This window comes from Heptranchias perlo, chromosome 13 (assembly GCF_035084215.1).
Source record: "Heptranchias perlo isolate sHepPer1 chromosome 13, sHepPer1.hap1, whole genome shotgun sequence".
In the NCBI taxonomy this organism is placed as follows: domain Eukaryota; kingdom Metazoa; phylum Chordata; class Chondrichthyes; order Hexanchiformes; family Hexanchidae; genus Heptranchias; species Heptranchias perlo.
Genome location: NC_090337.1, coordinates 2,033,254 through 2,321,611, shown reverse-complemented (window position 1 = coordinate 2,321,611; position 288,358 = coordinate 2,033,254). Strand labels below are relative to the sequence as shown.

The 288,358-nt window shown below is 49.1% G+C and overlaps 2 protein-coding genes, 1 long non-coding RNA gene and 1 pseudogene across 20 annotated transcripts in view; 2 read left to right on the top strand and 2 right to left on the bottom strand.

The window, feature by feature from the left end:
* The first annotated feature begins 3,628 nt into the window (after positions 1–3,628).
* Positions 3,629–19,820, top strand: LOC137331715 (RNA-binding protein 20-like; annotated as a pseudogene).
* A 40,216-nt stretch (positions 19,821–60,036) lies between these two features.
* Positions 60,037–175,951, bottom strand: LOC137331211 (tumor protein p63-regulated gene 1-like protein). 2 transcript variants are annotated; one of them, XM_067994839.1, is made up of 6 exons: positions 175,876–175,951; positions 175,342–175,635; positions 172,492–172,583; positions 138,631–138,807; positions 77,404–77,557; positions 60,037–60,347 (listed from the first exon to the last, which is right to left on the bottom strand). In XM_067994839.1, exons 2-6 carry the CDS (start codon positions 175,621–175,623, stop codon positions 60,153–60,155), a joined length of 900 nt encoding a protein of 299 aa, XP_067850940.1. In that variant the 5' UTR covers positions 175,624–175,635; positions 175,876–175,951; the 3' UTR covers positions 60,037–60,152. The 2 variants fall into 2 exon arrangements, with proteins under 2 accessions (XP_067850940.1, XP_067850939.1); XM_067994838.1 differs by lacking the exon at positions 175,876–175,951 and having other exon boundaries at positions 175,342–175,853.
* On the top strand, positions 175,348–201,643 carry LOC137331212 (uncharacterized). Its single transcript, XR_010965400.1, has 2 exons — positions 175,348–175,994; positions 201,385–201,643. It is a non-coding gene; the product is annotated as an uncharacterized lncRNA (long non-coding RNA).
* A 68,260-nt stretch (positions 201,644–269,903) lies between these two features.
* Positions 269,904–288,358, bottom strand: part of lpp (LIM domain containing preferred translocation partner in lipoma) — a 507,683-nt gene continuing 489,228 nt past the window's right edge. For 12 of the 17 annotated variants that reach the window (XM_067994826.1, XM_067994824.1, XM_067994828.1 and 9 more), the window contains 3 exons: positions 287,304–287,482; positions 284,753–284,873; positions 269,904–283,449 (listed from right to left, as the gene is read on the bottom strand). In XM_067994826.1, coding sequence (XP_067850927.1) covers positions 283,321–283,449; positions 284,753–284,873; positions 287,304–287,482 — 429 coding nt within the window. In that variant the 3' untranslated portion in view covers positions 269,904–283,320. The remainder of the gene's footprint in view (positions 283,450–284,752; positions 284,874–287,303; positions 287,483–288,358) is intronic. The other 5 variants (XR_010965395.1, XR_010965397.1, XR_010965396.1 and 2 more) reach the window with 5 other exon arrangements.

Sequence of the window (288,358 nt, the reverse complement as noted above, 5' to 3'; positions counted from 1 at the left end):
TTCACACTCTGGGACAGAGGGTCAGACACTGTCCTTTCACACTCTGCGACAGAGGGTCAGACACTGTCCTTTCACACTCTGGGACAGAGGGTCAGACGCTGTCCTTTCACACTCTGGGACAGAGGGTCACACGCTGTCCTTTCACACTCTGGGACAGAGGGTCAGACACTGTCCTTTCACACTCTGGGACAGAGGGTCAGGCACTGTCCTTTCACACTCTGGGACAGAGGGTCACACGCTGTCCTTTCACACTCTGGGACAGAGGGTCAGACACTGTCCTTTCACACTCTGGGACAGAGGGTCAGACACTGTCCTTTCACACTCTGAGACAGAGGGTCAGACACTGTCCTTTCACACTCTGGGACAGAGGGTCACACGCTGTCCTTTCACACTCTGGGACAGAGGGTCAGACACTGTCCTTTCACACTCTGGGACAGAGGGTCAGACACTGTCCTTTCACACTCTGAGACAGAGGGTCAGACACTGTCCTTTCACACTCTGGGACAGAGGGTCAGACACTGTCCTTTCACACTCTGGGACAGTGGGTCAGACACTGTCCTTTCACACTCTGGGACAGAGGGTCAGACACTGTCCTTTCACACTCTGGGACAGAGGGTCAGACACTGTCCTTTCACACTCTGGGACAGAGGGTCACACGCTGTCCTTTCACACTCTGGGACAGAGGGTCAGACACTGTCCTTTTACACTCTGGGACAGAGGGTCAGGCACAGTCCTTTCACACTCTGAGACAGAGGGTCAGACACTGTCCTTTCAGAATTGCAGAATTCGATTGCCAAAACGCCAGTAAAATCCCAGAAAAGCCTGTAATTCCATCTAATAAACATGGCATTTAATGTAATGAGACACTAACACAGGCCGTGTACTGAGATCACTGTGAGGTACTGTAGCTGATAGTCCAGGTGAATGTGAATATACTAAAAAATGCCCTCAGCTTTCACTGGGACTTGCTGATCACTGAATATATTTTATCATCAGCTGGGAGCAATCAGCTGGTGGGTGACAGCCATTCCTTTCCATTCATTAAATGCCTTTCTATCCATTGTTAATAATTTTTTAAAAACAGCTTTAGGAGGGGGGGAAACTTGTATTACATTTCTCCTGTCTCTTTATCCCTTTTCTTCATCAGCCCTGTGCCACGGGGAGGATCCTAGACCACCATCAATGCTCCCCCTGGCCAGATAGTGCTCAGGGAGAGATCACCCAGGGCAGCCCAACCCCCAGCCTCCGCCTCCGCCTCCGCTCAGTGTGGCTCACAACAGTGGCTGAGGGAAGGAAGATTCAGCCTCCTCCCGCTCCCGCTCCCATTCCTCCCACTCCCATTCCTCCCGGTCTCGTTTCTCCCGCTCCCACTCCTCCCGCTCCCATTCCTCCCGGTCCCATTCCTCCCGCTCCCATTCCTCCCACTCCCACTCCTCCCGCTCCCATTCCTCCCGCTCCCACTCCTCCCGCTCCCATTCCTCCCGCTCCCATTCCTCCCGCTCCCGCTCCCACTCCTCCCACTCCCATTCCTCCTGTTCCCATTCCTCCCGCTCCCACTCCTCCCGCTCCCATTCCTCCCGCTCCCATTCCTCCCGCTCCCGCTCCCACTCCTCCCGCTCCCATTCCTCCCGCTCCCATTCCTCCCGCTCCCGCTCCCACTCCTCCCGCTCCCATTCCTCCCGGTCTCGTTTCTCCCACTCCCACTCCTCCCGCTCCCATTCCTCCCGGTCCCATTCCTCCCGCTCCCATTCCTCCCGCTCCCGCTCCCACTTCTCCCGCTCCCATTCCTCCCGGTCTCGTTTCTCCCGCTCCCACTCCTCCCGCTCCCATTCCTCCAGCTCCCATTCCTCCTGTTCCCATTCCTCCCGCTCCCATTCCTCCAGCTCCCATTCCTCCTGTTCCCATTCCTCCCGCTCCCACTCCTCCCGCTCCCATTCCTCCTGTTCCCATTCCTCCCGCTCCCATTCCTCCTGCTCCCATTCCTCCTGTTCCCATTCCTCCCGCTCCCACTCCTCCCGCTCCCATTCCTCCGGGTCTCGTTTCTCCCGCTCCTGTTCCTCCTGCTCCTGTTTCTCCCGCACACGCTCCCACTCCTCCCGCTCACGCCCCCGTTCCCACTCCTCCCGCTTCCGCTCCCATTCCTCCCGCTCCCACTCCTTCCACTCCTCCCGCTCCACCCACTCCTCCCAATCCTGCCCTCGCTCCCCCTGCTCCCACTCCTCCCGCTCCCACTCCTCCCACTCCTGCCCCCGCTCCTCCTCCCGCTCCCATTCCTCCCGTTCCCACTCCTCCCACTCCCGCTTCCGCTCCCGCTCCCATCCGCACTCCCACTCCCGCATCCGCTCCCACCCCCATTCCCGCTCCCACCCCCATTCCCGGTCCCACTCCTCCCGCTCCCAGACCCCCCATTCCCAATCCTCCCGCACACACTCCCACTCCTACCGCTCCCGCCCCCGCTCCCACACCTCCCGCTCCCGCTCCCGCTCCCAATCCTCCCGCTCCCATTCCTCCCGCTCCCACTCCTCCCGCTCCCGCCCCCGCCACCGCTCCCATTGCTTCCGCTCCCGGTCCCGGTCCTCCCGCTCCCACTCCTCCCATTACCGTTCCTCCCGCTCCCGCCGGCGCTCTCACCCCCGCTCCCGCTCCCACTCCTCCCGTTCCCGCCCCCGCTCCCACTCCTCTCGCTCCCACTCTTCCTGCTCCCGTTCCTCCCGCCCCCGGTCCTCTCGTTCCCACTCCTCCCACTCCTGCCCCCCGCTCCTCCTCCCACTCCCATTCCTCCCGTTCCTGGTCCTCTCACTCCTCCCATTCCTCCCACTCCCACTCCCGTTCCCGCCCCGCTCCTGCTCCCACCCCTCCCACTCCCGCCCCCACTCCTCCCACTCCCGCCCCCGCTCCCACTCCTCCTGCTCCCGGTCCTCCTGCTCCCATTCCTCCCGCACACGCTCCCACTCGTCCCGCTTCAGCCTCTGCTCCCGTCCCCGCTCCCACTCCTCCCGCTCCTGGTCCCGGTCCACCCACTCCCATTCCTCCCACTCTTCCCATTCCTGCTCCTCCCACTCCTCCCGCTCCCACCCCGCTTCCGTTCCTTCCAATCCAGCTCCTGAATGCACTCGTCCCGCTCTCACTCATGCTCTCCCTCCCGCTCCCGGTCCTGTTCCTTCCACTCCCCCCGCTCCCTCTCCCCCCGCTCCCTTCGCATTCCACCCGCTCCCTCTCCCGCATGCACTCCCACTCCCTCCCACGCCCCCTCTCCCTCTCCCGCTCCCCCAGCTCCCCTCCTGCTTCTCCTGCTGCCCCTCCCGCACTCCCTCCCACTCCCCCCACCCCTGCACCCGCTCCCGGTCCTCCCGCTCCCATTCCTCCCCCTGATCCCGCTCCTCACGTTCCTCCCATACCTCACTCCTCCCGCTTCCGCTCCTGCACCTGCTCCCTCCCCTGCCGCCCCACCCGTTCCCCCGCTCCCCCCACTCCCACTCCCGCACCCAGTCCCACTCCCTCTCCTGCTCTGGCTCCCCCCAATCCCCTCCCGCTTCTCCCGCTCCCCCTCCCCCTCGTCCGGCTTCCACTCCCACTCCTCCTCCTCCTGCTTCTGCTCCTGCTTCTCCTCCTCCTCCTCCTCCTGCTCCTGCAACCTCCTCCTCCTCCTCCTCCTGCTCCTCCTCCTGCTCCTGCTGCTCCTCCTCCTCCTCCTGCTCCTGCTCCTCCTCCTGCTCCTGCTCCTGCTGCTCCTCCTCCTGCTCCTGCTCCTGCTCCTCCTCCTTCTACTGCTCCTGCTTCTCCTCCTGCTCCTCCTGCTCCTCCTCCTGCTCCTGCTCCTGCTGCTCCTCCTCCTCCTCCTGCTCCTGCTCCTCCTCCTTCTACTGCTCCTGCTTCTCCTCCTGCTCCTCCTCCTCCTCCTGCTTCTGCTCCTGCTTCTCCTCCTCCTCCTCCTCCTCCTCCTCTAGATTACTGGTAAGCCCGAAGATTGGGAAAACTTTAAAAACCAGCAAAGGATGACTAAAAGAACAATAAAGAGGGAGAAAATAAATTATGAGAGTAAACTAGCAAGAAATATAAAAACTGACAGTAAAAGCTTCTACAAGTATATAAAAAGGAAGAGGGTAGCTAAAGTAAACATTGGTCCCTTAGAGGATGAGACTGGAGAAATAATAATGGAAAACAAGGAGATGGCAGAGGAATTGAACAGATATTTTGTATCTGTCTTCACAGTAGAAGACACTAATAATATACCAATAATAGGAGAAAATCAAGGGGCAAAGGGGAGGGAGGAACTAAAAACAATCACTATCACTAGAAAAAAAGTAATAGGTAAACTAATGGGTCTAAAGGCTGACAAGTCCCCTGGACCTGATGGCTTGCATCCGAGGGTCTTAAAGGAAGTGGCTACAAAGATAGTGGATGCATTGGTTGTAATCTTCCAGAATTCACTAGATTCTGGAAAGGTCCCAGCGGATTGGAAAACCGCAAACGTAACACCCCTATTCAAGAAGGGAGTGAGACAGAAAGCAGGTAACGAAAGACCAGTTAGCCTAACATCTGTCATTGGGAAAATGCTGGAATCCATTATTAAGGAAGTAGTAGCAGGACATTTGGAGACTCATAATACAATCAAGGAGAGTCAACATGGTTTTATGAAGGGGAAATCATGTCTGACAAATTTAGAATCATAGAATCATAGAAGTTTACAACATGGAAACAGGCCCTTCGGCCCAACATGTCCATGTCGCCCAGTTTATATCACTAAGCTAGTCCCAGTTGCCTGCACTTGGCCCATATCCCTCTATGTAACTGTCCAAATGCTTTTTAAAAGACAAAATTGTACCTGCCTCTACTACTGCCTCTGGCAGCTCGTTCCAGACACTCACCACCCTTTGAGTGAAAAAATTGCCCCTCTGGACCCTTTTGTATATCTCCCCTCTCATCTTAAATCTATGCCCCCTCGTTATAGACTCCCCTACCTTTGGGAAAAGATTTTGACTATCTACCTTATCTATGCCCCTCATTATTTTATAGACTTCTATAAGGGTATAGAGGGATATGGGCCAAGTGCAGGCAATTGGGACTAGCTTAGTGGTATAAACTGGGCGACATGGACATGTTGGGCCGAAGGGCCTGTTTCCATGTTGTAACTTCTATGATTCTATGATTCTAAGAGTTAGAGTTCTTTGAGGAAGTAACGGGCAGGGTGGATAAAGGGGAACCAATGGATGCTGTATATTCAGATTTCCAAAAGGCATTCGATAAGTTGTCACATAAAAGATTACTGCACAAGATAAGAGCTCATGGTGTTGGGGGTAATATACTGGCATGGATAGAGGATTGGCTAACTAACAGAAAACAAAGAGTCGGGATAAAAGGGTCATTTTCAAAATGGCAATCTGTAACTAGTGGGGTGCCGCAGGGCTCAGTGCTGGGGCCTCAACTATTTACAATATATATCAATGACTTGGACGAAGGAACAGAGTGTCTTGTGGCCAAGTTTGCTGTTGTTACAAAGATAGGTGGAAAAGCAAGTTGTGATGAGGACACAAAGTGTCTGCAAAGGGATATTGACAGGTTAAGTGAATGGGCAAAAATTTGGCAGATGGAATTTAATGTGGGAAAATGTGAAATCATCCACATAGGGACCAAAAAAAAGCAAAATATTATTTGAATGCAGAAATTCTACAAAATGCTGCGGTACAGAGGGATCTGGGTGTCCACGTACATGAAACACAAAAAGTCAACATACAGGTGCAGCAGGTAATCCGGAAGGCAAATGGAATATTGGCCTTTATTTCGAGGGGGATGGAGTATAAAAGCAGGGAAGTCATGCTACAACTGTACAGGGTGCTGGTGAGACCACACCTGGATTACTGCGTACAGTTCTGGTGCCCTTATTTAAGGAAAGACATACTTGCATTGGAGGCAGTTCAGAGAAGGTTCACTAGTTTGATTCCAGATATGGAAGGGTTGTCTTATGAGGAAAGATTGAACAGGTTGGGTCTATTTTTTTTTTATTCGCTCATGGGATGTGGGCGTCGCTGGCGTGGCCGGCATTTATTGCCCATCCCTAATTGCCCTTGAGAAGGTGGTGGTGAGCCGCCTTCTTGAACTGCTGCAGTCCATGTGGTGAAGGTTCTCCCACAGTGCTGTTAGGAAGGGAGTTCCAGGATTTTGACCCAGCGACGATGAAGGAACGGCGATATATTTCCAAGTCGGGATGGTGTGTGACTTGGAGGGGAACGTGCAGGTGGTGTTGTTCCCATGTGCCTGCTGCCCTTGTCCTTCTAGGTGGTAGAGGTCGCGGGTTTGGGAGGTGCTGTCGAAGAAGCCTTGGCGAGTTGCTGCAGTGCATCCTGTGGATGGTACACACTGCAGCCACAGTGCGCCGGTGGTGAAGGGAGTGAATGTTTAGGGTGGTGGATGGGGTGCCAATCAAGCGGGCTGCTTTGTCCTGGATGGTGTCGAGCTTCTTGAGTGTTGTTGGAGCTGCACTCATCCAGGCAAGTGGAGAGTATTCCATCACTCTCCTGACTTGTGCCTTGTAGACAGTGGAAAGGCTTTGGGGAGTCAGGAGGTGAGTCACTCACCGCAGAATACCCAGCCTCTGACCTGCTCTCGTAGCCACAGTATTTATATGGCTGGTCCAGTTAAGTTTCTGGTCAGTGGTGACCCCCAGGGTGTTGATGGGGGGGATTCGGTGATGGTAATGCCGTTGAATGTCAAGGGGAGGTGGTTAGACTCTCTCTTGTTGGATATGGTCATTGGCTGGCACTTTTCTGGCACGAATGTTACTTGCCACTTATCAGCCCAAGCCTGGATGTTGTCCAGGTCTTGCTGCATGCGGGCTCGGACTGCTTCATTATCTGAGGGGTTGCGAATGGAACTGAACACTGTGCAATCATCAGCGAACATCCCCATTTCTGACCTTATGAGGGAGGGAAGGTCATTGATGAAGCAGCTGATGATGGTTGGGCCTAGGACACTGCCTTGAGGAACTCCAGCAGCAATGTCCTGGGGCTGAGATGATTGGCCACCAACAACCACTACCATCTTCCTTTGTGCTAGGTATGACTCCAGCCACTGGAGAATTTTCCCCCTGATTCCCATCGACTTCAATTTTACTGGGGCTCCTTGGTGCCACACTCGGTCAAATGCTGCCTTGATGTCAAGGGCAGTCACTCTCACCTCACCTCTGGAATTCAGCTCTTTTGTCCATGTTTGGACCAAGGCTGTAATGAGGTCTGGAGCCGAGTGGTCCTGGCAGAACCCAAACTGAGCATCGGTGAGCAGGTTATTGGTGAGTAAGTGCCGCTTGATAGCACTGTCGACGACACCTTCCATCACTTTGCTGATGATTGAGAGTAGACTGATGGGGCGGTAATTGGCCGGATTGGATTTGTCCTGCTTTTTGTGGACAGGACATACCTGGGCAATTTTCCACATTGTCGGGTAGATGCCAGTGTTGTAGCTGTACTGGAACAGCTTGGCTCGAGGTGCAGCTCGTTCTGGAGCACAAGTCTTCAGCACTACAGCTGGGATGTTGTCGGGGCCCATAGCCTTTGCTGTATCCAGTGCACTCAGCCGTTTCTTGATATCACGTGGAGTGAATCGAATTGGCTGAAGACTGGCTTCTGTGATGGTGGGGATATCGGGAGGAGGCCGAGATGGATCATCCACTCGGCACTTCTGGCTGAAGGTGGTTGCAAACGCTTCAGCCTTGTCTTTTGCACTCACGTGCTGGACTCCGCCATCGTTGAGGATGGGGATGTTTACAGAGCCTCCTCCTCCCGTTAGTTGTTTAATTGTCCACCACCATTCATGACTGCAGAGCTTTGATCTGATCCGTTGTTTGTGGAATCGTTTAGCTCTGTCTATAGCATGCTGCTTCCGTTGTTTAGCATGCATATAGTCCTGAGTTGTAGCTTCACCAGGTTGGCACCTCATTTTTAGGTACGCCTGGTGCTGCTCCTGGCATGCTCTTCTACACTCCTCATTGAACCAGGGTTGATCCCCTTGCTTGTTGGTAATGGTAGAGTGAGGAATATGCCGGGCCATGAGGTTACAGATTGTGCTGGAATACAATTCTGCTGATGGCCCACAGCGCCTCATGGATGCCCAGTTTTGAGCTGCTAGATCTGTTCTGAATCTATCCCATTTAACACGGTGATAGTGCCACACAACATGTTGGATGGTGTCCTCAATGCGAAGATGGGACTTCATCTCCACGAGGACTGTGTGGTGGTCACTCCTACCAATACTGTCATGGACAGATGCATTTGCGACAGGTAGATTGGTGAGGACAAGGTCAAGTAAGTTTTTCCCTCGAGTTGGTTCGCTCACCACCTGCCGCAGGCCCAGTCCTTCAGGACTCGGCCAGCTCGGTCAGTAGTGGTGCTACCAAGCCACTCTTGGTGATGGACATTGAAGTCCCCCACCCAGAGTTCATTCTGTGCCCTTGCTACCCTCAGTGCTTCCTCCAAGTGGTGTTCAACATGGAGGACGACTGATTTATCAGCTGAGGGAGGGCGGTAGGTGGTAATCAGCAGGAGATTTCCTTGCCTATGTTTGACCTGATGCCATGAGATTTCATGGGGTCCATATTCAATGTTGAGGACTCCCAGGGCCACTCCCTCCTGACTGTATATCACTGTACCGCCACCTCTGGTGGGTCTGTCCTGCCGGTGGGACAGGACATACCCAGGGATGATGATGGAAGATTCTGGGACGTTGGCTGAAAGGTATGATTCTGAGAGTATGGCTATGACAGGCTGTTGCTTGACTAGTCTGTGGGACAGCTCTCCCAATTTTAGCACAAGTCCCCAGATGTTCGTGAGGAGGACTTTGCAGGGTCGACTGGGCTTGGTTTGCCGTTGTCGTGTCCGGTGCCTCGTGGTCCGTCCGGTTTTATTCTTATTGTGACTTTTTTTCACGAGATTTTGCAACTGAGTGGCTTGCTAGGCCATTTCAGAGGGCAATTAAGAATCAACCACATTGCTGTGGGTTTGGAGTCACATTTCGGCCAGACCGGGTAAGGACGGCAGGTTTCCTCCCCTAAACAACAATAGTGAACCAGATGGGTTTTATAACAATCCGGTAGTTTCACGACCACCATTACTGATACTAGTATTTTAATTCCAGATTTTATTTAATTAATTGTACTTAAATTCCCCAGCTGCCGTGGCAGGATTTGAACTCATGACTCGGGATTACTAGTCCAGTAACATAACCACTATGCTACCATACCCTTGCCAGTGTTGCCTGGCCGAGAGATGCAGTGTTTACCTGTTTGTGAGATACAGTGTTCAGTGGTTATGAGATGCAATGTTACCTGGCCATGAGATACAGTGTTACGGCCTTGAGATAAAGTGTTAACTGGCGGAGAGATTCACTGTTACCTGGCCGTGAGATGCAGTGTTACCTGGTTGTGAGATGCAGTGTTTACCTGGTTGTGAATTACAGATTTACCTGGCCAAGCGATGCCGTATTACCTGCTTGAGAGATACAGTTTACGTGATCGAGAAATACGGTGTTACGCGGCCCTGAGGTACAGTCATACCTGTTTGTGAGATACAGTGTTACCTGGCCGTGAGATACATTGTTACCTGGCCATGTGATACTGTGTGAAGTGGTTGTAGGATACAGTGTTACCTGGTTGTGAGATGCAGTGTTACCTGTTTGTGAGATACAGTGTTACCTGGCCGTGACTTACAGTGTTACATGTTTGTGAGATACAGTGTTACCTGGCCGTGAGATACAGTGTTACCTGGCCGTGAGATACAGTGTTACCTGGTGGAGAGATACAGTGTTACCTGGCCGTGAGATACAGTGTTACCTGACCGTGAGATACAGTGTTACTTGGCCGTGAGATACAGTGTTACCTGGTGGAGAGATACAGTGTGACCTGACCGTGAGATACAGTGTTACCTGGCCGTGAGATACAGTGTTACTTGGCCGTGAGATACAGTGTTACCTGGTGGAGAGATACAGTGTGACCTGACCGTGAGATACAGTGTTACCTGGCCGTGAGGTACAGTGTTACCTGGTGGAGAGATACAGTGTTACCTGGTGGAGAGATACAGTGTTACCTGACCGTTAGATGCAGTGTTACTTGGCCGTGAGATACAGTGTTACCTGGTGGAGAGATACAGTGTTACCTGGCTGTGAGGTACAGTGTTACCTGGCCATGAGATACAGTGTTACCTGGTGGAGAGATACAGTGTTACCTGGTGGAGAGATACAGTGTTACCTGGCCGTGAGGTACAGTGTTACCTGGCCCTGAGATGCAGTGTTACCTGGTGGAGAGATACAGTGTTACCTGGCCCTGAGATGCAGTGTTACTTGGCCGTGAGATACAGTGTTACCTGGCCCTGAGATACAGTGTTACTTGGCCATGAGATACAGTGTTACTTGGCCATGAGATACAGTGTTACCTGGCCCTGAGATGCAGTGTTACTTGGCCATGAGATACAGTGTTACTTGGCCGTGAGATACAGTGTTACCTGGTGGAGAGATACAGTGTTACCTGGCTGTGAGGTACAGTGTTACCTGGCCCTGAGATGCAGTGTTACCTGGCCCTGAGATGCAGTGTTACCTGGCCATGAGATACAGTGTTACTTGGCCGTGAGATACAGTGTTACCTGGTGGAGAGATACAGTGTTACCTGGCCCTGAGATGCAGTGTTACCTGGTGGAGAGATACAGTGTTACCTGGCCCTGAGATGCAGTGTTACCTGGCCATGAGATACAGTGTTACCTGGTGGAGAGATACAGTGTTACCTGGTGGAGAGATACAGTGTTACCTGGTGGAGAGATACAGTGTTACCTGGTGGAGAGATACAGTGTTACCTGGCCGTGAGATACAGTGTTACCTGGCCATGAGATACAGTGTTACTTGGCCGTGAGATACAGTGTTACCTGGTGGAGAGATACAGTGTTACCTGGCTGTGAGGTACAGTGTTACCTGGCCCTGAGATGCAGTGTTACCTGGCCATGAGATACAGTGTTACCTGGCCATGAGATACAGTGTTACCTGGTGGAGAGATACAGTGTTACCTGGCCGTGAGGTACAGTGTTACCTGGCCCTGAGATGCAGTGTTACCTGGTGGAGAGATACAGTGTTACCTGGCCCTGAGATGCAGTGTTACTTGGCCCTGAGATGCAGTGTTACCTGGCCCTGAGATGCAGTGTTACTTGGCCCTGAGATGCAGTGTTACCTGGCCCTGAGATGCAGTGTTACCTGGCCATGAGATACAGTGTTACCTGGTGGAGAGATACAGTGTTACCTGGCCCTGAGATGCAGTGTTACCTGGCCCTGAGATGCAGTGTTACCTGGCCCTGAGATGCAGTGTTACTTGGCCCTGAGATGCAGTGTTACCTGGCCCTGAGATGCAGTGTTACCTGGCCATGAGATACAGTGTTACCTGGTGGAGAGATACAGTGTTACCTGGCCGTGAGGTACAGTGTTACCTGGCCCTGAGATGCAGTGTTACCTGGTGGAGAGATACAGTGTTACCTGGCCCTGAGATGCAGTGTTACTTGCCCATGAGATACAGTGTTACTTGGCCGTGAGATACAGTGTTACCTGGTGGAGAGATACAGTGTTACCTGGCTGTGAGGTACAGTGTTACCTGGCCCTGAGATGCAGTGTTACCTGGCCCTGAGATGCAGTGTTACCTGGCCATGAGATACAGTGTTACTTGGCCGTGAGATACAGTGTTACCTGGTGGAGAGATACAGTGTTACCTGGCTGTGAGGTACAGTGTTACCTGGCCCTGAGATGCAGTGTTACCTGGCCATGAGATACAGTGTTACCTGGTGGAGAGATACAGTGTTACCTGGTGGAGAGATACAGTGTTACCTGGCCGTGAGGTACAGTGTTACCTGGCCATGAGATACAGTGTTACCTGGTGGAGAGATACAGTGTTACCTGGCCGTGAGGTACAGTGTTACCTGGCCCTGAGATGCAGTGTTACCTGGTGGAGAGATACAGTGTTACCTGGCCCTGAGATGCAGTGTTACTTGGCCCTGAGATACAGTGTTACCTGGCCATGAGATACAGTGTTACCTGGTGGAGAGATACAGTGTTACCTGGCCCTGAGATGCAGTGTTACTTGGCCCTGAGATGCAGTGTTACCTGGCCCTGAGATGCAGTGTTACTTGGCCCTGAGATGCAGTGTTACCTGGCCATGAGATACAGTGTTACCTGGTGGAGAGATACAGTGTTACCTGGCCCTGAGATGCAGTGTTACCTGGCCCTGAGATGCAGTGTTACCTGGCCCTGAGATGCAGTGTTACTTGGCCCTGAGATGCAGTGTTACCTGGCCCTGAGATGCAGTGTTACCTGGCCATGAGATACAGTGTTACCTGGTGGAGAGATACAGTGTTACCTGGCCCTGAGATGCAGTGTTACCTGGCCCTGAGATGCAGTGTTACTTGGCCCTGAGATGCAGTGTTACCTGGCCCTGAGATGCAGTGTTACCTGGCCCTGAGATGAAGTGTTACCTGGCCATGAGATACAGTGTTACCTGGTGGAGAGATACAGTGTTACCTGGCCCTGAGATGCAGTGTTACCTGGCCCTGAGATACAGTGTTACCTGGCTGTGAGATGCAGTGTTACCTGGCCCTGAGATACAGTGTTACCTGGTTGTGATATGCAGTGTTACCTGGCCCTGAGATACAGTGTTATCTGGTTATGAGATGCAGTGTTACCTGGCCATGAGATGCAGTGTTACCTGGCCATGAGATGCAGTGTTACCTGGCCATGAGATGCAGTGTTACCTGGCCATGAGATGCAGTGTTACCTGGCCATGAAATGCAGTGTTAACCTGGCCGTTAGATGCAGTGTTACTTGGCTGTGAGATGCAGTGTTACCTGGTGGAGAGATACAGTGTTAACTGGCCGTGAGATACAATGTTACCTGGCCGTGAGGTACAGTGTTACCTGGCCATGAGATTCAGTGTTACCTGGCCATGAGATGCAGTGTTACCTGGCCATGAGATGCAGTGTTACCTGACTGTGAGATGCAGTGTTACCTGACTGTGAGATGCAGTGTTACCTGACTGTGAGATGCGGTGTTACCTGGCCATGAGATGCAGTGTTACCTGGCCATGAGATGCAGTGTTACCTGGCCATGAGATGCAGTGTTACTTGGCTGTGAGATGCAGTATTAGCTGGTTGTGAGATACAGTGTTATATGGTCGTGAGATATTGTACCTTGTAGTGAGATACGGTGTTACCTGGTTGTGAGATACGGTGTTACCTGGTTGTGAGATGCAGTGTTACCTGGTTGTGAGATGCAGTGTTACCTGGTTGTGAGAAAGGTGTTACCTGGTTGTGAGATACGGTGTTACCTGGTTGTGAGATGCAGTGTTACCTGGTTGTGAGATGCAGTGTTACCTGGCCCTGAGATGCAGTGTTACCTGGCCATGAGATACAGTGTTACCTGGTGGAGAGATACAGTGTTACCTGGCCCTGAGATGCAGTGTTACCTGGCCCTGAGATACAGTGTTACCTGGCTGTGAGATGCAGTGTTACCTGGCCCTGAGATACAGTGTTACCTGGTTGTGATATGCAGTGTTACCTGGTGGAGAGATACAGTGTTACCTGGCCGTGAGGTACAGTGTTACCTGGCCCTGAGATGCAGTGTTACCTGGCCCTGAGATGCAGTGTTACCTGGCCATGAGATACAGTGTTACCTGGTGGAGAGATACAGTGTTACCTGGCCCTGAGATGCAGTGTTACCTGGCCCTGAGATACAGTGTTACCTGGCTGTGAGATGCAGTGTTACCTGGCCCTGAGATACAGTGTTACCTGGTTGTGATATGCAGTGTTACCTGGCCCTGAGATACAGTGTTATCTGGTTATGAGATGCAGTGTTACCTGGCCATGAGATGCAGTGTTACCTGGCCATGAGATGCAGTGTTACCTGGCCATGATATGCAGTGTTACCTGGCCATGAAATGCAGTGTTAACCTGGCCGTTAGATGCAGTGTTACTTGGCTGTGAAATGCAGTGTTACCTGGTGGAGAGATACAGTGTTAACTGGCCGTGAGATACAATGTTACCTGGCCGTGAGGTACAGTGTTACCTGGCCATGAGATTCAGTGTTACCTGGCCATGAGATGCAGTGTTACCTGGCCATGAGATGCAGTGTTACCTGACTGTGAGATGCAGTGTTACCTGACTGTGAGATGCGGTGTTACCTGGCCGTGAGATGCAGTGTTACCTGGCCATGAGATGCAGTGTTACCTGGCCATGAGATGCAGTGTTACTTGGCTGTGAGATGCAGTATTAGCTGGTTGTGAGATACAGTGTTATATGGTCGTGAGATATAGTACCTTGTAGTGAGATACGGTGTTACCTGGTTGTGAGATGCAGTGTTACCTGGTTGTGAGAAAGGTGTTACCTGGTTGTGAGATACGGTGTTACCTGGTTGTGAGATGCAGTGTTACCTGGTTGTGAGAAAGGTGTTACCTGGTTGTGAGATACGGTGTTATATGGTTGTGAGATGCAGTGTTACCTGGTTGTGAGATACGGTGTTACCTGGTTGTGAGATACGGTGTTACCTGGTTGTGAGATACGGTGTTACCTGGTTGTGAGATACGGTGTTACCTGGTTGTGAGATGCAGTGTTACCTGGTTGTGAGAAAGGTGTTACCTGGTTGTGAGATACGGTGTTACCTGGTTGTGAGATGCAGTGTTACCTGGTTGTGAGAAAGGTGTTACCTGGTTGTGAGATACGGTGTTACCTGGTTGTGAGATACGGTGTTACCTGGTTGTGAGATGCAGTGTTACCTGGTTGTGAGATGCAGTGTTACCTGGCCATGAGACACACAGTTGCTGGCTCAATGATGCGGTGTTACCTGGTTGTGACATGCAGTTTTCCTGGCTGAGTGATACAGTGTTATACGGCCCTGAGTTGCTGTGTTACCTGGCCGTGAGATAAAGTGTTAACTGGCAGAGAGATTCACTGTTGCCTGGCCGTGAGATGCAGTGTTTACCTGGCTGTGAGATGCAGTGTTACCTGGTTGTGAGATAAAGTGTTACCTGGCCGTGAGATCCAGTGTTAAGTGGTTGTAGGATGCAGTGTTACCTGGTTGTGAGATGCAGTTTTACCTGGCCGAGTGATATAGTGTTACCCGGCCCTGAGTTACAGTGTTACATGGCTGTGAGATAAAGTATGACCTGGCTGTGAGATGCAATGTTACCTGGCCCTGAGATACAGTGTTACCTGGCCGTGAGATACAGTGTTACCTGACTGTGAGATGCAGTGTTACCTGGCCATGAGATACAGTGTTACCTGGCCGTGAGATACAGTGTTACCTGGCCCTGAGATACGGTGTTACCTGACTGTGAGATGCGGTGTTACCTGACTGTGAGATGCAGTGTTACCTGACTGTGAGATGCGGTGTTAGCTGGTTGTGGGATACTGTGTTACCTGGCCTTGAGATGCAGTTTCACCTGGCCAAGAGATACATTGTTACCTGGTTGTGAGATGCAGTGTTAGCTGACTGTGAGATGCAGTGTTAGCTGACTGTGAGATGCAGTGTTACCTGAGTGTGAGATGCGGTATTACCTGGCCATGAGATGCAGTGTTACCTGACTGTGAGATGCGGTGTTACCTGGCCGAGAGATGCAGTGTTACCTGACTGTGAGATGCAGTGTTAGCTGACTGTGAGATGCAGTGTTACCTGGCCGAGAGATGTGGTGTTACCTGAGTGTAAGATGCAGTGTTACCTGGCCATGAGATGCGGTATTACCTGGCCGTGAGATGCAGTGTTACCTGAGTGTGAGATGCAGTGTTACCTGAGTGTGAGATGCAGTGTTACCTGACTGTGAGATGCAGTGTTACCTGAGTGTGAGATGCAGTGTTACCTGACTCTGTTTTGCTCTGTATAATTGTAAACAATTTTACAACACCAAGTTATAGTCCAGCAATTTTATTTTAAATTCACAAGCTTTCGGAGATTTTCTCCTTCCTCAGGCAAATGTTGTAAAATTGTTTACAATTGTCAACCCCAGTCCATCACCGGCATCTCCACATCATTGCTCTGTATAGAATGAGGTCACAGTGTGGGTGCTGCTGTGTTATTCATTTCTCAATGTCTTGATTCATGCCCTGACTTTATTCTTCCCTCTGGAGAGATGTGAAGCTGAGCTCGATTGTGACAGATCTATTTTGTGTTTGGTCTGGCTGCAAACCCTGTTTGCACTGCCCCCTCTTGTTCATATGTTGGTTTGGCCTCTCTGTTCCTGCAGCAGCAGCTGTTTAGTTTAACAGCTGCACCATACACCCAAATCAGCTGGCCAGAAACAAGTTCTCTAAATGGGAGCAATGCTGCAACTTTATCCACCCAGGATCTGGGACAGGTGCAGACTGTTTACCAAAAAATCTGAAAATTAAGAAGGCCAACATTAGGAAGAATTTCTGTCACATGATGGGCGTAACTCCAGCAACATTGAGTTTGACCCTTTCACACCCAAAACAAACCTAAAGTCACCTAAAAACGAGGTCATCTTTTGTATTTCCTGAGCACAGTTGGCAAGAAAGTTGCATAACAAACACCAGACACTGAAAGCGTCCCAGCAATTTGCGATTGCAACAGCCTTGGTCTCAATGGTATTCCAGCCCGGTGAACTGCAGCATCATTGACAGGTTTAACAATCAGGCTTCATATCTTCACTATTCACTATCAGGGGCTACTTGTTCTGCAGCATCTGTTGTCCAGTAGGACTTTGACGGGGCAATCAAAATAGCGACTTGTTAGACAGGCATGTCTAACTAGCATGCTGTCAGCTTGTGCCTGTGAATGGGGCATCTCTGGATTTGGCAATGCATGGCCTGCTGTAGCCCAGTTCTGCAATTGGTCTGTAAAGGGTTAATGGGTTGACGGTGTGCAGAGCACTCTGGGATAAAACAACTGGTGGTTTGTTTTGAGAGTGACAGCATTACGGTTACAATACACTGGGACGCCTAGGAATTATCACAGCCAGACATCAATTAACTTTGGTTTGATCTCGTCCGTCAGTCCTACAGTGAATATGTAGCCTCCACCTCAACTGGACGAAAAGGATTTGGGATCAAGCAGTGGGTTAAAAACCACCCCCAACGTTTCCCTTATTTATTTATATACATCACTGCTTGAAGATTATTGGTTTGTTTGGGGAAGCAGGGGGCTAGTTTACTGTCAGTGGGGGGGAGGGGCCGGGGGTCCTTGTTTGGGGGAGGAACCTCCGTTGTCCCCCAAGCGCGGCTATTGATGTAGAGGGGGAGGGGGAGGGGGCCAATGTTGGGAACCTCCTAAACCAGGAGTTCAAACTTTCCTGCTTCAGTGGGACTTGGCGTAAGGTTGGAGGTCAGTGTGCCCAGTGAGATGAGACATACAGGCCTCCAGGTGGGCACCATGAGAGTACAGGCCGGCGTTGGGGCATGGACCCGCAAAGATCGCAGGGACATTTTTTAAGTACCATTTTTAAGCAGGCCCTCCCCCTCCCCCTGCAACAAGGGTCTACCCAGGCCCCCAGCTTCCTTTTCCGTTGATAACCTGATTGCCCACACCCATCAGACAAGTCATCTACTTGTGGCCTTCAGTAGGCCAAATGCTGCCCCACACCATTGTTCCCCCCTGACCCCACGACCTTCGGCCAGGTCAGCAGCAGAGTAATGCAGCAGGCCCGATCCCAGAGTAAATCCTGGGATTGTGGTCCCCATGGGTTCTCCGAGGACTTGACCTCTACACTTCTAGCACAAAGAATTCTGGCAGATCTCTGGGCTGCAAAGCACTGAGGCTTTTCTGTCACAATATTTGGGAAGCTTCATGAGTGCACACCTACCTGTCGGGCTATGTGCCAAATGGTGCCTACACACTCCTCTTTCACCCCTGGGATCTGGTTCGAATCCAGCTCAAACAGATGCAATGAAACTTTATTCTCCCCTCTCATGCTCAGCAATGGTAAGTAGTGAGTGTTTGGACCACCTCATTCTCGTTCTCAACAACAACACAGACATTTCCTTCAATGTAACAAAACAACTCTGGGCACGTCACAGAGGGGAGAATAGACACAGGATGGAAAACTACAAAGCATTTGGAGAAACATGAGTTAATCAGGGAGTGGAAAATCCCAGCCGATTAGTGCTTTTAAAATGAAATTAGATAGCTGCTTGCAAAAAAGGAATATTAAAGGGAGTGGGGTGTGGGCAGGAGAGTGGGATTAGACTGGGTGGGATATTAAAGGGTACGGGGAGTGAGGGGGAGAGTGGGATTAGACTGGGTGGGATATTAAAGGGTACGGGGAGTGAGGGGGAGAGTGGGATTAGACTGGGTGGGATATTAAAGGGTACGGGGAGTGAGGGGGAGAGTGGGATTAGACTGGGTGGGATATTAAAGGGTACGGGGAGTGAGGGGGAGAGTGGGATTAGACTGGGTGGGATATTAAAGGGTACGGGGAGTGAGGGGGAGAGTGGGATTAGACTGGGTGGGATATTAAAGGGTACGGGGAGTGAGGGGAGAGTGGGATTAGACTGGGTGGGATATTAAAGGGTACGGGGAGTGAGGGGGAGAGTGGGATTAGACTGGGTGGGATATTAAAGGGTACGGGGAGTGAGGGGGAGAGTGGGATTAGACTGGGTGGGATATTAAAGGGTACGGGGAGTGAGGGGGAGAGTGGGATTAGACTGGGTGGGATATTAAAGGGTACGGGGAGTGAGGGGGAGAGTGGGATTAGACTGGGTGGGATATTAAAGGGTACGGGGAGTGAGGGGGAGAGTGGGATTAGACTGGGTGGGATATTAAAGGGTATGGGGAGTGAGGGGGAGAGTGGGATTAGACTGGGTGGGATATTAAAGGGTACGGGGAGTGAGGGGGAGAGTGGGATTAGACTGGGTGGGATATTAAAGGGGACGGGGAGTGAGGGGGAGAGTGGGATTAGACTGGGTGGGATATTAAAGGGGACGGGGAGTGAGGGGGAGAGTGGGATTAGACTGGGTGGGCTATTAAAGGGTATGGGGAGTGAGGGGGAGAGTGGGATTAGACTGGGTGGGATATTAAAGGGTATGGGGAGTGAGGGGGAGAGTGGGATTAGACTGGGTGGGATATTAAAGGGTATGGGGAGTGAGGGGGAAGAGTGGGATTAGACTGGGTGGGATATTAAAGGGTACGGGGAGTGATGGGGAGAGTGGGATTAGACTGGGTGGGCTATTAAAGGGTATGGGGAGTGAGGGGGAGAGTGGGATTAGACTGGTTGGGATATTAAAGGGTATGAGGAGTGAGGGGGAGAGTGGGATTAGACTGGGTGGCAATTTAAGTGTGGCTCAGGTAGTAATCCAGAGATTATTATCTTAGAGGTTCTGCTTATTAATTTAGACCCGAGCTCCTCAAACTGTCTTAGCAGAACCTCATTCCTAGTTCTTCCTATGTCGTTGGTTCCTACGTGGAACACGATAACTAGATCCACCCCCTCATGCTCCAAGTTCTTTTCCAGCCGCGAGGAGATGTCCTTAACCCTGGCACCGGGCAGGCAACACAGCCTTCGGGACTCCCGATCGCGGCTGTAGTGAACTATACTATCCCCGACCATTACCACATTCCTTTTTACTCCCCCCACTTGAATGGCCCCCTGTACCACAGTGCCGTGGTCAGTTTGCCCATCCTCCCTGCAGTCTTTGTTCTCATCCACACAGGTAGCAAATACCTCGTACCTGTTGGACTGAGGCTGAGGCTCCTCCATCACTGCATCCTGGGTCCCCATACCTGCCTGACTCGCAGTCACACCCTCCTGTCCTGACCACTGACCAAATCTAAACCACTATCTAATCTAAGGGGTGTGACTGTCTCCTGGATCAAAGTGTCCAAATAACTCTCCCCCTCCCTGATGCATCGCAATGTCTGCAGCTCAGACTCCAGCTCAATAACTCTGAGCTGAAGTTCCTCGAGTTGCAGACACTTAGTGCAGGTGTGGTTGCCTGGGATCTTGCTGCTCTCCACAAACTCCTACATGCTGCAAAAAATTGATAAAAAGGGAGAAAATAGAATATGAAAGTCAACTGGCAAGAAATATAAATATATAAAGGATTGTAAGAGCTTCTAGGAGTATGTAAAAAGCAAGAGAGATTATAAAATGTAAACGTTGGTCCCTTAGAGGCTGAGGCAGGAGAAATTATAATGGGGAATAAGGAAATGTCAGATGCGTTAAACAAATATCTGTCTTCACAGTAGAAGACACAAAAAACATACCAGAAATAGTGGGGAACCAAGGAGCTAATGAGAGTGAGAAACTTGAAGTAATTAATATCAGTAGAGAAAAAGTACTGGAGAAACTAATGGGACTAAAAGCCAATAAATCCCCTGGACCTGATGGCCGACATCTGAGGGTTCTAAAAGAGGTGGCTGCAGAGATAGTGGATGCATTGGTTATAATCTTCCAAAATTCCCTAGATTCTGGAACGGTCCCAGCGGATTGGAAAGTAGCAAATGTAACCCCGCTATTCAAGAAAGGAGGGAAAGAGAAAACAGGGAACTACAGGCCAGTTAGCCTGACATCGGTCATCGGGAAAATGCTGGAATCCATTATTAAGGAAGTGGTAACTGGGCACTTAGAAAATCACAATATGATTAGGCAGAGTCAACATGGTTTTATGAAAGGGAAATCGTGTTTGACAAATTTATTAGAGTTTTTTGAGGATGTAACTAGCAGGGTAGATAAAGGGGAACCAGTGGATGTCGTATATTTGGATTTTCAAAAGGCATTCGATAAGGTGCCACATAAAGGGTTGTTACACAAGATAAGGGCTCATGGGGTTGGAGGTAACATAATAGCATGGATAGGGGATTGGTTAACAGACAGAAAACAGAGAGTAGGGATAATGGGTCATTTTCAGGTTGGCAGGCTGTAACTAGTGGGGTACCGCAAGGATCAGTGCTTGGGCCTCAGCTATTTACAATCTATATTAATGACTCTGATGAAGGGACTGAGCGTAATGTATCCAAGTTTGCTGACGATACAAAGCTAGGTGGGAAAGTAAGCTGTGAGGAGGACACAAAGAGTCTGCAAAGGGAAATAGACAGGTTAAGTGAGTGGGCAAGAAGGTGGCAGATAGAGTATAATGTGGGGAAATGTGAGGTTATTCACTTTGGTAGGAAGAATAGAAAAACAGATTTTTTTTAATTGGTGAGAAACTATTAAATGTTGGTGTTCAGAAAGACTTGGGTGTCCTGGTACAAGAAACACAAAAAGTTAGCATGCAGGTACAGCAAGCAATTAGGAAGGCAAATGGCATGTTGGCCTTTATTGCAAGGGGGTTGGAGTACAAGAGTAAGGAGGTCTTACTATAGTTGTACAGGGCTTTAGTGAGACAGTTTTGGTCTCCTTATCTAAGGAAGGATAAACTTGCCTTAGAGGCGGTGCAGCGAAGGTTCACTAGATTAATTCCTGGGATGAGAGGGTTGTCCTATGAGGAGAGATTGAGTAGAATGGGCCCAAACGTTCTGGAGTTTAGAAGATTGAGAGGTGATCTCATTGAAACATATAAGATTATGAGGGGGCTTGACAACATAGAAGCTGAGAGGTTGTTTCCCCTGGCTGGAGAGTCTAGAACTAGGGGTCATAGTCTCAGGATAAGTGATCGGCCATTTAAAACTGAGATGAGGAGCAATTTCTTCGCTCAGAGGGTTGTGAATCTTTGGAATTCTCTACTCCAGAGGGCTGTGGATGCTGAGTCTTTGAGTATATTCAAGGCTGAGATCGGTAGATTTTTGGACTCTAAGAGAATCAAGGGATATGGGGATCGGGCGGGAAAGTGGAGTGGAGGTTGAAGATCAGCCATGATCTGATTGAATGGCAGAGCAGGCTCGAGGGGCCATGTGGCCTACTCCTGCTCCTATTTCTTATCTTCTTAAAGGGTCTGGGGAGTGAGCAGGAGAATGGGATTAGACTGGGTGGGATAATAAAGGGTCTGGGGAGTGAACAGGAAAATGGGATTAGACTGGGTGGGATATTAAAGGGTATGGGGAGTGAACAGGAGAGTGGGATTAGACTGGGTGGGATATTAAAGGGTATGGGGAGTGAACAGGAGAATGGGATTAGACTGGGTGGGATATTAAAGAGTATGGGGAGTGAACAGAGGATTAGACTAGATGCGATATTAAAGGAGCTCCTTCCATCCTAGTTTTCCCTTCCTCCTGCAATCTGCCATTTTAAAACCCAGGCTTGATCACTGCCCACATCTCTCCTCTATTAACCCTGACGGCCACCTGCTGTCAGAACCTTGATCCTCCATCTTGATTTCTCAGTTGATTCAGTCAATAGTCCTGGTAAGTCTCTAAATTTATGAAACTTTTTTTTTCATAAAGAATGTTTTGGAGGAATTAATTAACAGCTTTAACAGCTTTTAACTGAAATGGCTTTTAAATTAGAAATCATTATTGTTCATTAAACTGGAACAGCCCAATTTTTGGCAAAAGAAAATGAGAGTCACACCTTTTAGAACAATCCAAGTGAGAAATGAAGATGAAAGGAGCTCTCTGCGCTGGGTCTGAGCTCCCTTCCATTCCACCTAATAACTGATCTTTCAGTCTCGCTTCCAAAGAGGTGCAGCTAGTAAAACAAAAACATTTTTCAGTTGTGGTTTTTATTCCACACTGGGTGCAGCTTCTGAAAGGTGTGTCTTTTACTGAGTAATGACAGCAGGGCCAAAGTAAAGTTCTCACCACCCGCTCTTTAATTATAAAGTAACATTCATTTGGAGTCCGTGCGGGGAGATGCTGAATGTGGAGAAGTTGCTTCTGGCCTTTTAAACCACATCAGATTTAACTGCAGTCTGCCTTTGGCATATTTCTTATTCTTAATCTTATCCATTAAAAGCTTTCCACACTGTATAAACACAGACACTGAGTATTCCTGGCTCAGGATGTGGGTTTATTTTGCCCACCCTCTCGTAAGTCTGCTGAATAGTGACCAGGTTCGGGGGTGGGAGATTTCCTCTGTGCCCTGGATGTTGTGAGATTTGAATTAAGTTCTCGATAAACACATTTACCATTTCCCTCTGCCCAGCAGACAGGGGGAATCTCCCCACAAACAAACCTGGGCTGATTTTTCACCGCCCTGTTCCAGAAACACTGACGCCGGTTGTAATGTCCTTACTGCCAGTCTGACTGAGCTCAGCACAGAGCAGGGATGGAGCTGAGGCTCAGCATTGAATTTCCCTCCACTGCCTGCAACACTGATGGTTACCCTTCTTCACTGTGCATTTAATGGGGAGGAGGATTTAGTGAAGACACTGTATAGATACTAATGAGGTAATCCAATTAACAAGTTAATTTAGTCTTTATATCATTTTAGTATGAATCAGAAAAAAACAACAGAGGGAGAGACAGAGAGAAACAGAGAGAGGGAGGGAGAGGGAGAGGGAGAAACAGAGGGAAACAGAGAGAGAGGGAGGGAGAGGGAGAGGGAGGGAGAGACAGGGAGAGGGAGAAACAGAGGGAAACAGAGAGAGAGGGAGGGAGAGGGAGAGAAACAGAGAGGGAGAGACAGAGAGAAACAGAGAGAGAGGGAGAGACAGAGAGAAACAGAGAGAGAGGGAGGGAGAGACAGAGAAACACAGAAAGACAGAGAGAAACAGAGGGAGAGACAGAGAGAGAGGGAGAGGGAGGGAGAGACAGGGAGAGGGAGAGAAACAGAGAGAGAGGGAGAGATAAGAGAGAAATAGAGAGAGAGGGAGGAGAGACAGAGGGAGAGACAGAGGGCGAGACAGAGAGAAACAGGGAGAAACAGAGAAACAGAGAGGGAGGGAGAGACAGAGAGAAGCAGAGAGAGAGAGGCAGGGAGAGACAGAGAAAAACAGAGAGAGAGGCAGGGAGAGACAGAGAGAAACAGAGAGAGGGAGAGACAGAGAGAAACAGAGAAAAATAGAGGGAGAGGGAGAGAGAGGGAAAGACAGAGAGAAACAGAGAGAGGGAGGGACAGAGGGAGAGAGAGGGAGAGACAGAGAAACAGAGGGAGAGAGTGAGAGACAGAGAAACAGAGGGAGAGACAGAAAGAAACAGAGGGAGAGATAGGGAAATGGAGAAAGAAACAGGAGGAGGGAGAGAGAAACAGAGTGAGAGACAGGGAGAGAGGGAGAGACAGAAAAAAACAGAGGGAGGGAGAGGCAGAGAGAAACAGACAGAGGGAGAAACAGAGAGAAAGAGAGGGGAGAGACAGAGAGAAACAGGGAGAGAAAGAGAGAGGGAGAGGCAGAGAGAAACAGAGAGAAGGAGAGACAGAGAGAAACAGAGAGAGGGAGAGACAGAGAGAAACAGGGAGAGACGGAAAGAGGGAGAGACAGAAAGAAACAGGGAGAGAGGGAGAGACAGAGAGAAACAGAGAGAAGGAGAGACAGAGAGAAACAGAGAGAGGGAGAGACAGAGAGAAACAGGGAGAGACGGAAAGAGGGAGAGACAGAAAGAAACAGGGAGAGAGGGAGAGACAGAGAGATACAGGGAGAGAGGGAGAGACAGACAGAGAAACAGAGGGAGAGAGAGACAGAAAGAAATAGGGAGATAGAGAGAGAGAGAAACAGAGAGGGGGGAGGGGGAGAGACAGAGAGAGGCAAAGCGAAACAGTGAGAACATGCAAAAGAGAGGCTTAAACAGAGAGAGAGAGAGAGAGAGAGAAGTGCTTACTGGAAATAACAGCATCTCTGTCTTTCCCAGAGAGAGGGGATCAAACAGGAGGGTCTCACCAAGTTACTCTCCCTTGCCTTTGGATGATTATTGAGCATTTAGGACAGGGTCTGTGCCCAGCATCTTGTGCATGAGAGTAAAAAAGCAGAGAAATTAGATAGGGGGAGAGGTTTGTATATTTTTGAACTGCCAGCTCAGTGATAGCATTCTTGCCTGAGTCAGAAGGTTGTGGGTCCAAGTCCCACTCCAGGCCTTGAGGCAATAATCTAAGCTGACACTTCAGTGCAGTACTGTCAGTGATGCTGTTTTTTGGATGAGATGTTAAACTATGATTCTGCTGTTCTGTTTGGAGCAGGGTTGGTCTCCTGATGAATGTACGTCACCAAAAGCAGATTATCTGGTTATTTAGCTAATTCACTGTTTGTGGGATCTTGCTGTGCGCAAATTGGCTGCCACATTTCCCTACATTACAACAGTGACTACACTTCAACAACACTTCATTGGCGCTAAAGTGTTGAGAATGTGAAAGGCGCTATATAAATGCAAATGCTTTCTTTCTTCAATAGAGTTGAGAGCAGATTTAATTGTGACAGGTGCAGCCTTGGATTAATGAGGAAACGGTACATTAGGAAAACACGGTGGGAAGACAGACTTTCTGATAATGTGCTCCCAACGTGCACGAGGAGCTGCACAGCAGAATATTTACACAGAACGATTGTACCAGACCGGGAAGGACTAATGCGTTCTGTCTGGTCGGTCCCAGGGTCGTGGAAATGGAGAGACAGAATTAGCACCAGGGCCTGGAATACTTTGCTTTCGGTTCCTATCATGGGCATAATGACTGGGGGGAGGGGGTTAAGGGCTTTACGACCCTTCCCCCATCTGCTTTTCGACACCAGTTATGTTCTCCCCGCGACCTTCCCCTCTCCATATCGTGGAATTGCCCCCGATGGCCCCAGTTCTTCTGATGCTTGTGTTTCTGGGCCCATGCCACCATCAAGTGCTCCCAGCTCAGGTAGAAGGGGTATGGTAGTGTAGTGATTATGTTACTGGCCTAGTAATCCAGTAGGCCTGGACTAATAATACCAGCTAGTAGAACATGAGTTCATAATCCCACCAGGGTAGTTTGAGAATTTGAATTCAGTTTTAAAAAGTTGGTATCAGTAAAATTGACCATGAAGCTGTTGGATTGTTGTAAAAACCCTATTGGTTCACTGATGCCCTTTAGGGAACGAAACCTACTGTCCTTACCTTTTTTTAAAAAAATTATTTCAAAATATACTTTATTCCATAAAATTTAAATATCCACACAGTTTATACACAGTTCAAATAAAGGACACAAAATGCAGCACAACAGTTCAAGGCAATACAGTGTGGATCGTATACTCTATTATCATTATTACAATTTTAAAACACAGTAACACATTTTCCAACACATTCTGTACCATACCAGGTGGGACGGCCTTACACGGCGGCCTTTCCCCATAGAGCCTTTGTGTAGGCCGCACCTCGCCTCAGTGCGTCCCGCAGCACGTACTCCTGGACCTTGGAGTGTGCCCGTCGGCAACACTCGGTCGTGGACAGCTCCATCAACTGGAAGACCAGCAGGTTTCGGGCGGACCAAAGGGCCTCCCTCACCGAGTTGATGGTCTTCCAGCAGCAGGTGATGTCTGTCTCTGTGTGCGTCCCGGGGAACAGCCCGTAGAGCACAGCGTCCTGTGTTACCGAACTCTTGGGGATGGACTCGGACAGATACCAACGCATCTCTCTCCACACCCTCTGCGCAAAGGGGCAGCCCAACAGGAGGTGGACAACCGTCTCCGCCCCGCTGCAGCCTCGAGGGCAGCTCGTTGTGGTGCTGAGGTTTCGTGCGTGTTGGGAGGACCGCACTGGAAGGGTCCTTCTCACCACCATCCAGGCTACATCCTGGCGCCTGTTTGCCAGTTCTGGGGGCGAGACGTTCTGCCAAATGGCATCGATCGTCTGGTCGGTGAAGAACATGATCGAGTCCGCCCTCTCCTCTCCTCGCAGGACTCAGAGCTTTTCGTGTCGACCACTGTCTGACGGCCTTGTGGTCGAAGGGGTTCCTCCTCAGGAACTTCTCCACCTGGGACAGGTTTGGGGGGGGGGGTGGGGGTTACGGTCCAGCTGAACGGGACGTCCTGTGCCTGCTCGGCCAAAGTGGCCAGACCCAGCCTTCTCAGTGTGGTGGACAGGTAGAAACTCAGCACATAGTGACACTTGGTGTTTGCGTACTGGGGCTGTACACACATCCCGAGGCAGCCGCACACAAAGATGACCATCAGGATCAGATTGGCGTTGGGGAGGCTCTTCCCCCCCCTTTTTCTGGGGGCTTGTACATGGTGACTCTGCGGACGGGTTCTAACTTGGACCTCCAGACAAAGTGGAAGTTAGCTCGGGTGACTGTGATGGCGGAATTGTGGGGAATGGGCCAGACCCTGGTCAGTTGGAGCAACACCGCGAGTACCTCACACCTTATCACCAGGTTCCTGCCGCTTATGGAGAGGGATCGCCCCACACATATACCAAGCTTCTGTTTGGCCTTGGCGACCCACTCCTCCTAGTTCTTTATGCAGACCTGGGGCCCCCCGAACTAGATCCCCAGCACCTTCAGGTAGTCGGACCTGACGGTGAAGGGGACAAAGGACCGGATCTCCCACCTGCCTCACTCTTACTGCGGTTTACCCCGGCCCCCGAGGCCGCAGATGCCCGTCAATGTGTGGACCAACTGCTGATAGGAGCAGAAGATGGGAGCCTCCACTGCCTGGGATCGTCAGCCCCTGATACCTGCGTCCTTCCTGATGGACGCGGCAAACGGCTCAATACAACATACGAACAACACCGCGGAGAGAGGACAACCCTGCCTGACTCCAGATCTGATCGGAAAGCTCTCCGACTCCCACCCGTTGATTAGGATTGCACTACGGATGTCTGCGTGAAGCAGTCTGATCCAATTGCGGAATCTCTTCCCAAAACCCATTTTGGAGAGTATGTCCATCATGTAAGTGTGGGATATTCTGTTGAAGGCCTTCTCCTGGTCCAGGCTGATGAGGTTGGTGGTCATTCCCCCCTGTCCTGCACTTAGGCGATTGTATCTCTGAGCAACGCAAGGCTATCAGGGATCTTCCTGACGGGTACAGCACAGGTCTGATCCGGGTGGATCACCCGCTCCAGAGCAGACTTGAGCCTGTTGGCGATGGCCGTAGACAGAATCGTGTAGTCGACATTTAGCAAGGAAATGGGTCACCAATTTCTGATTTCTTCCTTCTCCCCCTTCTGCCTGTAGATGAGGTTGATGATGTCTTTCCCCATGGAGTCTGACATGCTGCTGCCAAAAGCAAACCCCCGTACCCTTCCAGTAGGTCTGGGCCTATCCAGTCCCACAGAGCCGAGTACAACTCGACCGGTAAGCCATCGCTTCCGGGAGTTCTACTCTTCTCAAAGGACCGGACGGCCTTTGTCAGCACGACCAAAGTCAGTGGCCGATCCATGTTCTCCCGCTCGCTGTCCTCTACGACCTCCGTGATAGAGGACAGGAAGGACTGGGAGGCCGTGCTGTCTGTGGGCTTCGCATCGTACAGCCCGGCATAGAAGAATTTGCTAATCTGCGAGGACGTCACCGAGCTGTCTTCCTCCTTCAGACTGCCGATCAAAGAGGTCTCTCTCTGGACCAGACTCTGGAATGGAAGATGATCTTTGAGGCCTTGGAGGCAAAGAGCGAGACTTGCTGGCCCTTCACCTCTCGGAGTTCCTCCCCAACATCGACCCCCATCGACTGCAGCTGGAGTGGATCCTGCATGCTTTTCTGGAGCTGAGACACTTCTCTCTGTCTCTCTCGCCTTCTGAACACCTTGATGTTGGCCTTGATCGCTTCCCACCACTACACTGTGGAGTTGAAGAGGAGTTTCACGGTCCTCCAGCCTGTGTAATCCCTCTTTAGTTCCTCGATGTTCTCCGGGGTCAACAGTCTCACCTTCAGCTTCCAATTCCCCCTGCCCACCTCTGGTCCTCCTGCAATTGACAGTCAGCCAGTAGGAGGCAGTGGTCAGAGAAGAACACCGGCTGGATCTGACCTGATCGTTGGGGACATAAAAAGAAAGTCTATCCTGGAACGGAAGGACCCGTCTGGCCTGGACCAGGAGTATCTCTGCGGCGCTCCATCTGCAGGGTTGCTGAAGACGTTGTGAAGCTTTGTGTCTTTCACCGCCTCTATCAGGAGTTTGGACGTGGTGTCCAGTATACCGCCGCCCCTGCTGGATTGTCCAGCCATATCAATGATGCAGTTGGATTCTCTGGCAAGAACGACCGGCCTGGAGGTCGCCAGCAGCATCGGGAGATGATGGAAGACCTCCATCCGCTCGCTCCTGAGGGTTGGGGCGTGCACATCAATCAATTGTAGCTGGGCATTCTTGTACAGAACATCTGCTATGAGCAGGCGGCCCCCCCACCACCTCCTCAACCTCGGTGATGGTGAATTAGCCTCCTCACAGCAGAATCCCCAGGCCCGAGGAACGACTATCGTCGCCTCCCGACCAAATTGACTGCCTGCGGGTCCACATGCGTGACCACTGCCGATAGTATACGGGGCAAGATAAAGCAGAAAAAGAAAGCTTATGACTGTCACAGAAAACTAAATACTGCAGAAAGCCTAGAGGAGTATAGAAAGTACAGGGATGATGTAAAAAGGAAATATGGAAAGCAAAGAGAGGGCATGAAAAAATATTAGCTAGTAAGATTAAAGAAAACCCAAAGATGTTTTATCAGTACATTAAGAACAAGAGAATAGCTAAGGAAAGGGTGGGACCTATCCGGGATGATAAGGGTAACTTGTGTACACAAGCAGAGGATGTGGGTAGGGTTTTAAATGAATATTTTGTCTCCGTATTCACAAAGGAAAGGGATGATCCGGATGTAGTAAAGAGGAGAGGTGTGAAATATTGGATAAGTAAACATAACGAGAGAGGAAGTACTAGAGGGACTGGAATCCTTGAAAGTTGGTAAGTCACCAGGGCCGGATGGATTGTTTCCTAGGCTATTGAAGGAAGCCAGGGAGGAAATAGCGGATGCTCTGAGGATCATTACTAGATACAGGGGAGGTACCGGAGGACTGGAAGACTGCAAACGTAGTACCATTGTTTAAAAAGGGTACGAGGGAAAGGCTGAACAATTATAGGCCGGTCAGTCTTATCTCGGTGGTGGGCAAACTATTAGAATCAATACTGAGAGATAGGATAAACTGTCACTTGGAAAGGCATGGTTAAATCAGGGATAGTCAGCATGGATTTGTTCAGGAAAGGTCATGCCTTACAAATCTGATTGAATCTTTGAGGAAGTGACAAGGAGGATTGATGAGGGTAGTGCTGTGGATGTTGTCTACATGGATTTCAGTAAGGCATTTGACAAGGTCCCACATGGCAGACTGGTCAGAAAGGTAAAAGCCCATGGGATACAGGGAAATGTGGCGAATTGGATCCAAAATTGGCTCAGTAACAGGAAACAAAGGGTAAAAGTCGATGGATGTCTTTGCGAATGGAAATCCGTTTCCAGTGGTGTGCCACAGGGCTCAGTGTTGGGTCCCTTGCTGTTTGTGGTATATATTAATGATTTGGACTTGAATGTAGGGGGCATGATTGGCAAATTTGCAGACGACACAAAAATTGTCCGTGTAGTTGATAGTGAAGAGGATAGCTGTAAACTCCAAGAAGATATCAATGGGTTGGTGGAGTGGGCGGAAAAGTGGCAAATGGAGTTCAACCCAGAGAAGTGTGAGGTAATGCACTGAGGGAGGGCAAACAGTAAAAGGGAATACACAGTAAACGGGAATATATTGAGAGGGGTAGAGGAAGTGAGAGACCTTGGAGTGCATGTGCACAGGTCCCTGAAGGTGGCAGTACAGGTAGATAAGGTTGTGAAGAAGGCATACGGCATGCTCTCCGTTATTAGCCGAGATATAGAATACAAAAGCAGGGATGTAATGATGGAACTGTATAAAACGCTGGTAAGGCCACAGCTGGAGTATTGTGCGCAGTTCTGGTCACCACATTACAGGAAGGACGTAATTGCTCTGGAGAGAGTGCAGAGAAGATTTACAAGAATGTTGCCAGGGCTTGAAAATTGCAGCTACGAGGAGAGATTGGATAGGCTGGGGTTGTTTTCCTTGGAGCAGAGGAGGCTGAGGGGAGACTTGATTGAGGTGTATAAAATTATGAGGGGCCCAGATAGAGTAGACAGGAAGTACCTGTTTCCCCTAGTGGAGAGTTCAAGAACTAGAGGACATAGATTTAAGCTGATTGGTGGAAGGATTAGAGGGGATATGAGGAAAAACTTTTTTACCCAGGGGGTGGTGGGTGTATGGAATTCGCTGCCCGAATTGGTGGTCGAGGCAGGGACCCTCAACTCTTTTAAAAAGTACCTGGACCTGCACCTAAAGTGCTGTAAGCTGCAGGGCTACGGACCGGGTGTTGGAAGGTGGGATTAGAATGGGCACCTGGTTGTTTTTCGAGCCGGCGCGGACACGATGGGCCGAATGGACCCCTTCTGTGCTGTATCTTTTCTCTGGTTCTATGGTTCTAGTTGCTGAGGTGCTGGATCCCTCACTCCTGCAAGAACAGCACGTCCCTTTTGACCCTGGACAGTTAGTTCAGTGTCACGGCACATCGTGTAGTCGATTTAATATTACGCATGTTTATGGATGCAATTTTTAAATCCATTTTAAACAAACAAAAGGATGAACCATTAAAGTCTTACAATTGCATCAGTATGGGATCTACGTTACTGTCCATTCCGGACCCTCGGTCCAGAGTCTGCATTTGTGTGGTGCGCAGGAACTTCTGGATGGTCCTTGGGCTGAGGAAGGAGGCCTGTTCTCCGTTGGGGAAGGGTCCGCGCTGAGAGGTCGATGGCGGGGTCTCGAGGGACGGTGGTTCACTCAAAGTGACTGTCGTGCTGCTCCCGACGTTCATGACTTGGGGGACTTCACTCTCCGCTTTGCTGCTCCCGACGTTCATGACTTGGGGGACTTCACTCTCCGCTTTGCTGCTCCCGATGTTCTGGAGTAGGGGACTTCACTCTCCGCTTTGCTGCTCCCGATGTTCATGACTTGGGGGACTTCACTCTCCGCTTTGCTGCTCCCGATGTTCTGGAGTAGGGGACTTCGCTCTCCGCTTTGCTGCTCCCGGCGTCCCGGAGCTGGGTGTTGCTGCTCCCAGGTTCCTGAAGCTGGAGCACGTTGTCAGTGCCGCTGGTCACTGTCGCATTTTGCCTCTTCCTTTGATGAAGGTGGGGTTTCCCTCCTTTTCCTTGTTCATCAGCGGAGGAGCGGTCGCTGTTGTCTGTTGGGGACTCTAAGCTCCTCTTGCTGCTGGCTGCACCTTTGGCGTTCGTCCCTCCAGTCCTACGGGACTTCCTTTTTTTCTTTCCTTGTGTCATCCATCCTTCATCCGTCCCTGATTCTCCTTCCATTGACTCTGCGTTCTGAGGGATCGTCTTGGGGCTGGGTTTTGGGGTCTGGCTGATTTCCTTGACTCTCCCTTCCTGCTCTTTGTCCTCCCCCTGGCCTTTGGCCCTTTCACGTGGGACCACAGCAGGGGGGAGGGGGTCTGGCCTCCTTTGGGGCAGCCATGATTGCTGCTCTCTTCTCCGGCGTCACCTTGCCTCTCGCTGTATCTGTGCACAGCTGTATCTGTGGTTTGGGCAGGTCTTGTACAGGTGACCAGCCTCTCCGCACATGTTGCAGCACTTGGCCTCCTGCCGTCCTTACCCGGTCTGGGCCTACGTACGACTGCAGTCCCACACCAACGTGGTTGACTCTTAACTGCCCTCTGAAGTGGCCCAGCAAGTTACTCAGTTGCAAGAAAACCGCTACCAGCAGTTCAAGAAGGCCCAACATCACCTTCTCAGGGCAACTAGGGATGGGCACTAAACGCTGGCCTTGCCAGCGACGCCCACATCCCGGGAATGAATTTTTTAAAATGTGAAATAAATCTTCTCCTTCTGTTCCCTAAGTGGTAGCTTTACCCTATTTCGAGCAGAGCACCACCAACTATGCAGATGTGACTTCTCTCCCCTCAGAGACAGGAGGACAGTGCAAACCTCACTGCTCCACTCATTCCCAACATTAAACATGTTGAGATTACTCAATGTTTCAGACAATTTTACGTTAGCAGAAGTGATGTAGGGTCTATTAACCTGCTGCTGAGGTCAGCTGAACTCTGTACTAAATAATAATGACTCTATTGTTGCACATTTGGAACAGGTTCCAGAGAAAAGAAATGGGTGTGTGTGGGAAATTTGCTAAACAGCTACATCTGAGCCAGACAACAGTCCACCAAAGAGCCACATAAAGAACAGAACCAAAGCATATTTTAACCCTCCAACCACCATATTTTAACCTTCCAAACACCAAGAGTTCTGAAGTGCAAAGAGAATTACACTGCCACAGACGGCTCATTTTTGGGCCAGCTGCGGTTCTCTGACGTTTCTGACCAACTCTCATTTCTTTCCCCAGTTAGTAAGGTGCGCTGCATCTGCAAGATTTACTCTGTATAAGGGGGGTAAGAAAGGGGTAAATAGTGGGGTCTAGGCTGCAGCTCAGACCTACACCCCCAGTGTGAGCCCCCACTTCTGTTGCTAGATGGGATGGTACCTCTTGGTCTCACTCAGCCATTCAACCACTTTTCTTCCCGACCGGGAAGGTGGGAACGTCTGGCCTGGGAGGCCCCACTCCATCCATAGTCCCCTCTTCCAGCGCTGGCCTTGTTTGGGACAGGTGGAGGCTGTAACCCTTCCTAACAATACCCAGGGGACCTCCCAAGGAAGGGCTGCACCGGGCCCTTCCTCCAGACCCCTGGCGGAGTTACTGTGGGACTGGGCCTGATTTTCCACCCCATGGGCTTTCTCTACCCCAATCCCTTCAGCTCAGGATTGGATTGGGCCAATTTACAGATTACCCAAATTTTAACTTAAACAAGTTTCTTTTCATCATTTTATTTACACACTAAGAGCTAAATATTCACTTCACGATACTGAAGAAACAATAACAGTCCAACAGAGCAGCACTCCCTCAATATTGCACTGTCAAGGCTGGATTATATGTTTAAGTCTCCAGAGTGCGGCTTGAACCCACGACCTTCTGAGTTAGAGGTGAGAGTGCGACCCACTGAGCCAAAGACGACACTTACCCCACCAACAACAACAACTTACATTTATATAGAGCCTTTAACGTAGGAAAACTCAATGCTTTTCACAGGAGCGATGATTAAATAAAATTTGACACCGAGCCAATGAAGGAGATATTAGGACAGGTGACCAAAAGCTTGGTCAAAGAGGTAGGTTTGAAGAAGGGTCTTCAAGGAGGAGAAAGAGGTTTAGTGAGGGGGGGTTCCAGAGCTTAGGGCCTAGACAGCTGAAGGCACGGCCGCCAATGGTGGAGCGAAGGGAGTGGAGGATCCACAAGAGGCCAGAATTGGAGGAACGCAGAGCTCTTGGAGGGTTGTAGGGCTGGAGGAGGTTACAGAGATGGGGGGGGGGGTGGGGGGGGGGCGGCGAGGCCATGGAGGGATTCGAATGTGAGAATTTAAAAATCGAGGCATCAGTGGACCAGGAGCCAATGTAGGTCAGCGAGCACAGGGTGATCTTGCCCCTTTCAATGACTTGGTCACTGCAAACAAACTGATGCTCACTACTTGCAAGCAAGCTAGATCCAGAGAGCAGCAGAATAATGTTATATTTTAACTTGCAACAGTCAAGCAAAAATCTCCATCTCTTTTCAACCCTCCCATCCTCCGTGTTCCTGGGAAATGATTTTATCCTGGAAAAACAGGCGGGTAGGGGGTGGGGGAGCTGTAAAAATTGCATAGATCTAAAACCCACCCCCAACCCCCCCATTTCCGGTTTTCATGGGGGTGGGACGAGGGGCGGGCGACCAACCCGCTCTCAGGAGGCGGGTCGGGTATTAAAAGCTTTAAAGGAAGCTGTGGGCCTCCATTTTCAAAGCTTTTTTGATTTTAGCCCCTGGGGGCGGGGATTCCGGGGCCTTCTCCTTCACACCGCGTCAGAGGAGGCGAGAAGGCCCGAAACTGCAGCTAAGTGTCTTTATAGCACAGCTTGTGGGCCCAAAGGAGCAGGAGTGCTTCCCCCAGGCCCAACAAAGCTACCTGCAGCGACACCCCCCAACAATCTCTGCCCCCTCCACGATCTCCGACCCCCACCCCACTACAATCTCTGCCCCCCCATGATCTCCGACCTCCTCCCTACTACAATCTCTGACCCCCTCCCCACTACAATCTCTGACCCCCTCCCCACTACAATCTCCGACCCCCTCCCCACTACAATCTCCGACCCCCTCCCCACTACAATCTCCGACCCCCTCCCCACTACAATCTCCGACCCCCTCCCCACTACAATCTCCGACCCCCTCCCCACTACAATCTCCGACCCCCTCCCCACTACAATCTCCGACCCCCTCCCCACTACAATCTCCGACCCCCTCCCCGCTACAATCTCTGACCCCCTCCCTGCTAAAATCTCTGACCCCCTCCCCACTACAATCTCCGACCCCCTCCCCACTACAATCTCCGACCCCCTCCCCACTACAATCTCTGACCCCCTCCCTGCTAAAATCTCTGACCCCCTCCCTACTGCAATCTCTGACCCCCTCCCCACTACAATCTCCGACCCCCTCCCCACTACAATCTCCGACCCCCTCCCCACTACAATCTCTGACCCCCTCCCCACTACAATCTCCGACCCCCTCCCCACTACAATCTCCGACCCCCTCCCCACTACAATCTCCGACCCCCTCCCCACTACAATCGCCGACTCCTGTGATGACCCTCAATCCCCCCCCAATGGATGACCCCCCTGGGCAAACCCCCATGCCGGCTGATGCCCTGATGCCCCGATGCTCCCCTCCCCCATCTAACACTTACCTGAATACATCCCCTTCCTTCCTTTTCTCCCATCCGACTGAGACCAGCCTGTCAATCAGGCCGGTCAGTCGGGCGGGAAACCCACACTCGTAAGGATGTCCCGGGAAACCCGTACTTCCAGGTTTCCCGTCCGCGATTCGACCCCCCCCTGCCCCCTTCCCAGCTCTGGGCTAAAATTATGCCCCGGGACCCTGGCCATGTGGCATATTGACATGTTGCCAAGGTTGAGCTTTAATGCTGGCAAATGTTCAATTGGCACTGCCCATCTGCTCTATTGGGACTGGGAGCTCAACGTGGGGTGGGTTGGGAGGGTTATGAAGGGCATCGCCTTAACCATCACTCTGTAGTCCAGTGCATTCGTCACCTAGGTGTTGCAGAACTGATTCACAAGCCCCGGCCTGTGCTGAATCAGACAGGGTAGTAATGAAGGTGCTACAATTGGCCGTGGACCGGGGAGGGGAAATCAGCCAGAGCTCTAATCTCGATCCATTTAGCCATACTTGAGAGTGCACCTGTGCAGCCATCAGGTGAGGACAGAACCAGGCTCAGCTATGATGCTCCCCATATTTAAATGCCCTGCTGACCCTCACAGTCTTGGCCCACAAATAAAGGATACCACCTGTGTGCCACTTGTCTATTTGTGGTTAGAGGCCAAACAACCCTCTGGCTGCCCTGAGCTGACCATATTGCCCATCGTTTCACCACCGAGACTAGTGCACCAGGGCTGGCATGGCATATATACTAACGTCATCCAAAACAGCAAGTTAAAACCTAGAATTAAATGCACAAGATCGCCCTGCAGCTTAGCAACACAAGTAATGGGCTGTGCTTCCCCATCGAGAGGTCATGAACTGTAGACCCAAGATCTGGTTTGCCATTTGAATCGTTCTGCAGCAGCTGAAGACACTAAACCAGCTGCCAGAAGCCAGGCCACAGACAGGGAGCACCTCATAACGGAACATGTTACTTTGTGGGGGAGGGGGAGGTTTGCTATTGTCTATCTCATTTGATCTTGGAGGAGAAGTGTGCTACCTGTCAGGCAATGGTGCAGCAGTGACTGTCGTTAGGAAGCATTGTAAGTCCTGGGACGTTATGGAAGACAACATCTGGGTGGGAGGGGGGCAAGGGGAGTGAAAACAAAAACAGACACAAAGCACAATGAAATTGTCTATCCCAACCTCAATCATTCTGTCATTGCAACGCCAGAAGACTAAGTCAGAGAAAAAAAACAATGTGATCTTGATCCAGGTTCCTTAGAAATACCTCCACGTGTACAAACATGCAAAGCCTGGATTCTTTCTGGAGCACACTGTGAAATTGTTCTGCTATCATCTGACAGGCATTTACCATTTCATTTTTATTACAGGAATCTGACACACCTACAAACTGTCTACCCATTTATCACATAAGCCAATACCTTGTACTTTTCCACAAGCTTCACTGTGGGCTTTCATTTTGACCTTAGGAACATAGGAATTGCTGGACGGAAAAAGGCCACAGTCCATCCAGTTCACCTGCTACCATCCTGATAGTCACATGATACAATGATCATAGAGTTGTTGACTAATCATAGTAATTAATCTCATCAATAGGGTAGATTTTGACTCTGTGCGATAGTGTAAAATAGGTGATAGTGAGTCACAGGCCTGTTTTACATCACTCCCCATTTTTATTTCCCTTGAAGTCAAAAATCTGGAGATGTGAATCGGGCTGCCAACTCGCTATCACTCGTTTTACACTATCACACAAAGTCAAAATCTATCCCAATTAGTCTATAACAGACCCAGACATGACCCAAAAAAAACCCCAGTGGGGGAGAGCTTTGGGAACCAGAGGTCCAAAGTCACCTGTTCCTCCCGAGCCTGTTACACTCACCTCATGACATGTCTCAAATTACTCAGATACTGGATCCCAAAATATTATTTTCTGAATGAAATCAATCTCATTTTCATTTGAATGAATCGATATTAGTTGCTGCAATCATCTCCCTACGGAGCCTGTTTCATAGATGAACCACTCGCTCACTGAAATATTGTTTCCACAGATTAGTTTTGAATTTAGAGTGATTGGATTTTCATAGAATCACTGTCGGAGGGGCAGTACTGAGGGAGCGCTGCACTGTCGGAGGGGCAGTACTGAGGGAGTGCTGCACTGTCGGTGGGGCAGTACTGAGGGAGTGCTGCACTGTCGGAGGGGCAGTACTGAGGGAGTACTGCGCTGACGGAGGGTCAGTACTGAGGGAGCGCTGCACTGTCGGAGGGTCAGTACTGAGGGAGTGCTGCACTGTCGGAGGGGCAGTACTGAGGGAGTGCTGCACTGTCGGAGGGTCAGTACTGAGGGAGCGCTGCACTGTCGGAGGGTCAGTACTGAGGGAGCGCTGCACTGTCGGAGGGGCAGTACTGAGGGAGCGCTGCACTGTCGGAGGGGCAGTACTGAGGGAGCGCTGCACTGTCGGAGGGGCAGTACTGAGGGAGTGCTGCACTGTCGGAGGGTCAGTACTGAGGGAGCGCTGCACTGTCGGAGGGTCAGTACTGAGGGAGCGCTGCACTGTCGGAGGGTCAGTACTGAGGGAGCGCTGCACTGTCGGAGGGTCAGTACTGAGGGAGCGCTGCACTGTCGGAGGGGCAGTACTGAGGGAGTGCTGCACTGTCGGTGGGGCAGTACTGAGGGAGTGCTGCACTGTCGGAGGGGCAGTACTGAGGGAGTACTGCGCTGTCGGAGGGGCAGTACTGAGGGAGTGCTGCACTGTCGGAGGGTCAGTACTGAGGGAGCGCTGCACTGTCGGAGGGTCAGTACTGAGGGAGCGCTGCACTGTCGGAGGGGCAGTACTGAGGGAGCGCTGCACTGTCGGAGGGGCAGTACTGAGGGAGCGCTGCACTGTCGGAGGGTCAGTACTGAGGGAGCGCTGCACTGTCGGAGGGTCAGTACTGAGGGAGCGCTGCACTGTCGGAGGGTCAGTACTGAGGGAGCGCTGCACTGTCGGAGGGTCAGTACTGAGGGAGCGCTGCGCTGTCGGAGGGTCAGTACTGAGGGAGTACTGCGCTGTCGGAGGGGCAGTACTGAGGGAGTGCTGCACTGTTGGAGGGGCAGTACTGAGGGAGGGCTGCACTGTCGGAGGGTCAGTACTGAGGGGGGTCAGTACTGAGGGAGCGCTGCACTGTCGGAGGGGCAGTACTGAGGGAGTGCTGCACTGTCGGAGGGGCAGTACTGAGGGAGTGCTGCACTGTCGGAGGGTCAGTACTGAGGAAGTGCTGCACTGTCGGAGGGGCAGTACTGAGGGAGTGCTGCACTGTCGGAGGGGCAGTACTGAGGGAGTACTGCGCTGTCGGAGGGTCAGTACTGAGGGAGTACTGCGCTATCGGAGGGTCAGTACTGAGGGAGCGCTGCACTGTCGGAGGGTCAGTACTGAGGGAGTGCTACACTGTCGGTGGGGCAGTACTGAGGGAGCGCTGCACTGTCGGAGGGGCAGTACTGAGGGAGTGCTGCACTGTCGGAGGGTCAGTACTGAGGGAGCGCTGCACTGTCGGAGGGTCAGTACTGAGGGAGTGCTACACTGTCGGTGGGGCAGTACTGAGGGAGTGCTGCACTGTCGGTGGGGCAGTACTGAGGGAGTGCTGCACTGTCGGTGGGGCAGTACTGAGGGAGTGCTGCACTGTCGGTGAGGCCATCTTTAGACAATCCAAGATCCTGTCTTCCTGTTTTTATAATTTTAGGCATAAAATAAATATCCCATGGGACTATTCAAAGAAGAGCAGGGAGTTCTCCCAGTGTAGTGTTCAACATTTATCCCTCAGTTAACACCAGTTAAAGTATTCATCTCCTGTTTGTGGGTCCGTGAATGGGCTGCCACATTTTCCTTCATAACAACAGTTCCACTTCATTCTAATTCACTGCATGTGGAGTTGGTGAGCTGTTTCTGAGACACAATATAAATGCAAGTCTTTCTTGTTTTTGGATTTCAGAGGTCAGGGTTTTTCAATGTTCCCCTATTTTTGATTCTTGCTGACTCAACATAAGAGACGAGGACAATCTCCGCCATTCTTGGTCACTGTCAGTCTGCCCTTCTGGTTTTGTTTTGGACAGTCGGGCTTTTCAATGAGATAGCAAAAAAAAAGGACGAGTATAAGGTGCAACAGGTCAGCTTCCATCTCATGACTTGGAACAGCTGTAAATTCCACATTCCATTCAGATAACATCATGGGAGGAGGCCATTCAGCCCCTCAATCCTGTTCTGCCATTCAATCAGATCATGGCTGACCTGTACCTCAACTCAATAGGCTGAATGGCCTCCTGTGCTATAACCATTCTATGATTCTATTTATGGCCCTCAGTTCTGGTCTCCCCCACAAGTGGAAACACCTTCTCTGCGTCTACCCTATCAAACCCTTTCATAATCTTAAAGACCTCTATCAGGTCACCCCTCAGTCTTCTCTTTTCTAGAGAATAGAGTCCTAGCCTGTTCAATCTTTCTTAATATTTGTACCCTTTCAGTTCTGGTATCATCCTTGTAAATCTTTTTTGAACCTTCTCCAATGCCCCTTGACCCCTCGATCCCCTCACCCAACAAAAATCTATCGATCTCAGTCTTGAAAATTTCAATGGACCCCCAGCATCCACAGCCTTTAGGGGGAGAAAGTTCCAGATTTCATCAACTTTTGTGTGAAAAAGTGCTTGCCCTACATAAACCAATTCAAAACCTGATTCAGACACATCTATCACCAGCAGAACTCGAGTAAAACACTGAGTGAAGTGAACTTGACTCTTAACTGCCTGAGGAATCAAGGAATTTGCCAGACACAAAAGACATATCACTAGTGCTACTTTATCTGACTACATTTACTGTACTATGATAGTACCATCATGGGGTTCACTATCAGCGATTACAGTAAAGGTAAATGATACTAAACAGAATTGAAAACCCTCGGAAACATTGTGAAAAATTATTGTAAGTATCATAATCTCTCAGCATCTGTTGGATTTCACTTAATAACAGAGTAACATTTGATGCCAAAGATTACAGTATACTCATGGAAAAAGTAAGTTCATAGAATCAGACAAGTTTACAGCAGCCCAGAAGGAGGCCACTCTGCCCATCGTGTCTATGCTTGCTAGAGAAATCCAGAACTAATCCCATTGCACTGCTCTCTTCCCATAGATTTGTCTGTTCCTCGGCTTCGAATATTTATTTTCTATTAAAAGAGGTAGTGGTCACTGCCTGGACCACTCCCTGTGGCAAAGCAATCCATGATCTAACAACCCTCTGTGTAAAGAAATGTCTCCTAACAGTCCATATTGCAGCGCGGAAGTGTTAGGCTCCCACATTAAGTCTGTCCCAGTGAACAGAGACCGGAGAGTCAGCTCTGAATACTGGGTTAATGTCAAGAGAAGGTACTTGTGCCTGGTGGGTCTGGGTGGCCCTGCCCCCATCATAAGTGGTAGTTGGGACTCTATAGCCTTGGTTACAGCCCATCCAGGAGAAGGTGGGCTGTAACTCTCCCCCTCATTCTCCCCCTCAACCCCGTACCCTGTAATATATCACCCAGTCTAATCCCACTCTCCCCCTCACTCCCCGTACCTTTTAATATCCCACCCAGTCTAATCCCACTCTCCCCCTCACTCCCCGTACCTTTTAATATCCCACCCAGTCTAATCCCACTCTCCCCCTCACTCCCCGTACCCTTTAATATCCCACCCAGTCTAATCCCATTCTCCCCCTCACTCCCGGTACCCTTTAATATCCCACCCAGTCTAATCCCACTCTCCCCCTCACTCCATGTACCCTGTAATATCCCACCCAGTCTAATCCCACTCTCCCACTCACTCCCCGTACCCTTTAATATCCCACCCAGTCTAATCCCACTCTCCCACTCACTCCCCGTACCCTTTAATATCCCACCCAGTCTAATCCCACTCTCCCCCTCACTCCATGTACCCTGTAATATCCCACCCAGTCTAATCCCATTCTCCATCTCACTCCCCATACCCTTTAATATCCCACCCAGTCTAATCCCACTCTCCCCCTCACTCCCCGTACCCTGTAATATCCCACCCAGTCTAATCCCACTCTCCCCCCTCACTCCCCGTACCCTTTAATATCCCACCCAGTCTAATCCCACTCTCCCCCTCACTCCCCGTACCCTGTAATATCCCACCCAGTCTAATCCCACTCTCCCCCTCACTCCCCATACCCTTTAATATCCCACCCAGTCTAATCCCACTCTCCCCTCACTCCCCGTACCCTTTAATATCCCACCCAGTCTAATCCCACTCTACCCCTCACTCCCCGGAACCTTTTAATATCCCACCCTGTCTAATCCCACTCCCCCCTCACTCCCCATACCCTTTAATATCCCAACCTGTCTAATCCCATTCTCCATCTCACTGCATGTACCCTAGAATATCCCACCCAGTCTAATCCCACTCTCCCCCTCACTCCCCGTACCCTGTAATATCCCACCCAGTCTAATCCCACTCTCCCCCTCACTCCCCGTACCCTGTAATATCCCACCCAGTCTAATCCCACTCTCCCCCTCACTCCCCATACCCTTTAATATCCCACCCAGTCTAATCCCACTCTCCCCTCACTCCCCGTACCCTTTAATATCCCACCCAGTCTAATCCCACTCTACCCCTCACTCCCCGGAACCTTTTAATATCCCACCCTGTCTAATCCCACTCCCCCCTCACTCCCCATACCCTTTAATATCCCAACCTGTCTAATCCCATTCTCCATCTCACTGCATGTACCCTAGAATATCCCACCCAGTCTAATCCCACTCTCCCCCTCACTCCCCGTACCCTGTAATATCCCAACCTGTCTAATCCCATTCTCCATCTCACTCCATGTACCCTAGAATATCCCACCCAGTCTAATCCCACTCTCCCCCTCACTCCATGTAACCTTTAATATCCCACCCAGTCTAATCCCACTCTCCCCCTCACTCCCCGTACCCTTCAATATCCCACCCAGTCTAATCCCACTCTCCCCCTCACTCCACGGACCCTTTAATATCCACCCAGTCTAATCCCACTCTTGTGTTTCCTCCCCATACCCATTAATATCCCACCTCATCTAATCCCACTCTCCTGCTCACTCCCCCTACCCCTTGATATTCCTCTTTTTCACCAACTATCTAATTCCCTTTCAAAACTGTTGGTGAAATCTGCATCAGTCTCACAATTTATTGGTCAGACCACATTTAGAATATTGCAGCTGGTGTTGGGTACGGGAGGATTGAAGACTCAGTGTAATGTTGGTACCTTTGATTGATGGGGATCTCCAGGACTGGAGGCCTTTTCGCTGCTGTTTTTGGGCAGCAGCCAGAAAACATGGAACCTTTTAAAAATGTTGTTCTTAAGATGTGACCATCGCGGGCAACGCTGGCATTTATTGCCCATCCCTATTTGCCCTGAGAAGCTGGTAGTGAGCCTTAGTATCAGGTAGGGAAATTCATAGAATCATCGATTAATACAGCACTGAAGGAGGCCATTCAGCCCATTGTGCCTGTGCCAGCTCTTTGAAAGAGCTATCCAATTACTCCCCTGCTCTTTCCCCATAGCCCTGTAAATTGTATTTATCCAGTTCCCTTTTGAAAGTGCTTCAGAATCTGCTTCCACCGCCCTTTCAGGCAGCGCATTCCAGATCATAACAACTCACTGTGTAATTTTTTTCTCCTCATCTCCCCTCTGATTCTTTTCCCAATCACCTTAAATCTGTGTCCTCTGGTTACCGACCCTTCTGCCACTGGAAACTGTGTCTCCTTGTTTACTCTGTCAAAACCTTTCTTGATTTTGAACTCCTCGATCAAATCTCCCCTTAATCTTCTCTGTTCTAAGGAGATTCTAGGATTCTAACCCAGAGACGAGAGATATCTGCGGCTGGAATTTCTACAGTGGGGAATGGGAGGGTTCTCCCTATCTCCTGACCTGACCCGACCAGATCGAGGGAACTCTCTGGAGAAACTGGCTGTTGACAGCGTTTGTCCAGGATTTCTGTCGATTCTTCCCCGAAGTTACGATGGGAAATGGGGAGAACTGTTCAGAAATTCTCTCGTACTGACAATTTTAAACTCAGTGTTAATAGTAACGATATTTAATGGCTCGTTTACCATTGCAGCAATGCTGAACCCTGCAGGATAGGATGGGCTGGAGGAGTCGATGCTGCTCTTTGTTTAATAGAATCCTTCCTCCCTTATTCCCCACCTCCCCCACCCCGATTCTCTACTCCCCAGGACTTGCTTCGTCTCAGCCTCCACTGAGTTATCAGGAGTGCCATGAGGGGAAGTGTCCTGCCTTTCCTCTGGGGAATGGCCCGGCCTACACAGCGTTCTTCCTCACAGTGTCGCAACGGAGATTGGGAATTGAGGGAGGAAGAGAAAAGCAACTCAACAAGCAGCCCATCACTCGCGGAGCAATGTTATGCGGCATCGTCATGGTGAGCTTAGGTGATGATTCCATCAGCTCGGGGGATTGGGACAATTATAGAGTGAGTGACCAAGCTTCAGAACACAAAACATTCAGCTTCAAAATCTGATATCTTCCTGTTGCTTTGCCCAAGTAATGGCTGATCTTGTACAGAAATTGCAGCTCTGTCCAAATCCATCCTTCCAATCGAGAACCACAGACAAATGTTTTGACATGAGCATTCCTAAATACAGGCATTCATATAAAGAAGTCTTCGTAATGTAAGGGATTACACTCCCCAGTGGTGTTCATGTTAAGGCTGACTGGTTTCCTCTCCACACCTATCCTGATATCATTCCCATATTATACAATATAACATCAACACCACCACCAGCAATCTAATCTAGAACATCTCTCCCCTGGGACAGCATTTCTCAAATAATTAGCTCATTGTTATTACTCTGCCAGCAAAACTCTCTCAGTTCTGCAGCACCTTATATTTATATCCTGTGTAGTGTTTCAAATGGACTTCCGTCTGAAACCTTAGCCTTGTGAACTTCCAAACTCTGAGTTGGACCCAGGCCCACCTCTGTGGATCATCACCGCTTCTGTTGTCTGTCACTCTCTGTCACAACCATTTGCATCCTCACACCAGCCAGGACTACTTGTTGTCCAAGGTTTTCCAGTAAAGATCAGCGGATGGTGAGTGGGATCTTGGGATCATTGTTTTTCACTCTCCAGCTCAGTGGCTGAGGCCAATGGTCACAATCCTAGCTTCACCCTGGTGGAGATTAGGACCTTCTTGGTCTGTATGGCTCAGTAGCACACAACACGGTGAATATACCCACTGATCTATTGTGAACCTGTGCCCACCCTGCCCAGCTGGCACTATCCAGGCAGGAACCAAACAAACAGAGTAAACTTGCATTTACCTTATCACATCCTCAGGACACTCCAAAGCACTGCACAACCAAAGATTACTTTTTGAAGTGCAGTCACTTTTGATATGTAGCTAAACAGAGAAAATAATTTGTACATAGCATGATCCCACAAACAGCAAATGAGATGGATGACCAGTTAATCTGTTTGTTTTTTGGTTGAGGGATAAATATTGGCCAGGACACTGGGAGAACTCCCCTGCTCTTCTTCAAATAGTGGTAGTGGGACCTTTTACATCCACTTGAGGGGGCAGATGGGGCCTCAATTTTAACGTCTCATCCAAAAGGCAGTACCTCCGACAGTGCAGCACTCCCTCAGTACTGCACTAAGAGTGCCAGCCTAGATTTTGTGATCAAGTCTCTGGAGTGGGGCTTAGAACCCTCAACCTTCTGACTCAGAGGCAAAAGTATTACCCACTGAGCCACGGTCAACACAAATATGGAAGTTATTGATTTTGCCTCGGTTATCTGAGTTTGGGGAGAACCTGTCGTTTATGTACTCCCTTGTGAATACTTGGAGGAAGTCATCAGTCAGAATGTTCTATTTAGTGCTTTCCTCAGTTTTAAGACTGTTTGCATCTTTTATGGTTTTCGCCTCTTCTCTAACTGCCCTCTTCCTGCTGCAGTACTGAAAGATTATTTTCCCTGCTGTGTTTAGCCTCAGCTCCAATGCCCTGCTCCAGGTTTCTGATAGTCCCTCTGCTCACCGTTATCTTATATTCATCCTGGTGCACTCGTCTCCTCTCTCCCTGTAGGACTTGCAGAGATTGTTTTTCCTCTTTATTTCAGTTTTAAGTTGTTTGTTAATCCATTTAGGGTCACATTTCCTTAGAGTGAGTTTTATAACTTTTAGGAATGTATTTATCCAGCATGCTCAGCATTACTCCTTTAAAGGTGTCCCACTTGGCCTTTGCTGTAGTGTTGTTGAACAGCCTATCTCTATTGATGTGCTTTGGTTATTCCCTCATTTCTTTGAATTGAACACTTCAAAATTATACGTCTGATTTCTGGGCCATGATTTAACATGGCCGCAGGAAGTAAGTGGGTGGGTGGATTTGTGCGTGGGGAGCCCGGAGGCAAAGTGAGTGCGTGTAAATCTGCGATCGTATCTCGACTGCAGGCAATTATCTTTCCTTCTGGGTTTCGTGTCTCCAAGCTGTGCAGTGGGCCTGCTGCGCACCCACATTACATGATTTAAAACCCACGATTTAAAGGGCCAGTCCAAGAATGGATTTTGAAGGAGAATGGCGAAATGGAGTCCAGGAGAGTAAAGGCTGCCCCTAGATTTAATGATAATTTAATGAACTGCTGGCTGCAGTGAGAGCCAGGAGGGAGGTAATGTTTCCAATGGATGGCAGGAAGAAACCTGGCTCTGTGACCAACAATGCTTAGCTGGAGGTGGTGGAAGAGGTGAGCAGCAGGGGCACAGTGCCCAGGTCTCGGGTTCAGTGCAGGAAGCGTTTTAATGACCTAACCAGGCCATGGAAATAAGTCGGACCGTCGTACGCCTATCCGTCGGAGATGGAGAGACTGGGAACCCGCAGATGGCTGGTGACAGAACTTTAACATCTTTCACACACACGATGAACTGATTTTATCAATGATGTAACTGTGCTAGGCCTCAGTATGGTCATTGGAAAGATTGTCACTTTTGCGTTGAATCATTAATATCACTTTCTGTTGTCTTCCAGGGCCTTCACGTCTTCACGTGTAATCAGCAGAAATGGAAGAAAGTGATTCCTCAGAGGAGCTCATTCCTTCTGAGGATGCACCGTCACAGGACGTCCAGACCTGCACCAGCGCTGATACTCGCACTCCGGTGCGTCCTGTTGGGCAGATAGTCGGGTTGTCACCTGGTGATTCACCACTCACAAGTGAGCACGAGCAGACACTGGTGGCAGGGCCAGCTGTGGAGAGTCCGCGTCGGTGGGAGCTCTCTTCTCCAGACTCTGCTCAGCTGGACCCAGGTGCTAAACCCTGGGGACCATTGTTGAGATTGAGAATTGTAAGGAATCTTACAACACCAGGTTATAGTCCAACAAATTTATTTTAAAATCACAAGCTTTCGGAGATTATCCCCTTCATCTGACGAAGGGGATAATCTCCGAAAGCTTGTGATTTTAAAATAAATTTGTTGGACTATAACCTGGTGTGGTAAGATTCTTTACATTTGTCCACCCCAGTCCATCACCGGCATCTCCACATCGAGATTGAGAATGATCAAGGTACAGATGCACCTTTGCGAGATACTGGAACAGGTGCCACACGCACTCTCCATAATAGAGGATGAGGATGGAGGAGTCCAACTCAATCGCTGGTGGATTGGTGTCGCAGGTAAGTGTGAGAATGTCCACGATGGAGAGAGTGGCAGGCCTCCAATGAGCTTCAAGCACGGCTCTCAAATGAGTCCATTCAGGCCATGAGAACGGCCGTGCGGACGCTGGATGCCAACATGTCTGTCGCCTTAGGCAGGCATTCAGATACTTTGGCCGTGGCCTTACAATATGGCACACCTGCTCACCAGCCTGCTGGCCCTGGCCCAGGACTCAAAGTCCTCCCACCTCTCACCCGCTGCCCCCCTCTCAACCAGTACCCACAATGCTGCCTCCTCTCCTGATGGCCGAGTCTGCCCCTGCACAGGTGCAGGCGAAGCAGTCTTTGGCGGGGCCCTCATGGGCTCCAAAACCCAGAGGTCATAGGCCGAAAGCATCTCAGCAGACAGGGCAGGGACCTGAGCAACCTGCCAATACCTCTGCTGCAGCCACAGGGGACGTACCACGTAGAAGCAGTAAGAAGAGGAAAGCTAAGCAATTGTAATTCACCAAGGGTACGTACAAGGGTGTTTGACGAGCTGTCATGTTGTTCATTTGTATATTTTTTTGTTATGGCACGTTAAATTTAATCATTCTCACCACCACTGCCACCTCTTGCCCATTATTGAGTCCCTTTTGTGAATTTGCCCTTTCATGTGCTTCGTCATGAATGCCAAGTCATGGTGCCACCCATTGGGCGCGTGTACAATGGATGTATTTGTGGTTGAAGGACTGGTTTGTGCAAACGGAGGGGGGCGGTTGGTGGTGGCGGTTGTTCCAGGCAGCCTGAGTATTTCAAAGTCTTCACTTTGGAGATCTCATTATGAGAACCTGTTAGAGATGAGGGAATCTCCGGCATCACAGGCAGCAATGTGCGCAGCTGCCATGGCGATGGGTTCCACATCTGCATTTCCCTCCTCCTCAGATGTACTGTGAATAGATCCATTGCACCCCCCCAACCCATCCTGATCCGGTCAGTTTGAGGGGCTCCAAAATATCAGTTCATTTGTCTGAACACAAGAATTCTCAGTCTCAACAAAGAAATCTCAGTCTAAACACAAAGAGCTCCCGGCCAAAGGTTTCCCTGAGAGAACTGAGTGCCCAGCTGAATACCTCCCCTTTTATTGAGATGTGTCAATCACTGGTTTAAAGGCCAAATGAGTTTCGGCTGCAACTTGCCTCCGTTTCAATGGTGTAGAAACATATAGAAACACAGTAAATAGGAGCAGGAGTAGGCCATTCGGCCCTTCGAGCCTGCTCCATCATTCAATATTATCATGACTGATCCTCTATCTCAATACCATATTCCCGCTCTCTCCCCATACCCCTTGATGCTTTTTGTGTCTAGCAATCTATCGAGCTCCTTCTTAAATATTTTCAGTGACTTGGCCTCCACAGCCTTCTGCGGTAGAGAATTCCACAGGTTCACCACCCTCTGAGTGAAGAAATTTCTCCTCATCTCAGTCCTAAATGTCCTACCCCGTATCCTGAGACTGTGACCCCTCGTTCTGGACCTCTCAGCCAGGGGAAACATCCTCCCTGCATCCAGTCTGTCTCGCCCTGTCAGAATTTTATACGTTTCAATGAGATCCCCTCTCATTCTTCTAAACTCGAGTGAATACAGGCCGAGTCGACCCAATCTCTCCTCATACGACAGTCCTGTCATCCCAGGAATCAGTCTGGTGAACCTTCGCTGCACTCCCTCCATGGCAAGTATATTCTTTCTTAGGTACGGAGACCAAAACTGCACACAATACTCCAGGTGTGGACTCACCAAGGCCCTGTATAACTGCAGTAAGACATCCTTGCTCCTGTACTCAAATCCTCTTGCAATGAAGGCCAACATACCATTTGCCTTCCTAACTGCTTGCTGCACCTGCATGTTTGCTTTCAGTGACTGGTGTACAAGGACACCCAGGTCCCTTTGTACATCAACATTTCCCAATCTATCACCATTTAAATAATACTCTGCCTTTCTGTTTTTCCTTCCGAAGTGGATAACTTCACATTTATCCACATTATACTGCATCTGCCATGTATTTGCCCAATCACTCAACTTGTCTAAATCACCTTGAAGCCTCTTTGCATCCTCCTCACAACTCACAATCCCACCTAGTTTTGTGTCATCAGCAAACTTGGAAATATTACATTTAGTTCCCTCATCCAAATCATTGATATATATTTTGAATAGCTGGGGCCCAAGCACTGATCCCTGCGGTACCCCACTAGTCACTGCCTGCCACCCCGAAAAAGACCCGTTTATTCCTACTCTCTGTTTCCTGTCTGTTAACCAATTTTCAATCCATGCCAGTATATTCCCCCCAATCCCATGTGCTTTAATTTTGCACACTAACCTCTTATGTGGGACTTTATCAAAGGCCTTCTGAAAATCCAAATAAACCACATCCACTGGTTCTCCCTTATCTATTCTACCAGTTACAGCCTCAAAAAACTCCAGAAGGTTTGTCAAACATGATTTCCCTTTCATAAATCCATGTTGACTGTATTTCAGAAGCCACAGGAGACCCGTTCAGGAGATGTTAAAACCGTTCATGTTGCAGAATCCACAAAACATTAAGGACCTGAACTGGCCCTTTAAATATCGGCCCGGCGGCTTTAAGTGGGGGTGGGACTTCCGGGTGTCCGTTGTGTGCGCATCATAATGCGCCTGGGTCAAACCTGGGTCAAACCTGGAAGTGGGCGGGTTGGAGCCGGGATCTGATCCCGCTCCAAAAATCTCCTACTTTAACATAGAGTCTGCAGCAGACCGGAAAATCAGCACCGATATCTCCTTTTGCCTGGAGAGAGGAGACACGAGTCCTTATTGTCCGATCGAAAGGGACAGGAGATGTTCAACTTCATCAACACACGTGCAGTTCCAGAAAAATTTCGAGTGTGTTTAATTCCGGGAACTCTGTGCAGCTCACCACTAAGTGATAAATCACCCAACACTCTGATTTATGTGGGCCAGCAAAATTACCAGACACATCCGGAGATTAAACACAGAACCGAATCCCCGACCACTGAGTAATTACAAGAGCACAAGCCAGTTCCCAGCTGCCAGTCCTCTGACCCTAGACCCCAGTCCCCAGACCCAGACCCCAGTCCCCGGACCCCAGTCCCAGACCCCAGTCCCCAGACCCAGACCCCAGTCCCACACCCCAGTCCCTGGACCCCAGTCCCAGACCCCAGTCCCCGGACCCCAGGCCCAGTCCCCAGACCCAGATCCCAGTCCCCGGACCCCAGGCCCAGTCCCCAGTCCCCGGACCCCAGTCCCTGGACCCCAGACCCAGGCCCAGTCCCTTGTGCCCAGTCCCCAGACCCCAGTCCCTTGTGCCCAGTCCCCAGACCCCAATCTCCAGACCCCAGGCCCAGTCCCCATATCCCAGACCCCAGCCCCCTGCCCCCTGTCCCCACTCCCCTGTCCCCTGTTCCCAGCCCTGGCTTCACGTTAAACATGAATCAAACACTGGTTACCAGGTGCGCTGACACCAACAGGACAACCTCGTCCAGCTTGAATTCATCTTTTGCCAACTGCTCGATCTGCTTTTCACCTGAAATCCTAACCTGATGTTTGCAAAATTTACAATGGCCATAGGCAAGAAAACTGAAATTAATTAAAATCTCTCTCAGTACATGTGGTGTCGGCGGGTTGGAGCCAGCTTCCGAACCCGAACAGGATTTGCGGGATTTCCGAAGCCTCCCCATCCCTAAAACACCCACATTTGCCTCCTAAAATCACCCCCATCCATCATCACAGCGCACGGCATTCCCACACCAACTGGAAATTGAACAAACTCTTTGGCCCCGATATTAGCGGGGAGGAGGGTTAGGGTTAGGGTTAGGGGGGCCGAGGGGGGCCGATTGGGCGGGTGGGTAACCCGCCCAATAAAATCTGTCCGTTCCCCACGCTATCGCGAGTAAATTGGAGCCACTTAACGTGGCTTCCGGGTTTGGCGTCAGAAACCTGCGCAGCGGGCGGACTGCGCACCCGCATCACAGGCTGTCAGCTGGAGGAGCCCTATTTAAAGGGGCAGTCCTCCAATGGCTGCTCCTGAAACAAACACCCAAATAGCACAATGGAGCAGCCCAGGGGAAAGGCTGCTCCGAGATTCAGTGATACCTCACTCCAGGTCCTACTGGATGGGGTGAGGAGGAGGAGGGATGTCTTTTACCCGGTGTCTCTGCCACCAAGAAGGCCTGGCGGGTGGTGGCAGAGGAGGTCACCAGCAGCAGCAATATCTCCCGCACCTGGATCCAGTGCAGGAAGCGCTTCAATGACCTAACTAGGTCAGCCAAAGTGAGTACACTTACTCATTCTCCTACACTCCGTCTTCCTCATCACCACTCCCCCCCACAACTCATTCTGCACTGCCAACGCTCCTCTATCACATCACTCCCCACACCCACTCAAAGCTCATCCTCAACTTGCCTGCACTTCCTCACCTCCCCAGTACTCATCCCACCACTACCACTCAACCCAATCCTCATACAATGTCATGGCTCTGTCTCATACTCACCCTCTGATGCATCTCTTTCACGGTCAGCCTCACCCAAACAAATGCATTCATCAGTCGGCCACGTCACCATCCCTCACTCACGCGTCTGTACTTTCTCCCCTTATAGAAGAGAGCCCAGAATGCATGGGTGAGGGCGAGGACCGGAGGGGGGCCACAATAGATAGTCGTCCTCACAGACCTGGAGCAGGAGGCGCTGGAGCTGAGCCGCACCCTCGAGTGCCTGTCCATCGGGGACGCCGAGACTGGCACCCGACAAACATCTGGTGACAGAACCTTAACATTCAGCACACACAATATGAATTGATGTTAACATGCCTTGCCATCTTCAGCACCTCAACATCTGTGATTATGCTTAATATTGTCTTCTGTTCTCTTACAGGGCCTTCAGCGACTGCCGTGACGGCGGAGAGTGATTCCTCAGAGGACCTGCCGGCCTCTGAGGGGGCATTGTCACATCTGAGCGAGCCATCCACCAGCGCAGACATTCACACCTCGGTGGGCCCCAGTCCGCAGTTAGTTAGGTTGGCACCTGGTGAGTTATCACACAGATGTGAGCACAAGCAGACACTGGTGGCAGGGGCAGCTGCGGAGAGTCCGCATCGGTGGGAGCACTCCTCTCCGGGCTCTGCTCAGCTGGACACAGATGCTGAACCCTGGGGTCCATCCTTTAAAAGGGGAATGATCGAGGGGCAGCAGCACATTTGCGAGGTGCTGGAACAGGTGCCACACGCACTCTCCACAATCGCCCAGAGGATGGAGGAGTCCAACTCCTGCGTGACTGGAATGGTGGCACAGGTAAGGGAGGGAATCTCTGAGATCCTGTCACAGGGACGTGAGGGCATCTCTGAGATAGTGTCGTGGGTAAGTGTGGGAATGTCTGCGATGGAGGGAAGGCTAGCCTTCATGGAGCTTCAAGCACGGCTCAACAATGAGGCCATTGAGGCCCTGACAACGGCCCTTCAGACTCAGGGTGAGCAACATTTTGCCACCTTAAACAGGCAGGCAGATACTCTGGCACTGGCCTTACAAGGCTTCACACATGTTCTCCAAACTGTCATCCAGCAGAATGTAGGAGTGATGTGGGCCTGGCCCAGGGGAGGGATGATGGTGAAAGGGGACAGGGAAGTGGGGACGCCACTCAAAGTGCCCCACGTCTCAACCGTTTCCCCCCTCTCAACCAGTACCCGCAATGCTGCCTCCTCTCCAGGTGGCCGAGTCTGCCCCTGCACAGGTGCAGGTGGAGCAGTCTTTGGAGGGGCCCTCACGGGCATCAAAAATCAGAGGGCGTCGGCCCAAAGCATCTAATTGGTCAGGGCATGAACAAGAGCAACCTGCCACCACCTCTGCTGCAGCCACAGGGGAAGCACCACGTGGGAGTAGTCGGAAGCGAAAGGCGAAGGTTTTGTAAGCACGAAGGGGATGCACAAGGGTGTTTGACGGTTGGTCATGTTATTTACTTATATTTGTTTTTTGTTAAACGCACATTAAGTATTATTATTGTCACCATTGACCAGAAACTTAACTGGACCAGCAACATAAATACTGTGGCTACAAGAGCAGGCCAGAGGCTGGGTATTCTGTGGTGAGTGACTCACCTCCTGACTCCCCAAAGCCTTTCCACCATCTACAAGGCACAAGTCAGGAGTGTGATGGAATACTCTCCACTTGCCTGGATGAGTGCAGCTCCAACAACACTCAAGAAGCGCGACACCATCCAGGACAAAGCAGCCCGCTTGATTGTCACCCCATCCATCACCCAAAACATTCACTCCCTTCACCACCGGCGCACCGTGGCTGCAGTGTGAACCATCCACAGGATGCACTGCAGCAACTCGCCAAGGCTTCTTCGACAGCACCTCCCAAACCCACGACCTCTACCATCTAGAAGGACAAGGGCAGCAGGCGCATGGGAACAACACCACCTGCACGTTCCCCTCCAAGTCACACACCATCCCGACTTGGAAATATATCGCCGTTCCTTCATCGTCGCTGGGTCAAAATCCTGGAACTCCCTTCCTAACAGCACTGTGGGAGAACCTTCACCTCACGGACTGCAGCGGTTCAAGAAGGCGGCTCACCACCACCTTCTCAAGGGCAATTAGGGATGGGCAATAAATGCCGGCCTCGCCAGCAGTGCCCACATCCCATGAACTAATTAAAAAAATAGGTGGGTAGGAAGGATTATGTGGGCCAGGAGGCGCATTCATGTGTAGGACCCATATTTGTAGATTGTAAGCAGACTGCCCGCTGCTTTCATCTGTTGCCCACCACACTCCAAAATCACAGTGGGCCAGACACGGGAATGAGGCAGGAAGTGCTGCGCCCTGATTATCCGTTCCCGCCTGAAGACGGACGAAAGTTACCCACACTGCCCTGTTCCCGGGAGAGGAAGGACAGACTTTGCTGAATAGTCTCTTGGTGTAGATACTGAAAATGATCGATGGTTACATTTACCTACATTATGACAGTGATTACACTTCAAAATTACTTCATTGACTGTACAGTGCTTTGGGATGTCCTGAGGCACTATATAAATGCAAGTTCTTTAACTTCTTTCTGACTCTTTGGCAGCATTTGCCCTGCTGACAGATCTGCTGTGTATTTCTAGCTTTGATTTTGTATATTTTGTTTATCACTATTAAAGAGGTAGAGCACTAAATTGGGCCGTGTAACGCCCGTTGTTTCGGCGCTACACGGCCTCTCCGACATCCAAGATGGCATCTTGGATGCGCACGCACGTTTCCTGCGTGACGCGTGCCGGACGCCATCTTGGTATGGGACTTAGCACAGGCGCAGATAACGAACTCCGGAATCATGTCAAGTAGGGAGAAAATGGCTTCAATCAGTGTGCAACGCTGATTTAAAGTGATAGGTCCCAAAATGGTGTCTAACGCTCAACCCAACACACAGTTTTAACCCCGACCATCTGAACGTGTCTGAGAGGGACTGGAGGACCCCCCACCAGCGCTATTTAAAGGGACCATGCAGGATTTACAGGTTAGTGGCTGGATTATTGCTTCTGACTGCCGAGACATTTGTAACTGTTTTTGGAGGTCTCCTAGACTTCAACACTAGGAAACGGGGATATAGCCGAACATTTAGAGCCAGGATGTGCAGGAGTGAAGTGGGAAATGCTTCTACACGCAAAGGGAGGGAGAAGTTTGGAACGCTCTTCTACGGACGGCAGTTGATGTTAGCTCACTTGTGAAAGTTAAATCTGAGATTGATAGATTTCTGTGAACCAAGGGTATTAAGGGTTATGGGGCTAAGACGGGTATATGGAGTTAGGTCACAGGTCCACCATGATCTCATTGAATGGCGGAACAGGCTCGAGGGGCTAAATGCCACTGCCACTTGCTGCCTCCTGATATGTGCTACCTTCTCCTGCAAGAAAGCGGGCCGTATGCCTGGGTGATGTGGCTGTCATGGTTGAATAGCTGCCAGTGCGTGTGTGGCCTGTGAGTTGTGGGTGGGCGGCTTGAAACAGTGGTAATGCATAAGGGTGAGAGGAAGCATCTGATTAGAAGAGTTGAGTTCTGATGGAAAGAGTGTATTGGGATGGAGGAGACGCAACTTGACAGTTGACCTCACTCACCTTGACCACTCATGTCAAAGCATTGAACTTTTTCCTGCACTGCATCCATGTTCATGATGCTGTGAGCCTGGCATTGACTTCGTCCCCCGCTGCCTCCCACTGCCTTTTGGATATATGTTCCCCCCCCCACTGCGGATATAGGATGCCCCTCCTTTTGTCCACCTCTTGCACCAAGGCCTCGAGTGCATCAGCAGAGAACCTTGGTGCACGGACTCTCACAGGCCTGGTACCAACTCAGATCGGCAGATTGGTGAGGTCTGGCGTGCTGATTGGAGGATGTGGGATTTAGTAGTTCACAACCTTTATTCAATGTTTTAACATAACTCATCAGTGTGTAAACACAGGGATGGGACCTGCATCTGTGTTTTATGTGTGTGATGTCTGATCTCTGTTCAGACTCTGTGCAGACAGTAGATTGTTATTTTCAGCAAATAACAGGTACCAGACAGCTTTAAGAGATTTCTAAGAAACATCCTCCCTTTAAGAAATTGCCCCCCCCCCCTGCTAGTAGAAAGTGTGAATTGCATTGATTCCACGTGCAAGGCCTGGCATGGAACGCTGATCGCAGGTAAGTCCTCGGGTGGGTCTAAACTCGCGTCCTGCCTGTGCCGGGGTCATTGGGCGCGGGGTTATAGTTCATCACGCTACCCGCTTCCAAAAACGGTCCCGATCGAATTTTTCCCCCATAGTTTGTAAATTGATATATACATGGGAACCACAATTAGAGAGTGTTTTGGGCCCCACTATTGAAAGGACATTAAAACCAGAGAGACCGCACAGCATAGATTCACCAGGACGATGCCAGGGATGAGACGTTATGGGGAGAGACTTGGGGATTATTCCTGCCGGATCTATCAGGGCTAAGAGAAGATTTCATAGAGTTTTTTTTAAATTACTAATGGTCTTGATAGAGCGAATAGGGAAAGACTCCTCTAGTTTGGGAATCATTGACAAGATGTGATTAATTTAAAATTGACATTAAGACAGTGAGGAGAGAGGTTAGAAATGTCTTTACACAAAGGGCAGAGACCAATGCATCTTTTAAGGATGAACTGATAAATATTTCAATCAGATAAAGATACCGGGCTACTGGGAGAGAGCGGGGCAGTGGGATTAGCTTTGGATTAACAAAGAGCCAGCACAGACACAATGGGCTGAATGGCCTCAGTCTATTCTGGAAACTTAGGGTTGACAACTTTGGCTCAGTGATAGCAAACTGCCCTCGGAGTCAAAAGGTTGTGTGTGCACTTCGCACTCCAGACTTGAGCACAAAACCTAGTGTAGTACTACACTCCCAGTGTAGTACTGAGGGAGCGCTGCACTGTCGGAGGGTCAGTACTGAGGGAGTGCTGCACTGTCGGAGGGTCAGTACTGAGGGAGTGCTGCACTGTCGGAGGGTCAGTACTGGGGGAGTGCTGCACTGTCAGAGGGTCAGTACTGAGGGAGCGCTGCACTGTCAGAGGGTCAGTACTGGGGGAGTGCTGCACTGTCAGAGGGTCAGTACTGGGGGAGTGCTGCACTGTCAAGCCTGTTCCTTATGGATAGAGATTCACAAACGACAACTGCCCGTAGTTCAGTGTGAATCAGCAGTACACGGCCACTCTCACTCAGTAACTGCACAGGACGTCTGGTGTGAGAAATAGTGGCATCGTAACCAATGCAGGAAGTTGTGGCTTTTCAGAGGTTGGGTGTCATATCAGGCTGACTCAAAAACTCTGCCCCCGTATCCAAACTCGCACCAAGTCCCGTTCACCCATCACCCCCCGTGCTCACTGACCTACATTGGCTCCCGATCCGGCAAATCTCAATTTTAAAATTCTCATCCACATTTTCAAATCCCTCCATGGCCTCGCCCCCTCCCTATCTCTCTAACCTCCTCCAGCCCTACAGCCCTCCGAGATCTCTGCACTCCTCCAATTCTGGCCTCTTGCGCATCCCCGATTTTAATCGCTCCACCATTCGTGGCCGTGCCTTCAGCTGCCTGGGCCCTAAGCTCTGGAATTCCCTCCCTAAACCTCTCCGCCTCTTTCTCTCCTTCTTTAAGATGCTCCTTAAAACCTCCCTCTTTGACCAAGCTTTTGGTCACCTGTCCTAATATCTCCTTGTGTGGCGCAGTGTCAATTTTTGTTTGATAATCGCTCCTGTGAAGCACCTTGGGATGTTTCACTATGTTAAAGGCACTGTATAAATGGGAGTTGTTGTTCTTATTTCACTCTGCACCTGACTTGTGTTGTACCTACCCGGGAGTGTCGAACATTACTAGTTGCCAAAGACATATGCTCACCTGAGGGGGAGCAATGCAAAGAGGGTGAACTGAGTGCCTGGGGTTTCTCCTGGTTGGCGAGGATTCGACAGAAAGCCCATAACACTGGGATACAGCACTGGTGGGCACAGGTCTGTCACTGTATAATACTGGAGTACAGTACTGGTGGGTACAGGTCTGTCACTGTATAACACTGGGGTACAGTACTGGTGGGCACAGGTCTGTCACTGTATAACACTGGGTACAGTACTGGTGGGTACAGGTCTGTCACTGTATAACACTGGGGTACAGTACTGGTGGGTACAGGTCTGTCACTGTTTAACACTGGGGTACAGTACTGGTGGGTACAGGTCTGTCGCTGTATAACACTGGGGTACAGTACTGGTGGGTACAGGTCTGTCACTGTATGATACTGGAGTACAGTACTGGTGGGTACAGGTCTGTCACTGTATAACACTGGGGTACAGTACTGGTGGGTACAGGTCTGTCACTGTATAACACTGGGGTACAGTACTGGTGGGTACAGGTCTGTCACTGTATAACACTGGGTACAGTACTGGTGGGTACAGGTCTGTCACTGTATAACACTGGGGTACAGTACTGGTGGGTACAGGTCTGTCACTGTTTAACACTGGGGTACAGTACTGGTGGGTACAGGTCTGTCGCTGTATAACACTGGGGTACAGTACTGGTGGGTACAGGTCTGTCACTGTATGATACTGGAGTACAGTACTGGTGGGTACAGGTCTGTCACTGTATAACACTGGGGTACAGTACTGGTGGGTACAGGTCTGTCACTGTATAACACTGGGGTACAGTACTGGTGGGTACAGGTCTGTCACTGTATAACACTGGGGTACAGTGCTGGTGGGTACAGGTCTGTCACTGTATAAGAACATAAGAACATAAGAAATAGGAGCAGGAGTAGGCCAATCGGCCCCTCGAGCCTGCTCCGCCATTCAATAAGATCATGGCTGATCTGATCCTAACCTCAAATCGAAATTCATGTCCAATTTCCTGCCCACTCCCCATAACCCCTAATTCCCTTTACTTCTAGGAAACTGTCTATTTCTGTTTTAAATTTATTTAATGATGTAGCTTCCACAGCTTCCTGGGACAGCAAATTCCATAGACCTACCACCCTCTGAGTGAAGAAGTTTCTCCTCATCTCAGTTTTGAAAGAGCAGCCCCTTATTCTAAGATTATGCCCCCTAGTTCTAGTTTCACCCATCCTTGGGAACATCCTCACCGCATCCACCCGATCAAGCCCCTTCACAATCTTATATGTTTCAATAAGATCGCCTCTTATTCTTCTGAACTCCAATGAGTAGAGTCCCAATCTACTCAACCTCTCCTCATATGTCTACCCCCTCATCCCCGGGATTAACCGAGTGAACCTTCTTTGTACTGCCTCGAGAGCAAGTATGTCTTTTCTTAAGTATGGACACCAAAACTGTATGCAGTATTCCAGGTGCGGTCTCACCAATACCTTATATAACTGCAGCAATACCTCCCTGTTTTTATATTCTATCCCCCTAGCAATAAAAGCCAACATTCCGTTGGCCTTCTTGATCACCTGTATAACACTGGGGTACAGTACTGGTGGGTACAGGTCTGTCACTGTATAACACTGGGGTACAGTACTGGTGGGTACAGGTCTGTAACTGTATAACACTGGGGTACAGTACTGGTGGGTCCAGGTCTGTCACTGTATAACACTGGGGTACAGTACTGGTGGGTCCAGGTCTGTCACTGTATAACACTGGGGTACAGTACTGGTGGGTACAGGTCTGTCACTGTATAACACTGGGGTACAGTACTGGTGGGTACAGGTCTGTCACTGTATAACACTGGGGTACAGTACTGGTGGGTACAGGTCTGTCACTGTATAACACTGGGGTACAGTACTGGTGGGTACAGGTCTGTCACTGTATAACACTGGGGTACAGTACTGGTGGGTACAGGTCTGTCACTGTATAACACTGGGGTACAGTACTGGTGGGTACAGGTCTGTCACTGTATAACACTGGGGTACGGCACTGATGTCACTGGGAGTGGGAACAATTTCAGGTGGTGAGTTAAGAGCCTCGTACAAGTATATCACACATAGTGTATTACTTTAAGGGTGTTTTTTCTCTAGCGCATTGCTATGGATACACTAAATACAGCCAGGGACAACACTGCATGAAATAATAAATCACAAGTTTATGGCTAGGCTGTTTATTAACATTGCTTAACTCTTGTAATGTGTTCCTGCCTCGGACCAGTGTGTTGTCAGTGAGTATAATAGTGGCAGTCAGCTCCTGCATGTGTACTGTGTGATCTGAAAGGATTCAGTGCTCACTTTGTCTGTAGTTTTAACGGTTGTTTATTAGCCAAGGTACAGGCTGAACTAAGACTTTGACACATGATTCTTAGAATCTCAATAAGTTTAATTATAATTCAAATCTGAATGAAGAAACAATTACAAGACAAGAAAGGATAGTTTGATGATGAAATGCACAGACAGGCCAAAGGTGCAACCAGACTAGAACCCGACAGAGCCACGGGCCAGTGAATACCCCAGCTTGTTCTGATTGTTGATCAGAGACATGATCCCAACATATGTATCGATGAGGATTGGACGATCCAATATAAGCACCCCATTGGCCCTGCCAGGAACTGGATCCATTTGATAGGCTTTTTGGACGGCCCAAGCAAGCTGTGCTTTGAAGTTTTCAAGCTGTGAAAAAAAGGGGGTTTGGGGAAAGAGAACGAGTCTGTGAGATCAGTACTCCAAGAAAAGCACATAAACCAAGAACATGGCATGTACAAGGTTCTACTGAACATCGTACTTACAAGGTACGTCTATACACTCGGAACACCACACATACAAACTCCTACTACATGCTACCACACTGTGCTAACTCCTATTGTCTACCAACACCAAGTTCCACTGTACATTAAGAATGCCATATGTACAAAGCTGTACGATACATCGAGAACACATCTCCAGGGTTCTACACCGTACGTACACTGTGTGAAACTGGACTAGCAGGAGGTGCTGGCCAGAAATCGCCAGCTCACAGGGCCTGATTTTCTATCCATTTAAATCCAACAGTTTCCAGCCTCCTGCAATTTCCCATCAGAGGGATCTCACCAAACACACATTTCAAAACCATTGTCACCAATCCAGCCCAGTTTGATTCTTACACCAACTTCCTCACTGCAACCAGGGGGCGGATTTTCACTTACGTTGCTGGGTGAAAACCGTCGGCCCCTCGTTCACACCCCTGCTCATTTCAAACCCCCCCCACCCCTCCCGGTTCACATCCCCCGATTCAACCCCCCCCCAATTCACCACCCCGATTCACACCCCCCCGATTCACACCCCCCAATTCACCACCCCCGATTCACCCCCCCCCAATTCACCACCCACCCTGAACCCCCCAATTCACCCCCCGATTCGCACCCCCCCAGTTCACCCCCCCCTGATTCGCACCACCCCCTGAACCCCCCCAATTCACACCCCCCGATTCACCCCCCCAATTCACATCCCCCCCGATTCACACACCCCCCGATTCACCACCCCCCTGAACACCCCAATTCACACACCCCCGATTCACACCCCCCAATTCACCACCCCGATTCACACATCCCTGATTCACCCCCCCCAATTCACCCCCCCGATTCACCACCCCCCGATTCACCCCCCCGATTCACACACCCCTGATTCACACCCCCCGATTCACACACCCCTGATTCACCCCCCCGATTCGCACCCCCCCCGATTCACCCCCCCCAATTCTCCCCCCGATTCACCACCCCCCTGAAACCCCCCCGATTCACACCCCCCCGATTCACACCCCCCCGATTCACATCCCCCCCGATTCACCCCCCACTATTCACACCATCCTGATTCAACTCCCCCGATTCACCCCCCCCCCGATTCAACCCCCTGAATCATCCCCCCCCCGATTTACACCCCCCTGAACCCCCCCGATTCACATCCCCCCTGATTCACCCCCCCAATTCACCTCCCTGATTCACCCCCCCCTGATTCACCCCCCGATTCACACACCCCCAATTCACCCCCCCCGATTCACATCCCCCCGATTCAACCCCCCCGATTCACACCCTCCCGATTCAACCCCCCCCGATTCACCCCCCCCCCCGATTCACATCCTCCCGATTCACCCTCCCGATTCAACCCCCCCGATTCACCCCCCCCCGATTCACCCCCCCCCGATTCACCCCCCCGATTCACACCCTCCCGATTCACCCCCCCGATTCACACCCTCCCGATTCACACCCTCCCGATTCACCCCCCCGATTCACATCCTCCCGATTCAACCCCCCGATTCACACCCTCCCGATTCACCCCCCCGATTCACACCCTCCCGATTCACCCCCCCGATTCACACCCTCCCGATTCACCCCCCCGATTCACAACCTCCCGATTCACCCCCCCGATTCACATCCTCCCGATTCAACCCCCCCGATTCACACCCTCCCGATTCACCCTCCCGATTCACCCCCCCGATTCACAACCTCCCGATTCACCCCCCCGATTCACATCCTCCCGATTCAACCCCCCCGATTCACACCCTCCCGATTCACCCCCCCGATTCACCCTCCCGATTCACCCCCCCGATTCACAACCTCCCGATTCACCCCCCCGATTCACATCCTCCCGATTCAACCCCCCCGATTTAACCCCCCCGATTCACCCTCCCGATTCACCCCCCCGATTCACCCCCCCCGATTCACATCCTCCCGATTCAACCCCCCCGATTCAACCCCCCCGATTCAACCCTCCCGATTCACATCCCCCAATTCACACCCCCCAATTCACCCCCCCTCGATTCCCCCCCCTTGATTCACACCCCCCTCAATTCACACCTCTCCTTGATTCACACCCTCCCCCCAATTCACCCCCCCCCCCGATTCAAACCACCCCTCCGCCCCATTTCACACTTGCCCCTGATTCACACACCCCTCCCCCCACTGATTTACACCTGGCCTAATTAGCCTCCCTCCAATTCACCCACCCCCGATTCACCACCCCCCTGAACCCCCCAATTCACCCCCCCCCCCGATTCACCCCCCCAAATTCACCCCACCTCCCCGTGACTCACCCACCCCCTCCCCCCAATTCACCCACCACCCGATTCACCCCACGATTCACCAACCTCCCCCTCACCAATTCACCCCCCACTCCCCCCGATTCTCATTTCTATTGAGCCAAAATTGAAAATGAAAATTCACCACCAAGTGTTTGGCAAACACAACACAAACCGCAAGAGATGGACTGAAGTGTTTGTCACTTGAACGTGACACACTGATCCTCCCCACCCCAAACAAAGCTGACTTTTGAAATAATACTTTTCTTTTGAAGACAACGCCCTTTGTAAACTGAAGGCGAATGTCAGCATCGTGTTACTGACCGAACATCAACATCTCACAACAACAGGTTCATCCTCTCCCATGATGACAGTGCTGAATGTTCACTCCCTTTACATCCAGACCCTGCACCTTATCCCACCAGCACAGAGTGTCCTGCACTCCGGGGGAGACCTGCACTGTCAGAGGGTCAGTACTGAGGGAGCGCTGCACTGTCGGAGGGTCAGTACTGAGGGAGCGCTGCACTGTCGGAGGGGCAGTACTGAGGGAGTGCTGCACTGTCGGAGGGTCAGTACTGAGGGAGCGCTGCACTGTCGGAGGGTCAGTACTGAGGGAGCGCTGCACTGTCGGAGGGTCAGTACTGAGGGAGCGCTGCACTGTCGGAGGGGCAGTACTGAGGGAGTGCTGCACTGTCGGAGGGTCAGTACTGAGGGAGTGCTGCACTGTCGGAGGGGCAGTACTGAGGGGGTGCTGCACTGGTGGAGGGGCACTACTGAGGGAGTGCTGCATTGTCGGAGGGGCGGTACTGAGGGAGTCCTGCACTGACGGAGGGTCAGTACTGAGGGAGTACTTCATTGTCAGAGGTGCTGTCTTTCAGATGAGACGTTAAACCGAGGCCCCGTCTGCCCTTTCAGGTGGGCATAAAAGATCCCACAGCATTATTTGGAAGAAGAAACGGGGGAATTCTCCCCGGTGTACTGGCCAATATTTATATCTCAACCAACATCACTAAAACAAATTAATTGATCGTTCATTGATTTGCTGTTTGTGGGATCTTGCTGTGTGCAAATGGACTGTCATTTTTGCCTACAAAATTATAGTCGATGGGTGGGGAGGGGGGATGGGGAGGAGGGATGAGGAGAACATGAGAACATAAGAAATAGAAGCAGGAGTAGGCCACTCGGCCCCTCGAGCCTGCTCCACCATTCAATCAGATCATGGCTGATCTTCGTCCTCAACTCCACTTTCCTGCCTGATCCCCATATCCCCTGATTCCCCTAGAGTCCAAAAATCTATCGATCTCAGCCTTGAATATATTCAACGACTCAGCATCCACAGCCCTCTGGGGTAAAGAATTCCAAAGATTCACAACATTCTGAGTGAAGAAATTACTCCTCATCTCAGTCTTGAATGGCCGACCCCTTATCCTGAGACTATGCCCCCTAATTCTAGACTCTCCAGCCAGGGGAAACAATCTCTCAGCATCTACCCTGTCAAGCTCCCTCAGAATCTTGTATGTTTCAATGAGATCACCTCTCATTCTTCTAAACTCCAGAGAGTATAGGCCCATTCTACTCAATCTCTCCTCATAGGACAACCCTCTCATCCCAGGAATCAATCTAGTGAATCTTTGTTGCACCGCCTCCAGGCAAGTATATCCTTCCTTAGATAAGGAGACCAAAACCGTACACAGTACTCCAGGTGACGTCTCACCAAAGCTCTGTACAATTGTAGTAAGACTTCCTTATTCTTGTACTCCAACCCCTTTGCAATAAAGGCCAACATGCCATTTTTTTCCTTCAAGTACTTATCCAGTTCTCTTTTGAAGGCCACGATTGAATCTGCCTCCACCACCCCCTCGGGCAGTGCATTCCAGATCCTAACCACTCGCTGTTTTAAAAAGTTTTTCCTCATGCCAATCACCGTAAATCTGTGTCCTCTGGTTCTCGACCCTTCCACCAATGGGAACAGTTTCTCTCTGTCTACTCTGTCTAGACCTCTCATGATTTTGAATACCTCGATCAAATCTCCTCTCAACCTTCTCTTCTCTAAGGAGAACAATCCCAGCATCTCCAGTCTATCCACATAACTAAAGTCCCTCATCCCTGAAACCATTCTAGTAAATCTTTTCTGCACCCTCTCTAAGGCATTGAAACATCTTTCCTAAAGTGCAGTGCCCAGGACTAGACACAAAACTCCAGTTGTGGCCGAACCAGTGTTTTATAAAGGTTCATCATGACTTCCATACTTTTGTACTCTATGCCTCTATTTATAAAGCCCACGATCCCGTATCCTTTTTAAACCGCTTTCTCAACCTGCCCGGCCACCTTCAACGATTTGGTGCACAAATACCCCCAGATCTCTCTGTTCCTGCAACCCCTTTAGCATTGTACCATTTAGTTTATATTGCCTCACCTTGTTCTTTCTACCAAAATGTATCCCTTCGCACTTCTCTGCATTAAATTTCATCTGCCATGTGTTCGCCCATTCCACCAGCCTGTCTATGTCCTCTTGGAGTCTATCACTGTCCTCCTCACAGTTTACTACACTTCCAAGTTTTGTGTCTTCTGCAAATTTTGAAATTGTGTCCTGTACACCCAAGTCCAAGTCATTAATATATATCAAGAAAAGCAGTGGTCCTGGTAATGGCCCCTGGGGAACACCACTGTACACCCCACTCCAGTCCGAAAAACAACTGTTCACCACTACTCTCTGTTTCCTGTCACTTAGCCGATTTCGAATCCATGCTGCTACTGCCCCTTTTATTCCATGGACTTTAACTTTGCTGGCACTTCATTGAACGCCTTTTGAAAGTCCATATACACAACATCAACCGCATTGCCTTCATCAACCCTCTCTGTTACATCATCAAAAAACTCAATCAGGTTAGTTAAACACAATTTGCCTTTAACAAATCCATGCTGGCTTTCCTTAATAATCGACACTTGTCCAAATGACTGTTAATTTTATTCTGAATTATTGTTTCTAAAAGCTTCTCCACCACCGAGGTTAAACTGACTGGCCTGTAGTTGCTGGGTTTATCCTTACACCCTTTTTGAACAAGAGTGTAACATTTGCAATTCTCCAGTCCTCTGGCGTCACCCCCGTATATAAAGATGTTTGGAAGATTATGGCCAGAACCTCCGCAATTTCCACCCTTACTTCCCTCAGCAACCTAGGATGCATCCCATCCGGACTGGGTGACTTATCTACTTTAAGTACAGCCAGCCTTTCTAGTACCTCCTCTTTATCAATTTTTACCCCATCCAGTATCTCAACTACCTCCTCTTTTACTGTGACTTTGGCAGCATCTTCTTCCTTGGTAAAGACAGATGCAAAGTACTCATTTAGTACCTCGGCCATGCCCTCTGCCTCCATGAGTATGTCTCCATTTTGGTCCCTAATCAGCCCCACCCCTCCTCTTACTGCCCTTTTAATATTAATATGTCTAAAGAAGACTTTTGGATTCCCTTTTATGTTGGCTGCCAGTCTATTCTCATACTCTCTCTTTGCCCCTCTTAGTTCCTTTTTCACTTCCCCTCTAAACTTTCTATATTCTGCCTGATTCTCACTTGTGTTATCAGCCTGACATCTGTCATACGCCCCCTTTATCTGCTTCAATTTACTCTCTATCTCTTTTGTCATCCAGGGAGCTCTGGCTTTAGTTGCCCTAGTATGTCCTAGAGGCAACAAGGGGGCAAGCCATACTAGATTTAGTAATGAGTAATGAACCAGATTTAGTTAACAGCTTAACTGTGTGTGAACATCTATCCAATAGCGATCATAACATGATCGAGTTCAATGTAATGTTTGAAAGGGAAAAAAGTGAGTCAGCTGCTAAGATTCTAGACTTGGGTAAGGCCGACTTCAATGGGATGAGACAGAGACTGTCCACAGTAAACTGGGCAAATCTGTTAGTTGGTAAAACGACTGATGATCAGTGGGAAATGTTTAAAGAAACATTTAACGTGATACAGAACTGGTTTATACCCCTGAGGGGCAAGAACTCTACTTGCCAAAAAAACAGCCATGGACAACTAAAGAGGTAAAGGACAGTATAAGACATAAGGAAAGGGCATACAAAAAGGCAAAAAATGGCACAGATCCTGGCGAATGGGAAAGATACAAAGATCAACAAAGGGTCACAAAACAGATAGTAAGAGCTACAAAAAGAGAGTATGAAAAGAAACTTGCAAGGGATATCAAAACCAATACAAAGAACTTTTATAGTTATATTAGGAAAAAGAGGGTGGTCAGAAGCAGTGTTGGCCCCTTAAAAACTGAAAGTGGGGATATTGTCATTGACAATGGGGAAATGGCGGACATGTTGAACAATTACTTTGCATCAGTATTTACAGTAGAAAAAGAGGATAGCATTCCGGAAATCCCAAGAAAACTAATATTGAATTGGGGACAGGGACTCGATAAAATTAACATGAGTAAAGCAACAGTAATGAAGAAAATAATAGCACTAAAGAGTGACAAATCCCCAGGACCAGATGGTTTCCATCCCAGGGTTTTAAAGGAAGTAGGTGAGCAGATTGCAGATGCCCTAAGTATAATCTTTCAAAGTTCTCTAGATTCAGGAATTGTCCCTCTAGATTGGAAAATTGCACATGTCACTCCGCTTTTTAAGAAAGGAGAGAGAGGGAAACCGGGGAATTTTCGACCAGTTAGCCTAACATCTGTTGTGGGGAAAATGCTGGAGTCTATAATTAAGGATAGGGTGACTGAACACCTTGAGAATTTTCAGTTAATCAGGGAGAGCCAGCATGGATTTGTGAAAGGTAGGTCGTGCCTGACAAACCTGATTGAATTTTTTGAAGAGGTGACTAAAGTAGTGGACAGGGGAATGTCAATGGATGTTATTTATATTGACTTCCAGAAGGCATTTGATAAGGTCCCACATAAGAGACTGTTAGCTAAGTTAGAAGCCCATGGAATCGAGGGAAAAGTACGGACTTGGTTAGGAAATTGGCTGAGCGAAAGGCAACAGAGAGTAGGGATAATGGGTAAGTATTCACATTGGCAGGATGTGACTAGTGCAGTCCTGCAGGGATCTGTCTCGGGGCCTCAATTATTCACAATATTTATTAATGACTTAGATGAAGGCATAGTAAGTCTTATATCTAAGTTTGCCGATGACACAAAGATTGGTGACATTGTAAGCAGTGTAGATGAAAACATAAAATTACAAAGGGATATTGATAGATTAGGTGAATGGGCAAAACTGTGGCAAATGGAATTCATGTAGACAAATGTGAGGTCATCCACTTTGGATCAAAAAAGGATAGAACAGGGTACTTTCTAAATGGTAAAAAGTTAAAAACTGTGGATGTCCAAAGGGACTTAGGGGTTCAGATACATAGATCATTGAAGTGTCATGAACAGGTGCAGAAAATAATCAAGAAAGCTAATGGAATGCTGGCCTTTATATCTAGAGGACGAGAGTACAAGGGGGCAGAAGTTATGCTGCAGCTATACAAAACCCTGGTTAGACTGCACCTGGAGTACTGTGAGCAGTTCTGGGCACCGCACCTTCGGAAGGACATATTGGCCTTGGAGGGAGTGCAGCGTAGGTTTACTAGAATGATACCCGGACTTCAAGGGTTAAGTTACGAGGAGAGATTACACAAATTGGGGTTGTATTCTCTAGAGTTTAGAAGGTTAAGGGGTGATCTGATCGAAGTTTATAAGATATTAAGGGGAATGGATAGGGTGGATAGAGAGAAACTATTTCCGCTGGTTGGGGATTTTAGGAGTAGGGGGCACAGTCTAAAAATTAGAGCCAGACCTTTCAGGAGCGAGATTAGAAAACATTTCTACACACAAAGGGTGGTAGATGTTTGGAACTCTCTTCCGCAAATGGCAATTGATACTAGCTCAATTGCTAAATTTAAATGTGAGATAGATAGCTTTTTGGCAACCAAAGGTATTAAGGGATAAGAACATAAGAACATAAGAAATAGCAGCAGGAGTAGGCCAATCGGCCCCTCGAGCCTGCTCCGCCATTCAATAAGATCATGGCTGATCTGATCCTAATCTCAAATCTAAATTCATGTCCAATTTCCTGCCCGCTCCCCGTAACCCCTAATTCCCTATGGGCCAAAGGCAGGTATATGGAGCTGGATCACAGATCAGCCATGATCTTATCAAATGGTGGAGCAGGCACGAGGGGCTGAATGGCCTACTCCTGTTCCTATATTCCTATGTTCCTATGTTCCTATCTTTCTCCCAGTGGGAATGTACCTAGACTGTACCCGAACCATCTCCTCCTTAAAGGCTGCCCACTGTTCGATTAAAGTTTTGCCTGCCAATCTTTGATTCCAATTTACCCAGTCCAGATCTGTTCTCATCCCAGTGAAATTGGCCCTCCTCCAATTAAATATTTTTACTTTAGAGTGGTCCTGGTCCTTTTCCATTGCTAATCTAAACCTTATGATACTATGATCGCTGTTCCCTAAATGTTCCCTCGCTGACACTTGCTCCACTTGGCCCACCTCATTCCCCAGAACCAGATCCAGCAATGCCTCCTTCATCATTGGGCCTGAAACATACTGTCAAGAAAGTTCTTCGGAACACAATTCAGAAATTCCTCCCCCTCTCTGCCGTTTACATTATTACTACCCCAGTCTATATTATTGATGGGCGAGATGGTCTTTTCCTGCCTGCCATTTCCAGATTTTTGTGTCTCTTTTTCAAAGTGGTGGCTCCCATTGCAATCAGCGGCACAGTACTTGGGCTCTTTCCCATTGGCGATGTCATGGCCCAGCCTCGCCAGCCATGGGGGGACTGTTCTAGGTGGTCTTTTCAAAACAGTCAGCTCAATATATTTATTTACAGGTTTATATTTACCCATTCCTCTTGTAATTGGGATTGATACATTTTTCTAAATCCAACAGAGATTTTAAGTAAACAACAGATGCCAATGTTCTGCTCTGACGATGGGATTGAAACAGTCTATAGGGTGGTTCACCTGCATAACTGCCCCATCTACCATCAAGATCCAATGTGCAAATCAAAGTGTCAAGTAACACATATAAAGGTTGGCCCTTTTCTGAATTGCTTTGCACTGTGGGAAATGGAGCCTTCCATTAGCTGCAGGTCCGATGGAAGCCAGTGGATGCCGGTGAGATCATCTACAATCCAAGGGTAAAGTCTGTCTCGACAGGTGTAATGGTGCTAATCCCGAGAGGGGCTTCCACACCTAGATTCACAATGGAAACCAAGCCCAGCGAGTCAGGGCCTGGACCTCGGCGAGTTTCCAATCGCCAGATGCAGGGTGTGAAGGATCACCGCCCGAGCAGGAGTCCCCTGGATACCGAGTATCCACACACAGTGTGGCCCAGATGACCAGGGCCCTTCGGAGGCTGCTCGCTCTGTTCCTGTTTTGATTTATTTTTGTTACTTTAGTTGGTTGTGCTGTTTGTCTGTTATTAAAAAAAACAATTTGGACAGACCACACCTCCCTGATATCTGAGTGGTGTGGCCACTTTAAGCTGGCTGTTTCCTGTATCCTCGGACTAGCTTACAATAGGATCCATGCCCTCTGTAAACAGGGCAGCTCAGAACACACAGGGAGCAGAAAATCCCCGTGTGTGAGAAAAAGCCCGACTCACAATAAAATCTACAAAATACTTTGCAATATCTGCAAACTTGCTTCTTCTTATCATATATATGAGCACAGGAGCGCTGTGGTTATGTTACTGGACCAGTAATCCAGAGAACATGAATTCAAATCCCACCAGGGCAGTTTGAGAATTTGAATCCAGTTTTTAAAAGCTGGAAATAAAGAGCTGGGTTCAGTTAAGTGACCATGAAGCTATCGGATTGTTGGAAAAATCCAAACGGTACACTAATGTCCTTTAGGGAAGGAAACCTGCCGTCCTTACCCGATCTGGGCCTGTACGTGACTCCAGTCCCACAACAACATGGTTGACTCTTAACTGCCCTCTGAAGTGACCGAGCAAATCACTCAGTTGCGGCAATAAATGCCAGACTTGCCAGCGACGCCCATATCCCGAGAATGAACAATACGAAAAAATAACAAATCACCTGTCCCATCCTTAGTCTTTCACTTTAATCATATGAGAGTTGGGGCATTGTATCACTGGGGGAGGCGGAGGGGGGATCTCCAGGATTTGGGGAAGAGGGGGAAATAACCAATGGCCTTGAGGTGAGGTGTGTGACCCCTTCTTACTCCTCCCTCCCCATAGACTGAGGTGTAATTGAGTCTAATTGGGATGGATCCACATGACAAGGAGTTAGTTTTTTTACAGGTGTTTAATGGCCCCAGGCATTGCCTGAACTGATGGAAAGTGAGCCAGTTCATTTAAATACTGTGAGAACAAAATCCGGTTTAGTGACTATATGCCAATAAAGACATTAGACAGAGATTAAGCATCATCATTTCATTAAAGCTGATTTGCCTGAGGGAAATGTGAGCACAGATTTAAGTTGTGGGAACCGACAGTGAGTAACAGGTAAAGAATCGCCAAAAGGTTCGTCTGTTATTGAGGTGACAACGTGTACCACCTATTATTGGCTAAGTGTGTAAAACATCACACTCCAGAGCCAGGGAACACTGCCATCATTTAATAAACGGTTAACTAGATTCCATTGTTTCAGAATCTAGTCCAGCACAAAAATAGGGAGTGTGGTTATCTGTGAGGAGGACTGTGAGTGACCCTCGGGGCCAGAGACAGGTTAATAGAACGGGTGGCTGAAATTAAATATGGAGAAATGTGAGGTGATATTTTGAAAGGAAGGAGGAAAGGAAATATACAAAAAATGGTAAAACTTCAAAAGGAACAGAGGAGCAGAGAGACTGAGGGGTTCAGACACACGTCATTAAATGTGAGACGACCAGGGAAAAAAGTACACGGTAAAGTAATTGTATAATTAGGGACACTAAGTACAAAGGCAGAGGTGCTGCTAATGCTGCACAAACCATGGGTTAGGCTACGGTTCGAATATTGGGCCGGATTTTGCTGTGAGCAGTGAACGAACGGCACCCACTGTTTGTTAGACTTGCACTTGCCCACAGACTTTCTATGGGGTTTTGCACAGCAAGTTACTGTTAGTTAGAGATCCATTCAGCATGGCCCCCTCTCCCAGGCTCTCATTCCAACCCGGCCCCTCTACCGACCCCCTCTACAGGGCAACTGAGACCGGTGTGAACAGGACAAGCAGCTGTGTTACCCTTAACAAATCAGATTGAAGAATCGTTAATGAGCAGCGCAGAATCTGAACCAGGAAGTGTGAGTTAGAAGAGTGAATTCACTGTAAAATCAGGTACAGAAAGTGAAATAAAGAGAGGGTAAGAAAGATTGAATGAAGAGAGAGAGATAAGAGAGACAGAAAAAGGTAAAAAAAAATTGTTTATGTTTTTTAAAATCTCCAACAATAACTAAAACCTGAAGGAATGAGACTCCACACTTGTAATAATTTAATTTTCAGTGCCAGAGAAGTTGACTGGCAGTAATTAACACTGATCACGCTGTTAAACGGGTACTTAGACTGAAATGGACAAGCCCTAACTTTCCGTGGCGAGTTTAGTTTGTATCCACCGCGCAAATACAGGAACTTCACGCCGTTCGATGTATTTCACCGGTGAGGCAGACGGTGAGATGCCGTTTTCGAGAAGCTAACGGCATCTCGGACAGCAGCTTGTGGATTTTCACGTTTAACTGTGTATCTGCCCCTCGCCTGAAGTTGCTGTGAGATTTGCACATAAATAACGGCGAATGCCATTAGCCTCATCGTTACTTTCAGAGCAGAGTCCGGCCCATTGTGTCCAGCTTTGGGCTCCTCGCTTTAGGAAGGATGTGAGGGACATGGAGGGAAGGCAGGAGATTTGCTCAGATCATCCCGGGAACAGAGGCTTTAGTGATGAGAAGCAACTGGTCACTGGGACTCTTTTCATTCGAATGCAGAAGGTTAAGAGGAGATTTTAAGGAGGGGTTCAAAATTCTGAAGGGTTTCGATGAGAAAAATTGAAAACATTATTTCCACTAGTCAGTGAGTCAATAAATTTGCATAAATTTAAGGCAAGGAACAAAAAGAAAGTTCAAGAGAATTTTTTTTAACGCAATGGGTTTTCAAAAAAATCATTCTGGGGATATGGGCGTCGCTGCATTTATCGTCCAGTCCCAGTCACAGAATCATAGAATGGTTACAGCGCAGAAGGAGGCCTTTCAGCCCATCGAGTCCATGCCGGCTCTCTGAAGGAGCAGTCCAGCTAGTCCCACTCCCCCGCACTTTCCCCGGAGCCCTGCAATTTTTTCCCTTTCAAGTATTTATCCAATTCCCTTAACAAAACCATGATTGAATCTGCCTCCACCACCCTTCGGGCAGTGCATTCCAGATCATAACCACTCGCTGTGTAGAAAGGTTTTTCCTCATGTCGCCTTCGATTCCTTTGCCAATCACTTTAAATTTATGATCTCTGGTTCTTGATCCTTCCAACAATGGGAACAGTTTCTCTCTATCTACTCTGTCTAGACCCTTCATGAATTTTTGAATACCTCGATCAAATCTCGTCTCAACCATCTATGCTCCAAGGAGAACAATCCCAGCTTCTCCAGTCAATTCAAGCAACTGAAGTCCTTCATCCCTGGAATTATTCCAGTAAATCTCTTCTGCAGCCTCTCTAAGGCCTTCACATCCTTCCCAAAGTGGGACGCCCAGAACTGGACACAATACTCCAGTTGTGGCCGAACCAGTGCCCTATAATGGTCCATCATAACTTCCCTGCTTTTTGACTGTATTGATAAAGCCCAGGATCCCGCATGCTTCTTCAACCGCCCTCTCCACCTGCCCCGCCTCCACCAATGACCTGTGCACATACACCCCCAGATCTCTCCGCCTCTGCACTCCTTTTAGAATTGTACCATTTAATTTATATTGCCTCTCCTCGTTCTTACTGGCAGAATGTATCACTTTGCATTAAATTTCATCTGCCACGTGTCCACCCATTCCACCAGCCTGTCTATATCCTCTTGAAGTCTATCACTATCCTCCTCATTGTTCACTACACTTCCAAGTTTTGTTTCATCTGCAAATTTTGAAATTGTGCCCTGTACACCCAAGTCCGAGTCATTAATATATATCAAGAAAAGCAGTGGTCCCAGCACCGACCCCTGGGGAACACCACTGTACACCTCCCTCCAGTCCAAAAAACAACCGTTCACCACTACTCTCTGCTTCCTGTAACGCCGTCATTTTCGTCCCACATCATGGGTGAAACTTGAGGAATTGTTTCCTCCAGCTGATCGACCACACTGAGTATATAGAAAATAGGAGCAAGAGTAGGCCATTCGGCCCTTCGGGCCTGCTCCGCCATTCAAAATGATCATGGCTTATCGTCTAACTCAGTACCCTGTTCTTGCTTTTTCCCCATATCCCTTGATCCCTTTAGCATTAAGAAATATATCTATCTCCTTCTTGAATACATCTAATGACTTGGCCTCCACTGCCTTCTGTGATAGAGAATTCCACAGGTTCACCACCCTCTGAGTGAAGAAATTTCTCCTCATCTTGGTTCTAAATGGCATACCCCATATCCTGAGACTGTGACCCCTGGTTCTGGACTCCCCAGCCATCGGGAACATCCTCCCTGCATCTAGTCTGTCTAGTCCTGTTAGAATTTTATATGTTTCGATGAGATCACCTCTCATTCTTCTAAACTCTAGTCAATATAGGCCTAGTCGACCCAATCTCTCCTCATACGTCAGTCCTGCCATCCCAGGAATCAGTCTGGTAAACCTTCGTTGTACTCCCTCCATGGCAAGGACATCCTTCCTCAGATAAGGAGACCAAAACTGCACACAATACTCCAGATGTGGTCTCACCAAGACCCCGTACAACTGCAGTAAGACATCCCTGCTCCTGTACTCAAATCCTCTTGCAATGAACGCCAACATACCATTCGCCTTCCTAACTGCTTGCTGCACTTGAATGCTCGCTTTCAGCGACTGGTGTACAAGGACACCCAAGTCTCGTTGCACCTCCCCTTTTCCCAATCTATCACCATTCAGATAATAATCTGCCTTTCTGTTTTTACAACCAAAGTGGATAACCTCACATTTATCCACGTTATACTGCATCTGCCATGTTCTTGCCCACTCACCCAACTTGTCCAAATCACATTGGAGCCTCTTTGCATCCTCCTCACAGCTCACATTCCACCCCAGCTTTGTGTCATCTGCAAACTTGGATGTTCAGTTCCCATCCTTGGTCACCCTGCAGCCATGTCTCCATAATCGCAACTATATCATAACCGTTAATATCTATCTGCGCTGTTAATTCATCTAGCTTATTGCGAATGCTCTGCGCATTAAGACACAATGCCTTTAGACTTGTCTTTTTAAGATTGCTAGTCATTTTAGTTTTATTTTGCACTATGGCCCTATTTGTTTTTCGCCCTTGTTTTCTCTGCCTTCCACTATTGCTTCTTCCCTTTCTGTCTTTTGTTTCTATCCTTGTTTCCCCCTCCTCTGTCTCCCTGCTCAGGTTCCCATCCCCCTGCCATTCTAGTTTAAACCTTCCCCAACAGCACCAGCAAACACCTGAGAAGGTGGTGGTGGGCCGCCTTCTTGAAGTGGTTTGATCCAAATGAGTGGCTTACCAGAGTCAGCTACATTGGTGTGGGCCCAGACCGGGTAAGGACGGCAGGTTTCCTTCCCTTAAGGAGGAATCCGGGGTGTTGCTCACAGCAGTCTTCAGGGGATTAATCTTTAATTCCTCAAAACTCCATGATAATTCTGGAATGTCAATGTGTGAGGAGGGGGAGGGGTGTGGAGTGAGGCGAGAGTTGGAGAGTGAGGGGGAGTGGGGGAGCAGTGGGGAGTGAGGAGTGGGGAAGAGAGTGGGGGAGAGAGTGAGGGAGAGAGTGGGGAATGAGGGAGAGAGTGGGGAGTGGGGGAGAGAGTGGGGAATGAGGGAGGGAGTGGGGGAGAGAATGGGGAGTGGGGGAGAGAGTGGGGAGTGGGGGAGAGAGTGGGGAGTGGGGGAGGGAGTGAGGGAGAGAGTGGGGAGTGAGGAGTGAGGGAGAGAGTGGGGAGTGAGGGAGAGAGTGGGGAGTGAGGAGTGGGGGAGTGAGGAGTGGTGGGGAGTGGGGGAGAGTGTGGGGAGTAGGGGAGAGAGGAGTGGGGAAGAGAGTGAGGAGTGAGGGAGAGAGTTGGTGAGTGAGGAGTGGGAAAGAGAGTGAGGAGTGGGGGAGAGTGTGGGGAGTGTGGGGAGAGAGTGGGGAGTGTGGGGAGAGAGTGGGGAGTGGGAGAGAGTGGGGAGTGGGAGAGTGAGGAGTGTGGAGAGTGGGGGAGAGAGTGGGGAGTGGGGGAGAGGAGTGGGGGAGAGTATGGGGAGTGTGGAGAGTGGGGGAGAGTGTGGGGAGTGGGGGAGAGAGGAATTGGGGGAGAGTATGGGGAGTGTGGAGAGTGGGGGAGAGAGTGGGGAGTGGGGGAGAGGAGTGGGGGAGAGTGTGGGGAGTGTGGAGAGAGGGGAGAGAGTGGGGAGTGGGGGAGAGAGGAGTGGGGGAGAGTGTGGGGAGTGTGGGGAGAGAGGGGGGAGTGAGGGAGAGTGAGGACTTGGTGGGCGAGTGGGGGGATTGAGGAGTGGGGGGAGTGGGGCCAAGCCCCATCTCAGTGCAATGGGGGAGTGGGGAAGAGGAGTACTGCCCTCTGACTCACTCTCGTCCACTTACAGAGACGTACTTTTGGAGAACTGGGTCTGTGAGCTGACTCCACACTCTTGGACCCTGTTTGCATCTCCAGGAGGCCACTGGTTATCGGGCAGAATGAGGAGCCAGACAGATTCTCCAAAAATAAAACAAGTCTCATTATTGAATAGAATTCTTCAAACAGTCGGTCAGATGATGGAGGGTCACTCTGGCTCATCATTGACTCATGTTAAATAAAGAACTCACAGAATAGAATGATACAGTTCAGAACGAGGCCATTCGGCCCATCGTGCCTGTGCCGGCCCTTTGAAAGAGCTATCCAATTAGTTCCACTCTCCTGCTCTTGCCTCACAGCCCTGCAAATTTTTCCTTTTCAAGTATTTATCCAATTCCCTTTTGAAAGTTACTATTGAATCTGCTGCCAAATTCCAGATCATTACAACTTGTCGCATAAAAAAATGTTTCCTCATCTCCTCTCTGGCTCTTTTACCAATTATCTTAAATCTGTGTCCTCTGGTTACTGACCCTTCTGCCACTGGAAACAGTTTCTCCGTATCTACTCTATCAAAATCATTCATAATTTTGAACACCTCCATCAAATCTCCTCTCGACCTTCTCTGCTCCAAGGAGAACAACCCACACTTCCAGGTAGGATGGTGGTCAGAATCAGGAACCCTGGCTGCTTTTCTCCGACCAGGCCCAGTGTGACTGGCTGAGAAGGAAGGACTGTGGGAATCTCCTGGTGTGTGGGAATCTCCTGGTGTGCGGGAATCTCCTGATGTGTGGGAATCTCCTGGTGTGTGGGAATCTCCTGATGTGTGGGAATCTCCTGCACCAGCCAGGAATCTGACTCACTCCAAGAGCACATGGAGAGAGTCTCAACAGTCTCGACTTCTTCACGGGCACTGATCCAAAGCTGACTCTAACTGAGCAGCACGCTGAGAACCTGCAAACCTTACAGCAAAACACTTCCCTCACTGCCAATTTCCACCTTTACCTGGCAGATGTTGGTGAATGTCTCAGTGGCACCTTTGACTGGATGTTCAGTGAAGGTCGTGTAGGGCATGTCGGCACTCCAAGGATTCCAGCGGGAGACGAAGGATGCCTCTCGCAGTTTGTCCCAGTGAACACGTAGCCCTTTACCATCTCTCCTACAGAAACAATCAGCATTTCAGGAAATTGGACAAACAGTAAACTAGATGAGTGATGTTTACTTTTGTGTTTGGTCAGGTGCTAGACTGATTCACACAGACCGTATGAAATATAAAGAAAGACATCACATCCCAAAGCACATTACAACCTGAGAATTACCCATAAAATGTAACCACATACAGCACAGCAAGATCCCACACAGCGAATGAATGATTGACCAGGTAATGCGTGATTGGTGGTGTTTGTTGAGAGAGGAATATTAGCCAGGACACCAGGGTAAATCCCTGCTCTTCAAATAGTGCCAAGGGATCGTTTACATTATCTGTGCAGAGAGACAGGGCCTTGTTTTATCTGTTTTAAATAGGTGAGAGGGGATCGAGGGATGTGAGAGGGGATTGAGGGATGAGGTGAGGGGATTGAGGGATGTGAGAGCGCATTGAGGGATGTGAGAGGGAATCAAGAGATGAGGCGAGAGGGGATTGAGGGATGTAAGAGGGGATCGAGGGATGAGGCGGGAGGGGATCGAGGGATGAGGCAGGAGGGGATCGAGGGATGAGGCGGGAGGGGATCGAGGGATGTAAGAGGGGATCGAGGGATGAGGCGGGAGGGGATCGAGGGATGAGGCGGGAGGGGATCGAGGGATGAGGCGGGAGGGGATCGAGGGATGAGGCGGGAGGGGATCGAGGGATGAGGCGGGAGGGGATCGAGGGATGAGGTGAGAGGGGATTGAGGGATGAGGTGAGAGGGGATCGAGGAATATAAGAGGGGATCGAGGGATGAGGCGAGAGGGGATCGAGGGATAGAAGAGGGCATCAAGGGATGAGGCGAGAGGGGATTGAGGGATATAAGAGGGGATGAGGTGAGAGGGGATCAAGGGATGAGGTGAGAGGGGATCGAGGGATGAGGTGAGTGGGGATTGAGGGATGAGGTGAGGGGATTGAGGGATGAGGTGAGAGGGGATCGAGGGATGAGGTGAGAGGGGATTGAGGGATGAGGTGAGGGGATTGAGGGATGAGGTGAGAGGGGATTGAGGGATATGAGAGGGGATTGAGGGATGAGGTGAGGGGATTGAGGGATGAGGTGAGGGGATTGAGGGATGTGAGAGGGGATTGAGGGATGAGGTGAGAGGGGATCGAGGGATGAGGTGAGGGGATTGAGGGATGAGGTGAGTGAGTCGGTCAGTAGTTTTCCCACTTCACTGACAAATTCAGGGTAAAAATGAGAAATGGGTGGGGATTTTTCCATCTTGGATTTGAACCAAATAACCTGATACTTTATTGCTTCATCTGTACAACTGAAGCACGGCAGATCGAGTTGTTTATGATTGCAGGATCAGGTTGATCGCTAATCCAACATTACCATGATTGACTGTACAGTGTTTTGTAAACATTTGCATAGAACTCACTCCGAGCCCACTGAGGAGTGAATCGGTTTCGACATGCCATTAAACTATGTACATTGCATCTGAGATTGCTTGTTCCAGTTCTGGGTAAATCACTGGCTGTTAATGATTCACACAAAAGTACTGAATGAATTGTTTTACTGAAACCTCGTGCACTATTTGTAGAGTCAATGGAATGAGCAGTGACCCAGAGTAGGATCTTTCACCGTTAAACACAGGTGTAATCCTACCTGAAGTAGGTCGGCCAAATGGAATGAGATAGGAAGGACTCTGCTGTCTGCTTTTGTCAGGATAATTATTCCACTTTCTCTGGACCTCATTATGCTCTGCACCAATTGGAAGATTGATCCAGTGCCAGCTCCCCAATGTTGCTGCCTGATCGATAGCCATTGCTGCTCAGACCATGCGGCTGGTTCACGGACTACCAACCTGTCCCATTCCTGCCCTGCATCAATGGAAGCAAAGTACCTGGTCCTTCCTTATAGAAACCAGGCTGAGATTGAGAACTCAAGGTGGGGAGGGGATGAGATTGAGACCCCGAGGGGCAGGGGATGAGATTGAGAACCCGAGGGGCAGGGGATGAGATTGAGACCCCGAGGGGCAGGGGATGAGATTGAGACCCTGAGGGGCAGGGGATGAGATTGAGACCCTGAGGGGCAGGGGATGAGATTGAGAAGCCGAGGGACAGGGGATGAGATTGAGAACTCAAGGTGGGGAGGGGATGAGATTGAGAAGCCGAGGGACAGGGGATGAGATTGAGAACTCAAGGGGGTGAGGGGATGAGATTGAGACCTCAAGGGGGGGGAGGGGAGGGGATGAGATTGAGACCTCGAGGGGCAGGGGATGAGATTTCTAGCCCAGACTTACACTGACGTCTTGTCCAGAAAGGACCCAGAACAGGGGCGACATCACCTTAATAACAATAAATGTCGCACTATGTATTAATTAGTTTTATAGATATCCTGATGGGTGTTGATTTAATGGAGTATCGCACCATGGCAGACGAGGGGAAATATTCCAATAATAGAAGTCAACCAGTACCAAACTTTCCCAACTCAAATCGTTCCTGCTCAATATCCTGATCGAGAGGTAGTTCCTGATGCAGCTACTGCCCATCACAAGGGGAGAGAGGAGGAGAGACCCAAACTAGTGGATCTTCAAAAGGGGGTGAGAAGATATAATAAAAATGAGGATATCTGCCAGGTGTTTGGACCACGGGGTAATTTTCCGAGCTTATGCCAGCTGTGAGGAATCGCGCCCATCACCAATATATTGGAAGCTCGTGAGCAATTCCAGCAGGCAAGTCGCTCGACATTGATGTGGTGCTTCTGGTATTGCCTTAGCAACCCAGAGGTCATGGGTTCAAGTTGCACCATGGTAAGTTGTAAAATTAAATAAACCAGAAACAAATTGACCCACAAGAACTGTCAGATTGTCATAAAAGCCCAACTGGTTCACTGATGTCACCCCATGCTGGTCTGACCTCCACGTGACTCCCAGTGTGCTCTGTGATGGCCTAACAAGCTCCTCAGTTGTAAAAGCCCACCATCACCTTCTCAGGGCATCTAGGGATGGGCCTTGGCAGCGACGCCCACATCCCCAGATTCAAGTTTGTTTTGATTTAACTCTGGGTTATTGTCCTTTGTCTCCAAACACTTTTGAAGTCCAACCCTCCTTCCATTGAAAGTTGATGGAACTTTCTTTAATGGCTTTACATCTAAGTCTTCGAGTTCTTGGATTGTATTGAACACGGAGACAGGCGATGCCAGCTGTACAGTTAGCACAATTGCATAGAAAATAGGAGCAGCAATAGGCCATTCGGCCCTTCGAGCCTGCTCCGCCATTCAATATGATCATGGCTGATCCTCTATCTCAATACCATATTCCCGCTCTCTCCCCATTCCCCTTGATGCCTTTTGTCTCTAGAAATCTATCTAGCTCCTTCTTAAATATATTCAGTGACTTGGCCTCCACAGCCTTCTGTGGTAGAGAATTCCACAGGTTCACCACCCTCTGAGTGAAGAAATTTCTCCTCATCTCAGTCCTAAATGTCCTACCCCGTATCCTGAGACTGTGACCCCTCGTTCTGGACCCCTCAGCCAGGGGAAACATCCTCCCTGCATCCAGTCTGTCGAGCCCTGTCAGAATTTTATACGTTTCAATGAGATCCCCTCTCATTCTTCTAAACTCGAGTGAATACAGGCCGAGTCGACCCAATCTCTCCTCATACGACAGTCCTGCCATCCCAGGAATCAGTCTGGTGAACCTTCGCTGCACTCCCTCTATGGCAAGTATATCCTTTCTTAGGTAAGGAGACCAAAACTACACACAATACTCCAGGTGTGGTCTCACCAAGGCCCTGTATAACTGCAGTAAGACATCCTTGCTCCTGTACTCAAATCCTCTTGCAATGAAGACCAACATACCATTTGCCTTCCTAACTGCATGCTGCACCTGCATGTTAGCTTTCAGTGACTGGTGTACAAGGACACCCAGGTCCCTTTGTACATCAACATTCCCAAATCTATCACCATTTAAATAATACTCTGCCTTTCTGTTTTTCCTTCCGAAGTGGATAACTTCACATTTATCCACATTATACTGCATCTGCCATGTATTTGCCCACTCACTCAACTTGTCTAAATCGCCTTGAAACCTCTTTGCACCCTCCTCACAACTCACGATCCCACCTAGTTTTGTGTCATCAGCAAACTTGGAAATATTACATTTGGTTCCCTCATCCAAACCATTGATATATATTGTGAATAGCTGGGGCCCAAGCACTGATCCCTGCGGTACCCCACTAGTCACCGCCTGCCACCCCGAAAAAGACCCGTTTATTCCTACTCTCTGTTTCCTGTCTGTTAACCAATTTTCAATCCATGCCAGTATATTCCCCCCAATCCCATGTGCTTTAATTTTGCACACTAACCTCTTATGTGGGACTTTATCAAAGGCCTTCTGAAAATCTAAATAAACCAAATTACAGTTCATCACCTCAAGGCCCAGTCTCTTTAGTGTTGTACAGGTTTCCATGGAAACCTACACACCTTTGCTTTATAGAAAACAATCTTTGAATGGAACTGTGATTAGATAATTGTGGAACACTACAAAGATTCCGTGAGTATAAAGAGGATCTCTGGAGTTTAGAACTCGAGGCAGATATCTGAAATAACTTGGGAAGAATGCAATTCAATGGGCCTTTATTTCCAATTGGATTCCACAATGTGAGCAGTCAATGAGCTACATGTTGCTTTTCATCAGCTGATGTACCGAACTGTTTCCTGGCACTGTTGATTGAGGGAAGAATGTTGGCTGAGACACCATGAGAGCTCGACAGATGAAGAGTAGTGCGGCATCGAGGTGGCGAGGCCTTTAAATGGGTTGTTAGGCCAACAGCCTGACTGTCCTGGTAGCTCAATGGATGTTAAGATTCCCACGGCACTACTGAAAGAGCAGGGAGTCCTGGCCAACATTCCTGACTCAACCAATACCAATATAAACAATTGGTTTGGTCATTCATTGTCTGGGGAAGTTGCTGCTGTACAATTGCTGCCAATGTTTCCCTACTTAACAATTCACTAAAAAAGAAAATCCTTACATGACAGTACTGTGAAATATTTCTGAGCGCCATGACAAGGAGCAATAGAAATAGCTTTATCTTATGTAGATTTGCACTGTCCAACCCCAGGTAACAGTCCGATAGCAATTTACAAGCAGCACCGTAAATGAGGATGATGGACCTCTTCAAAACAGAGAAGGAAACGGGTTCACCAATTCCATCCCTGAATGGTCAAGAACCCATTTGATGCTAATTGTTTTTTTAATTATTTCTTCTCGAGCTGCGGGTGACCACATTTATCGCTCACCCCTAGTTGCCCTGAGAAGGTGGTGATGGACCATGTCCTTGGAGTGCTGTGGTCCTTGTGTGGGTAGTGTCAGGCAGGGAATTCCAGGATATTGACCCAGTTTCAAAGAGGGAACAACCGATTTATGTCCAAGTCAGGATGGCGTGTGACCCAGGGGGGAGCTGGGAGCTGATGGTGTTCCTGTGACGATGCTGCGCTTGTCCTGTTAATCATTCTATGAGCTGAAATGCATTTGAGATTGAGCACATTGCACTATAGTGAACATACAATAAAGGCAGGGAGATATCACGATATCCATCTGTCAGTGGTCCTCTGACCTCATCTAAGTGACCATTTCTTCTGTAGAGTCCAGGCACTGAGTGGCAGCAGGCTGTCTGATCATGGGGGAGTGTCGCAGCTAAGTCTGATCCTCTCAATTAACGTCTTGCGCAGACTTCCAGCAGGAGGCACTAGATAACAACCAGGAGGGAGGCCCCTGGCTGATATAGTCCCTCTTCCTAGGCCACAGATTCCTGGACCAGTTTAAGAATGGTCAACTAGTACAAACAGGGGGTCAGTACCACAATGGGCAGTGCCTTTAAACCGTCAGTGGAGCTGTACAGAGTACTCTTACCCATTCATACCAGTTTGCTGCTGAAATACAAAACAAATGGATGATATAAAACTGTCGGGGGGCATCGGCCAATTCTTGAGGACCTGTCCCACCCCACCTGTCCCACCTGTCCCACCCCACCTGTTCCACAAAGCCAATCATGGATCCCAGCTCAACTGGGACCCCCACACAGAAAGACAACGGACTCACTGTCTTCTCTTACTAAACTGCAAGGGTAAACCAGTCGGAGTTGGGAGAGCAGGACCCAGTGGGCAGGTTCCTGTCACCTCTCTGCTGCTGGTCTAGAATGTACAAGGGGAGAAATTAGTCCTTAGTACCTGCACAGCCTGACTGTGGCGGTGATGGAGACCATCACTGACAAGAAGCGACTGAGCACTCAGCCATCCAGATCTCAGCGATAGACAATCAGTTGGGCCACATCCAATCGCAATAACGATTTTCAGCTCCATACAACTCTAAACAGATGGGAGCGAAACTCTAATATCAGTCGCAATGTCTTCAGGCCAACCGGGGAGGGGTGAGTAAGGAAATCGGTTTAGCTTGTGGAGAGGAACATAGGAACAGGAGGAGGCCATTCAGCCCCTCGAGCCTGTTCTGCCATTCAGTTAGATCACGGCTGATCTGCATCTTAACTCCGCCCACCTTGGCTCCATATCCCTTAATACCCTTGGCTAGCAAAAATCTATCAGTCTCAGTTTTGAAATTTCCAATTGACTCCCAGCCTCAACAGCTTTTTGGGGGAGAGAGTTCCAGATTTCCACTACCCTTTGTGTGAAGAAGTGCTTCCTGACACCACCTCAAAAAATTCATCTAGGTTCCTTAGACATGACTTCCCTTTACCAATCCATGCTGACTCTCTCTGATCAGCTCATATTTGCCAAATGCTCAGTCACTCTGTCCCAAATAACAGATTCAGTAACTTCCCCACAACTGTCCTTAGACTAATTGGCCTATAATTTCCTAGTTTATCTCTCCTACCTTTCTTAAATAGTGGAGTGACATTGGCAATTTTCCAATTCCAGGGGACAATTCCTGAATGGAGGGAGTTTTGGAAGATCATGACTAAAGCATCAACAATTTCCTCATTGACTTCTTTTGATCCCCTGGGGTGGGAATCATCAGGACCTGGGGTGATTGGTCTATCTTTAATTTCATTAGTTTCTCCATCACTATGTTTTTACTTATATTAAATCTAGTTAGTTCATCCCATTGATTTATTTGTACTTTTCCCTGTATCGCTGATATTTTATCCTCATCCTCTACTGTGAAGAGCAATACAAAGTAACTATTTAGTAAATGCCATGTCCTGATTTCCAATTACAATATCACTTGCGTCTATCATTAAAGGGCCCACATTATCCTGGGCCACCCTCTTTCTCTTAATATATTTGTAAAAGCCTTTCGCGTTGTCCTTGATGGCCCTCACAAGCTTCCTCTCATATTCCCCCTTTGGAGCTCTTACCACTTTCTTTGTATCTCTGTTGTTCTTTATATCTCTCCCAGTCCGCAGGATCTCGACTGTTCTTTGCCTTTGTAAAAACCCTTTCTTTTAATTTTATGCTATCTCTCACTTCCCTTGTTGACCAAGGTTGTTTAATTACACACGTAGAGCACTTGCCCTCTCTACAGGCTCCGTACGGGTCTTGTATTCTACCAAATGCGTTTTTGAGCACCTCCCACTGTTCATCTGCAGTTTTATCCGTTCGTAGTTATGCCCAGTCTATTGTACTCAATTCCTGCCGCCTCCCTCCAAAGTCCGCCTTACCGAAATTTAAAACCGTGGTTCGTGATTCACCCTTCTCCCTCTCAAACCTAATATCAAATTCTATCCTATTATGGTCACTGTTAACGAGGTGTTCCCCTACCGTTAGATCATTGACTAATTCAGCCTGATTACTCATCACTAAATCTAAGATGACCTGTTCTCTCGTTGGTTCAAGAACATATTGTTCCAGAAACTGTCTCGAATACACTCAAGAAATTCACTGCCTTTGGGACTCGAGCTGTTCCTGCTCCCCCCAAACCATGTGAAAATTAAAGTCTCCCATTATAAGAGAGTGGGTGTCACGACCCATTCTAATCCATTCCACCACCTCCCCTCCCTTAGGTGCCAGCCATGGCTCAGTGGGTATCATTCTCACCTCAGAGTCAGAAAGTCATGGGTTCAACCCCCACTTGAGAGACTTGAGCACATAAGGGACTGAGGGAGTGCTGCACTGTCGGAGGGTCAGTACTGAGGGAGCGCTGCACTGTCGGAGGGGCAGTACTGAGGGAGCGCTGCACTGTCGGAGGGTCAGTACTGAGGGAGCGCTGCACTGTCGGAGGGTCAGTACTGAGGGAGTGCTGCACTGTCGGAGGGTCAGTACTGAGGGAGTGCTGCACTGTCGGAGGGTCAGTACTGAGGGAGAGCTGCACTGTCGGAGGGTCAGTACTGAGGGAGTGCTGCACTGTCGGAGGGTCAGTACTGAGGGAGTGCTGCACTGTCAGAGGGTCAGCACTGAGGGAGCGCTGCACTGTCGGAGGGTCAGTACTGAGGGAGCGCTGCACTGTCGGAGGGTCAGTACTGAGGGAGCGCTGCACTGTCGGAGGGTCAGTACTGAGGGAGTGCTGCACTGTCGGAGGGTCAGTACTGAGGGAGCGCTGCACTGTCGGAGGGTCAGTACTGAGGGAGCGCTGCACTGTCGGAGGGTCAGTACTGAGGGAGTGCTGCACTGTCGGAGGGTCAGTACTGAGGGAGTGCTGCACTGTCGGAGGGTCAGTACTGAGGGAGAGCTGCACTGTCGGAGGGTCAGTACTGAGGGAGTGCTGCACTGTCGGAGGGTCAGTACTGAGGGAGTTCTGCACTGTCGGAGGGGCAGTACTGAGGGAGTTCTGCACTGTCGGAGGGGCAGTACTGAGGGAGCGCTGCACTGTCGGAGGGTCAGTACTGAGGGAGTGCTGCACTGTCGGAGGGTCAGTACTGAGGGAGTGCTGCACTGTCGGAGGGTCAGTACTGAGGGAGAGCTGCACTGTCGGAGGGTCAGTACTGAGGGAGTGCTGCACTGTCGGAGGGTCAGTACTGAGGGAGTGCTGCACTGTCGGAGGGTCAGTACTGAGGGAGTGCTGCACTGTCAGAGGGTCAGCACTGAGGGAGCACTGCACTGTCGGAGGGTCAGTACTGAGGGACCTCTGCACAGTCGGAGGGTCAGTACTGAGGGAGTGTCACACTGTCAGAGGGTCAGTATTGAGGGAGTGTCACACTGTCAGAGGTGCCGTCTTTTGGATGAGATGTTGAACCGAGGCCCTCTCGTGTGGATGTAAAAGATCCCACGGCCGCTATTGCGAAGAAGAGCAGGGGAGTTCTCCCCGGTGTCCTGGGGCCAATATTCATCCCTCAACCAACATCACTAAAAACAGATTATCTGGTCATTATCCCATAACTGTTTGTGGGATCTTGAAATTAGCTGCTGCATTTCCTACATTACAACAGTGACTACACTTCAAAAGTACTTCATTGGCTGGAAAGTGCTTTGGGAGGCCCTGAGGTGGTGAAAGGGTGAAAGGTGCTATATAAATGCGAGTTCTTTCATTCCCTATTGAACCCGGAGTCATTAACAGCAGTCAGTAAGGAGTCTGTGGGTGCCACTGTTGTACCCACTCGGTACACAGTGTGGGATCTTACTGTGCACAAATTGGCTGCTGTGTTTGCCATTAAAACAAGTACTTTAAAAGTACTTGATTGGCTGTGAAGTGCTTTTGGATGTCCTGAGGAAGTGAAAGGTGCTATATAAATGCAAGTGTTCCTTTCTACTGTTCCTCAGGCAAGCAGTAATATTTCATGTGGGGTCTGAGGCAGTGAGTGTCTGCAGTCTATTCAACCAGGAGGACATCACAGATGAGCCTGATTCTGCTCTTACCCAATGTCTACTGGTTGTTCAGAAGGAGCCATTGGATTGCAAACAAGATTGGGACGCCTGGGCGGGATTCTCAGGAGAGAGGCTGTGATCTCCCACTTCACAATCACTAACCCCCTCACATTTGCGCTCTGCCAGGAACTCCCCACAATTCCCTCATTTTAAGGCAAGTTGCTGTTGTGGTTGTTGCTTTGTCTCGCGTTCCAGTGAATGGGAACGAGAGAAATCCACGGAAGCAGAGCTACTCCAGCATTCAGAGAGTGAGTCCAGAGATAGACCCTCGTCCCCAGAGCAGTCCCTGAGTCTCCCGTGAAAGAGAGGACAGTTGCAAATCCCACAGCCTGCTGAAGAGAGAAAAAGAAACACAGGAAAATGGAGAAAGGAAGAGGGAGAAAAATCGATTGACAAGTGCAAGCAAGATATTTTACTTTTAGTCTGAGTGAATATCTCAGAGACAGAGACAGAGAGACAGACAGACAGAGAGAGAGAGAGAGACAGAGACAGAGAGAAAAAGAGAGTCAGACAGAGATTGAGACAGAAAGAGAGAGAAAGAGAGACAGACAGAAAGACAGACAGACACAGAGAGACAGACAGAGAGAGAAACAGAGACCAAGAGAGACAGAGAGACACAGAGAGACACAGACAGAAAGAGAGAGGCAGAGAGAGAGACAAAGAGACAGACAGAGAGAGAGAGAGAGCGAGGCAGAGGGAGACGGAGAGAGAGACAGACAGAGAGGCAAAGAGAGAGAGAAAGACAGACAGACAGAGAGTCTGAGTGATATCTGTGACACACTCCTGACTGATAATCACTCAGCTCCAGTCACCCAATGTCCACGATGCTGAAGATCCCCCCAACCCCACCAGCTCCCCCGCCTCCCACTCTCTACAGCCGACACCAGCTAATGCAGCACTGATTGGAGGTCCAAGGTGGGATCTTCCTGCTCAAAGTGTGTCCGTGTCCCCTCTGGGCATTGCTTGTACAGAGTGATTGAGAGAGACTGGATCCCTTTCTTGACCTCACCCTGTCAGTGAGATGTGGGACCCAGTTATAAAGGACCTCTGCAGTACTCTACATGACATCATTTAAAACTATTAACTTCTTCACAGAAACAAAGGAGTGTTGCATAAACAAAATGAAATGTGATTTCAACCTTTGTACCAAAAAGCGCTCGAGGCAAAACAAAACAAACACACCTCTCAGCTCACAGCACGCGTCACACAGCTTTAATGTTACATTTACTTGCTCCAGTGGTTAGGAGTCTGATTACTGTTCGGGTACAAGTCGTTTTACCCCATTCTAAAAAAGAAATTAAAAACAAATACAGCATATAACTTGATAGACTGGAGAAGCTGGGATTGTTCTTCTTAGAGCAGAGAAAGTTAAGGGGAGATTTGATCGAGGGGTTCAAAATCATGAAGGGTTTTGACAGAGTAAATAAGGAGAAACTGTTTCCAGTGGCAGAAGGGTCGGTAACCAGAGGACACAGATTTAAGGTGATCGGCAAAAGAACCAGAGGGGGGATGAGGAGAATTTTTTTTACGCAGCGAGTTGTTCTGATCTGGAATGCGCTGCCTGAAAGGGCGGTGGAAGCAGATTCAATAATAAGTTTCAAAAGGGAATTGGAGAAATACTTGAAGGGGAAAAATTGCAGGGCTCTGGGGAAAGAGCAGGGGAGTGGGAACGGGACTAATTGGATAGCTCTTTCAAAGAGTTGGCACAGGCACAATGGGCCGAAGGGCCTCCTCCTGTGTTATATAATTCTGTGATTCTGTCAAAATGGGCTGAGTTTTCAGTCTTCAGTTCGTTTCTTCCTGGTGGTAATTCTGCCGTCCTGCTCCTCACCTGAAGGTCCTGACTTTCTGGGGTATGGGTCCCCTGGTCACTGGACACTCTCCTTACCTCACCCATGCGATTGTTGTGAAGTGTTGCAAGATACAACCATGGCTGTCCCGATACTGTGCCCACCCAACTTCCACAGACACCTGCTTTTACCACCAGGAGTCACTGGACAGCGACAGGGAGCAGGAACCCCGGATACACATGGGCACTGAGGCCCAGTCTAGCACCATCGGTGCTGCCCTGAGATCAGATCACTCACCACACACTGGGGATCCAACACAAGACTTTCCCCACATTGTGTGTGTTCACTGTTACTGGTTACACCTTCACCAATGTAAACAGAGTGGGATTAGACTGGGTGGGATATTAAAGGGTACGGGGAGTGAGGGGGAGAGTGGGATTAGACTGGGTGGGATATTAAAGGGTATATAGGGAGTGAGGGGGAGAGTGGGATTAGACTGGGTGGGATATTAAAGGGTACGGGGAGTGAGGGGGAGAGTGGGATTAGACTGGGTGGGATATTAAAGGGTACGGGGAGTGAGGGGGAGAGTGGGATTAGACTGGGTGGGATATTAAAGGGTACGGGGAGTGAGGGGGAGAGTGGGATTAGACTGGGTGGGATATTAAAGGGTACGGGGAGTGAGGGGGAGAGTGGGATTAGACTGGGTGGGAGATTAAAGGGTACGGGGAGTGAGGGGGAGAGTGGGATTAGACTGGGTGGGATATTAAAGGGGAAATGGAGTTAGGGGGAGAGTGGGATTAGACTGGGTGGGATATTAAATAAAGCAGACACTTTTCGGGAGATATTTTAGAGGAAATAGTTTCTCTCTATCTACCCTATCGAATCTCTTTATCATTTTAAACACCTCGATTGGATCACCCCTCAACCTTCTAAACTCAAGGAATACAAATCTAGTTTACACAACCTGTCCTCACAGTGTAACCCTTTAAGGCCAGGTATCATTGTGTTAAGTGAGCTTTGCCGCCATGCTGTTGAGCTGTGGTAATTGAGGGGAAAATAACAGGCGACGCCTAACCTGCCATTCACAATCGCACAGCTCCCAGCGTGGGCCGGGACCGGGCAGTGATGGGAAGTGGCTCCTCCCATCATTCCTGTCAACACTACACCTCAGCTCAGATCAAACTGGACGGGCAGGGAAAGATTTTTTTTAAAATAGGAAGAATTGCTAAACGCAGTGGGTTGCCACCTTCCTGCTGGGATTGTCTTCAACATTCAGCAAACAAAACAGAACTGGGAATCAGCCTGGAGCATATGTCTGTGATTTATGGGAAAGCACACACATAAATCTCACCAATTAAAAGCTGGGTGTGTATGTTTATGTACAAGCTGAATCTACAATGACTTTCCCAACCCATCTCTCCAACAATCCTACACCTATCTGGAAAATAAATCTGAAAAGAGTATCTGTTTGTTTGTCGGTTGCTTGTTTCAAATTCCTCCCGACACGGCGTTGTTCGCTGTCTCCATCCGACAGAGAAAGATCCCACAAGAACAGCGGCTGAGAGAAGGAGGTGTTTCACTGAGTGACTGACCCCAGAACAAATATTTTTGCGCAGTGTAGACAGGTGAAGCTGGTACAGTGTCAGACACTCCACAATGTGTCTACAATTCCCCAAGCTCCGCGGCCGCCACCTTCATCTCATCTATTCAGCCACTAGTAACACACAACACCATTTATAAAGCCAGTTTAACTAGTCTCCTGCTAAAGCTCCCACTCCCTACCTCCTTTTCAAACACTTACAGCTGAGCTCTCAGGTATTTGATGGGACCTCACGACATAGGATCAGTTGGAGGCCATTCGGCCCCTCGAGCCTGTTCTTCCATTCAATCAGGTCATGGCTGATCTGCACCTCATACTCCATACCCCTCGATACCCTTACCCAACAAAAATCTATCGATCTCAGTCTTGAAAGCTTCAATTGACCCCCAGCATCCACAGCCTTTTGGGGGAAGAGAATTCCAGATTTCCACTCCCCTTTCGTGTGAAGAAATGTTTCCTGATTTCACCCCTGAACGGCCTGGCTCTAATTTTAAGATTATGTCCCCTTGTTCTGGACTCCCCCCACCAGAGGAAATAGTTTCTCTGTATCTATCCTATCGAATTTTTTCCACATTTTAAACACCTCAATTAGATCACCCTTCAACCTTCTATACTCAAGGGAATACAAGCCAACTTTATGCAACTTCTCCTCGTAATTTAACCCTTTTAGCCCCGGTATCATTCTGGTGAATCTGCGCTGCACCCCCTCCAAGGCCAATCTATCCTTCCTGAGGTGCGGTGCCCAGAACTGAACTCAATATCTCAAGATGGGGTCTAACCAGAGCTCTGTACACCTGAAGCATAACTTCCTCAATCTTGAATTTCATCCCTCCCAAGATAAAGGCCCACATTCCATTGGACTTTTTCATTACTTTTAGTGATTTGTCTACATGGACACCTAAATCCCATTGCTCCTCCACAGTTCCCAGTCTCTCACCACTAACAAAATATTCCAACTTGTCTTTCTCTGATCCGAAGTGGATGATTTTCACACTTTCTCCATCTGCCACAGTTTTGCTCAAACACTTAATCTGTCTCTGTCCCTTTGTAACTTTCTGCTCCCATCTACACAACTTACTGTGCCTCTTAACTTAGTGTCATCTGCGAACTTGGATATAAATCACTTCCTCCTCCTTGCATCCTCATTGAGTTGAAATCAAAAATCATTAAACCATGTCCTACTCCAACTCACACTTTCCCAGGACCTGTGGGATTCCTCACCTCCCTCAGATTTCCTTTCCTCGTCACATAATGACTTGCTCACTCTCACCAACAACACTCATGCTCTGTTCAGCCCTGGTGCACTACGGGTTTTCGCCTGGGTTTCTCAATACGAAGAACGCAGAAGAGAGAGGGGAAGAGCCCTGGGCAATTCTACCTGTGCACAATGTCTTGCAATAATTGGGATTGTTTTAGGATTGGTGCACAAGAAGTTCTCTGGTCTTAGTGGCAGTCAAAAAGATTCCCCAGTTAAATATCAAAGCCCATGGAATTTCGGATCGTCTGACTTGAAAGGATTCTATTTTTCAGATGGGGCTTCAAGCTGTTCCCATTGGCAGAAAGGTCGAGCACCAGAGGACACAGATTTAAGGTAATTGGCAAAAGAACCAAAGACGACATGAGGAAAAACTTTTTTACACAGCGAGTGGTTAGGATCTGGAATGCACTGCCCGAGGGGGTGGTGGAGGCAGATTCAATCATGGCCTTCAAAAGGGAACTGGATAAGTACTTGAAGGAACAAAATTTGCAGGGCTACGGGGATAGGGCGGGGGAGTGGGACTAGCTGGATTGCTCTTGCATAGAGCCGGCACAGACTCGATGGGCCGAATGGCCTCCTTCCGTGCTGTAAGCTTTCTATGATTCTAAGAATGACCTCCTGAACTTTGACCTCAGCCCCACAACATACAACTTTTGTTTAATTTGTTTTTGGGATGTGGGTCGAGGCCATGGGGCTGGGAGGTGATGTTCAAGTGACCTTGGTGAGTGCATTTTGTAGATCGTACAGTGATGGGGTGTAGATAGTAAGTGTGGTTGCCAGGGGAAGCAACAGCATCAGGTAGAATTAAATTCCCGCTCAAACTAACGCCTATAACCAGCCCATGCTCTCATTCCACCCCCAAAGGGAATTCAAGGGGTGTTGGGTAGTGTCGGGCTTTAGCACACTGTACTTTCACCTCAGGGACATAGGTTCAGATGTATCCCACATTAATGGGATAAAAGTTTCATCTGTCACCTGTACGAGACATTAAACCAAGGTCCTGTCTGCCGTCTCAGGTGGACGTAAAAGATCCCATGACATTATTTCAAAGGAGAGCAGGGGAGTTCTCCCCGGTGTCCTGGCCAATATTTATCCCTCAACCAACATCAATAAAATAGATTATCTGGTCATTATCACATTACTGTTTGTGGGATCTTGCTGTGCGCAAATTGGCTGCCGCGTTTCCTACATTACAACAGTGACTACACTTCAAAGGCACTTCATTGGCTGCGAAGCACTTTGGGACGTCCTGAGGTTGTGAAAAGCACGATAGAAATACAAGTTCTTTCTTTTCTGGTGAATTATCTGAGAGCCGGAGCAAAACATGGATTCACTTCGTAGTCTCCAGAAGGTCACGACAGTTATTATAGTGGGAAAGGAATAGATTTCTCTGGAAGGAGTTGGGGTGGGATACAACACTAGTGTGCTTGGGATAAAGGACAGGAGGGCAAGATTTCCTTGGTGAGCTGTAGTCGAGTCACAAACCAGTTCAGAAGTGTGGTTTGGGATTCTGGAGAGGGAGATTTGCCCCAGCGATGGGATCTATAACATCACTTCGCACCTAACCTGCATCAAATCTCACCTGGCTGTTTCCAATACAGACACTGGGAGAGGAATGGTCAAACGTGGCTTCACAGACATAACATCCTCCATCTTGGTGCGCTCAACAGTTCTGATAGGCTTAAAGGCATTGCCGCATGGTGTCACTAATCTAGCCCAGCGTCCTGGGAATCTCTGGCTTGTTAACAGATCCCGGGAATCATTGGCTTATTGAAACATACAAGATTCTGAGGGGACTCGATAGGGTAGATGCTGAGAGGATGTTACCCCTCATGGGGGAATCTAAAACTAGGGGGCATAGTCTCAGAATAAGGGATCGCCCATTTAAGATGGAAATGAGGAGGAATTTCTTCTCCCAGAGGGTCGTGAATCTTTGGAATTCTTTACCCCAAAAAGCTGTGGAGGCTGAGTCATTGAATACATTCAAGGCTGAGTTAGACAAATTTTTGATCAGCAAAGGAGTCAAAGGATATGGGGAAAGGGCGGGAAAGTGGAGTTGAGGTAAAAATCAGATCAGCCGTGATCTCATTGAATGGCGGAGCGGGCTCGAGGGGCCAAATGGCCTACTCCTGCTCCGATCTCTTATGGTCTTATGGCTTGTTAACAGATCCCAGGAATCATTGGCTTGTTAACAGATCCCAGGAATCATTGGCTCGTTAATGGATCCCAGGAATCATTGGCTCGTTAATGGATCCCAGGAATCATTGGCTCGGTAATGGATCCCAGGAATCATTGGCTCGGTAATGGATCCCAATAGATGGTTCCGTTCCAGTGAACTCCTGGGTTTGTTCCTTTTTTTTTCAGTGCCTTTCCTACCAAAATACTAACGCAAAAAGATGATTTTTAAAATCTGAACCCCCTCCCTCTCCACTTCAGGTGTAGAGCTGACTCTTTGGCTGACTTTACCTCACCACATTCCATGATTCATGTGCTGAATATTATTTTTTTTGATAATCCATTCTGGCACAGCTTGAATAATAAATGTGGAATGTACCGTCACTGTTAACCCACGGGGAGCTTCATTTACTAATAACTTTTTAAAAGAAAACACGGCACCGTGTAATAGACTTCATTGAGTCTCCGTACCACCCACTAAGGTACTGAGGCACACTGACCAGGAAAGTCCCGGGGCCAATCCCTGGCCCAAACCAAGCTCTCTGCTGGATGAGCTCTTGAGGGGTTCTACAGTTGGCTTCAGTGTCCCTGGGTTGAGGGGAAAATCAGCCCTGGGATGGGTGAATAGCCCAGCCCTGCACCCTGGGGAATTTGCTGTGCTGATTTTGCCGGCATGTGAGTTTTGCCTGGTGTTGGGGGCTGTTCTGACCCCTGACCCCTCCCATGTGTCGAGCTGTGACACCGATAGGTCCCACTGATCATCTTGCTGCCCTGAGGGCTTTAAGTCAACGATGGAGTGTGGGACTGGAGTCACGTGTAGGGCCAGGCTGGGTAAGGACGGCAGGTTTCCTTCCCTAAAGGACATAAGTGAACCAGATGGGTTTTTACGACAATCTGACAGCTTCATGGTCACTTTACTTGGCACCAGCAAATCACAAATTACCAACAGCATTTTTGCATTTAAGGGGCAGCTAGACAAACAATAGATGGAAATGCTGGCAAGGTGAGAGGAGGCTCGTGTGGAGCATAAACACCAGTATAGACCTGTTGGGCCGAATGGCCTGTTCCTGTGCTGTTAATTCTCCGTATGTTACTTGCCATGTTGGGATTTGAACTCATCACCTCTGTGATTGCAAGTCCAGTACCATAACCACTGGGCTACTGCACTTTGTGGTGCTGGTTAATGTCCAGACTAACGTGCTGATTAAAACAAGACACTGCAGAGATGCAATCTGAGGAAACCTGACCACATAAAGTGGGATGAAGAACATTCGGAGACGGGGCTGCAGAACCACAAAGTGCCTCCTGGTGGCACCACTGAGCACAGAGACTTCTCATGGGTCACCAGCACCTCCACAAGGTGCTCAGCGGTACTGCAGTGGTTTATAAAGTGGCTCAAAACAGGATCCAAAATCATTCATATTGCCTTTCACATCTTCAAAACCAATCCATTACTTTTGTCACTGTTGTTTACAGCAGCCAATTAGTGCACGGCAACATCCTACAAACACCAATGAGGAAAGAACAACCAGATAATCTGTTTCAGTGATGTTGGTTGAGGGATAAATATTGGCCCAGGACACTGGGGAGAACTCCCCTGCTCTTCGTCAAATAGTGCCGTGAAATCTTTTACTCCACCTGAGAGGGCAGGCGGGGCCTCAGTTTAACAACTCATCTGAAAAACGGCACCTCTGACAGTGCAGCACCGCCCCAGCACTGCACAGGGAGTGTCAGCCTGGATTACGTGCTCAAATCTCTGGCGTGGGGACGATGAACTCATGACCTCCTGCCTCAGGGGCGAGAGAGTTACCCACTGAGCCACAGCCGACAGATTTAATGATTTTAAAAAGGAGTTCCAGCAGCTTAATTCGCTTTTCCAGCTCTGCCCTTCCCCCAACTTCAGAAACCTCCAGCCCAAAGCCACAATCTCGGCCCGTGAACCTCCAGGGGAGAGGAGGGGTCCGGGGGGTGGGGGGTGGGGCGGGGTCTGGGGGAGGGGAGGGGTCTCGGAGGAGGGAGGGCGGAATGCCAGTGGCCTCTGCCCTTTCCGAGGTTTGAAAGGCCACCATGGCCCGCTGTTTCGCTGCTGTTTAGGAATATAAGAACAGGAGGAGGCCATTCAGCCCCTCGAGCCTGTTCCGCCATTCAATTAGTTCATAGCTGATCCATCTACCCACCTTGGTTCTGTAACCCTTGACCCTTACCCAACGAAAATCTATCGATCTCAGTCTTGAAAGCTCCAATTGATCCCCAGCATCCACAGCATTTTGGGGGAGAGAGTTCCAGATTCCCACTCCCCTTTGTGTGAAGAAGTGCTTCCTGATTTCACCCCTGAACGGCCTTGCTCTAATTTTAAGGTTATGCCCCCTTGTTCTGGACTCTCTCTTTCTACCCTATCAAATCCTTTAATCATATTAAACACCTCAATTAGATCCCCCCTTAATCTTCTACACTCGAGGGAACACAAGCCCGGTCTGTGCGGCCTGACGTGTGAAGAGCTGGTCGGTGTGATTGACGGACATGGGAAGGTTAAATGTCAGATCAGGGCCAGGAAGTAATGAAATCATATCCTGCACTCATCACTGTTCCTGGGAGAGTGGAGTGAGAAAATCGTAGATCAGTGAGGAGCAGATGGTTATCCCAATTCTCGGGATATGGGCATCGCTGGCAAGTCCTGCATTTATTGCCCATCCCCAGTTGCCCTGAAGGCATTAATAGCTAACCACGATGGTGTGGGACTGGAGTCACATATAGGCCCAGACCGGGTAAGGACGGCAGGTTTCCTTCCCTACAGGACATTACTGAACCAGTTGGGTTTTTACGACAATCCGAGAGCTTCATGGTCACTTTTACAGATACCGGCTTTTTATTTCAAGATTTATTTTTTAAACTCTAGTGAGAATTGTGAGCAAGTGTGTCTCAACCTAGGCCAGATCCTCAGACTTGTGACAGAAGCCAGTTCTGTGCTCAGTCCCCTCGCTGGAACCCAGCAGGTAAGGGCTTCAGCTGAACAGCCAATTGTGCAGGACTCTAGACTCTGCTGTAGCTTCCCTCCAGGACCCATCAATTCCCCATTAATCCCACAGGTCCCACAGAGCCTCGCCATCAACCTTGACCTTCACTGCTCGTCTCACTTGCTTGGAGCTGGAGGACGATGTGTCAGTTGAGTGTCTCCTTTACTAAAGAGGAGTTTCCCAGAGGGCAATTTCTCCCCATAAAAAGGGGAGGACTAATGGGACCACCTTCAGTGAATGGCAGGAGTTAGTGGGCAGGGGGAAGAGACTCATCAGGAAAATACATCATTAAAATGTTAAATACAGAGTAAATAAGATGACGCAGATGACAGTTATAGGAACAGCAGGAGGCCATTCAGCCCCTCGAGCCTGTTCCGCCATTCAATGAGATCATGGCTAATCTGTGACCTAACTCCATTTACCCGCCTTAGCCCCATATCCTTTGGTTAACAAAAATCTATCGATCTCAGATTTAAAATTATTAATTGAGCGAGCATCAACTGCTGTTTGTGGGAGAGAATTCCACCCTTTGTGTGAAGAAGAGTTTCCTAACTTTTCTCCTGAATGGCCTGACTCTGATTTTAAGGTTATCTCCCCTTGTCCTAGACTCTCCCACCAGCAGAAAAAGTTTCTCTCTATCTACCCTATCAATTCCTTTCAAAATCCTAAAAACCTCAATCATAATCACCCCCTAACGTTCTATATTCCAGGGAATACAAGCCTAGTTTATGTAATCTCGCCTCATAATCTAACCCTTACACTCTGACCTCTGTGGGTCAGTGGGCTGGACTGTCTCATCCAGACCATTGAAAAGCATCACCTGTTGTTTCAGGCAGGGAACCACTGATTAGCCAATGGGACGGCCCCAATCTCCCAACTGAGTGTTAATGGGGCGGGAGAGGGGCGGGGTCACTGAAGGTCGATGTTTAAAATTCCAACACAGCCCCATCCCAGCTGGAGTTAAATAAAACCACAGCCCTAAACGCCCTGGTGTTCCTGAAATAGATCCTCTGGCAGTGGACTGTGTTATATTGGGATCGAGACCAGTGCCCCTCCCCATTCCACCCCGCTCATGGCTACATTAGGACACCTTGCATTTTGCTGAGTTGGCTCAAGAGGTTTGAACAGCCTCTGCAACATCCCATAATAGTCACGCCAAAGGGTCACTACTGGTCACATGCAGCCCAAGTTCAAGGCCAATTGGTTGATTCATGAAGAATGAGCAGGTGGAGGGAGAAATGTTGAATGTTCAAAGATGGTTCAGCCCATTGGCCAGACACGGGAGGACCAACAGAAACAGGTGAGTGTTCGAGTTTGTGGCCATCCCGAGACGGTCAGCTCATCACTGGAGCAGGAAAACTGCTCAAACCTTTCACCCCGTCAATCTTCTTCCTTCTGTCCTGAAAGGGGGAGGGGGAGGGAAGTTTCTTGGGCACTGCCCACTCCCAGGTACTCTGCTCAATGGTCACTCCGCCCGCCCAGTGGTCACTCCGCCCGCCCAGTGGTCACTCCGCCCGCCCAGTGGTCACTCCGCCCGCCCAGTGGTCACTCCGCCCGCCCAGTGGTCACTCTGCCCGTCCAATGGTCCCTCTGTTGTATCAAACCCGCGACCAGCGGTTCAAGAAGAAGGCCCACCATCACCTTCTCAGGCCCAGTGCCATCACCTGAGATCCCATCTCAGTGGTCTTACAAGAGAGGGGGGGTCCCCAGGAGTGCGTTAATATTTGGAGGGGGGTCCCCAGGAGTGCGTTAATATTTGGAGGGGGGTCCCCAGGAGTGCGTTAATATTTGGAGGGGGGTCCCCAGGAGTGCGTTAATATTTGGAGGGGGGTCCCCAGGAGTGCGTTAATATTTGGAGGGGGGTCCCCAGGAGTGTGTTAATATTTGGAGGGGGGTCCCCATGAGTGTGTTAATATTTGGAGGGGGGTCCCCGAGAGTGCGTTAATATTTGGAGGGGGGTCCCCAGGAGTGTGTTAATATTTGGAGGGGGGTCCCCAGGAGTGTGTTAATATTTGGAGGGGGGTCCCTGAGAGTGTGTTAATATTTGGAGGGGGTCCCTGAGAGTGTGTTAATATTTGGAGGGGGACCCCAGGAGTGTGTTAATATTTGGAGGGGGTCCCCAGGAGTGTGTTAATATTTGGAGGGGGGTCCCCAGGAGTGTGTTAATATTTGGAGGGGGTCCCCAGGAGTGTGTTAATATTTGGAGGGGGGTCCCCAGGAGTGTGTTAATATTTGGAGGGGGGTCCCCAGGAGTGTGTTAATATTTGGAGGGGGGTCCCCAGGAGTGTGTTAATATTTGGAGGGGGGTCCCCAGGAGTGCGTTAATATTTGGAGGGGGGTCCCCAGGAGTGCGTTAATATTTGGAGGGGGGTCCCCAGGAGTGCGTTAATATTTGGAGGGGGGTCCCCAGGAGTGCGTTAATATTTGGAGGGGGGTCTCCAGGAGTGTGTTAATATTTGGAGGGGGGTCCCCAGGAGTGCGTTAATATTTGGAGGGGGGTCCCCAGGAGTGCGTTAATATTTGGAGGGGGGTCCCCAGGAGTGTGTTAATATTTGGAGGGGGGTCCCTGAGAGTGTGTTAATATTTGGAGGGGGTCCCTGAGAGTTAATATTTGGAGGGGGGTCCCCAGGAGTGTGTTAATATTTGGAGGGGGGTCCCTGAGAGTGTGTTAATATTTGGAGGGGGTCCCTGAGAGTTAATATTTGGAGGGGGGTCCCCGAGAGTTAATATTTGGAGGGGGGTCTGTGGGAATGCCGTCCCCTCGAGAGTAATCTTTGCAATCCACCAATTTACGGAACTGATGAGACCTGGGGTCACAGGGCTTGAAGTAGCTGTTGTGAGAATCTAGAATCTGAGGTCTGCCCTGTTCACAGGTCGATGAACACACACTGGGTCACAGAGGGTTAAAGAGTCTCACTGATAAACTGAGGGCACTCACAGAGGTGGTGTGACGGGGGCGGTGTGACGGAGGGAGGGGAGCAGTGTGACGGGGTGGGGGTGTGACGGGGGCGGTGTGACGGAGGGAGGGGAGCAGTGTGACGGGGTGGGGGTGTGACGGGGGCGGTGTGACGGGGTGGGGGTGTGACGGGAGCAGTGTGACGGGGGCGGTGTGACGGGGGCGGTGTGACGGGGGCGGTGTGACGGGGGCGGTGTGACGGGGTGGGGGTGTGACGGGGGCGGTGTGACGGGGGCGGTGTGACGGGGGCGGTGTGACGGGGTGGGGGTGTGACGGGGGCGGTGTGACGGGGGCGGTGTGACGGGGGCAGTGTGACGGGGGCAGTGTGACGGGGTGGGGGTGTGACAGGGGCGGTGTGACGGGGGCGGTGTGACGGGGGCGGTGTGCCGGGGTGGGGGGGGTGTGACGGGGGCGGTGTGACGGGGGCGGTGTGACGGGGGCGGTGTGACGGGGTGGGGGTGTGACGGGGGCGGTGTGACGGGGTGGGTGTGTGACGGGGGCGGTGTGACGGGGTGGGTGTGTGACGGGGGCGGTGTGACGGGGGCGGTGTGACGGGGTGGGGGTGTGACGGGGGCGGTGTGACGGGGGCGGTGTGACGGGGTGGGGGTGTGACGGGGGCGGTGTGACGGGGTGGGGGTGTGACGGGGGCGGTGTGACGGGGTGGGGGTGTGACGGGGGCGGTGTGACGGGGGCGGTGTGACGGGGTGGGGATGTGACGGGGTGGGGATGTGACGGGGTGGGGGTGTGACGGGGGCGGTGTGACGGGGTGGGGGTGTGACGGTGGCGGTGTGACGGGGTGGGTGTGTGACGGGGGCGGTGTGACGGGGGCGGTGTGACGGGGTGGGGGTGTGACAGGGGCGGTGTGACGGGGGCGGTGTGACGGGGGCGGTGTGCCGGGGTGGGGGGGGGTGTGACGGGGGCGGTGTGACGGGGGCGGTGTGACGGGGTGGGGGTGTGACGGGGGCGGTGTGACGGGGTGGGTGTGTGACGGGGGCGGTGTGACGGGGTGGGTGTGTGACGGGGGCGGTGTGACGGGGGCGGTGTGACGGGGTGGGGGTGTGACGGGGGCGGTGTGACGGGGTGGGGGTGTGACGGGGGCGGTGTGACGGGGTGGGGGTGTGACGGGGGCGTTGTGACGGGGTGGGGATGTGACGGGGTGGGGATGTGACGGGGTGGGGGTGTGACGGGGGCGGTGTGACGGGGTGGGGGTGTGACGGTGGCGGTGTGACGGGGTGGGTGTGTGACGGGGGCGGTGTGACGGGGGCGGTGTGACGGGGTGGGGGTGTGACGGGGGCGGTGTGACGGGGTGGGGGTGTGACGGGGGCGGTGTGACGGGGTGGGGGTGTGACGGGGGCGGTGTGACGGGGTGGGTGTGTGACGGGGGCGGTGTGACGGGGTGGGGGTATGACGGGGGCGGTGTGACGGGGTGGGGGTGTGACGGGGGCGGTGTGACGGGGTGGGTGTGTGACGGGGGCGGTGTGACGGGGGCGGTGTGACGGGGTGGGGGTGTGACGGGGGGGCGGTGTGACGGGGTGGGGGTGTGACGGGGGCGGTGTGACGGGGTGGGGGTGTGACGGGGGCGGTGTGACGGGGTGGGGGTGTGATGGGGGCGGTGTGCCGGGGTGGGGGGGGGGTGTGACGGGGTGGGGGTGTGACGGGGTGGGGGTGTGACGGGGTGGGGATGTGACGGGGTGGGGGTGTGACGGGGGCGGTGTGACGGGGGCGGTGTGACGGGGGCGGTGTGACGGGGTGGGGGTGTGACGGGGGCGGTGTGACGGAGTGGGTGTGTGATGGGGGCGGTGTGACGGGGTGGGTGTGTGACGGGGGCGGTGTGACGGGGGCGGTGTGACGGAGTGGGCGTGTGACGGGGGCGGTGTGACGGGGCGGTGTGACGGGGTGGGGGTGTGACGGGGGCGGTGTGACGGGGTGGGGGTGTGACGGGGGCGGTGTGACGGGGGCGGTGTGACGGGGTGGGGGTGTGACGGGGGCGGTGTGACGGAGGGAGGGGAGTGGTGTGCCGGGGTGGGGGGGGTGCAGTGGGCCGGGGGAGGGGGCGACGGTGTGATGAGGAGGGGAGTGGTGGGCCTGGGGGGGGGGGGGGGGGCGGTGCCACGGGGGGGGGGGGGGATGCAGTGGGCCGGGGGGGGCGGGGGGGCACTCACTCAGTTTCCTCCTGTTTGAACAGACAGCTCACTTCAGGCAAACAAAACCAGTAAATTCCAAGGAGTGGGGATCGGATCCAACAGCCAGTCAGGACATGCTGCTTTCAACAGGAGTCTTTCTCAAATCCCATTTACACCTCAGGCAGACTTTCACTATTCAAAAGCAGCAATATTAATTATTAAATTGGCCTCTCTGTCAATCCCCACTCTCTCTCTCTCTCCCTGTCTGTCTGTCTCTGTCTGTCTCTCTCTCTCTCTCTTCCTGTCTGTCTCTCTCTGTCTCTCTCTCTCTCTCTCTCTCTTCCTGTCTGTCTGTCTCTGTCTCTCTCTCTCTCTCTCTCTTCCTGTCTGTCTGTCTGTCTCTCTCTGTCTGTCTCTCTGTCTCTCTGATATGCAACAAAGCTGAAGAGAATGGGTTGAGTGGGATGCCTTTATCAGCCTGTTGTCAGGACTAGCTGTGATTCTGAATTGCCTGCAATCAAAACAGCAACCGTCTGAACAGCCCAAGGCAGAAAGAGGCATTCCAGGAGGACTCCACTGCTGGAGAGATGATTGCGAGTAGCAGCTCAGATAGATTCTAATCTGGGCCTCCGCTATCGGCCAGCCTGGTGTGCTGCCAGTTATCCTGTCAGCCAATAAACAAATCCTAGCCACACGCACCCCACAGATTGCATGATATTGTCCCCTCGGGAAGTGATCTCCTCAACACTGCTAATGTAACACCGTTATTTAAAAAGGGTAGTAGGCAGAAGGCTGGAAATTATAGGCCAGTTAGCTTAACATCTGTGGTGGGTAAAATTTTGGAGTCTATTATTAAGGAGACAGTAACGGAACATTTAGATAAGCATAATTTAATAGGACAAAGTCAGCATGGCTTTATGAAGGGGAAGTCATGTCTGACAAATTTGCTTGAGTTCTTCGAGGATATAACGTATAGGGTGGATAAAGGGGAACCAGTGGACGTAGTGTATTTAGACTTCCAGAAGGCATTCGACAAGGTGCCACATAAAAGATTATTACTTAAGATAAAAAATCACGGGATTGGGGGTAATATTCTGGCATGGGTGGAGGATTGGTTATCGAACAGGAAGCAGAGAGTTGGGATAAATGGTTCATTTTCGGACTGGCAACCAGTAACCAGTGGTGTTCCACAGGGGTCAGTGCTGGGTCCCCAACTCTTTACAATCTATATTAACGATTTGGAGGAGGGGACCGAGTGCAACATATCAAAATTTGCAGATGATACAAAGATGGGAGGGAAAGTAGAGAGTGAGGAGGACATAAAAAACCTGCAAGGGGATATAGACAGGCTGGGTGAGTGGGCGGAGATTTGGCAGATGCAATATAATATTGGAAAATGTGAGGTTATGCACTTTGGCAGGAAAAATCAGAGAGCAAGTTATTTTCTTAATGGCGAGAGACAGGAAAATACTGCAGTACAAAGGGATCTGGGGGTCCTAGTGCAAGAAAATCAAAAAGTTGGTATGCAGGTGCAGCAGGTGATCAAGAAGGCCAACGGAATGTTGGCTTTTATTGCTAGGGGGATAGAATATAAAAACAAGGAGGTATTGCTGCAGTTATATAAGGTATTGGTGAGACCGCACCTGGAATACTGCATACAGTTTTGGTCTCCACACTTAAGAAAAGACATACTTGCTCTCGAGGCAGTACAAAGAAGGTTCACTCGGTTAATCCCGGGGATGAGGGGGCGGACATATGAGGAGAGGTTGAGTAGATTGGGACTCTACTCATTGGAGTTCAGAAGAATGAGAGGCGATCTTATTGAAACATATAAGATTGTGAAGGGTCTTGATCGGGTGGATGCAGTAAGGATGTTCCCAAAGATGGGTGAAACTAGAACTAGGGGGCATAATCTTAGAATAAGGGGCTGCTCTTTCAAAACTGAGATGAGGAGAAACTTCTTCACTCAGAGGGTGGTAGGTCTGTGGAATTTGCTGCCCCAGGAAGCTGTGGAAGCTACATCATTAGATAAATTTAAAACAGAAATAGACAGTTTCCTAGAAGTAAAGGGAATTAGGGGTTATGGGGAGCGGGCAGGAAATTGGACATGAAGCTGAGTTCGGATCGGTCAATGCCCTGTGGGTGGCGGAGAGGGCCCAGGGGCTATATGGCCGGGTCCTGCTCCGACTTCTTGTGTTCTTTAGATTTGTGGTTGGGATCAGATCAGCCATTGAATGGCGGAGCAGGCTCGAGGGGCCGATTGGCCTACTCCTGCTCCAATTTCTTATGTTCTTATGTTCTTAACACAAGGGTGATCACTCGTTTAAAGGATATTTCTACACACAAGAGATGTATCACTGACTCCTTCAACAAACAGTGCAGGGACACAGGAGGTGATGGAACAAAGTCCAGTCAAACTGGTCTGCAGGGCCTCAGTCCATCTGCTGAAATCCCTCCACGTCTTCGCCCCTCCATTTCTCTGTAACCTCCCCCCGTGCTGCAACCACACAACTCTCCAGTCCTCTGATTCCAGCCTCTCGAGCACCACTCCCTCCCTTCGCCCACCATTGGTGGCCGTGCTTTCAACTGCCAAGACCGCAGACTCTGGAATTCCCTCTCTAATCTCCTCCACCTCTTCACCTTCCCCTCCTCCTTTAAAACCCTCCTCAAATCTCATCTCTTTGACCAAGCTTTTGGCCATCCTCCTAAAATCATCTTCTTTAGATCACCATCCTTTTTTTTTTACTTACTCCTCCGTGAAGCACTTTGAGACATTTTTCTACATTAAAGGTGCTAGTTATTGTTGTTAAAATCTGTAACCTATTCCAGCCCTACAACTCTCCGAGATCTCTGCGCTCCTCCAATTCTGGCCTCTTGTGCATCCTCCACTCCCTTTACCCCTCCATTGGCGGCCGTGCCTTCAGCTGCCTGGGCTCCAAGCTCTGGAATTCCCTCCCTAAACCTCTCCGCCTCTCTCCATCTCTCTCCTCCTTTAAAACACTCCTTAAAATCTACCTCCTAGACCAAGCTTTTGGTCACCTGTCCTAATATCTCCCTCTTTGGCTCGGTTTCTGATTACGCTCCCGTGAAGAGCCTTGGGACATTTTACTACATTAAAGGTGCTGCATAAAAACAAGTTATTGCTGTCGTGATCCTACTCTCGTCAACTCATCGTTTATGTGTGTTTTTCATTTTAGATGCAAAAAAAAATCAAACAGAGCAAATTTAACCCAACGTGAAATTACAAACCATGATAAAAATATTTAACTCAATTCAAGCCCTGCTCCTTCCCTTTAACAAACAGATCGGCCATGGCCTGATTGAATGGCGGAGCAGGCTCGAGGGGCCGTATGGCCAACTCCTGCCCCTATTTCTTATGTTCTTAAGTTTTTAACATCGAACCCCATAAACCAACAAGATTGTCTCCTCCACCCAGACAGGCTCCCGGTTTCCCCATCGTCGCTCCCAGCTCTGGAAGGGGACTCCGATTCAGACCTAGATCACCAATCACCATATACGGAAGGTTCTCACCTCTGCCCCAACCTCCCCACCAGCACAGGATCCCATCGCTCTGATCTCCACTCCATGTCTTCCTCATTCCTTCTCAAATGACCAATGACATGGCAGGCTGGGCCCTGACCACTCCCTCCTCACCCTCCCCACCAGGAGTTAGAGATAAGCTCAGTCAAACCTCACTATCCGAGGGCCCTGTGTCAGGATCACAGTGTGATGGACAGTAGTCCTGATATTAAGGTGCTGGTGCAGTCGGAGGACAGGAAAAGATGATTCTCGAAATGTGGGCGTCGCTGGCAAGGCTGGCATTTATTGTCCATCCCTAGTTGCCCCCTTCAGAAGGTGGTGGAGGGCCATCTTCTTCAACCACTGATTAGTTTGATACAACTTCAGAGGGCAGTTAAGAGTCAACCACGTTGGTGTGGGACTGGAGTCACACATAGGCCCAGACTGGGTAAGGACGGCAGGTTTCCTTCCCTAAAGGACATGAGTGAACCAGTTGGGTTTTCCGGCAGCTTCATGGTCACTTTTACTGATTCCAGCTTTTTATTTCCCAGATTTTTTAAAACTGAATTCAAATTCTCGAATTGCCCTGGTGGGATTTGAACTCCCGATCTCTGGATTATTAGCCCAGTAACAGAACCATTTCACCACCGTGCCCTCATGAGTCAGATATCAGGACGTTATTACTATCAGTTACATATAGAATATCGGTGAGTTATCGTATTACTATTGGTTATGAGGTGAATTTGTGTATTTACCAGTGTTACTATTATGTGGAGATGCCGGTGATGGACTGGGGTGGACAAATGTAAGGAATCTTACAACACCAGGTTATAGTCCAACAGTTTCATTTGAAAATCACAAGCTTTCAGAGCTTACCTCCTTCGTCAGGTGAGTGAGTGAATGGGATAATCTCTGAAAGCTTGTGATTTTCAAATAAAACTGTTGGACTATAACCTGGTGTAAGATTCCTTACAGTGTTACTATTAGTTATCGGTGCAATTGCAGTGAGTTACTATTAGTTACTGATGGAATCAAAGTTCCTCCCCCCTTGGTTTCCCCCCTCGGTTTACCCTCTTCCGTCCCCCCCCTCCTCGGTTTACCCTCTTCCGTCCCCCCCCCCCTCGGTTTACCCTCTTCCCTCCCCCCACCCTCGGTTTACCCTCTTCCCTCCCCCCCCGCCCTCGGTTTACCCTCTTCCCTCCCCCTCCCCTCCCCCCTCAGTCTACCCTCTTCGACCCCCTCGGTTTCCCCTCTTCCCCCAGGTCTCCCCTCTTCCCCATCCTCAATTTAAAAACATAAGAATATAAGAAATAGGAGCAGGAGTCGGCCATTCGGCCCCTCGAGCCTGCTCCACCATTCATTCAGATCGTGGCTGATCTTCGACCTCAACTCCACTTTCCCGCCCTCTCCCCATATCCCTCGATTCCCCTAGAGTCCAAAAATCTATCGATCTCAGTCTTGAATATACTCAATGACTGAGCATCCACAGCCCTCTGGGATAGAGAATTCCAAAGATTCAAAACCATCTGAGTGAAGAAATTCCTCCTCATCTCAGTCTTAAATGGCCGTCCCCGTATCCTGAGAATATGCCCCCTAGTTCTAGACTCTCCAGCCAGAGGAAACAGCCTCTCAGCATCTACCCTGTGGGAGAACCTTCACCACACGGACTGCAGCGGTTCAAGAAGGCGGCTCACCACCACCTTCTCGAGGGCAATTAGGGATGGGCAATAAATGCCGGCCTCGCCAGCGACGCCCACATCCCATGAACGAATGAAAAAAAAAACCCTGTCAAGCCCCCTCAGAATCTTATATGTTTCAATGAGATCACCTCTCATTCTTCTAAACTCCAGACAGTATAGGCCCAGTCTACCCAATCTCTCCTCATAGGACAACCCTCTCATCCCAGGAATTAATCTAATGAACCTTTGTTGCACCACCACTAAGGCAAGTATATCCTTCCTTAGATAAGGAGACCAAAACTGTACACAGTACTCCAGGTGAGGTCTCACCCAAGGCCTGTACAATTGCAGCAAGACTTCCTTACTCTCGTACTCCAACCCCCTTGCAATAAAGGCCAACATACCGTTTGCCCTCCTTATTGCTTCCCCCTTCAGTTTCCCCTCTTCCCCTCCCTTGGTTTCCCCACCCTTTGCTCCCCCCCACCTTCTCCTGCTCACCGGGGGGTGCCTACGGGTCCTTGGAACTTCTCATAACAGCTGCTGGCGCCAAACCACGAGCAAAAATACTGAACTCCGGGGACCTGACCTTTATAATGTAAATAAATAACATTTGTAGAAGTCATATGATCAGATCTCCAGGAATACCTCCAACCAGAGTTGGCAACCCTTCACTGGGTCCCAGTCCTGGGGATTCATCGATCCCCAATGTGGAAGACGCGGCTGAGGAGAGACCCACAGTCTGTACACACTGCAGACGTGCAATTCACTCACCGACACTTCATTGTTCAAAGATATTTGGTTAACAGCACAAAGAATGGCTGTCGATTAAAACCTGCCTTCCCCCTTACTCGTTTTACTGAAATACTCGTATTTTAGAGGGAAGTGGCTGAATTTCTGACACAACCTTTTGCAACAGTCTGGGCGGTTTATTAATCACCGTTGAGGAATTCCCCAACATGCAAACTTAACCAGGTCAAACAAGTGTCGACTTGTAAGGGACACGATCCCATTCGCTGCTCCAGTCAGATCCCAGGGTGTGTGCACTGCCAGCAAGGTGTTCATTTGTTAAAGTGTTCGGTTAAATATTGACGGGAATGTCAATCCAACAACAACAACCTGCATTTATTTTGCGCCTTTAACGCAGTGAAACGTCCCGAGGGGCTTCACAGGAGCGATGAAACAATTCAGTCCATTTCTCTAATTCAAGAGGGTCCAAACTTTTTGCCTCCATGAAACGCAAAGTATGAATCAGAGGGGCTTGAGGGTGGAGGGGGGAGGGAGATGAGGGGAGGGGAGGGGGAGGGAGATGAGGGGGGAGGGGAGGGGGGAGCGGGGAGGGAGATGAGGGGAGGAGGGGCGAGCGGGGAGGGATATGAGGGTGGGAGGAGAGGGAGATGATGGGGGAGGGGAGGGAATGAGGGAGCGGGGGGAGAGGAGAGGAGGGGGGAGAGGGAGGGGGAGGGGCAGGGAGGGAGAGAGGGGGCGGAGGGAAGGGGTGGGAGGGGGGGGGGGCGGGGCGGAGGGGGAGCAGGTGGATGGGGGGGGAGGGGGAGCAGGGGGGTGGTGGGGGGAGGGGGGGCGGGGCGGGAGGGGACAGGTGAAGGAGAAATCTGCACAGTTACTGATACCGACAGATCTCGGGGTTCTGATTTTTCCACCAACGAGGCAGCAGCCTTTTCCAAACCTCCGAGCTCAGGAAGTTCAAACAGGCCCCACTTATCTGGGCATCGGGGTTTCTTCACTTCACCACTGACGGCCGTGCCTTCAGCTGCCTCAGTCCCAAACCTTGGAATTCCCTCCTTAAACCTCATAAGAAATAGGAGCAGGAGTAGGCCATTCGGCCCCTCGAGCCTGCTCCACCATTCAATAAGATCATGGCTGATCTTCGACCTCAACTCCACTTTCCCGCCCAATCCCCATATCCCGTGATTAAACCTCTCCACCTCTCTCTCCTCCTTTAAGACGCTCCTTAAAACCTCCCTCTTTGACCAAGGTTTTGGTCACCTGTCCTAATATCTCCTCATGTGGCTCGGTGTCAAATTTTGACCGATTTACGCTCCTGTGAAGCACCTTGGGACTTTTTACTAGTTAAAGGTGCTGTATAAATGCTTGGTGTTGTTGTTGTGATTTACAGACTGCAGTTTGGGAACCCAGTCGACAGGCTGGATCAGAAAAACACACAGGATAGACCAGGATTTTGAAGCACCATTGATAAATCAGCCAGCCAATCCCTCGCACCCCAAAGAGTGATTTGTGAATTTAATGACTCTGAGCAGAGAATTACCACTGGACGAGCTCTGATAGAAAGTAGGACAAAGAGCTGGGAGAGTCTCTCCGACTGGCAACTGAGGGAAACCAAGGGGACAGAACTCCCAGAACTGACAGCAGCAGCAGGGCGAGCGAGTCTCCCCCGGGCTAATGTTACAAACTTAAAACCAACACAGGTTCAGTGAAAGGGAGACCCTGAATTAAACAGTCACAGTCAGTTTAATTTCAACATCAAACAGGGCTTCACCTTGCACGCAGGTTGGAGACGCTGGGATCCAAATCTCTCCCAGAATAATCAGCAGTGAAAAATCAAACCACACGGATCAGCAGTTAATTTCCCCGGAGCTGCCCCAACTGAAACTTCGTGGGAAACCCCGCTTACACAATTCCAGCAGAGTCCTGGAGCGAGGGAACCTCCCACAAACTATTCTTCATTCATTCCCGGGATGGCAAGGCCGGCATTTATTGTCCATCCCTAGTTGTCCTGAGAAGGTGGTGGTGAGCCTCCTGCTCCTTGAACTGCTGGTAGTGGTTTGATACAACTGAGGGGCAACTTCAGAGGGCAGTTAAGAGTCAACCATGTTGGTGTGGGACTGGAGTCACCTATAGGCCCAGACCGGGTAAGGACGGCAGGTTTCCTTCCCTAAAGGACATTAATGAACCAGTTGGGTTTTTCTGACAAGCCGACAGTTTGATGATCACTTTAACTGATCCAGCTCTTTATTTCCAGATTTTTTTAAAAAACTGAATCCCTGGTGGGATTTATATTCCCGTTCTGTGGATTATTAGTCCAGCCGTAGGAACACTGCACCACCGTACCTCGGCCACAGGTTTCAATTCCCTACATTACAACAGTGACTACACTTCAAAAGTACTTCATTGGCTGTAAAGCGCTTTGGGACGTCCTGAGGATGTGAAAGGCCCGATAGAAATGCACACTTTTTTTCTAATTCTCAACTGATTAATGCCCCTCCCTCAGCGTTCCTGCTCCCTGTGGGGGGGCTCGGCCCCATACCAGGGGGAAATCGGCTCACTCAGCACAGGCCTGGGTGGAGCCTGGGCCTTTCCTGGGGCTCAGTCCCACACCGGGGGGGGGGGGGGGGAAATCGGCTCACTCAGCACAGGCCTGGGATGGAGCCTGGGCCTTTCCTGGGGCTCAGTCCCACACCGAGGGGGTGGGGGGGGAAATCGGCTCACTCAGCACAGGCCTGGGTGGAGCCTGGGCCTTTCCTGGGGCTCAGTCCCACACCGGGGGGGGGGGGGGGGAAATCGGCTCACTCAGCACAGGCCTGGGTGGAGCCTGGGCCTTTCCTGGGGCTCAGTCCCACACCGGGGGGGGGGGGGGGGGAAATCGGCTCACTCAGCACAGGCCTGGGTGGAGCCTGGGCCTTTCCTGGGGCTCAGTCCCACACCGGGGGGGGGGGGGGGAATCGGCTCACTCAGCACAGGCCTGGGATGGAGCCTGGGCCTTGCCCACTCAGTACAGGTCAGTCACTCACTGGATGAACACCCTGAGAGAGTGCTTTAATGAGTTGGACCACGATTTTGTGAGGCAGTGCTTTCTATATCAGGCTGCAGTGTTTCCACATTTCACTCAGTACAGGTTCCCCACGACAAGCCCTTAAACAGACGCCACCTGTCCCCACGCTCCAGGTGCTGAGCAGGGCCTGAGATTATATCGCATTTTTAAAAGCCTAACCTTTGTTGTGCATTCTTCCATTTCTAAGTATTTTTATTTAGCAATCGTTATCAATCTGTAGGTTGCAGTTCTGTTTTCTTTAAGTGCTGCAGATCAGATGACCTCTGAAGGAACGCACCGCCAATTGTGGGGAGGATATAAAGGAGCAAATTTGCAGGGAAATTACAGAGAGGTGCAAAAGCCATAGAGTAATGATAACTGGGGACTTCAACTATCCGAATATAGACTGGGATAACAATAATAATAAGGGGCACAGAGGGGGAGGAATTTCTGAAATGTGTTCAGAAGAACTTTCTTAACCAGTATGTTTCCGGCCCAACGAGGAAGGAGGCATTGCTGGACTTGGTTCTAGGGAATGAGGTGGGCCAAGTGGAGAAAGTGTCAGTGGGGGAGCATTTAGGGAGCAGCGATCATAGAATTAGAAGGTTTAGAATAGCTGTGGGAAAGGACACAGACCCACTCTAAAATAAAAACACTCAATTGGAGGAGGGCCAATTTCAATGGGATGAGAACAGATCTGGCCCGGGTAAACTGGAATCAAAGATTGGCAGGCAAAACTGTAATTGAACAGTGGGCGGCCTTTAAAGAGGAGATGGTTCGGGTACAGACACGGTACATTCCCACGCGGCAGAAAGGTAGGGCAACTAAAGCCAGAGCTCCCTGGATGACAAAAGAGATAGAGAGTAAGATGAAACGGAAAAATGGGGTGTATGACAGATATCAGGTTAATAACACAAGTGAGAACCAGGCAGAATATAGAAAGTTCAGAGGAGAAGTGAAAAAGGAAATAAGAGGGGCAAAGAGAGAGTATGAGAATAGACTGGTGGCCAACATAAAAGGGAATCCAAAAGTCTTCTACAGGGATGTAAACAGTGGAGGGGTAGTAAGAGGTGGTGTATCTGGACTTTCAAAAGGCATTTGATAAAGTGCCGCATAATAGGCTTGTCATCAAGATTGAAGCCCATGGAATAAAAAGGGCAGTAGCAGCATGGATACAGAATTGGCTAAGTGACAAGTAGAGAATAGTGGTGAACAGTTGTTTATCGGACTAGAGGGAGGTGTACAGTGGTGTTCCCCAGGGGTCAGTGCTGGGACCACTGCTTTTCTTGATCTATATTAATGACTTGGACTTGGGTGTACAGGACACAATTTCAAAATTTGCAGATGACACAAAACTTGGAAGGGTAGTAAACAGTGAGGAGGATAGTGATAGACTTCAAGAGGATATAGACAGGCTGGTGGAACGGGCGGACACATGGCAGATGAAATTTAACACAGAAAAATGCAAAGTGATACATTTCGGTAGGAAGAATGAGGAGAGGCAATATAAACTAAAAGGGGTACAGGAACAGAGAGATCTGGGGGTATATGTGCACAAATCGTTGAAAGTAGCAGGACAGGTTGAGAAAGTGGTTAAAAAAGCATACGGGATCCTGGGCTTTATAAATAGAGGCATAGAGTACAAAAGTATGGAAGTCATGATGAACCTTTATAAAACACAGGTTCAGCCACAACTGGAGTATTGTGTCCAGTTCTGGGCACCGCACTTCAGGAAAAATGTGAAGGCCTTAGAGAGGGTGCAGAAGAGATTTACTAGAATGGTTCCAGGGATGAAGAACTTTAGTTACGTGGATAGACTGGAGAAGCTGGGATTGTTCTCCTTGGAACAGAGACGGTTGCGAGGAGATTTGATAGAGGTATTCAAAATCATTAAGGGTCTAGACAGAGTAGATAGAGAGAAACTGTTCCCATTGGGGGAAGGGTCAAGAACCAGAGGACATAGATTTAAGGTGATTGGCAAAAGAACCAAAGATGACATGAGGAAAAACTTGTTCACGCAGCGAGTGGTTAGGATCTGGAATGCACTGCCCGAGGGGGTGGTGGAGGCAGATTTAATCATGGCCTTCAAAAGGGAACTGGATAAGTACTTGAAAGGAAAAAAATTGCAGGGCTACGGGGATAGGGCGGGGGCGTGGGACTAGCTGGATTGCTCTTGCATAGAGCCGGCGCAGACTTGATGGGCCGAATGGCCTCCTTCCGTCCTGTAACCTTTCTATGATTCGACAATTGGGTTCCAATTCAAACTGATGGTGGGATTTGAACTCATGTTCCCTGGATTATTAATCCACAGAGTGGCCAGTTGGCCACTGACAGAAACCCAAACCTCGCCTTGTCCTAACACGTCAATTTATAACTCGCCCCCTTACCTCCAAACCTTTCCATGGTCCTTCCCACCCTGTGACCTCTGCCTGGAGTTCCCGACTCTGGCTGGACTATTAGTCTAAGGTCAGTTGTGGGGAAGTGACTGAATCTGTTATTCGGGACAGAGTAACTGAGCATTTGGCAAATATGAGCTGATCAGAGAGAGTCAGCATGGATTGGTAAAGGGAAGTCATGTCTAACGAACCTAGATGAATTTTTTGAGGTAACTAACACGGCAGATAAGGGAGTGTCTATGGATGTTATTTATATGGACTTCCAGAAGACATTCGACAAAGTTCCACAAAAGAGACTGTTAACAAAAATGAGAGCGCATGGAATTGGAGGCAACCTATTGGCTTGGATAGGGAGCTGGTTAGGAGGCAGGAGATAGAGTAGGGATAGTGAGCATGTACTCCAATTGGCAGGATGGGACTAGTGGTGTCCCCCAGGGATCTGTACTGGGGCCTCAGCTTCTCACTATATTTATAAATGACTTGGATGAAGGAATAGAGAGCCGCGTATCCGAGTTTACCGATGACACTAAGTTAGGTGGCACAGTAAATAGTGTAGATGGGAGCAGAAAGTTGCAAAGGGCCATCAATAGGTTAAGTGAGTGGGCAAAACTGTGACAGATGGAGTTCAATGTGGGGAAGGAAGTGTGAGGTCATCCACTTTGGACCTAAGAAAGATCAGAGTATTTTCTAAATGGTGAGAAGCTAGAAACTGAGGAGCAGCAGAGAGATTTAGGGGTCCAAGTACAGAAATCACTAAAAGCTAGTGGGCAGATTCAAAAAATAATTGCAAAGACTAATAGAATGTTGGCCTTTATCTCAAGAGGGCTGGAAATTACATTCCAGGTGTACAGAGCTCTGGTTAGACCCCATCTGGAGATAGTGTTCAGTTCTGGGCACCGCACCTCAGGAAGGATATATTGGCCTTGGAGGGGGTGCAGCACAGATTCACCAGGATGATACCGGGGCTAAAAGGACAGGTCGCATCGACTAGGCTTGTATTCCATTGAGTGTAGAAGATTAAGGGGGGGATCTAATTGAGGTGTTTAATATGATTAAAGGATTTGTTAGGGTAGATTGAGAGAAACTATTTCCTCTGGTGGGGGGAGTCCAGAACAAGAGGGAATAACCTTAAAATTAGAGCCAGGCCGTTCAGGGGTGATGTCAGGAAGCATTTCTTCACACAAAGGGGAGTGGGAATCTGAAACTCTCTCCCCCAAAAAGCTGTTGAGGCTGGGGGTCAATTGAAAATTTCAAAACTGAGACTGATAGATTTTATTTGGGTAAGGGTGTTAAGGGATATGGAATCAAGGCAGGAAGACGGAGTTAAGGTACAGATCAACCGTGATCTAATTGAATGGCGGAACAGGCTTGAGGGGCTGAATGGCCTGCTTCTATTCCTATGGACGTATTTCTGGAGGTTTGATCACTTGACCTCCCACCTCCAACAGCCTCACCCGGTCAAACAGCCTTTTGCCCGTCCCCAACAACTTTATAAATAATTAACGTAAATGCTCAATGAAAACGATGTAAATGCCTGTACGATTTCTCTCCCGGGCCGCTCGCAGCAGTGTCCAGGAGATGAATCTTTAAACCCTGGAGACTCCAGGACAATGCCAGAGGTTTGGTAACACTGCTTCCCCCACCCTGAGCCCTTCATTCCTCTAAATCTGGCCTTCTGTGCATCACCTCACTCTCTCCATTCAAACATTAGTGGTAAAGCTGTCAGTTGTCTGGGGCCAACTGTCTGGGCCTCCCTCTCTAAGCCCTCTGCCCCACTTTCCCCCTCTCTCTCTCTCCATTTCAAACACCGTCTCAGAGCCAATCTATTCAGCCATGAACTACCAAATGCCCCCTCTCATCGTAAAAGATCCCACAGCACTCTTCGAAGAGCAGGGGAGTTCTCCTCAATGTCCTGGGACCAATATTTATCCCTCAACCAACATCATCAAAACAGATTATCTGATCATTATCATTATCTCATTGCTGTGATGACACAAAGATAGGCAGCATTGTAAGCAGTGGAGATGGAAGCATAAAATTACAGAGAGATATTAATAGATTAAGTGAATGGGCAAAACTGTGGCAAATGGATTTCACTGTAGGCAAGTGTGAGGTCATCCACTTTGGACCTATAAAGGATCAATCAGAGTACTTTCTAAATGGTGAAAAGCTCAAAACAGTGGAGGTCCAAAGAGACCATGGGGTCCATGTACATAGATCATTAAAATGTCATGGACAGGTACAGAAAATAATCAAAAAGGCTAATGGAATGCTGACCTTTATATCTAGAGGACTAGAGTACAAGGGGGCAGAAGTTATGCTGCAGCTATACAAAACCCTGGTTAGACCGCACCTGGAGTACTGTGAGCAGTTCTGGGCACCGCACCTTAGGAAGGACATATTGGCCTTGGAGGGAGTGCAGCGTAGATTTACTAGAATGATACCTGGACTGCAGGGTTAAACTAAGAGGTGAGATTACACAAACTAGGGTTATATTCCCTGGAATTTAGACGATGAAGGGGTGATTTGATCGAAGTTTTCAAGATATTAAGGGTAATTGATCGGGTAGATAGAGAGAAACTATTTCCGCTGGTTGGGGAGTCCAGGACTCGGGGACACAGCCTAAAAATTAGAGCCAGGACTTTCAGGAGTGAAGTTCGGAAACATTTCTACACACAAAGGGAGGGAGAAGTTTGGAACTCTCTTCCGCAAACTGCAGTTGATGCCCAATTGTTAATTTCAAATCTGAGATTGATAGATTTTTGTTAACTGAAAGTATTAAGGGATATGGGGCCATGGTGGGTATAAGGGGCCCGATATTAGCAGGGCTGCGGGTTCTTGGCTGGGGGGCTATTGGGCGCGTGGTTAACGCGCCCGGTGAAATTAGTCAGCTCCCCGCGCGATCGTAGCAGACAATCCACTAATTGGATCCACTGACCTGCTCCTCCGGGTTCCCCACTGCTGATCTGCGCGTCGGGCGGGCTGCGCATGCGCAGTAAGATCTGTCAGCTGGAGGCGCTCTATTTAAAGGGGCAGTCCTCCACTGACAGATGCTGCAACAAATAGGAAAAATCACAGCATGGAGCAGCCCAGGGGGAAGGCTGCTCCCAGTTTAATGATGCCTCACTCCAGGTATCAATACATGGGGTGAGGAGGAGGGGGAGGACAGAGATCTTCCCCCCGGCGGGCGGGAGGAAGCGGCCCGCCTCTGCCACCAGGAAGGCCTGGCTCGAGGTGGCAGAGGGGGTCACCTGCGCCACCAACATATCGCCCACCTGCGCACAGTGCAGGAGGCGGTCCAATGACCTCAGTTGGTCAGCCACAGTGAGTACACTTACTCATTCCCCTACACTCCGTCTGCCACATCACCGCCCCCACCCCACATCTCCTTCGGCACCGCCAACACTACTCTGTCACATCACCCCTCACACCCACTCAAACCTCATCCTCATCCTACCTGCACCTACCCACCTCGCCAGTACTCATCCCGCCACTACCACTCAACCCAATCCTCATACAATCTCATGGCTCTCTCTCATACTCACCCTCTCGTGCATCTCTTTCACAGTCAGCCTCACTCAACCTGCCACCACCTGTGCTTCAGCCACAGGGCATGCATCACATATGTGCAGTAGGCAGCGTAAGGCAAACGTGTCGTGAGCATGAAGGGGATGCACAAGGGTGTTTGAGGGTTTGTCATGGTTGTTACTTATATTGAATTTCTGACCAACTCACATCACATATTATATTGGCACCACTACTGCCACGTCTTCGCAAATCTGGTCTGGTTTGTGCAATAATGCCCTTTCCTGAGGATCACAATGAAGACCCACCACTGATGCCACCCATTGTGTCACTGCAGAGTGGGTGTAGGTGTATTTGCAGGGCTCTTCTGTGCAGACGGCTGAGAGACGTCGGCGATGTCCCCGGTGGCACCCTGGAAGGATGCGGAGGAGAAGTTGTTGAGGGCAGTGGTGACTTTGACAGCGACAGGTAAGAAGATGGTGCTCAGGCCAGCCGGGAGCAGCTCGGCATGAAGGAGGCTGCAGATATCCACGATTACATGTCGAGTGACTCTGAGCCTCCGTGTGCACTGCTGCTCAGAGAGGTCCAGGAGGCTGAGCCTCGGTCTGTGGACCCTGTGGCGAGGGTAGTGCCCTCTGCGACGCATCTCTCTCTGCGGTTGCCCTCCCTCCTGCTGTGCAGCTGGATGTGTCACAGCACTGTGTTGTGGAGCTCCACGTGTCAGAGGTGGACGGTATGGCCGGCGAGGCTGGTGATGCTGTTCGCCCTCCGAGGAGGTCATGACTGCAGCTACGGCGGCCCCCATCCAGAAGATGTACATCTGAGGGGGTCCGCAAGGTAGGTACATGTGTCTGGACCCCGGGGTAAGTGTGCAAGTTGGTGACTTTGATTGTCAGGAGGAGGGTGGTGGAGGCCAAACTTTGTCCCAAGTGACAGAGTGGCCTCCTGCAATGAGTGAGGGTCTTCCCCCCCCCACCTGTCAAATGGACCTTTGCAGCTGCCACAGGCTGATGGCTGCAACACGTCCATTCGAGCTGGGAGTGTTTCCCCCAGTGTGGGAAACAGTCCCAGTTTGCTCTAAAATCCCACCCCTCCTCACATAATCCCTTAATCAGGTCAGTTAATGACCTGAACAAGCAAAATAAATATTTTCAAGTGGCATCCAGCTGGCTTTAATTGCCTGCGGGATTCCCACCAGCGGGGGCTGTGCGCGCACGCTGGTGCGTCAGCGGGGAACCCGGAAGTGCGCGGGTTCGAGGCGGGCTCCGGTCCCGCTCCGGGATTTCACGATTTTCGGGTGCTAAAATGCTGCCCATGGAGTTAGGTCACAGATCAGCCATGATCTCATTGAATGGCGGAACAGACTGGAGGGGCTGAATGGCCTCTTCCTGTTCCTATGGTGTTGCAGGACAGGAGGGTGAACAGTGAACGAAGAAAGGAAGGAACAAAAGTTTCTTCAAAAAAAGTTGAGAAGATGCAGGATATTGAATCGCTGCTGGAAGAGATCAGTGAACACAGAGCTCTCGGCTCACCAACATGGGTTTGTATATCACTCTTCCCCCTCCCTGCTGCAGGTGATGACTCCTCGATGGGACTCGGCTCCACAGGTGCAAGTCCGCATTCAGTGACCATCGGCTGCCCAATGCAGGGGCATCTGAGCCTCACAACCACATGTCCACAATTCCAAACGGGCGGCAATGGATAGCGATCAGGAGAGGCAGATCCTGCCTGGTTTTTCATTCATTAACCCAGGGCCGTCAAAGACAATTTCATAGGAACAGGAGGAGGCCATTCAGCCCCTCGGAGCCTGTTACATCGGAACAGGAGGAGGCCATTCAGCCCCTCGGAGCCTGTTACATAGGAACAGGAGGAGGCCATTCAGCTTGCTCCGCCATTCAATTAGATCATGACTGATCTGCACCTCAAAACCATTTACCCGCCTTTGCTCCATATCCCTCGATACCCTTACCCAACAAAAATCTATCGATCTCAGTCTTGAAAGCTCCAATTGAGCCCCAGTATCCACAGCCTTTTGTGGGGGGGCGGGGGGCGGGGGGGGGGGAAGAGGGGGAAGAGGGGAGGGGGGGGAAAAGAGTTCCAGGTTTCCACTACCCTGTGTGAACCTGTGTGAAAAAGTGCATCCTGATTTCACCCCTGAACGGCCCAGCTCTAATTTATTCCCCCTTGTTCTGGATTTCCCCCACCAGAGGAAATAGTTTCTTTCTATCTACCCTATTGATGCAGACATTGTAGCTAAGGAGGAGGAGGAGTGTGAAATATTGGATGGGATAAACATAGTGAGAGAGGAAGTATTAAAGGGTTTAGCATCTTTGAAAGTAGATAAATCACCAGGGCCCGGATGAAATGTATCCCAGGCTGTTAAAAGAAGCAAGGAAGAAAATAGCAGAGGCTCTGACCATCATTTTCCAATCCTCCCTGGCTACAGGCGTGGTGCCGGAGGATTGGAGGACTGCTAACGTTGTACCGTTGTTTAAAAAGGGAGAAAGAAAGAGACCGAGTAATTACAGGCCAGTCAGTCTAACCATGGCGGTGGGCAAATTATTGGAATCAATTCTGAGGGACAGCATAAACCGTCATTTAGAAAGGCACGGATTAATCAAGGACAGTCAACATGGATTTGTTAAGGGAAGGTCGTGTCTGACTAACTTGATTGAATTTTTTGAGCAGGTAACAAGGAGGATCGCTGAGGGTAGTGCAATTGATGTAGTCTACATGAATGTTAGCAAGGCTTTTGACAAGGTCCCACATGGCAGACTGGTCAAAAAAGTAAAAGCCCATGGGATCCAAGGGAAAGTGGCTCGTTGGATCCAAAATTGGCTCAGTGGCAGGAAGCAAAGGGTAATGGTTAACGAGTGTTTTTGCGACTGGAAGACTGTTTCCAGTGGGGTCCCACAAGGCTCAGTACAAGGTCCCTTGCTTTTTGTGATATATATTAATGATTTGGACTTGAATGTGGGGGGCTTGATCAAGAAGTTTGCAAATGATACAAAAATTGGCCGTGTGGTTGTTAGTGAGGAGGAAAGCTGTCAACTGCAGGAAGATATCAATGGACTGGTCAGGTGGGCAGAAAAGTGGCAAATGGAATTCAATCCAGGCAAGTGTGAAGTAATGCATTTGGGGAGGTCAAACAAGGCAAGGGAATACACAATAAATGGGAGGATACTGAGAGGTGTAGAGGAACAGAGGGACCTTGGAGTGCATGTCCACAGATCCCTGAAGGTAGTAGGACAGGTAGATAAGATGGTTAAAAAGGCATATGGGATACTTTCCTTTATTAGCTGAGGCAAAGAATATAAGAGCAGGAAGGTTATGCTGGAACTGAATAAAACATTGGTTAGGCCACAGCTTGAGTACTGAGTACAGTTCTGGTCACCACATTACAGGAAAGATGTGATTGCACTGGAGAGGGTGCAGAGGAGATTTACAAGGATGTTGCCAGGGCTGGAGAATTTTAACTATGAGAAAAGATTGGATAGGCTGGGGTTGTTTTCTTTGGAACAGAGGAGGCTGAGGGGAGATTTAATTGAGGTGTATAAAATTATGAGGGGACTAGATAGAGTGGATAGGGAGGACCTATTTCCCTTAGCAGAGGGGTCAGTGACCAGGGGGCATAGATTTAAAGTAATTGGTAGAAGGATCAGAGGGGAGTTGAGGAGAAATTTTTTCACCCAGAGGGTGGTGGGGTCTGGAACTCACTGCCTGAAAGGGTGGTAGAGGCAGAAACCCTCAACTCATTTAAAAAGTACTTGGATGTGCACTTGAAGTGCCGTAACCTACAGGGCTACGGACCAAGTGCTGGAAAGTGGGAATAAGTTGGATAGCTCTTTTTCGGCCGGCCCAGACACGATGGGCCAAATGGCCTCCTTCTGTGCCGTAACTTTCTATGATTCTAATCCCTTTATCATTTTAAACACCTTGATTAGATCACCCCTCAACCTTCTGTACAACCTCAACCAATACAAGCCTAGTCTATGCAACCTGTCCTCGGAATTTAACCGTTTAAGCCCCGGCATTGTTCTTCCCCCAGGCTGAAACCAGCGGAATATGCAAGGACCGTAGATGGAATCTGGAACCTTTTGAGTCTGTGTGATCGAGATACTCACAGGATAAACTTGCCGAGCAATTGGGACAGCACTTGGATCACTCTGAGTGTAAAAGGGTTAAGAGAGAGAGAGCGAGAGAGAGAGCGAGAGAGAGAGCGAGAGAGAGAGGGAGAGAGAGAGGGAGAGAGACAGAGAGAGCGAGAGAGAGAGCGAGACAGCGAGAGCGAGAGCGAGACAGCGAGAGCGAGAGAGCGAGAGCGAGAGCGAGAGCGAGAGCGAGAGCGAGAGCGAGAGAGAGCGAGCGAGAGAGAGCGAGACAGAGAGAGCGAGACAGAGAGAGCGAGACAGAGAGAGCGAGAGAGCGAGACAGAGAGAGCGCGAGACAGAGAGAGCGCAAGAGAGAGAGAGAGAGAGCGAGAGAGAGAGAGAGAGCGAGAGAGAGAGAGAGAGCGAGAGAGAGTGAACTGGTCTCGGGGGGGATGGGCTCATCGTTTTCACCACTGGTCTCGATTCTCTAAATTCTCCTGGAACTGAACAAATGTCAACACTGATGGGAGTTCAGAAAGATTTTATATTTAAATTTAACATACAAAGCGTGTTCTGCAACTTGTTCTCAGCCTCCTGTGAAGGATTACAGGTTTGTCGGTGTCAGTAATTGTTCGGTGCCTGTAAGATGATATCGATGGGACAGGAATCACCAAGCTCAGTCCTGTAAACACCAGGTGCCCACAACCTGTTCCAACACGTCTCCATTCTGTTCCAATCTCATTTTCCTATTGACATCTTTACTCATCATTTGCATATGTGAGGATTAAAATCTGGAAGTTCCTGGCCTCCAGCACCTTGTCCTCAATGGGCAGGTCCATTCTTGCTCCAAAATAGGTGAGTGACCGGCCTGCTTGGGTTTCAGTGCAGCTCACCTGCAATCTTTTTTTAAAAATTCGTTCATGGGATGTGGGCATTGCTGGCAAGGCCGGCATTTATTGCCCATCCCTAATTGCCCTCGAGAAGGTGGTGGTGAGCCGCCTTCTTGAACCGCTGCAGTCCGTGTGGTGTCGGTTCTCCCACAGTGCTGTTAGGAAGGGAGTTCCAGGATTTTGACCCAGCAACGATGAAGGAACGGCGATATATTTCCAAGTCGGGATGGTGTGTGACTTGGAGGGGAACGTGCAGGTGGTGTTGTTCCCATGTACCCCCTGCTCTTGTCCTTCTAGATGGTAGAGGTCGCGGGTTTGGGAGGTGCTGTCGAAGAAGCCTTGGCGAGTTGCTGCAGTGCATCCTGTGGATGGTACACACTGCAGCCACTGTGCGCCGGTGGTGAAGGGAGTGAATATTTAGGATGGTGGATGGGGTGCCAGTCAAGCGGGCTGCTTTGTCCTGGATGGTGTCGAGCTTCTTGAGTGTTGTTGGAGCTGCACTCATCCAGGCAAGTGGAGAGTATTCCATCACACTCCTGACTTGTGCCTTGTGGATGGTGGAAAGGCTTTGGGGAGTCAGGAGGTGAGTCACTCGCCGCAGAATACCCAGCCTCTGACCTGCTCTTGTAGCCACAGTATTTATATGGCTGGTCCAGTTAAGTTTCTGGTCAATGGTGACCCCCAGGATGTTGATGCTGGGGGATTCGGCGATGGTAATGCCGTTGACTGTCAAGGGGAGGTGGTTAGACTCTCTCTTGTTGGAGATGGTCATTGCCTGGCACTTATCTGGCGCGAATGTTACTTGCCACATATCAGCCCAAGCCTGGATGTTATCCAGGTCTTGCTGCATGCGGGCACGGACTGCTTCATTATTTGAGGGGTTGCGAATGGAACTGAACACTGTGCAATCATCAGCGAACATTCCCATTTCTGACCTTATGATGGAGGGAAGGTCATTGATGAAGCAGCTGAAGATGGTTGGGCCTAGGACACTGCCCTGAGGAACTCCTGCAGCAACGTTCTGGGGCTGAGATGATTGGCCTCCAACAACCACTCCCATCTTCCTTTGTGCTAGGTATGACTCCAGCCACTGGAGTTTTTCCTCTGATTCTCATTGACTTCGATTTTACTAGGGCTCCTTGGTGCCACACTCGGTCAAATGCTGCCTTGATGTCAAGGGCAGTCACTCTCACCTCACCTCTGGAATTCAGCTCTTTTGTCCATGTTTGGACCAAGGCTGTAATGAGGTCTGGAGCCGAGTGGTCCTGGTGGAACCCAAACTGAGCATCGGTGAGCAGGTTATTGGTGAGTAAGTGCCGCTTGATAGCACTGTCGATGACACCTTCCATCACTTTGCTGATGATCGAGAGTAGACTGATGGGGCTGTAATTGGCCGGATTGGATTTGTCCTGCTTTTTTGTGGACAGGACATACCTGGGCAATTTTCCACATTGTCGGGTAGATGCCAGTGTTGTCGCTGTACTGGAACAGTTTGGCTAGAGGCGCGGCTAGTTCTAGAGCACAAGTCTTCAGCACTACAGCTGGAATGTTGTTGGGGCCCATAGCCTTTGCTGTATCCAGTGCACTCAGCCGTTTCTTGATATCATGTGCAGTGAATCGAATTGGCTGAAGACTGGCTTCTGTGATGGTGGGGATATCAGGAGGAGGCTGAGATGGATCATCCACTCGGCACTTCTGGCTGAAGATGGTTGCAAACGCTTCAGCCTTGTCTTTTGCACTCACGTGCTGGACTCCGCCATCATTGAGGATGGGGATGTTTACAGAGCCTCTTCCTCCCGTTAGTTGTTTAATTGTCCACCACCATTCACGACTGGATGTGGCAGGACTGCAGAGCTTTGATCTGATCGCTTAGCTCTGACTATAGTATGTTTTTCTGGTGAAAAACCAAGTTTAAAATGAAACCATTCACGTTTCTGATGTTAACGGAGAGACTGCAGGGTGCAGTTAGCATCTGATCACCTTCCTCGAGCTTGTTTCACTACCAAAATCAAATGGCCAACATCTCCAAAATTGGCCCCTTTCAACTCTACATTCAATGTGGTCAAAAGATGTCAAGATCTTGTGTGAAACAGCACAAGAGAAGGTGTAGAGAAAGAAAGGACTTGCATTTCTACAGCTCCTTTCACAACCTCAGGACGTCCCAAAGCACTTCACAGCCAATGAAGTACTTTCGAAACGTAGTCACTGTTGTAATATAGGAAATGCAGCAGCCAATTTGCGCACAGCAAGATCCCACAAACAGCAGTGTGATAATTATGAAATAAGCTGTTTGTGATATTGATTGAGGGATAAATATTGGCCAGGACACTGGGGAGTACTCCACTACACTTCTTCGACATAGTTGCCATGGGATCTTTTACATCCACCTGAGAGGGAAGACGGGGCCTCGGTTTTAACGTCTCATCTGAAAGACGGCACCTCTGACAGTGCAGCACTCCCTCAGTACTGACCCTCCGACAGTGCAGCACTCCCTCAGTACTGACCCTCCGACAGTGCAGCACTCCCTCAGTACTGACCCTCAGACAGTGCAGCGCTCCCTCAGTACTGACCCTCCGACAGTGCAGCACTCCCTCAGTACTGACCCTCCGACAGTGCAGCACTCCCTCAGTACTGACCCTCCGACAGTGCAGCACTCCCTCAGTACTGACCTTCAGACAGTGCAGCGCTCCCTCAGTACTGCACTGGGAGTGTCAGCCTGGGTTCTGTGCTCAAGTCCCTGGAGTGGGACTTGAACCCATGACCTTCTGACTCAGAGGCGAGAGAGTTACCCACTGAGCCAAGGCTGATATCTAAGGAAGGAGAGGCAGTGGGGTGGGGTTAGAATAGGAAGTGACACCCACTATCTCCATAAGCCAAACTGATTTCCCTACTCACCCCCTCCCCTGTTGGCCTGAACACACTGAGACTGATATTAAGAGTTTTTTCTCCCATCTGTTTAGAGTGAAAATCATTTTTGAGATTGGATTTGGCCCAATTAATTGTCTATCACTGAGATCTGGATGGTTCCCTGCACTGAGGGCAGCACCTGATGGTGCTCTGCTCTTTAACCAGTAAAGCAGTCTCCCAGCACCTTGACTGAGGGGCGATTCTTCCTGTGTGAACCCAGGCTGCTTGTTCCACCACAGCTAATTGCAGCTGGACCCCTGGCTGTTTTCTAAACCCTTCCTAGCCCAGGAATGCTGCCACCCACAGTCGTGACCATTGTCAACACACTGAGCATGGAACAGGAATTGTAAAACATGACCTCCCTGTTGTGTGAGACTCAGTGCCACAGCTGGCTGAGATCAGCCACAGACCAGGAGACAGACCTGCCAGCTTCATGGCTTTTCGATGAACGCCTCGTGACAAACTCCACGTGTGATAAAAATCCCTTCACTCTCAGAGCTGCACACATTGCTCCAACTCCCTCCCTCAAAGTCCAATGCTTTTAACGGCAGATTCATGCTCTGCCTTAAAATCTAACAAAAAAAATAGCACAAGCTTTTAACAGCTGGAATCAGCCTGATGTAGAGCGGACAGTAATCTCACACTGAAGCCTGATGTAGAGCGGACAGTAATCTCACACTGAAGGTTGATGTAGAGGGGACAGTAATCTCACATTGAAGCCTGATGTAGAGGGCACAGTAATCTCACACTGAAGCCTGATGTAGAGGGGACAGTAATCTCACACTGAAGGTTGATGTAGAGGGGACAGTAATCTCACACTGAAGCCTGATGTAGAGGGCACAGTAATCTCACACTGAAGCCTGATGTAGAGGGGACAGTAATCTCACACTGAAGCCTGATGTAGAGGGCACAGTAATCTCACACTGAAGGTTGATGTAGAGGGGACAGTAATCTCACACTGAAGGTTGATGTAGAGGGGACAGTAATCTCACACTGAAGGTTGATGTAGAGGGGACAGTAATCTCACACTGAAGGTTGATGTAGAGGGGACAGTAATCTCACACTGAAGGTTGATGTAGAGGGGACAGTAATCTCACACTGAAGGTTGATGTAGAGCGGACAGTAATCTCACACTGAAGCCTGATGTAGAGCGGACAGTAATCTCACACTGAAGGTTGATGTAGAGGGGACAGTAATCTCACACTGAAGGTTGATGTAGAGGGGACAGTAATCTCACACTGAAGCCTGATGTAGAGGGGACAGTAATCTCACACTGAAGCCTGATGTAGAGGGCACAGTAATCTCACACTGAAGCCTGATGTAGAGGGCACAGTAATCTCACAATGAAGGTTGATGTAGAGGGCACAGTAATCTCACAATGAAGGTTGATGTAGAGGGGACAGTAATCTCACACTGAAGCCTGATAAGCAGCAAGTCAACATTTGAAGCGTTTGGGCAGACTGATGATACCTGAGATCAGACAGACAGATACAACATCAAATAAACACATCCAACCCTAAGGGAACATAAATCAGTCGGTGCAGAACAGCAGCAGCAGCAGAGCTGAGCTAGTCCCTGTGAGTGTATACAACAGACTCCTCCAAATAAGTGTGAGTTGGTGCATTTTGGTAGGAAGAATAAGGAGGCCACATACTGCTTGGATAATAAGTCTAAATGGGGTAGAGGAGCAGAGGGATCTGGGGGTACAGATACACAAATCGCTAAAAGTAGTGACACAGGTCAATATGGTCATAAAAAAGCAAACCAAGCACTGGGGTTCATTTCTAGAGGGATAGAATTGAAAAGCAGAGAAGTTATATTAAACTTGTACAGAACCTTGGTTAGACCACACTTGGAATACTGTGCATAGTTCTGGTCTCCATATTATAAAAAGGATATGGAGACATTGGAGAGGGTGCAAAAAAGATTCACAAGGATGATACCAGAACTGAGAGGATATACCTATCAGGAAAGGCTGAACAGACTGGGGCTCTTTTCTCTGGAAAAGAGAAGACTGAGGGGTGACCTGATAGAGGTCTTTAAGATTATGAAAGGGTTCGATAGGGTAGACGTAGAGAAGATGTTTCCACTTGTGGGGGAGACCAGAACTCGGGGCCATAAAAATAAGATAGTCACTAATAAATCCAATAGGGAATTCAGGAGAAACTTCTTTACCCAGAGAGTGGTGAGAATGTGGAACTCTCTACCACAAGGAGCAGTTGAGGTGAATAGTGTAGATACATTTAAGGGGAAGCTCGATAAACACACGAGGGAGAAAGGAATAGAAGGATATGGTGATAGGGTGAGATAAAGTAGGGAGGGAGGAGGCTCGTGTGGAGCATAAACACCGGCATGGACCAGTTGGGCCCCTAGTTCTGGTCTCCCCCACAAGTGGAAACGTCTTCTCTACGTCTATCCTATCGAACCCTTTCATAATCTTAAAGACCTCTATCAGGTCACCCCTCAGTCTTCTCTTTTCTAGAGAAAAGAGCCCCAGCCTGTTCAGCCTTTCCGGATCAGTATATCCTGTTGGGCCGAATGGCCTGTTTCAATGTAACTCTACACTGCTTCACTTGGGCAACCATTGGTGAGCAGGAGACACGTCCGATGTAATAAGTTTTAGCCCGTTAAAGAAATACTTATTCTCAGCAGAACCCTCATCGAGATTGTGAAAGAGAGCAAGACATAGGTAGAAAAATACAAAGAAATATATTCTGGTGTATTGTGCATAACATTGGACCCCTATTATAGGAATGGAAATAAAAGCAATGGGGGAGGGACAGTGTAGATTCACTGGGTGTTACCAGGGACGAGGGTCATAGTTAGGAAGAGAGACTTGGGAAGTAAGGGAGCTTTTTCACCAGGGTTGAGAGGGTTAAAAGGAGAGACTCAATGGAGGACTTCACAATTATGCCGGGTTCGGACAGCGAGAGATTGTTTCTACTGGTTAGTGAAATGGTAACGGGAGGACAATAATTTAAGATAATCTCAAAAGGAATTAAAGGGGAAGTTAGAAAGAATTTCTGTACTCAGAGGGAGGTTGGAATGTGGGATTCTCTTTCAATAACAGTTTCTGACACAGAGTCCAAACATTCCCTTAAAAGGGAATTACATTATTTTTTGAAAAAGATGAATGTCCAAGGTGGAAATTTAAAGGGTCCGTGGAGTGAGGGGGAGAGTGGGATTAGACTGGGTGGGATATTAAAGGGTACGGGGAGTGAGTGGGAGAGTGGGATTAGACTGGGTGGGATATTAAAGGGTACGGGGAGTGAGGGGAGAGTGGGATTAGACTGGGTGGGATATTAAAGGGTACGGGGAGTGAGTGGGAGAGTGGGATTAGACCGGGTGGGATATTAAAGGGTACGGGGAGTGAGGGGGAGAGTGGGATTAGACTGGGTGGGATGTTAAAGGGTACGGGGAGTGAGGGGGAGAGTGGGATTAGACTGGGTGGGATATTAAAGGGTACGGGGAGTGAGGGGGAGAGTGGGATTAGACTGGGTGGGATATTAAAGGGTATGGGGAGTGAGGGGGAGAGTGGGATTAGACTGGGTGGGATATTAAAGGGTACGGGGAGTGAGGGGGAGAGTGGGATTAGACTGGGTGGGATATTAAAGGGTACGGGGAGTGAGGGGGAGAGTGGGATTAGACTGGGTGGGATATTAAAGGGTATGGGGAGTGAGGGGGAGAGTGGGATTAGACTGGGTGGGATATTAAAGGGTATGGGGAGTGAGGGGGAGAGTGGGATTAGACTGGGTGGGATATTAAAGGGCACGGGGAGTGAGGGGGGGAGTGGGATTAGACTGGGTGGGATATTAAAGGGTACGGGGAGTGAGGGGAGAGTGGGATTAGACTGGGTGGGATATTAAAGGGTACGGGGAGTGAGGGGAGAGTGGGATTAGACTGGGTGGGATATTAAAGGGCACGGGGAGTGAGGGGGGGAGTGGGATTAGACTGGGTGGGATATTAAAGGGTACGGGGAGTGAGGGGAGAGTGGGATTAGACTGGGTGGGATATTAAAGGGTACGGGGAGTGAGGGGAGAGTGGGATTAGACTGGGTGGGATATTAAAGGGTACGGGGAGTGAGGGGAGAGTGGGATTAGACTGGGTGGGATATTAAAGGGTACGGGGAGTGAGGGGAGAGTGGGATTAGACTGGGTGGGATATTAAAGGGTACGGGGAGTGAGGGGGAGAGTGGGATTAGACTGGGTGGGATTTTAAAGGGTACGGGGAGTGAGGGGGAGAGTGGGATTAGACTGGGTGGGATATTAAAGGGTACGGGGAGTGAGGGGAGAGTGGGATTAGACTGGGTGGGATATTAAAGGGTACGGGGAGTGAGGGGGAGAGTGGGATTAGACTGGGTGGGATATTAAAGGGTACGGGGAGTGAGGGGGAGAGTGGGATTAGACTGGGTGGGATATTAAAGGGTACGGGGAGTGAGGGGGAGAGTGGGATTAGACTGGGTGGGATTTTAAAGGGTACGGGGAGTGAGCGGGAGAGTGGGATTCGACTGGGTGGGATATTAAAGGGTACGGGGAGTGAGCGGGAGAGTGGGATTAGACTGGGTGGCTCACACAGAGAAAAACACTAGCATAGAATTGATGGGCTGAATGGCCCCTTTCTGTGCTGGAACATTCTATGATTTAGAATATATTTGAATCATCCACCGCTACAGGTGAGGTGCCTGAAGATTGGAGGGTAGCAAATGTTGTGCCTTTGTTTAAGAAGGGCGGCAGGGAAAAGCCTGGGAACTGCAGACCGGTGAGCCTGACATCTGTAGTGGGTAAGTTGTTAGATGGTATTCTGAGAGACAGGATCTACAGGCATTTGGAGAGGCTGGGACTGATTAGGAACAGTCAGCATGGTTTTGTGAGAGGAAAATCATGTCTCACGAATTTGATTGAGTTTTTTGAAGGGGTAAACCAAGAAGATAGATGAGGGCTGTGCAGTAGACGTGGGCTACATGGACTTTAGCAAAGCCTTTGACAAGGTACCGCATGGTAGGTTGTTACATAAGGTTAAATCTCACGGGATCCAAGGTGAGGTAGCCAATTGGATACAAAATTGGATTGACGACAGAAGACAGAGGGTGGTTGTAGAGGGTTGTTTTTCAAACTGGAGGCCTGTGTCCAGCGGTGTGCCTCAGGGATCGGTGCTGGGTCCGCTGTTATTTGTTATTTATATTAATGATTTGGATGAGAATTTAGGAGGCATGGTTAGTAAGTTTTCAGATGACACCAAGATTGGTGGCATTGTGGACAGTGAAGAAGGTTATCTAGGATTGCAACGGGATCTTGATAAATTGGGCCAGTGGGCCGATGAATGGCAGATGGAGTTTAATTTAGATAAATGTGAGGTGATGCATTTTGGTAGATCGAATCGGGCCAGGACCTACTCCGTTAATGGTAGGGCGTTGGGGAGAGTTATAGAACAAAGAGATCTAGGAGTACAGGTTCATAGCTCCTTGAAAGTGGAGTCACAGGTGGATAGGGTGGTGAAGAAGGCATTCAGCATGCTTGGTTTCATTGGTGAGAACATTGAATACAGGAGTTGGGATGTCTTGTTGAAGTTGTACAAGAAATTAGTAAGGCCACACTTGGAATACTGTGTACAGTTCTGGTCACCCTATTATAGAAAGGATATTATTAAACTAGAAAGAGTGCAGAAAAGATTTACTAGGATGCTACCGGGACTTGATAGTTTGACTTATAGGGAGAGGTTGGATAGACTGGGACTTTTTTCCCTGGAGAGTAGGAGGTTTAGGGGTGATCTTACAGAAGTCTATAAAATAATGAGGGGCATAGATAAGGTAGATAGTCAAAATCTTTTCCCAAAGGTAGGGGAGTCTATAACGAGGGGGCATAGATTTAAGGTGAGACGGGAGAGATACAAAAGGGTCCAGAGGGGCAATTTTTTCACTCAAAGGGTGGTGAGTGTCTGGAACGAGCTGCCAGAGGCAGTAGTAGAGGCGGGTACAATTTTGTCTTTTAAAAAGCATTTGGACAGTTACATGGGTAAGATGGGTATAGAGGGATATGGGCCAAGTGCAGGCAATTGGGACTAGCTTGGTGGTATAAACTGGGCGACATGGACATGTTGGGCCGAAGGGCCTGTTTCCATGCTGTAACTTCTATAATTCTATGATTTAGTGAGGACACTACCCTCAATCAATCAGTCAATCTCCGCTGTGACCCCTCCAGCCTCACAAGTCAGCACTATAAAGGATGATACCAGCTGCCTGTGCAACTGATGCGACATCCTGTCTTTACACCCACCGAACCTTCACAAGGAGCCGCACGGCAGGAGGCAAATTAATCTCAACACAGACACAGCAACAGGTTACAAACTTAAGGAAACCGGTTTATCAAACTTGGAAACTCTGGAGTTGGGACTTGAACCCACGACCTTCTGACTCAGAGGTGAGAGTTCAACCCACTGAGTCAGGGCTGAGAAGTGACTGCAACACAAGCAGAACACTCCACAGGAACGCAGGTGGGTGGCCAGTCGGCTGAGAGCTGGGACGAGAGGCCCGAGACAATCTGAGACCCTAGGCCTCAATCACCATACATGCCGAGCTGCTCACCCCAAATGGGCAGCCCGATGCAGCTTGCTGGTGCAACATCGGCCGGCTCAGTGCCTGGCCCAACAGGGAAAAAGAAAGGTGTCGGGCGATGATCGGAGGGGAGGGGGCGGGGGAGTTTGGGGAGTTAGTGGCCCACGTTATTCTGGGGCAGGCCCCAGGAGCCCTCCTGCTCCCCTTGACCCCACAAACATGATCCCAGCCCTTGCCTCGAGGGGACTCCTGTTGATCCAGAGGGTCCCCACGTGGGGCAAGCCCCACCGGGCAGGGCACAGCACCCGATTTGCATGAATTGATGTGGCTCCTGTCTGATTCAGGCGGGCTCCTCGGCCGCTAATGAGAACAGACAGGGGACTTAATCTGGCCCAGGTCTCATTTGGTGAACGTTTGTTTCCCTTAAGACTACAAAGTCTAATTGCAGTTCAATAACCACTGGGACTGATCCCACTGTCTGTCCCTCTCCAGTCCCCTGTCTGGGTTTGATCTGGTCTGGAGGTAACATAGAACTGAAACTCTCCATTAAAGAGATGGTGCGGGTGGATTTAGATACATGGGCTGTATTTGAGTGATGGAGGGGTCAATTGGTCCGTTCTGGACTCTGAGCCAGATGTTTGGGTGATGGAGGGATCAGTCAGTCAGTAATGGACCCTGGGCCAGATGTTTGGGTGATGGAGGGATCAGTCAATCAGTAATGGACCCTGGGCCAGATGTTTCTGTATGTGATGTTTGCTTCCTGATTTTCTGTTCATTTCGCAACAAAGTTTGTACCACAGGTCACTGAATCTGTTAAAAGGATTAACAGGGAAATGTAATTCTACAGTGCAGAGTTCTGCAAACACCCATCATCTCCTGATAAAGGCCCCGCTCGCCAGGGAATGTTACGCATGGATTGGAATGGCTGGATCAGCGCTTCTGTACAATGAGGGGGGATGGGAATGGAACACCGCAGGCGAACACCTGGAGCTGCTGTGTGATTATATAGCTTTAACTGGATTAAAAATTGGCATTTAGAGGAACCGCATTAGATCAGAAAACTTGGCATTGGAGTTCGGAGAGTTAAAGCAACACCAGACACGAGTGCTCACTGGGGGGGGGGGTGGGAATCAGCAACCATGGTTTCAGGAGTTTTACTTCCTCGAGTGTCTCGATAGACGGGTTCCCCGGTTATATTCCAGAACTGGTCGCTGACCCAGGTATCAAGGGACGTGAAGCATATCCTCCCCATCACCAAGACCACCTACTTCCACCTCCGTAACATCGCCCGGCTCCGCCCCTGCCTCAGCTCATCTGCTGCTGAAACCCTCATCCATGCCTTTGTTACCTCCAGACTCCACGATTCCAATGCTCTCCAGGCCGGCCTCCCATCTTCCACCCTCCATAAACTTGAGCTCATCCAAAACTCTGCTGCCCCTATCCTAACTCGCACCAAGTCCCGTTCACCCATCACCCCTGTGTTCGCTGACCTACATTGGTTCCCTGTCCGGGAATGCCTCGGTTTTAAAATTCTCATCCTGGTTTTCAAATCCCTCCATGGTCTCGCCCCTCCCTATCTCTGTAACCTCCTCCAGCTCTACAATCCTCCGAGATCTCTGCACTTCTCCAATTCTGGCCTCTTGCGCATCCCCGATTTTAATCGCTCCACCATTGACAGCCTTCAGCTGCCTGGGCCCTAAGCTCTGGAATTCCCTCCCTAAACCTCTCCGCCTCTCCCTCCTCCTTTAAGACGCTCCTTAAAACCTACCTCTTTGACCAAGCTTTTGGTCACCTGTCCCAATATCTCCTTATGTGGCTCGGTGTCAAATTTTGTCTGATAATCGCTCCTGTGAAGCGCCTTGGGACGTTTTACTACATTAATGGCGCAAAATAAATGCAAATTGTTGGTGTAAGGCAGGTAGAGTTGAGGTACTGATCAGCCATGATCTGATTGAATGGCGGAACAGGTTCGAGGGGCTGAATGGCCTCCTCCTGTCACTATGAACGAGAGGCCCCAGCAAAGCAATCCAGTGTTATGGATTCTCTCGCTTATATCATGGGGTGCGATCGGGAATCGATGGTAATATCTGCAAGTGCTCGAAAGCGCTAACTGTGGTCCTAACAGAACGGCAGTCTCAGAGGTAAGTTTTCACCCTTCACGATTGGAGCACGAGGTCTCCGGAGGGCAGGGAGCCGGACGTTCTGTAATGTAACCAGGATACTAAACTAGCCTGGTGCTTGGCACAGACGACAGAATTCACATCACATGCAACAAGAACTACAACTTGCATTTATATAGCACCTTTAGCATAGTAAAACATCCCAAGGCGCTTCACAGGAGCGATTATCAAACAAAATTTGACACCGAGCCACATAAGGAGATATTGGGACAGGTGACCAAAAGCTTGGTCACAGAGGTAGGTTTTAAGGAGCGTCTTAAAGGAGAGAAAGGTGGAGAGACGGAGAGGTTTAGGGAGGGAATTCCAGAGCTTAGTGCCAAGGCAGCTGCCTGACTGGGAGTCACTGTAGGTCAGCGAACACAGGGGTGAGTTAGGATACGGGCAGCAGAATTTTGGATGAGCTGAAGTTTATGGAGGGTGGAAGATGGGAGGCCGGGCAGGAGAGCATTGGAATAGTCGAGTCTGGAGGTGGTAAAGGCACGGATGAGGGTTTCAGCTTAACTCTTTCGTCTGTCCACTATTTTAACACAGGTGATAACCTTCTTGTTTTGAACAGGTTAAAGTAGTCGTTAAAATGGCAGACAAGGAATGTTGGACACCCTGTTAAACGAGTGAGGGTATCGGTGGCAGTAATTGGGTCTGTACGTCCTATCGTTTTAGTACCTCTGTGTATAGCCCCGCCTCCAAATAGCATTCCCCCCCTCCCTGGGGATCAACAAAGGGAGACGGAGACACATCTCGATCGAGCGCCGGGTTGAATTTGGGAGGCACAGCTCTGGAGCAAGCAGCACAGGTCTCCTTCGCATTGCTCCGAGACACAGAGTGTGTCAGCACTCAGAGCAAGTGGTAATCAGCAGCAGCAGCACTTCATCAAAAGCTGTCCAAGTCTGCACCCAGCTGGCACGTAGGAGAAAGGCAGCCTTCCCCTCTGAGAATCAAAACAGAATATCAGCATCCATTTAACTCATTCAGTCCTGAAGGCCCAGGTCAGTGTTGTTTGGGATCCTAACAAGGTGATTGGGAAATGAAGGGCTCATTCTCATGCTCAAAAAAAATCCAGGATCCTGGGCTTTATAAATAGAGGCACAGAGTACAAAAATATGGAGGTCATGATGAACCTTTATAAAACACTGATTCGGCCATGACTGGAGTATTGTGTCCAGTTCTGGGCACCACACTTTGGGAAAGATGTGAAGCCTTAGAGAGGGTGCAGAAGAGATTTACTAGAATGATTCCAGGGATGAGGGACTTTAGTTACGTGGATAGACTGGAGAAGCTGGGATTGTTCTCCTTGGAACAGAGATGGTTGCGAGGAGATTTGATCGAGGTGTTCAAAATCATGAAGGGTCTAGACAGAGTAGATCGAGAGAAACTGTTCCCATTGGGGGAAGGGTCAAGAACCTGAGGACATAGATTTAAGGTGATTGGCAAAAGAACCAAAGTTGACATGAGGAAAAACTTGTTTACGCAGCGAGTGGTTAGGACCTGGAATGCACTGCCCGAGGGGGTGGTGGAGGCAGATTCAATCATGGCCTTCAAAAGGGAACTGGATAAGTACTTGAAGGGAAAAAATGTGCAGGGCTACGGGGATAGGGCGGGGGAGTGGACTAGCTGGATTGCTCTTACATAGAGCTGGCGCGGACTCGATGGGCCGAATGGCCTCCTTCTGTGCTGTAACCTTTCTATGATTCTCATCTCACTCGGTTCCTGCATCCCTACATCAAGGTGCCAAGTCCCAGCAGAGAGCTAATGGAACAACAGCACAAGGAGTCATTTTGGTCTAAAAGGGACAGGTGTATTCAAATTTGACATGCAAGAATCATGGGAGAATCACGGGGGAACACAATACCCCGGTCTCTGCAGTGAGCCATCGCTTGTAAAACTTTCCAGAAATTATATGTCATTTTTTGTAGACTTCTTTTTTGACCTGGGTACAAACCCAGTGCCAACACTACAACCTTTACTGCGTTCAAGACTCGGGATAGATATCTCTCGAATCCTTCTGTGAGCAACACTCTTTGGATTCCAATGTTATTATTTCTCTTGTGCTCAGCATCAAGGACCAGACTCATAAGTGGCCGTGCCCTTCCTACGAGTGGGACTGTGACCTTACACAGCTCTCCAAAGTGCAGTACTGAGGGAGTGCTGCACTGTCTGAGGTGCCATCTTTCGGATAGGATGTTAAACCCAGGCCCCCGTCTGTCCTCTCGGATGAAATAGTGCTGTGGGATCTTTTACAAAGAGCAGGGGAGTTCTCCCCGGTGTCCTGGGCCAATATTTATCCCTCACTCAACATCACTAAAAAAGGATTATTTGGTCATTTATTTGTGAGATCTTGCTGTGCGCAAATTGGATGCTGCCTTTGCCTATGGAACAATAGTGACTACACTTCAAACGTAATTCATTGGCCGAGAAGCTTTGGAACGTCACAAGGACATGAAAAGCTCCATATAAATGCAAATTCCTTTGTCTCTGATTGTTTGCTCCTCTATTGTGACCTCTTTCACTGGTCCCATCCCCATACAATTTTACTCTCCCAGGAGTCTGCTCCTCAGGACACGTCTGAGTTCACACTTGGTGCTTGTAAATAATTATTGGAATGATCTTACAGCGGAGAATAGAGTGCGATCAGTATCTGACCTCAAGTGGGATTTCTACTAGTTCGTAACCATTTAGAACTGGCAAACAATAATCAGCCCCCGTATGTGTGGATCATGCACTCCCAGACTCTCAGCGCCACCGCGCGCTGTCCCAGAGGAGGCTGCGGTGGAGACGAGACCGTCACCCATCTCCTTCTGGAATGTGCCTTTGCAAAGAAGGTCTGGAGAGAGATGCAGTGGTATCTGTCCAGGTTCGTCCCGAGAAGTTCCGTAACACAGGATTCTGTGCTCTACGGACCGTTCCCGGGGACACACACCGAGACGGACATCAACTGCTGCTGGAAGACCATCAACTCGGTGAAAGACGCCCTTTGGTCTGCCCGAAACTTGCTGGTCTTCCAGCACAAGGAGCTGTCCTCGACCGAGTGTTGCAGACTGGCACATTCCAAGGTCCAGGACTACGTGCTGAGGGACGCACTGAGGATGGGTGCGGCCGCCGCAAAGGCTCTGTGGGGAAAGGCAACCGTTTAGAGCCTTCCCGCCATTGTATACCGAGGGGCTGCAATCAGGGGAAAACCCCCTTGGGCAGAATGTAAAATTCTAACTGATGTAATGTAACTGTAATGAATCTGTAATGAACCTGGAAAGAATCTGTAAGGTACCTGTTATCAAAAATGTGTATTGAGTGTATTGCAATGAGGCACCCTCGAGTGTCATGAACTGTAATTATGTCCAATGTGTTCATTGAACTGTACTTGATGTAACCTACAAATTGTAAAATCTGTATTGTGTACGTTTGGAATATGATATGACAACTGTATTGTATGTTTTGCTGCAAATTTTATGAATAAAGTATATTTTTTGAAAAAAAAAGTCCCTGTGTGTGGGACACACAGGGGGACGATCTCCATCCCCTGCACTAGGAGTTACCTTTGTGCTAGCTGTAATCTCTCACTCTCCTTAGGGGCCTGTGACAATCTTTATTATTCTTTGTTAAATGTCACCCACTTTCTTTCATGCTAAACAGATAAAGGTTAGAAAGGTAAAAACTGTACGTTTTAAAAAGAGTGCAGTTATACTGCCGTGCCCACAATGACAGTATAGCTCCCGAGTCAGGTTGTGATGCGAGGCCCCATCACCCACCCCGGTCTTGGACTTTATGGTATGTCCAGTCCACTGAGGTCTTGGACTTTATGGTATGTCCAGTCCACTGAGGTCTCCCTTAGAGACTTGACCGCAGTTTAGTAACATATTTTGTTAAATGTACCTGCCATTGGCAGTATAAACGAGTCACCATCAGGCCAGAGTCCAGCCTGTCTCGCTACCTGTCCCACATCAATATAACTGCAGCTGTAATGTTACGATTTACACAGTGTACAAGTGGGTGGGGTAGTTAGGGGAGAGGCGCAGCCAGTGACATGATCTCTCAGCTCGATCCGGGTCACACAAGCAGTATAGCTCCAGTCCTGTGAGTGAAATTGTCAGAACCCCTACATGGATTAGTGATTTAAAAGCATCACCCAGAGCGATACTGAGCCAAACGTCAGGATCAAGCCAGGTTCTTTCTCCACTTTATTTTGGGTTACCTAATATCAAAGGGTGGAGGGGTGGCGGGGAGATTTTTTTATTCGTTCATGGGATGTGGGCGTCGCTGGCAAGGCCAACATTTATTGCCCATCCCTAATTGCCCTTGAGAAGGTGGTGGTGAGCCGCCTTCTTGAACCGCTGCAGTCCGTGTGGTGACGGTTCTCCCACAGTGCTGTTAGGTAGGGAGTTCCAGGATTTTGACCCAGCGATGATGGATGTAAAAGATCCCACGGCCACTGTTCGAAGAAGAGCAGGGGAGTTCTCCCCGGTGTCCTGGGGCCAATATTTATCCCTCAACCAACATCACTAAAAACCAGATTATCTGGTCATTGCCTCATTGTTGTTTGTGGGATCTTGCTGTGCGCAAATTGTCTGCCACGTTTCCACATTACAACAGTGACCACACTTCAAAAGTACATAATTGACTGTAAAATGCTTTGAGACATCCTGAGGATTGGAAGGCACTGTAGAAATGCAAGTCCTTTCTTGTTCCTTTTCACAGCAAACTGTTCACTCTCCCTCACTCGGGATAGGTTAGAGGAGTGTGTGGGAACATATTTATATACAATTGGAGAAGATAGGATAAAGGGAGAGGAAGGAGCATCAGCACTGGGAATACCCCAGGGGGAGGTCAGAGAGATTATTATGGATCGTACCTGGTGACTGCTCGTTCAGGGAAGGAGAATTCCCCGTGAATGATCCTGTCGATGTAGTTCAGTGGGATTCTCCTGCACTGTTGGTAACGGAGAACCATGAAATCGTACTTACAGATGAGCAGAGTCTTCTCACTGATCAACACAATCCGCTCCCTCTCATTGTTCCAGTGATCCACCCTGAAACAGGACAGAAATTGCAGCATCAGTCTCCACCTGGACGGGACGTGTGACCGAGACTCCCGACAGACGGAGCTTCAGCCCGATCAGTCTCATTGGACCGATTACCAGCATTCTCAATTCACCTTTAACATCAACCTGAAGAACCAGCGTTGGCATGAGTGCAATGGGCCGAATGGCCTGCTACTACGCTGTAAATTCTATGATTCTGTGAAGGGTAAAAGCTCTCCCCCCCGCCCCCCCAGTCCCCCTCCCCCGCAGTCCCAGAGTCCCCTCCCCCTCAGTCCCTCTCCCCTGCCCTGTCCCAACCTCTCCCTCACCCCCACCAGTCCCCCCAATCCTCCCCCCGCCTCTCTCTCTCTCTCTCTCCCCCCCTCCCCCCCAACCTCTCCCTCGCCACCGGTCATAGGTCTCCCTCCCTCCCAAGGTGCATCTGTCCATCCCTCCCTACGTCCATCCGTCCTTCACTCCATCCCCAGGCAGCCCCCCTCCCCCCGAACCACTCTCTCTGCCCCCGCCCCCCCCCCCCCCCGCTTCAAGGACCACACTCTCCGCCCCCCCCCTCCTCCCCAGGACCACACTCTCCGCCCCACCCCCTCCCCAGGACCGCTCCCTCCGCCCCCCCCTCCTCCCCAGGTCCACACTCTCCGCGCCCCCCTCCAGGGGACCACACTCTCCGCCCCACCCCCTCCCCAGGACCGCTCCCTCCGCCCCCCCCTCCTCCCCAGGTCCACACTCTCCGCGCCCCCCTCCAGGGGACCACACTCTCCGCCCCACCCCCTCCCCAGGACCGCTCCCTCCGCCCCCCCCTCCTCCCCAGGTCCACACTCTCCGCCCCCCCCCCCCCCCAAGGACCACACTCTCTGCCCCACCCCCTCCCCAGGACCGCTCCCTCTGCCACCCCCCTCCTCCCCAGGTCCACACTCTCCGCGCCCCCCTCCCCAGGACCACACTCTCCGCCCCACCCCCTCCCCAGGACCGCTCCCTCCGCCACCCCCCTCCTCCCCAGGACCACACTCTCCGCCCCCCCCCCCCCCCAAGGACCACACTCTCCGCCCCACCCCCTCCCCAGGACCGCTCCCTCTGCCACCCCCCTCCTCCCCAGGACCACACTCTCTGCCCCTCCCATCAAGGACCACACTCTCCGCCCCCCCTCCTCCCCAGGACCACACTCTCCGCCCCCCCTCCTCCCCAGGACCACACTCTCCGCCCCCCCTCCTCCCCAGGACCACACTCTCCGCCCCCCCTCCTCCCCAGGACCACACTCTCTGCCCCACCCCCTCCCCAGGACCACACTCTCTGCCCCATCCTCCCCAGGACCACACTCTCCGCCCCACCCCCTCCCCAGGACCACACTCTCCGCCGCCAACCCCACATCCCCCCCTCTCTCTCTCTTTCCACCCCCACCTCTGCCGGAGGGAGAGAGGGAGGGTGAAGAGAGAGAGAGACAGGCAGACAGTTTGCTCGGGTCTAAATTAATAAGCAGAACCTCAAAGGTAATAATCTTTGGATTACTATCTGAACCACACGCAAATTGGCACAGGGAGAAACAGATTAGAGAGTTAAACACGGGGCTCAAAGAGTGGTGTGGGAGACAGGGGTTTCAATTCATGGGGCACTGGCAGCAGTACTGGGGAAAGAGGGAGCTGTTCCATTGGGACGGACTCCACTTAAACCGGGCTGGGACCAGTGTCCTGGCGAATCGAATAACTCGGGCTGTAGACAGGGCTTTAAACTAAAGAGAGAGGGAAGGCATCAAGTGAGGGTAAATTTAGAAATCTAATGAGAAATCCAATGAGAACAGTGTAGTGATTTGGATAAAGATAAGCAGGGCGTGCCAGGAAGGGACAGATAGTTTACCAAAATAGTGCAACAGGTAAGGTCAAAGCAGGAAAAATTGGTAAAGAGTCAAAATTAAAGGCTCTGAAGGTGGTGATGAGCCGCCATCTTGAACCGCTGCAGTCCGTGTGGTGAAGGTTCTCCCACAGTGCTGTTAGGAAGGGAGTTCCAGGATTTTGACCCAGCGACGATGAAGGAACGGCGATATATTTCCAAGTCGGGATGGTGTGTGACTTGGAGGGGAACGTGCAGGTGGTGTTGTTCCCATGTACCTGCTGCCCTTGTCCTTCTAGGTGGTAGAGGTTGCGGGTTTGGGAGGTGCTGTCGAAGAAGCCTTGGCGAGTTGCTGCAGTGCATTCTGTGGATGGTACACACTGCAGCCACGGTGCGCCGGTGGTGAAGGGAGCGAATGTTTAGGGTGGTGGATGGGGTGCCAATCAAGTGGGCTGCTTTGTCCTGGATGGTGTCGAGCTTCTTGAGTGTTGTTGGAGCTGCACTCATCCAGGCAAGTGGAGAGAATTCCATCACACTCCTGACTTGTGCCTTGTAGATGGTGGAAAGGCTTTGGGAGTCAGGAGGTGAGTCACTCGCCGCAGAATACCCAGCCTCTGGCCTGCTCTTGTAGCCACAGTATTTATGTGGCTGGTCCAGTTAAGTTTCTGGTCAATGGTGACCCCCAGGATGTTGATGGTGGGGGATTCGGCAATGGTAATGCCGTTAAATGTCATGGGGAGGTGGTTAGACTCTCTCTTGTTGGAGATGGTCATTGCCTGGCACTTGTCTGGCGCAAATGTTACTTGCCACTTATCAGCCCAAGCCTGGATGTTGTCCAGATCTTGCTGCATGCAGGCTCGGACTGCTTCATTATTTGAGGGGTTGCAAATAGAACTGAACACTGTGCAATCAACAGTGAACATCCCCATTTCTGACCTTATGATGGAGGGAAGGTCATGTAAGATGGAGATGCATGTAACAAGGTTACCACAGTAATCGTGGGTGACTTTAATCTACATATAGACTGGCCAAACCAAATTAGCAATAATACTGTGGAGGATGAATTCCTGGAGTGTGTACGAGATGGTTTTTTAGACCAGTGGATGATGAGCCAACCAGGGAACAGGCTATCCTAGACTGGGTATTGTGCAATGAGAAGGGGTTAATTAATAAGCTTGTCGTTTGGGGTCCTTTAGGGAAGAGTGACCATAACATGATAGAATTCTTCATTAAGATGGAAAGTGAAGTAGTCTAATCCGAAACTAGGGTCCTAAATCTAAACAAAGGAAACTACGAAGGTATGAGGAGTGAGTTGGCTATGATAGATTGGGGAGCTTCATTAAAAGGCATGACGGTTAATAGGCAATGGCTAACATTTAAGGAACAAATGCATGAATTGAAACAATTATACATTCCTTTCTGGCGCAAAAACACAAAAGGAAAAGCGGCCCAACCATGGCTAACAAAAGAAATTAAGGATAGTATTCGATCCAAAGAGGAGTCATATAAAGTTGCCAGAAAAAGTAGCAAGCCTGAGGATTGAGAGCAGTTTAGAATTCAGCAAAAAAGCGCCAAGAGATTGATTAATGGGGGAAAAATAGAGTTTGAGAGTAAACTTACAAGAAACTTAAAAGTGGACTGTAAAAGCTTCTACAAGTATGTAAAAAGAAAAAGATTAGTGAAGACAGATGTAGGTCCCTTACAGTCAGAAACGGTAGAATTTATAATGGGGAACAGGGAAATGGCAGAGCAATTAAACAAATACTTTGGTTCTGTCTTCATGGAAGAGGACATAAATAACTTCCCAGAAATGCTAGGGAACCAAGGGACGAGTGAGAAGGAGGAATTAAAGGAAATTAGTATTAGTAAAAAAATAGTGCTGGAGAAATCAATGGGACTGAAAGCCAATAAATCCCCAGGGCCTGATAATCTGCATCCCAGAGTACTAAAAGAGGTAGCCATGGAAATAGTGGCTGCATTAGTTGTCCTCTTTCAAAATTCTATAGATTATGGAACAGTTCCTGCAGATTAGAGGGTGGCAAATGTAACCCCATATTTAAAAAAGGATGGAGAGAGAAAACAGGGAACGACAGACCAGTTAGCCTAACATCAGTAGTGGGGAAAATGCTAGAGTTTATTATAAAGGATGTGATAACAGGACACTTAGAAAATATCAACGGGATTAGACAAAGTCAACATGGATTTATGAAAGGGAAATCGTGTTTGACAAACCTACTGGAGTTTTTTGAGGATGTAACTGGCAGAATAGATTAGGGAGAACCAGTGGATGTGGTTTATTTGGATTTTCAGAAGGCCTTTGATAAAGTCCCACATAAGAGGTTAGTGTGCAAAATTAAAGCACATGGGATTGGGGGGAATATACTGGCATGGATTGAAAATTGGTTAACAGACAGGAAACAGAGGGTAGGAATAAATAGGTCTTTTTCGGGGTGGCAGGCAGTGACTAGTGGGGTACCGTAGGGATCAGTGCTTGGGCCCCAGCTATTCACAATATATATCAATGATTTGGATGAGGGAACCAAATGTAATATTTCCAAGTTTGCTGACGACACAAAACTAGGTGGGATCGTGAGTTGTGAGGAGGATGCAAAGAGGCTTCAAGGCGATTTAGACAAGTTGAGTGAGTGGGCAAATACATGGCAGATGCAGTATAACGTGGATAAATGTGAAGTTATCCACTTCGGAAGGAAAAACAGAAAGGCAGAGTATTATTTAAATGGTGATAGATTGGGAAATGTTGATGTACAAAGGGACCTGGATGTCCTTGTACACCAGTCACTGATGAGCAGGTGCAGCATGCAGTTCGGAAGGCAAATGGTATGTTGGCCTTCATTGCAAGAGGATTTGAGTATAGGAGCAAGGATGTCTTACTGCAGTTATACAGGGCCTTGGTGAGACCACACCTGGAGTATTGTGTGCAGTTTTGGTCTCCTTACGTAAGAAAGGATATACTTGCCATAGAGGGAGTGCAGTGAAGGTTCACCAGACTGATTCCTGGGATGGCAGGACTGTCGTATGAGGAGGGATTGGGTCGACTCGGCCTGTATTCACTCGAGTTTAGAAGAATGAGAGGGGATCTCATTGAAACATATAAAATTCTGACAGGGCTCGACAGACTGGATGCAGGGAGGATGTTTCCCCTGGCTGGGGGGTCCAGAATGAGGGGTCACAGTCTCAGAATACGGGGTAGGACATTTAGGACTGAGATGAGGAGAAATTTCTTCACTGAGGGTGGTGAACCTGTGGAATTCTCTACCACCGAAGTCTGTGGAGGCCAAGTCACTGAATATATTTAAGAAGGAGCTAGATAGATTTCTGGACACAAAAGGCATCAAGGGGTATGGGGAGAGAGCGGGAATATGGTATTGAGATAGAGGATCAGCCATGATCATATTGAATGGCAGAGCAGCAGGCTCGAAGGGCCGAATGGCCTACTCCTGCTCCTATTTTCTATGTTTTTATGCTACCCTCAGTGCTTCCTCCAAGTGGTGCTCAACATGGAGGAGGACTGATTCATCAGCTGAGGGGGGACACGGGAGGGGGGGTGGGGGACACGGGAGGGGGGGTGGGGGACACGGGAGGGGGGGTGGGGGACACGGGAGGGGGGGTGGGGGACACGGGAGGGGGGGTGGGGGACACGGGAGGGGGGGTGGGGACGTGTGTCAGATCATTATTTTCCCCTGTCTTGTGAGCTCTTACTGGATCCTCTCAATGTGGGTGGAATGTTCAGGACTGGAAAACTTCGGCTTCACACAGAAGAACATTTGACAGTTTGTGGGCATGAGCCAAGATTACAATTCATCCTAAACATGTTTACAAATCAAGTAAATTGTGAATTGCTGAGAGTGCTCACAAACTAAACTGGGAACAGACGATCTCGCTCCAGCGTTACTGCAAGGGCCAAAATTATTCCCAGGAGCACCGTGTTCTGCTCATTCAAAGCATCCAATCACAGGCTGAGAAATGACAGGCCAATAACATCATTTGATTTCTCGCTGTACAATCCGGAAGTTTGAAGGATCTTTCCTGCGAACAGTTTCATGGCAGTTTCCCCCACGCTGCGTCTAACCGTTCAAAAACATCGTCAGCCTGTGACTCAGTGGGTCGCACTCTCACCTCGAATCAGGAGGCCGTGGGTTCATTTCCCACTCCAGACACTTCAGCTCATAATCCAGACCGACACTCCCAGAGCAGTACTGAGGGAGCGCCGCACTGTCGGAGGGTCAGTACTGAGGGAGCGCCGCACTGTCGGAGGGTCAGTACTGAGGGAGCGCCGCACTGTCGGAGGGTCAGTACTGAGGGAGTGCTGCACTGTCGGAGGGTCAGTACTGAGGGAGAGCTGCACTGTCAGAGGGTCAGTACTGAGGGAGCGCCGCACTGTCGGAGAAACAGGGGTGTCCTGGCCAATATTTATCCCTCAACCAACATCTGAAAGCAGATTATCTGGTCATTATCACATTGCTGTTTTTAGGATCTTGCTGTGCGCAAATTGGCTGCCAGGTTTCCTGCATTACAACAGTGAGTGCACTTCATAAGTACTCCATTGGCTGCAAAGCGCTTTGGGACACCCTGAGGTTGTGAAAGGCGCTATATAAATGCAGGTCTTTCTTTTCTTGGTTGAACTGCTTTTAACCCTCGCAGTCACAGCCCATCACTAACACTCCAATGTGCAAACTGGATTAAACAAAGTCTCCAACTCCCCCACACTTCCTTCAAACGCCTGGATATCACCCACAAGCTGGAGGGATTGTTCAGGATAAAGCAAAACAAACACATTTATTGATAATTGAAATGTGAAGCAAACAGTATCGAGAATATAAATGTAACAACCGTACTCTGGAGTGGGTTAATATCTCTCCGTCAGAACAGCAAAGCCGACCGATTATGGGGTTGTGGCCGATTACACGAGACTCACAGGTGAGAACACAGGAACTGGAGGCCATTCAGCCCCTCGAGCCTGTTCCACCATTCAATTAGATCATGGCTGATCTGTATCTTAACTCCATTTACCCGCCTTGGTTCTGTAACCCTTAATCCCCTCACCCAACAAAAATCGATCAAACTCAGTTTTGAATTTTTCAATTGACCCCCAGCCTCAGCAGCCTTTTTGGGGGAGAGAGTTCCAGATTCCCACTCCCCTTTGTGTGAAGAAGTGCTTCCTGACATCACCCCTGAACGGCCCGGCTCTAATTTTAAGATTATTCCCCCTTGTTCTGGATTCCCGCCACCAGAGGAAATAGTCTCTCTCTATCGACCCTATCAAATCCTTTAATCATCTTAATCACCTCTTTAAAATCACCCCTTAATCTTCTAAACTCGAGAGAATACAAACCTGGTCTATGCAACCTGTCCTCGTAATTTAACCCTTTAAGCCCTGGTATCGTTCTGGTGAATCTGCGCTGAACCCTGTCCTAGGCCAATATATCCTTCCTGAGGTGCTGAACACCGTCTCCAGATGTGGTCTGACCAGAGCTCTGTACAGCTGGAACATCACTTCCTCCCCTTTGTATTCCAGCCCCCTCGAGATAAAAGCCAACATTCCATTAGTCTTTTTAAACCAGCTGCCCTCGCTCCTCCCTAAATAAACTAAAAGCTGATTGAATTAAGGAATTACTTGGGGTACACTCAGCCCCTCCTCACCAACATTCCTGGCCCACCCAGTGACCGATCTAATCCAGACAGCAGTTAACACCCACCCGCACCCCCACCTCATCTAAGTGGCTATTCTACCTGGGTGGGCCTGCACTTCCAGGCTAGTCACAGCCAAATCACTTCTGTCCTCACCTGCAGGGGTTCTGGGGTCACTAGGCAGCGACCAGGAGCAGAAACCCTGGCTTCTCCATAACTCAGGCCAAGTGTAGCTCCCCAGGGACAGCCCAGCTGGGATTGGCTAACAGCACAGGTGTGAGAGTGACCTGGGACCTTCTGATCGGGACGGGCCAGCTGTTCCAACTCTTTAGTCCACTCCTTTTCCTGCCAATTCTTGCTCCTCTTGCATATGGCTCCTTCCACAGAAACCAGTCCCACGTGAGTGGCCCCAGTCTAGTCAACCATGAGGGTCATCGCAATGGAGTCCAATTCTCCCGGGAAGGAACACGGGGGAGAGGGTTGATAGCCTGACCCAACCCTGCCCTCACCTACAGCATGTACACTTCAGGCAGGAGGTGCCAGATGGCGATCAGGACCTCTGATCGATTCCCGCCTTCCTCACATTCAGACCTTGACAGCAATGAGAGCTGGCTGAATGCATCACTAGCATTTCATAGGACGATGGTGGAGGACAACTTTAACCTCACTCACCTGACAGAAACCGGGCAGGTGGGCAGTTAAAATCGGCCGGGTTACTAACCCGTCCATTCCCGATTTTAACCAGTTCCACTGAGCGGGCGTCATGGACACACGCCCAAAGAGAGGTTATATTAAACTTGTACAGAACCTTGGTTAGACCACACTTGGAGTTCTGTGAACAGTTCTGGTCTCCATATTATAAACCGGATGTAGAGGAACTGGAGAAGATGCAAAAAGATTTACTAGGATGATACCAGAACTAAGAGGTTGTACGTATCAGAAAAGATTGAACAGGCTGAGGCTCTTTTCTCCAGAAAAAAGACTGAGGGGTGACCTGATAGAGGTCCTTAAGATTATGAAAGGGTTTGATAGGGTAGAAGTAGAGAAAATGTTTCCACTTGTGAGGTGGACCAGAACTAGGGGCCATAAATATAAGATAGTCACAAATAAATCCAATAGGGAATTCAGGAGAAACTTCTTTACCCAGAGAGTGGTGAGAATGTGGAACTCACAAGTAGTTGAGGTGAATAGTGCAGATGGATTTAAGGGGAAGCTGGATAAACACATGAGGGAGAAAGGAATAGAAGGATATGCTGATAGGGTGAGATGAAGTGGGGAGGGAGGAGGCTCGTGTGGATCATAAACACCAGCATGGCCTGTTTCTGTGCTCTACATTCTGTATTAGCCAGCGGGATCGTTCTTTACACATCACCATCGAGTCCTGATGACATCATTGGGACCTGACTGCAATTTTAACTCGGTGGTCTGCGCGGGAAGTGGCAGTGAATTTCCCGCCGGGTGTCGACGGCAGGAGTGAGCAGGAGGCCCAGGCCGGGGAGTTTTTATTTCACTTTCCAGGAATGCTCCTCCGGGCCGACAGTGAAAGCTCAGACCTGTCCTCCCCCGGACACTCCCTCTCCCCCCATCGTGAGACCCCGGCAATCGATCCCAATACCTACAGAGCCTTGCTGGTCGCCCAATGCGCAGTCGGCCGGTGGAATTTAAGAGGCTGCGGGGGTTAAAATTGCCCCGAGCCTCAATTCTGGACCAAGTGAGTTTCTCACCCACTGTGACTGAGGGGCAGGTTTCAATCAGTTCCAGTTCCCGCTCCACCTGAGAAACAAATAAACAATGACGGACAGGAAATGACCCTCTGGACGGACACACCCACGTGTGCGTCAAACAGCAGCAGCTGCGTTAGCCTCTGCTTCTTTTCAGAACCAGGGCTTTCTTTGAGGAGGACATCCTGAGCTTTATAAATTTGCAGAGATCATCGCAAACTGAGAGCTCCAGGAGCAGCAGGCGGCAACTCATTGACGGGCCAGCAGGGGGCAGTTGTGAGCCAGGAGCTGCTGAGCAATGGCAGGAGATGGACTTTAAACACAGGTCAAGCAGCTCAGTGGGAAACAGGTTAACATGAGGGAATCAGAGAATCATAGAAAGGTTACAGCATGGAAAGAGGCCATTTGGCCCATCGAGTCCATGCCGGCTCTATGCAAGAGCAATCCAGCTAGTCCCACTCCCCCGCCCTTTCCCCGTAGCCCTGCACATTTTCTAGTTTCAAGTATTTATCCAGTTCCCTTTTGAAGGCCATGATTGAATCTGCCTCCACCACCCCCTCGGGCAGTGCATTCCAGATTATAAACCACTCGCTGTGTAAAAAAGTTTTTCCTCATGTAGGAACATAGAAACATAGAAAATAGGAGCAAGAGTAGGCCATTCGGCCCTTCGGGCCTGCTCCGCCATTCAAAATGATCACGGCTGATCGTCTAACTCAGTTCCCGTATTTTCCCCATACCCCTTGATCCCTTTAGCATTAAGTCACCTTTGGTTCTTTTGTCAATCACCTTAAATCTGTGTCCTCTGGTTCTTGACCCTTCCGCCAATGGGAACAGTTGCTCTCTATCTACTCTGTCTAGGCCCTTCATAATTTTGAATACCTCGATCAAATCTCCTCACAACCATCTCTGTTCCAAGGAGAACAACTACAACTTTTCCAGTCTATCCACGTAACTAAAATTCCTCATCCCTGGAATCATTCCAGTAAAGGGTAGCAAGGGCACAGAATGTAGTCTGGGTGGGGGACTTCAATGTCCATCACCAAGAGTGGCTCGGTAGCACCACTACTGACCGAGCTGGCCGAGTCCTGAAGGACATAGCTGCCAGACTGGACCTGCGGCAAGTGGTGAGCGAACCAACACGAGGGAAAAGCTTACTTGACCTCGTCCTCACCAATCTACCTGTCGCAAATGCATCTGTCCATGACAGTACTGGTAGGAGCGACCACCGGACAGTCCTCGTGGAGATGAAGTCCCATCTTTGCACTGAGGACACCATCCAACGTGTTGTGTGGCACTACCACTGTGCTAAATGGGATAGACTCAGAACAGATCTAGCAGCTCAAAACTGGGCATCCATGAGGCGCTGTGGGCCATCAGCAGCAGCAGAATTGTATTCCAGCACAATCTGTAACCTCATGGCCCAGCATGTTCCTCACTCTACCATTACCAACAAGCCAGGGGATCAACCCTGGTTCAATGAGGAGTGTAGAAGAGCATGCGAGGAGCAGCACCAGGTGTACCTAAAAATGAGGTGCCAACCTGGTGAAGCTACAACACAGGACTACATGCATGCTAAACAGCGGAAGCAACATGCTATAGACAGAGCTAAGCGATTCCACAAACAACGGATCAGATCAAAGCTCTACAGTCCTGCCATATCCAGTCGTGAATGGTGGTGGACAATTAAACAACTAACGGGAGGAAGAGGCTCTGTAAACATCCCCATCCCCAATGATGGCGGAGTCCAGCTCGTGAGTGCAAAAGACAAATCCGAAGCGTTTGCAACCATCTTCAGCCAGAAGTACTGAGTGGATGATCCATCTCGGCCTCCTCCTGATATCCCCACCATCAAAGAAGGCAGTCTTTAGCCAATTCGATTCACTCCACGTGATATCAAGAAACGGCTGAGTGCACTGGATACAGCAAAGGCTATGGGCCCCGACAACATCCCGGCTGTAGTGCTGAAGATTTGTGCTCCAGAACTAGCTGCGCCTCTAGCCAAGCTGTTCCAGTACAGCTACAACACTGGCATTTACCCGACAATGTGGAAAATTGCCCAGGTATGTCCTGTCCACAAAAAGCAGGTCAAATCCAAGCCGGCTAATTACTGCCCCATCAGTCTACTCTCAATCATCAGCAAAGTGATGGAAGGTGTCGTCGACAGTGCTATCAAGCGGCACTTACTCACCAATAACCTGCTCCCCGATGCTCAGTTTGGGTTCCGCCAGGACCACTCGGCTCCAGACCTCATTACAGCCTTGGTCCAAACATGGACAAAAGAGCTGAATTCCAGAGGTGAGGTGAGAGTGACTGCCCTTGACATCAAGGCAGCGTTTGACCGAGTGTGGCACCAAGGAGCCCCAGTAAAATTGAAGTCAATGGGAATCGGGGGGAAAACTCTCCAGTGGCTGGAGTCATACCTAGCACAAAGGAAGATGGTAGTGGTTGTTGGAGGCCAATCATCTCAGCCCCAGGACATTGCTGCAGGAGTTCCTCAGGGCAGTGTCCTAGGCCCAACCATCTTCAGCTGCTTCATCAATGACCTTCCCTCCATCATAAGGTCAGAAATGGAGATGTTTGCTGATGATTGCACAGTGTTCAGTTCCATTCACAACACCTCAGATAATGAAGCAGTCCGAGCCCGCATGCAGCACGACCTGGACAACATCCAGGCTTGGGCTGATATGTGGCAGGTAACAATCGCACCAGACAATGACCAGGCAATGACCATCTCCAACAAGAAAGAGTCTAACCACCTCCCCTTGACATTCAACGGCATTACCATCGCCAAATCCTCCACCATCAACATCCTGGGGGTCACCATTGACCAGAAACTTAACTGGACCAGCCATATAAATACTGTGGCTACAAGAGCAGGTCAGAGGCTGGGTATTCTGCGGTGAGTGACTCACCTCCTGACTCCCCAAAGCCTTTCCACCATCTACAAGGCACAAGTCAGGAGTGTGATGGAATACTCTCCACTTGCCTGGATGAGTGCAGCTCCAACAACACTCAAGAAGCTCGACACCATCCAGGACAAAGCAGCCCGCTTGATTGGCACCCCATCCACCACCCTAAACATTCACTCCCTTCACCACCGGCGCACCGTGGCTGCAGTGTGTACCATCCACAGGATGCACTGCAGCAACTCGCCAAGGCTTCTTCCACAGCACCTCCCAAACCCGCGACCTCTACCACCTAGAAGGACAAGAGCAGCAGGCGCATGGGAACAACACCACCTGCACGTTCCCCTCCAAGTCACACACCATCCCGACTTGGAAATATATCCCCGTTCCTTCATCGTCACTGGGTCAAAATCCTGGAACTCCCTTCCTAACAGCACTGTGGGAGAACCTTCACCACACGGACTGCAGCGGTTCAAGAAGGCGGCTCACCACCACCTTCTCAAGGGCAATTAGGGACGGGCAATAAATGCCGGCCTCGCCAGCGACACCCACATCCCATGAACAAATAAAATAAATCTCTTCTGCACCCTCTCCAAGGCCTTCACATCTTTCCTAAAGTGCGGTGACCAGAACTGGACACAATACTCCAGTTGTGGCCGAACCAGTGTTTTATAAAGGTTCATCATAACCTCCATACTTTTGTACTCAATGCCTCTATTTATAAATTGTAAACAATTTTACAACACCAAGTTATAGTCCAACAATTTTATTTGAAATTCACAAGCTTTCGGAGGCTACCTCCTTCCTCAGGGAATGTTCCACAACATTCACCTGAGGAAGGAGGAAGCCTCCAAAAGCTGTGAATTTCAAATAAAATTGTTGGACTATAACTTGGTGTTGTAAAATTGTTTACAATTGTCAACCCCAGTCCATCACCGGCATCTCCACATCTATTTATAAAGCCCAGGATTCTGTATGCTTTTTTAAATCTCTCTGTTCCTGTACCCCTTTTAGAGTTGTGCCCTCTAGTTTATATTGCCTCTCCTCGTTCTTCCTATCAAAACGTATCATTTCGCATTTTTCTGTGTTAAATTTCATCTGCTACGTGTCCGCCCATGTCACCAGCCTGTCTATATCCTCTTGAAGTCTATCACTGTCCTCCTCACTCTTTACTGCTCTTCCAAATTTTGTGTCATCTGCAAATTTTGAAATTGTGCCCTGAACACCCAAGTTCAAGTCATTAATATATATCAAGAAAAGCAGTGGTCCCAGCACCGACCCCTGGGGAACACCACTGTACACCTCCCTCCAGTCCGAAAAACAACCGTTCACCACTACTCTCTGTTTCCTGTCCCTTAGCCAATTCTGTATCCATGTTGCTACTGCCCCCTTTATTCCATGGGCCGCAATCTTGATGATAAACCTATTATGCAGCACTTTTGTCAAATATCTTTTGAGAGTCCATATACACCACATCAACCCTCGCTGTTACCTCATCAAAAAACTGTCGAGTTAGTTAAACACGATTTGCCCTGGAATCGATATCGAATTATGCGATGCTCAGCTTTAGAATCAACTTCTTTTTATTGCTATTGTTTGAAAATGAAAAAGGAAGCCTTGTTTTTATACAGTGCCTTATTCTGACTCAGAAATACCTCAAAGTACTTCACATAGAATCTTACAGCAGTAAAGGAGGCCATTCAGCCCATCCTGCCTGTGCCGGCTCTTTGAAAGAGCTATCCAATTAGTCCCATTCCCCTGCTCTTTCCCCACAGCCCTGCAAAATTATCTCCTTCAATTCCCTTTGAAAGTTATTATTGAATCTGCTTCCACCATCCTTTCAGGCAGCGCATTCCAGATCAGAACAACTCATTGCATAAAAAAATCTCTCCTATCCCCTCTGGTTCCTTTGCCAATTACCTTAATTCTGTGTCCTCTGGTTAATGAGATCCTTCCAGTGGAAATAGTTTCTCCTTATTTAGCATAACTTCCTTGCTTTTGTACTCTATGCCTCTATTTATAAAGCCAAAAGATCCCATATCATTTTGTAACATATTATTAATTAATTGATTCCCTGAAGGATCTCGAATTAGATCTCCCCACCTCGAGCCACCTTCTCTTTTTAAAAAGAGGAGTGGGGGAGTGGTGGGGGGAGCGACAACAACTGTGAACATGTTCTGATACAAGAGATTTTGAAGCCGGCCAATTACCAGGCTCAAGCAGCACTTACTCACCAATAAACTGCTCAACGATGCTTAGTTTGGGATCCACCAGAAACACCTCCTTCTAGTTGGTAGAGGTCGCGGGTTTGGGAGGTGCTGTCGAAGAAGCCTTGGCGAGTTGCTGCAGTGCATCCTGTGGATGGTACACACTGCAGCCACAGTGTGCCGGTGGTGAAGGGAGTGAATGTTTAGGGTGGTGGATGGGGTGCCAATCAAGCGGGCTGCTTTGTCCTGCATGGTGTCGAGCTTCTTGAGTGTTGTTGGAGCTGCACTCATCCAGGCAAGTGGAGAGTATTCCATCACATTCCTGACTTGTGCCTTGTAGATGGTGGAAAGGCTTTGGGGAGTCAGGAGGAGAGTCACTCGCCGCAGAATACCCAGCCTCTGACCTACTCTTGCAGCCACAGTATTTATATGAGAACATAAGAAATAGGAGCAGGAGTAGGCCAATCAGCCCCTCGAGCCTGCTCCGCCATTCAATAAGATCATGGCTGATCTGATCCTAACCTCAAATCTAAATTCATGTCCAATTTCCTGCCCGCTCCCTGTAACCCCTAAAACCCTTTACTTCTAGGAGACTGTCTATTTCTGTTTTAAATTTATTTAATGATGTAGCTTCCACAGCTTCCTGGGGCAGCAAATTCCACAGACCTACTACCCTCTGAGTGAAGAAGTTTCTCCTCATCTCAGTTTTGAAAGAGCAGCCCCTTATTCTAAGATTATGCCCCCTAGTTCTAGTTTCACCCATCCTTGGGAACATCCTTACTGCATCCACCCGATCAAGCCCCTTCACAATCTTATATGTTTCAATAAGATCGCCTCTCATTCTTCTGAACTCCAATGAGTAGAGTCCCAATCTACTCAACCTTTCCTCATATGTCCACCCCCTCATCCCCGGGATTAACCGAGTGAACCTTCTTTGTACTGCCTCGAGAGCAAGTATGTCTTTTCTTAAGTATGGGCACCAAAACTGTATGCAGTATTCCAGGTGCGGTCTCACCAATACCTTATATAACTGCAGCAATACCTCCCTGTTTTTATATTCTATCCCCCTAGCAATAAAAGCCAACATTCCATTGGCCTTCCTGATCACCTGCTGCACCTGCATACCAACTTTTTGATCTTCTTGCACTAGGACCCCCAGATCCCTTTGTACTGCAGTACTTTCCAGTTTCTCGCCTTTAAGATAATAACTTGCTCTCTGATTTTTCCTGCCATAGTGCATATCCTTTGACTCCCTTGCTGATCAAAAATTTGACCAACTCAGCCTTGAATGTATTCAATGACTCAGCCTCCACAGCTTTTTGGGGTAAAGAATTCCAAAGAATCATGACCCTCTGGGAGAAGAAATTCCTCCTCATTTCCGTCTTAAACGGCCGACCCCTTATTCTGAGACTATGCCCCCTAGTTTTAGATTCCCCCATGAGGGGTAACATCCTCTCAGCATCTACCCTATCGAGTCCCCTCAGAATCTTGTATGTTTCAATAAGGTCTCCTCTCATTCTTCTAAACTCCAGTGAGTATAGACCCAACCTGTTCAATCTTTCCTCATAAGACAACCCTTCCATACCCGGAATCAACCTAGTGAACCTTCTCTGAACTGCCTCCAATGCAAGTATGTCCTTCCTTAAATAAGGGCACCAGAACTGTACACAGTACTCCAGGTGTGGTCTCACCAGCACCCTGTACAGTTGTAGCATGACTTCCCTGCTTTTATACTCCATCCCCCTAGAAATAAAGGCCAATATTCCGTTTGCCTTCCGGATTACCTGCTGCACCTGTATGTTGACTTTTTGTGTTTCATGTACGAGGACACCCAGATCCCTCTGTACCGCAGCATTTTGTCGTATTTCTCCATTCAAATAATATTTTGCTTTTTTATTTTTCCTCCTGAAGTGGATGACTTCACATTTTCCCACAATAAATTCCATCTGCCAAATTTTTGCCCATTCGCTTAACCTGTCAATATCCCTTTGCAGACACTTTGTGTCCTCATCACAACTTGCTTTTCCACCTATCTTTGTATCATCAGCAAATTTGGCCAGAGGCTAGAGAGCTCTTTCAAAGAGCCGGCACAGGCACGATGGGCTGAATGGCCTCCTCCTGTGCTGTATGATTGTACGACCATCTCCCGCTCATGTTCACCAGGAGCCGAGGTTCTGAGAGTAGAATTGGGCCGACTCATTGCTCACTGGTTTACAGAAGACTCACCCCCTTAAATTTAATATAAAAACAGACGAAAGGTCTTCGACCTGAAACGTTAACTCTGTTTCTCTCTCCACAGATGCTGCCTCACTTGCTGAGCATTTCCAGCATTTTCTGTTTTTATTTCAGATTTCCAGCAGTATTTTGCTTTTTTCCCCCCTCCTGACATTTGATGTTTTAGACATTGGTTCATCTGCTGAATGCAGTGAGGAAGCTCAACACAAGTAATCACCAGGAGTTAGATCACAGATCAGCCGTGATCTTATCAAATGGCGGAGCAGGCACGAGGGGCCGAATGGCCTACTCCTGTTCCTATGTTCCGATGACTGTGATGACTCGTACGCCCAACTCTTGATCAAACAGCCCAGAGTTAGCGAGGGTGGGACCGGCTGAACCTCCAGCGGGTTCAATAGTAACTTTGAAAAGTTTGAATCATTAACAGAAAGGGCAGTGGACAGTGGAATGGAATCTGGCAGAATGTTCCATTTCACAATGGAGGGGGGGGGTGGGTGGAGTTACCCAATCTGCAGTGTATTGTGGGAAAGATAGTGTCCCACCCACTTTGTACTTAGCCTCTTATTTCTTTCATTAGAAATCTGTGCAAATATTGACACTGGCCCTGAGGCCCAGGCAGTTGAAGACTGGTGAGGAAACTGGATCACGGAAAGAGTGGAAATTTTCTCCCTTGTATAAAAAAACCCTCCAAATTCTGGGCCCTGTTTACACAGGGAGGGGCAGGAGAACGGTCACTCTTCACAGTGTAAATTACAAGGGGGAAATGTAAGGGTATGGCTCGATTTTAGAATAATTGAACAGTTACAAAGATAGATTTGAAAAATTGAATATTTTTTTAATGCAGATTCCAGGGCGATACGATCGAAGTGTTGAAAACGATGGAAGGACGGGATGGGATGGGATGGGATGGGATGGGATGGGTCCAAGCAGACTGTCTCCAGTGATTGAGGGGCTAGAACGAGGGGCCAGAGAGACCAGATTGAATGTAAGAGTTTTAGACCCGAGAGCGGGAGAAACTTCTTCACACAGAGAGTTGTGAGGCCGTGGAGTCACTCCCAGGGTTCGTGGCTGAGGCAGAAACTGTCAACATTCGAGGTGAGACTGGAGAGGGGGATGAAGAAAAGGGTTTTGAAGGTTTTGGGAACAGGGTGGGGGGATAATGTGATTGGGACTAAACACTGACACGGACTGCTTGGGCCGAATGGGCTGTCTCCATTCTGGAGGGGGAGGGTGAACAGCCAGTAGTCGTGGTCCATATTGGTACCAACGACATCGGTAAAAAAAGGGATGAGGTCCTGCAAGGTGAATTTAAGGAGTTAGGAGATAAATTAAAAAGCAGGACTTCAAAGGTAGTGATCTCAGGATTACTACCGGTGCCACGTGCTAGTGAGTATTGGAACAGGAGAATAGACAGGATGAATGCGTGGCTGCAGGGATGGTGTAGGAGGGAGGGACTTAGATTCCTGGGACATTGGGACCGGTTCTGGGGAAGGTGGGACCTGTACAAGCGTGACGGGTTACACCCGAGCAGGACCGGGACCAATGTCCTCGCGGGGGTGTTTGCTAGTGCTGTTGGGGAAGGTTTAAACTAGAGTGGCAGGGGGATGGGAACCTGAGCGGGGAGTCAGAAGGGAATAAAGTTGAGAGCAGCAAGAGAGGGGAAGACCCTGGGGAAATCTACAATACAAATAGTACAAACAGTTGTTCAAGAACAAATGAAAGGGAAAAGCGTAGAGCAGCGGAAAGAAAGTGTACTTTAGGCACGACAGATCAAATAAAAACTAGAAGGCGTAAGGCGATTAACCCAGCATCAAAGCTGTGGCAGGGGGTTGGGAACCTGAGCAGGGAGACAGAGGAAAGCGTGTCAGGAAGGGACAGAAGGTATGGAGTAAAAGGTAAAGTGTTAAAAAAGGAAAAAGCAGGAACTAAGTGTCACAAAACATATTTGAAAGTTCTTTATCTGAATGCACGTAGCATTCGTAACAAAATGGACGAGTTAACGGCACAAATAACTACGTATGGGTATGATCTTGTGGCCATTACAGAAACATGGCTGCAGGGTGACAACGACTGGGAATTAAATATGCCAGGGTATTTAACAATCAGGAAGGACAGGCAGGAAGGAAGGGGAGGTGGGGTGGCTATGTTAATAAAGGAAGGAATCACTGGAATACAGAGAAATGATATTGGGACAAAGCATCAAGATAATGAAACAGTTTGGGTAGGGATAAGGAATAATAAAGGGAAAAAACACTAGTGGGCATAGTATATAGGCCTCCTAATAGTTGCAACTGTGCTGGAAGAAGTATTAATCAGGAAATAGTTGGGGCATGTAATAAGGGAACAGCTATAATTATGGGGGATTTTAACTATCATATTAACTGGACAAATCAAATTGGGCAGGGCAGCCTTGAGGAAGAGTTTATTGAGTGTATTAGGGATGGATTTCTTGAGCAGTATGTAACTGATCCAACAAGGGAGCAAGCAATCTTGGACCTGGTCCTGTGTAATGAGTCAGGATTAATTAATAATGTCCTAGTTAAGGAACCCCTTGGAATGAGTGACCATAACATGGTTACATTCCATATCCAATTAGAGGGTGAGAAGGTTGGTTCTCAAACAAGCGTACTGAGCTTGAATAAAGGAGACTATGATGGTATGAGAGCGGAATTGATTAAAGTGGACTGGGAAAATAGATTAAAGGGTAAGACGGTACATGAGCAGTGGTGTTCATTCAAGGAGTTATTTTACAACTTTCAAAAAATATATATTCCACTGAGGAAAAAAGGGTGTAAAAGAAATGACAGCCATCCGTGGCTAAGTAAAGACATTAAGGATAGTATCCGACTAAAAACAAGGACATATAAGGTAGCCAAACTTAGTGGGAGGATAGAAGATTGGGAAGTCTTCAAAAGACAGCAAAAAGTAACGAAAGAACATATAAGAACATAAGAAATAGGAGCAGGAGTAGGCCAATCGGCCCCTCGAGCCTGCTCCGCCATTCAATAAGATCATGGCTGATCTGATCCTAACCTCAAATCTAAATTCATGTCCAATTTCCTGCCCGCTCCCCGTAACCCCTAATTCCCTTTACTTCTAGGAAACTGTCTATTTCTGTTTTAAATGTATTTAATGATGTAAAAATTTATTTAATGATGAAAGGATTGATTAAGAAAGGTAAGATAGATTCTGAAAATAAATTAGCAAAAAATATAAAAACAGATAGCAAGAGTTTCTATAGTTATATAAAAAGAAAAAGGGTGGCTAAGGCAAACGTAGGTCCCTTAGAGGATGAGACCGGGAAATTAATGGTGGGAAACATGCAGATGGCAAAAATGCTGAACAAATATTTTGTTTCAGTCTTTACGGTAGAGGACACTAAGAATATCCCAACACTGGACAAACAGGGGGCTCGAGGAAGGGAGGAGCTAAATACGATTGAAATCACTAAGGAATTGGTACTCAGTAAATTAATGGGACTCAAGGTGGATAAATCCCCTGGACCTGATGGCTTACATCCTAGGGTCTTGAGGGAAGTGGCAGTAGGGATTGTGGATGCTTTGGTAATAATTTTCCAAAATTCTCTGGACTCAGCAAAGGTCCCAGCAGATTGGAAAACTGCTAATGTAACACCCTTATTTAAAAAGGGTAGTAGGCAGAAGGCTGGAAATTATAGACCAGTTAGCCTAACATCTGTGGTGGGCAAAATTTTGGAGTCTATTATTAAGGAGACAGTAACAGAACATTTAGATAAACATAATTTAATAGGACAAAGTCAGCATGGCTTTATGAAGGGGAAGTCATGTCTGACAAATTTGCTTGAGTTCTTTGAGGACATAACGTACAGGGTGGATAAAGGGGAACCAGTGGACGTAGCTTATTTAGACTTCCAGAAGGCATTCGACAAGGTGCCACATAAAAGATTATTGCTCAAGATAAAGAATCACTGGATTGGGGGTAATATTCTGGCATGGGTGGAGGATTGGTTATCTGACAGGAAGCAGAGAGTTGGGATAAATGTTTCATTCTCGGACTGGCAACCAGTAGCCAGTGGTGTTCCTCAGGGGTCGGTGCTGGGTCCCCAACTCTTTACAATCTATATTAACTATTTGGAGGAGGGGACCGAGTGTAACATATCAAAGTTTGCAGATGATACAAAGATGGGAGGGAAAGTAGAGAGTGAGGAGGACATAAAAAACCTACAAGGGGATATAGACAGGCTGGGTGAGTGGGCGGAGATTTGGCAGATGCAATACAATATTGGAAAATGTGTGGTTATGCACTTTGGCAGGAAAAATCAGAGAGCAAGTTATTATCTTAATGGCGAGAAACTGGAAAGTACTGCAGTACAAAGGGATCTGGGGGTCCTAGTGCAAGAAGATCAAAAAGTTAGTTTGCAGGTGCAGCAGGTGATCAAGAAGGCCAACGGAATGTTGGCTTTTATTGCTGGGGGGATAGAATATAAAAACAGGGAGGCTTTGCTGCAGTTACATAAGGTATTGGTGAGACCGCACCTGGAATACTGCATACGGTTTTGGTGTCCATACTTAAGAAAAGACATACTTGCTCTCGAGGCAGTACAAAGAAGGTTCACTCGGCTAATCCCGGGGTGGACATATGAGGAGTGGTTGAGTGGATTGGGACTCTACTCATTGGAGTTCAGAAGAATGAGAGGCGATCTTATTGAAACATATAAGATTGTGAAGGGGCTTGATCGGGTGGATGCGGTAAGGATGTTCCCAAGGATGGGTGAAACTAGAACTAGGGGGCATAATCTTAGAATAAGGGGCTGCTCTTTCAAAACTGAGATGAGGAGAAACTTCTTCACTCAGATGGTAGTAGGTCTGTGGAATTTGCTGCCCCAGGAAGCTGTGTAAGCTACATCATTAAATAAATTTAAAACAGGAATCGACAGTTTCCTAGAAGTAAAGGGAATTAGGGGTTATGGGGAGCGGGCAGGAAATTGGACATGAATTTAGATTTGAGGTTAGGATCAGATCAGCCATGATCTTATTGAATGGTGGAGCAGGCTCGAGGGGCCGATTGGCCTACTCCTGCTCCTATTTCTTATGTTCTTATGTATGTATTCAAAACTTGAAAACGAGCAGAAAGATTTAGGGATTCAGATTCACAAATCTGCAAAAGCAAGAGAGCGAGTTGGTAAAGCCTTAAAAATCTTCTAGGATCATAGAAACATAAAAAATTTACAGCACAGATGGAGGCCATTCAGCCCATCGTGTCCGCGCCGGCTGAGAACGAGCCACCCAGCATAATCCCACTTTCCTGCATTTGGTCCGTAGCCCTGCAGGTCACGACTCTTCAGGTGCACATCCAGGTATTTTTTTTAAATGAGTTGAGGGTTTCTGCCTCTACCACCCTCTCAGGCAGTGACACGGGTTAATAAGGTCATAAAAAAGCAAATCAAGCACTGGGGTTCATTTCTGGAGGGATAGAATTGAAAAGCAGGGAAGTTACGTTAAACTTGTATAGAACCTTGGTTAGACCACACTTGGAGCACTGTGAACAGTTCTGGTCTCCATATGATCATAGAATCATAGAATCATAGAAAGGTTACAGCACGGAAGGAGGCCATTCGGCCCATCAAGTCCACGCCGGCTCTGTGCAAGAGCAATCCAGCTAGTCCCACTCCGCCGTCCTATCCCCGTAGCCCTGCAATTCTTTTCCTTTCAAGTACTTATCCAGTTCCCTTTTGAAGGCCATGATTGAATCTGCCTCCACCACCCCCTCGGGCAGTGCATTCCAGATCCTAACCACTCGCTGTGCAAAAAAGTTTTTCCTCATGTCACCTTTGGTTCTTTTGCCAATCACCTTAAATCTACGTCCTCTGGTCCTTGACCCTTCTGCCAATGGGAACAGTTTCTCTCTATCTACTCTGTCCAGACCCTTCATGATTTTGAAAACCTCGATCAAATCGATGATAAAAAGGATATGGAGGAACTGGAGAAGGTGCAAAAAAGATTTACTAGGATGATACCAGAACTGAGAGATTATAACTAGCAGGAAAGTCTGAACAGGCTGGGGCTCTTTTCTCTGGAAAAGAAAAGGCTGAGGGTTGACCTGATAGAGGTCTTTAAGATTATGAAGGTGTTTGATAGGGTAGACGTGGAGAAGATGTTTCCACTTGTGGGGGAGACCAGAACTCGGGGTCATAAATATAAAATAGTCGCTAATAAATCCAAGAAGGACTTCAGGAGAAACTTTTTTATCCAGAGAGTGGTGAGAATGTGGAACTCACTACCACAAGGAGTAGTTGAGGTGAATAGTGTAGATGCATTTAAGGAGAAGCTCGTTAAAGACATGAGGGAGAAAGGAATCGAAGGATATGCTGATAGGGTGAGATGAAGAGGAATGGGAGGGGGTTCGTGTGGAGCGTAAACAATGGCGTGGACCTGTTGGGCCGAATGGCCTGTTTCTGTGCTGTAAATTCTATGTAAAATTAGGATCCGATCGAGCCCATGTCCAGGAACCGTTCCCTGCCCTGTTGAGTCATTATTTGGATTTACGTGTTACCTTGGCTCAGTGGGTAGTACTCTCAAGTCTGAGTCAGGAGGTCGTGGGTTCAAGTCCCACTCCAGAGACTTGAGCACAAAATCCAGGCTGACACTCCCAGTGCAGTACTGAGGGAGTATCGCATTGTCGGAGGGTCAGTACTGAGGGAGTGCTGCACTGTCGGAGGGTCAGTACTGAGGGAGCGCTGCACTGTCGGAGGGTCAGTACTGAGGGAGTGCTGCACTGTCGGAGGGTCAGTACTGAGGGAGCGCTGCACTGTCGGAGGGTCAGTACTGAGGGAGTGCTGCACTGTCAGGGGTGCTGTCTTTCAGATGAGGCATTAAACTGAGGCCCCGTCGGCCCTCTCAGGCAGATGTAAAAGATCCCACGGCCACTATTCGAAGAAGAGCTGGGGAGTTCTACCTGGTGTCATGGGTCAATATTTATCCCTCAACCAATATCACTAAAACAGATTATCTGGTCATTATCATATTACTGTTTGTGGGATCTTGCTGTGCACAAATTGGCTGCCTGTTGCCTTTCCCTCATTACAACAGTGACCACACTTCATTGGCTGTAAAGCTCTTTGGGATATCCTGAGGTCGTGAAAGGTGCTGTAGAAATAAAAGTCTGTCTTTCAAATGTTAACCTATTTCTCCCCTTTCAGATGCTCTGATACTATGTGCTATCTGTGTATTTTATGTGATGATAGGAGATGCTGGAGAGAAAGTCACTCCCCACTCATACTGAATGAAATTAAAATCATATTTTCAACATATCGGCATGGCCTGGGAATTTTTTTTATATGAACTTTGCTCTCAATTACAGATTTGCAGTAAGTTTCCTTCCTGTGATTCTGCAACTAACAGCTCCGGTATATCCCGGACTAACAGCTCCGGTGTATCCCGGACTAACAGCTCCGGTGTATCCCGGACTAACAGCTCCGGTCTATCCCGGACTAACAGCTCCGGTGTATCCTGGACTAACAGCTCCGGTGTATCCCGGACTAACAGCTCCGGTGTATCCCGGACTAACAGCTCCGGTGTATCCCGGACTAACAGCTCCGGTGTATCCTGGACTAACAGCTCCGGTGTATCCCGGACTAACAGCTCCGGTATATCCAGGACTAACAGCTCCGGTGTATCCAGGACTAACAGCTCCGGTGTATCCAGGACTAACAGCTCCGGTGTATCCCGGACTAACAGCTCCGGTGTATCCCGGACTAACAGCTCCGGTGTATCCCGGACTAACAGCTCCGGTGTATCCCCGACTAACAGCTCCGGTGTATCCCGGACTAACAGCTCCGGTATATCCTGGGCTAACAGCTCCGGTATATCCCGGACTAACAGCTCCGGTGTATCCCGGACTAACAGCTCCGGTGTATCCCGGACTAACAGCTCCGGTGTATCCCGGACTAACAGCTCCGGTGTATCCCGGACTAACAGCTCCGGTATATCCCGGACTAACAGCTCCGGTGTATCCCGGACTAACAGCTCCGGTATATCCCGGACTAACAGCTCCGGTGTATCCCGGACTAACAGCTCCGGTGTATCCCGGACTAACAGCTCCGGTGTATCCCGGACTAACAGCTCCGGTGTATCCCGGACTAACAGCTCCGGTGTATCCCGGACTAACAGCTCCGGTGTATCCCGGACTAACAGCTCCGGTGTATCCCGGACTAACAGCTCCGGTCTATCCCGGACTAACAGCTCCGGTGTATCCCGGACTAACAGCTCCGGTGTATCCCGGACTAACAGCTCCGGTGTATCCCGGACTAACAGCTCCGGTGTATCCCGGACTAACAGCTCCGGTATATCCCGGACTAACAGCTCCGGTGTATCCCGGACTAACAGCTCCGGTGTATCCCGGACTAACAGCTCCGGTATATCCTGGGCTAACAGCTCCAGTATATCCCGGACTAACAGCTCCGGTGTATCCCGGACTAACAGCTCCGGTGTATCCCGGACTAACAGGACTGCATTCTCTCCTCTTTTAAACCCTCTCACTACTGTTAGTTTGTTTCAAAATACAAACCTCTTTCTAATGAGATTATTGCCTAAATGTCCATTTTTTTTACTCCTTCATTTTAAACTCGGTCCCCTGATCTGAGATCTAAAATCTGTAGAGCTGTGGATTCCCAGATGCCTCTTTGCTCACTCTCATCTTTCTCCTCTCCAGAAAGTAATCCAAGAGTTCACAATCAGCCCTCTAACTCACCGATCACTCTCTCCAGTAATTCGTTTATATTACTACATGACCTCTGATCCTAATCTTACGGGGAGAGTCACAATTTACCTTATCTAAGCCAATTAATACTTTATATACTTCAGTGAACTCCCCCTCAATCATCTCCTCTCTGGGCGGCAGTGCTAAATTACAGAGAACCCTCTCGGTGAATTTCACCCTGTTCTGGCACAGTGCGTCACGGGCAATGTACATTGTTTGTAATGTCTCCAGTATAGAAGCTGTAAATACTGGAGCACAAACAGGCTAAATGGAATATTAAATTCAATATATAAAATGCGAGATGGGTCATTTTGGGAGGAGGAATAGAGAGGCAGCTTGTCCCTTGGAGGTAAGAAACTAAATGGGGTCGAGGAGCAGAGAGATCTGGGAATACGGATCCATAAATCACAAAGTAGCAACACATGTTGATAAAGTCATAAAGAGTGTAAACCACGTACTGGGGTTCACTTCTAGAGGAAGAGAATACAGAGAGGAGTTACATTAAACTTGTATAGAACCTTGGTTAGACCATATTTGGAGTACTGTGAACAGTCTCCATATTACAAAAAGGATATCGATGCATTGGAGAAAGTGCAGAAAAGATTTACAAGGATGTTACCAGAATTGAGAGGGTGAAACTATCAGGAGAGACGGAGCAGGCTGGGGCTCTTTTCTCTGGAAAAGGGAAGACTAAGAGGAGATCTGATAGGAAGTCTTTAAAATAATTAAGGGGAGACGTGATGCAAAGATAAAGAAGAAGGGAATAGGGTGATTGGGGGGGAGGCTGGGGGAAAGGAAAGAGGTAATTAGAATGGGAGGAGGCGCATTTGGAACATAAACACTGGCATAGCCAGATGGGCTGAATGGCCTGTTTCTGTGCAGTAGATTATATGTAATTCTAAGATGCCAGCCCTGTGCCAGCACTAACTGTGCCAGTCAGTATCAGTTGTACTGAACAGATTGAACCCACTCTACCTGGTCACATTCTCCTCATTGTCATTCCGTACGACTCCCAAAGATCGTGTTGTACAGGGATTGAAGTAGCTTCACGCTGGGAGGGATCGCTGAAACATCAGCCTGTCCCAGGGTGAAGGCTGCTGTAAACAAGCTTCACACACAGCTGGTCGGCAGCCGTTACAACAGAGAGGCTCATTACACCCGGCAAAAGCAGCCAATTACTGAACCTGGCCAATAGCTGAAAGATTGGGAGTGTCCTGGGGCGGGCGGGGGCAGCTGGATGGCGAGTTCTGGCGGTCAGGGACGGGCCAGGGCGAGGGCCAGGGTGAGAGCGAGGGCCATCATGTCCATCGGTGCAGGAATCAGGTGAAGGTGGGAATACAGTCAATACTTGGACACTGTACAAGAGACAAGGCCATGGGAAGGAAAATATTGACCTGAATCAAGCTCCCCCCCACTCCCCAAACATTTAATACAATTTAGCAAAAGAAACACCCATGCCAATTTGCCACCTGTCCCTCCAATGCTGGCAGCTTTGTGTGGTCCTGCTCTCACCATTGCTTCTTCCAGTGCGTTTTCTCGTCTCCTGTGAACTCAGTGCTTCCATCTGACCCAAACTCTGCCTCCACCAGTGACTCGACCAACCAGATCCTTCACCCCAACCTCCCACCTTTTGCCAAGCCTCAAATCAGAGAGCAGAGTGGAAGGGACAGCTATGCTGCCTTTTATTTTTATTTATTGCCCATCCCTAGTTACCCTGAGAAGGCGGTGATGGGTTTGGAGACCATGAGGCATGGTGAGGGGATTAAGACCACAGCATTGGTCAGACACCTGGCCTCATAATTTAACCCTTTTAGCCCGGGTATCATTCTGGTGAATCCGCGCTGCACCCCCTCCAAGGCCAATAGAATCATAGAATCATAGAAGTTTACAACATGGAAACAGGCCCTTCGGCCCAACATGTCCATGTCGCCCAGTTTATACCACTAAGCTAGTCCCAATTGCCTGCACTTGGCCCATATCCCTCTATACCCATCTTACCCATGTAACTGTCCAAATGCTTTTTAAAAGACAAAATTGTACCCGACTCTACTACTGCCTCTGGCAGCTCGTTCCAGACACTCACCACCCTTTGAGTGAAAAAATTGCCCCTCTGGACCCTTTTGTATCTCTCCCCTCTCACCTTAAATCTATGCCCCCTCGTTATAGACTCCCCTACCTTTGGGAAAAGATTTTGACTATCTACCTTATCTATGCCCCTCATTATTTTATAAACTTCTATAAGATCACCCCTAAACCTCCTACTCTCCAGGGAAAAAAGTCTCAGTCTATCCAACCTCTCCCTATAAGTCAAACCATCAAGTCCCGGTAGCATCCTAGTAAATCTTTTCTGCACTCTTTCTAGTTTAATAATATCCTTTCTATAATAGGGTGACCAGAACTGTACACAGTATTCCAAGTGTGGCCTTACTAATGTCTTGTACAACTTCAATAAGACATCCCAACTCCTGTATTCAATGTTCTGACCAATGAAACCAAGCATGCTGAATGCCTTCTTCACCACCCTATCCACCTGTGACTCCACTTTCAAGGAGCTATGAACCTGTACTCCTAGATCTCTTTGTTCTATAACTCTCCCCAACGCCATACCATTAACGGAGTAGGTCCTGGCCCGATTCGATCTACCAAAATGCATCACCTCACATTTATCTAAATTAAACTCCATCTGCCATTCATCGGCCCACCGGCCCAATTTATCAAGATCCCGTTGCAATCCTAGATAACCTTCTTCACTGTCCACAATGTCACCAATTTTGGTGTCATCTGCAAACTTACTAACCATGCCTCCTAAATTCTCATCCAAATCATTAATATAAATAACAAATAACAGCGGACCCAGCACCGATCCCTGAGGCACACCGCTGGACACAGGCATCCAGTTTGAAAAACAACCCTCTACAACCACCCTCTGTCTTCTGTCGTCAATCCAATTTTGTATCCAATTGGCTACCTCACCTTGGATCCCGTGAGATTTAACCTTATGTAACAACCTACCATGCGGTACCTTGTCAAAGGCTTTGCTAAAGTCCATGTAGACCACGTCTACTGCACAGCCCTCATCTATCTTCTTGGTTACCCCTTCAAAAAACTCAATCAAATTCGTGAGACATGATTTTCCTCTCACAAAACCATGCTGACTGTTCCTGATCAGTCCCTGCCTCTCCAAATGCCTGTAGATCCTGTCTCTCAGAATACCCTCTAACAACTTACCCACTACAGATGTCAGGCTCACCGGTCTGCAGTTCCCAGGCTTTTCCCTGCCGCCCTTCTTAAACAAAGGCACAACATTTGCTACCCTCCAATCTTCAGGCACCTCACCTGTAGCTGTCAATGATTCAAATATCTCTGCTCGGGGACCCGCAATTTCCTCCCTAACCTCCCATAACGTCCTGGGATACATTTCATCAGGTCCCGGAGATTTATCTACCTTGATGCGCGTTAAGACTTCCAGCACCTCCCTCTCTGCAATATTTCCTTCCTAAGGTGCGGAGCCCAGAAATGAAGACAGTATCTCCAGATGGGGTCTGACTGAGGCTCTGTACAACTGAAGCATCACTTCCTCACTTTTGTATTCCAACCCCCTCGAGATAAAGACCAACATTCCATTAAACCTTTGGATCACTTTTTGTACCCGTGCACTAGCAGTTTGCGTGTGTGAGACTTCTCGCACAACAGCTTCTCAAGTTCTAGCATCAAACCCATCCTGGCCTCAGTCTCGTGACGGAGAACTCAGGAAAGGCAGTTAAGATTCAACCACGTTGGTGTGGGACTGGAGTCACATATAGGCCCAGACCGGGTAAGGACGGCAGGTTTCCTTCCCTAAAGGACATTAGTGAACCAGTTGGGTTTTTACGACAATCCGACAGCTTCATGGCCACTTTTACTGAGACCAGTGTTTATTTTTTATGAAACTGAATTCCAATTGTAAACTGCCCTGGTGGGATTTGAACTCACAATCTCTGGGTTATTGGTCCAGGCCAGTCCAGTGGATTTACTTACTGTGGCGCCTCTTTGTTCAACATCTGGAGACTGGCAATGATGAACAATTGCCGATGGCAAATTGAAGGGACACACAGTCAACGCCTGTGATGATGAGGTCACTAGGTTGGGGGAGGGCAAGGACTCGATCACGGAGCACTGGGCAACTGCGATACTACAGGGTGGGACTCCCAAATCTAGAGCACCCTGCACGCTCCTTGAAGATAAGGCGGAAAAGGGAAGCTTATTTCAGACACAGAGAGCTCAATACTGCAGAAAGCCTAGAGGGGTATAGAAAGTGCAGGGGTGAAATTAAAAAGGAAATTAGGAAAGCAAAGAGAGGGTATGAAAAAATACTGGCAAGTAAAATCAAGGAAAACCCAAAGATGTTTTATAAATACATAAAGAGCAAGAGTCGTCAGAGACCTGCCGTCCTTACCCAGTCTGGGCCTATATGTGACTCCAGTCCCACACCAGTGTAGTTGATTCTTAAGGAAAGAGTAGGGCCTATTAGAGACCAAAAAGGTTCATAGAATTGTTCATAGAAGTTACAACATGGAAACAGGCCCTTCGGCCCAACATGTCCATGTCGCCCAGTTTATACCACTAAGCTAGTCCCAATTGCCTGCACTTGGCCCATATCCCTCTATACCCATCTTACCCATGTAACTGTCCAAATGCTTTTTAAAAGACAAAATTGTACCCGCCTCTACTACTGCCTCTGGCAGCTCGTTCCAGACACTCACCACCCTTTGAGTGAAAAAATTGCCCCTCTCGACCCTTTTGTATCTCTCCCCTCTCACCTTAAATCTATGCCCCCTCGTTATAGACTCCCCTACCTTTGGGAAAAGATTTTGACTATCTACCTTATCTATGCCCCTCATTATTTTATAGACTTCTATAAGATCACCCCTAAACCTCCTACTCTCCAGGGAAAAAAGTCCCAGTCTGTCTAACCTCTCCCTGTAAGTCAAACCATCAAGTCCCGGTAGCATCCTAGTAAATCTTTTCTGCACTCTTTCTAGTTTAATAATATCCTTTCTATAATAGGGTGACCAGAACTGTACACAGTATTCCAAGTGTGGCCTCACCAATGCCCTGTACAACTTCAACAAGACATCCCAACTCCTGCATTCAATGTTCTGACCAATGAAACCAAGCATGCCGAATGCCTTCTTCACCACCCTATCCACCTGTGACTCCACTTTCAAGGAGCTATGAACCAAGACTCCCAGATCTCTTTGTTCTATAACTCTCCCCAACGCCCTACCATTAACGGAGTAGGTCCTGGCCCGATTCGATCTACCAAAATGCATCACCTCACATTTATCTAAATTAAACTCCATCTGCCATTCATCGGCCCACTGGCCCAATTTATCAAGATCCCGTTGCAATCCTAGATAACCTTCTTCACTGTCCACAATGCCACCAATCTTGGTGTCATCTGCAAACTTACTAACCATGCCTCCTAAATTCTCATCCAAATCATTAATATAAATAACAAATAACAGCGGACCCAGCACCGATCCCTGAGGCACACCGCTGGACACAGGCATCCAGTTTGAAAAACAACCCTCTACAACCACCTTCTGTCTTCTGTCGTCAATCCAATTTTGTATCCAATTGGCTACCTCACCTTGGATCCTGTGAGATTTAACCTTATGTGTGTGGAGGCAGAAGATGTGGGTATGGTTCTTAATGAATACTTTGCGTCTGTCTTCACAAAAGAGGGGGGGGAGGCGATGCAGAGATTGTATTAAAGGAGGAGGAGTGTGAAATATTGGATGGGAGAGAGGAAGTATTAAGGGGTTTAGCATCTTTAAAAGTAGATAAATCACAAGGCCCGGATGAAATGTATCCCAGGCTGTTAATAGAAGCAAGGGAGGAAATAGCAGAGGCTCTGACCATCATTTTCCAATCCTCCCTGGCTACAGGCGTGGTGCTGGAGGATTGGAGGACTGCTAATGTTGTACCATTGTTTAAAAAGGGAGAAGGAGATAGACCGAGTAATTACAGGCCAGTCAGTCTAACCATGGCGGTGGGCAAATTATTGGAATCAATTCTGAGGGACAGCATAAATCGTTATTTAGAAAGGCACGGGTTAATCAAGGACAGTCAACATGGATTTGTTAAAGAAAGGTCATGTCTGACTAACTTGATTGAATTTTTTGAGGAGGTAACAAGGATGCTCAATGAGGGTAGTGCGTTTGATGTAGTCTATATGGATTTTAGCAAGGCTTTTGACAAGGTCCCACATGGCAGACTGATCAAAAAAGTAAAAGCTCATGGGATCCAAGGGAAAGTGGCTGTTTGGATCCAAAATTGGCTCAGTGGCAGGAAGCAAAGGGTAATGGTCAACGAGTGTTTTTGTGACTGGAAGGCTGTTTCCAGTGGGGTCCTGCAGGGCTCAGTACAAGGTCCCTTGCTTTTTGTGGTATATATCAATGATTGAGACTTAAATGTAGGGAGCTTGATTAAGAAGTTTGCAGATGATACAAAGATAGGCCGTGTGATTGATAGTGAGGAGGAAAGCTGTCGACTGCAGGAAGATATCAATGGACTGGTCACATGGGAAGAAAAGTGGCAAATGGAATTCAATCCGCAGAAGTGTGAGGTAATGCATTTGGGGAGGTCAAACAAGGCAAGGGAATACACAATAAATGGGAGGATACTGTGAGGTGCAGAGGAAGAGGGAGACCTTGGAGTGCATGTCCACAGATCCCTGAAGGTAGCAGGACAGGTCGATAAGGTGGTTAAGAAGGCATACGGGATACTTTCCTTTATTAGCCGAGGCATAGAATATAAGAGCAGGGAGGTTATGCTGGAACTGTATGAAACACTAGTTGGCAGAAATGCAGCACAGGAGGCCATTCGGCCCATCCTGCCTGTGCCGGCTCTTTGAAAGAGCTATCCAATTGGTCCCACTCCCCTGCTCTTTCCCCATAGCCCTGGAAATGTCTCCTTTTCAACTATTTATCCAATTCCCTTTTGAAAGTTATTATTGAATCTGCTTCCACCGCCCTTTCAGGCAGCGCATTCCAGATCATAACAACTCGCTGCGTGAAAAAGATTCTCCTCATCTCCCCCCTGGTTCTTATGCCAATCACCTTAAAAGGGTTCGAAGAGGAAGAATCATTTTGCCTTCAAAACGAACCAGAATTTGGGTCCTGGATGTCTCAGCTAAGCTGAGGTCCCAATCCCTTTTAGCTCTCCGTGTAAAAGCTCTTTGTACTCGGCCGTTCACAGACAAACTCCTGTTGGGAGTGCAGACCCCAGGGAACTCAGGCAAACTGTGTAAATGAGGATTAACATTCAGTCTGACTCACCGCAACTCGAAACGCAGATCCCAGAGGGCAATTCGTTAAATGAAGAATGTAACCCACACACAGACACACAGACCCCTCACCACCGAGGGGAGTAATTCTACTTGTATGTTTTATTTCCGAGAAACACACACCCATCTATTTAAGGATAAATTTTTCTCAATCTGCATAAATTAACAGAGAAAGCTGGGCAGAAAATCAGATTCTAAACAAGTTCATTTTCTCTCTTCACAATGACTCTCTCCCCTCCCTCTCCCGAAAGTGCCGACTCTCGCTCGGGGACGGGCTCCACGGGCACTGACTCTCACTCGGGGACGGGCTCCACGGGCACTGACTCTCACTGGGGGACGGGTTCCACGGACACTGACTCTCACTGGGGGACGGGCTCCACGGACACTGACTCTCACTGGGGGACGGGCTCCACGGACACTGACTCTCACTGGGGGACGGGCTCCACGGACACTGACTCTCACTGGGGGACGGGTTCCACGGGAACTGACTCTCACTGGGGGACGGGCTCCACGGACACTGACTCTCACTGGGGGACGGGCTCCACGGGCACTGACTCTCACTGGGGGACGGGCTCCACGGGCACTGACTCTCACTGGGGGACGGGCTCCACGGGCACTGACTCTCACTGGGGGACGGGCTCCACGGGCACTGACTCTCACTGGGGGACGGGTTCCACGGGCACTGACTCTCACTGGGGGACGGGTTCCACGGGCACTGACTCTCACTGGGGGACGGGTTCCACGGGCACTGACTCTCACTGGGGGACGGGCTCCACGGACACTGACTCTCACCGGGGTACGGGCTCCACAGACACTGACTCTCACTGGGGGACAGGCTCCACAGACACTGACTCTCACTGGGGGACAGGCTCCACAGACACTGACTCTCATTGGGGGACGGGCGCCACGGGCACCACTGATAGGAACTCACTGAGCCAGGACTGAACAGAGCTGGTTCTTACCTACAATGTTCCATTCCCTTTAAAGCTCAACAATTACTCTTGAGCCCCGAGTAGCTCTAGAAAGAAAATGTTTCCGAAAATAGACACAAAATATATGAAACTCACTCAGCCAGGAGCCAGGTGCTCTGTAGAGCTCCATCTTCTTGATGGTTTATTAGCGCTTTTAAGTCTGTCAATGCTTGGTCAAATGTTCCTGGCTGTGGGGACATTAAAGTAACATTCAGAGATTAATAACTGATGCGGAAATTCCAGGAAGCCAATCGTGGCCCAGCTCTGCGTCACCGGTCGCTGTCTGCGCTCTTGCTGCTTTAGGTCCCTCACCAGGGGAGGGGGCGTTTATATCACACAGGCAAACAGCGCAACCAATCTGCGCACAGGTAACGAGATGTATGTCCAGTTAATCTGTTTTTTTGGTGGTTAGTTCGAGGAACAATGGCAGGCATTGCCCTGGCAGAGCTGCCAGCTGTTCTTTGAACAGCAACGTGGGGAGTGTCAGCCCGGATTACCTGCTCACGTTCTGGAGTGAGACACGAATCCACAACCTTCAGAGCCTCCAGTTTGGGCCTGCGATGCTGGGTCAGCACGCTCCCTCACCTCTTGTTTCCTCTGACTGGAGAGCAAGGGATTGCTGCCAGGAAGCATGGTTAAAACAAATGAAAGGGCTCTGTTAAAATACAGGGGCCTACAGGATCAATGCACATATAGATTTTACTGTCCAGTGATTGTTATTGGAAATTCAACTGTGAAATGCAGTATAGCTGAGTCCACGTGCAACCAGCAGGGGATCGCGATCAGGAGCCGCCTCGTCCTCCTGCTAAACATAGGGCACTGAACCCAATTGTACCACCTGAATTGCCAACCTTGATTGAGATCAGCACACTCAGTACAGACTCACTGGGGTATCAAACCACACCAGCAGTATCCTAATCCCACGTTCCGTCCTGTTCCCAGATCCCTTTATCCTCCTTCCCTTCAACCACCTATCTAACCGATTGTTAAATGTTAAATTGTCTCTGCCTCAATCACTAACTCTGGTGGGGAATTCCACGGCCTCACAATTGTCTGTGTCAGAAAGTTTCTCCCGCTCACTGTCCCAAATCTCTTCCATTTAATCTTATAATCGATGTCCCCTCGTACTAAACCCCTCAATCATTGGGAAAAGTCTGTTTCTATTCTGTCCCATTCCTTTATAATTTTAAACACTTCCATCAAATCAAATAAAAATTTCCTCTGTTTCATTAAAAAAAAATCCCAATTTTTCAAGTCTTTCTGCGCATTTGTGTTTCCTCAGACCAGGCAGCGTCCCCGTGAATCTGCCCGGTCCCCTCTCTAAAGCCTCAATATCCTTCCTATAGTGTGGAGCCCAACACTGCACACAGTCCTCGAACTGCGGTTTTATACACATTCACTGTACACCTCAATTTTTATATTCTGTACTCTTGCCATAAAACCCAGTATTCCATTAGCTTCTTTGTGGCTTTATCCACTTGAGGTACTATTTTTAATGTCTTATAAACCTAAATCCTTGAACACCTCTGCTCTTCTACATTCCCCCGTTCAAAGTATAATCATTTTCTAACCATTGAATTCCATTGGCCATGTTTTTTGCCCATTCCCCCTTTCAGTTTCCTGTGGCCCTCAGAATTATTCACAATGCCCATTCCAGTATCACTGCAACTTAGGACTCAAATCAGTGCCGGGCCAACTGGTCCTTTCCAGCCCATCAGGTTTGTATGTTCGTATATACATGTATCTGAATGAGGGCAGGGATTATTTATAAGTGACAATAAATGCAGGGATTATATAACTGTTCATTTACCCAACACCTTGTGTAAATTCCACACAACTTTATTAAATTAAACTTTCATCCTTATTGACATTGAAAAGGGGGCCAGTTAGCAATAGCTGGGTAAGTGATGGAGAGAACGAGAGAGAACGAAAGCAAGAAAGTTCCAGTGCATCCTGGGTTTTGGACATTTGACTGTATGAAATGGGAATTGGCCAATAGTGAATTGGCCTCAAGTTACACATCCCTCCTGATCATCGTTTCTATTAAAATCAGTGAAGCCTCCGTGTGTTTAGGACATTAAAGAGTACTTTATAAACCTGACACCTTCGAGGAGGTGCAGGGGAGATTTACTAGAACAATTCCAGGGATGAGAGACTTCAGTTATGTGGAGAGACTGGAGAAGCTGGGGTTGTTCTCCTTAGAGCCGAGAAGGTTAAGGGGAGATTTAATAGAGGTGTTCAAAATCATGAGGGGTTTTGACAGAGTAAATAAGGAGAAACTGTTTCCAGTGGGAGGAAATCAGAGGACACAGATTTAAGGTCATTGGCAAAAGAACCAGAGGGGAGATGAGGAGAATTTTGTTCTGATCTGGAATGCACTGCCTGAAAGGGCGGTGGAAGCAGATTCAATAATAACTTTCAAACAAAATTGGGATATATAGTTAAAAAATAAAAATTTTCAGGGCTATGGGGAAAGAGCAGGGGAGTGGGACTAATTGGATAGTTCTTTTAAAGAGCCAGCTCAGGCACGATGGGCCGAATGGCCTCCTTCTGTGCTGTATCATTCTATGAGGCTCCTGTTAAATTTTGTTTGATAATCACTCGTGAAGCGCCATGGCACGTTTTACTGCATTAAAAGGCGCTATATAAATGCATGTTGTAGGAGCTGTGTAAACCTGACACCAGAAGATAGAGGGTGAGGAGAGAGCAGCGCAACCCACCAAGACCCTGACTCCAAAGATCAGGAAAACGGCCATAACTCTATCACCTTCCTTCCTAACTATCTATCCAGCCCCTTCTTGAATTCCCCACTCTGGCCTTCCTGGTCATAAGGTTCCACATACCCCCACCCCCTGTACCTGCCCTCTGGTTGGAGTCACTCACGTTAAAATAGGTTGGACAAAGTTACTGAACTGAATAAGGAAGTGGAAGTAGACAGGAGTTTACCCTGAGCACGAAGAATTTCCTCCGCATGTAGTCCCGGAGGGCAGGGGTTGGAGTTGGTGGGTTAACATCCCTCTGGGCAGGACTCTGAGCTTCTGGTTGACTCTTGGTTTCTCCCCCAGCTTCCTCCATCTCAGTCGCTCCCTTCCTCTCCTCGCTCAGGACCACTCGGTCCAATCTTGGTTCTTCGTCCAGCTCCAGGGCGCCGGGATTAGGAGCTTGGTCTCCGGCCACTCTGCCCAGGTCCACTGCCTGGAACTCGCTGGGATCTCCGGCTACTTCCATGGGAGGGTCAACCTGGAAGAACAGAATTAGGGGAGATATGGGAGAGGGAGGAGAGAAAAACCTCAAGCAGAACTTCCTGAAAATATTCAACCGAAACACAGAGGTTGGAGAATGTTCCCCTGAACCAGATTCAGACCAGGACTTCCGCAAAGGGTTGGACTAACTCAGTGAAACCAGCAGTTAGAGCTCGGGGGAGTTTCGTTTCAAAAAAATCCCAATATCCGCTTTCTGTTTTTTGTTGTGTTGATTTACCTGCTTCCTGGTTCATCTCAGGGGCGGATCCACAAACTGCTCCTCAAGCGTAGAAACAGCTCGTCCCACCGAGGAGGCTCTCCACTCTCCAACACACCCTCACTGGGATAGTCTGAGAGGTAATTTGCTCTTTAATAGGACATTGTGGGTGTATCACTGAAGATTTCATGTTAAGTGTATCAGCCGTGGTTCAGTGGGCAACACTCTCGCCCCCTGAGTCAGGAGAGAATGGGCTCAAGTCTCACTCCAGGGACTTGAACACAAAATCCAGGCTGACACCCCCTGTGCCAGTCTGAGGTGTTGTCTTTCAGATGTGATGTTAAACCGAGGCCCTCTCAGGTGGATGTGAAAGATCCCATGACACTACTTTGAAGAAGAGCAGAGGAGTTCTCCCCAGTCTCCTGGGGCCAATATTTATCCCTCAATCAACATCACTAAAAACGTATTATTTGATCATTATCACCATTGCTGTTTGTGGGATCTTGCTGTGCACAAATTGGCTGCTGCGTTTCCTACATTACAACAGTGACTACACTTCAAAAGTACTTCATTGGCTGTAAAATGCTTTGGGACGTCCTGAGGTCTTAGCAGGCACTGTAGAAATGTAAGTTTTTTCTTTAAGTGCAAATCCTGGAAAAATTCTTTAGAAAAAACCTCCCTGGGTTCTGAAGTTTAAGACGAGTTATACTGCCACTTTGGAGACTCTGTGAGCAGTTTCTACCATGAACCTGAGCTTCAGGTCAGGTAATTACAGCGGGTTGCAGCATGCTGTATAACTCTGGTTTCACATATTGAATATTCTATGTCACAAAGACACAGGAAGTTACAAAGGGACACCCATCGTCGCTGGGTCAAAATCCTGGAACTCCCTTCCTAACAGCACTGTGGGAGAACCTTCACCACACGGACTGCAGCGGTTCAAGAAGGCGGCTCACCACCACCTTCTCAAGGGCAATTAGGGATGGGCAATAAATGCCAGCCTCGCCAGCGATGCCTACATCCCGAGAATGAATTAAAAAAAGATAGATTCAGTGAATGGGTAAAACTGTGGCAGATGGAGTTCAATGTGGGGAAATGTGAGGTCATTGCCTTTGGATCAGAGAAAGACAAATTGGAATATTCTCTTCATAGCGACAGACAGGAGCTGTGGAGGAGGAAGGGATTTAGGGTTCCATGTGCACAAATCACTGAAAGCTAATGGACAGGTACAAAAAGTAATCAAAAAGGTTAATGAAAGGTTGGCCTTTATCTCGAGGGGGCTGGAATACAAAAGGACGGACATTAAGTACATGGTGAGGTGAGCATGAGTGAGCAGTGGGTGCACAGACTGCATGGACTGGGACCACTGCTTTTCTTGATGTATATTAATGACTTGGACTTGGGTGTACAGGGCACAATTTCAAAATTTGCAGATGACACAACACTTGGAAGGGTAGTAAACAGTGAGGAGGATAGTGATAGACTTCAAGAGGATATCGACAGGCTGGTGGAATGGGCGGACACGTGGCAGATGAAATTTAATGCAGAAAAATGCAAAGTGATACATTTCGGTAGGAAGCACGAGGAGAGGCAATATAAACTAGAGGGCACAACTCTAAAAGGGGTACAGGAACAGGGAGATCTGGGGGTATATGTGCACAAATCGTTGAAGGTGGCAGGGCAGGTTGAGAAAGTGATTAAAAAAGCATACGGGATCCTGGGCTTTATAAATAGAGGCATAGAGTACAAAAGTATGGAAGTCATGATGAACTTTTATAAAACACTGGTTCAGCCACAATTTCATCTGCCACGTGTCCGCCCATTCCACCAGCCTGTCTATATCCTCTTGAAGTCTATCACTATCCTCCTCACTGTTTACTACCCTTCCAAGTTTTGTGTCATCTGCAAATTTTGAAATTGTGCCCTGTACACCCAAGTCCAAGTCGCTAATATATATCAAGAAAAGCACCGACCCCCTGGGGAACACCACTGTACACCTCCCTCCAGTCCGATAAACAACTGTTCACCACTATTCTCTACTTGTCACTTAGCCAATTCTGTATCCATGCTGCTACTGCCCTTTTTATTCCATGGGCTTCAATCTTGATGACTAGCCTATTATGCGGCACTTTATCAAATGCCTTTTGAAAGTCCAGATACACCACCTCTTACTACCCCTCCACTGTTTACATCCCTGTAGAAGATTTTTGGATTCCCTTTTATGTTGGCCACCAGTCTATTCTCATACTCTCTCTTTGCCCCTCTTATTTCCTTTTTCACTTCCCCTCTGAACTTTCTATATTCTGCCTGGTTCTCACTTGTGTTATCAACTTGACATCTGTCATACACCCCTTTTTCCATTTCATCTTACTCACTTTCTCTTTTGTCATCCAGGGAGCTCTGGCTTTAGTTGCCCTCCTTTCCCCCTCGTGGGAATGTACCATGTCTGTACCCGAACCATCTCCTCTTTAAAGGCCGCCCACTGTTCAATTACAGTTTTGCCTGCCAATCTTTGATTCCAATTTACCCGGGCCAGATCTGTTCTCATCCCATTGAAATTGGCCCTCCTCCAATTGAGTATTTTTATTTTAGAGTGGGTCTGTGTCCTTTCCCACAGCTATTCTCAACCTTCTAATACTATGATCGCTGCTCCCTAAATGCTCCCCCACTGACACTTGCTCCACTTGGCCCACCTCATTCCCTAGAACCAAGTCCAGCAATGCCTCCTTCCTCGTTGGGCTGGAAACATACTGGTTAAGAAAGTTCTTCTGAACACATTTCAGAAATTCCTCCCCCTCTGTGCCCCTTATTATTATTGTTATCCCAGTCTATATTCGGATAGTTGAAGTCCCCAGTTATCATTACTCTATGGCTTTTGCACCTCTGTAATTTCCCTGCAAATTTGCTCCTTTATATCCTCCCCACAATTGGCGGTGCGTTCCTTCAGAGGTCATCTGATCTGCAGCACTTAAAGAAAACAGAACTGCAACCTACAGATTGATGACGATTGCTAAATAAAAATACTTAGAAATGGAAGAATGCACAACAAAGGTTAGGCTTTTAAAAATGCGATATAATCTCAGGCCCTGCTCAGCACCTGGAGCGTGGGGACAGGTGGCGTCTGTTTAAGGGCTTGTCGTGGGGAACCTGTACTGAGTGAAATGTGGAAACACTGCAGCCTGATATAGAAAGCACTGCCTCACAAAATCGTGGTCCAACTCATTAAAGCACTCTCTCAGGGTGTTCATCCAGTGAGTGACTGACCTGTACTGAGTGGGCAAGGCCCAGGCTCCATCCCAGGCCTGTGCTGAGTGAGCCGATTCCCCCCCCCCCGGTGTGGGACTGAGCCCCAGGAAAGGCCCAGGCTCCACCCAGGCCTGTGCTGAGTGAGCCGATTTCCCCCTGGTATGGGGCCGAGCCCCCCCACAGGGAGCAGGAACGCTGAGGGAGGGGCATTAATCAGTTGAGAATTAGAAAAAAAGTGTGCATTTCTATCGGGCCTTTCACATCCTCAGGACGTCCCAAAGCGCTTTACAGCCAATGAAGTACTTTTGAAGTGTAGTCACTGTTGTAATGTAGGGAATTGAAACCTGTGGCCGAGGTACGGTGGTGCAGTGTTCCTACGGCTGGACTAATAATCCACAGAACGGGAATATAAATCCCACCAGGGATTCAGTTTTTTAAAAAAAATCTGGAAATAAAGAGCTGGATCAGTTAAAGTGATCATCAAACTGTCGGCTTGTCAGAAAAACCCAACTGGTTCATTAATGTCCTTTAGGGAAGGAAACCTGCCGTCCTTACCCGGTCTGGGCCTATAGGTGACTCCAGTCCCACACCAACATGGTTGACTCTTAACTGCCCTCTGAAGTTGCCCCTCAGTTGTATCAAACCACTACCAGCAGTTCAAGGAGCAGGAGGCTCACCACCACCTTCTCAGGACAACTAGGGATGGACAATAAATGCCGGCCTTGCCATCCCGGGAATGAATGAAGAATAGTTTGTGGGAGGTTCCCTCGCTCCAGGACTCTGCTGGAATTGTGTAAGCGGGGTTTCCCACGAAGTTTCAGTTGGGGCAGCTCCGGGGAAATTAACTGCTGATCCGTGTGTTTTGATTTTTCACTGCTGATTATTCTGGGAGAGATTTGGATCCCAGCGTCTCCAACCCGCGTGCAAGGTGAAGCCCTGTTTGATGTTGAAATTAAACTGACTGTGACTGTTTAATTCAGGGTCTCCCTTTCACTGAACTTGTGTTGGTTTTAAGTTTGTAACATTAGCCCGGGGGAGACTCGCTCGCCCTGCTGCTGCTGTCAGTTCTGGGAGTTCTGTCCCCTTGGTTTCCCTCAGTTGCCAGTCGGAGAGACTCTCCCAGCTCTTTGTCCTACTTTCTATCAGAGCTCGTCCAGTGGTAATTCTCTGCTCAGAGTCATTAAATTCACAAATCACTCTTTGGGGTGCGAGGGATTGGCTGGCTGATTTATCAATGGTGCTTCAAAATCCTGGTCTATCCTGTGTGTTTTTCTGATCCAGCCTGTCGACTGGGTTCCCAAACTGCAGTCTGTAAATCACAACAACAACACCAAGCATTTATACAGCACCTTTAACTAGTAAAAAGTCCCAAGGTGCTTCACAGGAGCGTAAATCGGTCAAAATTTGACACCGAGCCACATGAGGAGATATTAGGACAGGTGACCAAAACCTTGGTCAAAGAGGGAGGTTTTAAGGAGCGTCTTAAAGGAGGAGAGAGAGGTGGAGAGGTTTAATCACGGGATATGGGGATTGGGCGGGAAAGTGGAGTTGAGGTCGAAGATCAGCCATGATCTGATTGAATGGTGGAGCAGGCTCGAGGGGCCGAATGGCCTACTCCTGCTCCTATTTCTTATGAGGTTTAAGGAGGGAATTCCAAGGTTTGGGACTGAGGCAGCTGAAGGCACGGCCGTCAGTGGTGAAGTGAAGAAACCCCGATGCCCAGATAAGTGGGGCCTGTTTGAACTTCCTGAGCTCGGAGGTTTGGAAAAGGCTGCTGCCTCGTTGGTGGAAAAATCAGAACCCCGAGATCTGTCGGTATCAGTAACTGTGCAGATTTCTCCTTTACCTGTCCCCTCCCGCCCCGCCCCCCCCTCCCCACCACCCCCCTGCTCCCCCTCCCCCCCCCATCCACCTGCTCCCCCTCCGCCCTGCCCCCTCCCGCCCCATCCCCTCCCCCTCATCTCCCTCCCTTCCCCCCTCATCTCCCCCCTCATCTCCCCCACCCCTCCCCCCTCATCTCCCCCCACCCCTCCCCCCTCATCTCCCCACACCTCCCTCCCCGCTCCCGCTCCCCTCCCCCCCATTTCCCGCCCCCTCATCCCCCTCCCCGCTCCCCCCCTCATCTCCCTCCCCGCTCCCCCCCCTCATCCCCCTCCCCGCTCCCCCCCTCATCCCCCTCCCCGCTCCCCCCCTCATCTCCCTCCCCGCTCCCCCCCTCATCTCCCTCCCCGCTCCCCCCCTCATCTCCCTCCCCGCTCCCCCCCTCATCTCCCTCCCCGCTCCCCCCCTCATCTCCCTCCCCGCTCCCCCCCTCATCTCCCTCCCCGCTCCCCCCCCCCTCATCTCCCTCCCCCGATAGCCCCCCTGCCGAGAACCCGCAGCCCTGCTAATATCGGGCCCCTTATACCCACCATGGCCCCATATCCCTTAATACCTTTGGTTAACAAAAATCTATCAATCTCAGATTTGAAATTAACAATTGAGCACCAACTGCAGTTTGCGGAAGAGAATTCCAAACTTCTCCCACCCTTTGTGTGTAGAAGTGTTTCCGAACTTCACTCCTGAAAGTCCTGGCTCTAATTTTTAGGCTGTGTCCCCGAGTCCTGGACTCCCCAACCAGCGGAAATAGTTTCTCTCGATCTACCCGATCAATTACCCTTAATATCTTGAAAACTTCGATCAAATCACCCCTTCATCGTCTAAATTCCAGGGAATACAACCCTAGTTTGTGTAATCTCACCTCTTAGTTTAACCCTGCAGTCCAGGTATCATTCTAGTAAATCTAAGCTGCACTCCCTCCAAGGCCAATATGTCCTTCCTAAGGTGCGGTGCCCAGAACTGCTCACAGTGCTCCAGGTGCGGTCTAACCAGGGTTTTGTATCGCTGCAGCATAACTTCTGCCCCCTTGTATTCTAGTCCTCTAGATATAAAGGCCAGCATTCCATTAGCCTTTTTGATTATTTTCTGTACCTGTCCATGACATTTTAATGATCTATGTACATGGACCCCATGGTCTCTTTGGACCTCCACTGTTTTGAACTTTTCACCATTTAGAAAGTACTCTGATTGATCCTTTTTAGGTCCAAAGTGGATGACCTCACACTTGCCTACATTGAAATCCATTTGCCACAGTTTTGCCCATTCACTTAATCTATTAATATCTCTCTGTAATTTTATGCTTCCATCTCCACTGCTTACAATGCTGCCTATCTTTGTGTCATCACAGCAATGAGATAATGATAATGATCAGATAATCTGTTTTGATGATGTTGGTTGAGGGATAAATATTGGTCCCAGGACATTGAGGAGAACTCCCCTGCTCTTCGAAGAGTGCTGTGGGATCTTTTACGATGAGAGGGGGCATTTGGTAGTTCATGGCTGAATAGATTGGCTCTGAGACGGTGTTTGAAATGTAAACAATTTTAGAACACCAAGTTATAGTCCAGCACTTTTATTTTAAATTCACAAGCTTTCGGAGGCTTCCTCCTTCGTCAGGTGAACGATGTGAAAATGAAATCCTCGAAATGAAATCGCATTTATAATTCACAGAACAATGCTTGGTGAGTACAGACAGTTTTGGTGAGTACAGACAGGGAAAAAACTGTCTGTACTCACCAAGCATTGTTCTGTGAATTATAAATGCGATTTCATTTCGAGGATTTCATTTTCACATCGTTCACCTGACGAAGGAGGAAGCCTCCGAAAGCTTGTGAATTTAAAATAAAATTGCTGGACTATAACTTGGTGTTGTAAAATTGTTTACAATTGTCAACCCCAGTCCATCACCGGCATCTCCACATCGTGTTTGAAATGGAGAGAGAGAGAGGGGGAAAGTGGGGCAGAGGGCTTAGAGAGGGAGGCCCAGACCGTTGGCCCCAGACAACTGACAGCTTTACCACTAATGTTTGAATGGAGAGAGTGAGGTGATGCACAGAAGGCCAGATTTAGAGGAATGAAGGGCTCAGGGTGGGGGAAGCAGTGTTACCAAACCTCTGGCATTGTCCTGGAGTCTCCAGGGTTTAAAGATTCATCTCCTGGACACTGCTGCGAGCGGCCCGGGAGAGAAATCGTACAGGCATTTACATCGTTTTCATTGAGCATTTACGTTAATTATTTATAAAGTTGTTGGGGACGGGCAAAAGGCTGTTTGACCGGGTGAGGCTGTTGGAGGTGGGAGGTCAAGTGATCAAACCTCCAGAAATACGTCCATAGGAATAGAAGCAGGCCATTCAGCCCCTCAAGCCTGTTCCGCCATTCAATTAGATCACGGTTGATCTGTACCTTAACTCCGTCTTCCTGCCTTGATTCCATATCCCTTAACACCCTTACCCAAATAAAATCTATCAGTCTCAGTTTTGAAATTTTCAATTGACCCCCAGCCTCAACAGCTTTTTGGGGGAGAGAGTTCCAGATTCCCACTCCCCTTTGTGTGAAGAAGAGCTTCCTGACATCACCCCTGAACGGCCTGGCTCTAATTTTAAGGTTATTCCCTCTTGTTCTGGACTCCCCCCACCAGAGGAAATAGTTTCTCTCAATCTACCCTAACAAATCCTTTAATCATATTAAACACCTCAATTAGATCCCCCCCTTAATCTTCTACACTCAATGGAATACAAGCCTAGTCTATACAACCTGTCCTTTTAGCCCCGGGATCATTCTGGTGAATCTGTGCTGCACCCCCTCCAAGGCCAATATATCCTTCCTGAGGTGCGGTGCCCAGAACTGAACACTATCTCCAGATGGGGTCTAACCAGAGCTCTGTACACCTGGAATGTAATTTCCAGCCCTCTTGAGATAAAGGCCAACATTCTATTAGTCTTTTTAATTATTTTTTGAATCTGCCCACTAGCTTTTAGTGATTTCTGTACTTGGACCCCTAAATCTCTCTGCTGCTCCTCAGTTTCTAGCTTCTCGCCATTTAGAAAATACTCTGATCTTTCTTAGGTCCAAAGTGGATGGCCTCACACTTCCTTCCCCACATTGAACTCCATCTGTCACAGTTTTGCCCACTCACTTAACCTATTGATGTCCCTTTGCAACTTTCTGCTCCCATCTACACTATTTGCTGTGCCACCTAACTTAGTGTCATCGGTAAACTCGGATACACGGCTCTCTATTCCTTCATCCAAGTCATTTATAAATATAGTGAGAAGCTGAGGCCCCAGTACAGATCCCTGGGGGACACCACTAGTCCCATCCTGCCAATTGGAGTACATGCTCACTATCCCTACTCTATCTCCTGCCTCCTAACCAGCTCCCTATCCAAGCCAATAGGTTGCCTCCAATTTCATGCGCTCTCATTTTTGTTAACAGTCTCTTTTGTGGAACTTTGTCGAATGTCTTCTGGAAGTCCATATAAATAACATCCATAGACACTCCCTTATCTGCCATGTTAGTTACCTCAAAAAATTCATCTAGGTTCCTTAGACATGACTTCCCTTTACCAATCCATGCTGACTCTCTCTGATCGACTCATATTTGCCAAATGCTCAGTCACTCTGTCCCGAATAACAGATTCAGTAACTTCCCCACAACTGATGTGGAGATGCCAGTGGTGGACTGGGGTGGACAAATGTAAGGAATCTTACAACACCAGGTTATAGTCCAACAATTTTATTTCAAATCACAAGCTTTCGGAGATCATCCCCTTCGTCAAAAGGTGTCGTTGTTGTTCAAACAGGCCAGTCACGGAGGACAGCACGTCCCAGTACACTGGATATACATTGTGTCAATTATACAGACAGAGAGAAAGAGACCCAAATGGCAGAGAGAGAGAGAGAGAGAATATTAAAAACCGATAACTTTTTTTTCCCTTTTGCTGGTGGGGTTACGTGTAGCGTGACATGAACCCAAGATCCCGGTTGAGGCCGTCCTCATGGGTGCGGAACTTGGCTATCAATTTCTGCTCAACGATTTTGCGTTGTCGTGTGTCTCGAAGGCCGCCTTGGAGAACGCTGACCCGAAGATCGGTGGCTGAATGTCCTTGACTGCTAAAGTGTTCCCCGACTGGGAGGGAACCCTCATGTCTGGCGATTGTTGCGCGGTGTCCGTTCATCCGTTGTCGCAGTGTCTGCATGTTCTCGCCAATGTACCATGCTCCGGGGCATCCTTTCCTGCAACGTATGAGGTAGACAACGTTGGCCGAGTCACAGGAGTATGAACCATATACCTGGTGGGTGGTGTCCTCTCGTGTGATGGTGGTATCTGTGTCAATGATCTGGCATGTCTTGCAGAGGTTGCCGTGGCAGGGTTGTGTGGTGTCGTGGACGCTGTTCTCCTGAAAGCTGGGTAATTTGCTGCGAACGATGGTCTGTTTGAGGTTGGGTGGCTGTTTGAAGGTGAGTAGTGGAGGCGTGGGGATGGCCTTAGCGAGGTGTTCGTCGTCATCGATGACATGTTGAAGGCTGCGGAGAACATGGTGTAGTTTCTCCGCTCCGGGGAAGTAATGGACGACGAAGGGTACTCTGTTGGTTGCGTCCCGTGTTAGTCTTCTGAGGAGGTCGATGCGATTCTTCGCTGTGGCCCGTCGGAACTGTTGATCGATGAGTCGAGCGTCATATCCCGTTCTTACGAGGGCGTCTTTCAGCGTCTGTAGGTGTCCATCGCGTTCCTCCTCGTCTGAGCAGATCCTGTGTATTCGCAGGGCCTGTCCATAGGGGATGGCCTCTTTGACGTGGTTGGGGTGGAAGCTGCAAAAGTGGAGCATCGTGAGATTGTCCGTGGGCTTGCGGTAGAGTGAGGTGCTGAGGTGCCCGTCTTTGATGGAGATTTGTGTGTCCAAGAAAGAAACCGATTCTGAGGAGTAGTCCATGGTGAGTTTAATGGTGGGATGGAACTTGTTGATGTTATCGTGTAGTCTCTTCCCCACAACTGACCTTAGACTAATAGTCCAGCCAGAGTCGGCAACTCCAGGCAGAGGTCACAGGGTGGGAAGGACCATGGAAAGGTTTGGAGGTGAGGGGGCGAGTTATAAATTGACGTGTTAGGAAAAGACGAGGTTTGGGTTTCTGTCAGTGGCCAACTGGCCACTCTGTGGATTAATAATCCAGGGAACATGAGTTCAAATCCCACCATCAGTTTGAATTGGAACCCAATTGTCGAATCATAGAAAGGTTACAGCAAGGAAGGAGGCCATTCGGCCCATCGAGTCCGCGCCGGCTCTATGCAAGAGCAATCCAGCTAGTCCCACTCCCCCGCCCTTTCCCCGTAGCCCTGCAATTTTTTTCCTTTCAAGTACTTATCCAGTTCCCTTTTAAAGGCCATGATTGAATCTGCCTCCACCACCCCCTCGGGCAGTGCATTCCTGATCCGAACCACTCGCTGTGTAAACAAGTTTTTCCTCATGTCATCTTTGGTTCTTTTGCCAATCACCTTAAATCTATGTCCTCTGGTTCTTGACCCTTCCACCAATGTGAACAGTTTCTCTCTATCTACTCTGTCTAGATCCTTCATGATTTTGAATACCTCTATCAAATCTCCTCGCAACCGTCTCTGTTCCAAGGAGAACAATCCCAGCTTCTCCAGTCTAACCACGTAACTAAAGTTCCTCATCCCTGGAACCATTCTAGTAAATCTCTTCTGCACCCTCTCTAAGGCCTTCACATTTTTCCTGAAGTGCGGTGCCCAGAACTGGACACAATACTCCAGTTGTGGCTGAACCTGTGTTTTATAAAGGTTCATCATGACTTCCATACTTTTGTACTCTATGCCTCTATTTATAAAGCCCAGGATCCCGTATGCTTTTTTAACCACTTTCTCAACCTGCCCTGCTACTTTCAACGATTTGTGCACATATACCCCCAGATCTCTCTGTTCCTGTACCCCTTTTAGTTTATATTGCCTCTCCTCATTCTTCCTACCGAAATGTATCACCTCGCATTTTTCTGTGTTAAATTTCATCTGCCACGTGTCTGCCCATTCCACCAGCCTGTCTATATCCTCTTGAAGTCTATCACTATCCTCCTCACTGTTTACTACCCTTCCAAGTTTTGTGTCATCTGCAAATTTTGAAATTGTGCCCTGTACACCCAAGTCCAAGTCATTAATATAGATCAAGAAAAGCAGTGGTCCCAACACTGACCCCTGGGGAACACCACTGTACACCTCCCTCCAGTCCAAAAAACAACTGTTCACCACTATTCTCTACTTGTCACTTAGCCAATTCTGTATCCATGCTGCTACTGCCCTTTTTATTCTATAGGCTTCAATCTTGATGACAAGCCTATTATGCGGCACTTTATCAAATGCCTTTTGAAAGTCCAGATACACCACCTCTTACTACCCCTCCACTGTTTACATCCCTGTAGAAGATTTTTGGATTCCCTTTTATGTTGGCCACCAGTCTATTCTCATACTCTCTCTTTGCCCCTCTTATTTCCTTTTTCACTTCCCCTCTGAACTTTCTATATTCTGCCTGGTTCTCATTTGTGTTATCAACCTGATATCTGTCATACACCCCTTTTTTTCTGTTTCATCTTACTCACTTTCTCTTTGGTCATCCAGGGAGCTCTGGCTTTAGTTGCCCTCCTTTCCCCCTCGTGGGAATGTACCGTGTCTGTACCCGAACCATCTCCTCTTTAAAGGCCGCCCACTGTTCAATTACAGTTTTGCCTGCCAATCTTTGATTCCAATTTACCCGGGCCAAATCTGTTCTCATCCCATTGAAATTGGCCCTCCTCCAATTGAGTATTTTTATTTTAGAGTGGGTCTGTGTCCTTTCCCACAGCTATTCTAAACCTTCTAATACTATGATCGCTGCTCCCTAAATGCTCCCCCACTGACACTTTCTCCACTTGGCCCACCTCATTCCCTAGAACCAAGTCCAGCAATGCCTCCTTCCTCGTTGGGCCGGAAACATACTGGTTAAGAAAGTTATCCTGGACACATTTCAGAAATTGCTCCCCCTCTGTGCCCCATATTATTATTGTTATCCCAGTCTATATTTTTACACAGCGAGTGGTTAGGATCTGGAATGCACTGCCCGAGGGGGTGGTGGAGGCAGATTCAATCATGGCCTTCAAAAGGGAACTGGATAAGTACTTGAAAGGGTAAAAATTTGCAGGGCTACGGGGATAGGGCGGGGGAGTGGGACTAGCTGGATTGCTCTTGCACAGAGCTGGCACATTCGATAAGGCGCCACTTAAAAGATTACTGCACAAGATAAGAGCTCATGGTGATGGGGGAATTTACTGGCATGGATAGAGGATTGGCTAACTAACAGAAAACAAAGAGTCGGTATAAAAGGGTCATTTTCGAAATGGCAATCTGTAACTAGTGGGGTGACTTGGATGAAGGAACAGAATGTCTTGTGGCCAAATTTGCTGCTGATACAAAGATAGGTGGAAAAGCAAGTTGCGATGAGGACACAAAGGCCCCGATATTACCAGAGGGGTGGATTGGCAGCGGGGGGTCGACTGGGCGCGTGGGCAACCCGCCCAGTAATATCGGTGGGTTCCCTATGCGATCGCGAATAAATTGAAGCCACTTACCGTGGCTTCCGCGTTTTGCGCTGGAAAGCTGCGCAGTGGGCGGACTGCGCACCCGCATCACAGGCTGTCAGCTAGAGGAGCCCTATTTAAAAGGGCAGTTCTCCAATGTTGCTCCTGCAGCAAACAACCAAAACAGCAACATGGAGCAGCCCAGGGGAAAGGCTGCTCCCAGGTTTAGTGATGCCTCACTCCAGGTCCTACTGGATGGGGTGAGGAGGAGGAGGGATATTTTCTACCCAGCCGACGGGAGGAAGTGGCCTCCCTCTGCCACCAGGAAGGCCTGGCTCGAGGTGGCAGAGGAGGCACCAGCAGCAGCAACATCTCCCACACCTGGATCCAGTGCAGGAAGTGCTTCAATGACCTAACTCGGTCAGTCAAAGTGAGTACACTTACTCATTCTCCTACACTCCGTCTTCCACATCACCGCCCCCACCCCTCAACTCATTCTGCACTGCCAACACTACTCTATCACATCACTCCTCACCCACCTCAAACCTTATCCTCAACTTACCTGCACTTCCTCACCTCCCCAGTACTCATCCCACCACTACCACTCAACCCAATCCTCATACAATGTCATGGCTCTGTCTCATACTCACCCTCTGATGCATCTCTTTCACGGTCACCCTCACCCAAACCAATGCATTCAGTGGTTGGCCACATCACCATCGCTCACTCACGCCTCTCTACTTTCTCCCCTTATAGAAGAGAGCCCAGAATGCACGGGAGAGGGCGAAGACCGGAGGGGGGCCGCAACATCTGGTGGTCCTCACGGACGCGGAGCAGGAGGCTCTTGAATTGAGCCGCACCCTTGAGTGCCTGTCCATCGGGGACGCTGAGACTGCCACCCGACAAATGGCTGGTGACAGAACTTTAACATTCAGCACTCACAATAGCAAATGATGTTAACCTGCCTTGCCATCTTCAGCACCTCAACAGCTATCATCATGCTTAATATTGCCTTCCGTTCTCTTACAGGGCCTTCAGCGACCGCCATGATGGTGGAGGGCGATTCCTCAGAAGACCTGCTGGCCTCTGAGGGGGCACCGTCACATCTGAGCGAGCCATCCACCAACGCAGATACACACACCTCGGTGGGTCCCCGTCCTCACTTAGTTGGGGTCACGTATGGTGAGTCACCACACACGTGAGCACAAGCAGACACTGGTGGCAGGGGCAGCTGTGGAGGGTTTGTGTCAGTGGGAGCACTCTCCTCCAGGCTCTGCTCAGCTGGACACAGATGCAGAACCCTGGGGGCCATCCATGAAAAGGAGAATGATCGAGGGGCAGCAGCACATTTGTGAGGTGCTGGAACAGGTGCCACACACTCTCCACAATCACGCAGAGGATGGAGGAGTCCAACTCCTGCATGAGTGCAATGGTGGCACAGGTACAGGAGGGAATCTCTGAGATAGCGGGTAAGTGCGGAATGTCTGCAATGGAGGGAAGGCTAGCCTCCATCGAGCTTCAAGCACGGCTCAACAATGAGTCCATTAGAGGCCCTGACAACGGCCGTTTGGACTCAGGGTGAGCAACTTTCTGCCACCTTAAACAGGCAGGCAGATACACTAGCACTGGCCTTACAAGGCTTCACACATGTCCTCCAAACTGTCATCCAGCAGGGTGGTAGGAGTGATGTGGGCCTGGCCCAGGGGAGGGATGATGGCGAAAGGGGACATGGAAGTGGGGACGCCACTCAAGGCGCCCCCACGTCTCACCCGTTGCCCCCCTCTCAACCAGTACCCGCAATGCTGCCTCCTCTCCAGGTGGCCGAGTCTGCCCCTGCACAGGTGCAGGTGGAGCAGTCTTTGGAGGGGTCCTCACGGGCACTGAAACTCAGAGGGCGTCGGCCCAAAGCATCTAATTGGTCAGGGCATGAACAAGAGCAACCTGCCACTACCTCTGCTGCAGCCACAGGGGAAGCACCACGTGGGAATAGTCAGAAGCGTAAGGCAAAGGTGTTGTGAGCACAAAGGGGATGCACAAGGGTGTTTGACGGTTTGTCATGTTTTTTTATTTATATTTGTTTTGTTTTCCACTCACAATAAACCTTATGATTGTTACCACTACTGCCATGTCTTGGCCATTCTTGACTGGCTTGTGCAATAATTCCCATTAATGAGGTTCACCATGAACACCCACACTTGATGCCACCCATTGGGTCACCCTACAGTGGGTGTATGTGCAGTTGCACAACTGTTTTGTGCAGGGGGCGGGGGAGGGGTTTGGTGGGGGCGCTCCTCTGTCCAGGTGGTGAGGACTGGACTCTTCACACTGTCTGATGTTGGGAGAACCGTTCGCATATCAGTGACTCCCTGGCCTCACGAGCAGCCAGGTGAGCCGCTGTTCTGCCCATGGGTTGCTCCTCCTCCTCCTCAATATGGTGGCAGATGTGGATGGGGCCTCCTCCAGCGGCACCCCTCTCTGTTGCCCCATGTTGTGTAGGGCACAACACACGACTATAATGCGTCCCACTCTGTCTGGTGCGTATTGAAGCTCTCCCCCAGAACGATCAAGGCACCTGAAGCGCAGCTTGAGCAGCCCTATAACATGCTCAATTGTAGACCTGGTAGCGATGTGGCTGTCGTTATATCGACACTGTTGCTCGGTGATGGGGTTCCTCAGAGGTGTCATGAGCCACGTGTACAGGGGGTATCCCTTGTCCCCAAGAAGCCAGTCCTTGCGGGTGTTGGGTGCGTGGAAGAGGGGCGGGATGTTGGACTCCCGGAGGATGAAGCAATCATGGCAGCTGCCAGGGAATCTGGCGCACACGTGAAGGAATCTCTTGCGGTGGTCACAGGTGAGCTGAGTGTTGATGGAGTGATAGCCCTTTTTTTTATTCGTTCATGGGATGTGGGCGTCGCTGGCGAGGCTGGCATTTATTGCCCATCTCTAATTGCCCTTGAGAAGGTGGTGGTGAGCTGCCTTCTTGAACCGCTGCAGTCCGTGTGATGACGGTTCTCCCACAGTGCTGTTAGGAAGGGAGCTCCAGGATTTTGACCCATTGACGATGAAGGAACGGCGATATATTTCCAAGTCGGGATGGTGTGTGACTTGGAGGGGAATGTGCAGGTGGTGTTGTTCCCATGTGCCTGCTGCCCTTGTCCTTCTAGGTGGTAGAGGTCATGGGTTTGGGAGGTGCTGTGGAAGAAGCCTTGGCGAGTTGCTGCAGTGCATCTTGTGGATGGTACACACTGCAGCCACGGTGCGCCGGTGGTGAAGGGAGTGAGTGTTTAGGGTGGTGGATGGTGATGAGCTTCTTGAGTGTTGTTGGAGCTGCACTCATCCAGGTGAGTGGAGAGTATTCCATCACATTCCTGACTTGTGCCTTGTAGACGATGGAAAGGCTTTGGGGAGTCAAGAGGTGAGTCACTCGCCGCAGAATACCCAGCCTCTGACCTGCTCTTGTAGCCACGGTATTTATATGGCTGGTCCAGTTAAGTTTCTGGTCAATGGTGACCCCCAGGATGTTGATGGTGGGGGATTTGGAGATGGTAATGCCGTTGAATGTCAAGGGGAGGTGGTTAGACTTTCTCTTGTTGGAGATGGTCATTGCCTGGGCACTTGTCTGGCGCGAATGTTACTTGCCACTTATCAGCCCAAGCCTGGATGTTGTCCAGGTCTTGCTGCATGCGGGCTCGGACTGCTTCATTATTTGAGGGGTTGTGAATGGAACTGAACACTGTGCAATCATCAGCGAACATCCCCATTTCTGACCTTATGATGGAGGGAAGGTCATTGATGAAGCAGCTGAAGATGGTTGGGCCTAGGATACTGCCCTGAGGAACTCCTGCAGCAATGTCCTGGGGCTGAGATGATTGGCCTCCAACAACCACTACCATCTTCCTTTGTGCTAGGTATGACTCCAGCCACTGGAGAGTTTTCCCCCCGATTCCCATTGATTTCAATTTTACTGGGGCTCCTTGGTGCCACACTCGGTCAAATGCTGCCTTGATGTCAAGGGCAGTCACTCTCACCTCACCTCTGGAATTCAGCTCTTTTGTCCATGTTTGGACCAAGGCTGTAATGAGGTCTGGAGCCGAGTGGTCCTGGCGGAACCCAAACTGAGCATCGGTGAGCAGGTTATTGGTGAGTAAGTGCCGCTTGATAGCACTGTCGACAACACCTTCCATCACTTTGCTGATGATTGAGAGTAGACTGATGGGGCGGTAATTGGCCGGATTAGATTTGTCCTGCATTTTGTGGACAGGACATACCTGGGCAATTTTCCAAATTGTCAGGTAGATGCCAGTGTTGCAGCTGTACTGGAACAGCTTGGCTAGAGGCGCAGCTAGTTGATGAACAGTCCTGGCTTTTGTGGAGCTGCTCGTATTGCTATATGGGTGCAATCGATTACACCCTGCACCTGTGGGAAGCCAGCCACAGCGTGGAATCCCACTGCCCTCTCCGTCAGGCTGAGGTCATCCATGGGGAAGTCGATATAGTGCGAGGCCCTGCAAAACAAGCTGTCGGTGACCTGCCTTATGCACTTGTGTGCAGACGACTGAGCGACCCAGGCAATGTCCCCGGTGGCATCCTGGAAGGATCCGGAGGCGAAGAAGTTGAGGGCAGTGGTGACTTTGACAGCGAAAGGTAAGGAGATGCTGCTCAAGCCCAGTCGGGAGTAGCTCAGCATGAAGGAGGCTGCAGATTTCTGCGACTACCTGGCGACTGAGTCTGAGCCGCAGAGAGGTCCAGGAAGCTGAGCCTCGGTCTGTAGACCCTGTGGCGAGGGTAGTGCTTAGAGGGTGACAGTCTCAGGATACGGGGAATGCCATTTAGAACCGAGATGAGGAGAAATTTCTTCACTCAGAGGGTGGTGAACCTGTGGAATTCTCTACTGCAGAAGGCTGTGGAGGCCAAGTCATTAGATGTATTCAAGAAGGAGATAGATATATTTCTTAATGCTAAAGGGATCAAGGGATATGGGGAAAAAGCGGGAACAGGGTACTGAGTTAGATGATCAGCCGTGATCATTTTGAATGGCGGAGCAGGCCCGAATGGCCTACTCTTGCTCCTATTTTCTATGTTTCTGTGATTCTATGATCCTGCGATGTCGCTCTCTCTCTCTTGTTGCCCTCCGTGCTGTTGTGCAGGTGCCTGTGACGCAGCACTGTGTTGTGGAGCTCCACGTGGCGGAGGTGGGCGGTGTGCCTGGCGAGGCTGGTGATGTTGCTCGTCCGGGGATGAAGTGATGAATGCAGCTATGGCGCCCCCCCATCCTGACGGTGTGAGCTTGAGCGAGTCCGCAAAGTAGGTAAATATGTTTGCACAGCAGAGTTTAGGGCATAAATTAATAATTTTGAGTGGAAAGACAAAGGAGTTGCAGCCAAAACTTTGTCTGAAGTGACAGAATGCCCTGCTGTAATAAATGGGGTTTTCCCTCCACCTGTCAAATAATCCTTTGCATCTCCCACTGGCTTCTGGCTGAAACACGTCTGCTCCAACAGGGAGTGTTTCCCACCGCACGGGAAACACGCTGAGAATACTTGAAAATTCCACTCCTGCCAAAATCTCCACTCAATGAGGGTCTGTCAAGAACCTCAACTCGGTAAGTAAGTATTTAAATTGTAATCCCGCCGGTAATGGGACTTTACGAGCCCCCCCAACCCACCGCCTCGGCCATCCTAAAATCGACCCCGGAGTGTCTGCAAAAGGATATTGACAGGATAAGCGAATGGACAAAAATTTGGCAGATGGAATATAATGTGGGAAAATGTGAAGTCATCCACTTTGGGAGGAAAAATAAAAAAGCAAAATATTATTTGAATAGAGAAATACTATAAAATGCTGCGGTACAGAGGGATCTGGGTGTCCTCGTACATGAAACACAAAAAGTCAACATACAGGTGCAGCAGGTAATCCGGAAGGCAAACGGAATATTGGCCTTTATTTCTAGGGGGATGGAGTATAAAAGCAGGGAAGTCATGCTACAACTGTACAGGGTGCTGGTGAGACCACACCTGGAGTACTGCGTACAGTTCTGGTGCCCTTTTTTAAGGAAGGATATACTTGCATTGGAGGCAGTTCAGAGGAGGTTCACTAGTTTGATTCCGGGTGTGGAAGGGTTGTCTTATGAGGAAAGATTGAACAGGTTGGGTCTATACTCATTGGAGTTTAGAAGAATGAGAGGAGACCTTATTGAAACATACAAGATTCTGAGGGGACTCGATAGGGTAGATGCTGAGAGGATGTTACCCCTCATGGGGGAATCTAAAACTAGGGGGCATAGTCTCAGAATAAGGGGTCACCCGTTTAAGACGGAAATGAGGAGAAATTTCTTCTCCCAGAGGGTCATGAATCTTTGGAATTCTTTACCCCAAAAAGCTGTGGAGGCTGAGTCATTGAATACATTCAAGGCTGAGTTCGACAAATTTTTGATCAGCAAGGGAGTCAAAGGATATGGGGAAAGGGCGGGAAAGTGGAGTTGAGGTAAAAATCAGATCAGCCATGATCTCATTAAATGGCAGAGCAGGCTTGAGGGGCCGAATGGCCTACTCCTGCTCCTATCTCTTATGGTCTTATGGACTCAATGGGCCGAATGGCTTTCTTCCGTGCTGTAACCTTTCTATGATTCTATACTGCACATGGTGAGGTGAGCATACATTGTCTTTGAGTGGGCTGCGGGTGCATAGACTGCAGTTATACTGCAGGTGTCAGCCTCGGTTGAGTGGGCAGCACTCCTGCCTCTGAGTGAGAAGGTTGTGGGTTAAAACCCTGCTCCAGAGTCTTGAGCACTAAATCTAGACTCTGACACCCCCAGTGCAGGGCTGAGGGAGTTCCAGCCTGTATTTCCTCGGCGTGCACCTTGATCTCTGAATAATGAGCTGACTCAGGAAATTTGAGATATATTAACAGGGGATCAGTTCAAATCTTTTAGAAAAGACTTACACAGTACAACAAAAACAGCCCCCACAGTGAAAATGATAAAGAAAGAATAAACTTGCATTGATATAGCATCTTTCAAAATGCTTCACAGCCAATGAAGTACTTTTGAAGTGTAGTCACTGTTGTAAATGTAGAAAACACAGCAGCCAATGTGCGCACAGCAAGATCCCACAAACAGCAATGAGATAGATAACCAGATAATCTTTTTTAGTGATTTTGGTTGAGGGATAAATATTGTCCAGGACACCAGGAGAACTTCCCTGCTCTTTTCGAATAGTGCCGTGGGGTCTGTCACATCCACCTGAGAGGGCAGGCGGGGCCTCGTTTTAACATCTCATCCGAACGACGACACCTCTGACAGTGCAGCGCTCCCTCATTACTGCACCGGGAGTGTCGTTCTGGATTATGTGTGACTTGGACCCCTGATTTAGAGGTGAGAGTGCGACCCAATGAGCCAATGACACAGCACTTCCTCCTCCCCAAGAAGGCTCCCCAAAGTCTTTCCACCATCTACAAGGCATAAATCAGGAGTGTGATGGAATACTCTCCACTTGCCTGGATGAGTGCAGCTCCAACAACACTCAAGAAGCTCGACACCATCCAGGACAAAGCAGCCCACTTGATTGGCACCCCATCCACCACCCTAAACATTCACTCCCTTCACCACCGGCGCACCGTGGCTGCAGTGTGAACTATCTACAAGGCGGCTCACCACCACCTTCTCAAGGGCAATTAGGGATGGGCAATAAACATTGGCCTTGCCAGCGATGCCCACATCCCATGAACGAATAAAAAAAAGACTATGATCTCTAGTTCTAGACTCTCCCGCCAGGGGAAATAGTCTCTCAGCATCTACCTTGTCAAGCCCTCTAAGAATTTTATACACTTCAATGAGATCACCTTTCATCCTTCTAAACTCCAGAGAATATAGGCCCATTTTACTCAATCGCTCCTCATAGGACAACCCTCTCATCCCAGGAATTAATCTAGTGAACCTTTGTTGCACCCCCTCTAAGGCAAATATATCCTTCCTTCGGTAAGGAGACCAAAACTGTACACAGTACTCCAGGTGAGGTCTCACCAAAGCCCTGTACAACTGTAGCCAGACTTTCTAACTCTTGTATTCCAATTCCCTTGTAATAAAGGCCAACATACTATTTGATTTCCTAATTGCTTGCTGTACCTACATGTTAACTTTCTGTGATTTGTGTACAAGAACAACCAAATCCCTCTGGACACCAACATTTCTTAGTCTCTCACCTTTTAAAAAATATTCTGCTTTTCTATTCTTCCTACCAAAGTGGATAATTTCACATTTCCCACATTATACCCCATCTGCCACCTTCTTGCTCACTCACTTAACCTGTCTTTTAGAGGTTGAGTAGATTGGGACTCTACTCATAGAAGTTCAGAAGAATGAGAGGCGATCTTATTGAAACATGTAAGATTGTGAAGGGGCTTGATCGGGTGGATGCGGTAAGGATGTTCCCAAGGATGGGTGAAACTAGAACTAGGGGGCATAATCTTAGAATAAGGGGCTGCTCTTTCAAAACTGAGATGAGGAGAAACTTCTTCACTCAGAGGGTAGTAGGTCTGTGGAATTTTCTGCCCCAGGAAGCTGTGGAAGCTACATCATTAAATAAATTTAAAACAGAAATAGACAGTTTCCTAGAAGTAAAGGGAATTAGGGGTTACGGGGAGCGGGCAGGAAATTGGACATGAATTTAGATTTGAGGTTAGGATCAGATCAGCAATGATCTTATTGAATGGCGGAGCAGGCTCGAGGGGCCGATTGGCCTACTCCTGCTCCTATTTCTTATGTTCTTATGTCTATATCCCTTTGTGTCCTCCTCACAGCTTACTTTCCCACCTAGCTTTGTATCGTCAGCAAACTTGGATACATTACACTCAGTCCCTTCATCTAAGTCATTAATATAGATTGTAAATAGCTGAGGCCCAAGCACTGATCTTTGTGGTACCCCACTAGTTACAGCCTGCCAACCTGAAAATGACCCGTTTATTCTTACTCTCTGTTTTCTGTCCATTAACCAATCCTCTGTCCATGCTAATATATCATCCCCAATCCCATGAGCCCTAATCTTGTGTAACAACCTTTTGTGTGGCACCTTATCGAATGCCTTTTGAAAATCCAAATATACGACATCCACTGGTTCTTCTTTATCTATCCTGCTGGTTACACTCAACTTTGGAGCCAAGAATAAAACTAGTGTGAAAACAGAAGATAGTGACGTCCAAGCAAACTCAGAGTCATTACTGTTGGACATCAGTTCATGAAGGCACGAGGCCCTCTCTGGGAAAGGATAAGACAGTGTGGGCTAGAAATTCAGCCGTGCAGTGCCCGTTTTTTAGACGCTCCGCAGCTTCCTAAGGTCCCAAAATGGCACCCGGAATGTGCAGGCACGTTTCTAGTGTGACGCGCTCCTGACGCCATCTTGGTAAAGGCGTTTGTGTGCGCGCAGATAACGAATGCCGGTACCATGTAAAGTAAGGAGAATATGCGTTAGATCAGTGTGCAACGCTGATTTAAAGGGATAGATACCATCTTGGAACTCAACGCTCCAGCCAACGCATTGTCTTAACCACGGCCAGCTGAACATGTATTAGACAGCCTGAAGGATCCACACCAGTGCTATTTAAAAGAACCATGCAGGCTTTACAGGTTGGTGGCTGGATTATTGCTTCTGGCTGCTGATGCATTTGTACCTGCAGAACACTCACCAACACAGGTCCCGCTTTGTGGCAGGAGAAGGTGGTGCATAACAGGAGGCAGTAAGTGGCAGTGGCATTTAGCTCCTCGAGTATTGGAGGTCTCCTATACTCGAATACAAGGACTCAGGGACATAACCTAAAAATTAGAGCCAGGACGTGCAGGAGTGAAGTTCGGAAACACTTCTACACACAAAGGGTGGGAGAAGTTTGGAACTCTCTTCCGCAAACTGCAGTTGATGCTCAATTGTTAATTTTAAATCTGAGATTGATAGATTTTTGTTAATCAAAGGCATTAAGGGATATGGGGCTAAGGCGGGTAAATGGAGTTAGGTCACAGATCAGCCATGATCTCACTGAATGGTGGAACAGGCTCGAGGAGCTAAATGCCACTGCCACTTACTGCCTCCTGTTATGCACCACCTTCTCCTGCCACAAAGCGGGACCTGTGTCGGTGAGTGTTCTGCAGGATATTTGGGTGATGTGCCTGTCATGGTTGAATAGCTGCCAGTGTGTTTGGTCTGTGAGTTGTGAGTGGGTGGCTTGAAACAGTGGTAATGTGTGAGTGTGAGAGGAAGCATCTGATTGGAAGAGTTGAGTACTGATTGAAAGTGTTTGTTGGTATGTGGGTGATGGGCGGTGTAGTGCATGGTGCAGTTGGTGGGAGACGCCACTAGACAGTTGTACTCACTCACCTTGACCACTCGTGTCAAACATTGAATTTCTTCCTGCACTGCATCCATCTTCATGGAGCTATGCTCCAGGCATTGACTTTGTCCCCTACTGCTTCCCACTGCCTCTTGAGCATAAGTCTGGAGGGCCTCTTGCCCCCCTGCAGATATAAGGTGCCCCTCCTGCTGACCACCTCTTGCACCAAGGCCTCTAGCGCATCAGCAGAGAACCTTGGTGCACGGACTCTCACAGGCCCGGTACCAACTCAGATCGGCAGATTGGTGAGGTCTGGCGTGCAGATTGGAGGATGTGGGATTTAGTAGTGCGCAACCTTTATTCAATGTTTTAACATAACTCATCAGTGTGTAAACACAGGGATGGGACCTGCATCCGTGTTTTACGTGTACAATTCTGATCTCCGTTCAGACTCTGTGCGGACCTGTGTTTTAATTTTTGCAAATAAGAGGTGCAGGCTGCCTTTAAGAGGTGCAGGCTGCTCACGCTGGAATCAGGTATGTGAGGAGGCAGAGCACGAACCTCGTGTGCTGCCTGCATTGGAGCCACTGGGCGCGGGTTAATCGTGCACCGTGACCCCCCCCCCCCACGCCCGGAATCGGGGGTTATCGAATTTAACCCCCTGTGTTTATTACTGTCAAACACTCAATAAAACTATTACCGTTCTCGTGGGATTGTGAGTTCAGTTTAACTTTTAAGGTCAAAGGCGCTTGACTATTTAAGTGGCTGACATTGGACAGTTAGACACAAGGTGCATTTCCAAGACTCATATTATCACCTTGTTAACAATTACATTCAGCCTCATTGCACGACGACATTCATTCTACACTTGTTCAATGCCAGTTGGATACCTGCCCACTGTGTGAAAGTACATCAGTGTAGCCCAGTGATACGCAACATCGAGTAAGTGTGAGATGAGACGGCTACAAGTTCTTGATGTGGTGGCAAAATGGAGATTTTTTTCTGAGGGGCCACTTGTGTCTCACCCTGCCTCGTTTGCCAGACCAGCTGCTCCAGGTGTCATTGGCCACCAGTCACAGACTACCCGGCTGTGAGATGCTAACTGCACTGGGATCCAGTGCTGGTCTCTTTCTTGCTCTCTAGTGAATGAAGGACAGGGAATGCTATCAGGGAGGGGACAGATTGATCCCAGTTTCCATACAGCAAGGGAATTGGTCTTAGAGTTTCTTTCTCTCTTCCTGTGGGGCAGTGCCCAGCTTCCACTTGACGACGCACTGAACACAAGAACTCACTGTGTGGGGGAATCACAGGGACAGACCCAAATCCCATCATTCCATGCTGCGACATTCCCACAGGTGACCCTCAAAGAAGGAAAGACTTGTATTTCTATAGCACCTTTCATGACCTCAGGACATCCCAAAACACTTTACAGCCAATTAAGTATTTTTTGAAATGTAGTCACTTTTGTAATGTAGGAATCACAGCAGCCAATTTGTGCACAGCAAGATCCCACAAACAGCAATGAGATAATGACCAGATAATCTGTCCTTTAGTGACGTTGGTAGAGGGATAAATATTGGCCCCAGGACACTGGGAGAACTCCCCAGCTCTATTGACTAGTGGCCGTAGGATTTTCTGCATCCACCTGAGAGGGCAGACATCTCATCTGAAAGATGGAACCTCTGACAGTGCAGCATTCCCTCAGTACTGCACTGGGAGTGTCAGCCTAGATTTTGTGCTCAAATCCCTGGAGTGGGATTTGAGAGTGCTACCCACTGAACCAAGACTGACACCTCAAGCCAGCTATTAGTTGTATTGTGGCCCTCAACAAACAGTTTGCGAGTACAAGAATAACGTACATTTATAAATCGCCTCAATGTGTAATAATACAATCTGTGCGGGTCCTGAGCCCTGTTATGACCTTTAATGACTCTCGGGCTGTGTGATCCCATCATTTCCCATTCAATGTTCTTTGTGCTCTAACTCCTGTGCCAAATGATGAAAAACACTTAGTGAAACAATTTAATCCGAGACCCAATGATATTATCACCTGCCCCACACACTCAGAAACCTGGACAGCCGCTCGCCAGTGGGGTGGGCTACCCAGGGCGGCTCCCTTCCTCTCCAACTCTTCCACCGCTCCTGGCACTCAGGAGCCCTGAGATAAGGGTCATGATGTTTGTAGATCGGAACCACTCTGGTATCTATGTACGTTTCTCTCTCTGTCCATCTCTCTATGTATGTTTCTCTCTATATGTCCATCTCTCACTCTCTGTCCATCTCTCACTCTCTGTCCATCTCTCACTCTCTGTCCATCTCTCTCCCTATCTCTCTATCTGTTAGTCTATCTATCTCAGCATGTCTATCCCTCTATTTCTCTGCCTATCTAATTAAAAGGATGTGACTGCCTGTTGTACATTTCCATTGGCCCATCAGATTGTAGAACTTCTAATTGCAGCCACCAGCAGCAATGAAAATCAGTAGGAGTTTGTGTTAGGCGCTGGGAGATCAAATGTCACTTCCTTATTTACAGAGAGACTGCTGCTGGGATCAGGTCTATGAACTGGAATTCCACGAGATGGCAGTGCAACATTGCTGTACAGAACTGAACTTTTCAATGTTACTGTTGACAAGGAGAAACATTTACGGATCTTGGAGCTAAGTCCAATCATTACTGGTGCTGGGAAGTGACAGAAGATCGTCATCTCTCCAGAATCAGGATCAAAACTTTCAGACGAAGAAAATGGTCAAGGATCATCTCAATAAACTACACAATTAGTTTGTTACATCCAGCCAATGGGTTAAGTCTAGTTTGTTACATCCAGCCAATGGGTTAAGTCTAGTTCATTACACCCAGCCAATGGGTTAAGTCTAGTTCGTTATATCCAGCCAATGGGTTAAGTTTCATCTCAGGAGGAAAAAAGCCCAGAAAAAAACCAACACCATCGCCATGTTTCGAGCTTCTGACTGGGGCGGGGGTGGGGGGAACCTTGTTTTAATATATGTTAAAAATATATGGGCTCAGAAGTGGCAAGTAATATTTGCACCACACAAGTGCCAAGCAATGACCATCTCCAACAAGAGAGAGTCTAACCACCAACCCTCCTATTTCAATGGTATTACCATCGCCAAATCCCCACCATCAACATCCTGGGGGTCATCATTGACCAGAAACTCAACTGGACCAGCCACATAAATACCGTGGCTACTACAGCAGGTCAGAGGCTGGGTATTCTGCAGTGAGTGACTCACCTCCTAATTCCCCAAAGCCTTTCCACCACGATACAAGGCATAAGTCAGGAGTGTGATGGAATACTCTCCACTTGCCTGGATGGGGGCAGCTGCAACAACACTCAAGAAGCTCGACACCAATGGGGATCGGGCGGTAAAATGGAGCGGAGGTCGAAGATCATTCAGGCTGAATATAGAAAGTCCAGAGGGGAAGTGAAAAATGAAATAAGAGGGGCAAAGAGAGAGTGTGAGAGTAGACTGGCGGCCAATATAAAAGGGAATCCAAAAGTCTTCTATCGGCATATAAACAGTAAACAGGTAGTAAGAGGAGGGGTGGGGCCAATTAGGGACCAAAAAGGAGATCTACTCATGGAGGCAGAGGCGATGGCTGAGGTACTAAATGAGTACTTTGCATCTGTCTTTACCAACGAAGAAGATGCTGCCAAAGTCACTGTAAAGGAATATGTTGTTGAGATACTGGATGGGCTAAAAATTGATAAAGAGGAGGTACTTGAAAGGCTGGCTGTACTTAAAGTAGATAAGTCACTCGGTCTAGATGGGACGCATCGTAGGTTGCTGAGGGAAGTAAAGGTGGAAATTGCGGAGGTACTGGCCATAATCTTCCAAACATCCTTAGATACAGGGGTGGTGCCAGAGCACTGGAGAATTGCAAATGTTACACCCTTGTTCAAAAAAGGTGTAAGGATAAACCCAGCAACTACAGGCCAGTCAGTTTAACCTCAGTGGTGGGGAAACTTTTAGAAACGATAATCCGGGACAGAATTAACAATCACTTGGTCAAGTGTGGATTGATTAATGAAAGCCAGCACGGATTTGTTAAAGGAAAATCATGTTTAACTAACTTGATAGAGTTTTTTAATGAGGTAACAGAGAGGGCGATGAGGGCAATACGGTTGATGTGGTGAATATGGACTTTCAAAAGGCGTTTGATAAAGTGCTGCATAATAGGCTTGTCAACAAAGTTCAAACCCATGGAATAAAAGGGGGGCAGTAGCAACATGGATACAAATTTGTCTAAGGGACAGGAAACAGAGAGTAGTGGTGAACGGTTGTTTTTCGGACTGGAGGGAGGTGTACAGTGGTGTTCCCCAGGGGTCAGTGCTGGGACCACTGCTTTTCTTGATATATATTAATAACTTGAACTTGGGTGTACAGGGCACAATTTCAAAATTTGCAGATGACACAAAACTTGGAAGTGTAGTGAACAGTGAGGAGGATAGTGATAGACTTAGAATCATAGAAAGGTTACAGCACAGAAGGAGGCCATTCGGCCCATCGAGTTCGTGCTGGCTCTATGCAAGAGCAATCCAGCTAGTCCCACGCCCCCAGCCTATCCATGTAGCCCTGCAATTTTTTTCCTTTCAAGTACTTATCCAGTTCCCTTTTGAAGGCCATGATTGAATCTGCCTCCACCACCCCCTCGGGCAGTGCATTCCAGATCCTAACCACTCGCTGTGTAAAAAAGTTTTTCCTCATGACACCTTTGGTTCTTTTGCCAATCACCTTAAATCTATGACCTCTTGTTCTTGACCCTTCCACCAATGGGAACAGTTTCTCTCTCTCTACTCTGTCTGGACCCTTCATGATTTTGAATACCTCTATCAAATCTCCTCGCAACCTTCTCTGCTCTAAGGAGAACAACCCCAGCTTCTCCAGTCTATCCACATAACTAAAGTCTGTCATCCCTACGGCTACAGGGATAGGGTGGGGGAGTGGGACTAGTTGGATTGCTTTTGCAGAGAGCCAGCATGGACTTGGCGGGCCGAATAGCCTCCTTCCGTGCTGTAACCATTCTATGATTCGATGATCTGATTGAATGGGGGAGTGGGCTCGAGTGGCTGTATGGCCTACTCCTACTCCTATTTCTTATGTTCTAACACCATACAGGGCAGAGTAGTTTGTTTGCTCGTTCTCCGTTTTCTGGGGGGCTGTCAGCTGTTTGGTGGGCTGTCAGTTTTCTAGGGGGCTCTTTCTGTTTTCGAGACTCCGTGTCTGGTTCTTTGGGGGGCTGTGTTAGTGATTTGGGGCCATTTTAATTTTTGGGCGGACCCAGTATGTTTTTCAGTGTCTGAAAATGATGTCATCACATCATGTTTTTAAATGAAGGGTAAAGTGTTTCATGGGGTGGAAATGTCTCTTTAAATTTTACAAACTCTTTTGCAAAGTACATGCTGCCCTCTGGTTTTCGCTGGAGTCCTTGTACAGGGCCCACCTGTTTGGACTTGTGCAGGATCAACATTGCCAACTTTGCAAACCTGTGGGCTGTCCAGACGATCCAGTTGAAACATTAAACAGTCAGCAGAGTCTCTCGAGGTATTTATGGGCAGCCCTGAGTACATCGAAAAGCACTGACTCACACAGTCTCAATGGCCACTCTTGTCTGAGCCCTGACATTGAGTGTCAGTGCGGTGTTGTAATTTGGGCGCAATTGCAAACAAGCCCAAGTCTGACCCGGGCGAGTGGGGAGGAGGGGATGGGGTGAGGGAGGGGGACGGGTTGGGTGTGAGGGAGGGGGTGGGGTGAGGGTATGCGGTGGGGAGGGGTGAGGGGAGGGGAAGGGCAGGGGGTTGGGAAGGGGGGAGAGGGAGGGAGGGAGTGGGGGAGAGGGGAGTGGTGGTGGGCAGGGGCGGGGAGGGGGTGGGGGAGAGGGGGAGGGAGTGGGAGGAGAGGGGATGGGGAGGGGGAGGGAGTGGAGGGGAGAGGGGGAGGGAGTGGAGGGGAGAGGGAGTGGAGGGGAGGGGAAAGGGAGGGAGTGGGGGGAGAGGAGGCGGGGTGGTGGGGGGGAGGGAGTGGGGGGAGAGGGGGAGGGGAGGGGTGGTGGGCGGGGTGGGGAGGGAAGGGAGTGGGGGGAGGGGAGGGAGAGGGGAGGGGTGGTGGGAGAGGGGGGGATGGAGAGGGGGTTGGGGAGGGGAGAGGGGGGGATGGAGAGGGGTTGGGGAGGGGAGGGAGTGGGAGGAGAGGGGATGGGGAGGGGGTAGGGGAGAGGGAGGGAGTGGAGGGAGAGGGGGAGGGGAGGGGTGGTGGGCGGGGAGAGGAGGGAGTGGGGGGAGGGGGGGTTTGGGGGGTGGGGCACCTTGCCATGGGGAAATTGCCATTGGGAAGGATGATGTCCTGTAAATTGCTCTGAGTGGTGAATCAGCTCTATTCGCCGATCAATAGATTTAAATTCACCCACTAAGTTACCGCGTTCTTTTTGGTGGCAACTTCCTTGAAATTTGAGTTTAAAAGACAGCGGTGATCTTCCGCGGGCTGTGTGAGTGGGAAAGGATCTCTCTGTCCCCTCAAACAATCAGCTTGAAGTCAGCCATCCTGTGAGAACCAGGAAGTGAAACTCATTCACAAGCCGCAGAGAATAAAATCCAGGAAGTGCCCGATAAGGTTAGTAAATGTACAATAACATGAGATAGAGAAATTGAAATAAGGAGAAGGTAAGATTAAAAGAGACAGAAAGAAAAAGAAAAAAAAAAAATTTGTTAATTAAAAACAGTTTTGTTTTACAATGTTCAAAAACTATTAAAATCAGGAGTAATGAGACTCCATATTTTTAAAAGTTAATTATCAGCGCCTGGGAGAATGTTTTGCGGTCATTAATGAGATTAAGGAAGCACAGAGGGCCATCAGTCCCATTCTACCCAAACTCCATACTTGATCATAGAATCATAGAATGATACAGCACGGAAGGAGGCCATTCAGCCCATCGTGTCTGTGCCGGCTCTTTGAAAGAGCTATCAAATTAGTCTCATTCTCCTGCTCTTTCCCCATTGCCCTGTAAATTTTACCCATTCAAGTATTCATCAGATTCCCTGTCGAATCTGCTTCCATCACCCTTTCAGCCAGTGAATTCCAGATCATTACAACTCGCTGCGTAATATTTTTTTTCCTCATGTCGCCTCTGGTTCTTTTGCCAATCACCTTAAATCTGTGTCCTCTGGTTACCGACCCTTCTGCCACTGGAAAGTTTCTCCTTATTTACTATCAAAACCCTTCATGATTTTGAACACCTCTATCTAATCTCCTCTCAACCTTCTCTGCTGTAAGGAGAACAATCCCAGCTTCTCCAGTCTATCCACATAACTAAAGTCCCTCATCCCAGGTACCATTCTAGTAAATCTCTTCTGCACCCTCTCTAAGGCCTTAACATCCTTCCTAAAGTGCCCAGAATTGGCCACAATACTCCAGCTGAGGCCTAACCAGTGTTTTATAAAGGTTTAGAATAACTTCCTTGCTTTTGTACTGTATGGGCTCGATTTTACCGTCGGGTTTCCTGTGGGTTTCCAGCGGGGGGGCCCCGAAAATCCCGATATCCAGTCATGTGACCGGATCGCGCCACGATCCCGGCCACTTCCGGGTTCCCCGATGACGTGCGGGGCTGCGTGCGCGGCCCCCGCTGGTGGGAATCCCGCAGGCAATTAAAGCCAGCGGGGTTCCACTTGAGTGTACTTACCTTGCTTGTTGAGGTCATTTAATGAGCTGAATCAGCTGTCAAAACAGGAAGTGTGGGATTTTACCTTCAACGCAGAGTGTTTCACACACTGGGGAAAAAGTCTCCCTCCAACCAGGCGTGTTGCAGCCAGCAGCCTGTGGCAGCTGCCAAGGTGCACTCCACGGGGGAGAGCCCTCACCCACGCAGGAGGCCACCGCGTCACATAGGGCAACCCCTGCCCCACACCACCCCCCGCCAAGCCAGAGGACAGACCGACACGAAACCGCAGCCCCAGTCCGAGGAACCACCCACCTACCCTGCACAACCCCTCAGACCAACACCTGCCAGATGGGTGGTGCATGGACACCCTCGGAGGACGAACAGCATGACCAGCCCCAGCAGCCTCGCAGTCCACGCCGTCCGCCGCAGAGACGTGGAGCCCCCCAACACAGTGCTGTTGCACGCCCACCTGCACAGCAGGAGGGAGGGCAACCGCAGAGAGAAGCATCGCAGAGGGCACTACCCTCGCCACATGGTCCACAGACCGAGGCGAAGCTCCCCGGACGTCTCCGAGCAGCAGTGCACACGGAGGCGCAGATTCACTCGACATGTAATCGTGGAGATCTGCAGGCTCTTTCATGCCGAGCTGCTCCTGGCTGGCCCCAGCACCATCTGCTTACCTGTCGTTGCCAAAGTCACCACTGCCCTCCACAACTTCTCCTCCGCATCCGTCCAGGGTGCAGCCGGGTACACCGCCGATGTCTCTCAGTCGTCTGCGCGGGAGAGCCCTGCAAATACACCTGCACCTACTCTGCAGTGACACAATGGGTGGCATCAGTGGTGGGTCCTCATAGTGATACCCAGGAGCGGGCATTATTGGACACAACAGACAGGATTCGCGGAGACATGGCAGTAGTGGTGCCAATATAATGTGTGATGTTTGTTGCTCTGAAATTCAATATGGGTAACACCCATGACAAACCCTCAGACACCCTTGTGCATCCCCTTCATGCTCACGACACGTTTGCCTTACGCTGCCTACTGCACATATGTGATGCATGCCCTGTGGCTGCAGCACAGGTGGTGGCAGGTTGAGTGAGGCTGGCCGTGAGGGAGATGCACGAGAGGGTGAGTATGGGATAGAGCCATGAGATTGTATGAGGATTGGGTTGCGTGTTAGTGGCGGGGTGAGTACTTGCGAGGTGAGTAGGTGCAGGTAAGATGAGGATGGGGTTTGAGTGGGTGTGAGGGGTGATGTGACAGAGTAGTGTTGGCAGTGCCGAAGGAGATGTGGGGTTGGGGCAGTGTTGTGGCAGATGGAGTGTAGGGGAAAGACTACGTGTACTCACTGTGGCTGACCTACTGAGGTCATTGCAGCGCCTCCTGCACTGTATGCAGGTGGGCGATATGTTGGTGGCGCAGGTGACCCCCTCTGCCACCTCGAGCCAGGCCTTCCTGGTGGCAGAGGCTGGCCGCTTCCTCCCGCTCGCCGGGTGGAAGATCTCTGTCCTCCCCCTCCTCCTCACCCCATGTATTGATACCTGGGGTGAGGCATCATTAAACTGGGAGCAGCCTTCCCCCTGGGCTGCTCCATGCTGTAATTTGTTCCATTGGTTGCAGCATCTGTCAGTGGAGGACTGCCCCTTTAACTAGAGAGCCTCCAGCTGACAGATCGTACTGCGCATGCGCAGCCCGCCCGACGTGCAGACCAGCAGCGCGGAACCCGGAGGAGCAGGTAAGTGGTTCCAATTAGTGTGTTGCCTGCTACGATCGCGCGGGCAACCCACTAATTTCACCGGGCGCGGAGGCCACGCACCCGAAACCCAACCCGCCGGAAACCCACAGGCCTGCTAAAATCAGGCCCTATACCTCTATTTTTATATATTTATTGGCCCATCAGTCCCACTCCACCCAGAGTCCGGTGTTAAACGGGCCGCTGTTTCGTTGTTGCCCATTTTGTGTGATTGTCAAGAGCCAATTTCATCCTCGGTATCGACAAGTGTAAAGTGATGAGACTGGGGAAGGAGAATAAACACTGAAACTATACAAATTAAACGGTGTTAGTGCCATAAAGAGGGTGATGAGTGGACATATTGTTTAAATAGTCTGTGTAACTCACGGCAGTGAATTAGGATCTTGGGTTGTGTAGAACATGGAGCAGTACACAAACCTCAAGCTGTGACACTGAGCCTATTGGTTCTTCCCTGTCTGGACTGGAGTCACGTGTAGGCCCAGACTGGGTAAGGACGGCAGGTTTCCTTCCCTGAAGGACGTTAGTGAATCAGTTGGGTTTTTGGAACAAAACTGCAGCTTTCGTGGTTATTTATCTGGTGCCAATACACAAATTACCAGATTTATTCAGCTCAATTTCACAACTTGGCTTGCAATACAGATTGTAGAATTGCAGTTTGACTTTAAGAGAGAGAGGTTTCGTTCAATTGGATTACTGGAGGTCTCATTAAACCTGGGAAACTGAAATGTTAGGTGAGAGCTGGGTATAACAGGAGGGGGAGGGCCCTGCAGCAACAATACGGGCAGAGTCCATTGAAGCTGATTATAAAAAGAGGGATGAAGGTAATTCCCCCTTTTATTATTTGGTCTTGGGATATGTAGGGACGCTGGCGAGGCCGGCATTTATATCCTGCCCCTAATTGCCCCTTGAGAAGGTGGTGGTGAGCCGCCTTCTTGAACCGCTGCAGTCCGTGTGGTGAAGGTTCTCCCACAGTGCTGTTAGGAAGGGAGTTCCAGGATTTGGACCCAGCGACAATAGAAACATAGAAAATAGGAGCAAGAGTAGGCCATTCGGCCCTTCGGGCCTGCTCCACCATTCAAAATGATCATGGCTGATCGTCTAACTCAGTACCCTGTTTCCGCTTTTTCCCCGTATTCCTTGATCCCTTTAGCATTAAGAAATATATCTATCTCCTTCTTGAATATATTTAATGACTTGGCCTCCACTGCCTTCAGTGGTAGAGAATTCCATAGGTTCACCACCCTCTGAGTGAAGAAATTTCTCCTCATCTTGGTTCTACATGGCATTCCCTGTATCCTGAGACTGTGACCCCTGGTTCTGGACTCCCCAGCCATCGGGAACATCCTGCCTGCATCTAGTCTGTCTAGTCCTGTTAGAATTTTATATGTTTCAATGAGATCACCTCTCATTCTCTGGACTCGAGTGAATATAGGCCTAGTCGACCCAATCTCTCCTCATACGTCAGTCCTGCCATCCCAGGAATCAGTCTGGTAAACCTTCGTTGCACTCCCTCCATGGCAAGAACATCCTTCCTCAGATAAGGAGACCAAAACTGCACACAATACTCCAGATGTGGTCTCACCAAGGCCCTGTATAATTGCAGTAAGACATCCCTGTTCCTGCACTCAAATCCTCTTGCAATGAAGGCCAACATACCATTCACCTTCCTAACTGCTTGCTGCACCTGAATGCTCGCTTTCAGCGACTGGTGTACAAGGACACCCAGGTCTCGTTGCACCTCCCCTTTTCCCAATCTATCACCATTCAGATAATAATCTGCCTTTCTGTTTTTACAACCAAAGTGAATAACCTCACATTTATCCACGTTATACTGCATCTGCCATGTTCTTGCCCACTCACCCAACTTGTCTAAATCACATTGGAGCCTCTTTGCATCCTCCTCACAGCTCACATTCCACCCCAGCTTTGTGTCGTCTGCAAACTTGGAAATGTTACATTTAGTTCCCTCATCCAAATCATTGATATATATTGTGAATAGCTGGGGCCCAAGCACTGGTCCCTGCGGTACCCCACTAGTCACTGCCTGCCACCCCGAAAAAGACCCATTTATTCCTACTCTCTGTTTCCTGTCTGTCAACCAATTCTCAATCCATGCCAGTATATTCCCCCCAATCCCATGTGCTTTAATTTTACACACTAACCTCTTGTGTGGGACCTTATCAAAAGCCTTCTGAAAATCCAAGTACATCACATCCACTGGTTCTCCCCTATCTATTCTACTAATTACATCCTCAAAAAACTCCAGTAGATTTGTTAAGCGTGATTTCCCTTTCATAAACCCATGCTGACTTTGTCCAATCCCATTAATGCCTTCCAAGTGTTCTGTTATCACATCTTTTATAATAGACTCTAGCATTTTCCCCACTACTGATGTTAGGCTAACTGGTCTGTAATTCCCTGTTTTTTCTCTCCCTCCTTTTTTAAATATTGGGGTTACAATGAGGAACGCTGATATATTTCCAAGTCGGGATGGTGTGTGACTTGGAGGGGAACGTGCAGGTGATGTTGTTCCCATGCGCCTGCTGCCCTTGTCCTTCTAGGTGGTAGAGGTCAAGGGGAGAGTGATAAGGAACCTGCTGGGCCCGAGAGGCAGGTGGAGCAGGAAATATTTGTGGAGTTAAGGGCAGCCTATATAGAGGTCAGAATGCTGATCATGGAGGTTTACTCCAGCGACTGACGGGAAACGCAGCAGAGGAGACCAGAAGGAAAGCTGCACCTTCCTGAGCAGGCAAGAGTCGGAGAGTCTCCTCAGAGCCCAATCATTGGGAATCAGCCAAGAGAATAATGTTGTTGTTATAAACCAATTTGGGTCCAGTCAAAGGAGCATCAGGCTGGTGAAAGGGATTGAGAAAATTCAGCCAGAAAAATTGTTCACATTGAGAAAGGGTTTGACAGATAGGTGACTGAGACAGAGGAGGAAAAATTGGATAGGACCTATTATTGGGCGGGGGCAGCGCGATCTGCTATTACTGATGCGCCTAATGACCCCTGCGCAGGCAGGACGAGACTTTCGTCAGGCCTGAGGACTTATCTTCAAGCAGCATTCCGAATCAGCGTGAACCAGGATACAATGCAATTTAGCAGGGGGAGCCCCAATCTCTTAAAGACAGGCTGTCTCTTAAAAATCTCTTAAAGGTAGCTGGTATCTGTTATTTGCTGAAAATAACAGTCTGCTGTCTGCACAGAGTCTGAACGGAGATCAGACATTGTACATGCAAAGCACAGATGCAGGTCCCATCCCTGTGTTTACAAACTGATGAGTTATGTTAAAACATTGAATAAAGGTTGTGCACTACTAAATCCCACATCCTCCAATCTGCACACCAGACCTCACCAATCTGCTGATCTGAGTTGGTACCAGGCCTGTGAGAGTCCGTGCACCAAGGTTCTCTGCTGATGCACTCGAGGCCTTGGTGCAAGAGGTGGACAGCAGGAGGGACATCCTATATCCACGGGGGGGAGGGGGAAAGAGGCCCTCCAGACATATACCCAAAAGGCAGTGGGAGGCAGCGGGGGACGAAGTCAATGCCGGACGCACAGCATCATGAACATGGATGCAGTGCAGGAAGAAGTTCAATGCTTTGACATGAGTGGTCAAAATGAGCGAGGTAAAATGTCAAGTGGCGTCTCCGACCAACTGCACCACGCACTCCACCCCCATCACCCACACACCAATAAACTCTTCCCATCAATACTCAACTCTTCCAATCAGATGCTTCCTCTCACCCTTACACATTACCACTGTTGCAAGCTGCCCACCCACATCTCACAGGCCACACACACTGGCAGCTATTCAACCATGACAGGCACATCACCCAGACACACGTCCTGCTTTGTTGTAGGAGAAGGTGGCGCATTTCAGGAGGCAGCAAGTGGCATTTAGCCCCTCGAGCCTGTTCCGTCATTCAATGAGATCATGGTGGAGCTGTGACCTAACTCCACATACTTGCCTTAGCCCCATAACCCTTAATACCCTTGGTTCACAGAAATCTGTAAATCTCAAATTTAGAATTCACAACTGAGCTAGCATCAACTGCCGGCTCCAGAAGAGCTTCCCAAACTTCTCCCTCCCTTTGCGTGTAGAAGCATTTCCTAACTTCACTCCTGCACGTCCTGGCTCTAAATGTTAGGCCATGTATCGGCGTCCTAGTATTGAAGTCTGGGAGACCTCCAAAAACTCTAGCAGTCAGAGGCAATAATCCAGCCACTAACCTGTAAATCCTGCATGGTCCCTTTAAATAGCGCTGGTGGGGGGTCCTCCAGGCACTCTCAGACACGTTCAGATGGTCGGGGTTAAGACTGTGCGTTGAGTTGAGCGTTAAGTCCCAAAATGGTGACTATCACTTTATATCAGCGATGCACACTGATTGAAGCCATTTTCTGCTTACTTTACATGATTCCAGTGTTTGGTATTTGTGCCTGCGCTAACTCCTACACCAAGATGGCGTCTGGAGCACATAATGGTGGAAACATGTGTGCGCAGCCAAGGCGCCATCTTGGATGCTGGCGAGGCCGTGTAGCGCCAAAGCAACGGGTGCTACATGGCCCAATTTAGCGCCCAGAGTGTTTTCAGCGGAAGGGAGATCGAGATGTGGAAGAAGTTAGTGAGGAAAACATCGTGTTGGGAAGCATTAAAGGGTTCAAGGAACTTTGGGATGTAGAAAGAGAGCCCTGAGGGAGATGGGGATTAATTTGTTGATGTACCGTTCCCCTCTCTGCTATTTTAATGCAATGGTTAACTTGTTTAAAGGGGATTCTAACCAACGAGAGGCAGTCAAAGGGTAAATTTCCCGATTGGGAGCCGGAGCGTGCAGTCGGAGAATTTACCCTCCAATCCCATGCTCAGAAGGTGGGGTTGACATCAAGTAGAAAGGATTGGGTTTGTTGGGTCCAACAGATTCGACACGCTGCTGAAGTTTCCAGTGTTTGTAGCTGGAATGGCTGAGTGTTGCTGTCAGTGCCCAATGAATGATGAGTTTGGGTTTGAGTGGATTGGAGAATATTGAGTGGGATCAGTCACACAGCACAATGTACCGTCACCTTGTGCAATATTCCAGCAATTTTAATCTAAATTTCTTGGTAGATTGCCCATCTAAAATCTCAAAAGAGTTATGCAAAATAGATGTGGATCCAATCCAGTTTAATTAGATGATAAATCACAAATAATTACTGTGTTTTCTTCTCCTATGTTCCAAGACTTTACAGCAATTCCTGTGGTGTTATCTTGGCTTCTGGTAACAGTTTGTCGGAAACCTTACATACACATTCCTATTAGCTGTCAAGTATTTTATTCCCATCATATGAGTTTAAAGGTACACATTCAACCACTTTAAAAACATTTAAATAAACGCCATTGTACATCGAGCTACATCGAAACGACAGCACAGAAACAGGCCATTCGGCCTAACAGGTCCATAGCGGTGTTTATGCTCCACACGAGCCGTCTCCCACCCCTTTTCATCTCACCCTGTCAGCATATCCTTCTATTCTACGGGACTGAAACCCGTATATCCCCAGGGCCTGATAATCTGCATCCCAGAGTACTAAAAGAGGTAGCCGTGGAAATAGTGGATGCATTAGTTATCATCTTCCAAAATTCTATAGATTATGGAACAGTTCCTGCAGATTGGAGGGTGGCAAATGTAACCCCACTATTTAAAAACAGAGGGAGAGAGAAAACAGGGAACTACAGACCGGTTAGCCTAACATCAGTAGTGGGGAAAATGCTAGAGTCAATTATAAAGGATGTGATAACAGGACACTTAGAAAATATCAACGGGATTAGACAAAGTCAACATGGATTTATGAAAGGGAAATCATGTTTGACAAACCTACTGGAGTTTTTTGAGGATGTAACTGGTAGAATAGATAAGGGAGAACCAGTGGATGTGGTTTATTTGGATTTTCAGAAGGCCTTTGATAAAGTTCCACATAAGAGGTTAGTGTGCAAAATTAAAGCACATGGGATTGGGGGGAATATACTGGCATGGATTGAAAATTGGTTAACAGACAGGAAACAGAGAGTAGGAATAAATGGCTCTTTTTCCGGGTGGCAGGCAGTGACTAGTGGGGTACCGCAGGGATCAGTGCTTGGGCCCCAGCTATTCACAATATATATCAATGATTTGGATGAGGGAACCAAATGTAATATTTCCAAGTTTGCTGACAACATAAAACTAGGTGGGATTGTGAGTTGTGAGGAGGATGCAAAGAGGCTTCAGGGAGATTTAGACAAGTTGAGTGAGTGGGCAAATACATGGCAGATGCAGAATAATGTGGATAAATGTGAAGTTATCCACTTCGGAAGGAAAAACAGAAAGGCAGAGTATCATTTAAATGGTGATAGATTGGGAAATGTTGATGTACAAAGGGACCTGGGTGTCCTTGTACACCAGTCAGTGAAAGCAAACATGCAGGTGCAGCAAGCAGTTAGGAAGGCAAATGGTATGTTGGCCTTCATTGCAAGAGGATTTGAGTACAGGAGCAAGGATGTCTTATTGGAGCATGGAGTGCAGCAGAGCTCAGAGTGAACACCTCAGAGTTTGGTGAGTGTGGGAGTTCGGTGAAGTGGGGGAAGGAGGTGCTGCTTTGCCTCGCTTTTCCTAACTTTTTCCCCAGAGCGGCGGTGGACCTGAGCAGGAGAAGACGGAGAGTCGGGATAGAAGCAGCAGCAGACCTGCAACAAGAGAAAACTACTGTGCGACGTCGCAGGTGAGGCAGGAGAGTCCGAGAGGTGAGCACAGTATAAAAGGAGAGACCGAGAGTGGGAGTAGAGTCTGAGAGGTGAACGCAGTGTAAATCTAAGGCAATTCATGGCAGCAGAGCTCGCACCCGTGATATGCTCCTCCTGCACTATGTGGGAAGTCATGGACACTATCAGTGTCCCTGGTGACCATGTGTGCAGGAAGTGTGTCCAGCTGCAGCTACTGGCAAACCACATTTTGGAGCTGGAGCTGCGGGTGGATTCACTGTGGAGCATCCGTGATGCTGAGACTATCGTGGATAGCACGTTCAGTGAGGTGGTCACACCGCAGGTAAAGATTACGCAGGCAGAAAGGAAATGGGTGACCTCCAGGCAGAGTAAAAGGAATAGGCAGGTAGAGCAGGAGTCCCCTGGGGCCATAAGAACATAAGAACATAAGAAATTGGAGCAGGAGTAGGCCAATCGGCCCCTCGAGCCTGCTCCGCCATTCAATAAGATCATGGCTGATCTGATCCCAACCACAAATCTAAAGAACACAAGAAGTCGGAGCAGGACCCGGCCACATAGCCCCTGGGCCCTCTCCGCCACCCACAGGGCATTGACCGATCCGAACTCAGCTTCATGTCCAATTTCCTGCCCGCTCCCCATAACCCCTAATTCCCTTTACTTCTAGGAAACTGTCTATTTCTGTTTTAAATTTATCTAATGATGTAGCTTCCACAGCTTCCTGGGGCAGCAAATTCCACAGACCTACCACCCTCTGAGTGAAGAAGTTTCTCCTCATCTCAGTTTTGAAAGAGCAGCCCCTTATTCTAAGATTATGCCCCCTAGTTCTAGTTTCACCCATCTTTGGGAGCATCCTTACTGCATCCACCCGATCAAGACCCTTCACAATCTTATATGTTTCAATAAGATCGCCTCTCATTCTTCTGAACTCCAATGAGTAGAGTCCCAATCTACTCAACCTCTCCTCATATGTCCGCCCCCTCATCCCCGGGATTAACCGAGTGAACCTTCTTTGTACTGCCTCGAGAGCAAGTATGTCTTTTCTTAAGTATGGAGACCAAAACTGTATGCAGTATTCCAGGTGCGGTCTCACCAATACCTTATATAACTGCAGCAATACCTCCTTGTTTTTATATTCTATCCCCCTAGCAATAAAAGCCAACATTCCGTTGGCTTTCTTGATCACCTGCTGCACCTGCATACCAACTTTTTGATTTTCTTGCACTAGGACCCCCAGATCCCTTTGTACTGCAGTACTTTCCAGTCTCTCGCCATTAAGAAAATAACTTGCTCTCTGATTTTTCCTGCCAAAGTGCATAACCTCACATTTTCCAATATTATATTGCATCTGCCAAATCTCCGCCCACTCACCCAGCCTGTCTATATCCCCTTGCAGGTTTTTTGTGTCCTCCTCACTCTCTACTTTCCCTCCCATCTTTGTATCATCTGCAAATTTTGATATGTTGCACTCGGTCCCCTCCTCCAAATCGTTAATATAGATTGTAAAGAGTTGGGGACCCAGCACCGATCCCTGTGGAACACCACTGGTTACTGGTTGCCAGTCCGAAAATGAACCATTTATCCCAACTCTCTGCTTCCTGTTCGATAACCAATCCTCCACCCATGCCAGAATATTACCCCCATCTCCCTCTCAAACAGATATTCTGCTTTGGATATTGTTGGGGGAGATGGCTTATCAGGGGAAAGCAGCAAGAGCCAGGTTCGGGGCACCACGGGTGGCTCTGCTGCACAGGAGGGGAGCAAGAAGAGTGGCAGGGCTATAGTGATAGGGGATTCCATTGTAAGGGGAACAGATAGGTGTTTCTGCGGCCGCAAACATGACTCCAGGATGGTATGTTGCCTCCCTGGTGCTAGGGTCAAGGATGTCACGGAGCGGCTGCAGGGCATTCTGGAGGGGGAGGGTGAACAGCCAGTAGTCATGGTCCATATCGGTACCAACAACACAGGTAAAAGAAGGGATAAGGTCCTGCAAGGTGAATTTAAGGAGTTAGGAGATAAATTAAAAAGCAGGACATCAAAGGTAGTGATCTCAGGATTACTACCAGTGCCACGTGCTAGTGAGTATAGGAACAGGAGAATAGACAGGATGAATGCGTGGCTGCAGGGATGGTGTAGGAGGGAGGGATTTATATTCCTGGGACATTGGGACCTGTACAAGCGTGACGGGTTACACCCGAGCAGGACCGGGACCAATGTCCTCGCGGGGGTGTTTGCTAGTGCTGTTGGGGAAGGTTTAAACTAGAGTGGCAGGGGGATGGGAACCTGAGCGGGGAGTCAGAAGGGAGTAAAGTTGAGAGCAGCAAGAGATGGGAAGACCCAGGGGAAATTTACAATACAAATAGTACAAACAATTGTTCAAGAACAAGTGAAAGGGAAAAGCGTAGAGCAGCAGAAAGAAAGTGTACTTTAGGCACTACAGATAAAGTGAAAACTAGAAGGCGTAAGGCGATAAACCCAGCATCAAAGCTGAAGGTCAGACTAGGGTGTGTGGCCCAACTAAGAGTTCTATATACAAATGCACGGAGTATAAGGAATAAATTAAATGAACTACAGGTTCAAATTCAAATTGGAGGGTATGACATGATAGCTATCACTGAGACATGGCTGCAGGATGGTCAGGATTGGGAACTAAATATACCGGGTTATAAGGTCTACAGGAGAGATAGGGAAAATGGAGGAGTAGCCTTAGTGATTGGAGATGAAATCAATTCAATGATAAAGGAGGATATAACGAGAGGTAAGCAGCCAACAGAGACCTTATGGGTTGAATTGAGAAATAGAAAAGGATCTAAGACTATAGTGGGAGTTGTGTATAGGAGCCCTGGCAGCAGCTCTGAAGTGCTAGATTGTATAAATGCAGAGATTAGACAAGCGTGTAAGAAAGGCATAGTGGTCTTAATGGGGGACTTTAACCTTCACATAGATTGGGAGAAGCAGACTAGCAACTGTCAGAAAGGTAGTGAATTTCTTGAGTGTGTCCGGGATAGTTTTCTACAGCAGTATGTCCGAGAGGCAACAAGGGGGCAAGCCATACTAGATTTAGTAATGAGTAATGAACCAGATTTAGTTAACAGCTTAACTGTGTGTGAACATCTATCCAATAGTGATCATAACATGATCGAGTTCAATGTAATGTTTGAAAGGGAAAAAATGAATCAGCTGCTAAGATTCTAGACTTGGGCAAGGCCGACTTCAATGGGATGAGACAGAGACTGTCCACAGTAAACTGGGCAAATCTGTTAATGGGTAAAACGACTGATGATCAGTGGGAAATGTTTAAAGAAACATTTAACGTGATACAGAATCGGTTTATACCCCTGAGGGGTAAGCACTCTACTTGCCAAAAAAAAGAGCCATGGACAACTAAAGAGGTAAAGGACAGTATAAGACATAAGGAAAGGGCATACAAAAAGGCAAAAAATGGCACAGATCCTGGCGAATGGGAAAGATACAAAGATCAACAAAGGGTCACAAAACAGATAGTAAGAGCTACAAAAAGAGAGTAAGTAAAGAAACTCGCAAGGGATATCAAAACCAATACGAAGAACTTTTACAGTTATATTAGGAAAAAGAGGGTGGTCAGGAGCAGTGTTGGCCCCTTAAAAACTGAAAGTGGGGATATTGTCATTGACAATGGGGAAATGGCGGACATGTTGAACAATTACTTTGCGTCAGTATTTACAGTAGAAAAAGAGGATAGCATGCCGGAAATCCCAAGAAAACTAATATTGAATCGGGGACAGGGACTCAATAAAATTAATATAAGTAAAGCAACAGTAATGAAGAAAATAATAGCACTAAAGAGTGACAAATCCCCAGGACCAGATGGTTTCCATCCCAGGGTTTTAAAGGAAGTAGGTGAGCAGATTCCAGATGCCCTAACTATAATCTTTCAAAGTTCTCTAGATTCAGGAACTGTCTCTCTAGATTGGAAAATTGCACATGTCACTCCACTTTTTAAGAAAGGAGAGAGAGGGAAACCGGGGAATTATAGACCAGTTAGCCTAACATCTGTTGTGGGGAAATTGCTGGAGTCTATAATTAAGGATAGGGTGACTGAACACCTTGAGAATTTTCAGTTAATCAGGGAGAGCCAGCATGGATTTGTGAAAGGTAGGTCGTGCCTGACAAACCTGATTGAATTTTTTGAAGAGGTGCCTAAAGTAGTGGACAGGGGAATGTCAATGGATGTTATTTATATGGACTTCCAGAAGGCATTTGATAAGGTCCCACATAAGAGACTGTTAGCTAAGATAGAAGCCCATGGAATCGAGGGAAAAGTACGGACTTGGTTAGGAAGTTGGCTAAGCGAAAGGTGACAGAGAGTAGGGATAATGGGAAGGTACTCACATTGGCAGGATGTGACTAGTGGAGTCCCGCAGGGATCTGTCTTGGGGCCTCAATTGTTCACAATATTTATTAATGACTTAGATGAAGGCATAGAAAGTCTCATATCTAAGTTTGCCGATGACACAAAGATTGTAAGCAGTGTAGATGAAAACATAAAATTACAAAAGGATATTGATAGATTAGGTGAATGGGCAAAACTGTGGCAGATGGAATTCAATGTAAATAAATGTGAGGTCATCCACTTTGGATCAAAAAAGGATAGAACAGGGTACTTTCTAAATGGTAAAAAGTTAAAAACAGTGGATGTCCAAAGGGACTTAGGGGTTCAGGTACATAGATCATTGAAGTGTCATGAACAGGTGCAGAAAATAATCAATAAGGCTAATGGAATGCTGGCCTTTACATCTAGAGGACGAGAGTACAAGGGGGCAGAAGTTATGCTGCAGCTGTACAAAACCCTGGTTGGACCGCACCTGGAGTACTGTGAGCAGTTCTGGGCACCGCACCTTCGGAAGGACATATTGGCCTTGGAGGGAGTGCAGCGTAGGTTTACTAGAATGATACCCGGACTTCAAGGATTAATTTACGAGGAGAGATTACACAAATTGGGGTTGTATTCTCTGGAGTTTAGAAGGTTAAGGGGTGATCTGATCGAAGTTTATAAGATATTAAGGGGAACAGGTGGGTGGATAGAGAGAAACTATTTCCGCTGGTTGGGGATTCTAGGAGTAGGGGGCACAGTCTAAAAATTAGAGCCAGACCTTTCAGGAGCGAGATTAGAAAACATTTCTACACACAAAGGGTGGTAGAAGTTTGGAACTTTCTTCCGCAAACGACAATTGATATTATCTCAATTGCTAAATTTAAATGTGAGATAGATAGCTTTTTGGCAACCAAAGGTATTAAGGGATATGGGCCAAAGGCAGGTGTATGGAGTTAGATCACAGATCAGCCATGATCTTATCAAATGGCGGAGCAGGCACGAGGGGCTGAATGGCCTACTCCTGTTCCTATGTTCCTATGTTCCTACTGCAGTTATACAGGGCCTTGGTGAGACCACACCTGGAGTATTGTGTGCAGTTTTGGTCTCCTTATCTAAGAAAGGTTATACTTACCATCGAGGGAGTGCAGCAAAGGTTCACCAGACTGATTCCTGGGATGGCAGGACTGTTGTATGAGGGGAGATTGGGTCGACTCGGCCTTTATTCACTCGAGTTTAGAAGAATGAGAGGGGGTATGAGATGTAGGATTGAGATGAGGAGAAATTTCTTCACTCAGAGGGTGGTGAACCTGTGGAATTCTCTATCACAGAAGGCTGTGGAGGCCAAGTCACTGAATATATTTAAGAAGGAGCTAGATAGATTTCTAGACACAAAAGGCATCAAGGGGTATGGGGAGAGCTGGAATATGGTATTGAGATAGTGGATCAGCCATGATCATATTGAATGGCGGAGCAGGCTCGAAGGGCCGAATGGCCTACTCCTGCTCCTATTTTCTATGTTTCTATGTTTTTTTCCTTTCTCCCTCATTTGTTTATCGAGCTTCCCCTTAAATGCATCCATGGTATTTGCCTCAACTACTCCTTTTGGTGGAGAGTTCCACATTCTAACCACTCTTTGGGTAAAGAAGTTTCTCCTGAATTCCCTGTTGGATTTATTAGTGTAAGGAATCTTACAACACCAGGTTATAGTCCAACAGTTTTATTTGAAACTCGCAAGCTTTCGGAGCTTACTTCCTTCGTCAGGTGAGTGAGAACCCCTCACTCAACCGACGAAGGAAGTAATCTCCAAAAGCTTGTGATTTTCAAATAAAACTGTTGGACTATAACCTGGTGTTGTAAGATTCCTTACATTTGTCCACCCCAGTCCATCACCGGCATCTCCACATCATGGATTTATTAGCGACTACCTTATATTTATGATCTCTAGTTTTGGTCTCCCCCACAAGTGGAAACATTTTCTCTACGTCTACCCTATCAAACCCCTTCATTATCTTAAAGACCTCTATCAGGTCACCCCTCACCCTTCTCATTTCTAGAGAATAGAACCACCACCTGTTCAGCCTTTCCTGATAAGGATATTCTCTCAGTTCTGGTATCATCCTTGTGACTCTTTTTTGTACAGTCTCCAGTGCCTCTATATCCTGGTATAATATGGAGACCAAAACAGTTCACAGTACTCCAAGTGTGGTCGAACCAAGGTTCTATACAAGTTCAACATAGTTTCCCTGATTTTCAATCCTATCCCTCTGGAAATGAACCAAAGTGCTTGATTTGCCTTTTTATGGTCTTATTAACCTGCGTCGCTACTTTTAGTGATTTGTGTATCTGTACCCCCAGATCCCTCTGCTCCTCTATCCCATTTAGACTCTTATTATCCGAGCAGTATGTGGCCCCCTTATTCTTCCTAACAAAATACACCACCTCACACTTATCTATATTGAAATTCATTTGCCGATTACACGCCCAATTCTGCAAGTTTATTAACGCCTTCCTGTATTTAGTTGCATTCTTCCTTTATATTAACTACATCCCCCAATTTGGTATAATCCGCAAATTTTGAAATTGTACTTCTGATTCCCGAGTCAAAATCATTGATGTAAATTATGACCAACAGTGGTCCCAGCACCGATCCCTGTGGAACACCACTTCCCACCTTTTGCCAGTCTGAGTAACTACCCTTAATCCCTACTCTATTTTCTGTTTTGTAGCCAGCTTGCTATCCTTTCTGCTCCCTGTCCCCTGACTCCACATGCTCTGATCTTAGCCCTGAATCTACTATACGGTACCTTATCGAAGGACTTTTGAAAATTCAAATATATTACATCTACTACATTATCCATGTCTACCCTTTCTGTAAGTTTGGTCAAGCATGACTTTCCCTTTGAAATCCGTGCTGAGTATTTTTCATTATATTTTCAGTTTCTAGATGTTTTTTGATTACATCTTTGAGTAAAGATTCATTATTTTTCCTACCACCGATGTTAAGCTAACTGGTCTATAGTTCCCTGGTCTTACTCTATCTCCTTGTTTAAATATAAGAATCACATTAGCTGTCCGCCAGTCCTCTGACACTATTCCCTTTTCTAATGAATTTTTATATATGTGTAACAGAGCCTCTGCTATTTCCTCCTTAACTTCTTTTGATATTCACGGAGGCAATCCATCCAGACCAGGGGTTTTATCCTCTCTAAAGTTTGATTAGTTTATTATCTCCCCCCTTTCTATCCTAAATGTTTTAATATTTTTTTTGATCTGCTCTTCCAATGTCATGCCCACCATGTTAGTCTCCCTGGAAATACTGAGGCAAAGTAATTATTCAATATTTCTGCCATTTCGCTGTAATTACCTGTGAATTTATTGTGTGTATCCCTTATTTGCTCGATCCCTATCCTGATTTTTCTTTTGTTATTTACGTGTCTGTAGAATACTTTACTATTTCTTTTTATATTCCTTGACAATTTAATCTCGTAGTTCCTCTTTGCCTTCCTAATTGTTTTTTTGATTTCTTTTCTAACCTCTTCCTATTCCCGTTTGTCATCCTCTCCTTTATTGTCTCTTTATGTAGAGTGTGCCATTTTCTATATTTTCAATTTCACCCCTAACTCTTTATTCAGTGTTATCTCTGTCAATGTGTCAATGCTGCACCAAAGTACAGCACGGATTAGATACAGAATAAAGCTCCCTCTACACTGTCCCATCAAACACTCCCAGGGCAGGTACAGCACGGGTTAGATACAGAGTAAAGCTCCTTCTACACTGTCCCATCAAACACTCCCAGGGCAGGTACAGCACGGGTTAGATACAGAGTAAATCTCCTTCGACACTGTCCCATCAAATACTCCCATGGCAGGTACAGCAAGGGTTAGATACAGAGTAAAACTCCCTCTACACTGTCCCATCAAACACTCCCATAGCAGGTAAAGCATGGGTTAGATACAGAGTAAAGCTCCCTCCGCAATGTCCCATCAAACACTCCCAGGGCAGGTACAGTACGGGTTAGATACAGAGTAAAGCTCCCTCTACACTGTCCCATCAAACACTCCCAGGGCAGGTACAGTACGGGTTAGATACAGAGTAAAGCTCCCTCCGCAATGTCCCATCAAACACTCCCAGGGCAGGTACAGTACGGGTTAGATACAGAGTAAAGCTCCCTCTGCACTGTCCCATCAAACACTCCCAGGGCAGGTACAGCATGGGTTAGATACAGAGTAAAGCTCCCTCTACACTGTCCCATCAAACACTCCTCGGGCATTGGGGCCTTAACAATGAGAGAATGACCCTAACACCAGTGTGATTTGAATTATTATCCATCTTTTGGTCTCCCTGAATAAAACTCTTGTCACATCTTTATATTTCTATGTCTTCCAAGGCTATGTGTATAAGTAGTATCCAATGGGCAGAACGCTATGTAATAGAACAGGTTCGATTTCATGAAACTCCCCGTGGTAGGACACAGAGGTCGAAAAAAACAAGACAAGAACAAGAGTGTTCAATGGGTGGGTGTGTCGAAGGGAGGGTGTGTTTATGGGGTGGGTATGTCAAAGAGTGGGTGTATCGCAGTGTGGGTGTGTGAAAGGGTGGATGTGTTTAAGAGGTAGGTATGTTTAATGGATGGGTGTGCCAAAGGTTGGGTGTGTCAAAGGGTGGGTGTGTTTATGGGTTGGGTGTGTTGATTGGTTGGTGTGTCGAAGGATTGGTGTGTTTAAGGGGTGGGTGTGTTCTATGGGTGGGTGGTTCTATGGGTGAGTGTGTTCTAAGGGTGGGTGTGTTTAAAGGGTGGGTGTGTTTAAAGGGTGGGTGTGTCAAAGGATGGGTGTGTTCTAAGGGTGGGTGTGTACTAAGGGTGAGTGTGTCGAAGGGTGGGTGTGTTTAAAGGGTGGGTGTGTCGAAGGGTGGGTGTGTTTAAGGGGTGGGTGTGTCGAAGGCTGGGTGTGTTTAAGGGGTGGGTGTGTCGAAGGGTGGGTGTGTTTAAGGGGTGTGTGTGAGAAAGGGTCTGTGTGTTGAAGGCTGGGTGTGAGGTGAGGGATCAGGAGTGATGGGTTGCTTCTTTATAAAGAGCTAACTAAATCTCCTCATACACTTGCTGGCAGACCCTGGTTAGTGCCAAGCACCATAACATGGCAACTTAGATCATTCTCCAATTCCTTCCCAGGTTGAGGGTCCATTCCTGAGTTTACTAATGGCAAGAGGTACTATGCAGATGACAGGAGCTTTCAACACTTCAGGGAGAGAGAGGAAGAACAATAATCATACTGTTCCTTTCAGTCGCTCCCATGTACCGTCCAGTACTGATTTCACCACGACATTTCCAGATGCCTGAGTGGAGATCCAATGCCTGGGTGGAGATCCAATGCCTTGGTGGAGATCCAATGCATGGATGGAGATCCAATGCCTGGGCGGAGATCCAATGCCCGGGTGGAGATCCAATGCCTGGTGGAGATCCAATGCCTGGGTGGAGATCCAATGCCTGGGTGGAGATCCAATGCTTTGGTGGAGATCCAATGCCTTGGTGGAGATCCAATGCCTGGATGGAGATCCAATGCCTGCCCTTTGATCTGGAGAAGGAGCTTGTTGCAAAGAGAAGTGGGGAAGGAGGGATAGTCAGCTTCAACCAATCAGATCTGGCAAGAAATGGCATATGGCAGGAATCAAAACCGAGGAGAAAATTGAGAGAGAGCAGATTGAGAAGAGAAAGGTTTTACATTGAACCACAGAGAATGTACAGCACAGAAACAGGCCATTCGGCCCAACGGGTCTATGCCGGTGTTTACGCTCCACACGATCCTCCTCCCTCCCTACTTCATCTCACCCTATCAGCATATCCTTCTATTCCTATCTCCCTCATGTGTTTATCGAGCTTCCCCTTAAATGCATCTACACTATTCGCCTCAACTACTCCTTGTGGTAGTGAGTTCCACATTCTCACCACTGAATTCTCTATTGGATTTATTAGTGACGATCTTATATTTATGACTCCTAGTTTTGAACTCCCCCATTGAAAGCAAAGCCTCACTGCCTGAAGGAGCGATCGGTGACCCAGAGCTGACCTGAGTGCAGATAATTAAACTCTATATGGGGCGAAATTGATGTTGGGCATTAGCGAATCAGCTGCCTGTTAGAAAAGAATATCGGGCGGGATGTAAAACTGGTTGCCCATTCGCTATCGCCTGTTGTGCAGTAACGCCCAAGACCAATCCCACCCTCTATTCCTCTTAAAATTTCCGGAATTCTTGGTACCTTTTAGAAGGTTGCGCCTGACTGGATTTTGGTGATGACTCACTTCTTTGAGATGACAATAATGTTCTGAGCCTTTCCCCATCTCGCTCATCCCTGGTCACTTCTGGTATACCTGCTGACTAGTTTGAGAGTCACAAGGAGGTGGTGCACAGTGGGGAAGAGTGTCTGAACTTTGCATTCCAACTAGTGAAAAAAAAATCCTAAATAAAAACAGAAAATGCTGGAAATACAATATCCGAAGGGAAGAAGTGATGAACAGCTCAGGTGGGTCATTTCATCAGAACTGGCTCAGCTCGGGACAAGAGCCTTCAATGGGCCTGACTGAAACAAAAAGGGGGAGGGGAGACCAGCAGCTAGAGGTCAGGGTTCAGATATGCTAACTATTTTCAGTCAATGACTTCCGCAGTCTATTAACAAATTCTAAATAGTTTCAGGCAACTCCCCAGGATTGTCCTGGAGTCTCCAGGACTTGAAGATTAATCTCCGGGACGCTGCTGAAAGCAAGACTGGGAGAAAATCCTTGGGGCGTTTACAAAAACTGTTATTTTCATTTTCTTTGAACACTTTTGTTTATTAGTTATTGGAGACCAGGAAAAAACGGCTGCTTGAGTGACAGTCAAGAATCAGCCAATCGGGTAACTTGCTGTAGGAAGGCGGGGCACCGTGAGGGTGGACATGTTGGACGACTAATCGACCAATGGCGGGACTGGAGGGGCCGGGTGGTTGGAGGAGCAACATCAGTGATGAAAACTCCAGGAATATGTCGAGACAGAGTTGGCAACCCTCCTACTTCAGGTTCAGAGAGAGAAATAAAAAGCATATTTGAACCACACTCTTGGAAGGACACAACTCAAACCTCATTTGACCTGTTCTAAATTTACAACTGCTTTGAATTAAAATGCAGCACAACAACAATGCGAAGAATCGCTTCCAATATTACATTTGGACTTCATTCTCCCACCATCTGCGGAGTCCGTTTCTTGGCGTCAAAATGGTGTAAACAGCCTGGGTCTGATCACTGGCTCAGTTCTGCCCCGTTCTGCCCTGCCCCCGCCCTGTCCCCCCCACCCCCGCCCTACACTGCCCTGTCCTGCCTCATCAGGAGGGACCCCCCCCCCCCCACTAAATGGCAAGAAGCCAGGAACTGTGGATGAGCAGAAAGATTTAGTCCAAGTACAGAAATCACTAAAAGCCAGTGGACAGGTACAAAAAATAATTAAAAAGGCCAATGGAATGTTGTCCTTTATTTCAAGAGGGCTGGAGTACAAAGGGCTGGAAATTACATTACAGGTGTACAGAGCTCTGGTTAGACCCCATCTGGAGACTGAGTTCAGTTCTGAGCACCGCACCTCAGGGAGGATATATTGGCCTTGGAGGGGGCGCAGCGCAGATTCACCAGAATGATCCCGGGGCTAAAAGGGTTAAATTACGAGGACAGGTTGCATAGGCTAGGCTTGTATTCCCTCGAGTATAGAGGATTAAGGGGTGATCTGATTGAGGTGTTTAAGATGATTAAAAGGATTTGATAGGGTGGATAGAGAGAAACTATTTCCTCTGGTGGGAGAGTCCAGAACAAGGGGGAATAACCTTAAAATTAGAGCCAGGCCGTTCAGGGGTGATGTCAGGAAGCACTTCTTCACACAAAGGGGAGAGAAATCTGGAACACTCTCCCCCAAAAAGCTGTTGAGGCTGGGGGTCAATTGCAAAATTCCCCTAAAACTGAGATTGATTGATTTTTGCTAGTCCAGGGTATGAAGGGTTACAGAACCAATGCGGGTATCTGGAGTTAAGATACAGATCAGCAATGATTTCATTGAATGGTGGATCAGGCTCGAGGGGCTGAACGGTCTCCTCCTGGTCCCATGTTCCTGCTCTTAGCGATCTCCCAATTCTCGGAACTTCTCCCTCGAGGTTCTGCTGCTTCTGGTACCAAACCCTTCCCGACCCCAGTCTCCTGAGTGGTCAACACCAGGGAGACGGGAAAAGATAAGACTGAGGGGTGACCTGATAGAGGTCTTTAAGATTATGCGAGGGTTTGATAGGGTAGACGTAGAGAAGATGTTTCCACTTGCGGGGGAGACCAGAACTCGGGGCCATAAATATAAGACAGTCACTAATAAATCCAAGAGGGAATTCAGGAGAAACTTCTTTATCCAGAGAGTGGTGAGAATGTGGAACTCACTATCGCATGGAGCAGTTGAGGTGAATAGTGTAGATACATTTAATGGAAAGCCAGATAAACACATGAGGGAGAAAGGAGTAGAAGAATATGCTGATAGGGTGAGATGAAGTAGGGAGGGAGGAGGCTCGTGTGGAGCATAAATACTGGCATAGACCAGTTGGGCCGAATGGCCAGTTTCTGTGCTGTACATTCTTTGCAACTCTGCAAACCTGCCGACATAACGGTGTGAGATGTGGGGTTAGCAGTGGGCTGGCCTCTTTTTTAGATGGGCACGGATGACGCTCCTTAAAACGGCAGTAGCTGTATTGTAGGTTATAGATTCATCTCAAATATCCGTGATAACAGCAGGATTTCCTGTCTCCTGATGGATTCCAGTCTAACAGTGAATAAACGTCCACAATTATTCCCTGCCATTCCTTCCTCCAAAAAAAGATTTGCCTGTTAAATCAAAGATTTGAAATCAGTATCTGATCACAGCAAAATTCAATAATTTTTCATGTAGCGGGAAAATCTTGAATTGTTCTTACAATTGAAATATTCACGGCATTGGTGTTTTGTATCCTGAATTCTAATTCGATGCTGATAGCAGTTTATTGCTGTGATATAATACAGCCTGGGATTAAATTTACAGAATTTACAGTAACTGTCCCCCAGTGAGAGTCAGTGCCTGTGGAACTGTATCCCAGTGAGAGTCAGTGTCTGTGGAACTGTCCCCCAGTGAGAGTCAGTGCCTGTGGAACTGTATCCCAGTGAGAGTCAGTGTCTGTGGAACTGTCCCCCAGTGAGAGTCAGTGCCTGTGGAACTGTCCCCCAGTGAGAGTCAGCGCCTGTGGAACTGTACCCCAGTGAGAGTCAGTGCCTGTGGAACTGTCCCCCAGTGAGAGTCAGTGTCTGTGGAACTGTCCCCCAGTGAGAGTCAGTGTCTGTGGAACTGTCCCCCAGTGAGAGTCAGTGTCTGTGGAACTGTCCCCCAGGGAGAGTCAGCACCTTCAGGAACTGTACCCCAGTGAGAGTCAGCGCCTTCAGGAACTGTACCCCAGTGAGAGTCAGCACCTTCAGGAACTGTACCCCAGGGAGAGTCAGCACCTTCAGGAACTGTACCCCAGTGAGAGTCAGCACCTTCAGGAACTGTACCCCAGGGAGAGTCAGCACCTTCAGGAACTGTACCCCAGTGAGAGTCAGCACCTTCAGGAACTGTACCCCAGGGAGAGTCAGCACCTTCAGGAACTGTACCCCAGGGAGAGTCAGTGTTGGCAGGAGACAGTTTGGAGAAAACAGAAAACAAATTCAGCTGCTAAAATGTGCTGCTGTTTAGCCAGTGTGTGTGCTGGTAACCCACAGAAACCTTTAATTAAAGTTTTATTCTCAGCTGGGTAGATTCATTTCAAAATTACTGTAACCCTCCTCCCCCACTTCCCCTTTGCCAGTTTACACTGGCACAGTGCCCGTGAGACTCTGATGAGACCCACAGGCTGGGGACTGAGCACTGAGGTGCGTCTGCCACTGATTCACAAACCATTACATGGAGGGTTTAGGTGGGGGATAAGTCTGAATCTCAATAAACAGGTTTCAGTGCACAGGTGGGAAACTCTTTTACTCAAAACAGGAAGCTGCGGAGTTGGATTATCCCAGCAACTCTGGAATTTAAAAGTCAAAACGCAAACCTGCTGGATTCTCGGAAATGAGGGAAAGGCAGAAGCTGCTTTGAAGTTGCTGCCCAGATGTGGAGAGAGGGTTAACTCCCCAGCGCCCCGTGCTTGCTGTCCTAATGTGCAGTCGGTCTGATTGTCAACTGTCGACACATTCCACCTGCACACAGGCTGGCCGCAACATCACAGTCAGCGGAAAAGTGTCCACATTTGTTGGACAAGGATTCTGGATAATGCGCTAGGCCCGATAATAAGGCGCCTTTATGGTCACTGCGTGATAATGACCAGATAACCTGTTTTAATGATGTTGGTTGAGAGATAAATATTGTCTGGGATACTGGGGAGAACTCCCCTGCTCTTCTTCGAATCGTGTCATGGGACCTTTCATGTCCACCTGAAAGGGCCTTAGTTTAACATCTCATCCAAAAGACAGCACCCCAGACAGTGCAGCACTCCCTCAGTACTGACCCTCTGACAGTGCAGCACTCCCTCAGTACTGACCCTCTGACAGTGCAGCACGCCCTCAGTACTGACCCTCTGACAGTGCAGCACTCCCTCAGTACTGACCCTCTGACAGTGCAGCACTCCCTCAGTACTGACCCTCTGACAGTGCAGCACTCCCTCAGTACTGACCCTCTGACAGTGCAGCACTCCCTCAGTACTGACCCTCTGACAGTGCAGCACTCCCTCAGTACTGACCCTCCGACAGTGCAGCACGCCCTCAGTACTGACCCTCCGACAGTGCAGCACGCCCTCAGTACTGACCCTCTGACAGTGCAGCACTCCCTCAGTACTGACCCTCTGACAGTGCAGCACTCCCTCAGTACTGCCCCTCTGACAGTGCAGCACTCCCTCAGTACTGACCCTCCGACAGTGTAGCACTCCCTCAGTACTGACCCTCCGACAGTGCAGCACTCCCTCAGTACTGACCCTCCGACAGTGTAGCACTCCCTCAGTACTGCCCCTCTGACAGTGCAGCACTCCCTCAGTACTGACCCTCTGACAGTGCAGCACTCCCTCAGTACTGACCCTCTGACAGTGCAGCACTCCCTCAGTACTGACCCTCTGACAGTGCAGCACTCCCTCAGTACTGACCCTCTGACAGTGCAGCACTCCCTCAGTACTGACCCTCTGACAGTGCAGCACTCCCTCAGTACTGACCCTCTGACAGTGCAGCACTCCCTCAGTACTGACCCTCTGACAGTGCAGCGCTCCCTCAGTACTGACCCTCCGACAGTGCAGCGCTCCCTCAGTACTGACCCTCTGACAGTGCAGCACTCCCTCAGTACTGACCCTCCGACAGTGTAGCACTCCCTCAGTACTGACCCTCCGACAGTGCAGCACTCCCTCAGTACTGACCCTCCGACAGTGTAGCACTCCCTCAGTACTGCCCCTCTGACAGTGCAGCACTCCCTCAGTACTGACCCTCTGACAGTGCAGCACTCCCTCAGTACTGACCCTCTGACAGTGCAGCACTCCCTCAGTACTGACCCTCTGACAGTGCAGCACTCCCTCAGTACTGACCCTCTGACAGTGCAGCACTCCCTCAGTACTGACCCTCTGACAGTGCAGCACTCCCTCAGTACTGACCCTCTGACAGTGCAGCGCTCCCTCAGTACTGACCCTCTGACAGTGCAGCACTCCCTCAGTACTGACCCTCCGACAGGGCAGCACTCCCTCAGTACTGACCCTCCGACAGTGCAGCACTCCCTCAGTACTGACCCTCTGACAGTGCAGCACTCCCTCAGTACTGACCCTCCGACAGTGCAGCACTCCCTCAGTACTGACCCTCTGACAGTGCAGCACTCCCTCAGTACTGACCCTCCGACAGTGCAGCACTCCCTCAGTACTGACCCTCCGACAGTGCAGCACTCCCTCAGTACTGCCCCTCCGACAGGGCAGCACTCCCTCAGTACTGACCCCCCGACAGTGCAGCACTCCCTCAGTACTGCACTGGGAGTGTCAGCCTGGATTATGGGCTCAAGTCTCTCGAGTGGGACTTGAACCCACGACCTTCTGTCTCAGAGGCGAGAGAGTTACCCACTGAGCCCCGGCTGACCCACACACAGGCCCCTTGTCCCTGCTTCTAATTTCATTACCGATCTGGTGCCATTGTTTTAATTTTTTTAATTCATTCTTGGGATGTGGGCGTCGCTGGCGAGGCCGGCATTTATTGCCCATCCCTAATTGCCCTTGAGAAGGTGGTGGTGAGCCGCCTTCTTGAACCGCTGCAGTCCGTGTGGTGAAGGTTCTCCCACAGTGCTGTTAGGGAGGGAATTATTAAGCATCTGATTCATTGGGATAAAAAGGAGACAGGGAGAAAACGGACTGACCCTACTCGTTCAAACAGCGCTAAATCCATCAAATCACAAACTAAATCGCAAGTCATAGAAAATTTACGGCACAGAAGGAGGCCATTCGGCCCATCGTGTCCGTGCCAGCTTGGCAACATAGAGTCATAGAGTTATACAGCACGGATAGAGGCCCTTCGGCCCATCGTGTCCGCGCCGGCCATCAGCCCTGTCTACTCTAATCCCATATTCCAGCATTTGGTCCGTAGCCTTGTATGCTATGGCATTTCAAGTGCTCATCCAAATGCTTCTTGAATGTTGTGAGGGTTCCTGCCTCCACAACCCTTTCAGACAGTGAGTTCCAGACTCCAACCACCCTCTGGGTGAAAAAGTTCTTTCTCAAATCCCCTCTAAACCTCCCGCCTTTTACCTTGAATCTATGTCCCCTTGTTATAGAACCCTCAACGAAGGGAAAAAGCTCCTTAGTATCCATCCTATCTGTGCCCCTCATAATTTTGTACACCTCAATCATGTCCCCCCTCAGCCTCCTCTGCTCCAAGGAAAACAAACCCAATCTTCCCAGTCTCTCTTCATAGCTGAAGCGCTCCAGCCCTGGTAACATCCTGGTGAATCTCCTCTGCACCCTCTCCAAAGCGATCACATCCTTCCTGTAGTGCGGCGACCAGAACTGCACACAGTACTCCAGCTGTGGCCTAACCAGTGTTTTATACAGCTCCATCATAACCTCCTTGCTCTTATATTCTGTGCCTCGGCTAATAAAGGCAAGTATCCCATATGCCTTCTTTACCACCTTATCTACCTGTTCCGCCGCCTTCAGGGATCTGTGAACTTGCACACCAAGATCCCTCTGACCCTCTGTCTTGCCTAGGGTCCTCCCATTCATTGTGTATTCCCTTGCCTTGTTAGTCCCTCCAAAGTGCATCACCTCGCACTTTTCCGGGTTAAATTCCATTTGCCACTGTTCCGCCCATCTGACCAACCCATCTATATCGTCCTGCAGACTGAGGCTATCCTCCTCGCTATTTACCACCCTACCAATCTTTGTATCATCAGCGAACTTACTGATCATACCTTTTACATTCATATCCACGTCATTAATGTAGACCACAAACAGCAAGGGACCCAGCACCGATCCCTGTGGTACCCCACTGGCCACAGGCTTCCAGTCACAAAAACAACCTTCGACCATCACCCTCTGCCTTCTGCCACTAAGCCAGTTTTGTATCCAAAGTGCCAAGGCACCCTGGATTCCATGGGCTCGTACCTTCTTGACCAGTCTCCTGTGGGGGACTTTATCGAAGGCCTTACTGAAATCCATGTATACCACATCCACTGCGTTACCCTCATCCACACGCCTAGTCACCCCCTCAAAAAATTCAATCAAATTAGTCAGACATGATGTTCCCTTGACAAAGCCATGTTGACTATCCCTGATTAATCCTTGCTTCTCCAAGTGGAGACTAATTTTGTCCTTCAGAATTTTTTCCAATAATTTTCCTACCACTGATGTTAGGCTCACTGGCCTGTAGTTCCCCGGTTTTTCCCTACTCCCCTTCTTGAATAATGGTATTACATTAGCGGTTCTCCAGTCCTCTGGCACATCCCCTGTGGCCAGAGAGGTTCTGAATATATGTGTCAGAGCCCCCGCAATCTCCTCCTTTGCCTCACACAGTAGCCTGGGATACATTTCGTCCGGGCCTGGGGATTTATCCATTTTTAGGCCTGCTAAAACCGCCAATACCTCCTCCCGCTCGATGTTAATATGTTCGAGTATATCACAGTCCCCCTGCCGTATTTCTATGTCTACATCGTCCTTCTCCATAGTGAAAACAGATGCAAAAAATTCATTTAGAACCCCTCCTACATCTGCCGGCTCCACACACAGATTGCCATTTTTGTCCCTAATGGGCCCTATTTTTTCCCTAGTCATCCTCTTACCCTTAATATACTTATAAAACATCTTAGGATTTTCCTTTATTTTGCTCGCCAGTGTTATTTCATGGCCCCTCCTTGATCTCCTAATTTCTTTTTTAAGTATCCCCCTGCACTTTTTGTACTCCTCTAGGGCTTCCTCCGTCTTTAGCCTTTTGTATCTGCCAAAAGCCTTCCTTTTTTTCCTAACCCATTCTCGTATATCCCCTGACATCCAAGGTTCCCTGGAGTTCTTGGAACCACCCTTGACCTTTACGGGAACATGTTGCCATTGTATGGTCTCAATCTCCCTTCTGAAAGACTCCCATTGCTCCGATGCGGATTTTCCTACAAGCAGCTGATCCCAGTCCATTTTGGCCAGGTCCTGCCTTATCCTATTAAAATCGGCCTTCCCCCAATTTAGAACCTTTATTTCCGGCCCCTCCCTGTCCTTTTCCATGACCACCTTAAATCTCACCAAATTATGGTCACTGTCACCAAAGTGCTCACCAACTAGCACTTCTTCCACTTGGCCGGCCACATTCCCTAGAATTAGGTCCAGTACCGCCCCCTCTCTTGTAGGACTTTCTACATGCTGGCTCAAAAAGCTCTCCTGGATGCACGTTAAGAATTTTGTACCCTCTAAGCCTTTTACACTCTGAGTATCCCAGTTAATATTGGGGAAGTTGAAATCCCCCACTATTATTACCCTATTATTTGCACAATTTTCTGAGATTTGCCTACCTATCTGTTCCTCTATCTCCCCCTGACTGTTTGGGGGCCTATAGTACACTCCCATCAAAGTGCTTGCCCCCTTTTTGTTTTTAAGCTCCACCCATATGGCCTCATTAGAGGAACCTGCTAATATATCATCCCTCCTTATGGCAGTAATTGATTCTTTAATTAATATTAATTAACATCTGAGAGATGCTTCCGTAACTACATAAATCCCCAAATCTATAGAATTAATGTCCCGATCAATTATTTCATTCACATTTCACAGCCTCGTGAAACTTTATCTCTTCATTGTGTAAGTTAGTTGATGGATTGTTTTGCTTTTCGGAGTCGAGTCTGGCTGCAATTACCACTCTTCAGTGAGTCACAAGGCTTTCTAATGTAACTTCGCAAAACGATTCCTTGCACTGTTTTATTGACACTTCTCTCAGGCTTGTTACAGTAATTATGACTAATGCTTACACTGAATGTGCACAGCCTTGTTGCAAAAATCTGTTCTATGGGCTGCTTTTTAATCAGGGGAAATAGACAAGCCAAGGATTCGGAGTGAATCAATGAAAGGACAAACATTAACACCCTCCTCCACTTACAGGCGGTGAAAGAAAAGACAGACTCCCATTTCTACAGCGCCTTCCAATCCTCAGGACGTCCCAAAACGCTTTACAGCCAATGAAGTACTTTTTGAAGTGTAGTCACTGTTGTCATGTGGGAAATGCAGCAGCCAATTTGCGCACAGCAAGATCCCACAAACAGCCATGTGATAATGACCAGATAATCTGTCTTTTTTAGTGATGTTGGTTGAGGGATAAATATTGGCCCCAGGACACCGGGGAGAACTCCCCTGCTCTTCTTCAAAATTGTGGCCATGGAATCTTTTCCGTCCACCTGAGAGGGCAGACAGGGCCTTGATTCAATGTTTCATCTGAAAGACGGCACGTCCAATGGTCCCTCAGTACTGCTGCTGGAGTATCAGCCTGGATTTTGTGCTCAAGTCTCTGGTGTGGGACTTGAACCCATGACCTTCTGACTCAGAGGTGAGAGTGCTGCCCAGTGAGCCATGGCTGACATGGGTTTGGGCATTTTGGTTAGGCAGTGCCCGTTCACCTCTGGGTCCTGGGGTCAAACCCGTCCCACAGAGGGTGAAGGTCACCTCTCACCTTGGCTCTGAAGTGGTAACTACATGAGACTACGCTCCCAGCTGACAAGATCGATACTGGGAGCACAAATTCTTAAAATTACAGCTCAAGGGTCCAACGTGAAATGGGTTTGGGCTGATCTGAATCTGGTCCCTAACAGACCTATGTTTAATGAAACGTTAGCATGGCCCCCTGTGTCAGAACATTGTGGATTCAAACCCCACTCCAGACCTCAGCTCATAATCTAGGCTGAATCTTTAGTACAGAGCATTGTTGGAAGTGTTGTCTATCTGATCAAATGTAAAACCTACTCAGATGGATGTTAACGATCCCACGACACCATTGGAAGAGGAGCAGAGAGATCTCATGACCAACAATCCTCCTTCAACCAACACCAAAAAAAACCCAGATAAACTGCTTACTCATTCATTTGCTGTTTGTGGGATCTTTCTGTGCACTAATTGGCTGCCATCAGGAATAGAATATAAAAGCCATGAGGAAATGATGAGCCTTAATACGACTGCAGTTCGAGGACTGTGTGCAGTGTTGGGCTCCACACTATAGGATGGATATTGAGGCTTTAGAGAGCGCACAGGGCAGATTCACGGGGATGGTGCCTGGTCTGAGGAAACACAAATACACGGAGACTTGAAAAATTTAGTCTTTTTCATTAGAACAACCCAGATTACAGGGTGATCTGATCGAAGTGTTTAAAATGCTGAAAGGACAGGATAGATAGAAACAAAATGTTTCCGTAGTTGAGGGTCTAGAACGAGGAGCCATAGATACAAGATTAAAGGTAAGAGATTTAGAACAGAGAGCGGGAGAAATTTCTTCACACAGGGAGTTGTGAGCCAGGGTTAGTGGCTGAGGCAGAAACTGTCAACATTCAAGATTAGTTTGGCTAAGTTTCTGACCCCATTTCCTCCCAGCACAAAGACCGTCTACTTTCCAGCTCAGCCCATCTGCTGCGGAAACCCTTATCCGTGCCTTTGTCCCCTCTGGGCTCGACTATTCCAATGCTCTCCCGGCCGGCCTCCCACCTTGCACCCTCCATAAACTTCAGCTCATCCAAAACTCCTATCCTAACTCGCACCAAGTCCCGTTCACCCATCACCCCTGTGCTCGCTGACCTACATTGGCTCCCGGGCCGGGAGCTCTTCTATTTTAAAATTCTCATCCATGTGTTTAAATCCCTTCATGGCTGCACCCCTCCCTATCTCTGTAACTTCCTCCAGCCCTGGTCTTTTGTACAAACCCCACTCCCTTCACCCCACCATTGACGGCCGTGCCTTCAGCCGTCTAGGCCCAAAATTCTGGAATTCCCTTCCTAAACTTCTCACCCTCTCTCTCCTCCTTGAAGACCCTCCTTAAGACCCACCTCATGATCCAAGCTTTTGGTCACCCCTTCGAATATCTCCTTTTCTGGCTCAGTGCCCATTATTGTCTGATTATGCTTCCGTGAAGCACCTTGGGACATTTTTCTATTGCAAAAGTGTGGTTGTTGTTGTTGTTGTTGTTGTTGTTGTGAGGGGGTGTATCTTTACCCACTGGGGTTCACTGTGTGAGGGGGTGTATCTTTACCCACTGGGGTTCACTGTGTGAGGGGGTGTATCTTTACCCACTGGGGTTCACTGTGTGAGGGGGTGTATCTTTACCCATTGGGGTTCACTGTGTGAGGGGGTGTAACTTTACCCACTGGGGTTCACTGTGTGAGGGGGTGTAACTTTACCCACTGGGGTTCACTGTGTGAGGGGGTGTATCTTTACCCACTGGGGTTCACTGTGTGAGGGGGTGTATCTTTACCCATTGGGGTTCACTGTGTGAGGGGGTGTATCTTTACCCACTGGGGTTCACTGTGTGAGGGGGTGTATCTTTACCCATTGGGGTTCACTGTGTGAGGGGGTGTATCTTTACCCACTGGGGTTCACTGTGTGAGGGGGTGTATCTTTACCCACTGGGGTTCACTGTGTGAGGGGGTGTAACTTTACCCACTGGGGTTCACTGTGTGAGGGGGTGTAACTTTACCCATTGGGGTTCACTGTGTGAGGGGGTGTATCTTTACCCACTGGGGTTCACTGTGTGAGGGGGTGTAACTTTACCCACTGGGGTTCACTGTGTGAGGGGGTGTAACTTTACCCACTGGGGTTCACTGTGTGAGGGGGTGTAACTTTACCCGTTGCCTTTAGAAAGTAAAGCCAGTGAGCGTTACCCAGTCATCCTTATGAGGAATTAGTACCTGGGGCTGGGGTCACACAAGCCGTGAGATCACATGACTGTTCCTGTACATCACCGTACAGGATTCCTTCAGTTATTAGTGTTTTGCCAGGTCCCCGGTACCAATCCAGCCAACAGAATATCCACAGAGCTTTCTGCAGCTGTATTGTGATCTGTTTCCCCCCATGAAATCTAAGAATTTAATTCTCGTTTTTAAAATGTGAAGCCTGTGCGGTTTGTCTCTTTCTGTGTAATGTGAGTCTTCTCATAATTCTAACATGGTCAGGATTGAGGATTTGGCCCTGTACGGAACACACGAGATGTCCCTTCAGTCCACGGCCTCAGACATTTGTCCATGAGAGCATGGCATTCCTTACAAAGAACGGAGAGAGAGACCGAGAGATGGGGAGAGAAAAAGAGAGAGCCAGAAAGTAGAGAGAGAGAGTCAGAGATAGATAGAAAGAGACACAGAGAGAGAGACACACAGAGAGAGACAGAGAGACATAGAGAGAGAGGAAGAGAGAGAGATACAGAGAGAGAGAGAGACATAGAGAGAGAGGAAGAGAGAGAGACAGAGAGAGAGAGAGAGAGAGTCACAGAGAAAGATACAGAGAGAGTCAGAGAGAGAGACACACAGAGAGACAGAGAGAGAATGACATACGCATACACACAGACAGAGAGAGAGAGAGAGAGAGACATACAGAGACAAAGATAGAGAGACAGAGAATGGGAAAACAATGAGAGAATTAGAAAGAAAATGAGTGAGAAATAATGAGAGAGATGGAGAGATGAGAGGAAGAGAGAGAGATGGAGATGGAGAGAGAAAGTGACAGATGGAAAGACTGTGAGAGAGGGAGGGTGAGGCAAAGAGAGGGAGGGTGAGGCAGAGAGAGGGAGGGTGAGTCAGAGAGAGGGAGGGTGAGGCAGAGGGAGAGCGATGGCAAGAGACAGACGGGTAGATTTTGACTTTGTGTGATTTCGTAAAACGGGTGATAGTGGGTCGGCAGCCGTTTCACATCACTCCCTATTTTATTTCTATTGAATTCCACAAAGTCAAAATCTACCCCAGAGAGATAGAGAGTGGGAGCAAAAAACAGTGAGAGAGAGAGAGAATGGGAAAAAGATAGAGGGAGAATAAGACAGAAAATGAGTGAGAGAATGAATGAGAGAGACAGGTGAGAGAGATGAGAGAAAGAGAGAGGGAATTAGAGGAAATGGGGTGGATTTTGACTCCTGGGCAGGAATGCGGCCTAGCAACTGGCCAACCTGTCGAGGAGCAGCAGTGGAAGGCCAAGACTGGGCCTCATAAACAGGCCACAGGCCAAACCTCCCAAATAAACTCTATCGATATCAGTCTTGAAAGCTCCAATTGACCCCCAGCATCCACAACCTTTTGGGGGAGAGAGTTCCAGATTTCCACTCCCCTTTGTGTGAAGAAGTGCTTCCTGATTTCACTCCTGAACGGCCTGGCTCTAATTTGTCCTGAGCTCCCCCACCAGAGGAAATAGTTTCTCCGTATCTACCCTATCAAATCTCTTTATCATTTTAAACACCTCGATTAGATCACCCTTCAACCTTCTAAATACAAGGGAATACAAACCAAGTTTATACAACCTGTCCTCCATGGACAGTAAACGCAGCCTTGGCCACATCCCAAGAACAAACTAAAAATAAATCACAAGATCGCTTCAGGTGGAGAAGGCCCTTCAGCCCATTTGACCCCTTGACCTCCACCATCAGAATCAAAATCCACCATCTCCCCATTGCAGAATCTCGTTGTTTCTGGTGGTGTCCCACAGGGATCGGTGTTGGGGCCTCAATTATTCACTGTATTTTTAACGACTCAGATGACGGGAAAGAGAGTCACATATCCAAGTTTGCCGATGACACAAAGATAGGCAGCATTGTAAGCAGTGGAGATGGAAGCATAAAATTACAGAGAGATATTAATAGATTAAGTGAATGGGCAAAACTGTAGCAAATGGATTTCAATGTAGGCAAGTGTGAGGTCATCCACTTTGGACCTAAAAAGGATCAGAGTACTTTCTAAATGGTGAAAAGCTTGAAACAGTGGAGGTCCAAAGAGACCATGGGGTCCATGTACATAGATCATTAAAATGTCATGGACAGGTACAGAAAATAATCAAAAAGGCTAATGGAATGCTGACCTTTATATCTAGAGGACTAGAATACAAGGGGGCAGAAGTTATGCTGCAGCTATACAAAACCCTGGTTAGACCACACCTGGAGTACTGTGAGCAGTTCTGGGCACCGCACCTTAGGAAGGAAATATTGGCCTTGGAGGGAGTGCAGCGTAGATTTACTAGAATGATACCTGGACTGCAAGTGTTAAATTACGAGGAGAGATTACACAAACTAGGGTTGTATTCCCTGGAATTTAGACGATGAAGGGGTGATTTGATTGAGGTTTTCAAGATATTAAGGGGAACTGATCGGGTAGATAGAGAGAAACTATTTCCGCTGGTTGGAGAGTCCAGGACTCGGGGACACAGCCTAAAAATTAGAGCCAGGACTTTCAGGAGTGAAGTTCGGAAACACTTCTACACACAAAGGGTGAGAGAAGTTTGGAACTCTCTTCCGCAAACTGCAGTTGATGCTCAATTGTTAATTATAAATCTGAGATTGATAGATTTTTGTTAACTGAAGGTATTAATGGATATGGGGCCATGGTGGTATATGGAGTTAGGTCACAGATCAACCGTGATCTCATTGAATGGTGGAACAGACTCGAGGGGCTGAATGTTCCTACGGTCCTATGTTTCTTAAATGAGCCCAGTTTCCGAGCCTAACCCACCCTTCCTGGGGATCTATCACATCTTTTGAGCACATTCTGTGCTTTTTATTTAATTCATTCTCAGGTTGTAGATGTCGCTGGCAAGGCCGGTATTTACTGCCCATCCCTAGTTGTAAAGCTTCATAGTACAGAGAGAGTGCTGCACTGTCGGAGGTACAGTCTTTCAGAAGAGACTTTAAACCGAGGCCCCGTCTGTCCTCTCAGGTGGACGTAAAAGATCCCATGGCCACTATTTTGAAGAAGGTTCAGTGTAATTCTCCCCGGTGTCCTGGACAATATTTATCCCTCAAATAACATTACTAAAACAGATTATTTGGTTCATTTATCTCATTGCTGTTTGTGGGATCTTGCTGTGCACAAATTGGCTGCTGCGTTTCATACATTACAACAGTGACTACACTTCAAAAGTACTTCATTGGCTGTAAAGCGCTTTGGGGGGACAATGACAACAACAACAACTTGCATTTATTTTGGGCCTTTAACGTAGTAAAATGTCCCAAGGCGCTTCACAGGGGCGCAAATCAGACAAAATTTGACACCGAGCCATAAGGAAATATTGGGACAGGAGATCAAAAGCTTGGCCAAAGAGGTAGGTTTTAAGGAGCGTCTTAAAGGAGGAGAGAGAGGCGGAGAGGTTTAGGGAGGGAATTCCAGAGCTCAGGGCCGAGGCAGCTGAAGGCACGGCCACCAATGGTGGAGCGATTAAAATCGGGGATGCGCAAGAGGCCAGAATTGGAGGAGTGCAGAGATCTCGGAGGGTTGTGGGGCTGGAGGAGGTTACAGAGATAGGGAGGGGGTGAGGCCATGAGGTTGTGAAAGGCACTAAATAAATGCACGTTCTTTCTTTCTATCACCCTCCCCGATCGTTGGGAACACTAACTACAGGTCAAATAAGAAAGAGAAATAAACTTAGTGAAGTTAAAACTAGTGTCGGCGGTGAGCCGGGGGAGACTGGAGTTTCCCGGGACCTCCCGGCAGTCAGAGGGTGAAGGTGACCACACTGTTCTTTTAGGGGTCAATAGTAGTTTTTGTCTCACAGACAGAAGCTGCAGTTGTTACTTGCTGTGACATCAATGTCCAGACGCTGTTCGCTGGTTGTAATTGATCAACGGGGACGGGAAGCAGAATCTCAGGAACCATTGTGCTGAGACTGAGAGTGAAGAGCTTTGTAAACACAGACACACTGACAAAGACAACACATCACAACCGCAGTGTGAGAGCTGCAGATAATTACTGCAAAATGCCCCACAGTGCCCTGGGGTCACAGATTCATTCAGTACCACTTGGCACCACGAAATAAACGTGTTTTTCTGTCAACTCTCGTAAACGTGGCCTGGTCTGAGCTGGTGAGTGGAATATGTTGCAATTTCAGCAGCTCAGTGTCAGCACCCGATTAACAACTAGTGACTCGTGCAGGAACACAGGACGAGCAGTATGTCACATGTCATCATAAACACGTAAACGCCCTCAAAACCAAGTAAAGGAAACTGAATAAGCAAAAAATAGAATCAGAATTATGATGGGACAGTAGAGGGAGCTTTACTCTGTATCTAACCCTGTACCTGCCCTGGGAGTGTTTGATAGGACAGTGTAGAGGGAGCTTTACTCTGTATCTAACCCGTGCTGTACCTGCCCTGGGAGTGTTTGATGGGACAGTGTAGAGGGAGCTTTACTCTGTATCTAACCCTGTACCTGCCCTGGGAGTGTTTGACGGGACAGTGTAGAGGGAGCTTTACTCTGTATCTAACCCTGTACCTGCCCTGGGAGTGTTTGATGGGACAATGTAGAGGGAGCTTTACTCTGTATCTAACCCGTGCTGTACCTGCCCTGGGAGTGTTTGATGGGACAGGGTAGAGGGAGCTTTACTCTGTATCTAACCCTGTACCTGCCCTGGGAGTGTTTGATGGGACAGTGTAGAGGGAGCTTTACTCTGTATCTAACCCATGCTGTACCTGCCCTGGGAGTGTTTGATGGGACAGTGTAGAGGGAGCTTTACTCTGTATCTAACCCGTGCTGTACCTGCCCTGGGAGTGTTTGATGGGACAGTGTAGAGGGAGCTTTACTCTGTATCTAACCCGTGCTGTACCTGAGTTGGAACGGAAGGACCTACATTTATATGTCACCGTATCACATCGCTCAGAAAAGCCACAAAGTGGTTCAGACAATGCATTAAATCCCCATCATTACACTGTCCACGCTTATCATGGACAGCTGCCGATATTCACCATTGGTGAAATGGTAATGATCGTTTGCCGTCACCATAGATGTCAATTACAAAAGGCATCGATTCTAATGTGTGAATCGTGCCGACCATTTCAGGCAGTTCAGTGAGTTCACAGCCAGTGCTGACTGGTTTAAAAGGCTCTGCTGATTTCAGGCAAAGTTGGGTCTTTGAGCAGTTTCAGCTTTAATCAGCTGTTCGCACCTGGTTGTCGTGCGATTATCCGAGTGATGAGATTCTGGAGGCAACTGTTAACAATTAGGAGAGTTGCTAAGTGGAAATTTTTGTTGGTTACTTTGCTTTTTGGTTTTACCCAGCAGGAAAATCACGCCAACACCAACACGCCAGCTGCACACAGTGCGGACCTGTTCCGTGAAGTGCGATGAAGGTTCTTATTCGGGTAAATATGGTGCCAATTGGACCACATTAAAATCCCACAAACTGGATCAATGGGCAGTTAACCTGTGGTGTGTTGGGAAAACTCTCTGTTCTTCAAATATTGGAACAGGATCTTCAACCTCATGTAAATCACTGGAAAAGGCAGACGAGGCCATAGCTTAAAGTCTCATCTGAAAGACAGCACTTCTAACATTGCAGCACTCCTTCGGTACTGACCCTCCGACAGTGCAGAACTCCCCCAGTACTGACCCTCCGACAGTGCAACGCTCCCTCAGTACTGACCCTCCGACAGTGCAACGCTCCCTCAGTACTGCCCCTCCGACAGTGCAGAACTCCCTCAGTACTGACCCTCCGACAGTGCAGCGCTCCCTCAGAACTGACCCTCCGACAGTACAGAACTCCCTCAGTACTGACCCTCCGACAGTGCAGCGCTCCCTCAGTACTGACCCTCCAACAGTGCAGCACTCCCTCAGTACTGACCAGCCGACAGTGCAACGCTCCCTCAGTACTGACCCTCCGACAGTGCAGCACTCCCTCAGTACTGACCCTCCCACAGTGCAGCACTCCCTCAGTACTGACCAGCCGACAGTGCAGCGCTCCCTCAGTACTGACCCTCCGACAGTGCAGCGCTCCCTCAGAACTGACCCTCCGACAGTGCAGAACTCCCTCAGTACTGACCCTCCGACAGTGCAGCGCTCCCTCAGTACTGACCCTCCGACAGTGCAGCACTCCCTCAGCACTGACCAGCCGACAGTGCAACGCTCCCTCAGTACTGACCCTCCGACAGTGCAGCACTCCCTCAGTACTGACCCTCCCACAGTGCAGCACTCCCTCAGTACTGACCAGCCGACAGTGCAACGCTCCCTCAGTACTGACCCTCCGACAGTGCAGCGCTCCCTCAGTACTGACCCTCCGACAGTGCAGAACTCCCTCAGTACTGACCCTCCGACAGTGCAGAACTCCCTCAGTACTGCCCCTCCGACAGTGCAGAACTCCCTCAGTACTGACCCTCCGACAGTGCAGCGCTCCCTCAGTACTGACCCTCCGACAGTGCAGCACTCCCTCAGTAGTGACCCTCCAACAGTGCAACGCTCCCTCAGTACTGACCCTCCGACAGTGCAGCACTCCCTCAGCACTGACCCTCTGACAGTGCAGTGCTCCCTCAGCACTGACCCTCTGACAGTGCAGCACTCCCTCAGTACTGACCCTCTGACAGTGCAGTACTCCCCCAGTACTGTCCCACCGACAGTGCAGCACACCCTCAGTACTGACCCTCCGACAGTGCAGAACTCCCTCAGTACTGACCCTCTGACAGTGCAGCGCTCCCTCAGTACTGACCCTCCGACAGTGCAGAACTCCCTCAGTACTGACCCTCCGACAGTGCAGCATTCCCTCAGTACTGACCAGCCGACAGTGCAACGCTCCCTCAGTACTGACCCTCCGACAGTGCAGCGCTCCCTCAGTACTGACCCTCCGACAGTGCAACGCTCCCTCAGTACTGACCCTCCGACAGTGCAGAACTCCCTCAGTACTGACCCTCCGACAGTGCAGAACTCCCTCAGTACTGACCCTCCGACAGTGCAGAACTCCCTCAGTACTGCACCTCCGACAGTGCAGAACTCCCTCAGTACTGACCCTCCGACAGTGCAGCGCTCCCTCAGTACTGACCCTCCGACAGTGCAGCGCTCCCTCAGTACTGACTCTCCGACAGTGCAGCGCTCCCTCGGTACTGACCCTCCGACAGTGCAACGCTCCCTCAGTACTGACCCTCCGACAGTGCAGCGCTCCCTCAGTACTGACCCTCCGACAGTGCAGAACTCCCTCAGTACTGACCCTCCGACAGTGCAGAACTCCCTCAGTACTGCCCCTCCGACAGTGCAGAACTCCCTCAGTACTGACCCTCCGACAGTGCAGAACTCCCTCAGTACTGCCCCTCCGACAGTGCAGAACTCCCTCAGTACTGACCCTCCGACAGTGCAGCGCTCCCTCAGTACTGCCCCTCTGACAGTGCAGCACTCCCTCAGTACTGACCCTCCGACAGTGCAGAACTCCCTCAGTACTGATCCTCCGACAGTGCAGCACTCCCTCAGTACTGACCCTCAACAGTGCAGCGCTCCCTCAGTACTGACCCTCCGACAGTGCAGCACTCCCTCAGCACTGACCCTCTGACAGTGCAGTGCTCCCTCAGCACTGACCCACCGACAGTGCAGCACTCCCTCAGTACTGACCAGCCGACAGTGCAACGCTCCCTCAGTACTGACCCTCCGACAGTGCAGCGCTCCCTCAGAACTGCCCCTCCGACAGTGCAGAACTCCCTCAGTACTGACCCTCCGACAGTGCAGCGCTCCCTCGGTACTGACCCTCCGACAGTGCAACGCTCCCTCAGTACTGACCCTCCGACAGTGCAGCGCTCCCTCAGTACTGACCCTCCGACAGTGCAGAACTCCCTCAGTACTGACCCTCCGACAGTGCAGAACTCCCTCAGTACTGCCCCTCCGACAGTGCAGAACTCCCTCAGTACTGACCCTCCGACAGTGCAGCGCTCCCTCAGTACTGACCCTCCGACAGTGCAGCACTCCCTCAGTACTGACCCTCCGACAGTGCAGAACTCCCTCAGTACTGATCCTCCGACAGTGCAGCACTCCCTCAGTACTGACCCTCAACAGTGCAGCGCTCCCTCAGTACTGACCCTCCGACAGTGCAGCACTCCCTCAGCACTGACCCTCAACAGTGCAGCGCTCCCTCAGTACTGACCCTCCAACAGTGCAGCACTCCCTCAGTACTGACCCTCCGACAGTGCAGAACTCCCTCAGTACTGATCCTCCGACAGTGCAGCACTCCCTCAGTACTGACCCTCAACAGTGCAGCGCTCCCTCAGTACTGACCCTCTGACAGTGCAGCACTCCCTCAGTACTGACCCTCCGACAGTGCAGAACTCCCTCAGTACTGACCCTCTGACGGTGCAGCGCTCCCTCAGTACTGACCCTCCGACAGTGCAGCGCTCCCTCAGTACTGACCCTCTGACAGTGCAGAACTCCCTCAGCACTGACCCTCTGACAGTGCAGTGCTCCCTCAGCACTGACCCTCTGACAGTGCAGAACTCCCTCAGTACTGACCCTCTGACAGTGCAGCACTCCCTCAGTACTGACCCTCCGACTGTGCAGCACTCCCTCAGCACTGACCCTCCAACAGTGCAGCGCTCCCTCAGTACTGACCCTCCAACAGTACAGCGCTCCCTCAGTACTGACCCTCCGACAGTGCAATGCTCCCTCAGTACTGACCCTTCGACAGTGCAGCGCTCCCTCAGTACTGACACTCCGACAGTGCGGCTCTCCCTCAGTACTGCCCCTCCGACAGTGCAGAACTCCCTCAGTACTGACCCTCCGACAGTGCGGCGCTCCCTCAGTACTGACCCTCCGACAGTGCAGCGCTCCCTCAGGACTGACCCTCCGACAGTGCAGCACTCCCTCAGTACTGACCCTCCGACAGTACAGCGCTCCCTCAGTACTGACCCTCCGACAGTGCAGCACTCCCTCAGGACTGGGACTTGAACCCATGACCATCTTATTCAAAGTCATGAGTGCTGCCCACTGAAGCACGGAGCCAGGAGCAAGAAATGGCCCCGCAGCGCTCTCCGTGCAGCGTCCATGTCTGATTATTGTAGCATGGATTCCCCTCCCTGTCACCATTCATTCTCTATGTTCGGGACCCACCCATTTTACACTCGCACAGTTCTCCTTTCAATTGGTTGGGGTATAAAAGACGAGCTGCCAATTCGCTATCGCCTAACGAGCAGCCCACCCCCTCAGTCCCTTCACTGATCGCCCCTGACCAGCAGTTCGGTAAAACCCTCAATCCCCTGCTCGGGAGCTCAGCACGAGAAGTTACCACATCACTCAAAGAGCTGAGTGCTGGAGAGATTTTTTGGACCTCCTTTTGCTGATCCTATTAATGTGGGTTTTTATTTTTACCAAATAAACTTACTTTATGATGTCGAACGAATATTTTGCAGCTGCACTTCCTGAGGAACTAAAATTAGCCCTTTAAAAGGCATCTCCTCCAAATAGATAGATTATTTACATTTTCCATAGTCCACTTTTACATCAGATGCAGAGATTGTCATTAAGGAGGAGGAGTGTGAAATATTGGATGGGATAAACATAGTGAGAGGGGAAATATTGAGGGGTTTAGCATCTTTGAAAGTGGATAAATCACCAGGCCCGGATGAAATGTATCCCAGGCTTTTAATAGAAGCAAAGGAGGAATTAGCAGAGGCTCTGACCATCATTTTCCAATCCTCACTGGATACAGGCATGGTGCCGGAGGATTGGAGGACTGCTAACGTTGTACCGTTGATCAAAAAGGGAGAAAGAGATAGACCGAGTAATTATAGGCCAGTCAGTCTAACGTCGGTTGTGGGCAAATTATTGGAATCAATTCTGAGGGACAGGATAAATCGTCACTTAGAAAGACACGGATTAATCAAGGACAGTCAGCACGGATTTGTTAAGGGAAGGTCGTGTCTGACTAACCTGATTGAATATTTCAAGGAGGTGACAAGGAGGGTCGATGAGGGTAGTGCATTTGATGTAGTCTATATGGATTTTAGCAAGGCTTTTGACAAGGTCCCACATGGCAGACTGGTCAAAAAAGTAAAAGCCCATGGGATCCAAGGGAAAGTGGCAAATTGGATCCAAAATTGGCTCAGTGGCAGGAAGCAAAGGGTAATGGTTAACGAGTGTTTTTGCGACTGGAAGGCTGTTTCCAGTGGGGTCCCACAGGGCTCAGTACAAGGTCCCTTGCTTTTTGTGGTATACATTAATGATTTGCACTTGAATGTGGGGGGTTTGATCAAGAAGTTTGCAGATGATGCAAAAATTGGCCGTGTGGTTGATAGTGAGGAGGAAAGCTGTAGACTGCAGGAAGATATCAATGGACTGGTCAGGTGGGCAGAAAAGTGGCAAATGGAGTTCAATCCAGAGAAGTGTGAGGTAATGTATTTGGGGAAAGCAAACAAGGCAAGGGAATACACAATAAATGGGAGGATACTGAGAGGTGTAGAGGAAGTGAGGGACCTTGGAGTGCACATCCACAGATCCCTGAAGGTAGCAGGACAGGTGGATAAGGTGGTTAAAAAGGCATATGGGATTCTTTCCTTTATTAGCCGAGGCATAGAATATAAGAGCAGGGAGGTTATGCTGGAACTGTATAAAACACTAGTTAGGCCACAGCTTGAGTACTGGGTACAGTTCTGGTCACCACATTACAGGAAAGATGTGATTGCACTAGAGAGAGTACAGAGGAGATTTACGAGGATGTTGCCAGGACTGGAGAATTTTAGCTATGAGAAAAGATTGGATAGGCTGGGGTTGTTTTCTTTGGAACAAAGGAGGCTGAGGGGAGATTTAATTGAGGTATACAAAATTATGAGGGGCCGAGATATAGTGGATAGGGAGGACCTATTTCCCTTAGCAGAGGGGTCAGTGACCAGAGGGCATAGATTTAAAGTAATTGGTAGAAGGATTAGAGGGGAGTTGAGGAGAATTTTTTTCACCCAGAGGGTGGTGGGGGTCTGGAACTCACTGCCTGAGAGGGTGGGAGAGGCAGAAACCCTCAACTCATTTAAAAAGTACCTGGATGTGCACCTGAAGAGCCGAAACCCACAGGGCTACGGACCAAGTGCTGGAAAGTGGGATTAAGCTGGGTTGCTCTTTTTTGGCTTGCACGGATATGATGGGCCAAATGGCCTCCTTCTGTGCCAAAACCTTCTATAATTCTATGATTCAGACATGGTGGGGGTGAGGGTGAGGATGTGTGTCTCTGTGTGTGTTTGAATATTTGTGTTTGTGTGCAAGCTTGTATATTTGTGTGCATGTGTGTGTTTGCATATTTGTGTTTGTGTTTGTGTATTTAAGTGTGTGTGTTTCTGTATTTGTGTGTGCGTTTCTTTGTGTGTGAGAGAGCGTGTGTGAGATAGTGTGTACGTGTCTTTGTGTGTGTTTGTTTGAGTGTGTGAGTGTGTGATTATGTGAGTGTGCTTGTGTGTGTGTGTGTCCATGGGAGTGTGTTTGTGTGTGTGTGTGAGTGTGAGTCTGTGTGTGTGTTTGTGTGTGTGTGTGTGAGTATGTTTGTGTGCGTGTTGTGTGTGTGTTTTGTGTGAGAGTGTGTGTGTGTGAGTCTGTGTGTGTGTGTGTGTGTGTGTTTTGTGTGTGTGTGAGTATGTTTGTGTGTGAGTCTGTGTGTGTGTGTGAGAGTGTGTGTGTGTGTGAGTCTGTGTGTGTGTGAGTCTGTGTGTGTGTGTTTTGTGTGTTGTGTGTGTGTGTGTGTGTGTGTAAGTATGTGCGTGTGTGTGTGTGTCTGTGTGAGTCTGTGTGTGTGTGAGTCTGTGTGTGTGTGTGTGAGTCTGTGTGTGTGTGAGTCTGTGTGTGTGTGTGTGTGTGTGAGTCTGTGTGTGTGTGTGTGTGTGAGTCTGTGTGTGTGTGTGTGAGTGTGAGTATGTGTGAGTGTGTGTGTGTGAGTGTACTTGTTTGTGGTCTGATTACTAAATCCCTGGCTGCCTCTTCTGTCTGGATCTGTTTCCCAGCCTGAATTGACATCACAGTCCGCGGCTGTGCCAGGACACAATGTTCTCTGGGAGCAGGCCAGAACCTTCCTCAGTTACTGTCACACAGACAGAAGCGGAGAGCTATGTGTGTGTGTCTGTGGAAACGCTGAGCTAAATTTAACAACGTGCTGCTCTGACCTGGCTCTCCGCCGAGCCTCTATAAACACTCAGTTGCTCCACATGAATTTTCCTTCTCCAGAGTTGTTTTGCACATCATTCTATTCCAGTTCTCCCTGATTCGCTACATTTAAATTGCTAAATAAAATATAATTCCTTTCAATCTTTAAAAGCAACACTGAAAGACTCACATTCACAGCACATCACGACACACCTCCCCTGCAATGAGTGCAATGTTATAAATATATTTATTTGACATATTTATAACACAAACCAACACCATCACCATTTTCACACAGCTCGATCCCATAAACGTGAATGGTTGGTTGATCTATTTTTGATGGTGTCAGTAGAGGGAGGAACATCGACCAGGACACTGGGAGACTTCCCTGCTTTTATTCAAGCAGTGAGATGGGATCAGCGGTGGTTCAGTGGGTCGCACTCATCCATCCGAGTCAGAAGGTCGTGGGTTCAAGTCCCACTCCAGAGACTTGAGCACATAATCCAGGCCGACACTCCCAGTGCAGTACCGAGGGAGTGCTGCACTGTGGGAGGTGCCGTCTTTCGCATGAGACGTTAAACCAAGGCCCCGTCTGCCCTCTCAAGTGGACGTAAATGATCCTATGGCCACTATTTGTAGAAGAGCAGGGGAGTTCTCCCCAGAGTCCTGGCCAATATTTATCTTCAAGTAACATCACTAAAAAACAGATTATCTGATCATTATCACATTGTTGTTTGCGGGATCTTGCTGTGCGCAAATTGGCTGCTGCGTTTCCTACATTACAACAGTGACCACATTTCAAAAGTACTTCATTGGTTGTAAAGCCCTTCGGGACGTCCTGAGGACGTGAAAGGTGCTATATAATTGCAAGCCTTTCTTTCTTTAACGTCCCCCTGGACAAGCAGAGAGGGCCTTGGGATAACATCTGATTGAAAGGACATCATTCTCTCAGCTCTTCACACTGAAACATGTCTGCAACATTTCCCGGCTATTAGCTGAAGCCTGTAGTGTGGTTTGAGCCTGCGGGGGGTTAGAAGTCGGGCCTAGTTGAGCCTGTTTTATGGGGGTATCACGGGAGCAATGAGACCCAATTGCAGGGACCAATGTCCTATGTCCCAAAGATGCCTGAAAAATGTACGAGGCAAAATTGGTTCAGTGAGGTATCCGGGGGGGGAGGGGAATATGCCCCTTGCGAATGCTAATGAGGGCGTTACGCCCTCCTCTGTGAAATTGGGCTGCCCTGAGCAGAGCAGGATTAGATTTTCTAGCAAGAGGCTGCCTCCGAAAAGGTACGTTTAATTATTTTGCTTTTTAAGTTTGATGTGGAGCCAGGAGAAGCAGGAGTGCCAGCCTAATCGTCCCTCCCACTCCTCCTGGGACTTCCTTGTAGAGGTGAGACAGGTGGCTCACCGCAATTGTTTAGATGATGCCCCGAGGAACAATTTCCCGCAGTCCTCAGGCCTCCATGTCTGGCCCTTGAAAACTGGTCGGAACAAATTTACAGACCTCTGATTCAAAAGAAAAGAAAGACTTGCATTTGTTTAGCAACTTTCACGACCCCAGGATGTCCCAAAGTGCTTTACAGCCAATGAAGTATTTTTTTTGAAGCATGGTCACTGTTGAAACGTGGCAGCCAATTTACGCACAGCAAGATCCCACAAACAGCACTGAGATAATGACCAGATATTCTGTTTTGGTGAGGTTGGTTGAGGGATAAATATTGGCCGCAGGACACTGGGGAGACTTCCCCAACTCTTCTTCGAATAGTGGCCGTGGGATCTTTTACGTTCACCTGAAAGGGCAGACAGAGCTTCGGTTTAACGTCTTATCCAAAAGACGGCACCTCTGACAGTGTAGCACTCCCTCAGTACTGACCCTCTGACAGTGTAGCATTCCCTCAGTACTGACCCTCTGACAGTGTAGCATTCCCTCAGTACTGACCCTCCGACAGTGCAGCGCTCCTTCAGTACTGACCCTCCGACAGTGCAGCGCTCCCTCAGTACTGACCCTCCGACAATGCAGCACTCCCTCAGTACTGACCCTCCGACAATGCGATACTCCCTCAGTACTGGCACTGGGAGTGTCAGCCTGGATTTTGTGCTCAAGTCTCTGGAGTGGGACTTGAACCCACGACCTCCTGACTCAGACTTGAGAGTACTGCCCACTGAGCCAAGGTAACACGCAGATCCAAATAATGACTCAACAGGGCAGGGAACGGTTCCTGGACATGGGCTCGATCGGATCCTAATTTTACATAGAATTTACAGCACAGAAACAGGCCATTCGGCCCAACAGGTCCACGCCATTGTTTACGCTCCACACGAACCCCCTCCCATTCCTCTTCATCTCACCCTATCAGCATATCCTTCGATTCCTTTCTCCCTCATGTGTTTATCGAGCTTCTCCTTAAATGCATCTACACTATTCACCTCAACTACTCCTTGTGGGAGTGAGTTCCACATTCCCACCACTCTCTGGGTAAAGAAGTTTCTCCTGAATTCCCTATTGGATTTATTAGTGACTATTTTATATTTATGGCGTCTAGTTCTGGTCTCCCCCACAAGTGGAAACATCTTCTCCACGTCTATCCTATCAAACCCTTTCATAATCTTAAAGACCTCGATCAGGTCAACCCTCAGTCTTTTCTAGAGAAAAGAGCCCCAGCCTGTTCAGACTTTCCTGCCAGTTATAACCTCTCAGTTCTGGTGTCATTCTAGTAAATCTTTTTTGCACCTTCTCCAGTTCCTCCATATCCTTTTTATCATCGATTTGATCGAGGTTTTCAAAATCATGAAGGGTCTGGACAGAGTAGAGAGAGAGAAACTGTTCCCATTGGCAGAAGGGTCAAGAACCAGAGGACATAGATTTTAGATGATTGGCAAAAGAACCAAAGATGACATGAGGAAAAACTTTTTTACACAGCGAGTGGTTAGGATCTGGAATGCACTGCCCGAGGGGGTGGTGGAGGCAGATTCAATCATGGCCTTCAAAAGGGAACTGGATAAATACTTGATAGGAAAACATTTGCAAGGCTAGGGGGATAGGGCGGGGGAGTGGGACTAGCTGGATTGCTCTTGCACAGAGCCGGCACGGACTTGATGGGCCGAATGGCCTCCTTCTGTGCTGTTAGCTTTCTATGATTCTATGATCATATGGAGACCAGAACTGTTCATAATACTCCAAGTGTGGTCTAACCAAGGTTCTATACAAGTTTAACATAACTTCTCTGCTTTTCAATTCTATCCCTCTAGAAATGAACCCAGTGCTTTGTGTGCTTTTTTATGGCCTTATTAACTAGTGTTGCTACTTTTAGTGATTTGTGTATCTGTACCCCTAGATCCCTCTGCTTCTCCATCCCATTTAGACTCTTATTATCCAAGCAGTAAGTGGTCTCCTTATTCTTCCTACCAAAATGCACCACCTCACACTTAACTATATTGAAATTCATTTGCCAATTACACGCCCATTCTGCAAGTTTATCAATGTCTTCCTGCATTTTGTCGCAGTCCTCCTCAGTATTAACTATACTCCCCAATTTGGTGTCGTCCTCAAATTTTGAAATTGTATTTCTGATTCCCACGTCCAAATCGTTAATGTAAATGGTGAACAACAGTGGTCCCAGCACTGATCTTTATGGAACACCACTTCCCACATTTTGTCAGTCTGAGTAACTACCTTTAACGCTACTGTGTTTTCTGTTTTGTAGCCAGCTTGCTATCCATTTTGCTACTTGTCCCCTGACTCCACATGCTCTGACCTTAGTCATGAGTCCACTGTACGGTACCTTATCGAAGGCCTTTTGAAAGTGCAAATATATTACATCTACTACATTTAAATGACTATTTTAACTTGGAAGTTTTCACACTTGCCACCTTTCAACAAGAACTTTTGTAGAAAGTACAGACGATCAGGGTGAGACGAGGCAGTTCATTCTATTGAAGCTTGTATTCCTAAATCTTCCCAACTCAGCTTCCAAACACTCCAGAGGTGTTTCTCTCTGCTATCGTCCCGCTAGGTGATTCCAAACATTCCTCTTTCTTAGAGAAGGAATTTATCCAGATCCCTCTTCTACATTAACTTCTAACTATTTTCCATTTACATCCTCATTTCCTGATTCACACAGGACGACCTTACCCGTCCCTTTAATCCCCGTCCCCCTCAGTGAGGTTCCCATTAACCAGTTCTCTTCAGACTGTACAGTTTGACTTTCTCCAATGCCTTTTACACTGGGATCAGTCTTGTTTTCCCTTCTACAGATTCTCACTGCACTGGGCTCCATGCGCTGCCAGAACTGAACTACACTTAATAAATAGGGTGAGCCTGGATTGGACAGGTGCAGATCGGGTGGACGGAGATTGGACGGGCTGAGATCGGGCGGGCTGAGATTGGACGGGCTGAGATCGGGCGGGCTGAGATTGGACGGGCTGAGATCGGGCGGGCTGAGATTGGACGGGCTGAGATTGGATGGGCTGAGATTGGACGGGCGGAGATTGGACGGGCTGAGATTGGACGGGCTGAGATTGGACGGGCTGAGATTGGACGGGCTGAGATTGGACGGGCTGAGATCGGGCGGGCGGAGATTGGACGGGCTGAGATCGGGCGGGCTGAGATCGGGCGGGCGGAGATCGGGCGGGCTGAGATTGGACGGGCTGAGATTGGACGGGCTGAAATTAGACGGGCTGAGATTGGACGGGCTGAGATCGGGCGGACGGAGATTAGACGGGCTGAGATTGGACGGGCTGAGATCGGGCGGGCTGAGATCGGGCGGGCTGAGATCGGGCGGGCTGAGATCGGGCGGGCTGAGATTGGACGGGCTGAGATCGGGCGGACGGAGATTGGACGGGCTGAGATTGGACGGGCTGAGATCGGGCGGACGGAGATTGGACGGGCTGAGATTGGACGGGCTGAGATTGGACGGGCTGAGATCGGGCGGGCTGAGATTGGACGGGCTGAGATCGGGCGGGCTGAGATTGGACGGGCTGAGATCGGGCGGGCTGAGATTGGACGGGCTGAGATTGGACGGGCTGAGATTGGACGGGCTGAGATCGGGCGGGCAGAGATTGGACGGGCTGAGATCGGGCGGGCGGGGATCGGGCGGACGGAGATTGGACGGGCTGAGATCGGGCGGGCGGAGATCGGGCGGGCGGAGATCGGGCGGGCGGAGATCGGGCGGGCGGAGATTGGACGGGCTGAAATCGGGCGGGCTGGGATCGGGCGTGCGGAGGTCAGGTGAAGTTCAGGGGGTCCTGGACTGATCTTCTGCTACAATACAAGGGCTGCTCAGTTATGTAAGTTAGCAGCGCTCCCCATACTTGCCGCATGATGGAGCAGCTCAGGGTCAAGGGGTAAGCCATCTAGGCCAGTAATGCTTAAAGTGCCAGTGCTCCATTTTAAAGCAGTCCTGCCCCTGAATGGGATCAACATGGCTGCTGCACTAATGGGACCTGAGGGACATCTGTCAGTGGAGCTGGGATTCTTCCCCCTCGGCTCCTGATAACTCTGCAGGGTTAGGTCCAATGGGTAGGGTGATCTCCACTGGACACACAGTGGGAATCTCACCAGCGCCCTGTGTTGCTTGAACTCCAGCAGTGATCCTGTTCATTCCTGGACATCCTTCAGTTACTAACCTGCACTCACCCTCTCTGGGATTGGACTCAGTGAAGGCATCCTACAAGGAGAGAGAGTGAGCTCTGTAATCAGGCAAAGAGACACTCCACCTCTCCGTAGTTTGGAGATTCTTAATCCTGGTGAAGTGTCTGTTGTGTGAGTGCGCATGTGTTTGTGTGTATGCGTATGTTTGAGTGTGTGTGTGTGTTTGTGTTTGAGTGTGTTTGTGTGTTTGAGTGTGTTTGTGTGTGTGTGTGTGTGTGTGTGTTTGAGTGTTTGAGAGTGTGTGTGTTTGAGTGTGTTTGAGTGTGTTTGAGTGAGTGTGTGTGTGTGTTTGAGTGTGTGTGTGTGTGTGTGTTTGAGTGTGTTTGTGTGTGTGTTTGAGAGTGTGTGTGTGTGTTTGAGTGTGTTTGAGTGAGTGTGTGTGTGTGTTTGAGTGTGTTTGTGTGTTTGAGAGTGTGTGTGTGTGTGTGTTTGTGTGTTTGAGAGTGTGTGTGTGTGTGTGTTTGAGTGTGTTTGAGTGAGTGTGTGTGTGTGTTTGAGAGTGTGTGTGTGTGTGTGAGAGAGACACTTGTCTGCCGTGATAAAACCAGCTCTGTTCCTGAGGAGACTTGACATGAGCCAAACCCACTCGATCATTTAGTGTCAAGGGCGATGATTCTACAGCCCTACAATATTTTTAGATGACAAAAGGCCATAAATCAAACTGTTTACTTTTAAACCTCTTGGACAGAGTAGACAGTTCCTGTAATGCATTCCAGCCCTCCCAGCGTGCAACTAGAAGCCGGTCTCCAGGAACTGGACATAAAATGTGATGTGTGGCAGGTTGTTCTCGACTGCGTTTAGGGAATTTGCTCCCTGGCAGAGTCAGTGGGTCTGATAGCGATTGTTTTTAAGGAGAGGTGGGGCATGGTTAACAAGGTCAATCAGCCAGGGACGGAGGAGGCCAGCTGATGCACTGCTCACCCAAATATGCCAGGACTTTATAGCAACGCAAGGGAGCCATTTACGGTCAAAGTCTGTCGGGATAAAGGGAGACTGTGCACTAATGTCTGAACTAACTTGAACCATAAGAGCAAAGCAGCATCTTTATAAAGTTTTTGCTTTTGCTAGGGTGCAGGATAAAGTATTCACTAGAACAGAAGCGGTTACGGGGTGGTTTGATGAACTGGGAAGGAATGGGACAGAATAGGTGTGCAGTGGTTTCTGCCCGGCAACAGTCAGGTAATCTCCTACGAGAGGCCAAAACATCCCATTCAAGGGATTAAGAATTCTGGGAAATTATTCCTCGTCCCAGAGGAGACCAAAAGTTAATTCCATAAGAACATAAGAAATAGGAGCAGGAGTAGGTTACTGGCCTCTCGAGCCTGCTCCTCCATTCAATCAGATCATGGCTGATCTTCCACCTCAACTCATGACTTGGACTTGGGTGTACAGGGCACAATTTCAAAATTTGCAGATGACACAAAACTTTGAAGTGTAGTGAACAGTGAGGAGGATAGTGATAGACTTCAAGAGGATATCGACAGGCTGGTGGAATGGGCGGACACGTGGCAGATGAAATTTAATGCAGAAAAATGCAAAATTATACCTTTTGGTAGGACGAACGAGGAGAGGCAATATAAACTAAAGGGCACAACTCTAAAAGGGATATAGGAACAGAGAGATCTGTGGGTAAATGTGCACAAATCGTTGAAGGTGGCCGGGCAGGTTGAGAAAGCGGTTAAAAAAGCATACGTGATTCTGGGCTTTATAAATAGAGGCATAGAGTACAAAAGTATGGAAGTCATGATGAACCTTTATCAAACACTGGTTCGGCCACAGCTGGAGTATTGTGTCCAATTCTGGGCACCGCACTTTAGCAAAGATGTGAAGGCATTAGAGAGGGTGCAGAAGAGATTTATTCGAATGATTCCAGGGATGAGGGGCTTTAGTTACGTGGATGAGTGCAGCTCTAACAACACTCAAGAAGCTCGACACCATCCAGCACAAAGCAGCCTGCTTGATTGTCACCCCATCCACCACCCTAAACATTCACTCCCTTCACCATCGGCGCACCGTGGCTGCAGTGTGCACCATCCACAGGATGCACTGCAGCAACTCGCCAAGGCTTCTTCGACAGCACCTCCCAAACCCACGAACTCTACCAACTAGAAGGGCAAGGGCAGCAGGCACATGGTAACAACACCACCTGCGCGTTCCCCTCTAAGTCACACACCATCCCGACTAGGAAATATATCGCCGTTCCTTCATCGTCGCTGGGTCAAAATCCTGGAACTCCCTTCCTAACAGCACTGTGGGAGAACCTTCACCACACGGACTGCAGCGGTTCAAGAATGCGGCTCACCACCACCTTCTCAAGGGCAACTAGGGATGGGCAATAAATGCCGGCCTTGCCAGCGACGCCCACATCCCATGAACAAATAAAAAAAAGACTGGAGAAGCTGGGATTGTTCTGGTTGGAACAGAGACGGTTGCGAGCAGATTTGATAGAGGTATTCAAAATCATGAAGGGTCCAGACAGAGTAAATAGAGAGAAACTGTTCCCATTGGCGGAAGGGTCAAGAACCAGAGGACATAGATTTAAGGTGATTGGCAAAAGAACCAAAGGTGACATGAGGAAAAACCTTTTTACACAGCGAGTGGTTATGATCTGGAATGCACTGCCCGAGGGGGTGGTGGAGGCAGATTCAATCATGGTCTTCAAAAGGGAACTGGATAAGTACTTGAAAGGAAAAAAATTGCAGGACTACGGGGATAGGGCGGGGGAGTGGGACTAGCTGGATTGCTCTTGCATAGAGCCGGCACGGACTTGATGGGCCGAATGGCCTCCTTCCGTGCTGTAGCCTTTCTATGATTCTATGATTCTGTGAACTCCACTTTCCCGCCTGTCTTTATCCCTTTGCAGACTCTTTGTGTCCTCCTCACAGCTTACTTTCCCACCTAGCTTTGTATCATCAGCAAACTTGGATACATTACACTTGGTCCCTTCATCTAAGTCATTAATATAGATTGTAAATAGCTGAGGCCCAAGCACTGATCCTTGAGGCACCCCACTAGTTACAGCCTGACAACCTGAGAATGACCCATTTATCCCTACTCTCTGTTTTCTGTCCTTTAACCAATCCTCTATCCATGCTAATATATTACCCCAACCCCATGAGCCCTTATCTTGTGCAACAACTTTTTATGTGGCACCTTATCGAATGCCTTTTGAAAATCCAAATATACGACATCCACTGGTTCCCCTTTATCTACCCTGCTAGTTACATCCTCAAAAAAGAATGGGCCTATACTTTCTGGAGTTTAGAAGAATGAGAGGTGATCTCATTGAAACACACAAGATTCTGAGGGGGCTTGACAGGGTAGATGCTGAGAGATTGTTTCCCCTGGTTGGAGAGTCTAGAACTAGGGGGCAAAGTCTCAGGATAAGGGGTCGGCCATTTAAGACTGAGATGAGGAGGAATTTCTTCACTCAGAGGGTTGTGAATCTTTGGAATTCTCTACCCCAGAGGGCTGTGGATGCTGAGTCAATGAAAATATTCAAGACTGAGATCGATAGATTTTTGGACTCTAGGGGAATCAAGGGATATGGGGATCGGGCGGGAAAGTGGAGTTGATGTCAAAGATCAGCCATGATTTGATTGAATGACGGAGCAGGCTCGAGGGGCCGAATGGCCCACTCCTGCTCCTATTTCTTATGTTCTTATTCTACTCAATCTCTCCTCATAGGAGAACTCTCTCATCACAGGAATTAATCTAGTGAACCTTTGTGGCACCGCTTCCAAGGTAAGTATATCCTTCCTTAGATAAGGAGATCAAAACTGTACACAGTACTCCAGGTGAGGTCTCACCAAAGCCCTTACAACTGTAGTAAGACTTCCAGTAGCTAAGAGAGAGCGTAAAGTACATCCTCCTCCCTTGTGCACAGGACCAGCTCCCTTTCCAATGTTTGTGGTGAATCGGCAGCCACTGATCGAGCCAGAAACTCACTGTAAAAGTCAGTGACCTTTTGGGAAAAGAAAAGCCTCCTGAAATCTAATCTGGGTCTGTGCTCATGTCACTTTCCACATCTCCCCTCGTTCTCCCTAATGGATCTAATTCAATTTATCGGTCCAGACACAGTCTGGTCCCTGCATCATATTAAACACTTGAATCAAGTCTGCCCAAAGTCAACACTTCACTGGAGTAAAGTGATCCAGCTCTCTGAGCCTATCCTGATAACCAAGGGCTGAATTTAACTCCGAGTGGATTTGCCATCTGTCAGGGGCAGCTGGAGGCCGCGGGTTCATTTAAATGCCGCTGATCCACTTCCGGTGAGGATGCGGAGTGGCTGGCGGCAGGTGAAGATTGGACTGCACTTGGCTCCGGGTGAGTGGAAGGGTGGGGGTTTCAGGAGAGTTTTGTGGGAGGGCAGAGGCGGCGGCTATCCTTGGAGGGGAGACAGACCAACACTCCTGCTCCTCCTGGCTCCACAAGGGAAAGTTTTACACTTACCTGAAGGGCCTCGTCTGTCTTCAGACCAGCTGAACACCTGCTCCTGCCTAGTGGGGAATCCGTGGCGATTTCTCTGCTCAGGCCCTGGTTAAAATTGTTTCGGGGTCCTATCGTGTCTCAGGTATTAATCTAGTGGCCCTCCTCTGAACCAATTGCATGGCCTCTATATCTCTCGCCATGTGAGGGGGCCAAAACTGGGCACAGTGTTCTCAATGGGGCCTAACCAAGGTTTTGTACAAGGACACTATGGTACTCTATTGGATCATCCTAGCTATACATCACATATTTGCTCTCTCCATTGACTCTTGGCACTGGGCCTGGACCTTTAGAGATTCACGCCATAATTAGTATCAAGAAAGAACCAGACAGGTTGTTGTCAATAAATGTTATTGAGGATTATTAGAAATGCTCCAAGGGAACACTGTGGATAGATGGGCCGAAGGGAATAATGTGGATAGGTGGGCTAGATGGGCCAAAGGGAATAGTGTGGATAGGTGGGATAGATGGGCCGAAGGGAATACTGTGGATAGGTGGGATAGATGGGCCGAAGGGAATAGTGTGGATAGGTGGGATAGATGGGCTGAAGGTCATCTCCTGCCTGAAACTGTCACTATGTTACTACATGATGCCAAATAGTATTATTAAGATCACTGATTTATCTGAGGTGGGGTGACCCAGGGATCAGGGAGCCCTGAGAACAGGGCCCTGAAGGCTGGCTGGCTGGATTTCAGGTTCTAGCAATAGTTTAAAAGGGGTCGAAGGCTCTTTAAACATTGCAGAGAGGGGTTCTGGGAACATGGGAGGTGTTGGGGAGAGAGATCCGGGGGGGGGGGGTAATGAGGGGGTGATACTGGGGTCCAGAAGCACTGGGTGTACAGAATAGGGGTTTGTGAGCAGTGACTGGGGGTCCAGGGATCTGAGAGTGGGGGACGGGAGGAGGAACTGGGGAGAGGGGCCCTGCAGACCTGAATAGGAGCGTCTGTGAGCATCGAGCCCCAGACTCTGGCAGTATCATGGGGACTGGGGTCTGGTGATACTGGGGAGGGCAGGCTGCAGCTGTCTTGTGTGGGGTGGTGAGGGAGAGTGTGGGGTCACAGACCTGAACTGCCCTTGACCATTTTTGGAGCATCAAACACCATCCCCTCCCTCTCCCCCACCCTGCTCCCCGCCCCCGTGCCTTTGCCCATCACCCCCCTCCGTGCCCCATTGCCCCTTTCTGTGTTATCATTAACTCCCCCCCCCCACTCTCTCCCCTTTTGTCGTTAATTTCCTTCCTTAAAGCACCGTTCACACCATTAATGAGTTCTCTAATTATGCACATCTTTAATAAGCACAAATTTCCATAAACAAACATCATTTAACATGAAAATCCCAAGTTTCATCTTTGATGCATTTTCAAGATTGTATATTTAAAAAAAAACCTTAATCCCCCCAAAAATGTTCAGAACAGAAAGATTTCTGACAGAATTCTCGACACAGAGCACGGTGAGAATGTGGAACGCAGAGTGTTTGAGGCAGGAGCATTGATGCTTTTAAGATGAGGCTTGATGCATACAGGAGGGAGAAGGGAATGGAGGGATAGGGGGCAGGATTGGAGGAGGTAATTGGGGCGGGAGGAGGCTCATGTGGAGAATAAACACGGGCACAAACCAGTTGGGCCGAATGGCCTGTTTCTGTGCTGTAAATTCCATGTAATTCAACATGATGTGGCAGGAACGAGCCATGATTGACATGGATGTCAGCCAATCGAGAGGGATCCAATAATTTAAATACATCTTTCAGCTTGGAAACAGAATCTGACATGCTCTCCAACTATTTCATCGAGGAAAATTAAATCCATTTACACGAAACAGTCTTTGTTTTGCTTCCATCAACAAGGAAACCAGGAGTGAGCCAGTCGCAGGCACTGGCTGAGGGAGCAGTTGATCATTTGAGAAGGAGCAGTTTCTAAACCTGAACCTGAACTTTGAGGATTTAATCTTCAGTTTGTTTCAGTCTTTTGGAAGAAGCAAAGAAATCCTCCCAGGGTGGAGGACGTTCCTCAATCCGAGAAAACTCCTGCAGCTGGGAATTGGTTCAAAACTCCTCAACTCTTCTGGTGAGAAACATCTAATTGAAGCCCAGGCTTTTGAGGCAGGCTGAGGCCTCGATGTGAAAAGTTTAAGGAAAACCTTAAAAGGAAACAAATCGGAGGATTAATTTAATCATCTTATTATGAAATATGTAATATTTAAAATACTTTTATTTGTTTAAAAGAAGATGAGGGTCTGGATTCTCCCCCTTGTTTGTCCTCATGATTAGAGAGGGGAGGGATCACGGCAGAGAATGAGGGACATTGTGGGAGGTCCAAACTGTATCTCAACGCCCCCCCATCCCGCCAGCATTGTGACCAGTGCTGGGCACACCTGCCCCCAGCCCACAGCATGTAATGGGCAGCGGGGGGATTCCTGGGCAGGGGGGCTGGCTGGAGGGGGCCAGGGGAGGGTGGGACCCACGGGGGGTCAGGGGGTGGGGGCAGGAGAGGGCGGGACCCACGGTGGGGTCAGGGGGTGGGGGCAGGGGAGGGCGGGACCCACGGTGGGGTCAGGGGGTGGGGGCAGGGGAGGGCGGGACCCACGGGGGGTCAGGGGGTGGGGGCAGGGGAGGGCGGGACCCACGGTGGGGTCAGGGGGTGGGGGCAGGAGAGGGCGGGACCCACGGTGGGGTCAGGGGGTGGGGGCAGGGGAGGGCGGGACCCACGGTGGGGTCAGGGGGTGGGGGCAGGGGAGGGCGGGACCCACGGTGGGGTCAGGGGGTGGGGGCAGGGGAGGGCGGGACCCACGGTGGGGTCAGGGGGTGGGGGCAGGGGAGGGTGGGACCCACGGGGGGTCAGGGGGTGGGGGCAGGAGAGGGCGGGACCCACGGTGGGGTCAGGGGGTGGGGGCAGGGGAGGGCGGGACCCACGGTGGGGTCAGGGGGTGGCGGGACCCACGGTGGGGTCAGGGGGTGGGGGTAGGGGAGGGCGGGGCCCAGTGTTTCCCATCCATCTGCCCTACTTGCTGCTACCTCCCGGGTCCACTGTTGGGAAAGTGGGGGTGGGCTCCAGGAAGCACCAATAACGGTCATGAGGCCTCCCCACACTGGGACTGTATCTTGTCGTGGCCTCCAGTCCGGCCCCCAATATTCACCTGCAGAACACAGACCGCAGAACACAGTCACAGTCAAGGCCTCCAGCGGTCCAATCTTCACAGCATGTTAAGGTTAGTTGTTGGCTCCCCCTGGTGATGGAGAGGGGACTCTCCCCCTGGTGATGGAGAGGGGACTCTCCCCCTGGTGATGGAGAGGGGACTCTCCCCCTGGTGATGGAGAGGGGACTCTCCCCCTGGTGATGGAGAGGGGACTCTCCCCCTGGTGATGGAGTGGGGACTCTCCCCCTGGTGATGGAGAGGGGACTCTCCCCCTGGTGACGGAGTGGGGACTCTCCCCCTGGTGACGGAGTGGGGACTCTCCCCCTGGTGATGGAGAGGGGACTCTCCCCCTGGTGATGGAGAGGGGACTCTCCCCCTGGTGATGGAGAGGGGACTCTCCCCCTGGTGATGGAGAGGGGACTCTCCCCCTTTTGATGTAGAGGGGACTCTCCCCCTGGTGACGGAGAGGGGACTCTCCCCCTGGTGACGGAGCAGAGACACTCCCCCTGGTGACGGAGAGGGGACTCTCCCCCTGGTGACGGAGAGGGGACTCTCCCCCTGGTGATGGAGAGGGGACTCTCCCCCTGGTGACGGAGAGGGGACTCTCCCCCTGGTGACGGAGAGGGGACTCTCCCCCTGGTGACGGAGAGGGGACTCTCCCCCTGGTGACGGAGAGGGGACTCTCCCCCTGGTGACGGAGAGGGGACTCTCCCCCTGGTGACGGAGAGGGGACACTCCCCCTGGTGATGGAGCAGAGACACTCCCCCTGGTGATGGAGAGGGGACTCTCCCCCTGGTGATGGAGAGGGGACTCTCCCCCTGGTGATGGAGAGGGGACTCTCCCCCTGGTGATGGAGAGGGGACTCTCCCCCTGGTGATGGAGAGGGGACTCTCCCCCTGGTGATGGAGAGGGGACTCTCCCCCTGGTGATGGAGAGGGGACACCCCCCCTGGTGATGGAGCAGAGACACTCCCCCTGGTGATGGAGGGGGGACTCTCCCCCTGGTGATGGAGAGGGGACTCTCCCCCTGGTGATGGAGAGGGGACTCTCCCCCTGGTGATGGAGAGGGGACTCTCCCCCTGGTGATGGAGAGGGGACTCTCCCCCTGGTGATGGAGAGGGGACTCTCCCCCTGGTGATGGAGAGGGGACTCTCCCCCTGGTTATGGAGAGGGGACTCTCCCCCTGGTGATGGAGAGGGGACTCTCCCCCTGGTGATGGAGAGGGGACTCTCCCCCTGGTGATGGAGTGAGGACTCTCCCGAACTCCTTCTGCATCGTCTCAGTCTCCCACCTGGAACCAGTGGGAAGAGGCTGCAGGCAGTGGGCAGGAGGGCGCTGTCGGGGGGCAGGAGGCTGTGGACTGAGAGGATGGTCCCCGGCATTCAGGTAAGTCGCAGGAAGGGGGTTCAGAGGTACCTTGAGATCGAGGGGGGCGGTGGGAAGAAGCCTGTGGGGCCCACAGGGAAAATAAAATAATTCTAAACACTTACCTCTTTGTGCGTCTTCCTGTGAGGTTAGCATGGCGGTTCCCCACACAGGCCTTTGAAACATACGAACAGAAGGAGGCCATTCAACCCCTCGAGCCTATTCCATCATTCAATCAGGTCATGGCTGATCTGTACCTCAACTCCATTTACCCTCCTTTGCTCCGTATCCCTCGATACCCAACAAAAATCTATCGATCTCAGGCTTGAAATCTCCAATTGATCCCCAGCACCCACAGCATTTTTGGGGGGAGAGTTCCAGATTTCCACTCCCCTTTTTGTGAACAAATTCTTCCTGATTTCACCCCTGAACGGCCTGGCTCTAATTTTAAGGTTATTCCCCCTTGTTCTGGATTCTCCCACCAGAGGAAATAGTTTCTCTCTATCTATCCTATCAAATCCCTTTATCATTTTAAACAGCTCAATTAGATCACCCCTCAACCTTCTAAACTCAAGGGAATATAAGCAAAAATACGCAAAAAATGCTACTTATCCTTCTAGGAATCCCTGACTTACTGCATATCCCCTGCAGATGCTCTGATCCCAGGAGGGTGGGAACAGATGTAATGGAAGCCCCTTCACATGGATACCCAGTTGCGAGGAGACCTTAGGATTTGTGTCTGGGAACTGCCGGTTGTCCAGACAAACTGGAGAGGAATATTGTTCGAGAGGGATAGAATTCGAGAGGGGAACAGATAGGGTGGATAGAGAGAAACTATTTCCGCTGGTTGGGCATTCTAGGAGTGGGGGACACAGTCTAAAAATTAGAGCCAGACCTTTCAGGAGCGAGATTAGAAAACATTTCTACACACAAAGGGTGGTAGAAGTTTGGAACTCTCTTCCGCAAACGGCAAATGATACTAGCTCAATTGCTAAATTTAAATCTGAGAGAGATAGCTTTTTGGCAACCAAAGGGATTAAGGGATATGGGCCAAAGGCAGGTATATGGAGTTAGATCACAGATCAGCCATGATCTTATCAAATGGCGGAGCAGGCACGAGGGGCTGAATGGCCTACTCCTGTTCCTATGTTCCTAATTGAAAAGCAGAGAAGTTATGTTAAACTTGTACAGAACCTTGGTTAGACTGCACTTGGAGCTCTGTGAACAGTCGGGTCTCCATATTATAAAAAGGATATAGAGGCACTGGAGAAGGAGCAAAAAAGATTTACTAGGATGACACCTAAACTGAGAGGTTATGCCTATCAGGAAAGATTGAACAGGCTGGGGCTCTTTTCTCTAGAAAAGAGAAGACTGAGGGGTGACCTGAAAGAGGTCTTTAAGATTATGAAAGGGTTTGAAAGGGGAGAGAGACAAAGAGAAAATGTTTCCACTTGCAGGGGAGACCAGAACTAGGGCCTATAAGATTTTTAAAAATTCATTCATGGGATGTGGGCGTGGCTAGCAAGGCCGGCATTTATTGCCCATCCCTAATTGCCCTTGAGAAGGTGGTGGTGAGCCACTTTCTTGAACCACTGCAGTCCGTGTGGTGAAGGTTCTCCCACAGTGCTGTTAGGTCGGAGTTCCAGGATTGTGACCCAGCGACGATGAAGGAACGGCGATATATTTCCAAGTCGGGATGGTGTGTGACTTGGAGGGGAACGTGCAGGTGGTGTTGTTCCCATGTGCCTGCTGCTCTTGTCCTTCTAGGTGGTAGAGGTCGCGGGTTTGGGAGGTGCTGTCGAAGAAGCCTTGGCGAGTTGCTGCAGTGCATCCTGTGAATGGTACACACTACAGCCACGGTGTGCCGGTGGTGAAGGGAGTGAATGTTTAGGGTGGTGGATGGGGTGCCAATCAAGCGGGCTGCTTTGTCCTGGATGGTGTCGAGTTTCTTGAGTGTTGTTGGAGCTGCACTCATCCAGGCAAGTGGAGAGTATTCCATCACACTCCTGACTTGTGCCTTGTAGATGGTGGAAAGGCTTTGGGGAGTCAGGAGGTGAGTCACTCGCTGCAGATAGTCACTAATAAATCCAATAAGGAATTCAGTTGGAACTTCTTTGCCCAGAGAATGGTGCGAATGTGGAACTCGCTACCACAAGGAGTAGTTGAGGCGAATAGTGTAGATGGATTTAAAGGGAAATTAAATTCTTATGTTCTTAAACATGAGGGAGAAAGGAATAGAAGGATATGCTGATAGGGTGAGATGAAGTAGGGAGGGAGGAGGCTCGTGTGGAGCATAAACACCGGCATAGACCAGTTGGGCCGAATGGCCTGTTTCTGTGCTGTACACTCTCTGTAATTCTAAGTAATATTGGGGCCGTTATGTTTTTTTACTCCTGAAGTTTATGGGCGATGCCCGGGAGAGCTCACCACTTTGATGACGTTCCAATCATTTTCCAACATTGAAGGGCAAAGTCTGTTTATTTAGAAAGCACCAATGACCCAACAAAAGTTATGATCTTGATTTACGATCTGTTCTATTTGTGCAGAAATGCTGTTGAACTCACCAGTTCCCCATTTGATGTATTTTTTTCATGAGAGATTGTGTTACTGGAACTTATGATGAACTCCGTCACGGCCTTACATTACTGTGATTGAAATTACTTAAATGGACTGGTTTTAAGAGCAGGTCAGTGTTGAAATGTGCAATAAAGTAAAGATTTAAATGTCTAGCTACACCGGGCTCTGCATCATTCATTCTGGTACGACCGTTATGAAAACCCTCTCCTCCTGGTCTACCTGTTGCAGGAGGTGCACAGCTCATCAGCAAAATGGGTGAAATCGAAACTGCTGCCAATATAAATGGCGGGCAGTGATCTCGAGAGGTTCAATTATATTAACAGTAAAGTACGTCAGCTCTCAGGGGACAAGGTGCAGCCGTGACTCCGTGGGTAACTCACTCGCCTCTGAGTCAGGAGATCGTGGGTTCCAGCCCCACTCCAGAGACTTGAGCCCAAAATCCAGGCCAACACTCCAGTGCAGTACTGAGGGGAGTGCTGCACTGTCAGAGGCGCTGTCTTTCAGTTGAGACGTTAAACCGAGGCCCTGTCGGCCCTCTCAGGTGGATGGAAAAGATCCCATGGCCACTATTTGAAGAAGATCCGGGGAGGTCTCCTGGCCAATATTTATACCTCAATGAACACCTAAGAAACGATTATCTGGTCATTATCACATTGCTGTTTGTGGGATCTTGCTGTGCACAAATTGGCTGCTGCATTTCCCACATTACAACAGTGACTACACTTCAAAAGTACTTCATTGGTTGTGAAGCATTTTGGGATGTCCTGAGGTCGTGAAAGGTGCGATAGAAATGCACGTCCTTCTTACTTTAGTTTGTGCCATTTTCAGTCCCTCTCTCTCGCCTCCCGTCCCTCTCTCTCGCCTCCGGTCCCTCTCTCTCGCCTCCCGTCCCTCTCTCTCGCCTCCGGTCCCTCTCTCTCGCCTCCGGTCCCTCTCTCTCGCCTCCGGTCCCCCTCTCTCGTCTCCGGTCCCCCTCTCTCGTCTCCGGTCTCTCGCCTCCGGTCCCTCGCTCTCCTCCAGTCCCTCTCTCTTGCCTCCGGTCCCTCTCTCTCACCTCCAGTCCCTCTCTCGTCTCCGGTCCCTCTCTCGCCTCCGGTCCCTCTCTCTCGCCTCCGGTCCCTCTCTCTCTCCTCCGGCCCCTCTCTCTCGCCTCCGGTCCCTCTCTCTCGCCTCCGGTCCCTCTCTCTCCCCTCCGGTCCCTCTCTCTCCCCTCCGGTCCCTCTCTCTCGCCTCCGGTCCCTCTCTCTCCCCTCCGGTCCCTCTCTCTCGCCTCCGGTCCCTCTCTCTCGCCTCGGTCCCTCTCTCTCACCTCCGGTCCCTCTCTCGCCTCCGGTCCCTCTCTCTCGCCTCCGGTCCCTCTCTCCACAACCCTTCTTGACTCTATTTTATTGATCTTACTGGTCAGTGTTTCTATGTACTTTTCTCTCATGTCCTTCTCCAAATACTCTGCTTTACAATCTTCCTCCACTCAGTGTTTGCTTTAATACTCATCATACCAACTCTAATCCAGTCTTTCTCAGGACCCCAAAATGCTGGAACTCCTCTCCTCCCTCAGTCTCCCACCTAAAATTTACGGCATTAAAATCCAGGTGGTCTTGTGACCACTGGTTCTTCATTTATCTCCATCTTTTTTACTCTTTTCAACCTCGATGGTGCTCTGGGCTCTTCAAAAATGAAAAATGTTTAGTGACAGCTACTCAACAGGTGTCCCAGGGAAAACTAATGAATTAATTATCTCCACGAGCAGGTGACCTAGATCAGCTCTCGATTCTAATGATTCGTGATAGTGATGGTCGTTGATTTCATGTTAGGACAGACATTAATCCCAATCCTCATCAATGCCTTTAGAAGGCAGCCTGTGATGTTCCCCTTTGAGTTCTCTTTGGCTCTGGACCGTAACTAATTCATTGAGCTCCTTCTTCTGTGCCGTATCTCGGCTGTGCGATGATACTACGCCGTATCCCCATCGTGCAATGTTACCGTGCCATATCCTGGCCATACGGTGATGGTGTACCGTATCCTGGCCATACGGTGATACCGTGCCGTATCCTGGCTGTATGGTGATACTGTGCCATATCCTGGCCGTATTGTGATACTGTGCCGTATCGTGATACTGTGCTGTATCCTGGCCATACGGTGATACTGTGCCGTATCTCGGCCATACGGTAACACTGTGCCATATCCCGGCCGTACATTGACACCATGCCATATCCTGGCCGTATGGTGATACCATGCCGTATCCCGGCTGGGTGGTGATACCGTGCCGTATGCTGGGCGTGCGATGTTACTGTGCCGTATCCCGGCCATACGGCGATACCGTGCCGTATCCCGGCCGCACGGTGATACTGTCCAGTTTCCCACCCGTGTGGGACAGGTTCTGTTGGCGTAGGATGCATGAATCCAGATGTTCTGGAAACTATTCCAGTCAGAGAGAGTAAGGGGCACTCTTAGTGCTCAGGGCTCAATGTCATGTGAGGATGGGTGTGGTTCAGCTGAGAAGCCCCACTCAGGCTACGGGACCCCAGATGGGACTGAGATGGACCCTCACACCAGGGAGCTGAGGTTAAAGCTAACAGGGTCAGTCCTAATATATGCCTCTTGTTTGCCAGTTACAAAGCAACAATGAAAGTGGCTGAGGAAATATTTCTAGTCTAGGGCCAGTTCTCCACTGGTTTACAGGGGCAGAGGGGTGAACACAGCCGTTAACATCCAATACAAACTGTAATTTTATTTAACTATAAGCTGACATCAGAATAAGCTGCACGATAACAATGTTGTGATTGTATGTGAGAGTTTTATTGAGTACGGTGCTAATAGGCATTATACAAATCTCAAGCAGAGGAGGGAGGGACCAGGACCACTAGTGATTCTCAGCTCCCTCTTGAATCAAATTAAAAACATATTGCAGATGAACACATAGTTTTAAAAAGAAATATTTCAGTAATTAAAATAATCACAGGTGAATTGCAAAGCAAAAGTTATCAATTTTGAAGTGTTATATATAAAATGTTTTATATTCAATCTAAATAAGTATATACAGTCCAACATGTCTAGGTTGCCCTCTGCTCCTCCAATTCCATTTAATTGCTCCTTCTATCTTCTCTATAAGTGGCTGTGACCTCACCCTGCTCTTATTTGAAATGGCAAAAGTGGCTTAGATTGAAGCTCACCTTCCATTGCTGCATCGATTTGCATTATTTTGGGTTGATTTGAGTTGGGTTGGGTTGGATTGGGTGGGTTGAGTTGAGTTGGGCTGGGTTGGATTGGCTGGGTTGAGTTGGGCTGGGTTGGATTGGGTGGGTTGAGTTGGGTTGGGCTGGGTTGGCTGGGTTGAGTTGGGTTGGGCTGGGTTGGGTTGGATTGGCTGGGTTGAGTTGGGTTGGGCTGGGTTGGATTGGGTGGGTTGAGTTGGGTTGGGCTGGGTTGGATTGGCTGGGTTGAGTTGGGCTGGGTTGGATTGGGTGGGTTGAGTTGGGTTGGGCTGGGTTGGATTGGCTGGGTTGAGTTGGGCTGGGTTGTATTGGTGGGGTTGAGTTGGGTTGATTGTATTCCATTGCAGACTGGCTCTAGAATGCATTAATATTCTTTCAGATCCCCTCACCCCTGATGTGCACCTGACATTTATTATGAACCACACCACCTAAATCATGGCATGTGCTGAAAACTATCAGTCAGTACAACTTCAGGTGTCAAACAAGAGTGCAGGGCTTCCCAGAGACTTAGCCCAGCAGACAGTCTCACTGCTACAAGCTGCCTGGTTTGAACTAAAACCTTCTCATGTAAAAACTCTGCTACATTTTTGATCAATATGTAAGTACCACAAACTCCACCAACAGTAACCATGGGCTATTTGCTCATCTGAGGCAAGAGTGATGGTGACACGCTCTACGGGACTCAAGGAAATGGAAGAGGTTTGCACAGAACTTTTCCAAATGGCAGATCCCCGACAGTTCCCTAAAGATGACAATTTCTAGACATATTGGACTGTACAGTGTGTGAGTCATGCAAAAAAATACTCAAACCTCACCTATTGCCATGCCCCATGAATCTCTAATAACTTGCCTCACAACGCTGTTCCCGGGTTCGAGCTCTCACTGGGGTATGGGTTCCATGTGCCAATCTGGCTCTCACCCAACACCCACACACAGGAGGGGTTACTAGCCTTGCGATCAGGAGAATAAGTCCTGGCTGATCTTTCCCCTCCCCTAGCCCAACAGTAAAATTCCTGTCTCTGTTCTGGTTGAATTCACCAGACTCAGCACAGACTGGCAGCAAAACCTAGTACTGAGGCAAGGCTGGGGAAAAGGGAAAAATAATGTGCACACCAAAAACTGGGTACAGAACTGGATGGTGTGAGAATGTGAGTTACGACAAGCATGTCTATTTTATAAAGAAGTCACTTTCTACTCACTTGACTTGTCTTTGTAACTTATCTAACTGCAGGGAGATTACTGGGCAGGCACCAGCTCAGAGTCTGAGATTTTTGCATCTGTCATTTATGTTTATACCTGATTAAATTCTTCACTGTTCAGAGGAAACTGACATTGCTAAACACATTATTTTTAAGGCAATAATATACAAACAAAAAAATCCCAAATTAATTGCGCTATAGTCAATCCTGTAGTTGTACAGTGCTCTGTGATATTGTGCTTTGCCCTGTAATATTGTGATTTGCCCTGTGATATTGTGATTTGCCCTGTAATATTGTGATTTTCCCTGTGATATTGTGATTTGCCCTGTAATATTCTGATTTTCCCTGTGATATTGTGATTTGCCCTGTGATATTGTGATTTTCCCTGTGATATTGTGATTTGCCATGTAATATTGTGATTTGCCCTGTGATATTGTGATTTGCCCTGTAATATTGTGATTTTCCCTGTGATTGTGATTTTCCCTGTGATATTGTGATTTGCCCTGTAATATTCTGATTTTCCCTGTGATATTGTGATTTGCCCTGTAATATTGTGATTTGCCCTGTGATATTGTGATTTGCCCTGTAATATTGTGATTTTCCCTGTGATTGTGATTTGCCCTGTAATATTGTGATTTGCCCTGTAATATTGTGATTTGCCCTGTGATATTGTGATTTGCCCTGTAATATTGTGATTTGCCCTGTGATATTGTGATTTGCCCTGTAATATTGTGATTTTCCCTGTAATATTTAGTGTAGGATGGAAGCATAACAGGTAGACAATTAAACAACTGTTGATATATTCCAAAGACAGTAACTGATCTGAAACAGACTCCATAAAACCCTCTGTTCATTATCTGTTCTCCTCTGGGTCAGTTTCAGTCCATCATAGCTGATTATAAATACATTAGCGTAATAATAGTGTTTGTTTATAAAGGGTTTTAAAAGTTAATATTTGGTTAAAGTGATGTTTCTCTCGGTTACCTACAATTGAAACTCAGAGAAAAGCAGCATGAGGTTTACAGAGTCCCAGACAAACATTTCCACATTGGTTTGGGAATCGTGACCTGTGTTTGAAATTTCCAAAAACCCAAACTTGCAAATTGGTCCAAGTTCAGGAAATGTGTTTGGGGCAGTGACCCTGTGCACCCAGCAGGTGGCGACATGTTGCCAGCTCAGGAGTCTCTTCATGAAAGTAAAGTGTGAAGAAGCTCGAGCTTCTCGGACTCTGGGAAACCCAGCGTTACATCAGTGATTGTAGCAGCGCGCAATTCTCACTTTATTGCATAGAAATCAAACACCCCCCCCCCCAAATTAATTACAGCACAGCTCTGAAAGCGACAGTAAAGGGCAACAGGTAATCTTCAGAAGAGGTGTGTTTACACACGAGATAAAAACACACGCGCGGCAATGGAGAATGTGAAATCTCCACCATGCGCAGAGCAGGATCTGTTCCACAGACACCAACAGGCTCTCCATTAATATCGTGCCTGGTCCACCACAAACACAGCTTCACTACAGTCCCATCCCCTTTACAGTGTTACACGGTGACAGACCTGTACCCCAGTGTTATACAGTGACAGACCTGTACCCACCATTACTGTACCCCAGTGTTATACAGTGACAGACCTGTACCCACCAGTACTGTACCCCAGTGTTATACAGTGACAGACCTGTACCCACCAGTACTGTACCCCAGGGTTATACAGTGACAGACCTGTACCCACCAGTACTGTACCCCAGTGTGATACAGTGACAGACCTGTACCCACCAGTACTGTACCCCAGTGTGATACAGTGACAGACCTGTACCCACCAGTACTGTACCCCAGTGTTACATTGTGGAAAATGGAAACTCTGTATCTAACCCGTGCTGTACCTGCCCTGGGAGTGTTTGATGGGACAGTTTAGAGGGAGCTTTACTCTCTTTCTAACCCGTGCTGTACCTGCCCTGGGACTGCTCTACTCCTACTCTGGTGCTTAAAACGGACCCAAGCCCCCGAGACCCCAGCCCCCAGTCCCCGAGACCCCAATCCCTGAGAACCCAGCTCCCAAGCTGCAATGCTGCCTTGACTACCTCTGCAGAGGGCACCAGTCTCCTTAACATTTCCATTGGTGATTACTGAGTGCTGATCGCCATCTCGATCAGAAACACTTCAGCCAATTTGCACAGCAAGATCCCACAAATAGCAATGAGATAATGAGCAGATAACCTGTTTTTAGTGATGTTGGTTGAGGGATAAATATTGACCAGGACACTGGGGAGAACTCCCCTGCTCTTCTTCCAATCGTGGCCATGGGATCTTTTACATCCACCTGAGAGGGCAGACGGAGCCTTGGTTTAACGTCTTGTGACCAGGTCACATGGGCTGACACCAAATTGATATTGGGATTTTTTCAACTGAATATCACAAGTGAATAATTACTGTTTTTTAAATCAATGAAATTAATCTGATCTTTTTTTAAATGCATCCTGTCCCTGTGGAGAGGAAAGTGACTCTGTGTTTTGTACATTGCGTTCAGTTGAATGCTGCGTCTGGGTCTGAGCATTTGGGGAGATAGGACAGGAGACAGCTGGTGACAGCCATGACCTGGTCACTCACAGATCACAGGTCAAAGGTCACAGCCCCAGTGTCCCGTCTGCAGATAGCTCATCCAAAACTCTGCTGCCCCCATATCCTAACTCGCACCCTTCACCCCCAGTGCTCGCTGACCTACACTGGCTTCCAGTCCGGCAACGCGTCCATTTTAAAATTCTCATCCTCGTTTTCAAATCCCTCCATGCCCTCGCCCCTCCCTATCTCTGTAACCTCCTCCAGCCCTACAACCCTCCGGGATCTCTGCACTCCTCCAATTCTGGCCTCTTGCGCATCCCCGATTTTAATCACTCCACCATTGGCGGCCGTGCCTTCAGCTGCCTCGGCCCTAAGGACTGGAATTCCCTCCACAAACCTCTCCGCCTCTCTCTCCTCCTTTAAGACGCTCCTTAAAACCTCCCTCTTTGACCGAGCTTTTGGTCACCTGTCCTAATATCTCCTTATGTGGCTCGGTGTCAAATTTTGTTTGATAATCGCTCCTGTGAAGCGCCTTGGGACGGTTTACTACGTTAAGGGCACTATATAAATGCAAGTTGTTATATCTAACCCCCGCCCAGCCCCGCCTGACTGCACCTATCGGTCAGCCATTGGCAGGATGGGGGTGACCTCAGGCCCCTGGGGTAAGAGCAGTGACAGTTACATGGTATCGGAATAGAGCTGATGTCCAACTCCCCCATTCCCCCCGCCCCCCAGGGTCAGGGAGTCCTTAACCATTATTTCCCGTCTCGATATTTGTTTTGAATATCATATTAAAATAAAGTCCAACAGCAGGAGGAGGCCATTCAGCCCCTCGAGCCTGTTCCCCCATTTAATTAGATCATGGCTGATCTGTATCTTCACTCCATTTTCCCGCCTTGGTTCCGTAACCCTCGATACCCTGACCCACCAAAAACCTATCGCTCTCAGTCTTGAAAATTCCAATTGACCCCCAGCATCCACGGTCTTTTGGGGAGAGAATTCCAGATTTCCAACATCCTTTGTGGGAAAAAGTGCTTCCTGATTTCACTTCCCCGAATGGTCGAATCCTGACAGAGATAAATACCGACTTTGGAAGTGACTTTTCGTCTCAGACTTTGTATCTCGGCAGAGTCATAGCAGAGTCTCCGATTGACCAAACACCTGGAGTGAGAGCCGCTCAGAGCAACCTGGATACTGGGAACGCTTTATACAACCAGGAATGTGTTATAGGATCCAGGACTGTGCTGTATAACTGGGAATGTGTTGTATAACCAGGAATGTGTTATATAACCAGGAATGTTCTGTATAACCGGGAATGTTCTGTATAACCTGGGAATGTTCTGTAAAACCAGGGAATGTGTTGTATAACTGGGAATGTTCTGTATAACCGGGAATGTGTTGTATAACCGGGAATGTTTTGTATAACTGGGAATGTTCTGTAAAACCAGGGAATGTGTTGTATAACTGGGAATGTTCTGTATAACCGGGAATGTGTTGTATAACCAGGAATGTTTTGTATAACTGGGAATGTTCTGTAAAACCTGGGAATGTGTTGTATAACTGGGAATGTTTTGTATAACCAGGAATGTGTTGTATAACTGGGAATGTTCTGTATAACCAGGAATGTGTTGTATAACTGGGAATGTTCTGTATAACCGGGAATGTGTTGTATAACTGGGAATGTTCTGTATAACCGGGAATGTGTTGAATTGAATTGTACAATCTCAGATGGAATAGTACTTAGTTGAAATTAAAGTGGCTGCAGATAACCACTAATTAGTTAAAAATTGCCCTGAACAGTAACGAGACCAAGTTAGTTTGTGGAACGTATCAAATCTAATTTACTTCGAATATATTTTTGCACAGTGTGCATCTGATCCATATCCTGATTTAAATAATTTTAAGGCGCCATATGTCGTTTCTGATTAAAGAACTGCAGGGTCAGTAAAAGAGATCTCTTCATTATTAAGAAGCTGGTACTTTGATCATCCCAGTCCCACATGTCAATATTATTTAAAATGCAGTTTGCATCCTCCTGAGCAGAACTTCCTGTGAAATCTATTAACCTTAAAATTAGAGCCAGGTCGTTCAGGGGTGAAATCAGGAAGCATTTCTCCACACAAAGGGGAGTGGGAATCTGGAACTCTCTCCCCCAAAAAAGCTGTGGATGCTGGGGGTCAATTGGAGCTTTCAAGCCTGAGATCGATAGAGTTTTGTTGGGTGAGGGTAGCGAGGGATATGGAGCAAAGGCGGGTAGATGTGGTCAGAGCGGACGTTACAATGCTACCCTTTCGCTGTTGGGAGCGAGGGAGGTTAGTGTCTGTGGAGGGATTTGTCGGGCCCTTTACCTGGTCAGCATTTGGAGATTATTTATAGAGGGATTCCTGCAGTAATGTCCATGATAGATTAGACTGGATAGGGGCTGTGGGAGGAGATTCAATGGGTGCGTGGAGTCTGTGATAGGGGAGAGTGTACATGGGCTCAGAAGTTCTATGAAACTGTGCTCCATTCCTGGTCCAGTGCTGGCAGATAAGGAATGGGGGTGGGGTAGGGTGGGGGTGACTATAACCAGGACTCTGACATTGACCTGTGAAACCATCAGCTCCCATCGCAGCATGACCCAGGCTCGGCCCGTAGCCTCTGAGGGGACAGCGGATGCAAACCGAGGTCCTGCTACTCCAAGGCGGCACTGCTTTTATCCTTCAGAAGCACCTTTCACCCGATCAATACCCACCCCCGAATTGGGCTCTGTTTGTATAGGAACCTGATGGGAAACGGCACCTGATGGGAAACGGCACCTGATGGGAAACGGCACTGATGGGAAACGGCACCTGATGGGAAACGGCACCCGATGGGAAACGGCACCTGATGGGAAACGGCACTGATGGGAAACGGTACCTGATGGGAAACGGCACTGATGGGAAACGGCACCTGATGGGAAACGGAACCTGATGGGAAACGGCACTGATGGGAAACGGTACCTGATGGGAAACGGCACCTGATGGGAAACGGCACCTGATGGGAAACGGAACCTGATGGGAAACGGCACTGATGGGAAACGGTACCTGATGGGAAACGGCACCTGATGGGAAACGGCACCTGATGGGAAACGGAACCTGATGGGAAACGGAACCTGATGGGAAACGGCACCTGATGGGAAACGGCACTGATGGGAAACGGCACTGATGGGAAACGGAACCTGATGGGAAACGGAACCTGATGGGAAACGGCACTGATGGGAAACGGTACTGATGGGAAACGGCACTGATGGGAAACGGAACCTGTTGGGAAACGGCACCTGATGGGAAACGGCACCTGATGGGAAACGGCACTGATGGGAAACGGTACCTGATGGGAAACGGCACTGATGGGAAACAGCACTGATGGGAAACGGCACTGATGGGAAACGGCACCTGATGGGAAACGGCACTGATGGGAAACGGTACCTGATGGGAAACGGCACTGATGGGAAACGGTACCTGATGGGAAACGGCACTGATGGGAAACGGCACTGATGGGAAACGGCACCTGATGGGAAACGGCACTGATGGGAAACGGCACTGATGGGAAACGGTACCTGATGGGAAACGGCACTGATGGGAAACGGCACTGATGGGAAACGGCACCTGATGGGAAACGGCACCTGATGGGAAACGGTACTGATGGGAAACGGCACCTGATGGGAAACGGTACCTGATGGGAAACGGTACCTGATGGGAAACGGTACTGATGGGAAACGGTACCTGATGGGAGACGGCACTGATGGGAGACGGCACTGATGGGAAACGGCACCTGATGGGAAACGGTACCTGATGGGAAACGGCACCTGATGGGAGACGGCACCTGATGGGAAACGGCACCTGATGGGAAACGGCACCTGATGGGAGACGGCACCTGATGGGAAACGGCACCTGATGGGAGACGGCACCTGATGGGAAACGGCACCTGATGGGAAACGGCACTGATGGGAAACGGCACCTGATGGGAAACGGCACTGATGGGAAACGGTACCTGATGGGAAACGGTACCTGATGGGAAACGGCACCTGATGGGAAACGGTACCTGATGGGAAACGGTACCTGATGGGAAACGGTACCTGATGGGAGACGGCACCTGGTGGGAAACGGCACCTGATGGGAAACGGTACCTGATGGGAAACTGACCAACACACACACAGTGTAAACCCCACATCACCCAACACAGTGTCAGGCCCTAACCATGACAGATGTTCAAATGCCTAACCAGGCATATGAACATCTGTCGTGTTGCTCTGTGAATCTCAATGGCGGTGCAGTACAACATGAAATGATGTGAGTCTTCACAGAGGAACGCTGCACCTCAGAGCATTCTGAAAGGTCCTGATTGCAGTAACTATTGTCAGATACGCATTTTTTCCCCACATAGGAAATCTAGTTTCCTTTTCCATGAAAATCCTGGCAAAACTGTTCCCTAAATTTGGCCAAGAAATGTCCGTCATTGCCCTATGTTCTGACTTTGGTTATTTAGAAAGTCAGTCTATTTATTCTTATTTCAATACAGGTTCCCAGAGCTAAATAAAAGTTACTTTTCTCGTTTATGAACTGCCAGAAGCAAACATTATTCCTTCCTGTATAAATACAAAATGGGAACGACCGTTGCTGTTTCAGTAAACACCTCTCATCGAGTTCTACGGTCCCTTAGAATCTAGGAGTACAGCTGGGTGTTAATAACCTCATTTGAGCTAAACGTCCCTTTAGACTGCTTAACATGTTGTGCAGTTTCAATAGGGGGAGAACCATTAACATCACATCAGGGGTAGTGATGGAGCAGACCTTTTAGGAGGTAAACGAGATACTTTCTACTGACCTAAAATCCTTCAGGAGGCTCGTACAAAAATTTTCTTTAAGCACAGCAAAACGTCCGCAATATTCTTGGCAAAGTGGGTTTCTCACCTTAGGGGATTTTTCGACGAGATGTGAGAACAGTCCGTGTGTAGCACAGAATGACAACACTTTCTGCAGCTAAACTTTCCAATTCTCACCTGGTGCATTCGAAAATTACATCTCCGCACCGCTGAACCTGTGAAATGGAAGCACATTTCCGGGAACAAAGCTCCATCCATTTGGCGCTGGGTAAAGGAGGGAGCATTTTGCTTTGGCCCCGTTCAACAGAATGAACCGTGAAGGTCCAGCTGTACCAGCCAGGCGAACACAAATTACTGCTATCTTTCAGCGAATCACTCTGTCTTTCACTATATCGTTCTTCCCTTTCAACACTGGCTTCAAATCCCTTTAAGAGCACAAGATGCACATCGAGAGACTGAGTACAGCCTCCGACCCCTGGCTGATGTGCTCCCAGCTAAGATGATTCTTTGGGCTGATTGCTCATCGAAGGGACTCGATCAACTAAAACCACACACGGCCATTACCCTGAGGGTTCTGAAGCACTCGGTAGGGATGATGTTACAGAGAGTAGATTTTACACTAGTCTGAGCCTGTCCTGTACAAGACAGCGGCTTTCAGTTCAAATCACATCCACCGACTCCACAAAACACAACAGCAGCTTTCTGTCCCTCGATTTTTCCCCTCCTGGGGAGGTGCTGACTCCTGCTGGGATACAGTTCAATGGGCACCCCCACCCTGCTGGGATACAGTACAATGGGCACCCCATTCCTGCTGGGATACAATACAATGGGCACCTCCACTCTGCTGGGATACAGTACAATGGGCACCCCATTCCTGCTGGGATACAGTTCGACAGGCACCCCCCCACCCTGATGGGATACAATTCAATGGGCACCCCCACCCAGCTGGGATACAGTACAATGGGCACCTCCACTCTGCTGGGATACAGTACAATGGGCACCCCCACCCTGCTGGGATACAGTACAATGGGCACCCCATTCCTGCTGGGATACAGTACAATGGGCAACTCCACTCTGCTGGGATACAGTTCAATGGGCACCCCCACCCTGCTGGGATACAGTACAATGGGCACCTCCGCCCTGCTGGGATACAATACAATGGGCACCCCCACCCAGCTGGGATACAGTACAATGGGCACCTCCGCCCTGCTGGGATACAGTACAATGGGTACCCCATTCCTGCTGGGATACAGTACAATGGGCACCCCATTCCTGCTGGGATACAGTACAATGGGTGCCTCCACTCTGCTGGGATACAATACAATGGGCACCCCCACCCAGCTGGGATACAGTACAATGGGCACCTCCACCCTGCTGGGATACAATACAATGGGCACCTCCACCCTGCTGGGATACAATACAATGGGTACCCCATTCCTGCTGGGATACAGTACAATGGGCACCCCATTCCTGCTGGGATACAGTACAATGGGCACCCCCACCTTTCTGGGATACAATTCAACAGGTACCCCCATTCTGCTGGGATACAGTTCAATGGGCACCCCCACCCTGCTGGGATACAATTCAACAGGTACCCCCACTCTGCTGGGATACAATTCAACGGGCACCCACACCCTGCTGAGGTACAATTCAATGGGCACCTCCACCTTGCTGGGATGCAGTAAAATAGGCATCCCCACCCAGCTGGGATACAGTACAATGGGCACCTCCACCCTGCTGGGATACAGTACAATGGGCACCTCCACCCTGCTGGGATACAGTACAATGGGCACCTCCATTCTGCTGGGATACAGTACAATGGGCACCCCCACCCTGCTGGGGTACTGTACAATGGGCACCCCCACCCTGCTGGGGTACTGTACAATGGGCACCCCCACCCTGCTGGGGTACTGTACAATGGGCACCCCCACCCTGCTGGCATACAGTTCAATAGGCAACCCCATCCTGCTGGGATACAGTACAATGGGCACCCTCACACTGCTGGGATACAGTACAATGGACACCCCATCCTGCTGGGATTGGATCCATGGACACAGTTTGCCCTCCAGTACCTCACACAACATTCCCGAGAGCCAATGGGTATTGGCTGGTCACTCCCCTGTAGAGGGCCCTCGGCTGAGGCAGTGATGTGTTCTTCATGTCCGCGAACCTTAACAGACAGACACTTATTTCACAGCAAGATTGACTGGACAGAGTCCAGGAGCATGAACCTGGATTGGACAGCCCCTCTTTACTCCAACTCTATTGCCCCACTAGCTGAGATCAGCTAACACAGCGAGGACCTGGATTAAAACAGGAACCTGATTATAACAGGGATCAAATTTACCAGCGGGATTCCCTCACATAGAATCAGGATCCTCCAAAATCTTCTTATAATGTGTAGAGTTGGATAAATTCTCTCCAGATTTTCACACATGCTAATATAAGGCAGTAGATAATCTCTCCTGCAGGTATCCTCCCTGAACGTACTGGGGTCGAGTTTCAGGGGGGGAGTTCTCCCGATTTTCCAATGTAACTTTGGCGGAAACGACGGGAGATCAGGAAACCAGGAGGAAATTCACACCTAAGGTCCTTTTAGGAAAGTGATGTAGAAGGATTATCAGACAATGTGGACCCAGTCTGCGGAATCGATTTTCATTGTTTCCTCGGTGAGGAAAGGGGTCAGTGGAACAGGAAGATCGGGCGGGATGTAAAACAGGGGGCTGACTCCCCGACACCCGTTTCCTGCCCGGCGTTGAATTAGGAACACCAACGTTCCCTTTCGGGATTTACCTGACAGCCCAAAAGGAATTCTATAACTCTGTGTGTATAATGGAAGGAAAGTGTCGGAATACTTTAAAAATATCCCCTGGACTCTCCACACCATTCCCCAGAATAATTCCCAAATAACTCAATAATACGAGAGAGATAGGGAGAAAGAGAGACAGACAGAGAGGGAGAGGGACAGAGTGAGCGAGACAGAGAGAGAGATAAAGAGAGACAGAGAGGGAGTGTGCAAGAGAGAGCGAGAGAATGTGACGAGAGACAGAGAGACGGACAGAGAGAGAGACAGAGAGTGAGAGAGACAGAAATAGAGACAGAGAGAGACAGAGAGCGAGAGAGAGAGAGAGACAGAGAGAATGCAAGAGGGACAGAGAGACAGTGCGAGGGAGCGATGAAGACAGGGAAAGAGAGACAGAGAGCGAGAGAGAGAGAGCAAAAGAGAGACAGACACACAGAGGGAGAGACAGAGAGAGAGAGACAGAGTGAGTGAGCAAGGGACAGAGAGAGAGAGAGAGACAGAAAGAGTGAGCGAGATAGAAAGAGAGAGCGACAGATAAGGAGAGAGAGATAAAGAGAAACAGAGAGACAGAGAGGGAGTGTGCAAGAGAGAGCGACGAGAGACAGAGAGAGACAGAGGCAGAGTCAGACAGAGAGAGAGAGACAGATAGAGGGAGAGACAGAGAGACAGAGGGAGAGATAGAGTGGGAGACAGAGACAGAGAGAGACAGAGACAGAGAGAGACAGAGAGAGAGAGAGAGACGGAGGGAGATACAGAGATAGAGAGTGAGCGAGAGAGAGACAGGGAGAATACGAGAGAGAGAGAGACAGAGAGAATGTGAGAGAGACAGAGAGAGATAGAGTGTGAGGGAGGGAGGGAGACAGAGAAAGAGACAGAGAGCGAGAGAGAGAGAGCAAGAGAGAGTGCGAGAGAGTGAGGGATTGCGAGAGAGAGAGAGAACACTCTGCGGACTGTGAGCTGGGAGTGGATTCATAGACCAGGTTCTGATCATCACATCACAGTGACCGAAGGCAGTAATTTCCTGGTTGGCTATTTTCAGTGCTCTGGGTAACAGGTTCATATTTCAATGTCCTTCCGCGCTATTTCAACCTGTTCAAAATCAGCGGGAACACGGCCGCATTAAAATAGTGCAGACAGGTTGTGGAGTGTTAGTTTCCAGGAGCAGTCAGACGGACTGCAGACTGTTCACCTGTACTTGCGTATACTGCAGGAAATAATCCCCGACTGACCAGTGCGCTAACGACCGAGCCCACGGCGGGAATTAAACCCCCCCCTCAAACAGCGCTAATAGAGTAGACAGCATGAGGCTGTCTCGCAGAAACCATGTCCATTGGACCGAGGAGTATGGTGGTGAGTAAGGCAGCAGTGTAATTGGCAGAAGCAAGGCTGTGGGCGGTGAGCTGACAGTGAAGTGGGAAAGTGGAAGAGTAGGAGGAGAAGCAGGGCATCCGTTACCACAAGCACAGAGACCTTCGGCAGAGTGTGGAAACTTGTGGGGGAAATAGAGTTCCCACAGGTCAGTGGGCTGTCTGCTGGGGCTGTCTGCTGGGCTGTGTGGGTCAGCGAGCTGGCCGCAGTGATCAGAGGTCAGTAGTGGCCTTGGCGGTCAGTGTCTGGATCCGAGCTGCGTTGCAGGCCTTGCAGTAGACGTGTCCATCCAGGGGGTAACATCCTCGAGTGTCTCCCTCCGACAGGAGCACATTACAGTCCTGGAATAAAAAAACATAACAGTCCATCAGGCAAGTTAGGAGGAGAATCAGCAATGAAGGGGCATAATCTCAGCACTGGAAGCAGAAAGGGGGAGAGGGGGAGGACTGTTTTCACCCAAAGAGTTATTTGGAGATGTGGTGAATGTTGGATCAGGGATGGAAGGTGTTGAGGAACCTGAGCAGGTCCGAAGCTCAGGCCCAGACTATTCCCTTTACCCCATTCCCCGCAATTTGGGACACGGTCAGTGTCTCGGGCCTTGGGAACGCTGAGGCTCTGCTTCACTTCCGCTGGGGGAGCAGGGCTGTGGAGATAATGCCTATCACTGCAACCAGCATCTTATGGGGGAATGTCACTGAGTGAGTCGTGCCATGTAAAGGAATAAATTCCATGGGTTGCTACACTTAAATGATTAAGGAATTCGATAGGGTGGATAGAGAGAAACTATTTCCTCTGGTGGGGGAATCCAGAACAAGGGGGCACAATCTTCAAATTAGAGCCAGGCCGTTCATTAATGATGTCAGGAAGCACCTGTCCACACAAAGGGGAGTGGAAATCTGGAACTCTATCCCCCAAAATGCTGTGGATGCTGGGGGTCAATTGGAGTTTTCAAGACTGAGATTGATAGATTTTTGTTGGGTATCGAGGGATTTGGAGCAAAGGCAGGAAAATGGAATTGAGGTGAAGATCGGCCATGATCTAATCGAATGGGGGAACAAGCTTGAGGGGCTGAATGGCCTCCTCCAGTTCGTACGTTCTGCAATTTGCCGCCCAAGTAAGAAAAAGACTTGCATTTGCAAGATCCCACAAAGAGCAATAAGATAAATGACCAGGTAGTCTGTTTTAGTGATAAATATTGCCTTCTCGAGGGCAATTAGGGATGGGCAATAAATGCTGGCCTCGCCAGCGACGCCCACATCCCATGAACGAATAAAAAAAATATATTGACCACAATACTGGGGAGAACTCCCCGCTCTTTTTTGAAATAGTGCCATGGGATGTTTTACATCCAACCGAGAGGGCAGACAGGGCCTCGGTTTAACGTCTCACCTGACAGACAGCACCTCAGACAGTGCAGCACTCCCTCAGTACGACACTGGGAGTGTCAGCCTGGATTATGGGCTCAAATCCCTGGAGTGGGATTTAAACCCAGCACCTTCTGACTCAGAGGTGAGAGAGTTACGCACTGAGCCACGGCTGAGACCGGTTACTGAGTGTGGCAATTTGCCTCTACAGAGGACCCAGAGCTGGTGAAAATGATCGTGCACTGGTCTGAATGACAGCGGCCAGTCACGGTGACCTTACCTCACAGCGATAGCACTGCACATGGAAGTCCCGATCCAAAGCCACGATGCGAACCGTTTCCTCCTGGCCTTGTGCTGGCATGATGGCCTCATTACAGACCGAACACCGTGGGGCAAATTTCCTGCAGAAGCAGAAGGAACCGAAGGTGGACATCAGAGTGATTCCTCATGCTGTGACTCGGCTGTAAACGATCCATCAGTGGATGAAACGACAGGCAGTCCAGGCGGGTCTTCTTGGTCTCCAGCGGTAACTCCAGGGTAAGGGTGGGATACCCCCAGCACCTCTGTACAATCTCAGAGGCCATATCGTTTAGTGAGGAACCCAATCAGAGATGCACAGTGTGAGATACTGAGCTTAGCAGTCAGCACCTTCAGGAACTGTACCCCAGTGAGAGTCAGCACCTTCAGGAACTGTACCCCAGAGAGAGTCAGCACCTTCAGGAACTGTACCCCAGGGAGAGTCAGCACCTTCAGGAACTGTAACCCAGTGAGAGTCAGCACTTCCAGGAACTGTACCCCAGTGAGAGTCAGCACTTCCAGGAACTGTACCCCAGTGAGAGTCAGCACCTTCAGGAACTGTACCCCAGTGAGAGTCAGCACCTTCAGGAACTGTACCCCAGGGAGAGTCAGCACCTTCAGGAACTGTAACCCAGTGAGAGTCAGCACCTTCAGGAACTGTATCCCAGTGAGAGTCAGCACTTCCAGGAACTGTACCCCAGGGAGAGTCAGCACTTCCAGGAACTGTACCCCAGGGAGAGTCAGCACTTCCAGGAACTGTACCCCAGGGAGAGTCAGCACTTCCAGGAACTGTACCCCAGAGAGAGTCAGCACTTCCAGGAACTGTACCCCAGGGAGAGTCAGCACTTCCAGGAACTGTACCCCAGGGAGAGTCAGCACTTCCAGGAACTGTACCCCAGGGAGAGTCAGCACTTCCAGGAACTGTACCCCAGGGAGAGTCAGCACTTCCAGGAACTGTACCCCAGAGAGAGTCAGCACTTCCAGGAACTGTACCCCAGTGAGAGTCAGCACCTTCAGGGACTGTACCCCAGTGAGAGTCAGCACTTCCAGGAACTGTACCCCAGTGAGAGTCAGCACCTTCAGGGACTGTACCCCAGTGAGAGTCAGCACTTCCAGGAACTGTACCCCAGTGAGAGTCAGCACCTTCAGGAACTGTACCCCAGTGAGAGTCAGCACTTCCAGGAACTGTACCCCAGTGAGAGTCAGCACCTTCAGGAACTGTACCCCAGTGAGAGTCAGCACTTCCAGGAACTGTACCCCAGTGAGAGTCAGCACTTCCAGGAACTGTACCCCAGTGAGAGTCAGCACCTTCAGGGACTGTACCCCAGTGAGAGTCAGCACTTCCAGGAACTGTACCCCAGTGAGAGTCAGCACCTTCAGGGACTGTACCCCAGTGAGAGTCAGCACTTCCAGGAACTGTACCCCAGTGAGAGTCAGCACCTTCAGGAACTGTACCCCAGTGAGAGTCAGCACCTTCAGGAACTGTACCCCAGTGAGAGTCAGCACTTCCAGGAACTGTACCCCAGTGAGAGTCAGCACCTTCAGGGACTGTACCCCAGTGAGAGTCAGCACTTCCAGGAACTGTACCCCAGTGAGAGTCAGCACCTTCAGGAACTGTACCCCAGAGAGAGTCAGCACCTTCAGGAACTGTACCCCAGAGAGAGTCAGCACCTTCAGGAACTGTACCCCAGGGAGAGTCAGCACCTTCAGGAACTGTACCCCAGTGAGAGTCAGCACCTTCAGGAACTGTACCCCAGAGAGAGTCAGCACCTTCAGGAACTGTACCCCAGAGAGAGTCAGCACTTCCAGGAACTGTACCCCAGGGAGAGTTAGTTCCTGAGACAGAATTTATTCAAATATTAATTATGTTATTGGTTGAAGGATTCGTTAAATTATTAGTGATGTATTGTTTAAGGTATTAGTTACGGTACTGCTTAAGTTATTAGTGATGTATCGGTTATGGTATGAGTTACTGTACTGATTAAGTTATTACTGATGTATTGGTTATGGTATGAGTAACTGTACTGGTTTAGCTGTTAGTGATGTATTGGTTATGGTATGAGTAACTGTACTGGTTTAGTTGTTAGTGATGTATTGGTTATGGTATGAGTTACTGTACTGGTTTAGCTGTTAGTGATGTATTGGTTATGGTATGAGTAACTGTACTGGTTTAGTTGTTAGTGATGTATTGGTTATGGTATGAATTACTGTACTGGTTTAGTTGTTACTGATGTATTGGTTATGGTATGAGTTACTGTACTGGTTTAGTTGTTAGTGATGTATTGGTTATGGTATGAGTTACTGTACTGGTTTAGTTGTTAGTGATGTATTGGTTATGGTATGAGTTACTGTACTGGTTTAGTTGTTAGTGATGTATTGGTTATGGTATGAGTTACTGTACTGGTTTAGTTGTTAGTGATGTATTGGTTATGGTATGAGTTACTGTACTGGTTTAGTTGTTACTGATGTATTGGTTATGGTATGAGTTACTGTACTGGTTTAGTTGTTAGTGATGTATTGGTTAAGGTACATACTTGTGGAAATCCTCGATGCAGTGAATCTGATTGGATGCATCAACAGTGAAGGGGATTCCATCGAGACTGCGGTGACAGACCACACAGGTGAAGCATTGTGGGTGATACGCCTTGCCTGTTGCTCGCAAGATGCGCTCCATGATTGGTTTAGAGCAGACACTGCATTGCTCCAGTGTGTTCTGTAATGGAGAGAGAACCAAGTACCAAACTGGTTAGTTACATCGAGACTACAGCACAGAAACAGGCCATTCGGCCCAACTGGTCTATGCCGGTGTTTATGCTCCACACGAGCCTCCTCCCTCCCTACTCCATCTCACCCTATCAGCATATCCTTCTATTCCTTTCTCCCTCGTGTGTTTATCGAGCTTCCCCTTAAATGCATCTACACTATTCGCCTCAACTACTCCTTGCAGTAGTGAGTTCCACATTCTAACTACTCTCTGGGTAAAGAAGTTTCTCCTGAATTCCCTAATGGATTTCTCAGTGGCCATTTTATATTTATGATCTCTAGTTTTGGATTCCCGCACAAGTGGAGACATTTTCTCTACGTCTACCCTATCAAACCCTATCATTATCTTAAAGACCTCTATCAGGTCACCCCTCAGCCTTCTCTTTTCTGGAGAAAAGAGCCCCAGCCTGTTCAGCCTTTCCTGATAAGGATATTCTCTCAGTTCTGGTATCAGTTTGAAGGACGACTTCATGGAATGCATTCGAGACAGTTTTCTAGCACAATATGTCGAGGAACGAACCAGGGAACGGGCTATTTTGGATCTAGTATTGTGTAATGAGACAGGGTTAATTAGTAATCTTATAATCAAGGATCCTTGGGGGAAGAGTGATCATAATGTGATAGAATTTCAAGTATGTAAAAAGGAAGAGATTAGCGTAAGTAAACATTGGTCCCTTAGAAGCAGAGGCAGGAGAAATTATAATGGGAAATAAGGAAATGGCAGAGATGTTAAACAAATATTTTGTACCTGTCTTCACAGTTGAAGACGCAAAAAACATACCAGAAATAGTGGGGAACCAAGGGTCTAATGAAAGTGAGGAACTTA

What these genes read in the sequence shown, in the direction of transcription:
- LOC137331211 (XM_067994839.1), bottom strand. Translation starts at nt 175,623, where the DNA reads ATGGAAGTAGCCGGAGATCCCAGCGAGTTCCAGGCAGTGGACCTGGGC. An exon ending in GGAAATTCTTCGTGCTCAGG is followed by an intron (nt 172,584 to 175,341) that starts GTAAACTCCTGT and finishes ATGTCCCCACAG; the next exon opens with CCAGGAACATTTGACCAAGC. An exon ending in AGCACCTGGCTCCTGGCTGA is followed by an intron (nt 138,808 to 172,491) that starts GTGAGTTTCATA and finishes GTCCTGTTTCAG; the next exon opens with GGTGGATCACTGGAACAATG.